General features: G+C 39.1%; 2 protein-coding genes across 14 annotated transcripts; one reads left to right on the forward strand and one right to left on the reverse strand.

The window, feature by feature from the left end:
- Positions 1–29,213: 29,213 nt before the first annotated feature.
- ZNF236 (zinc finger protein 236) lies at positions 29,214–113,045 on the forward strand (the record flags this gene model as incomplete). 9 transcript variants are annotated; one of them, XM_082312308.1, is made up of 33 exons in its annotated part: positions 29,214–29,250; positions 41,821–41,963; positions 43,281–43,445; positions 47,787–47,965; positions 51,136–51,260; positions 54,624–54,796; positions 57,226–57,372; positions 59,332–59,403; positions 64,219–64,422; positions 65,994–66,222; positions 68,188–68,460; positions 70,617–70,820; positions 74,031–74,175; positions 77,106–77,366; positions 77,625–77,875; positions 78,702–78,803; positions 83,784–83,935; positions 85,095–85,201; positions 85,296–85,447; positions 85,561–85,773; positions 86,251–86,530; positions 86,996–87,099; positions 88,679–89,044; positions 91,064–91,209; positions 92,456–92,699; positions 93,151–93,330; positions 94,632–94,784; positions 96,157–96,347; positions 98,080–98,211; positions 100,303–100,500; positions 106,129–106,258; positions 110,734–110,910; positions 111,341–113,045. In XM_082312308.1, the coding sequence occupies 32 exons, from the start codon at positions 41,937–41,939 to the stop codon at positions 111,466–111,468; spliced, it is 5,610 nt and encodes a 1,869-aa protein (XP_082168434.1). In that variant the 3' UTR covers positions 111,469–113,045. The 9 variants fall into 9 exon arrangements, 8 of the variants coding, with proteins under 8 accessions (XP_082168434.1, XP_082168433.1, XP_082168428.1 ...); XM_082312307.1 differs by lacking the exon at positions 29,214–29,250 and adding an exon at positions 29,380–29,470; XR_014228209.1 differs by lacking the exons at positions 29,214–29,250; positions 111,341–113,045 and adding exons at positions 29,532–29,592; positions 109,620–109,936 and having other exon boundaries at positions 110,734–110,813.
- A 2,104-nt stretch (positions 113,046–115,149) lies between these two features.
- On the reverse strand, positions 115,150–238,914 carry MBP (myelin basic protein). Of its 5 annotated transcripts, none has more exons than XM_082313594.1 (9): positions 238,821–238,914; positions 209,629–209,703; positions 177,029–177,140; positions 135,542–135,972; positions 121,701–121,808; positions 121,166–121,201; positions 120,547–120,579; positions 119,433–119,558; positions 115,150–116,833 (listed from the first exon to the last, which is right to left on the reverse strand). In XM_082313594.1, exons 2-9 carry the CDS (start codon positions 209,677–209,679, stop codon positions 116,777–116,779), a joined length of 954 nt encoding a protein of 317 aa, XP_082169720.1. In that variant the 5' UTR covers positions 209,680–209,703; positions 238,821–238,914; the 3' UTR covers positions 115,150–116,776. The 5 variants fall into 5 exon arrangements, with proteins under 5 accessions (XP_082169720.1, XP_082169721.1, XP_082169718.1 ...); XM_082313595.1 differs by having other exon boundaries at positions 238,781–238,839; XM_082313592.1 differs by lacking the exon at positions 238,821–238,914 and adding an exon at positions 238,041–238,255.
- Positions 238,915–288,358: the final 49,444 nt, after the last annotated feature.

Below are 288,358 nucleotides of genomic sequence, written 5' to 3' on the forward strand. Positions count from 1 at the left end.
TTTGTGGATTCCCATCTGTGTGTGTATTTACTACAAGCTTCCTGAACAGGGGAAATAATATTTGTCCATCCCACAAACAATCTACCAAGATGTTTGTCTTCATGCAACCTCAGAGGACTGAATCAGCTCTGATACAATTCCAGTCTTTTCAAAAGAGTTACATCTGTTATATCAGGTCTGAATGTGAGGTATTCTTCTGAACTTCCTTGCATTTTCCTCTTTGCCCTGTATTGCTTCCTTCATTACAGCAATGTGTATGTAGTGTCTAGTTTTATCCTTGATACAGTTTTGCTCATCTGTTTAGGAAAAAAAAAATATTTGAAAAGAGTGGTAACAAAATCAGCAATTATTATTTGTTTTAAACTGTAGCAATGAGACATAATTTAAACAGATGTAAATAAGGCACAGTTTTAGGGTGCCTGGTTGCTTTAACTCTCTTTCTACAGTCTCGTGTAGTGGGACATTCCTAATGCAGATGAAAGAAAGCAGTTTGCCTCAGGCCACGCTTCTGATTTGCCTTTATTTCACTCAGTTTGGCCAGTTTCAGATGTTGTGTATGTATATTTATGGCATACTAGATTGCATACAGCATTTACAGGCATTATTTTAGTCCGTTGCCTATATTCAATCCACATTTACTCACTATCTTCATCATCAAGTCTATGTCACATGCACTTCAGGTTCACAGGTTGCTTGAAGAAGACCCTTATGTGTTTCATTATGCAGCTTAAATATATACTTCATACCCTTTCTCTCCTGAACAATGTAAAGAATTCCCAGAATTTCTGTAAGTAAATGCACCTAATTTGCAAATGATGGAAATCTCATGCTCTCCCTCCACTGGTGTCTAAAGACAGTGGCAGTTTTGACTCCCTAAGCTCCTTTGCATATATGAAAAGAAAATGACAGCTCCATTCCTTAAGATGCAGGGCAGTCTGTAGTACCCCACTCTTCTGGCTCCAGCAAATCAAGGTGTCCCGAAAGTCTGTTGTAGTGGCCAGCTTATGGGTGGCAATATGAGGAACACAGTGTAAAGTCCTGTGAAATTCATCTTGAGGCCATGCTTAATGTCTGGCTCTCAGTTTGCTTGAAATGCTTCTTGTGTGTATGCTAGGATCGTTACTCTTTAAGTCAGTAGTAAAACGAACAGATTTCTATCAGCAATTTGTCCTTTTGTGCGTTCAACAAATGTGCTTTCTCTTTTAAACAAGATTCTCTTTTCCCACAACTTTAGAGGTAATATTTATCCCTCCACAATTAAAAGGAACTATATTTGGGCTCTCCATTGCTACAGATTTTTACTTTCATATGCCTATTTTCATATTAATGCATTTAGCTTCATCTGTGGTCCCTCTCCATGCATTATATTTTATTTTTAATCAAACCATGTATTTCATCCCTATTAATCATGTCTTCCCCTGTAATTGCATCAAACATCTCAATAGCCATTACATTTGATTCATCTCCAGCTTATATTTCTTTTACAAAATAAGAGTCCTCAACTGTTTCTGTTTTAAGAATTGCCTGCTCAACAAGCTGAACATTAACTCAGTGTGAAGATATTATCTCTTGTTTTAACATATTTTGACTTAACATTTACAATTGCATCAAATTTTCAACAAACACTGAATTGAATACTAAAAGCTCACGTTCCCCATTTTGTATGTTTCCCATTTGTGCTTATTGTGGGCTTCACATGTCACAGTTATTTATTTCCCGAGGATTTTTTCTTTAATTTACAGTTATTTATTCTCTACAGTTTCTTCTCTTGCATCGACCTTCTAAACAGGCATACAAAACCAACATACATAAAATGAGTTGCATTTCACAGAACAGGATACATGATGGCCCTTGTAATTAATCAACATGTCAGAATCTTTTAGTAGGAGAATAAAATTAACCCTGTGTTCCTGAAATCTGTCTTTTTAGCAAATTTATGTTCATCAAAACCCTTTTTAAACTCTCTTATTAGGGCTACAAGTTATTTGGTATCTTCAGCGTGGCCTCAGAGTCCTTTTAAAGCTTATATTGTCTTCCACACTATTTCTCTCGAGCACCTTTTATGCCTTCATATATGCTATTACTCATTAGTTCTTTGCTTTAAGTGTTTTGGTTTATTTCTCCAGTTAGGATACCCGTTTTAGTGTTAGAAAAACTGTGCCCATTGCATTCATTCACTGATGGAGATCTTCAGAAACTGCATGATGTTGCTGAGTCACAGAATCTGAGAACAGTTGAGGTGGGAAGGGGCCTCACCTTGTCCAACACCTCTTCCCCCCCCCCCCCCCCCCCCCCAAAGCACAGGCAACTAGAACAGGTTATTCAGGACTGTGTCCAGTTGGCTTTAGAGTATCTTGGAATATGACAACTCCACAACCTCTCTGGAAAACCTCTTTGAGGTTCAACTACCCTCACAGTAAAAAAGATTTTCTTATGTTCAAGTGGAGTTTCCTGTACTTCATCTTGTCCCATTGCCTCTTGTCCTTTCACTAGGCACCACCACTGAGAAGACTCTGGCTCCATATTCTTTAATCCCACTCATTCGGTATTTATACACATTGATATGATCCCCCTGAGCCTTCTCTTCTCCAGGCTAAAAAGAGAGCTTCTCCAGCTCTCTCATCTTCTCCTTCTAGGTTGGACGCTCCAATCCCTTAATCGTCTTTGTAGCTCTCTACTGCACTTACTCCTGTATGTCCATGTCTCTCTGTACTGGGGAGCCTGGGACTGGACACAGCACTCCAGATGTGTTCTCACTGGTCCTCAGTAGAGGGAAATGATCAGCCCTCTTGACCTGCTGACAATGCTCTTCTTAATGCATCCCAGGATGCTGCTGGCCGCCTTTGCTGCAGGAGCACTTTGCTGGCTCATGGTCAATTTTTCCACCAGCATCCCTAGGTCCTTCTCTGAAAAGCTGCTTTCCAGGCAGTTGGCCCCCAGCATGTACTAGTGCGTGAGTTATTCTTCCGCAGGGACAGGACTTTGCATTTGCCTTTGGTGAACTTCATGAGGTTTCTGTTGACCCAGTTCTCTAGCCTGTCAAGGTCCCCCAGTGTTATCAGACACTCCCCTCAGTTTTGTATCATCTTCCAACCTGCTGAACATGCATTCTGTTCACATTGCAGATCATTAATGAAGAACATTAATGAACAGTGCTGGCCCCAGTAATGAACCCTGGGGTACACCACACACTAATGATTGGCCTTGAGATGGACTTTATTCCACAGACCACAACCCCTTTGAGACCAGCAGTTCAGCTAGTTTTCAATCCACCTCACTGTTCCATTTATCTAGCCCATACTTCATCAGCTTGCCTATGAGGAGGTTATGGGAGACAATGTCAAAAGCCTTACTAAAGCCAAGACAAACTACATCCACCGCTCCCCTCATTCAGCAAGCCAGTCATCTCATCATGGAAGGCTCTCAGGTCAGCTAAGCATGATTTCCCCTTCATAAATCCCTGCTGACTACTCCCAATAACCTTCTTGTCCTTCATGTGTCTGAAAATGCTTTCCAGGATTATTTGCTTCATCACCTTCCCAGGGATCGAAGTGAGGCTGACTTACCTGTAGCTCCCTGGATCTCCAACTTGCCCTTCTTGAAGACAAGAGTGACATTTTCTTTCTTCCAGTCCTCAGGAACCTCTCCCAATTGTCATGACCTTTCCAAGATCATTGAGAGTGGCCTTGCAATGACATCAGGTCAACGAGTCCTTGTGTCAAGCCTGTTGGGCAGTCCTTTTTCTGGCCTGCCACTATAAATCAATTTGTGTTTGCTGCATGTTTTCTCCTGCTGAGGTATCTTTTCAGCTTCCAGCTTGGTTTGTAGACTATTTTTTTCTTCTCTCTTCATTCTTTTCTTGATTATTCTGTTAGAAACATGAACCACAGTAAAAGATAAAAGTTTACTATTCAATATCATATACTTCACCGCCAAGTGGTCAGTCATTCCTCCTGACACTGATTAATAAAGGTACCCTTAATTAATTGCCTTCATTCCCGTACTTGATGTAAGCGTAAAGTAATATTAATATGAAATTGTTTGCCAAGAGTGTTATTTATGGTAATACTAACTTGACAATATGGTAGGATATGGGGGGTGAGGGTGTGTCAACTTTCTGTTTAATCAGGAACTTCTTAGATATGAGTGGTACTTTGATCAGCTATAAAGTAATCATTGCTTTGGCATGATAGCGTCACTATGGTATCTTCTGCCTGGAAGCTTTTATTACAAGTATTGATACTCAGCAGCATGAAATTTTATTTCAAAAGGTTTCGAAACCTGGACTTACTGTGACCATGACTGATTTTGTGCATCATATTTGCAGGGTGCTGATAAAAATTTAAAAATGTTTTAGGCAAAGATAAATGCTGGACAGAAATGCAATGCACCTAAATACAGAGCTAAATGCATGCCAGCATTGGTGGGCACAAGCTTTACAGAAATTATGCCCTGTCAGAGTACATGTAAGTCAGTTTTGCTGCAACTTTCATCACAAACTAAATAATTACAAACACTTATAATTCTTCCAGCGGTCAAAACTCAAGAAGTCATCATTTTATGTTTGGCTCTCTCAGTGACTTCAAGAAATGAATCTATGGTCTGTTCAATGCAGAGAATTAATGAGTGAAATGTAACAAAATATCAGTTTGAAGTCATAAGACTTTGACATACCAGGAAGGTACCATGGGGTAATGAATTGCCATGTGTTAGCTCCTGTGAGGTAACCGTCCATATACACATTCTTCCTCTCCTGCAAATGCAATATAATCATAGGTAGTTTTTCTCTCAATTAAAAAATGATGGGCATTTCACTTTTACTCGAGGTAAGAGAATGCACACGGAGAATTCAACATGGCAATTTCCTATCTCCCAATAATTTGTTCATATTTCCTACATATCCGTACGAGTTCAAATGCAAAGGTGCCATTAGGATTACCTAACCTAATATCCTGCAGAGCACTAGCCAGCAGGTTTCACTCAGTAATTTCTAGAGTGATCTCAACAACTTTTTGATCTAGATTACACACCCAGAAAGACATCGAAAGACATCCCACCATAAATCACACCACTTAAAGACAATTAATTTGAAACACCTCCTAACATGTCACTGATTGTCCATTAAACACGTATGTATTCTGCTGAATTGGACCTCAAAACTGCAGGGGATGAAGAATAATAACATTTCCTCATAAGATATTTCAAAGGTTATTTCACTTAATTTCTGCTTTGAGTGCTTCTGGTATTTTCTTTCAGGTGCAATCCATCCTCTTTTCCTGCTCCTTTAGAAGTACTGGAATTGCCATAATCAGGCAGATCAAAAAGCCATCCGGCCCCATGGCAGAAGGTCAAAATGGTTGCTTAGGGAGACAGCATCAGAAACAGATCAAGTGTAGAGCAATCTTTCGCTGGAATATTCTCCATATTTCCAGGTAGATCCTGCATCAGAGTCTTCTTTGGGGCTACTGTATTTAAAATCGCAATGGACCTATCCTTCTTAAGTTTGTCCAGTCCCTTTTATTTAACTCCCTCATCCTTCCTGCCAAATACTCAATTATTGTTACAGCTGCTGAAGAAAGCTCAGCAGCTGTAGAGCTGGCACATTTACCATGCAACCCAGTAAGTTAGCTGGACAGCACTCATATAAATGGAGAACGAATAGGTGCTCTATCCTCATTTTGCTCCAGCATTTAGGACTGAACTAACAGTTACTCCAATGCAAATATGAGAACAAAAACCAATAGGTCACAGATTAGTTTTTAAAAATGCAGAATTTTAGTACTTTGGATGCTGAGAAAAGATGCTTTCTCTAATTTATAGACAAGCAAAATCAAAAGGGCAATAGAAACTAGCTTTTCAACAGACTAACTGGAAGGAGCAAGTAAGGGCCCCTTTGGGGAGTGGTAACTAAGTAACTAACTAAATAGGTTGCGATTCAGGAAGATGAGAGAGATGGAGAAGGTCCCGAGGGTGCTGGGAGACTGATTACCAATGCATACATATGAGAGGAGTAGAAACCCAGAAGAAAGCAAGAGATGTCAAGGGCATACCTATGTAAGCAAGACATGCAAGGTTGTTTGGAGCAAAATTTCTGGAAAGCCAGGCAGATTTTGATTTTTGAACAAAGAAGCTGCCTCACAGTGATTATTTCGACTATTTCCTAGAAAACAGGATGGGGCATACATTCTTGTGAATTACCAGGATTGTCGCTATTGGGCTGTTGTCCAGTTCTCTTCCTAATGCAGAGAGACTCTAAATATTGGCTAACCACTCCTACCACAGGCAATGAATTTCTTCTTTACGTGCAAAACTGAGAAATTTACCTTCCAAGCTTTTCTAGAACTACGATCACAGCAATATTGCATATTTTACAGCACAATAAAACAGACTTTTTGTCATGAGGTTCCAAAGTGTGATGTGACATATGAGATTTACATGGAGCTGTTAAACCCTGAAGGTTCACTGTTTGAGTTTTATTAAAAAATGAACCATGATTCAGTTTTTCCAGGGCACTGTTTAAAAATCAATGACACTACACGTGTAAAGTGAGAAAAGATCATGATAATATCACTATATATTAACAGTTTAAACAGTGATATAATAACTTCCTTTTGTAGTAATTTAATTCTATGCCTTTTAAAAAAGTGTCATACTAAGTACTTTCAGGAAAAGTTTGCCCCAGTCTGGATACCTTTGGGCATTTCATGGTTTACTCTGTCTGAAAAATGATTGATAATCTGATTAGCTTTTCCCCCAAACACAATTTTTTTGGGGAAGTGACAACTATGCTGTGTCTGAGACATACATGGAAAAGTACTCACCCTCTTTCCAGAGAAAACAAGGATGGCTGTAAGCCCACCTTGCCTATGCCCTTTCACGACTAAAACTAAAAAGGAAATCTTGGTTTGCTCTTTTCTTGTTGTTTTAAGATGAAAACCAGACAATTTCAAGGAGGTAGTGTCATTTCTATTTCTATTTCTATTTCTATTTCTATTTCTATTTCTATTTCTATTTCTATTTCTATTTCTTTCTATTATTTATCTTTATATTATCTTTATCTTTATCTTTATCTTTGTCTTTGTCTTTGTCTTTGTCTTTGTCTTTATCTTTATCTTTATCTTTATCTTTATCTTTATATTTATATTTATATTTATATTTATATTTGTATCAATAAAAATGTGGAAATGCCAAAAAGCTTTAGTTTCAAGTGCTTTTTGTGCTACACTAAGTCCAGAGTTCTACTGCCTGAAAAGAACAGTATCATTTGAAAAGAAGTTGTCTTTTTTTCCTCCTCCATTACTTCTTCTGAGATGCAGTTCCAAAATAACACTCCACCAACAGTTGGAATCCTGATTCTAAATTCACTGCTTAAATTTAATTATGGTCACTTCACAGGTATTTGTTATTCTGCCAGCACTGTCCCTTAGCTGAACAGCTCTTTTCTCCCCCTCGTGTTTTTCTCCCCCTCTTATACATGTAGGTGAAGAAGGCTAGTAAGCTAGGTAAAACACCAGTACTAGGGTAGAATCCATCAGTGTCTGCACTTCTGATCAATATCAGTTATTACTTTTCTTTAATGGTCATCATATAAGCAGCATCAAACGTGTGGATGTCACATATTTGGGAAGCATCAACAACGCAAACCAGGACTGGAATACAATACAGGCGTATCATTTTAAGCAGTGGAAAAATACCCATCAAATGAAATGTAACAGCTTAAAATGCAAGATGCTGTGCTTAAAGACTAACAGCAGAAACTTTTGCTCTGAGAAATTTTGCTCTTCCTACTTGTGATTGGAAACAAGTTTTTGCACACATTGATCACACATGAACCAACCGGCAAAGGGAACCCAGAACACATTGGGAAAGGTACAGCAGAGATGCTGAATATCTCTGCCATCCCACAGTGGCACTCGAATGCTTCAAATCTGAAGGGAGTGCAGAGAAGGACTGGGAGATAAGGTACTGAAGAACCCATTTTCTGAGACATTTATTTGTTTAATCTCAGCCTGTGTTTTATTTTGTAATTCCCCACGCAATTACAGTATTGCAGTAAAGTATTAAATACTTTAAATCTACTGAAAATCGAATGGAAGGATATTGGATGAAGATGATGTGATTTAATTTTAGTTCTTCTAACCACTACAGTGCTTTTATTTTACTCATTTTCTTCTTCCTCTGTACTTTTACCAAGTGTGGAAATTAACGTGAATCTCCATGTCAGTCTTCCCCTGCTGTGCAAACAATTTCTAAACATCAGGTTGAACTGCATAAGCAAACCTATTTTGTGTTCCATGCTGCTACAGCCAGGCTGCGTCCAGGAGGTGAAGTAATTTATGTACAGCTACACTATATTTTAATCAGTGCTGTATAATTTGAGAACAGTTTAAAGCTTTTATTTTAAAACTCCTCTTAGTTGGGCAGAAGAACAGCACGCCGACAGTTAAGTGGAGTCCATTTTCAGAGATTCCACTTCTCATAAAAAATTCTCAGTGACTGTGACTGAGCCATCGTAACCAAAACTTTCCTCCAAAACCAGCCTTTAGAATCTGTTTGACTTTTGTTGCTTTCACACACCACCGCCTTTCCTCTCAAAGGATCAGAGAGATTTCCCTCTGTCCTCGTCATGATTAAAGCTAACGACATCTCATGCCGTATTGGGAAAAGTGTAGCCAGCAAGTCAAATGAAGTGGTTTTTCTCCTTTATTTTGTACTCTGTGAGATCACATCTGATGTATTGTGTTCAGCTTAGGGCTTCCCAGTAAAATAAGGACATGGACATACCGGAATGAACCCACTGGAGGGCCACCAAGATGACTAGGAGGCTGGAACACATCACACACGAGAAGGTGGTGGAGCCCTGTTTGTTCAGCCAGTACAAGGGAAGTCTAATGGGGGCTCTTCTGCTATTATGAGATAACAGGGGCAGTTTCTTCTTGGTACACAGTGAAAAACTAAGAGACAATGGTCCTAAGGGGCAACAACAGAAATTTTGATTGAATCTTAGAAAAAATGCTTTCACTGGAAGAGTGGTCAAACACTGAAACAGGCTGCCTATGCAAGTTGTGGAATCTCCATCTCTGAAGCTATTAAAAACTTGACTGGACAAGACCCTGAGAAACCTGATCTAGCTTCCAAGTTAGAGCTAACTTCAAAGTTGGCCCTGCTTTGAGCAGAGTACAGACCAGATGACCTCCAGAGGACATTTCCAATCTAAATTAGTCTGTGGTTCTAACATCAGCTGAGTTTGCAATTTTACCTTGCCTTTGTAATCCTTCGGAAATGTATGAAAGAGTCTACTAGTGTTATTTGTTCTAAAAGATGATGAAGAGATTCTTCCCTCCCAGCATCTTACCTCTTTCCTCTTGGGGAACGGTTGTTTTTTTCCCAGGCCTACTCTTGTGACTCTTGTGTGTTAAAAAGAAAACCTCGCTCATGTCGACCTGCCTCTCCCTGGTGTTAGTATTAATCTTCAGCCCTTTCCTTCCAGATTCTAGGTCACTCTGTAAGATGCCATCTGAGGGTGACAGAGGATGCCAAGTTGCCTCCACAGAAGAGACAAGAGTATGCTCTCATCACAAATAAAACAAACAGCACACTGGGCTGTATCAGCAGGTGAGTGGCTAGAAGATAAAGGCAACCTTTGGTTGGTGCTAGTGAGGCTGTACGTGGAATATAGTGCCCTGCTTCACCCACTCCCTGGCTCAGAAGGGATGTTGAGAAACTTGAGAGTCCAGAAAAGTGGTATGAAGATGGAAAGGAGCCATGGGCATATCTCCTCACATATGTGGGGAGAAATTTGTTTGGGTTGGTGAAGAAGAGAATGTGGTGTGAGCTCATAGTGGCCTGCAACTATTTGAAGGGGAAATACAGAGATGACAGAAACTTTTTGTGGTAGTTGCAGATAGTCTTGCAAGGGGCAATAGCAGCGATGTGCGGTGTGAGAAGTTCCAACTGGACATTATGACAAAAGTCTTCGCTAAGAGCATGTGCAGCACCAGGACAGAGAGACTGACTCCATCCTTGGAGGTTTTCAAGACTCAGCTAGACAAAGCCATTCCTGACCTGATGAGCTGTTGAAAAGTCCTCTTTCAATTAGGCAGGTGGACTGGGTGATTTTCAGAGGGGCCTCCAACCAACATGTTTATATTTCTGTAATTCACGGTCTCCTGTATTACATTGTTATCTCTCCTGCTGTGTTCCCTGGCTATCTTCGTTTCTCCCCTTTTCTAGAGAGGTAACTCCTGTTCTTTCCAGAAAACAAGTCTTCTATTTCTGTTTGTTCTTTGCCCATGCTTTTCAGTGATTTGAACCTGTTTTTCAGCTCTGCTCCTCCTCTACTAGTGATCTCTTCCTCCATTTTGACCTGTTGACATGGTTTTTTGGGTCATCCAACTCATTCAAGCACCTCTTCTCTATGTCATCTCATTTAATAGGTGTCTATAAATTTCAAGTGCCTGCACAGCCTCCTCTCTCCCTTCCTTTGCCCTCTATTTTCATATCGCTCTTTCACCAGTCCTCCAGCTGCAGCGCTAATCCTCAGATCTTTTCTTCTGTCTGGCAACACTTCATCAGTAGGTAATTTCCATCAGGTACCTATTCAAGATTAGAAAATATCCTACAGCTTCTGCAGCAAGTCCTTTTCATGCCTGTTCCATTTTTAGTCAGATTTTATGCATTAAAGAAACTGTATTTCTCTGTCCCTTGCCTGTTTTTAATAGACTGTGGAGGTTTTTTTGGATGTGTCATATTGAGTCAACAACAATCTGTGCAGACATGAAAATATATAGTAACTTATAAAGACTATCAAGTTTGTGAAAGATGATTTTGCCTGACCTTTTAAAGACATGTGGTGTTTAAATTAGTTCTGTGAGTAAGAGATCAATTCAGATCAAATTTCCCTAAATTTAAAGAGAAAATTGTACTTCCTTCATCTCACCCTATAAAAACATTTTTTTTAATGCTCTTTATTTCTTCGCTTTTATAGTCCCTGGACTTTCCTCAACTTTGGCTACTTCCATTGTTAAATCTCAGCAGTTAACTGTCCATCAGCTGTGATTAAAAGCAGAAAGCTTCAGTTGCCTCAGCTGCACGCTGTCTGTGTTACTCAGCTCCCCTGGAGAAGACTGTAAACTATAAACTGCAGCAAACCACAGATCCCACAGACTCTAACCAAGCCAGCTACCACCAACCATTGCAACCATGTCTTTGATTTGAAATTAAGTGGGAAACTGAGAGAACATGCCACAACTTTTGGTATTAGTTGAAGTTCCCTAAACTGAGGAGATTTAATGTGACCAGGTAGCTAGAACTGATAGAGGTGGTCTGAGATGTGCCAACACATGAGTAAGTGACACAAATTTCTAGTGCTGCAAACTCATTGCTATGTCATGATTTTTATGGTATTCGGTGATTTTCTTTAATATACCAGTTCCTAGAGTCATAAGACTACAAGAAAACACCAAACTTCACAGATGTTACACATTGAGGACACTGACTGCAGTCTTCTGCTCGTGGTGTACTTCAAACAAAACTATTTACCTTGAGTCACTCCCAGTTCTAAAGATCTATTTATTGAACTGCTTTGGTCGTGAAAACTGGCAATCATAATATTTGATTTATGCATAATGTGTTTAACACAATAAAATAAAATACAAAAAGTTCATGCATCACATTGTCCCAACCCATATTTATGGACTTTTATTTTTGGAATAGGTGCTTCAATGATAATTCAGATCTAGATAAAACATCTAAAAATGGAATCTTCTAACCATCATTCCTAGTTTTGCTTGCTACATAATTTTACCTCTCTTTTCACTAACTTTATATTAATAGTCTCACAATATTTCAGAATACCACTAGAATATCATGTCACAACATGGAGACTATGTTATTTGTAGAAGCAGGAAGGATTTAAATGAATTAGTGATGCCGAAACAGAGCGGAAGGAAGAGTTTTAAAAACACATTTTTTCAGCTGATGGTAGGATATAGCATAACTGAAGAATAATGTGTTTTTTTATTGCTTGCTTATTTCACTTCGCTTTTCTTTTATAATGAAAATGCTTGTATTAATTCATATTTACTCCATCCTTTTTGTGTATTAGTAGATGCAGCCCTGCACAAGCAATGACACCATCTGATCTAATGCTGCAGATCTGTTCCAACAGCTGGATACCAAAAGGCCTTTTAAGAATATGCTGTAATAAAAGCTGCCATTTTCTTTCTGTTCTGACTTCTTTATGTTGCCTTACCACAGTTTTATGTAACTTTCTGTAAATCTTAGTCTTTGAAATATGCAAACATAATTTCATCACAAAAAAGCAAGACAATATCCTACAATATACCAACCATGGGATCCTCAGAGTGATCCTCGTAGGGCCTTGCTCCTTTATCATCATGATTTGAAAAAACTTCCATAAAAATACAAAGTGACTCAAGAAGGGTGTTAGGGCTGTGACAGAAGCTTTTGTCTGACCTTTTGTGCACTCAGGGGATTTAAATTAGTTCTGTAAGTAAAGAGCAATTCAGATAAAGATACTTGAATGAATAAATAACTTGGAGAAAAAGGGAACCATTTTATTCAGGTTAAAGCTGAATTCTTTATGCTTTCTTTATGCTGAGTTGATTTTCTTTTCCAAGAGAAAAGAATATTTGATGGGGTAAAAACCCCACCTTTTTACTCTCATACAAGATTTGCAATCAAAGGACTGTAAGAATCAGAAACAGCAGTTAAATTCAATGTAAAGGCTAATCAGTTATTTTTCATGTGTTAGGTGCTTATAAGTAGATTTTAAAATTTACGGGGGATTATCTGTTCCTTTTTAGCTAATTTAACATAGGGCACAACAAACAAATTTAGTGAGCAGTAGGAAGTAGGAATTATGAGATTTAAAACTGCGATAATTAACAAATTAAGATGATTCAAATAGGCAATCTCTGGTCACACCTAATCATTGTCTCAGTTTTTCTCTATCTAGTTAATATGGAACATGGTTATAATTTTATTCAATTCCTATATGATAAGCACAGTTAATTGCACAACAAAACTAAGCAATGCTTTGCAAAACCTAAAAGTCTTTCAAAACTATGTTTTCTGGGATTCTCTGCCAGTCTAGTACCATTACATAACCAAATCATGCTTTTTAGCTACAGGTATTAATGACAGCTATAGATAACAGGCTATCCAGTGCCCAAAATTAAGCCCCTCGAATGATAGTTTTAAAGTTATATCATCTTCTAAATAAGTAACTGGTATCAAAGACAATAGGTCTGTGCAGAGAAGACTGCACAGAAGACTGCTTCTGTATATTAAGGATGACACAAAGCACTTCAAATTTAGTTGTCCACTCCTAAATTTGCCCTAAAGGTCACAGAATTAATTCTAAAACCTGTAGACATCCTCAAGATATTTTATGTTACTATGAGTCATTAAAGGGTTGGCTGCATTAACAAGATAAATACTACGAGACCAGAGACCCAGCACCAAACTATAAATTTGTATCTCTCAAGAGTGAAAAGGTTCACAACAAAACAGGTATTTGGGACAGAATTTAATTTTAAATATTTCATCACCAGTAATCACCAGTCTTTATCATCTTTGTGCTGTTGAAAAGAGTTTGTGGAATACACAGGTGAACCTAAGGCTATGTCTACGGTAGTGAATTAAACAGTGCTTGTGAGCATTCCCAGACACTGGAATATGACTGCTCTGAAATTATTAGAGCGGTCCCTGGCATGCTTTTGGCCTGTACCAACTAGCAGTCTCCCAAGCAATTCCCAGGCATGGTCTGGGAGTCAGAACATCCCACAGACCATTACCACCCAAGGATTTGCATCCAGCCACCCTGTTCTGGAGGCTGGCTGTGTTTGTTTACTGGTGTACTTGCGAGTCAGTCCATGCCAGTTGGCTTCCGTGCCTGGGAATATTCTTGGGAACGGTTTTATTTGCTAGTATAGACATACTCCTATCGCTTTCCCACTAGTGCTGAAGACAAGTGGGAGGCTTCAGGAAAGTAAAGACCCAATCAGTAAAGTTTCGTTCAGTTGGAATCACTTTTGATAGCCAAATCCATCAGGATGGTTTGGGTTTTTTTTCATTTTTTAACAAGCCACATTCCCCTGTTATTTTAATCCCACTGTAACAAAGGTGACACACCATTCAGCTAAAGTCAGAAACAGTTTGAGGTGCAGCTTGTTTTTTCTGTATCGTGATTAATCCCATGCAGAATGTCAGGCTGGAGTTACATTTAAAGGCAGAATACGTCAATATTCTATATTCAAAGTAATCAGAAATGAGTGCCCGGCACCTCAAGTACTGTCCTGGAAGCCAATAGACCAGAACATTAATTCTTGCTCCTGCACAGAGTTCCTGTCTTGTTTTGGGCAAATTGTTTACAGCCCAGTCCATAATGTCTAGACTGTTAGGCTGCAGGATTATGCTTCCTCTCTGCCTCCAGTACAATCCATTAAAGCCTGCAATAAGATGATGACACCCCAAAGCAGATCACCAAGTACCCTACTGGTTAAGGCAGCCCTAAAGAGATGCCGATATTAAATTCCTCCAGCTGAAGAGAGACAAAATGGAAGGGCCAGTGTCTCCCATTTGCAGGCAGAACACTCTAGCCATTAGGACAGAAGGCATGGTACAACCAAAGTTTACTTGCTCCCTTCCTACTTGTAAGTACTTACTCTCAGAGGAAATCTAGATTGTTACCTTGCAGTCGTAACAGAGATACGCAAGTCCCAAACAGAATGAGTTTTCAGGCAAAAAAATTACATATTACCAGTACCTTTGGGATAATTTTAAGTGGCTCCTCAGAACACGATGTTTTTGGCTTATCTTAACTTTGTCTAGTCCCCAAATTCTGGGCTTTGGATTCCACTCGAGTCCCAGTCACATAAAATTTAGCTGTGCTGTACTGAAATTATGGACACCTAATTGCTATAATAGCTCCGGCTTTCATATCTCTGCTGTATTTACACTGTCTTGTTACTTGGGGCCAGAGTCGAAGTACCCTGGGGACTGCCTGCATGTTGACAATCACTTTGACTCTCAGCTGGAAAATCAAGGTGCCTCTTCAAAAAAGACATCTGAGGCAGAGAGCAGGACTGGCTCATACCTGAGCTCCTGCTCCTCCAGGCCATACAGACATAGCTCAAGCCATTTGGCTCTTTGAATTCAAACACAGATTTCAAAGTCGGTAGAAACAAAGCACTGCCTTAATTCCCCATGCGTAATACGGGGAGTTGCAGAACTTTTCTACCTTACAGGGATCGGGAAGATAATATATTCCCATTTTGGAGTCACTCAAGCAATACACCACGGGACCCATACAAAACACGCAGCCAAAAAGATGAAACATCTTTGGCGGTGCAGAGAGGGCTGAACGACGGCGGCAGTTATGGATCGCTGATTCTCAGGACAGACTCACACTGTCCTAAACACTGGTGAAAGCTTCTTTATGTACAGCAGCTGAGCATAGCTGAAGGGCGAGGTACTTGCAGCTCTGCAGCACAGGAGCCGAGCGGGACACAAGCCAGCGAAGCAGGCTGGATGCCAGCTGAATCCCTCAGTGCCAGGGGAATTCTCAGCTGGGAGAACCTGGCTGCCTTCCAGCCTTGCTCCTCTGCATACATACATATATATATCTCTCTCTATGTATATATGTATAGCAGAACTTTTAAAGGAATAATTATCTTCCATATGTCTTCTAGTTTGACTAGAAGATTTTTATCTCATACCTAGTCTAGTATAGAATAAACCTGCAGCTGCCTGATCTGTGATTACCCTCAGCTTTCACATAAACCAGATTTTTAAGCAATCATGTTGACAAAAAATTCTATGCCTCTCTTTGCAGAAAAAATGAAGACTAAATATCCCAACAGTGTAAAGGCTGGAATACCTGCACTGGAGAAGAAATATAGGTAGGCACTTCAAAGATCCGCAATAACAGAAAATATCTTTTTGCACCTAGCACAGAAATATGTGTGTGAACATACTGGCTAAAAGCAGAAGGGAAGAGGGAATACCTAAGTGGATTTCAAGATAAAAGAAAGCGTTCATTTCTTCCACCATAAACCCCCTCCCCACTTTACTAGTTACCAGGTGTTTCTAATTTAATTCATTTCATTAACTTCTTACAACTTGTTCAGCCAGCTCTGCAGACAATTGATTTTTATTACTACATGCTTCAGTGACTTTCTACACTAGATTTTTTTCCACTGACTATATAGTTCTTCAAATCTCTTCAAAATTATATTTTATTTTGTTTCTGTCTTTTCAGAGTTTAGTCTGTCTTTTCAATCAACCTTATCACTTATTTAGCACATTCTTCTATACAGCAAATATGATATATATTATATATATTATGTAACATCAAATATTTACATATATGTTTGCTGCTTTCAGAGGTGTGATTTCAAATTTTCATTACGGTGCTGCTGCTAGTGAAAATTGCTGACAAGCCAGAAAAATAGCCTGATTATGATATTGTAACTATTTGATATATATCAGACACATGAAACAACAGTATTTGGAAAGTACTTTTGAATAATAAAGGAGCTTTTAAGATCCACAACTCAGGATATCATGTGATGGCACTGAAACTTCTTAATCAGATTGTTTTCACCCTTAATTATACAAGCAGAGTTCACACTGACACCTGCTGTTAAGATTGTCTAACTTTTCCCATTATAAGACCATTTTCAATTTCATTGCCAAATTAACTGTGTGGGCTGATCTTTTCTGGGATGAGTGTCATCTTCTGATTTAAATCAAAGGAAAAAAGACAGAGTCATTGTTTCAGATGAAATGTTTTTGTGATTTTCAAGAATTATGTGGGCGATAACAGCTCGCTTACTTCATATGGGCTCTCTTCCAGTTACTTCATTTTCAAAAATCAGTTATCTACATCCCTTGAAACAAGAAATTGAAAAACAGCAGAATTTCATTTGCTGAAGTTCCCTAGAAAGGCTCCATACTTGGCCAAGCAACAAGCCCCAGAAAAATCAGACAATATGTACTGACGTAAGTGGAAGGGTATTACAATTTTGTATGCAACATTTTTGAAGATTCAACTTGGTTTTACCTCTGACAAATCACCCAGAGTGAAAAAAGAGAGCTGGGGAAAGCAAACAACGGACAAAGTAGGTAGAATGATACAGACAGAGGTGTAGCAATGGGGTGCATGAACCAGAAGAAGGGTAGACAAGCTCAGTAAGGCATGCAATGCCAGTCAGCACTGAAAAAAGAACAAGTATTAACAAGAAAAAAAGAAGGAAATACTGGGGGGCCAACAGGTGTTTAAATGATGAAGTATTTAAATCACAACTCCCAAGTCTTGACACTTCTCTGCTCTTTAGTAAATAATTTTGAAGCAAACTGCCATAATTTTCCATCTCTTTCTATTCATGTGCCCACAAAAATGATAACTCATTTTTGTTACCTCTCTGGTAATGAAACAATGACAGACTTCTGTGCTGATGACCTAAGGAGCCCAAGCAGATAACTCACATGGTAGATGAGCATGCAGTTGTTCTAATCTCCCCCAAGAAAAGTCAGCATCAGGTTTCTGTGCAGTTCACTGCATACCTGGAAACCGAATCCAGATATATACTATTACAAAATAATTTGTTCTTCTCATAAAAGTGATATTACCTGATTCATGTTACATAGGGATAAATTAAGGCAACAATTCTGAAACACCCTTCATAAAAGAAATGATGTTTTACGTTACTGGCATCCTTAAAATTGTTACTGTTGAGTGCTCATCTGCTAAGACCCACACATGAAATTCTTGATTGTTTTATAATTAGGATGATTTTACACTTTATTCTGTTCCTCATCCCCTCTCAGAGAATTTGGAATCAGGAAGTTTGGGGTTTTAACCTTGAGTTTGCCCCTAGTTTTCTGTATGACTTTTGAAAATTCAGTAAACCCATCTGCCTTTGCTGTCTACAATGTCTATAAAATAGATATGAGTGTATGTGATCTATCAGCAACTTACTTACAGAGCTTTCCACATATACATTGGCAACTACATTTTAGCCCAGGTCAGGAGATGCTCAATGTAGCAAAGACTACAATTAACATCAGTAAAGGGCAATCCTCAATGTCCTTCTTTGATGTAACACAGCACGGAATTTATGCTTTCCTTCTCCTATGCTGATGACTGGACTCACACAACCCCAATGTTTTACGGTCATCTGCCACCTAACTAACACTTTGTTAAGTAGAACACCTGCAATGATTTTAACCACAGCCAACAGTAATTTAGCCACTAATGGTCTACATTACACCAGCAGTCATAAATGGTTGGAAACTATCTGGTTGTCTCAGTCCTATGGCGTTTTAAGGTAGAAAATAGATGAACAATTGGTTTCTTTTTCTTATTTAAATAAGGAAGAATATTAAAATAAAGATTTGTTATGATGCTGATGGATGTATTTTTCGGCTGGTATATTCTTCAAATACTGATATGGAATACGGAAAGCCTCATTTCAGAAAGTGTTTTGCAGGAGAGGTCTTTATACATGGAGGGCAGAATGAAGTCCTGAGCCTGTACTCTTTCTTTCAACATTTGAAACATGCACGTGTCAGAAACAAGTTTACTCTTGCATATACGTGAAATCACAAACTCATTGTAGGCACAAAGATAATGTGCTTAGTAACTGGGCACTCTTTACAACAAAATGGATGTAGGAATGCATTCACAAAGGCATAGCTTGGTCATTACTTGTAAAGACTACTACATATTCCCCCAGCATCTGGCTAGACCAAGAGAAGACCGGGGAAGTTCATGTTTTAGAGGCCTTCTAGGATTTTACATTCTCTCAAGAACTCATGAACCTTTTTTGTTGTTTTTTTTTAAAAAAAAAACCTGTGGTCAAGAATCTGGGGAAGTAACAGACCAGTACATTTCTGAATTATATAAGACAGCTGAATTCTGTAATTGTTGGATTAAAATCCTCATAAATTAGAAATAGGAATGAAGCTCCAGGCGATTAAATGAAAATATGCAAAAGCTCCATGTTAACATTATGAAGACATACAGACAAGTGCAACATTTTATCAAGACATTCAGTAACTCTGTTCCTGCTAGCTAATCTGCATGGTACAGATGTTGTGCTTAAAAGCTTTGTAGTTCCCCAGGTCTCTTCTCAAAACTTTTTGAAAATTTACCTTCAGATTTTCAACTGCCCTTGGGTGCCAAGGCAGCTTTGCGCAAGAAGTCACCCAGCATCATGTTTGAGGAGCCATTCAACTATTTTAGACTTTAATTCCTTTTGAACTCTCTCGTGAACACCACCTTGTCCTGGTGATGTGCTGCTCTTTGTGTGCCCTATTTGCTCCATGTGTTGTCTTCTGTAGCCACTGCCTCTCCACGTAGGTCCTCTGAGGAGCCTCTCACAAAGACGACTTTAGATCAGAACCTGCCCCGTTTCTTGTGCAGCGAGCGCTGATGCAAATAATTAATTTAGCTCCTCTGCAATGGCCTAACCCCCCCCCGAGTGCTCTCTTTATACCATGATTATCATCCTGGCCCTTCAAACTCTGGCTTGCTTCCTGCTTTTGATATATTTGAAGAAAGATTTATTGTTACTTGTGAATCTTTCTGCTAGATGGTCCTCAAAATTCTTCTTGTCTTACTGTGCTTTTACACGTCACTTGCCAGAATTTACAATCCTTTCTATTTTTTTTAATATGGACATAATTTTTCTGAAGAGCGTCTTCTGGTTTTCATGATGCATGTCGCTTGCTTCTTAGCTATGTGGGTTTTCTTTTGCCTTTTCCCACACTTTTCTTCATAAGCAGAGCGTGTTGGCCCCGTGCTTCCAACGTGGTGGTGACCTAAATAAATTCCAGGTGAAGTAAGAGGATTTAATTCTCTTAACTGACCTTTTTTAACAAGGTTCTTCTTTTACACAGTTCCCCTTTCCGAGAGAGCCCAACTGTAGTCGTTCCCAGAAAATTACCGAAGCCGAGCAGGCTACGGCAGCCCCTGCAGAATAAGCCTTCAGCTGTGCGGCTCTGAGGCAGCCCCTGGGTGCTGCTGGGAAGCACCTCATGGGCTGCAGACCCTCCTGGGCTCCCCCGAACCAGCCGCCCCATCACACAGCTGCTGACGGTGACCTCTGTGTTACGGTCTGATGGAGTATTTGCCTGACTGCTGCAGGTAACTGAAGAGGCCCGTGATTATTCTGTTTCCTGCTTTGGCTGCTTCTTTTATGGTCTTAGGATACTGAAACCAGTATTACTGTCTTTGCTGGGCAGTTGTAAAAAGCCAATGATACATTTTTTTTACTTAGGCTTCAAATTTCAGTCCATGTGGATTCATAAGGTTGCTTGATGAAGTGGGGATTTTCTTAGTTAGATTCTAATTTAAAAAAAATATATAGCACTACCTCACCACCACCAAGGCCTACTTCATCTTTCATCTTCATCACCAAATTTTTTGTTTTGGTGTTACAATCTTCCGTGGATTACCTTTCTTCTGTCAAGCTTCTGATACGTGTACTATGCCACTTCTTTCACTTAGGGCTAGACTCGCTTCCCTCACATCCTGGATTTCAAGCACTTGCTTCTGCCATGTTTTCTTCTTTAACTGGCAGCCTGTCTCCACATCCTATTTGATGTTTTTCTCCCCTCTGACCGATGTATCTGAATTACCACAGCATTACCTGTACCACAGGTTCCGTTTCAAACCACTTGTTCTTCTGAACCTACTGGCTTTCTCACCACTTCTTCATTTACAAGCTCACTCATGATATTCCTGTTTTTAAGTGCCAGAGGCCCAGTTCCCTTATGAGCCCTCTTCTACGGCCTCACTGTATCAAGGCAATGATGTTCCCAATTCCCGGTAAATCTGACTCCCTGATTTTTGCAGCTTCGGTATCTGGCTGAGGAGATGGTGTTTGTGTTTGACACCCGTATTACTGTGCTTGCCAAAAGGACAACAATAGATGTGCTTTAAAATGGGGTTCGTTGCATGACCTATTTCAGGTATGGGGGGGGGGGGGGGGGGTGTCCCGACAATCATGCCAGCACAGCCCAGGGTGACAAGCAGTGGGGAGAGGAAAAATCAATGAGAGTGGTAGGGAGGGAATTTCTAAGTGAGAACAGCCACCAAATATTTCACAATGTGCAGCTACATCCCCAGAAGGACTCCGTATACACAGTAATGCTCCTCCACGTGAATTAACACTGTAAAAACACAAAACAATTAATTACATTGTATTGTTTGTTATCACATGAGATTCCAAAATTACTACACCATGAACACGAACATTCAGATAAATATATTGACTTAGAAAATGTCAGGCTTATGTTGAAAACAGAAACATTGTTATCAGATTTTTCTAAGCAATGCAACGTATTTCTGCTGTTCAGGGAAGTATAATTGCTTACTTTCCTATTCTCACCCTGCCTGCAAGCACATACTTCTTTTTGTGCTTTCTCACTGTGGGCTCGTTTATATTAATAAATACCTGTGTGTGTGATACAGCATGAGAGACTCTCATCAACAACTACGAAAAATATATGCTTGTGAAATTATAAAAATCCCTTAGCTACGTATCTAAAGAAAATACGGATGAGCACTACTTGGTTACAGCAGATCTCCTGCCTTGCTGAATAAAGCTGGAAATCCTTATTTTTTCTTCCTCAGGATCAAAGTACTTAGCCTAAATTTCTATTTCAGGGTCACTCCTATGCATAGTCTAGGTCTAAACTCTGTAATTTCGTTTCCTTTGAAATTTTTGGGGAAAAACAATTCCTGTGCACATGAGTTGTCAAGCTGCTACAGTCTATCCAGAATTCAGCTACCAGAGCTCAGTAGTGTGTCCAAATACAAGAAAATACAATATATTTGGACAAATACAAGTAGTGTGTCCGAATACAAGGATGTTGGGGGTTTTTCTATAAAAAAACATCCTTCACATGAAAAGACCAATTTTCCAAACATAGTCTTCATAGTGAAAAAAAATACGTCAAGTGTAATTTCTATGAACGGAAAGCCTCATTTCAGAAACTGTTTTGCAGGAGAGGTCTTTATACATGGAGGGCAGAATGAAGTCCTGAGCCTGTACTCTTTCTTTCAACATTTGAAACATGCACGTGTCAGAAACAAGTTTACTCTTGCATATACGTGAAATCACAAACTCATTGTAGGCACAAAGATAATGTGCTTAGTAACTGGGCACTCTTTACAACAAAATGGATGTAGGAATGCATTCACAAAGGCATAGCTTGGTCATTACTTGTAAAGACTACTACATATTCCCCCAGCATCTGGCTAGACCAAGAGAAGACCGGGGAAGTTCATGTTTTAGAGGCCTTCTAGGATTTTACATTCTCTCAAGAACTCATGAACCTTTTTTGTTTTTTTTTTTTAAAAAAAAACCTGTGGTCAAGAATCTGGGGAAGTAACAGACCAGTACATTTCTGAATTATATAAGACAGCTGAATTCTGTAATTGTTGGATTAAAATCCTCATAAATTAGAAATAGGAATGAAGCTCCAGGCGATTAAATGAAAATATGCAAAAGCTCCATGTTAACATTATGAAGACATACAGACAAGTGCAATATGGACAGCAACTCTCCAACAGAGCAGTCTCAGAGATAATTTGGCATGTAACATAAGAGAAGCATAGAAACACAGCAAAAAGCCTGCCCAAGAACCCACCCCCGACACTAACAAACATCAAAAAGCAATACGGAGCAGAGAAGACAAAGAAATTACAAGATCACATAAAATCGCTCATGGTGTACTCTGAAGAAAAATAAGATGATGGACGGACCTTCTGTCTGGGGTCATACACTTGTAGCAGAAGAAATTATCATGCCAAAGCTTGTAGACAAGGGAAAAGGAAAAGGGAGAGGGAAGAGGAGAGGAAAGAGGAGAGGAGGAAGGAGGAAGGGAAAAAAAGGCAACATACATAAAACAGAAAACATAAACCTCAGCCTATCATAAGACAACAAGACGAGGCAGCATACAAACAGGAAATTAAATGCCAAGTACACAGCGAGGCATCAGTGAACCTAGATTATGAAGACTCCTATATTATTACTTGAGAACAGAGAGCAAAATTGCAACCACAAAAAGACAGATTACAATTACAGAATGCATGATCATAAAACCACAAGGATCATGTAATTACCCAAAAAAAGGATGCACAAAGAAAACATACAGAGAAAGCTTAGAGGCTGCAATTTCAGGTAGCACAGACAACACAGAAACTAATGTCACTAAAAGAAATCACGAAACTTCTTAGAGTACGTTTATGACAAATTATTTAAAACAGATTCAAAAGCAAAGAAAAACCAACACCCCATACCATCTAGAGCAGATAATACGCTATGGCATCCCTGCAGCAAAGCTGCTGGAAGATTAGCAGGTTGTATTTGAAGGACTGGAACGTCTTCCAGGCACGTTACACCCACAAACAGAAAATACAGTTCAGCCAGTGGAGTACCTGCCCCACGGGGTATATATTACATAAATAGAAGAAAAATGGGAGAATCAAATGCAATAGAAAGGACACAGCTCTAGTCATACAGCCTCAGACTGATCAATGTGATAGTAGTAACCGCACATTTAGGAAAGCCGCACGAGAAAATTGTGGTATCTGTGTTCAGTTTTAAACATGGAATGAGCCTTTAAATCCCAGTGGAGGAGCCAACCTCCATAACGCGGTTTTGTAGGAATTCATAGCAATCCAATTATAACTCCAACATCGATAACGAATGTGATTTCTGTCCTTTAGATGATCAGTTTTAGTGCCCAGCTGGCAGCAGGTGAAAGTCACAGACGTGAGATATCTAAGTTCAGCAGCATACGTTAAAAGAAGCTGCTAGACTCAGCGTTGTTCTTATTGGATTAGCGGTCCCGGTCTCAAAATACACTAAGATTTCACCTAAAGGTGAAATACATATTAAAATACAGCTGTACTATCTCAATATACTATAGTACAACAGTATACTACCTCACTATACTGAATTCTCTCTTAAAATAGTGAACTGTGCATGCAGCTATAGCACCTTTATAAGCACCTTTATAAGCAAGCGAGTTGACAGGGCTGGAAACTCAAGTCCTTTAGCCACACAAAAGCAAATCAACAAAGAGTAGGAGGCACCCTTTCTTTGATAAATGAACAAACCAACCCAGCAAAGCAGAAAACATTTATCTTTCCTTGGAAATCAATATGTTAACATTAGAAAACTACTTCTTTAGTGAAATCCTTCATACAAAATGTATACTGCAGTTCTCACAGCGTATAATTTTAACAATTACATAGACGGCAAATATACACCAGGTCTATTCTAGCTTTTGCTATTATAGTAATATGAGAGAAGATTGCTGCTTTTGTTGACATTTCCACATTACTGCAGGTTCTAGTTCAGGTTATGTTCTGTAAGCATAAAGTTGCTCTTCCTGCTACAGCTTATTTCATTTTGGCAACAGGTATAAGTCAGTCCTAAGCGTATTTACTGTTTTGTGCCTACAGCAGGCAAATGTGCTGGTACAGCTATCGAAACACTCTTCTATGGAGGCCTGGCTATACTGTGTACGTAGGATATCGCGATCGCCTTTATTTCTCTCACCTCTGGCTGAACACAGAACTACTTTGGTGTATCGGTATTTCCATCATGCTGGGAAAACTGCGATGTTTTTTCTTAAAATGCCATTGCCTAAAGTCAAACCATGATTCAAAAATACATTAATTAGAAGTACGTTTGTTTCTAGTTCACAAGCATTCAGACATGCAAAAGCTAAACCATGAGAATTCAAAAGGTGTTATACTTATTTAAATGTCATGATTTTAAGCAAATTGTGGAGGGATTTGCCAACCTGGAATACTACACACCTACAGCTTTAACTCAGGGAAAGTACTGTGCTGCCCCAGCTTGGAAAACACGGGCAGAGAGCTGTTATGTGACCCAGTTCCTTAAAATGAAAACAAAAAAAAAAAATTATTGAGCACATTCTAATCAATTTTTTGAAACATATATAAAAAGGATAAATTTGAAGTTTTATTGGGGAGAGTAACAGACTCATCCTGACTTAAAATTCATGCTAGAGTCAAAATTTTCAATCCCTGGTTTCACTGGTGAGTGCAGCAAATAATTTCATGTGCCCTCTTAAAAAAAAAGATTGAAATGCAATCTGACAAATAGAAGCAGTCTGTTCAAATCAATCAAACCCAAACTGAAGTTAGCCAGCTAGCATGGGAATTTTAGTCCAAACAGTTCAAGTGCAGCAAAGCCATAAGCCATTGAAAATAGTATCTTACAACAGTAAGGGTGTGACAACTCTAACAGTAAATAGTACCCTACTTAGTAAGTAGCTTTACTGAGACGGTTCATCGGATTGCATCAGTTTGCCTTAAAATTTAGTAGCACATCTAGTACTACTAGTTGGTTGTAAAACCTAGAATTCAACTTGTTCTGTGGCCTTGTGTTAGCCTTACTCTCTCTGTCGCTATATTCTTCATCTGTAGATAAAAAACAGCGTAACTTTTAATGTTGCATATTTTAAGGGCTGACACTATAGCTGCTTTTCTTCCTAGAAATTAGTGATATCAGATAAAATTAATGCTAGAAAGAGTTAAAGGCCAACCATCTAGCACTCTCTGTATTATGTTACAGATTCCATCTGGGGAACAGACCCATGTTTCCTTTGCACGGACAGCAGAGCATGAGTAATGGTCTGCTAGGCTCTCACCTGAGAAGGCACTGGGTTGCAATGCTAGGGCACACCCCAAAACTGAGCATTTTGCTATGATGTAGCACCTCTAGAGTCATGCCAGAGACTTTAGAAAAAGACTGTAATAGGTTATTTTATTATTTACAAAATACAACAAATTTTAAATATTTTGAAAGATCAGCATCTCTGCAAATGTAGACAATAGATTCACTAACAAGCAGAGCAACGGTTTTAGCTATGCATGCAGTGCCTTTCTTGCAGGAGTTGCAAAGCGCAGGTGAAAAATATTACATCAATCACTTAGACAAAGAAGGGAAATTACACCGAGATTAAACAGCTTCAATAGATTGAAAATGGCTGTAAAGACAGTGTTTTAAGCATATGATTTACCACTGGATTTCCTTATTAATAAAAAGTTATTTTCATACGATCTTCAACACCTATTCCATATACTCCGCGTGAACCGTTATTTGTCTCCCAGTACCACAGGCTCCTTGAGGACGTGAAGTAAAATCTGATGTCTTTTCTACTTTTATGCAGAGACAGGTTTGTACAGAATGAGGGAGTGATGCAGAAGTGTTAGAAGACTGATAGGCAATGACAAACGTACCACATAAATTTGGAACAGGTGATGCACAGACTTTTGCAGTACACAATTAACCATGATTGTATGTACTGCTGCTGAACACTGAAAGACATGCAGGGAACAATGACGCTGAAAAGCTAAAATAGAAATTAAAGTTGGGTTTTGCGTTAGACTTGAAAAATGAGGTGCAATTTCCATTACTATCAGTATAGACAGAAGTTGCCTGCACATACAATCCCCCTTACATTCCTGTAAAGTGTACAGCAGTTCAAAACGGAAACAAAACTCAAGATTCAAAGTTCTTAATCCTAAAGCCGAAGACCTCAAGAAAAAAATACAGATAACCCTCGTAACAAAGTTAGACCAAAATCAGGAGAAGTAGTTAAAATAATGAGCTTGTGCAAAGTTTTTCTAGATACTGATTCAGTTGGGGTTCTTTGTTTTTGAGTCCTGTCCCTAGGGTCTAACTGAAACCAGGTGAACAGCTGTCACCTTGTCTCATATACTTGTAGTTCACTGCTGAAATGACCGGCAAGCTTAACTTTCAGCACAGAACCAGTCTATAACCACCAGAGGCCACTGCTGTTCTTTGCCTTTTCCCTGCCTGTAGCTGAGCTGTAGTGAGCAGTCGGCCCACAGGAGCCCCAGGCAAGGGTCACAGCAGCTTCAGTCCTCCTTTCCATATTTATGCACCAACGCTGCACTTCTGCAGAGAAAATTCAATACAGTACACTTTTTACTGGCAGATAGAATAAGAAATTATCTAAATATTGCTTACCCAACCTTAGCCTTCAGGAAGGAGTGAAACCTTGCATTCCAAAAACCTGATTTCGGTCTTTGATATGATTAGATTTGGCAGCTAAAGGCAAGTTTTTAGATGTAATTTAATTAGGTATCTCAAAGGCATTTAACTTAGAACTGATGAAAAAAATAGCTCCGTACATTTGCAACAGAACAAGATAAATGAATTAACAAAGTGGTAATTAACATTCAACGATGAGAAAACTATTAAGTAATGTTTTGCGACTGTAGTTTACAGGTATCGGTACCCAGCCTGCCCTATTTTTTTGATTAGTGATCTGAAGTACCTGCTTAATACTATTTGCAGAGACTGTATAAAATGACATTAAAGTAATACATGTAATAAATGAGGACAGGGTCATCCAGCTTGCTTAACTAAGCCTACATCATAATAAATGTGCTTTAATGCAGGCTACTGAATCACTGTATGGTCTGAAACAAAGAAACCTGCCAGGTGCTGGCCGTATGGGATGGGGGAAGGAAACAAGGGATATCCTGAAAAGCAGTGAGAAGAACTTGAGCATTTTAACAGTTGAGCAACTAAGCAGCCCTTCGGCTGGGGCTGCACGGCTAGAAGGCGCGTCCCCTGGGTGGTGGATAGGGGATCCCTCTCTGGAGGGTGCACCGGATAAAATTGAAGAAGGTGCCGCGAACCAACGCAGCCTAAGGGAAGGCCACCCTGACAGAAAAACCACTGGCCCTCCAAGTCATGGGGGTTGGGCAGGAGGCCAACTACCTCCTCCCGGAAAAAAAAAAAAAAAGTTGCAGAAACGACGAGCATCAACTTTGAGATGGAGAAAATCAGTAATGAAGTGAGGAGGAGGAGATGGAACTGGATCGGTCATGTCTTGAGGAAAAAACCAACAGAAGACTGCGCTGTGGCCCTTGGGACTCCAGAGCATGCAGCCGCAGACCGATCGAAGTGGAAGAACGATGTTCGCGCCTTGTGTGCCTCCTGGCACTGAGAGAATTCAGATCAGAACTAAGCAGCAGCAACCTGGTTCAGCGGCAAGTGGGTTTTGGATCAATCTTTGGGTGAAAGACTGAGTAGCCAAAAAAAAGGGGGGGGGGGGTGCTTATCACCGTAGGCAGTATTCTCATAGGAGTTCCCTTTGTACAGAAATATACCCTTTTTAGAAGGATATTTAAAAATTAAAAGGTGCAGAAAGAAAATGTAACTCAGAGAAAGCTTTAGAATCTTAAATAGGTCAAACTATTGAGATAATGAAAAAAGATTATTCAAGTCACCCATCAAAAGCAAGTGTTTTGTATTAAAAGTTTTATTCAGCAAGGAAGAGGTGTAATAAAAATCTCACTTTAGAAACTGCAGCTCTATGAATTCAAAGATGACATGTAGCAGTGCCTCTGGAGGCAATGACAGCCATGAAGCACTGGAACAGGCTACCAATAAAAACATCTCCATTTTTACTGATACCTTTCCAGAGGGCACACTTCCAATGCACACAAGTTATAGGTGGCAAAATTAAGTATTATGGCTTATGATACCCAAAAACTGCTATTAAATAATCCAGTGATCTTTTATGACCCCCCCCAAGACCTCCTCACGCAGTACATGACTCAGGCATCAGAGCTCAGAAACGTGACAGGTATTTAAGCAGCAAAGCCCACCAGCCCCGACAGGGATTCGTGGTGGGGGCAAACGCGCCTCGAGAGCCGGGGTGAGCCCCATGCCCGCCGTGCACACGTTGTGCACCTCTCAGGCTAAAACCAGAATTCCCGCAGGGCGCAAGAAGGGAAGGCGGGGAACGATCGCCCCCAGGGAACGGCACCGCGGCTCTGGCCGAAGCCGGCCTAAGCCCGCTCCGCCTGTTTCTGTGCTCTGAATGGGAAACTTCATCCCTGCTGCTGGCGCGACCCGCAGGCAGGCCCGCAGCCCCAGCCCCGCAACCGGTAAGACCGGAGGCCCCGACGGGCTCGGGCTCAGGCCCAGCCCCAGTGGGGCGCGGCCCCCACCGCCGCCCTGCGCATGCGCCGCCGCCCCCGGATATACCACCCCCCCGCACGTAGGCATCCCGCGCGTGCGCACCCGACCCTCCTCGCCACCGCCCCTCCGCGACCTCTTTCACGCCGCCGCATACCCCCCCCCGCCCGGCGTTGGCGAGGCGCTCACTGCGCCTGCGCCGCCCGGCCTTGCCGTGAGTTCGCCTCTTCCCCGCTCGCCCCTCTCCGCTCCCCCTCCCGCCGCCGCCCCGGGCCCGTGTGCGCCTGCGCCAGTCCCCCACCCGCCGCCCCCCGCCGCGGTGCCTCCGTGCTCCCGCCGCGCCGAGCGGCCCGTGTGTAGGGGCCGGGTTCGCTCTCCCGTCCCCGCCCCCTCGTCCCCCCTTCACCAACCGCCGCTTCCTCCGCCGTTGCCAAGTGTGTGTGTGTGCGCGCGCTGGGGGGGGTGGGGGGGGCAGGGGGGAGGGAGGGGGCAGCCATGCCGAGGGGGCGGCCTCCCAAACCCAGCAGGGAGAGTAGCGAGGCCGGCACCGCGTCAGGTAAACAGGGCGGCCGGGCCAGCGCGGTAGGCGCCCGGGGGTTGGAGGCTGGGGAGCCGCCAGAAGGCGAAAAGCCTCCGCGGGCTCCGCATATAGTCCCCGGATATGGGGGAGGAAGGCCGGGTCTATTGTGCGAGTGTATAGGCGAGAGGGCGGAGGGGAGGGAGCCTGGCCCGGCCCTGCGGAATGATACCGGGCGGGCAGCGGCCGCCGCCCCACACGGCGCGGCGGAGGGGAGCCGCCTCGGCCCGCCGAGCCCCGCCGCCTGCCCGCAGCTTCCCGCCTCCCGCTCGGGGCGCGGCAGCGGCGGCTGCAATGGCCCCTCGCCCGCGGAGCGGGTCGCGGCGCGGCCGTTGCCTTCGCTTGCCGCCCCGTGGTGGGGCGGGCGGCGAGGCCGCCGGCGGAGAAGGGTTTCTCGGCCCAGGCCGGCGGCCTTGCCTTCCTCTTCCTCCGGCCGCGGTGCGGGTTCTGCCGGTGCCGGCCTGGCCGGAGGCGGCGAGGGCCGGAGGAAGAGCCCGGGCGGGCTTGCGGCGGGCAGGACAGGAAGGCTGCCGAGTCCTTCCGCCGCTCTCCTCCTTCCCCTCGCACTGCCTCCCCTCCCCCCGGGCCAAATTAACGAGAGCTTCCAATAAAGGATGATAAACGCGTGAAAATACGATTCAACTCTTCCATCTCTCTGATTACAAGAAGGAGAGCTTTCATTTTTTTGAGGCTTTAAAAAACACCTTTGTAGTCGTTTTCTTTGTGAGTATATGTATAAAAAAGAACTGGTTTTCTTTCCCGAACGTGTATTCGTTGTCTCACACTTTAATTTTTAAATCTTTGCTTGCATTTTAGTGTCGTTGATGACTAAAGGATACTAAAGGATAGGATTGGTTTGATGGGCTTGGGTTTTTTTGACAGCGGTATGTAACTAGTGAGTTTTAGGGCTCTTTTGTGTAGTTCATTCCTGCTGATGTTACTAGGGATCTGTGAGTAATATCTGAATAAAGCCCACAAACTGCAAAAACACTGTGTTTCAGGTAGACCTGAAACCCTCATCAGTGACTTCGCTTTCAGCACAAGCATGCAGCAGTAGATATTTTTTTTTTCTTTTACCACATAGAACGGGGAGAGATTTCATAAAACATTTAAATACCATGGTTATTTCAGTCACTAAAAGTCAACTAATTAATATTTCCAGTATATATTTAGAATGTCTGGTTTTCTGAATGCTTGCAGATGAGCTCTGGCTCCTCAAGGGGAATGTGTAGGTGAGCCTTCTGTAGACTACTTTTTGTAGAATTGAAATGTGCTGGCAGGCAAAAAAGAAATAATGCTGTACTGTTACATGGGTGTTGGGAAATTGGATATAATGTTTTTTGCAGTATGGAAAGCCAAATGGTCCACAGGTTCCTAGCAGAAGCTTTTATTGTGTTTTCTTTTTTTGTTGGAGCCGTTGATCTCAGCTTTTGAACACTAAATAATAAGTGTATAAAGGACCCAAAGAGCTTTGGCTGTTACCAGTTTTGGAAGCTGAAGGGTTTTTTTAAAGTTTATTTTAACTAAAATGTCTACTTAATTCTCTAGTAGTTCTTGCAAGGGTACACGTGTATCATATGCATGTAAGCTTCTATAATAGTGGCACGATGTATGAATGAGAAAAAGAGCAAGACTGGGACAAGCTGTCCAGAAAAAGTGCCTAGTAGCTGTATCCCTTTTGCTTGTAGCTGGACCTTGGGTCTTAGACCCTTCCTATGGTAAGAGGTATGGCTGACAGGACTTAGTGAGTTTGATCATACGTTGTATTTTTCATGTATTTAATTTTTTTAAAAAGAAATTTGCTAATTTATTAGTGAAATTGTTCCATAGAGAGAGTTTGATTGCAGACAGCCGTTTAGAATTAAAGGGTCTGGGGCTACCACAGGGATTCAGAGACTTCTGCAGTCTGCAATTGCAAGGACTCTGCCCTGTATAGGCAAATATTGTGGGTTGTGGAGTCTTTGGTCCTTGAGATTTCAGCAGTTTGGGAAAACAGCAAAGTCAGTGTTGGCAAGCGTCACTTTTTTTCTGCACTTACATGTGGCTAAAGGAAGGTCATAAATGAAGAAGCTCTGGCTGAGCAGGACAGCTTGGGAAATTTATGTTCTCAGGACATTGGGCTTTTTGTCCCATTAAGGTACAGGCTGACAGACTTTGAAAACTGGTTGTGAATTCCATAGGCTTCACTTTCGGCAGGAGGAATTTTATTCGGAAAATAGCTGTTTACAAAAATAAAGTACATGTCTTTTGCTTAGGAAATTGTACGTTTTTAGGTTTTGTTCCTTTTCAGTATGGTCACGGCAGAGAAGTGTTACTCTCTGTAGTTGTACAGTCTGTATGTTTGTCGTAATACAGCTTTGTTTGGAAGAAAATAAAGGTGAATCAGTAATGTTTTGTTGTGCAGCTTCCTTAGACTTCTTTAATCGCCACGCATGTCACATACTAGAACATGTTCTTTGTTCTAGGGAAATTAAATATGTTAAATAACAACCTGAACTATAGGCAGCAATAGTCAAAACAATATCTTGACCTCAGTGGCTGCTATTCTAAGAGGACTTTTTTTGCATTGGTAGTTTTTTCCCAAAAATGTCTTGCGATTATCCTTTTTTTTTTTTTTTTTTTTTAAATAAACTTAATTGAACTGTTCAAATTGACCTCTCTGATGGGCACAAACTGAAACACAGGAGGGTCTGGCTGAGCGTAAGGAGACACTTCTTTACTGTGAGGGTGACTGAGCACTGGCATTGGTTACATGTGGATGTTGTGGAGTCTCCTTCCATAGAGATACTCAGAAACCATCTGTACACAGACCTGCGCAACTGGCTCTAGGTGGCCCTGATTGAGGAGAGGGGCTGGACAAGATGACCTCCAGAGGTCCCTTCCAACCTTAACCATTCTGTGATTCTCTTTTGAGGTGGATGAAGTATAGGGTATGATTCTCAAGAAGCTTAAAAGAGCTCATCGTCTGTGATTTGGGATTTTGCTGCTGCTTGATTCTTGCTCTGGCTGCTTAGCAGTGGTTGTAGAGCAAATCCTTTCACAGAGGTGCGGCAGGTCCTTGGCTCTTGCCTGTCTGAAAATTTCAGCATGAGACCTTGAATATATATGCAACAAGAAGACTGCATTAGAGAGAATACAACTCCATGCAGATGTTTTTAAAGAAAGAAAAGGACAAGCAGCTCTTAACACATAATTGGTGTTAAAACACTAATAATACATTTACACAGGTTCTCGTGATCTAGCCTCTAACCTGAGAAGGAAGTTAAAAAAGAATTATTCACGTGTGTGGCCTCAGAGTTTCCAGTGTGGCTGCTGTCGTTCTAAGTAACCCACATTACAGCATTTGAACTATGTCAGAGTTTTAGGCCATGTGAATTTTCTATAGTCTGTTGTGCATCGTTGCCAGCGTTCATTTGAGAACCACCGGCTGAGGGGCAGTTCTGTTTACTCTGTTCCCTTAGGAGTCTCTGTAAGACACTAGAAAGCAATTTCCACTGCTGTTGTGCAGCTAAGGTAGCACAAATAAAACATGCAGGGGAACATTTATTGTCTTCTATTTATGTTGGTATACGTTTTCTCGTGCCCCTTTCTGAATATATTTATTTCTCTGATTTAAGCTTGGATATCTTGGCGATACTTTCTTAGTAATAATCCCTCAAACTGTTGCCTTTACTTTTAGTTTTACTAACTGACTTTGCATAATGTATTCTTCGTATGTTTTCTTTAAGACATTAGTGTAATAGACAATGGTAATTTTAAATATTTTTGGAGCCTGGGAGAAGTGCCTCAAAACTGAAAAGAAAAAGCCTTGAAAAACACAAGTGTTTTGGAAGGTGCAATATGATTTTGCTTTGAGAAAAGTTTTTAAAAATATGGTAGGCTTCATATTGTAGGGATGTTATTTTGAAAAATCTTACTCAACTCTTTCTTTTAATTAGAATTTAGCAATGAAGAGTTGCTATTAAGCTGGAATTGAAATAAATACCAGGCTTGTACTGTTCAGTTAGATAGCTAATGAAAAGACAATGTTGGAAGACATATTTTTTATAGATCCAGAGTAATATTTTGGGTGCTTATGGCTACTTTATTAGCTACTATAGTGGACAAGGGTTTTCTGTAGGTCCAGTGAAAACTTAGGTGAAAACTTGAGACTTTGTCAGTGGTTCTTTCTGCTAATTTCTGTTTGTCCCAATAAATGTGTAGTTGTCACCATGAGTTAGTAGTCACTGCTTTGCTATTTCTGTTGTTATTTCAGGTGTATGAGAAGGATTTTGAAGACTCTATTACTGTTCTTGCACCCTCAGTCTTCTTTTCTTCCTCTATGTTTTCCTTCCCCATAGTGAAGGTCCTTTCTATTTGTACCAGTGCTGCTTGTCACTGAATAGCAGCAACATGAAATGAGCAGTTTTGACTTTCACAACTGTCTGATCATTTTCAAATGGCAGAAGAGGAATTTTTTTAACAGCAAAGTGAAGTATTTGCAGGGTGTACGGAAGCAGTTTTTAAGCCTAGAGTGTATGTTCTATATTTAAACTCAAAGACTACTTCTACACAAGTTTAAACTGAATTCCTTTATGAGTGCAGTTAAAACTGAGTATTTTGTGCCTTCAGAGGGCATGAATTTTAACAGAATTCACATATGAGGAGTGGTAAATATTAAATACATACAGACAAGAAACACAGAGAAGGCAATGTAGCTTTAAGTCTGCCTCTGCAGAACTGGCTCTGTTTTGTTTGCTGCCTGTCAGTCCTCTAGCATCAGTTAGGGTGTGGGTATACTGAATTAGGGGGAAGTCAGTTCTGAGGCTTTACATTCCCATTTTGTATTATTGAAGAAAAATACAACTCGAACTCGCCAGTTAAGTCTTCCCTGAATTTATATGATGTGGATTATTTTAGTAGTTGTGCACTAGGATTTTATCTGGTGACCTCTAACCGACAAGAGAAGAATAGGTGAGTGATGTTATGCAGGCAAGAATGAAGAGGTTGTGGTACTGCTTTTGTGATGTGGGCTAGATCTTTTAAATACGATAGGTACAGGTAATTCCAACATGCAGGAGGGACAACTCCTCAAACTTTTTCCTTAGAAAAGGTAATCTTTAGGCTTTAATAGTGATACTTTTGTTTGGTCATCTCACTGTTCTGCAGTAACAAAATTAAGTTTATGTGTGAGGGGTATGTTGGGTCTCAGCAAGAAGAAGATAGACTTAGATTACACTGATGTACTTTAATTCCACACTAGTTCCTCACCATAGTTGAAATATGTCTGTGCCTTTTCCCCAGTAATCTATGCAGTTAAATAACCTGTATTTAAGTTACGGCTGTGTGATAACTTCAGCCCTTGTTCTGTCCCTTCTCTGTAGCTTTCTGCTGATTGCAGGTCCTCATTATTTTGATCCTTATTGCAGTTGCGCTCATACCTTTATACTTCATTCATTCCTATGCATTAAGTACTTCCGAATATAATTAAATTTCTATTCGAGAACTCTCATGTCTTTGAGTTTTTCTGCTGTAGTTGGATTGTGTTCCCTCTCGGGGAGAGGGAAGATCAGCTAGCAAATCATTTAGTTCATTCTGAAATTTCTGTTAACAGTGTAGTGGCTGGGCACAGGAAAGGGTCAAGGTCTCAAGCGTGAGACATCCAAATCATATGAAAACAAACAGCTGAAAAATGCTACCTTGGTATATTCATATGCAGCTGTCAAAAAAGTGTAACTCCTGTTTTGGAATATTTAGCAATAAATATAGCAATATTTATCTGAATGTCAGATGAAGCTATCAGAGTTGGTTAAGGAAATGCCAATTTTCAGTTATCTGTAGATTAGGATGATGTGGATGGTATATCTATGTGGTGGGTTGACCCTGGCTAGCAATTAAGCACCTTCCAGCCGTTCACTCACTTCCCTCTGCAGTAGGGTGGGAGACAGAATTGGAATAGCAAAAGCAAGAAAAAGCTTGTGGGTTGAGATGAAGACAGTTTAATAAATGAAGGAAAAAAGTAAAAAAAACCCAACCAACCAACACAAAAACCCAGCCAAGTGGTGCCAAGGCAAACGTTCACCACCTCTCACAAGCAGACTGCTGCTCGGTCAGTCTTTGAGCAAAGACTCCCCTGGGAGGACCACCCCCAAGCTTGTATCGCTGAGCATGATGTTGCATGGCACGCAACATCCCTTTGGTTAGTTTGCGTCAGCTGTCCTCTCCAACCTCTCTCCCACCCTCAGCCTACTCATTGTGGGGGCAGAGTGAGAAACAGAGAAGGCCTTCACGCTGTACAAGCACTGCTCAGCAACAGCTAAAACATTGGTGCGTTACCAGCATTGTTTCGATCACAAATTTAAAATACAGCACCATATGGGCTGCTATGAAGAAAGTTAACTCCATCCCAGCCAGACCCAGTGCAATCTATTTAGCATTTAACCAGCTACGCCAGAGCTATTAATTCTGTCAGGCCTCTCTGCTGCCTGCAGCGCATCAGTGTGGCTGCGCAGCTTCTGGAGTCATCTGTGGTCCCGAAAGGAGTGCAGCTGCTTTGTGGTGGCAAATGCTGAGCAACTGGCACCTGGACATCCATCTCAGCAGTGTGCCCCTGGAAGCTAAGCATCTGGACTGGTACTGCTTTAAATTCCAGATTGATTATTGACCAAAACATTATAAAACTACTTTGTCTTATATGAGCAAATCTTAATTTCTGGATTTTGGTCTGATACATGGATTGAGAGTTGTCTTTCCCCTGCTCCTCCCATTGGAGGTTATGAGGAATGACTGTTTATTGTTTTTGTTTGAGTGCTGAGCTAGGTTTAAACTAACCTGATTCTTTTAAGTTTGCAGAACTAAGCAAAATGTTTTATCGTTTGTGTTCTATGACTTCAAGTGTAGTATGAGGAAGCATCAATATTGCCATCACTGTTTTGTTCTCTTGTCCTACCACTTTCTTTCCACTCGTAAATTAGTAAATAGGTTTTGATAGGGTCATACCCTTTTGTCCCTAAACTTGCCAGCTGCCATTTAACTTCAGTGACAAGTTTTCATCCATTAATTCCGCAAGCTTGAGTGTTGTATTCGCAGTGTCCTCTCAGTTGGATGCGAGTAGACTATTAGAGATCTAATAAGGCTGTGCTGCGTTTACAGCTGAATGAGTCCATCTGCGCCTTGCAGAGAGGATTGCAGGCTGCCATGAGGCACAGCGCTGCTTACATAAGGAAGAGTTGGGAGCGCTCTAATTCTGTCTTCCTCCTTCCACACTGAGTTGTCATCAGTGGCTTATAGCAGAGAGCACCTGCTTGCTGACTCAGCTCCCGAGGTCAAGTTTTCATGGAGGCTGTGTCGCAGAAGTAGCTGAGTTGCCCCGAAGCTTGATTGCTGCTGCTCTGTGAGGGACAATTAATGTGAAAAGAACTTAAAGGTTGTAACAGTAAGAGCATTTAAATAAGTCCATCTTTAAACTGCAAGTTTATTATCATTGCTAGGTACTTTGCAAATCTGATTCTGGTGGTTTTGGGCACTTTGGACAAACTGAGAATACAGACAAAATGTATGTTTGACAGTGCCTAATGAGCTAAGTGCTCCCTGTTTAGTTTAATTGTATTGACACTTGACTGTCTCTCTCAAGCTGTGAAGGAATAGGGTTGATTTATCTTGCAACTAGACAAACATGCACATTGCAAAAAAAAAAATGGAAAATGACAGTAGCTTTGGCACTGTTTCCGTGCATTTAATATTAATAAATAGCAGTGGTTTAAACTTTGCGGCTGTTCAGTGAGGTTTATCATTTGTTGTAGTGTGCAGACCTGAAAGAATCACTTACTTTCCAGGGGATTTGTTACTCTGATATTCATTTTGTGTTTTCTCTCTGTGTGTGTTTGTTTATGGATGTCAGTAAGTAGCTCCTGTCTAGTAAGAGCATGCCAGTTTTTCATGTAATTTTGTTGACATTATATGCTTAATCAGTTAACATCTTCCCTAACTGAAAACTCAAACTTTTAATTCTGTGTGGTTGACTTGAATGGCATTCTGTTAGTTCATCAACAGACAGCAGACTTATGTTTTCATCTGGACAGAATATATCTGACAATAAATAGATTGCTTAATCTGTGTACCTAATATTTATATTTTTCTGAGAGCATAGGTACCATAATAGCCATTCATGATAGGGTTGCTAATCTGATGAATGATGAATTGTGACCATCAAATGCTATGTCACATATGTCAGTATTTTTAGTTTGTTTCCCTTTGGTACTCAGGGAAAGTTTAGAGTTTGTTTGGTTGGTTATTTTTTTTTTTTAATTAATAAATTTCACAGTGCATTTAGAAGTATAGGATCCATACCCCACTGCCAGCTTCTCGAATTGACATCATCTGTGTGGTTTTGGGTGTTGAAAAATACTGGCCTTTCAGATAGATTCAGTATTTTGCAGTGTTTGGCTTGTTTCATGATCCAAGCCAATGTGTCTGAAAGCATTTTTTCTCTGATTTAAGGAAAGATGATTGCACAACTGGGTTTTATTGCAGGTTTCCCTGAAACGTGGTAACATAGGCTATTACTTTGGCTTGCTATGATATAGAGGTATCAGTGTAAATAGTGTCTTCATCTGGTTATTAATTCTTGTAACAAAAAACTCTGTCAAGCTTTTATTCCATTTTTATATTGAAATGAAGACAGACCCAAGTCATACTTTGAGTCTGTGACACCTGCCTGAAAAGTCAAAATATAGCTAGCTTGTTACTTTTTTAATTGGCAATGTCTTTCCTGTTTTTCTGTCTTCGCAGTTCTATACAGCATAACAGTTTTGTTGTTGCTGTTATCCAATTGCTTGATTTCAGTAGGGATATTATTCTGAATACTCTTCTTGTTACTGGAAGAATAGAATAAAAAGTCACTTCCTGCATCTTTAATAAAAGGGAGCTGTGCAACTCTCAGAAATACCCAGTATTTGGCTGGTAATAGAGGACCAAACTATTTTAGTGAGAATATGAGTAAAAAAAGATTACTATAGTCTCATCTTTCCCTTAAGCTACTTCAGACATAGTGTTAAGGAATAAATGAATTTGTGTTTTCATTTTAATCTACATTAGATCTTAATCCTGCCCTTTGAGTGGAAGTGAAACAATTGAACTTTCAGAGTTCTTTTAAATCCAAACTGGATTGTTTTTCTATTCATACCGGCTGTAACTACTTAGGGCAGTCTTCAGCCTGACCTTCCAACAGTTGAGCCTTTGAAGATTTCTGTAATCTAACCTAAATTGATTTGCTGTGCCTTATCCTTAGGGATTTCTGCAAAAAGAGTCCTCTACCAAGTCAAGCTGGACCTTACAGTCCAGTTGCTGATTCTAGGGTCCAGTCCTGACTCCCAAACATCTTTCTTTTGCTCTTTAGCAATATGAAAGATAGGATCAAAAAAGCATAAGGTTTGGTTTTGGGAAGAGTTGCAAAGATTTTCTTTGAAAGAGGAATGCTTAAGATGTTACAGACACAGGCGATGAATTTTCTAAATGCGTGCATTCTGTTTCTTCTTCCCTGGAGTCTGAAGGCCTTTAGGAAGGCAGAAAGGCTTGCAGGCAGCTCAGAGTTTATGATCACCCATGAACTAGTCTTGAGAAACTCCTGACGCTTTGACACGGGGTGTGATGTGCTCAACTCCTCATTTCCCAAAGTTTAGGCTGTTTTTCTGTTCTTTCCTATGAAATATTTTAAGATTATGCTTTTGTTACGCCTTTCTGTTCATTTTAGTGGTGATCATTTCCTTCTTTTTAAAGAAAAGCTGAAATATCTTCTTCCTGTGTATTTCTGCATCAGGTGGTATGATTTCATACACTTATAGTTATCAAATTCTGTTGAAACATCACAAGGATATTTAATTTTTCATTAACATATAATTAATTTGAACTTCTTTTTGAATTCCAGAAGAAAATTCATAGCCTGTAGATTAATCAGTATTGCGGTTGATACAGATATGATACACATTGTAATAAAAATGATAGAAATGTTATTGACCTAAAAAGTAAGTAATTTGGTAATATTATTCAGACACTAGTGAGCATGTAGCTTTTTCTGTGTCTGAAATTGTAGAGAAGTTAGCACCTTTGATTATTTCAAATTTACGCTTTCGCTACTTCAATGGCTTAGGCATTGTTTTTGTATGTTGTCCGGTGTCTTTGATCTCGAGAGTGAATGTTTAAAGATGATAATCTCTTTGGTTCATGGAGAAGGTTTAAAGGCCTTTCTAAAGTCATGGATTGGATCATTTTTCAGTTGTCAATTTAAAGTGAGAGGTCAGGCCTTCATGGAGTTGAACAATTACTCCTTTTTCTAGGGGAAAGGAAAGGTTCTTGCATTATGTTTTCATATAGTCCAAGTATTGGGGTAGATTTTTTTCACCTCTCTCTTTCTTGTCATGCCAGTATTTACAGAAACTGATTTTGTGCCCTTTATTCTACTCAGGTATGTTTATCACAAGGATGCCTAAAGGACAGTGTCTTGTAATTAAAGCTGTGCTTTTCAGCTTTTGAAGAATTGTGACCATTTCAGGGATGTTATTGATAGTGTCTGCATATACTATGAATTTACAGTTGAGAGTCCTTTAAAGGATGCAGTAGGCTTAACTTTATATGTGTTAAAGATTTGTGATGGTTAAGCAAAGTATTTCTCTCTAACAGAAAGACATGTAACTAAACTTTGCAAAGCAGAAATCAGTTGGGCAGCTTAGTCCAGAAATGGGAAGTCTGAGTCCTCAGGACATTGTTTTTAGTTGTGATTTTTCGCCCAAAACATCTTGTGCTGAAATGTTTCCTAGAGCTTCCTCAACTACAAGCTGTTTAAGTTTATTTGTGATAATTTTAGCAGGAAAAAAAGGTGTTCAGGATGTGAGGTACTGATTCTTTTTTTTTTTTTTTTCTTCCCTTGTAAATGATGTGTTGAATGAGATGGGACTTTGCGGTAGGTGCAATACTGAGCAGAAATACTATATGAATTGTAATCTTTGGTTTCCTCTGAGGAAATGTAAACAGGATGCTGTAAATTTCTAGTTGTGTTGTTACTTCCTATGCCTAATTCTTTCATACGTGGTGAGGAGTACTGACTTTCTTAAAGGGAAACATCAGGCCTTGCATGTCTAGATAATAAAATCAACATTACCATTTTTTTGCATCCTGTTGCATTCTGTTGTTGATGTGCTTTGTTGAGTTGTGTCAGCGTTTGAAACTGAATTCTATGGGGTTTTTCTCTTCAGTGTCCTTAACCTGCAGCATGAGTCAATTAATTTTTATTTTCATTTTAGTACTACTGCTTTGAATGATCTTACATATTTTAACCCCTGCTGCCAATTGCTTTTCTTAAAGTTTTTCTTAAATAAAGATAACTTCCTTAGTAATACAGTATCTTCTCAAGTGTAAAATGTTCTTGGCTTACTTGGATTAATATTTTCCTGATATCTTAAATATTTATGGGCCTGACTTCAGCCATTTGAGCAAGACGATATAGAAGCTTGCAACTTGTATATCAAAAGTTGTGTGACTGTAGGAGTTCAAAGCAAGAAAACTGCGTGGGCTTAGACTGAGTCTATCAAAAAAAAAAAAATCTTTTTCTTCGTTGAATTCATGTGTACACAGTTTAACTTGCAGTTTATTGCATCTCTTAGCTATTTGAAACATTGGTGTTGGTTTTACAACTGTAAAGGTAACTAATAAAGGTTTTACATTGCGAGAAGTAGAACAAAGAAAAGATGCCTAAGTTTTTCTTAAAGAAAAAAAAAAGAGAGAGAGAGAGGAAGGAGGGGGGGAGGGCAGAAAACCTGTGTAGTCAGAACTCCTGACTAAGTTGTATTAAAAAGTTTTTTTTAAGAAACACGTGATGTCATATTATTAAAAGTAACCCTTGGCAGTATCTTTACTCATATCTAGTGTATTTGGCAGCATTTTATTTTGTTGCAAACTTGATGGGTGTTTATGAAGCACAGAAAGAATTTATTTCAAATTACTAGAAAAAGGTGATTAGTTAGAGGGATGGATATATTCTGTTGATCCTGTGTCAATGGAAGCAGTAATGTTTATGTCTGAGATCTTCAAGATCCCACAAAGTTAGAATCTTGTATAAGTCAAAATCTTACAAGAGTTTGAATATATTCTGCTTCAAAGAATTCTGTTTTTTACAATAAATTATAAGTAAATGAAATGTGACTTCATACAAATGTTTCGATGCTTGTTTTGTAGATGATGTTCTGACACCGAATATAGAGGACAGTAATTTTCCCTACCAAGTACCCAACTTCCATAAGTGTGAGATCTGTTTGCTGTCTTTTCCAAAAGAGACCCAGTTCCAGCGCCATATGAGGGATCATGAGCAAAATGACAAGGTATGAATTTTAGTAGATAAAAACTTAGAAAATATATTGATATTGTACATTGATATTTTCGTATACTGACAAGTAAAGCTAACACAAGACTTCATTTTCAGTTTTTTTTAATCACATCACTAATAATTACTACTTGGGGACCTCAGAGTTTTATGAAGTTTCTCTTTCATGTTTCCTCATGTTTCCTTTTAGACAGGACCTTACTTCCATGCCATTTAGTTAGGTAGTTGTTTCCAGTTCAGTAATTTTTAATTTTAGCCATTTTCTTTGTTTTATAAAATAGATGAAAAAATAGATGGGCTTCTTCTAATTGAATTTGCAAACTGATTCTACACGTTAGCAATAAAAAGAAAATAATGCTTATATTGATTAACTGGACCCCGCTAGTCTCTCATAGCTGTTTTCAATAATGTCAAGCAACCTAATCTAGTATGTATGTATTAGTCAGTAGATTAATGTCATCACTTTAGCTGCTAACAAATCAAATTGGGGAAAGAATGAGAAAAATACAGATATGTGATTAAGACTGGACTGACTTCTTAAATGAAGCTTTTGCTACGGGTTTCATCTGTAAATCTGAAGCATTTCATTTCTGTTCCTTGCTTTCTATTTTACAAAGCTAAAATTACTTTACATGTGATGGAAAAATAATTTTATTACTGATTGAGGTAGCTGTAGATACAGATTAATTTTTACAAAATGTAGAACTTTGAGATGATAATTCATGTGTACAAAGAACTACTTACACAAGTTTCAATGTTGTAAAGTTGATATATAAAAATGGAAGTTGATATTGTTAAAACCATGCTATTGCACACTTGTATAAGAGCCTTTATAGCTAAAAGTGAAGGTGCTCTTAAAGAATGAAAACTGATTGTGCTCATATCAATTGAAGAGCAGTCAATCCTAGCATAAACTAAGCTCTTTGCTCTTTTGATTATTAATTTTGCTTAAGGAGAAGTTCATGACCTTAGTTAAAGTAGGAAAATTTATTTCCATCTCTTGCTCATTCTTCTCTCCTCCTAACTTCACTCTTCTTGGACAGTCTGTTTTGAGTCTCTGCTTTCTTTAGCTCCCCTGCCTTCTTTCCCCATATGCTCTTGGGAGTGCTGTATTTGCATTTTCAGTAGTGAGATGCAAAGAAGAGAAAATAATTAAGACTGGTATTATTAAGGATCGTTATCTTTTGTAGGCACTTGAATTGCTCTTTTTTTATTTTAAACATTTTGATTTGTATGGTTATATGTGTCACCTAGGGTATATGTAACTTATGGGAAGATTGAATTTTGTCTTTATTTTTGTGCTTTTAACAAACAGCCTCACCGATGTGACCAGTGTCCTATGTCATTTAATGTTGAATTCAACTTGACACTTCATAAATGTACTCACAATGGTGAAGATCCTACATGTCCTGTGTGCAACAAGAAATTCTCCAGAGTAGCCAGTCTGAAAGCTCATATAATGCTACATGAGAAAGAAGAGGTAATTCATTAAACCTCATAATTTAAATTTTGAAAAGACATGTCATAATGGTTGTACTTAATCCCTTACCTACATGCTTTAGATTGGAGGATTGAATAAATGGTCTCTTTTCAGAAGAAATATAAAACTTTTAGTGGGGAGTCTGTTTTAATAATAGTAGCAGAAATTAATATACTGGAAATAAGCAATATGATATATGAGCATTGACTGATTAGTTATTTACAAATACTTTTATTTTGAAGCAATTTCTGTGATTTCAAGTACATTGACAAGCCCACAGGTAATAGTCTGGGTGATCATTTTTGATGGCAGATGTCATGGTGAGGCATTCTCACCATCTATATCTTGCATCATGAAGCTGTTTCCTTATCTAGAACTCCCACCCCTTTTTTGAGCGGTTATTTCGCTTGAGAAGACTTCTTGCTCCTTCCCCTCTCACAGTTTCATTTTCCGTTTTCATAAGGCATTGTTTAAATTCTTAGCAAACAGTTAATGCATAGTAGTATTTTGCACACTTTATAGTTGTTACAGCGTTACTGCAGTTGCCAGAGTTGATTGTACTGCCCAGAATACCAAGTTTTCAATCATGTAATTACCTCTTCCTCCTGCGAAGGCTTTTTTGAAACTGCACTCTGCATTGGAGAATTGGAGCTGAGTCAAGGGTGCACTTTTATTGTCAGACTTTTAATCATAAATACAACAACTGTATGTTTCTCCATACCAACTGCAGACAGCTTACAGCAGTTTTTACCACTAGGTTTGGGATGATAGGCCTGTTTGCATTTTTCCCTAAACCAGGCAGGGAATGCCATCTGTAGACAATGTGTTCATTCTTTAATCTTGTTATCAGTTTACATTTTGTCATGTACACAACCAAGTTAAAATGAGAGGGCTTGAATACAATTTTGTTGCATGTTAATGTATCTATAATGATACATAGTTTAATGGGTATTTATTGGGGAAATTTGATTTATGAATTGCTAAAAACATCAGAATAAGGAAACCGAGCATCAAGAAAGATGCCTAAGATTTTTAGTATTCATTTCTATCACTAAGTGATTTTTCATCCACTTCAGCTGCTCTGATTTTGATACTTAGTGCAGATGTCAGAAGAATAGGTTGTGTGATGCCTTTCAATTTAAAATTCAATGTGCAGCTTAAAAATTAAACTTATATTAACACCTTTCAATTGCTAATGAATATATTCTTGTAACACTCCATCGTTCTGTAATAAAACAGATGAACATAACAGTAAATTCACAGAGAATTGCAAGAATGACTTTCCCAATAGTTATGCACTGGGCCTGTAGGAAAGCTGCAATTTGAACCTGAAGCCGAGGGTCTTGATGATGGCACTAGCTGTCATTCAGGAGTTTTTCCTAATGTGCAGGATAAGAAGTTATCAGTGTAGTACATTCTCCCTCCTGTTTGCTATCACTTTCTTACTCTTGCTGTTAGAAAGGCTGAAAATCTGAAAACAGAGCAAAAATACGTGCTCGCTTACTCATACGTAGCAGTTGAGGAGACTACTGCCCAAAGCTGAGGTTTGGGTAACTGTAGTCTTGCTTTGTGCTGCATCAGCCAGCTTTATCTGCAGGTGAGTGCAGAAGGGCAGTAACCAGAAACTAGTGTGATTAGCTTCTTGAGCTCTCCAGCTGGGATTGGGAGAGCATATCTATCTGTGTTGAAATGCAGATTTTTGTGATTGATTGCTCCTGTCAGAGATTCCAGAAGGAATTTTCTGGGCTATTTAAATCTATTTTGCAAGAAACTACCTTTTATCGTCATGTTCTTTAGTGATTTGTGTGTGATAAACTGGTGTAATGGAAAAAAAAACATGTTTGAAATTCCTCAGTTAAAGGTAGCTTTCTTCTAAGAAGTTATAAAGAACATACCTTGTGTAAATATGCCTGACCTTGTAGAGGATTCTTGCTTTTGTCCATTTCCTCAGTGGGAATAGACAGTGGTACGTTTTGGCCTGGTGAGGCAGCAATGCTAAATACAAACTGAAAAATTCTAGTTTATATCATTAAAATGGCTAATATGTCTTTTTTCTTCATGAGCATGAGGTTTTCTTGGGCTTTAGGAAAACCTTAATATGTTGACAAAGTTAAAACTGATATTTGGTGGATATAGAGTAAAAATTCCATTATTAAAAAATCCTGTTCTTTTTGGTTTTTGTTTTTTTTTTTAAGAATGTTCACTGTATTTGATTTATCCTGTCTTATAATTCAGTAGCAATGGTCTTTGAAAAAGTGCAAATTAAAATCTTCTTTTACAGATGGTAGGAGTCATTGGTACTAAACAGGTGAAGATTGTGAGTTCCGAAGTGTTCCTTCAGATATTGCATCTGATAAGATAAAGATAGTTAATACAGGCAGAATTAGATGAATAAAGCTTTCTAAAATTATTTTTGAGTTTGGGAATTTTACGTATTATCTAGCAATGTATGAACAGCCCCTTTTGTGTAATGTTAGAAGGTGGGTTTAACCATAATGAGGTTAAGAATGTGCAGTTACTTGTTCTGTGTGTGGTGGTGGATTTTTTTAGTTTGCTTGAGGAGCAAAAAAATAAATCTGGTACTGCTTATTCCAGAGAGAGGCTATTGGGTTTGATATATTGCTGGTTTTTTGTACAGTTTTTCTATTTTACCATGTCCTTGCTTTCCTACAGCAAATTCTACAGTAATGAGTAAGACTACATAGACTTTCATTGTCTCAAATACTTCTTAGGCTGTTCTTTCGTTTGTGGAAGTTGCTTAATAGAATAATAATAATAATAGCAATGTAATGTCATAGGTAATGTCTGTCTGAAAAATGCTGAGAAGCAATTGACAAACTCGCAATTTTGGGGACCATGAGCTTGATGTAGTATGCATTGTAAGTGTCTCTTCAGGTAATTTTTCCCCACTTGTACAAAAGGATTGTCATAAACCAAATTTTTTGTGTAAGAACAATATTTTTCAATAAGAAGTATTCTTATTCAGATTTGAATGTAGATCGTGGAAAAGAATGTAATATTTATTTATTGTCCCACACTGTGATTTGAGCCTGGTAATAAAGATGTCTAGGTTAGATTAAACAAGTCATTTTTGAGGTAGTATTTAATTTCATTAAAGGACTTCAGATTTTTAAGTTTTTGTGTGGAAACATCTGGCGATATTGCATAATTTTTGTTTTTTTCAGACTTAGGGAACAAATTTATTGTCAAAGCACTTTAAAAATAGCACTGCATATCTTTGTTCCTCTTGATTAAAACATTCTTGTCAATGTTTTTATTTAAATGGACACTTTCCTCCCCCCATGTTGATCATTCAAGGAGGAAAATAAAAAGGGGGGGAGGATAAAAAACCACTTCCATTTGCAGTGGTAATTACAATTATTGAAAAATGAACCGAGATGAAAACTGTCTGAAGTTACTTACGCACACCAGTAAGGAACATGTAACAGATGTATTGCCAAAGAGATGGTGAATATTTTTAGACATTTAATCTTAACTCTCTGCTTAGATTTTATAAAATAAAGATATACTGAGAAATGAAATTAATGGTTTTGAAAAGCAAAAGGAAGTCAGATAAATGCAGAGCTTTTAGTTTTCATGGAAACAATATTTGACTTTGATTCTTCCTCTAAATTTCAGAGAAATGGCAGTGCTTTTGCATTAAACATTACAAGTATGATTTACATTCTAAATGACGTGGAATATTAATGTAACTGGAAAGTGGTATGTTTAACACTGCTGTAAAATTAATGGGTTGAAGTGATACCTGTCAAAACTATTATGTGTCCCTATTTATTTCTATTGTCTTTTCTGTGAAGACAGCTTAAGAAAAGTTGGTAGTAATTGTGGTGTGGGATTAGTGTTTAAAAGTAAGTGGCAATTTGTATCATTTTAACCAGTAAAAGTGTAAAATCCCTGAATCTACAGTTAAGATGTTTCTGCTTAGAAAGTAGTATTTTTTACAAATGTTTATGTAGACCATTGTGTAATGGCACTGAGGTAAGTTTCTGTGTGTACCTTGAAATAGCCTACCAAGGAACTAAGAAGTGGTGGTGAGGATGGTACTGAACTGCTTGTTTCTGCTACCATATAAACTTTTTCAGAATCCAGTTTCAGTGGAGTTTCTTAAAATAAAAATATTATAATAAGGTTGCAGTGATTATTGTTTATGATTTATATTATGGGGCTCAGAAACCTTTTTTGCTTGTATACTTTTATTGCTGCTTGCTTCCAGCTGCCAGTGTCCATAGAAGGATACATTCATCTACTTGAGCAAAGCTTGTGCAAGTGTACTGCTGTTTGGGAATCTTTTGAAAAATCAGTCTCTATTATCTCTTTCAGAATCTTATCTGTTCAGAGTGTGGAGATGAATTTACTTTACAGAGTCAGCTGTCCATACACATGGAAGAACATCGTCAAGAATTGGCAGGCAGTAGGATCCACAGCTGCAAGTCTTGCAAAAAGGAATTTGAAACTTCCTCACAGCTAAAGGAGCATATGAAAACCCACTATAAAATAAGGTGACAATCACGGGATTGTAACAAAATGAGATGTTACTTTTATCGTGATTGCTGGGGGAAGCAGGAGTAGCATTTCCAGTCAGCAAAGTACTGTGATCTATGCAGATCACTTCTTTTCTTTGGTATGCTGTTATGAAATGGCTTTTTTTTTTTTTTTTTTTAAACCTTGCTAAAGTAGGTGGTTATTTTTAGAGGCCTTTTGATTTTTTGCTGTTTTCATATTTAGGCACTGATACTAAGCATAGTTCCATCTCCTAGCTATTTGTAAACACAGGCAAAGTTTTTCTGATACAGAGTGATTTTTGAATTGTGTTTATGTGGGATTTTAAAGGCTAATGGCAGTACATTGAAGAAAATGCATACTAATTTTATGTAGCAGTTATTGTAATTGCAAAAATCCTAATGCTTACCTTCTGCAAAGAAGTAAGTTGTTCCTTGCAGTTTAATAGTCTTTTGCAAGTAGTCCTTGCCACAACCTGCTGTGAGTTTCTTGTAAATCTGAAAAAGCGCAAAATGAAGGGGAAAAACCAGGCCTAATAAATGCTGTTCTTACTTTTGGTGAAAATTTGTTCTGATCTTCCTTTCAGCTCTCTAGTTTAACTTCACTTTTAGGAAGGTGAAAATTACTTTAAGTTAGAAGAAAGAAAAGCTTAAGTCTATTGGTTTAGTTTGTACATTAAGAAAGCCTAAGGCTTTTGACAGGCGCTCTCTCTTAATCTTTACTCTGTTTGTATAAAAACCAGATGGGAAAAATATATATTTAAAAATGAGAAATATTGGGTATTTCCAGTTATTTTTATTAGCAGATGGTGCAGGTTGTGAGTTCTTAATAGTTGTGTTCCAGGAGGTTTAAAAAAGTATTGTTGTAGATTTCCATTTGCAAATTGAAAATTGAGGTGATGTTGTTATGTTTCTATTGAGTTACATATTACTACACACAAAAAAAACCTTCTTCTTATGGACATCTCCTGTGTAAGTTAGGATGACTAAATAATGAATGGATGAATTAATCTAATATGATGGCTGTGATTTTGAAAGAGTATTATGCATGCTACATTCTATATAAATGAGATATAAGCGGTCCACGATAATGTGTTTATTTTCATAAACATGGATTATTTCTGGATTCAGAGCTTCCTTATATGAGATTCGCCTTATTTATCAGTTCAGGTGTAGAAACGTGTTGCACTTGTATTCAAGAAACTACTGTCCATACAGTGCTTAACTGTCCTTTCACCGGCAATACAAATACAACCCATGTGTGTGAGCCAGGTTAATGAATTGCATAAGTGATTGCGCTCCACTTTCTGTGTTTCAGTAGAAATGATTTTGAAAGCAAAAATGTGGACATTCTGAATTTTTTTTTATTATTTGACACAATGCTCTCATATTGTTCAGATGAATTATGAGAAGTTAACATTAGACCTAACCTGTTTTACTGTATATAAAGTTCAAAGACATACATCAGTAGTTAAAAATCTTACTATTTGATTCCTGCTTTTCATTGTTAAATAAGCTTAAAAAAATTTTTAGGCTTTAAAATTATGAAGAACCTTGTTCCCTTAAGTTTTTTTTCATAAAGTGGTTGCACTTTTCGTTCCCAAAAAGGTGTTTGTGTCTGAAACATTTGAATGGAAAACTGTTATGAAGTTATAATTTAAATTTAGTACCTACCTTTTGCTAAGAAGAAAACGGTCATTATAACTCTAAATGAGGCAATATTTTAGAAGGTGATCTGATCTTGAAGGATTGTCCCTGCAGTTGTCTCCAAACTGGATATTATTTCCTTTATTAAAATGCCACAGCTATAGTTGAAACAGATGTTGTTGCTCATCAGAGAGCATATTCTGACCATCAAGCTGGTCTAGATCTGTCCTGAGATGGAAAGAAGAGGAGGTTCTCACATCTGTGCTGTTCTCTCTCCTACTCTTCAATCTTCAGTCGATTTTACTCTGGATACTTCAGTAAATTTTGATAGATATAATTAATATGAAAAAGTAAAATATGTAACCCAAACTCTGTGCTTGCTCTGCAAGAGTATAAAAAGGATTTAAATATAATATTGTAATATGTAATATTTGTTTGAAGTAATTGGAAGGGAAAATGTGCTTTCCTTTAAATAGACACTGTATATCTATGTTCTCATAGAGTAGATAGATGCGTCATTGGAGCAGAAGTTTAATGATTTCCTGTGTTACGCATGGGCTGTTACTCCCCTGCTATTTTTTATATTGTTATACCAGCCTGTGTTTCAAGGTGGTGGTGTATTTTGCACATCTGCTTTGCATTAGCTAATCTTATTTCTCAGTTGTTTAGAAAAACACCAGCTATTTAAATTTGTATAATTTCAGTTAGCTTTAAGCAGTACTGACAAGCTGGATTACTGTATAGGTGTAAATACTCGACACTATGGAAAATGAGGAGTGCTCTAGATACCACACTGCCTTCTGGTTTCACCTTCTTTAGCTGAGTTGTTGTAAAGGTCTTTTAATATCCCCTAGGCATTTGTTTTTTCTTTTTTTCCCCAGCATAAAATCAGTTGTTGTTTTTTTCCACATTGCTGTTTTTCAGCAGTCATTTAAACTAGTTTTGTTTGTAGAGAAATGAATCATGGGAGTTTATATCATCTGTTACCATGTCTCTGTGGAGATAGTGGTTTGTATTTGAGGAGCAGCAGTGAGTATTTGGGTCATTAAATTCTTAACCTGTTTTTGTTAGACGTCAGCAACTGCATTTGTGCTCTAGTTCAGGAGATCTTCCTGTTCTAGTTAAGAACAAAAGTCTTGCTGTGTTCAGGCAAAAGAAACGAAGTTGCACTGAGTTGAAAGTTCCCACCAAAATAGTAGTTGCGAAGTCACTGTATACTTCTAGCAGAATACTGTGAAAATGTCTCTAGAGAACCTCTAAGAAGTATTAATTTTATTACAGAAATAACTGAAATTCTTGGTGTTTGTAGGCACTCAGCAAAGCGCTCCTGTTAAGTTGTTCTTTTAATATCATTAAAGAGTTTGTTTTTTAACTGTTGCAGCTGATGCTATACACTGTCATCAAATTTACACTGTATGTTAAAAAATGATGGGGTAAAATCAGCTTTTTCAAAATAATGTTTAATATTAGGATTAAGAGGATTTTATTTAAATTCCTTTTCTTTTCTTTTTTTTAAATGGCAGGGTATCAAATACCAGATCTTATAACAGAAATATTGACAGAAGTGGGTTTACCTATTCCTGTCCTCACTGTGGAAAGACGTTCCAGAAGCCGAGTCAGTTAACACGACATGTTAGGATACACACAGGTAAGACTGTGGAAGTAATTATTTTAGTTTGCATTTGTTTTATGAAATTCAATTAATCTGTAAAATGCTAAGTGTTTTTCTCCCAGTTGGGACTTGAAGTAGTATTAATACATCTGGCTCATTAGATGCTGTTACCTGTTGCTTTAAAAACCCTTTATGTAATTCCTTTGCTTGGGAAATTTACTTTTAAAAATCTTTTTAACTGTTTATAATTATATACATCTGGAAATTTTAAGTACTTCCCAGGTTTCATTTGTTACAGAATACCAGTTTTGCTACTTAAAGTTTCAGTTGGCTCTAAAATTGGAATACCTAGGTAGGGGCCAGTCAGGTACTCTAAATAAGATCTTACATACTCTAGAGAACAGGTTCTAAAATTTACAATCAGAAAAAGAGTAGAAATACATGAGAATGAAGAATGCTACTAATGTAATAGTCTTGCTTTTGGTTTTAGATTGATTTATTTAAAGTTACTGCCATATATTTTCTGTACTTACTGTAACTGCCATTTTCAGGATGTCCAAAGTGAACTTGCGAGGTGATAAGCCTAGATTTTAATTTTGATACTTGAAGAAGAGCAGGTGACTGTTTAGTTTTGCAGAATGAATAGCAGATAGTTTTTGCAAAATTAATGTAATAAATATGTGCATTTGTTTAACCCCTAAGCAATTGAAATGACGGAAAAATGCTAAATACAAAATAATACAAGTTTTTGAAGTGTACAGAGGACTGTAAGAATAGTTCTCAAACTTAACCAAAATACATAATATAGCATAAGTTTGGCTTTAAACAGAACCTTCATTGAAGGTGCTCAAGTGATGTGCACTATATATGTGCACTATATTTTCCGTCTTGTGAATAAATTGCTGTTTATCTACTTTTTAGCTAGTTAAAGTAGTAAATTATGTAAGTGTGCAATGTCATTTGTATTAGCAGTCTGTTCAGACAGTGAGGTGATGAGTTGACATGTACAAGAATGACTTTGCCAAGGGAGAAATAAAAATTCCATTGCGTGACTCTTTCTTAGGAATCTTTTTAAGCTTTATAATTTAATTGTGTAACAGTAACACAAGAGGTCACCCTTGTACCTGCTTTAAAAGTTACCTCAAAGTAATAGCCAAAAAAAGTCATTGAAAATTAACTTGCTTATTTTAGAGTTTTGTATCTATTTGATACATTATTTTAGCTTATTCTAGTCAGAACTGAAGAAACAAAATTACAGTTGGTTGAGGACACTTTTCTAAAGCTTCAAAAGTTCTAGAGCATTTGTAGTTCTTTTGAAGAGTAAAAAGGCATTTGTCTGTTGGGAAACCAGAGGCAGAAAATAGAGCCCCAATCTGCACGTGATGGTAGGTCATTTTAAGTTCCAAGTAGGTTGTGAATACTCATTTAATATTTGTGAACTATGTTATTACTTCCAATCTGCGGACAATCTGTCTGGCATCCAATTGCTTGAGGTACCGTAAAATATGTAGGAAAGAAGAACTCTGCTTTAAAGAATTTAGAATGCTTAAGTCTTTAATTGTTAAAAGAGCATGTCTATGCTACATGTACAGCATTACATTAGTGTCTTAATTGCAATACTTTTTTTCTTCATAGCTATTAATTTCAAGCACTCACACCCTTTTGGGGAAAAAAAAAAAAATAAGTCTCAGGGATTGCAATTCCCATATTAATAACTAAGTAATGAACCCCCCATTCCCTCTCCCAAATGTGTATTTTATTAAGTTACACTTGAGAAATACAGAAATTCCACATTTCCACACTAGAATTAAGATCTAGTTTTTATAATGAAATTCACTTAAATAGGCGAACTTAATCTGAAGCAATGCTTCTGTGTGTCCACCAGCAGCTATTAGTGGAAGCTAAGCCTTTTACCTATGAAAGCCCAATATTAATTTTGTCACTGTATTTCAAGAACTGAATCAGTGTTCTGTATTTTAATCTATATTAAAAAATACACAGTTAAAACCCGCAGACCTTAAAGCATCTTCAAAAGCCGTAAGTAGCAGAACAGAAAATATACATTCCTTCGGAGTTGATACTATGTGAGTTATATGCTTGTAATCTATTTCAGAAAATAGCTGCTTTTATTTCAAACAATGTGAATTTAATTAGGAATTAATCATTTTAAACTAGATGTAATTACAGCTATATAATTAGAAGTCATATAAAAATATTCATTAAAACTGCTTTAGTGTGCATAATATGCAGCACATTCTAGTACTTACTGGTGTAGCAGACATAATGTACAGCATGCTCATAGTGTTTTTGCTATAGAAATGTGCAAAGAAAAGTGTTAAATGTTCTCAAGGTCCTGGAGTTACCACAGCTAAATTGTTTCTTTAAAAGAAAAAAATGAGTGATACTGAGTTCACAGTGGAGATTTCCAGTAGTCAATTAAGGCACAAGGTAAGTAAGAAACTGAACTCTTTTTTTCTTAGTATCTGTGTGTTTAAAATATGTAGCTTTGTAATATGTTAATGCATTTCTATTATGTTTTGTCACTTACAATTTCTGGGGAGTTTTTCATGGTTAATCTGTTCATGTAGAAATAACTGTAAGTGTGCACAGCACTGAGAACATCAAAATCAGGAAATAGTGACAGAGCATTCCTGTAAGGATATTGCCTAGATGTTCTTTAATGTTCAGTAGTAATATGAACATTCCAGGTTTTAAAATTATTTTTGAGCAGGGCTGTACAATATCTCATTTAATAAAAACATTGTTTTATTGCACATTTCTAATAAGTGGTTATAGAGAATGAATAGCTATTTACTGGTGAGCGGGAACCATAGGACATCTTTTGCAGTGTTGCTGTAAGACTTTTTGATTTTAGACTAAATAAAAGGTTAAATTTTTGACTGTTAGTTATTTACTACTGTCCATTACACCCTCTGCTCCCCTGTTTGTTTCTGTGCAGGTATATGCATTTTATCGGATTTGGTGTAAAAGAATGGCACATGGTTTTTTTCTTTTCCTCTTTTCTTTCCCTCCAGTGGTTTTGCATAGCAACTTCTGAGATACTCCAAACCAGAAGTTGAGCGAAGCTGTTCTAAATAATTGTTTCATACAAGTTTCATTTATTTTATGCATTTTAACTGATCATCGTCAGCTAGGTCATAAAACTTTTTCACAAAGCTACATCTTTATCAGGGTAGATGCTGAGATTAGTAGTTGAGGTAAACAATTTCATTGTCAAAACAACTAATAACATATGTTTTTGTGTTTATGTGTGTGTATGTACAGATATCTATATGCAGTATTTTATTTTAACTGATAACATTTTTCATTTAGATACAGGAAACGACTAATATTTATTTAAAGCCCGTTACCCCACATGCTGCTTTGTTTCCCTTTCAGGTGAAAGACCTTTTAAATGCAGTGAATGTGGAAAAGCCTTTAACCAGAAGGGGGCATTGCAGACCCATATGATCAAGCACACTGGTGAAAAACCCCATGCTTGTGCCTTTTGTCCTGCAGCCTTTTCTCAGAAAGGCAATCTTCAGTCACACATACAGAGAGTTCATTCAGAGGTAAATACAATTATTCATAAAGTGGTTGGTGATAATATACTGCTTATTTCATTTTCAGTATTTAAATTATCCTGTTTGCTATTCCTATGCTCTCTGGCGCTTTCTGCAGCCAATATAGATTTACTGCTGTGGTATAGATTCTAGTTTGTTGGTTTTACCTGCAGGCTTTCCTAAAATAGCTTAATCTGAATAAATGTATACTTAGGATAAGTAGCACAACCTTTGTTTACCATTGTCTTTTGAGTACATTGATAGATTAATAAATTATTAGTGGCTTTTTGTGTATAAAAATGTACCTGTGTCGGTCTTGGGAGAACGAGGGCTAGAATCAGATGAAAGTAAGCCAAAAGCAGCAAAGCAGAAAATGGTGAAAAATTTCAAGGCCAAACAGCAAGCCCTAACTCCATCATAGAGCATACTTGCAATTTGTCTTTGAAGTATATATCTTACAGCCTTTTTCAGAGGTTTTTTCAGTCACAGGTAGAAGAAAATTACAAAATAAGATAAAAAACATTGTCATCTCAGACCTCTTTATGCTGATTTTTTTTCTTCTTCTTTGTGACAGACAATTTTTAAGATTCAAAAGGTACTGCTATGATAATGAAATATAATCTTCCGAGCAACATTGGCTATGCAACTTTGTTCAGTAATTTCCTTGCTGACTTTAGTGATTGGTGGTTGGAAATACCCATAGAAAGAGTTTTGATTTGGAAGGTATAAACGGATAGAGGCAGCTTTTTTCTTTTCTCTTCTTCCCCCCCCCCCCGCATGCAGAATATATTCTCTGCTCTCACTCTGTCCCTTAACTCTGTCTGAGATTTGCTTTCTTGTTTTCCATTTTTGTGTTACAACGATAGATCTTATTTATTGGATTTTTTTTTTTTTTTAGTAAGGATCCTTTTAGCATGTTAGAGTTTCTTACTTTTATGATATGGTCCTTCATTAAATATACCTTACTGTTTTGTACTACGCTTAATTATATTAAATCATGTGTTTACATTTCATATGACTCTGTGTGACTAAGCTTCCTCACTGATCACAGCTCCCTATATGCAATAGTTTTTGCTGCATAAAAAAATGCACCAACATTAATTTTGTAATTTACATTGATTTTTTCAATATTACAAGATTGTTGGAAATCAACAGTCAGACCAAAAATATTTTTCACTTTTTTCTGTTACTCTTGTTTTTCTGTAAGGAAAAAAACCCACAACACCCTAACAAAACTAAGTAGTGGGATAAGGGACTTTATTTAAATGCTGCCTCTTGATCATGTCTTACGCTGTGTTTCGTGATCCTGATCCTGCATTTTAGTTATTGCTTTGGATCATTGGTTGATTTTTTTCTTTCTTGCTGTCTCTGTGTTTCCTTCAAGACTGCGTGCAGAACTCTATTAATTCTTCATTTTATCATGAGACAGTCACAAAATAATGTTACAGGGGGTAATGGAACAGGTTGATTCTCACTTTGTATATCACTGTATAGTCATGCCTGTATTTTATTAGTTGATACCTCTTTCTTAAAGTGTTGTACCAGTTTATGCTAATGTCAGAAAATACAAAATTCTATACTATATTGCAACCAGCGTGTTTTCTTTTGAAGACTTTGTTGTTCCCTACATATTGAAAGTATTGCGCTGGTTCTTACTGCTATGTGATAGACTGAGGAGGAGAGGGAAGTGAGGATGGTTGGAATCTGCAAATTTATCTGCTTTAATTACCTCAACCCCTTGGCCTGAGAGTCCCAAACAAGTTGCTGCTGATCACTTTCTCATCCTGTGCATTCAAATTCAGTTCAAACTATGTATTAAGCTTCTGTCCCCTTCACCGTGTTGTTTTTTTGGTAGTGGTTACCCCCTTCCCATGCAGTCCCTATGGCCTTTGGCCCAATCTGTCGTGCCTTCATTCTACTTTGACCCGAAAAATGGGTTTTATTTTTTTCTTGGAAATTTATAAAAGATACGTTTGCAAAAGTAAACAGAAGAGCCAAAATTTGAAGATAAATGATCTGTATTTTTCTCTTCATCTTTCCAAACATCCACTTGTATTATGTATGATGTTACGTTTTCAGGCACATCTTAATTGGTAAAGTTACATTTCAGTTTTGTTTCTAAGTGTGTAATGGTAGGAAATTGTAAGGAGGGAAAAGTCTGAGGCCTCATTTGCCAGATGACGTTTGTTTTGCTCTCTGGTGCTTTCCAACGTTGAGAAGTGGTAATAGGAGATGACAGTCAGGCACGTAGATTACAGTTGACTTGATATCTGAGAGATACCAGACTGATTCCATAACTGGATATCAGTGCCTTGGAAAAATAAACCATTTTAGCTCTCATAACCCCATATTATATTTGTTATGTGGGTAAATAATGAAAAGTATAAAATTTGGTAGATTTAGGGAAAATTTAAGTAGTTTTTTTTGTTTTATTGAAGGTGAAGAATGGTCCTACATACAATTGTACAGAATGTAGCTGTGTCTTCAAAAGCTTGGGTAGTTTAAATACACATATCAGCAAGATGCACATGGGTGGTCCACAGAATTCTGCAAGCTCTTCAACAGATGTATCTCATGTTACAGCGGTAAGCTTTGCTTGATATATTGTGAAAATGCCTTTAAGAGTTTAGTTAGATCTATATCTTAATTCCAGGAATTCTTCAGATAGGTTAGAACTAAAAGACCTGTAGCTGCTTTTTGTCTTTTTAAAGTCTTGTGTCATTTTTGGAATTGATTTGCATTATTAAATATTGACAGAATGTAAATTGGCCAAGTATATGCAAAAAAGGATTTACAGTTTGAGTGTTAATATGAAAATACAACATCTTATTTTACAGCGAAGTAAAATATAATTCTGGTGCTTACAGATTGTGTGTGGAGGAAAGGTTGCCTCCCCAGATAACATAAAAATAATTATGAAGTTTTGCTGGAACAATGAAATCTGGAACTGTTGAAATTGTATAGTAGTTTTAACTCATTTTCAGAAATTGTTTGTATAATTCTAGTTCATATAAAGACATAGTGGATTCTTCTTCTGAATATTTCTGATAACTTGTTTTAAATGTTAGCTTCTTATTTGACAGATCATAAAGGGAAAATCTTAGCTTTATTGGAAGCACCGAATGTTGGTTTTTTCCTTTACCAAGATACAAGAAGCTGAATTTCAGAAAGTGCTTCTGGTTTCATAAGACTATTTTATTTTTTGAGCCAGTGCATATTTAATGTATCACAGTACATTTTTTTTTTCTTTGAATAGAACTACCTTTTTTACCTTTATTCCACTCTGTTTTGCATCATTTCCAACTTTTGTGCTTTAAAGGTCAATGGATGACAAGTAATACTAGACTTTGAAGAGGAGGGTTAAAATTTACTGTCTCAATTTCATTATGCAGCTGTATCTTGTTGAAAACAAGTGTCTAGTAGTGTTGTTTGGAGAACCATTTTTCTTTTTTAGATTTCATAAAGTTTTTTTGTATGGCAGATGCTATTTGTCTCTTCAGGTTAACTAAAAGAAAAAAACAAAAGACTAATGTGTCCTATTTGCTTGCAAGTACATATAATCTCTACATCTTTTTGTACATCTGTACATTCACAGGCCTAATCTTAAAAGCAGAATGGAAAAGGATTCCTTCATACTACCTCATGTTTGCTTTCCCTGTCCAGCTGTGTGTTTCTTGTTTTAGTTTGCTTGAGTATTTTGCATTTACATTATGTATTGATGTTACAGAAGTGTGTTGTTGTTATCTTTGCTGCATGCATGCTTCTCTGCTTGCATGAAGGAGGGAAAAAATAAAGAATATCTCCATACAATAGTATAAGCAAAATAGGAGAAAAAATTTTCTTTCTAAAAACAGATGCCAAGAAGTTTAACAAGAAGAACAAAGATAATAACTGACATGTCCGTTGCATGTGAAAAGAGTATTACACTTTTTATTTTTAATTTTATAGCTGAAACTGCAGGGATTTAATGATTGATTGATTTTTATTGCTATAGAAAGATGGTACATTCTCAGATCAGCACTAGCATTCTTATGTTAGAACGGACTTCTTCATTCTGCTCAAAACTTGCAGAGCTTCTTTAACAACAAATCTCCAGTATAATAATTCTGTTCTGAAGTTTGCGATCAGTCTCTGATGTCCCTTGTTATATACCTGCGGATGAACAATGATTATGTACTTAATACAACAAAATCCAAAAGTTGAAGTCTCCTGAAGTGCTGTGCTACCGAAGAATGCATTCTTGTGTGATACATGAGTACATCTTGTAAAATATGCTTACTGTAAGGTTATTTGTATTTTGCCGCATCAGTGCTTGTAGCTATAAGGTATTGGTTTCTGTAACTTGTGTTTATTTAATGTATGTAAACTATGAGCAACATTAGTGATTCTAGGTGCTGTTTTATCTCTCCCATAGTCTCATTTTTTCTGTCACTAGTCTCCATACTGTGGGAAAATGAGCTGTGCTACTTTTATGCATAATGTCAGCTATGTTTTTCTTCTTTTTGTACAAAGGCTTAAAATACTTTATTTTTATTTCTTTGTAGGACTCTGTCACCCAGCCTTTAACAACATCCCCTGCTAATCTTTTGCAACCTGTTGATAACAAATGGAAGAATGTAAGTGTACAGTTTTTGCCATATTTTTGTGTCAAGACTAAAAGTGGAAGAAACTTTACTGAATTTTGTAAGCTTTCATTTAACTGGTGGAAAAGGATATGCAATGGTCATCTGTGATAAATTGATCAGCTAATATGCGAAGGCAAACTTCTTGGTGAATGCAGCAGGTTATTTAGGAATGGAACAGGTCTTGAATGGGTTATATTCCCTCATTCATGATATGGTCATGATTTTGCACATAATTCTGTTCATTAGGTCTTCAAAATGGAGGCAAATATTCTCCTGTATAAAAAGACGAGAGGAGAGTAAGGACTTTCATGAATACCGGATTATCTTGCCCCTCTGACTTTACTTCACAGGGATACCATGGTTTGGGTGGAGAGGGAAGAAGCTGTGTTGGTGCTGGTTGAGTTGGTTGGAATTGAGGCAGCAGGGGAACCGTGGGGCTCAGGAGGAGCCCGCGGAGCCGGGGAAGGGCTGGCTTTCTGGAACCCTATAGCAAGCGGTCTTCATGTACAGGCAGGCAGGTCTTGATATGCCAGTCACAGTGAGAGTATTAGCGTGTTTTGTTGCAGCTATGTAGCATGTTGTTTTTCAGTTACACGTTTCAGCATGGTGTCCTAGTGACAGACTAATTTGACCTGCATTCTCCCCTTCCCAACTTCAGCCACTGATTATCTTCTCATGTACTAGAATCCACAAAACCAAGAACTAGGAAATGTGGCTGTATTGCTTTAAAGTCACCGTACCCAGTCTATCCTCTTTCTTTTTATCTTTTACTGTGAATTCAGTGTTTCAGGACCAGTTAACTTCAAGCTGAACAGAACTGATGTGAACTAAATAATTACTAATATTTGCTGTATTAAATAAATAGTTATACTACGTTTCTTATAAGACTTTAAAAAGTATTAAAAATGGCTGTTCTTCAAAAGCAGTTTATTTTAAGTAAATTTTCATTTTTTTAACCAACTGAAATTATTTTCTGTGGTAAGGAGTGGTATCAGAGGTGATGCCTCGTTTTTAGGTGGGGCAGTGTGATGTGAAAGCACAGGTCTGAAAAGATAATCGTCAGTTGTGCCACAGTGTGTGGTTCTCTGTACTTGATGCAGAGTGCCAGGTTTTTCCCCAGTGAGAGGTGCCAGCTGGGAGCAATGGATCCCATTGCCCCCTCCTCCCAGAACTGCCTGGTGCTCTTCGCTACCGAGTGGGAGAACTGGTCCGGTTCCATCCTTAGTCATAGTGTCTTCAAACCTGTTTCATCTCCAGAGGATGACTTATTAACTGCTGAGCCACCAAGCAGTTTAAGTGTGAACCTTTACAGAGTCAACTTCAGCTTATGTGTAGTGGATCTAGGAAACCAAGCAACGAGAAGCCTGACTTTGTAATCTAGCATTTAGAGCAGAAACCTGATTTCTCCCTCCCCTTGCTAAGGTACCTTCTGCTTTTACAGTAGTAACTACATACTGCAACATGTATGGGAATCTTGCAGCAAAGGAATGCATGGTATCTCCTCAAAACTAATGCAGATAGACCTCAATGCTAAGGTGAATCAGCAGCAATTTTGTTACGTGTTTTCAGATATTCCTCCTTTGATGTACTATCTGCTTGTTTCCGTGCCTTCAGATGCACAGCCTGCTTGTTTACGTGCAGTTGCTGTTCATTTGTTGAACTAGGATATAGGCTCAGATTCCTCCATTGGACTGTACCACGTATCACAAACAGTTTTAAGAAAATGTATAGGTACTTTTCTTTTATTTAATGTTAGCTTTTTAGTAAGTAGAGCTAGTTGCATCCTTAATGATTCTTCCTTTTCCTTCTTGTAATGGAGGTTATAAGAAAGCAGGGATACATTTTGTATTTGCAAAGAGAATGACGTACTAAAATTAACGTGAGGCACCATGAGTGATTTTTAAAACTTTCTGAGAGAACTTGTAAAAGAGGTGCGCAGGGAATCACCACCGTTACTGTGTTTCCGATGTAGTCCCTTGGAGATTAATTCTTGACCCTACACTACTTAATATTTTATCAGTGACCTGGAAGAAAATGTAAAATAATCACAGATCAGGATGATACAAAGATTGAGGTAATTTATGAAGAGGACATATCACTGATGAAGAGTGATCTGGAGCTGGATGGACCAAGCAAAATATGTTCTGATATGGCCAAGAATAAAATCCCATATAGAAGAACAGGAAAAGTAGGCCATATTCACAGGATAGGAGTTTTCAAGGATTTTAAATTCCCGTTATAAATAAGGGTGGAAGAGGTAATAATTGATGTATCAGCTAAGAGTTAGGTTTTGCTTGCCTGGAAAGATTAGGTTTTGTCTTTTTATTTAGAGAAGAAACTTTTCATAGAAATGAAAAGCTTGTGTGTCTTCTGTATATCATTCTGGGAATTTTTGCTTTTGTCAGTTGTCTGTTTATAGTGTTCAGTATTCATGAACTGTATTCAGAGATACAGGAGGAAGCAGAGCAATCAGAATACTTAAAGTATGATGTGATGTGTTTTAGTATTGAGGAGATTCAAGATGTATTATCTATTTTGCCCGTCAGATAAAATATTTAAGGATGACTTGCTCTGCTGTTTTGAAGAAAAGGCAAAAAATCTGTAATCTCTTTAATAGAGAAGAGAAAAAAAGTTTTGAGGGTTGAAGCTGGACAAATTCGCACTTTGAAATGAAGGATTGAGTTTTAGTGTGGGTAATTTACTGTTGGAGCAACTTGTTCAAGTTGGATAGCAACAGAAAAAGTTACCACAATAAATTACTTGATTTAAAGAACTGCTATAATTTCTGTACAGTTACTTTACTTGAAGGAGTAATTCACTCGGAGCAGTCACGCAATCTGTGTTACACAGCAGATCAGGCAGACTAAGGGTGATCACAAGGTCCACTATTCTAATTGAACAAATGTGGAATTATGAAGTAGTAATAAAAATCTTCATTCTCTATGCTACTTTTAAAATCGGTTATTGAAGTGAGACCTACAAAGAGACCTCTGAAGCTTTTTACAATGAACAGGGTATCTCAATAGTAATGGTAACAAACTTCATACACGTGCATATGTATGTATTATTTTTTCAAAAAAGATAACCTCCATGAGACTGTGTATAAACTGCTGTATAATACGTGAACACACTGGCTAAATACATGTAATACTGTAATTTTCATGTCAAAGATGATGTTGAGCAGTTCCTTCATTAACAATTTTTTTTTCTCTTGCTAAAGCCAGGGAGAATTTTATAGACTTTTTAGTGTAGGCTTGCCGCTCTACTAAAGAGCTTCCCTGAATTCTGTTTCAAGAAAACTAATGGTCTCTGTAAAGAGCTGTTACACTCTTTAGCAAAACACTTTGCTTCAGTTCCTGTTTATTGCAATGAAAATAGAATATAGTGTGTTTTATTTTGTAAAATACATATTGAAGTGTTTATAGCACTTTTGCTAAATTGGAATCTGAAGAGATGGAGTCGTTCCATCTGTCCCACTGGTGAGGTGAAAAAAGATGAACTAATGGTTAAATCAGCAAAACAGCAAGTGCTATTCTCGCATGCATGCAAGAGAAATGAGATAAGCATTTCTTTTATATTGTCTCATGAGAAGGCATTAAGAATACTTCATGGAATTTGCAGGATATAATTTGAGTCAAGCTAATTTTTCTTAATACATTTCTTTGTAACCATCTCCAAATACAGTGACAGTGTCATTTTAACTGTCCAGTGTAATATGTCAGTATAAAGAAAATCTCAGGGGAGTTTTCAGATTAGAAGAAATATTACACACATGAAGCCGAAGATTATCCTGTGTTAAAAATGATCTGAAAGAAGATAGTGTTTTATATATGTGTGTGTGTGTGTGCGTGCACGCCTGGAAGTGATTATTTTTAGAGAACAGAAGTGAATATTAGAAGCAAATATCCAGTGTGTTCTAAGAAACAGAATTATGGGGCTAGCCATTATATAAATATATATTTCTCTTTTCTGCAGTAAAATAAATGATTGAAAGCAGTTGTTTCAGTAATGGTATGTTTATGGAGTCTATTTGTTGTAAGGAACAGAAGTTTATAAATGAGGAAGAACAGAAGGAGTCTATATTTCTGATTTTAAAAAGAAATATCATGGCTTTTTATCACTTTTTTCCTTCATATTTGTTACTAAGATAGCCTAAGATACAATTATCAAATCAAAGATTAAGAAATTTGATTTTTAGACTTAAAGGGTTTTTTTAGTATTTTGACACAGCTCCATGGATATTTAAATTTTTAGAGTATTAAGAGGGTCTTCTAAAGCTAAGAGTTTTAGAAGATTGAAAGTTGAAGGGAAAAAATTTAGTAGTTTGATTGTTCTGAAAGGTTTTGATGTAACGACACAAATAATTTAATACAAAAAAATCTTGACTAATACAAGGTTATTTTTCCAAAGAACTTGCTTTAGTTAAATGTGGTAAAAAGGCAACCATGTCAGTGCCATTTATTTATTTTGGAATTACTTTTCATGTGGCCTCTACATGTGGAATTCAGTAATTGATCCCTGTATTTTGTAAACTGGTTGAAGGTTCCATACTTACGATAAACTTAATTATAGCTGTAAGCTTACAGTCACGCAGCTTGGGAAGAACTCCAGAAAAGGGATATATAGAAGCAATTCTTTAGTGGAGTGAGCAGACCTTTAGTGACAGCCCTGTATAATCCTTATGTCTTATACAAGTGGACATCCTTGTAGTGGACAGTTAACAGATATTTCAGATAAGGGATCCAAACAGATCCGTTCATATATACTTTTAATCTTCTGTTACAAATGTACTGCTGTCTATTTCAGGCCACGCATTTTCGATCTCCACTTCTTCAACAGACAGACAACCAGGTGTCTTCAGCTACTGCTCATCAGGGTCAGCAGGCTGTAACTGATGTCATCCAGCAGCTCCTTGAGTTATCAGAACCAGGTCCTGTAGAAAATAACCAGCCTCAACAACCTGGTCAACAACTCAACATTGCAGTGGGAATCAATAGAGATATTTTGCAGGTAAAGAGCTGTGTGTGAGAACAGCTTTATGTTCCAGTGGTTTCTTTCTTGTTTTTATTTTAGTGAAATTTATTCTCTGTATTTTCAATCATAGCATTCCTTCTGCATTTCTAAATGATTTATCAGTCAAGAAAGAATTGTAAAGATCTACTGAATGAGTATGGAATGCACCAAGACATCTTTTTGTATAATTTTACAAAAGCAAAGTTTTATAAATATTGATTACATGACCTAGGATAAAGCTTTAAGTGTACAAACCCATACATGGACATATTATTGATCCCTTGGCCTTTTTTTTTTTTCTGTTGCCTAGAAGCAGCTTGTGGCACATCCTTAAGTTATGCCGTGCTTAAAATGTGATGACATTTAAGAGGGAAAAAAATTTTTATCTGGTTAAAAAAATGAGAATGTATATGGGGCCTTTATCCTGTTCTAATTAATAAGGGCTATTTGAATATTTCCTATTGGAGCAAAGAAAATTCCTTCCTGGGTCAGACCAATGTTTTGTCTAACCCATTGTTCTGTCCTTGATACTGGTAGTAGGAGATGCCATGTAACAGAAGAGATGCAGGGCAGTAATTCAACTGTCTATGCTTGTTCTGCAGCCTCCACCACATAATGGAGCAGGGGAGAGAATATTATTTTTCAGTATTAGTGGTAGCTTGCTAACCGTTAAGCTATTTTTTCACCTTTAGTCTTTTAAGTACCATTTAAATTTCTTTTAGGAAGACGCGAATGTTACATGCAGCTATGTGTAGGTTCACCATGTTACCTGTGCTGGGTTCTCTAATGTCGGGAATGTGATGGTTAGTTGCACCAAATTATAACACAAAATATAACTGTTGTTGTGATAGCTATTGAACAAAAATAAAAAATTGGTCTTTGAGGTTGGTTCTTTAAGTTATTGTATGAGCGTCACTAGCCATATTGTTGTACAAAATAAAAATAAAACAGTTTTCTTCCAAGTGATCAAATATCTGCACGCTCCTACTTAAATCTGTGTTTGAGGTCTTTGATCCAGAGCCTTTTCAGACACAATAGTATCTATAAAGATGCCTACACTCCAGTCCCTTCCAGGTGTACGTAAAAATGAGCGCATAGCTCTTGCCTTGGTCTGACGGTTATCAGTGGTCTGTTAAGAGAGGCTTTGGAGCTTTTCCAAGCCTTTCTTTGGTTTAGCATTCGTCCTTATTCTTTATATCATCTATGGCTTCTCCACAAGCTGATGGGCTTCAATCTGACCTTTTACGGGGAACTATTCTCTTGTGTAGTAGGCATAAGAGAGAGCTATATATTCGTGGCGAAAGCTTGATTCTGTAGAAATGATTGGCACTTTTCTGAAAGGCAGTTGTTGAGATGTATTAGTGCAGGAAATCCAACTTAAAATCTCACAGACAATCAGAAGTCAGTGTTGTATAAGAATGCTTTTGCAAATTTGAAATCCAGCTGAAACTCTGGGAGGATGAGACATTTAATTCCTTTAATTATATTTGTATTGTATATTTTAAGAAAAGTTGGGGCAACTGTGGAATGTTTGTTTCTTAATCTACAAGGTTTTTGTTCTCTTTTAGCAAGCTTTAGAGAACAGCGGGTTGTCTTCAATTCCTGTGCCTGCACATTCTACTGACTGCAACCAGGCCAAGACTCCTGGGGCCCAGGATCAGAACCCAGATGTCCAAACTCTCTCAAATCATCAGGCTGACTCTAATAATGCAGAACAAGATAAGGAGCAAGAGAGTACAGACAAACTGGATAAAAAAGAAAAAAAGGTTATTAAGAAAAAATCACCGTTTTTACCTGGTAATGTTGCCACTACTTGCTACTTTTTGTGCTATAAGGACTATAGTATTTGTGGGTGTGTCAATGGCTTTATAAAGGGATTTCCCAAAACATATTGTGGATCAGTTATGAACTTCATGTACTCTTATCTAAAACACAGTATGTGTATAAGTTATGATCAATAGCATTTATAACTTCCATTATACTGATAGAAAAACATGTTGAAATGGCATTAAGTGAAGTTGCACTATTAAATCTTCTGCATTTAGATCAGTAGAGTTTTTGGAAGAGGACAAAAAAGAAAGAATATGGATCTCTTTCCCTCTTTTTCCCATCATCCTTCTCTGAGAAGGGTTGGGTTTTCATGGTGTGTCCCAGAGCAGAGAGTTCTTGCAAGCACTTGAGGAAACGGCCTCAAGCTGCCCCAGGGGAAGTTTAGGTTAGATATTAGGAAAAACTTCTTCACCGAAAGGGTGGTCAGGCACTGGAACAGGCTGCCCAGGGAAGTGGTTGAGTCTCCATCCCTGGAGGTATTTAAAGGACGGATAGATGTGGTGCTCGAGGACATGGTATAGTGATGGACTTGGCAGTGCTAGGTTAACGGTTGGACTTGATGATCTTAAGGGTCATTTCCAACCTTAACGATTCTGTGATTCTGTGATTCTTTGGAAGCAAGGCCTCGCAGAGACAGAAGTGCAGTGCTGCTGCCTCATGCAGATCTTCACTGATCTAGGCCATGTAGGGAAGGACGAAGGTTGACATTGTGGATAATACTTCATGTCACCTGTGTTTGGAATCACAGTACTGATTTGATTTTGTCACCATAAATACATGTTAATATTCCACCTCCATACTGTATTGTGTGTATGGATTTTGTCTCTGTGTGCTTAAATGCAACTTTAGTGTTAAGGTTGCTCAGGCTTTAAGGTTGCTAGAAGTGGTTTGTTTGAAGTATAGCCATCATATTTTTAATGGCTGGCCTGGTGGAGACAGCTTTATAATAAGCAGTCACTGAGTTCTGTCTGTAGTATCTTCATAGATACATTGATGTTGCTTTTTTGTTTGCAAGGGAATGAGAAATTGATCCAAAGTTGAAAACTCATCTTGTCCAGCATAACAGTGCTAAAAATCAACATTAACTTTCCCCTGGTAATAACAACTGTTTTGTTCCTGGTGTGTAACAGTAACAACTCTCTAACTCTAACTGCAAATAAAAATGAAAGGTCACTGCTGTACAGTCCAACACAACTGCCTTTATTTCTTGATAAAATAACATAGCCTCAGTGTATTGACATGGTTTACAGAAAAAAACACTATGTCGACTAATTTAAACCAGTGAATATCTGACATTGAACAACATGTATGAATTAAAAAATCTGATAGGATTTAGAAGCTTCTGTTGTCATTTTCTGTTGAGAAAAGGTATGCTGTTGCTTTAGGACAGAGTTTAGGGTTCTTGGATCATAAAACACCTTTTCTGAAAAAGTAGCCTTAAATTGTGTATCTTTCAGAAGGACTTTTTACAAAATTTTTGCAAGAAGAGCAAGTGACTGTGTGGTGCTTAGTTGCTGTCTGGGGTTAAATCACAACACTGGTATATTGTATTGCATTACACCTACATTCTATATTTCTAAGTGGCATACAAACTGCATTCTTTCTTTCTATTCTGTGAAGTCACACATTTCTTAGATTTTTTTTTTTCTTTTTTTTTAACCTTGTTTCTTTTCAGTAACGTAAAAATGTTTGAGTTTCAACAGGATTCTCTTAGGTTTTGGTTTTGTGACGCCAGCCCATCACTATTTTTGTGAAGTAGAATGTATTTGATAGAGAAGTTAATTGTCTACTAAGTGTATTGTAATGGCATCTATTTGGCAAAATGTTTTTGTGTTTTGACTGCTTTGTGTAATTGTGTCAGTGTAGTAGAATTTGTGAAGAACTGTTAAAGTGTTTCCAACACATTCATTTTGATGTTGTTCCTTATTTCAGGTTCTATACGTGAAGAAAATGGAATAAGGTGGCATGTTTGTCCATATTGCTCTAAAGAATTTAAAAAACCAAGTGATCTAGTGCGCCACATTCGCATTCATACCCATGAGAAGCCGTTCAAGTGTCCCCAGTGTTTCCGCGCCTTTGCTGTTAAGAGCACTCTCACAGCACACATAAAAACACATACTGGCATTAAAGCTTTCAAGTGCCAATTTTGTATGAAATGCTTTTCCACCTCAGGGAGTTTAAAAGTTCACATTCGTCTACATACAGGTAAGGCCTCAAAATTGCTTTTCTGTTTTCTATGATGTGGTTGAGAACTTGAATGAAAAAAGACAATGTAAAGCTCTTAAATCATAGAGATGTCTATCATGTCATTGATACCTATCAGAGAATGAACTGGTTTTAGTGTCTTATATGATGAACTTAAATTTTTGTCATAACTTTCTAGTGTTTCATGGCTTTGAAACTTTGGGCTCTTAGAAAAGCCGTGGACATTTAGTTTTCTGATGATGAGTCAGCTGTTGCTCCCTTTTAATATTGCTATTGTGAGTGTATTTAACTGTGCTTTCTAGAGAGTCATACTCTTAGAATTTGAGTTCTGATTTTACTTATCCCCAGTCATCTTTCATATTTACTGTGCATCTTTTCTTCCCTCCCCTTCCACACACTTTTTGATAATTTCCCTGTATCACTCAAGACTATTCGGTTACTTTCCATTTTATCTTCAACAATAGGTGTTGCTTGGTGTTTTCACCAACTTGTTTTCAGTATCTTACACTGCATACCCTAAAACTCCTCTGTTCATATGGTCCTTGTTTATATCATACATAATGTCTTCAATACCTGTTTTTCTGTGGCTGAACTTCTATCCTCTGCATGGAGAAAAATGAATTTTCCACGCTTGGTGGACTACCTGGTTGTTTTCCACTTTTCTTTCTTTGTTCTTGCAGGTAAAGAAGCTTTCCGCAAGATAAGCTTGTAAATGTGCTGCTCTTTCCTTTCACTCCTGTTTATGTATTTACATTCTGCAAAAGTATCATTCATCGGCTATGTGCATTTGGTGTTCAATATGTTTTATAGTCAGGCGCCTTTAATCCACGTTGGATTCATCTGCAGAAAATTTTTCACTTTGTTTTTTTGTAAATTTGTAAACCAGTATTTTTTCTGTTACTTTAAAGTCAACCTTACCTTATTTAAGAAGTCAAACTCATTCAAAGTGGCAAAACCACTAGTTGGCTTGAAAAATAAGTAGTCCAGTGTTTATGGAACCTCCAGTGTGTAGTTAGCCATCGTTCAGCACACTTGTTTTTCCTGTCAGAGATGTTTGCTTCTTCCTCTGTCTAGCAGGTTAGGCTTTACTGGGTCAGGTTAGAGGTTCATCCAGCCCCGTATGCTGTCTCTAATGGCAATGTGTGGAAAAGGGGAAGCTTACAGTAATGCTTCTTAGCAGTGTACAACTAGCTTCCACTAACCTTGGGGTTGAGGGCTTTATGAAGCAGGCTGTACCCCTGCACTAAGCAGCACTTGGTAGATTTTTTTTTTTTTTTTGTTCCAAAGAACTTAGCTAATCGATTTTGAACCCATGTGAACTTACTAGAACAACCTAACATAATGAATTCAAATGTTGAGCTACATGTTGAATAAAATACTTTCTGTTGCTTTAAATATTCTGCTCAGTATCTTCATATGATGTTTTAGTTACTGTATTGTGAAGAATGGTTCATTCTTATTTCTTGTGCATTTTTTCCACCTGTGATTTTATAGAGCTTTCTTCATAATACCGAGTCATGTTTCCTAGCCTTCTAAGTCCAAGATTGCCCCTTGAACAAAAGCTGAAAGTTTGTCAGCTTTGCCTGTCTCTGTAACTTACGAAGTTCTCCGGTATCCTTCCCAAGGAGATTTCTACCAGATTTTGCTTTGCAAAAGTCTTTCTTTAGTAATTCCTGTTGTCATGCTTTTTTGACTGCTATCAGTGTTGACCTTTTCAGAAGACCGCTCTAGAATTTCTTTAAGCTTTGTCACATCACTGCTCTTCTGTTCCGATTATGTATCATCTGTCTGTGTTTGCTGATTCTTTTTTCTCACAGTTTTTTAACAGTTTCCTTTGGAAGGACATTTGACCTGCTCTCTGCAATTCTTAGGATAGTTTCTGGAACCCTTTGAAAATTGATGTCACTTTTGCATCATCTAGTTTCCTGATAACAAGCTTGCTTGAAGTGATGTGTTACAATCAGTTAGTAGTTCAGCCATTTCATAACTTACTTTTGATCGGATTTTATGGATCTGTTTTGAAAACCTATTTGACAATAAACACCCTGGTAGAAAACAAAAAAGAAAATACAGAAAAGAGAATCTGTATTCCAAAGCTACGTTTCTGGGGCAGTAGAAATAAAATCAGAAACTAATATTTTTCTAATCTTTTGCAGGTGTTAGGCCTTTTGCTTGTCCTCACTGTGACAAAAAGTTTAGAACATCGGGCCACCGGAAAACTCATATTGCTTCACATTTTAAACATACTGAACTAAGAAAGCTGCGACATCAACGTAAACCTGCAAAAGTTCGAGTAGGAAAGACGAGTGTTCCAGTACCAGACATTCCTTTGCAAGAGCCCATACTCATAACTGATTTAGGTAAAGAGCGAGTAAATCCATGCTCTCTTGAAATTTGGATTTCACTGGAAAGTAGAGGTCACAGTTTAATCAAGCAAATGCATTCAGAGCTTACTTAGAAAGATGCACTTTGACATAAGTCATCAGAAATAATCAGGCTTCAGAAAAGTGCCATATTTTATAGTTTGCTTGCCCTAGAAATAATAAGAGTCTTTTTTATTTAAAGAGAAATTGTATAATCCTTACCAGAAAAAAAGCTTGTGTATTTTTACATTACATTAGGAGAGGAGTTTAATTTAACTATTGCTAGACTGTTGGTATAGAAAAGATGACAGACAGTTCATGACCTAGATTCTTCTTGAGATGATCATGTTTATTCAAATTACATATATTAATGAGGTGGTGCGTTACATGATTTTAGTGTATTTAGTATAATTGTGACCTCAACTGAATTAGTGGTAATCATTAGTGGTAATATTTCAAAAAAGGGCAGAATAATTCCGGAATATGCTATAGAGAATTCATACAGTTATTTTAATTCTGTTGTAGAATAATTGTTACAACATTACGTAAAACCACTTTTTGGAAGAAGGTAAGTTGTCGTACAGCTCATTCAAGACAATATTTGTTGTTTTCCAGTAGAGGTCAATGTAGTGGGCAAGGCATTTACTCTTCATTGTTGTTTGACTCACCAGTCTGCTAACCTCTGCCTTGTCTGTTGTGTAGTCATCTTTATATAGTAGAATATTATATTGGTAATATCTTTAGCCTAAAATCTTTATCACTCTTTAAAAATCCTTTTGCTTTCACTGCTTCCAAGAATTACCGTATGCAAGAGTAGTGGTTATTTTGGTATCAGGTATAAGAAATTTAGATTTTCAGAGTAGCAACAAAACTTAGCTGACAGCTTCAGATGTTCAGATCAAACAGTATTTCTTTATTGAGTGAACCCTGGAAACAGATACAGTTCTATTTCTTGATTTTAAAGAAAAAAGCACTTCAATTAAGATCTGTGCAGTGAAATTCTGTTTTTTGGAAAAAAAAATTAACAAAAAAGAAATACTATGAAAGATGTTTCCTATAGGTACTGATAACACCTGAATTCTGCTGATATTGGAGTGTTTAATGTAAAAATAAGAAGTTCCACCATTTGTCTGGAAGGTGTCATGTTTTTATCAACCCCCTAACAATATTTCCACTGTTCTCAGAAAAAAAATCTTATTTCTTGTAGAGGTGTCAAGAAACCAGTATTGTTGCTCTGTACTAGTGTTAATTTTTGAGTGGCACCTTTGATGAAAAAAAATCATGTTGATACATATTTTGCTTTTTAAAAAAGTCTCAATTACTCTAAACATCTATTTAGAAAGTCTTCAGATTGTTCTCTACCTGTTACAACACTTGTTTCATTTTATTCCATTAATTGATTGTACTTATTGACTAGGAATTGTAAAAAATTATTGTAATTTTTCTAGCATGTACTGTGGTTCCAAAGATGGAACTGATGTGAGGAAAAATAACTTTTTATAGAACTCAGAACTATTTTGCTGACTTGCTCTATCCAGTGTAGAGCCACCTTTAACTATTCTAACATTTTGGAGAAATGTTTAATTTATCCAAGTGGAACAGGTTGAGTAAATGGTTTGGAAGTGTTTTATTAGGAATTTCTGTTATTTCTGTTCTGTTATATATGTTGTTAGGAATTTCTGCAGTGCTTCTGCAGAGCAGAACCATTTTAACCTAGGATATGCTCACAAGTTAGTCAGCTATCATTCATTAAGTGAATTATTCTGCTTTTATATGATCAAAAATAACTGAGAGTCAATATTTGTCATATGAAATTCCTTCTCTTCTGATTTGGAAGATTTGTATCATCTTCTGAACACTGCTACTAATTATCATCACAGAAGGATGCCAGAAGAAATTTAGAAAATAGCGTTGTGGTTTTGGTGGGGTTTTGGGTTTGGTTTTTTGGGTTTGGTTTTTGGTTGTGGTTTTTTGTTTTTGTTTTGTTTTGTTTTTAAGAGAAAATATTTTTACTAGACCAACTGAGTTAGTTGGGGAAGGTGAAGGAAGTTTTGTCATATATATATTTGTGTAACATACAGATAAATTTGTTCTTTTTTCATTGTTGCCATCTCTTCTCAAAATTGAGAGAATTCTGTCTCCTTGTCTTCTGCTCTTTTTGATTACATTTGGAAGTCAGCAGAAACCCTTCAGGCTTTCCTTTCTGAACATGAAACATAGCATGCTAGATGAAGCAGTCTGAGGAAAGAAAAGACGGCATAAAAGGCTTTTGTGGTGAATGTTTAGGACCATAAAAGGCGTCTTTTGCATATTTGTTGAAACTTTGCATCACTCCCTCAGCCTTGTATATTAGGATTGTGACGAGTACTTTTGAGTTCACAGATGTGTGAATGATGTCGAGTTTGTTTTTTTTTTTGTTTTTTTTTACTTGAGATGTCTGCTACTGTTCCCATTCTGTCGTGGTGTTGGGGATGATGCCCTTCTGTTGGCTGCTACAAGACAGAATACTCTTGTATTAGCAGTTGGACATTTAGTAGCAGGAACTTTTAACGGATTTTCCAAAATGACAGTTGATTGATTTCAGGGAGCAGTGGATAAAGAGCATTTGTTTAAATAAGTTGGGTTGAGGTTTTGGGTTCTTCTTTTCCAACATGTTTTTGGAGGTACCCAGAGAATTAGCAGGACGGACTGATTAGCCAAAGTAGATGATGTGCAAATACAATAATTTTTAATGGACTTTTTTTATCCTTTAGGTAAAGGCAGATACATATCTGTTTTGTACTTTTCACAGAATGCATATTAAATATTTGTCAAGTTATAATGCATAACTGGGGTATGTAGATTAAATCTCATTTGGTTAAGGTGGAGGTTGGAAGAGCAAAATATTATTTGATTAGCAGTGAATTCATAACTGTCAACTTTTCTAAAGTTAACACTTATTTTGGACATATGTGAGGCTTAATGTAGTGAGCTGGACCTATGGATAAAAGAAGAGCTATCACTAAAATAGATAGCATGTGCAATATAATATGTATAATGCTAAATAGATGCATGCATAATTTTAAGTGCTGAAAACATGCTCATTTTCTTTACATTCTTGCATACTAAAAGTCACATTTTTTTCAAATACTAGCTCTTCAGACTGCTGCAACTTTGGAATAACTTTACCAATTATTTTTTCCTTTTTGTGTGTGTTTATTTGTGCAGGTCTTATCCAACCAATCCCAAGGAATAGCCAGTTCTTCCAAAATTATTTTAACAATAATTTTGTGAATGATGCAGACAGACCATACAAATGTTTTTATTGCCATCGAGCCTATAAAAAATCTTGTCATCTTAAACAACACATCAGGTAAAATAAATACAAAGAAGAAAGGAAATGCATGTAATAACGAATTTATGGAAGAGCATGAATTTATATAGTGTTCGCTGAAAAGACTTCTTTTTTTTACCGTTTCTAAGTAGTGAACCAGTAATAATTGATTTTTCTGGTAAAGCTGGAGGAGACTTTGGACTAATTCATACCTATGTGCAGTCCTAGCAGTAGAAGTGGTTGTGTTTAGTGTGCAGTTTAGCTTGTTAACTCTTGGACTCTTTTTTCCTAAGCTATGTATAGAAAATAGTAAGCATTGCTTGTGAATTCTTGTCATAATTTTGTAATTGCCTACTCCAGATCATCTGCTTTGCATGTAACTGCTGTTTTTTGAGAAGGAAATTTAGCTTTTTGTTCTGTGTGCTGTTTTCTGTGTACTAAACCTAAAAGAATTTAGGCTTACATTGTAATTGAGTAAACGTTCTTGGGGATCATTTTTTTGCTTTACGTTTAGTTGAAGTTCCATGTAGTGGGTGTTTGTTACAACCACAAGGTCATGGAGTCACAGAAGAATTTAGGTTGAAGGGGAACCAGTGGAAATAACTAATCCAACCTTGTTTTCAAAAGAAAGGCTAGCTTCAGAGTTAGATTGGGTTGCAGTTTTACAGGCAGTGAGCTTTGACATTTAGTTGAGTTATCAAACATTGCTCCCATAGTTTATAAAATCTGAATAACTGGAGGAGAAAATATGAAAAAAACCACCAAAAATCATTACTAGGATCTAAGGAAATTTTCCAAACAGGCAGGTGGCAATCTGCTTGTTTCTGCAATGTAAGCTCTGTACAGCTTTCTCACTGTCTCTAATTCAAATCATGGTGAGTTCCTCATGTTCTCCTTACAAATCAAGTTCTGTATTGGTAGGTTCTCAAACTGGCTTGAAACATTCTTGGTTTTCTATATGCTGTCTTAATGGGGGGGGGGGGGGGGGGAAGTCTTGCAATATCACATCTTTTCCTTTTGTAATACCCTACCTAGATTTCTCACTGCCTTTTGTAGACACCATCAAGCTGGACTGATTTAAATCAAAATCATTTTAAATTAGTAAGTGTTGCTGATCTGCATCATTACCACCTTCATTGTCCTTCATTGAAGTGGTTGATTTTAATTGTGTTTCACACTTGTCTCTATTTTCTTCAAGAGAGTGTAACTGTCAATGGTTAGTTACTATTAAAATGTTAGTTGCCAGTATAGAGGGCCTTATCTGCCCAAAGATGGCCTTATTGAGCCTAAATATAAGCTAAATTTATGCATATTTTACTGAAGCATTTATGTAGTTCACAATTTTATTTAGATTCGTATTTTTCATCTTTCATTTGTGTTAGAGAAATGTAATTGACTGATTTACCTAGTTCTTGCCCCCCCCAATTTTGTCAGGATCCTTTGAATGGAAAAGGAAAGTGTTTTAGTTACACAGAACACGAACACCTTATTAGTTAAACAATTGCTTTGCATGCACTAAATACTCACAATTAGGGTTTTTTTTTTCTTCTCAGAACACATTTTGTGTTTGAAAACTGTTCATCAAATGCCTGTGCTTGAATTCATTCTGCTGTTAGGTATACATGTACTCCCTTGTTACTTATTAAGTGCATCTTTGTTTTTCTTCTCTGATACTGAAAATACAAAGATGTGATCAGGGTACCAGTCACTTGCTGCTGTGCTTCTTTCTGATTGATCTTTGGAACAGAGTGCTGAGTGAAGCTTAGCTTAGCTTGGTTTTGTTCGGGGTTTTGTAGAGGAATTAGAAACTTTTCCATGTTTGTTCTTCGTAAGTTGGCATTGCTATACCCAAACTACTAGACTTGACACTTGTGTGGTCAGTCTGTCTTCACGGAATGATGCTGATCATTGCTTAGAAAGCTTGTATCCCTCTCTGAAACAGAGGGAAATTCGCAGTAAGGGTATTTTCAGTAGAGCAGTGACTGAATAGTGTGTCAGGTTCTCCCATTGGCACACCAAGGAAGGGCTGGGGATACCCTACCACTGATTCTGTGGATGCATATTGGTAGCAAAACAGTAATCTTGGTATCTGTCACATTTTATTATGGCATCTGATGTGGTGGTCATAGACTTCTAAGGCTACTGTAGTCATAAGTCATCCTTAGCTTTTCCCAGTTTTATTAAATCCTGCTTCCTTTATCTTCCATTTCCTAGCATTCACATTGCCTTCCTCCTAGCTCTCACTCCAGGGATGCTACAGTCGTAACCCTTAAAATTCTCATTGCACTACGCTCTACTTCCTAACCTGTCCTTCAGTCTGTTTTGTATCTCAATGTAGTCCTAAATGGAAACTCCTCTAGCACCTCTGGAATGAAGGGTAGAGTGAGTGGGACATGTTGATAGTATAGGTGAGAGAGTTTCCCCACTTGAATATTGTTTTCACATAGCAGTCTGAAAGACTAGTGGTACTGTGCCTTGTTCAGGGGATATTTGGGATGGACACAGTTCTTTTCCAAAAAGTTTTGTTATTAAATGTAGTAGTAGTATATAATATGAGGAGAACCGTGTATTTTTCTCCAAACATTTGTGTACATTGTTTTAGCTGAATTGAGGAAAATACATCTGAATGATAATATGCTAGTCTGGAGAAGTAGTATATTATCTGGCATGGAAGAATTCAACGCAAATGCTGTAATTGAGGCCAAGTGTGATCAGAAAAGGAGATGGGACTATAGAACATAATTAAAACTGTCAGACAGTATTGCTTCTAGCCCTGCCGGTGACGACATGCAGGTTGTTTATAATTTATTAAAGCTTTAATTTCTGGATTTTGTTAACTGAGGCCTCTTCCATCCATACAGCAGTTGCCTTAGTTTGGTTTATTTTGCTCATTTTAAAATCTAATCTTTTAATAACTTTGTAAATCAAACTGTTAAATCTACTTTTAACTTCTGCTTTCTCTTAAAAAGGTCACATACTGGTGAAAAGCCATTTAAGTGCTCTCAGTGTGGAAGAGGTTTTGTGTCAGCTGGAGTTCTGAAAGCACATATTAGAACACACACTGGATTGAAAGCTTTTAAGTGTCTTGTATGCAACGGGGCCTTCACTACTGGTGGTAGCCTCAGGCGACATATGGGGATCCATAATGACCTTCGACCGTATATGTGTCCGTATTGTCAAAAAACATTCAAAACATCACTAAACTGCAAAAAACACATGAAGACTCATAGGTATGTTTATAATTTTTATATGAATCCCTCAGTGTATATCAGTAGCCCTTCCTTAAAGATACTTAGAAAGGCAGCTTTGCTCTATAGCAAATGCTAATAATTGAATAAGGATGTTTATTTATGGGTAGCAAACACTTAGGTAGCTCTGAAGGTATAGTAAATTATGGTGTATAATAAAAATAAAAATTTGTTCACATAAATAGTTAGGATAACTGTCTAACTGAAGCCATAAAAAGACCTTCATACCTTTCTTTGCAGATATGAACTTGCACAGCAACTTCAGCAGCATCAGCAGTCTGCTTCAATAGATGATTCTACAGTAGATCAGCAGAGCATTCATGTTTCTACACAGATGCAAGTGGAGATTGAAAGTGATGAGCTACAGCAGTCAGAAGCTGTTGCAACAGATCAGCAGGCTATTTTAGAGTTAGACCAGCAGCCAGTAGTAGGCACAGAAGAAACAGCACTAGAACAACAATTGGCTGATCAACCTTTAGAGCAAGATGAGGGTGAGTATTTGAAATATGATAAGGTTTATAATGAGGTAAGTTTGCAAGTTCTCAAGTAGCTTTTATTCACAAATTTCAATGATTTGGGTTTCAAGACAATGCAAGTAAGCAACTAGAAAAAGACATGGAATAAAAATTAACTACTTAAAGTATATTGTACAATTTCTTTCCTTTGTTGGTGTTTAGGTTTACTGTTAAAAATATAAAAAGAATGATTAAGGTTTCCACCATTTAGTTGTATCAAACTAGACTACTAAACAAATATACAGAAAAATAATACTATGTGCACAAAACTATACCATATCACCTCTGTTATTAATAAAAAGCACTGCTATATAGTCTACTTAGGAAGTAATACCTGTGTTTTGAGGTGGGAGAATACAAAATATTGCATGTACTTGATCTATTAGTAATAATGGAACAAAGTATTTTGGTTTTGCTTATTTGCTCTTTTTCATGGTGTAATGAGCTAGCAAGTACTACAGAGGAACATAAATAAAGCCTACAATAAGAAAAGATTTAAATACCTATTCAGCTAATAATTTTTTATTTATTTTGAATGCAGTAAAAATGCAGGTGACTATAAAATATAGGTTTTTGGGAACAACTGAATTATCCAGTTAATTACATCTTCTTTTCTTGATATTTTTCCCTTTTCTTTTTTCCTTTTTTCCCTTTTTTCTTTTTTCCTTTTTTCTTTTATTTATTCTTTTTTTATGTTTTCTTTTTTCTGTTTTCTTTTTTCTCTTTTTTTTTTCTTTTTTCTTTTTTTCTTTTTTTTTTTTTTCCCCTATTTTTTCCCCTCTTCTTCCTTTCCCCATTTCAGATAGATTTGTGACATCTCAGCATGCTTTACAGGAGAACATCACTCAATTTGAACAGCAAGGTATAACACAGCAGCCATTTGATCAACAGGGCTTATCACAAGGTTAGTAATAAATAAAGGGTTTCTAAGTGATTTTTATAACTATGCTGTAAAGCCAGATTTATCATAAAGCATTTCAAAAGTGGGCATCCACAGTCAAAATAGCTGCAATGCAGAGAAATTGCAAAAACTTTTTCTTAAATTACTGTTTTGAAACTATATGTGGTAGAATATTTTGAATACCTAAATATACTTAGATTTTGCTTTTATGAGCTGATGTTTAGTCATTACAGTATGGCATTTATAGTCAGGCATTTCATATTCTTTCCTTGACTGTGTTTGAAGTTGCTGTGGTAGTAAGCAGTTTATGCAACTTTCCTCCTAAATATACATGCTCATAACCTGAGATGATCAGAAACACTGTCTAAGATTTGACTGAGTAGCTGTTGGGATTCATTATGGAAAAAGACAGTGCAAAATATAATCATGTAAAAATCATACTTTCACCTAACCACAGCAGTTTCCTTTTGTATTTTATAAAGCTACATGGTTAACAAATTAAGAGATTGTAAACATTTGGAAACTTTTTTTTTAATTTTATCTACAAAATACTGAGAAATATGTGCAAGGCTTATGTAGTCTGCAAAGAATGAAGAAATGACTGTGTTCCTTTGCTTTTCACTGCTGGATTTCTTGAGTTGTTGCTTGATATGAAGCTACTAGTTTTGGGTTTGGGGGGTGGGGCAGTGACGGGGCGGGGGGGAGTATGTTCAAGGGGGTTTCATTTGTTTTGGTTGGAAAGCATACCTCACTGACTGACCAGTTGATCTCTTCCTCCTTGTTTCTGACTCCAGCAAATAACTTCATATTTAAATAACTGGTAGCCAGTAATTGGTATTCCATCTGCTTAAACTTCTCTCTTCTTAATTTCATTCCCTGCTTAATTCTATAGTGCCTTTTGTAAAAACATAATTGACTGTGCTAAGTTGCATGACACTGAAGAAATAGTATAATTTGTTGCCGATTTTAATTCTCTAGGTTGTGCTGCTTTGTATATAACTGAGAAAAAAATTAAAGTCCGCCTTTATTAAACAAGACTGAACCAGGTCCTGTTAAAACCCTATGGATTATTTTTATTGGTTACCTTTTACAGTTTTCCAAATGAATGAAAAGAGACTACAGAAAAGAAGTGCAACCTTTCACTCTGTGTTGCTCTCAAGAGTGGTAGTGGTTTTTGTTTGGATCTTTATGGCTCCTTTGAATTTGAAAATCCAATATGTAAACCTTGTTTTGTTATTTTATTTAGACTTCAGTTTCTATGTATATGTATCTTCTCCGTTAAATAAATATTGAATACTGAGTGATTTCTTGGAGAGGGGGGAGACTCTTCTAGATCTCACAAAACAATTCTTTCATCATCAGAAATCTAGGCTGATCACCGGTACATTATAAAATTGGTACAGAGAATCAGAACATTTGTGGTGTGGTTTTTTTAAGTCTCATTTGTATAAGATGTCTCCTATTCTACTTGGAATCTCATCCACAGATTCCCAACTCTTTGAAGTTTCCTTGAAGATCCTGGAGCCCTTCAAAATTTTTGAATTTCAGGTAGGTAAGCATTTGCGCGGATGCATGCGTTAAATTGGTCGACCCTCTCCCTATGTCTGCATCTGTGCTTCATGCTCCTAATTTCTTTTTCCTATCAGCTAGGCAGAACATTCAAGCTTAAAACACTATGTCTTTTTTTATCCTTGATTTTTATAGGCTATATTCTTGTTAAAATATTTTGGCTCAGTGTTTATTAATAACAGAACATAGGAGTTTGAAAAAATCTTCAGTAGGTTTTTTGATTCTTCTCTTTCCTTTTTTTTTAAGAAAAAAAGGAAATCTTTGCATTTCAGACAGATGAGGCTGACCTCTAGGTCTGCACAGACCTGTCAGAACTTTGTTTATTGTTTCAGGTTTGTAATACTTTTATAGAATTTCTGGTTTGTTCAGATAGATTTTCTTCTTGATATGTTCAGACTTGCAGAGAAGGGTGCTTATGAGGGTGCTGCTGTATCATAATCTATTATTCATTTGAGTTACATTTGAAGACTGAGAAAAAGGACTTCAATATTCTTTGTAGTTTACATGTTCGAATAGGCGTCTTCATTTTTGAAGACTTTTTAGTGAGGTCAGAACAGCCAATGAATCTCTTATCAGAAAATGTCTTTGTGTTATTGAGTATCATCTGTCACCAAATGTGTTTTCATATAGGTTATGTCACCTTTTCTTCCTTTGAAGTCTCCCTGTAAGCATGGTTCAATGTTAATAATTCAATTAGTTGTGATAAGAGAGTGATCTTGAAAAACTACAAAAAATCCAAATACTGTTATTCTGTAGCCCATACAAATACACCCTTGCCACCAGACTGCTGTTTTGCTTTCCGAAGAAGTTGATCTGCAATCTCAAGACTTGGAATTCCAATTCTTTCAGTAACTATTCACACACTGATTCCAGTCAATACTGTTCAGCTGGTTCCAAAAGTTGCCTAGGAAGCCAACCTGCAGAACATTGAATTGCTAGTCACTGACCCCCCACAGAGATGCACATGTGCACGTAGATATGTTTGTAATGTTAGAATTCAAATGATCTGTCAGTAAAGACTTCAAGTTTTGTCTGAAGTACTGTATTTGCTATGAACTATCATACTGTTGTTTTCTGATTCTCATGTGCAAGACATATCTTTCCACTAGTAAACTGATTTCCAGTGTATTCTGTTCTGTCAGTATGTTTTGTTAATGTAGAAGAGAATAGGTTGGGTGATGTCCTAAAGCCAAGAAAAAGTAAGCAATGCAAATGATTACTTCTGCTGAAATAACACAAAATCCAATTCCAAGTTTAGAGGACTTTGTAGTAAGAGACTCCCCTTATTATACAGAGCTTAAGATACGCTCTGTCCTTTGCAGATTAAGCAGATGCTTCTGGGAAACAATGTATAATGATGAAAACAAGAGCAGAAAATAAAGATTCTGAAATTTATTTCTGTCTCTCTCTCAGACTGAACGTCTGTCTTTTGGTGTTTGGTTTGGGGGGGGGGTTTATACTGTTCTGTAGAAATAGTATGGTGGTAGCAAATGCCATTAGCATGCTCAAAATTGTCAGATCTTTTGAGTGGACATTGACCTTCATAGTAGGTATTGAGCAAAATGGGGATGCATCGTGTATATTCTTGTTACAGCGTTGGTTTATATTTATTCCAGAACTACGTTCAGAAGTAGTATTTTTTTCTTTAGTTTGTCCCAAAATACCTCTAAATTCAGGAATTTTCTTTGTGAGCGTTTTGTTGCTGATCCTGGGGAATTTTTCAGGATGTCAGTAATTGCTTTTATTAGAACACTGTGAAGTGAAACAGGTCATGGTATAGTAACTTCCTTTTTCCTTCTTAGCTAGTAAAAATCACCGATTAAAAAAAAGTTTCAGGGGTTTTTAAATGGTTGTTTCTTTGTACATTACATCCGTTTTTTTTTTTTTTTTTAATGTAGGGCATGGAAGTGGCATCACTTTTGCTTCAGTTTCTTGAGGCTTGGTTTTATGTGTTCTCATCAAGTGTAGTGGGAATACCATTTTTCCATAAATGTGCTTTTAAAATGTATTTGAAAATAGAAATTAGCAGCCCTCTTATCACCATAAAGTTTTGCATCGCTGTTCTTCAGGCAGCTTTTTTATTTTGTCATTTCACTAGGATTAATTGAGGTGCAAGGTTCAGCTTGTTGAATCTTTTTTCCTTGTAATCTTGGTAGTTCTAGGAGAGAAAATAATATGCAAGTTGCAGCATTAGGTTTGGTGATAAGTTACAGCCTGACTAATAATGCTTTCAAGATTTGTTTACATTTGTTAGTTTTCATTCTATGGTGTAAGCAATAGCATACAAGCAGGGTTTTTTCCTATATTGATAACAGTATTCTTCTGCTGTGAAAAGTGTCTTTTGGGAAAATTTCTGCTTAAACTTAACACATCCCAGTTTTTGATATACTGTTATTCAAAACGTTCTTTTAAGTATTGCTTTTTGGCCTTTGATGCTGTGATCATCTGATGTGGGTTTGTTTCTACCCTGTTTTCATAATCTTCATCCTTTTTGTCCACTAAAGGCAAACTGCACAGAAATAGTAAAATTGCTGCCCTTACCTTAATTACTGATATTTGTGGTTTCATTTTTTTCCACATAACATAGATTTTTTTTTTTTTTTAATATGTTAGAAGTATTAGGGCTTAGAGGGGCTGATAAAAAGGCATCTCTAATAGCATTAAAAACCCCTGCAATCTGAGCTATACTTCCCTGGCTCTGAATCATTGACACTATCATTTCATTCATTCATTTAGAAAAGGAGTTGATTAAGATCTGATATTTCAGAAGAACAAAACCAAATAAAAATTTCAGGTCTTCATACTGGAAATGTGAATAAAAATATGTTTATTTTTTACTTTGCAGTTTGCCTTTGAGAGGCTCTACTTTACTATTATCTAAAGAGTGGGAATATGTGGAGGAGATCCAAAGTAGGAGAAAATGGGGTTACTTTATCAGAAACTGGAGTTCTCCTATTGGGTCATCTCCTCCACTCACCCGCCATCCTCCCCACTGAGCTTTGCATCCTTGTGATCGGCTTCCAGTGTAGTTAAGGGAGCGTGGTACCAACGTGGATAAAGGGAGATGGGTCAACCTGTTTGACACATGCATGCTTACATACAAGAAATTCAAAATTTCAATGGCTCTAAGGGAATTGTGGCACCCCGAAGAAACTTCAAACAGTGTTTTTCTGTGGAGGAGATTTTCCAATAGAATTCCAGCTAATGGTAAGTAACCCTATTATGCATATTACGTAGATGCCAGAAACAATTGTGTATTTTGACACTCAACAGTGAAGAGTATAAAATGAGTGTTACTATATGGTAGGTAATATTACTTAATCTCTTTTGAAGGTAGTCTTCAAAAAAACGTGGCGTTATTCAAAGTCCAATTCAGTGTATTTTCCAGGTCTGTGACTGTTTAATTTTTGGCAGGTTTTACAGTGAATGACACCTACAATCAACAGACTCAATTTCCAGCTGTACAGCAGCTGCAGGATTCAAGCACGCTTGAATCTCAGGCTCTTTCAACGAGTTACCATCCACCAGCCCTTCTTCCAGTTCCAAATACAGACACTATTAACGTAGTAAGTACTGCTAGAAGGCAGAATTCATTGTTCGGTGCTCAGTGATGAGTTTCTTTGAACTATTTCACTGGTGATTAGGTAAACTGAGAATTCAGAAAGATGTCATGATTTCTTTTCTAGATTGCTTACGTTTAACAACTGGAAAATAAAAAGGCGGGAGGAGGATAAGTAACCTGGCTACATCTTTCTGAAAAAAGAGTTGTACGTTTTGATGCTCTAGGCTTAAAAATGAATATAATGCTATAAAGTTGGATTCTAAGTCTAAAACTAAGGAAAGGACCTAATGTTATAAAATAATTTTACATTATTGCACTATATTCTGTCCTAATTCTTTAATTTCTACAGATATAGATACGATCAAGCGATACAAATAACATTACAAATGTGTAGTGATCATTCATGGAGCTTGCATATTGCAGTGTATGATGTTCTTTCATGGTTCTCATCTGGTTAAATTTGTAAAAGAGCTTAATTGCTAAAAATACGGTTTAAATATAACTTTTTATGATGGTAGCAGTACCTAGCATGAAGACTATCTGTAGTAATGTGTTTACCATGATGACCTGCATGAATTATTGTCCCTTCGTGCTTGTTTGCAAAGGGAAATGTCAGTCAGAGATCTGAGGTGGGTTTTAGGATCTGGAAGAGTTTGAGTAATTTCAGCCTACAAGCTTTGGAGTTTTCTTCTCTTCAGATCTTAAAACATGCTGTCGTTCTCAAGGATTATTCTGTGGTGGTTTTTGCTTAGAGAAAAAGACCTGTTCAAAAAGTAGTGAAGTCTGTCAGCACCACTGTGCATTTTGCTACTTCGTGCGGGGCTCATACTGTTTAAAAAGGCTGCTTTAGTGTTAAATTTAACCCCTCAAACACCAGAAAATCTACAAGACTCGTGACACGTTTTTGTCTAGATTCACAGGGAGGTCTAAGTTCACCGCGTTTTCTGTTTATTCTGATTCAGTAGGTGCGTGTTTTGCTGCTTTCCTTCTCTCTATGAAAGAATGAGGTATCAAATTGCAGTCTTAATTTCTTGTCAAAATTTATGAAAGCATAAATTTGATTACTTGTGTTGACTATAAATAGTGTAATTTTTTCTTGCCTATTAGAGTGACTTTATTTCAGTATTGTGTTACTGAAATTTACTTGAGGCTTTGATTTCTAGACTACTCGCTTGATACAAGATCAGCCATCACAAGAAGAACTTGAATTGCATACCCAACGGCCTCATTTTCTTGAGGATAATGAAGATCAAAGTAGGCGTTCGTACAGGTTGGTTATACTTTCAGGTTCTGTCACGGGATTTCCTGAATCTTTTATGGCTAGTAATTACATGCAACTAATGAAAACTATTTTCTTCTAATAGATGTGAATATTGCAACAAGGGTTTTAAGAAATCCAGCCATTTGAAACAACATGTACGATCACATACTGGTGAGAAACCTTATAAATGTCAACTCTGTGGCCGTGGCTTTGTTTCCTCAGGAGTTCTTAAGTCACATGAGAAGACTCATACAGGTAACAGAGTATACCAGCTCTATATTAGCTTAACTCAGTTTGGGTTTTGTAAATGTCCTGTATAAGTAAACTTAAACAAATGGCATGCTACTTCTTTGTTTCTGTTATTTAAGGAGTTAAAGCATTCAGCTGTAGCATTTGCAATACCTCCTTCACAACTAATGGCAGCCTTACCAGGCACATGGCAACTCACATGAGCATGAAGCCTTACAAGTGCCCATTCTGTGATGAAAGCTTTCGAACAACTGTTCACTGCAAAAAACATATGAAAAAACATCAGGCAGTCTCCTCAGCTGTAGCAGCAGCTACAGAAACAGGAGGGGGAGGTAAATTATTTCATTTTTACTCTTACAGTCCTTACTACATAACAACTACAGATGTTTCAGTGGATTACATGAATGCTGTAACAGTAATGTTATAAGTTAGCCTTCCAGCATGGATAGTGTCTAATGTCCAGAGCCACTGAAATTGCCCTCTTACCTAAATTGTTTAAAGAAATCAGTTTTCCAGGAGTCTGTCCAGTGTATTCAAGGTATTGTATGTTATGTAGTTATTTTAGTGTGTCACTACAGTAGAACATTTTTTGTCCTAAATCACTTACACCTGTATTTAATTATTGTAAAAATAAGAATTATATATCCAGCTTTATTTAAAAGAAGTACAGACATGAGTAGTTAGACCTCTGAAAGAGATTTAAGTCCAAGCACATAATGTAGTGGCCATGTGTTTAATAATAAACCCTTCTATTTTTGTAATTTCAGTTGACAGATTAAACTAAACAGACGTATTTTTTTTTTTAATAGTTGCATGTGTTGAAGATGATGATGAAAACTCTGAAAGAACTTCCAGAAAATCTCGTCCTGGTGTCATAACTTTTACAGAAGAAGAAACAGCAGAACTGGCAAAGATTAGGCCCCGAGAAAGTGCCACTGTCTCAGAAAAAGTTCTTGTCCAGTCTGCTGCAGAGAAAGACAGAATTAGCGAGATCAAAGATAAGCAAGCAGAACTGGAAGCAGAGCCCAAATATGCCAACTGTTGTAGTTATTGTCCCAAAAGCTTTAAAAAACCCAGTGATTTAGTCAGGTAAGGAATGGAAAAGTTTTGCATATTTTCAATTTTCTAAATTGTTCACCAGAAACTTAGCAGTAACAGCTTCATATAACTTTTTTATGCCTAAGCTAAAGTTTGACTCATATTTACATACACTTTTCTTTTTAAGAACGGTTTGAAAACGTGTCAAAATGTTATATATTCTGAGTATGACTAAACCAGCCTTTTCATATTTCTTTTCTTGCAGTATTAAAATTATTATTATGAAGTTTTAGAATAAATTCTTTCTTTCTTGCTATAGGACTTGCATATAAAAACATGTAAAAATCAGTTTGAAAAAAGGCAAATGCTTAAATAATTTTCTTTACTAGTTCTGCTTAAAGTAATGTTAATATAAGTATTCAATTAATTCTAAAATTAGTAAGATACAAAATAAATATTTCTACAAACTGACATAAAAGTAGAAATTCACATACACATGTATTCTGGCATTATTAGACATGTTCGTATCCATACTGGAGAGAAGCCATATAAGTGTGAAGAATGTGGAAAGAGTTTCACTGTAAAATCCACTCTGGATTGTCATGTTAAAACGCATACAGGTCAGTAAGATTTTAAATGTCTTTGTTTAGAAACCAGTTACTTTCTTGACAGGCTGTTTTAACTAAAGATTTTGCAAGGAACGGTATGTTTCACTATGATCTGGGGAATGGCAGCACTACGTGAAATTTGGTACTTTTGGCATCATCAAATGAATCATATTATGATTTTTTGACTAAACCATATTATTACAGGCTTCTGTATTAGCAGGCTTATAAAGCAGTCATAGTCTTAGCTCATGGAAAATCTATGTATGTATCTGTAATATTTTAATTCCAAATCTGCTGTAGCATTTCAATGCTAAATGATTTTCCTGAGCAAGAGGGTGGAGTTGGAGGATTTTATAAAATTAAGTTAAAGAAGAAAAATTATAAACGTTCGTGTGTGTGCTGCTAAGTAGATTGAAAACTAAGAGTACAAAAAATTTGAGTGTTCAGCTGTTTGAATCATGCCAGTTGAATATAAACCTAATTTCTGCAATTTTTAGGTTTTTGCAGTAGTTTCTTTGTATTCCTGAGAGAGGTCTGATTTTAATAGTGGTGTATTTCTACACTGATTTTGCGTAAATTTAAAACACAACAAAGCAAACTCGTTAAATATTTTCATGCTTGTTTTCTTCTTACCATTGAACTTCTATAATAAACCCAATCCTCAAGTAATTAATTTCTAAAACTGGTTACAGTTTTGCTAAGGTGCATTATAAGCTTTTTTCAAAAATGAAAAAAAAAAAGATAGAAAGCTTTTAATGCTGTAATATATAAATATTTTGCTCATGGAAGCTCCCTTTCCAATTCAGTGTATTTGTACTTTCTACTGTTGCTTAGTAAGAAATACTACCCTTGTATGTTACACCAGATCTCTGTGTAGATTAGTATCTTGTCTCAGATAGTAGCAGATGCTAAGGATAATGAAAAGAACAAAGCAGAGATTTGGTCATGTTGCTTTAGGTTCAAGCAGTTGGAAGTTGTGGGACTCTGAACTAGAGATTGTATTTTTTTGTTCACTGCCTTTAATGGAATATTTTACATTAGTTTTATCCAATTGTTTTCTGAACCCAGAAAACCTGGGTGAAAATGAATGGCCTCTAGTACATTCAGTAGTAATAAGTTCCTTGATTCAAATTTCGTTTTCAGTGTGCCATCTGGTGATCTTGTTCCTAAGCCCACTCGTTGTTTTGTTTGAGAAATAATGAGAAGTTGCTCCCTGGTTTTCTTTTTTTAAGCTTTTTATGATTTTACAGACCGTGATAATACAAAACAGAGCTTTGTAAATGAGTATTTTAATATCCTTAACAGCTTTTTCCAACCTGTTGTCCACCATCTCTTCCACACTATGTATATTACAGTTTTGACTAGCTTAGGTCCTCACTCAGGTGCTTAAAGAACTCCCTTGCTGACTTCCAGCCGTGTGAAAATTTTCCATATAATCCTAACTTTTGTGTTCAGTCTCATAAATATTTATCTTTAATTCAGGAAAAGATTCTGTCCTTTTGTCCCGTGACAGCAGTTATTATTTTTGGTATAGTGCTGTTGACTTTTAGAGGTTTTATCACTTATCTTTCTATTTTTGAAACTTTTCCAGGCCAGAAGCTCTTCAGTTGTCACGTATGCAGTAATTCTTTTTCTACAAAAGGGAGTCTAAAAGTCCACATGCGTCTGCATACAGGAGCAAAGCCCTTTAAATGTCCACACTGTGATTTACGGTTTCGTACTTCAGGGCGCAGAAAAACCCACATACAGTGTCATTATAAACCTGAGGCAAAGAAAGTTAGGAAGCCTGTCACCCGTACTTCAGCTGAGGGACTACAACCAGTCAGTCTTCTTAATTCATCCTCAACAGACCCTAATGTTTTCATCATGAATAACTCGGTTTTGACGAGTCAGTTTGATCAAAACTTACTTCAGCAAGGACTTGTGGGCCAGGCTATCCTGCCTGCTTCAGTGTCAGGTAAAAATGGATTACTTTGTGGTGGTGGTGTTGAGTTCAAGTACTGAACTTTGCTTTCTATTAGAGTTCAGAAAACTATGCCAAGCGCTACTTCCAAAGAGGTAAGAGTTGTACTGACTTCATGATTCAATGCACGGTGGTGACATAAATAGAAATGTATTTACTTAAGAATGAAGGGGAAAATGTATACAGTTCACCTAAAAAGATCTCTTCAGTTCTGCTGTGGTGTTACACTGCAGAAAGGAAGAAAATACAGCTAAAAAGTAGCTGGACTCGTATGCTTTTTTGTATTAGTCTGTTGCCTTTTCTTAAAAAGGAGAGAAGCAAAACAGTTATTCTGTAAGCTTTCCATTCTGTAAGATTTATTTTGTATTCAGGCATTAGATCATAGAGCAAAGAAAAGTTTGTCTACGCTAGTTATTTACATAAATAATGAAGAATGTGTTTTAAGTGCACATGCTCTGCTGTACGTGTGTAGTTAATGATCCAAAACAAAAAGAAAAAAAGCACACACCCCAAAAAAACCCAACCAAAAAAAAAAAAAAAAAAACCAAACAAAACAAGAAAACACTTTAGCAATACAAAAAACTACTAGTGTAGGCATATATGCTAAATAATTAAATGCCTAGGATACAAAATCTTACCAATTGATAGTGACTACAACTGCGTAAGTACATTAAATGTGCCACAGACCATTCTTTGATTCTGAGGCCAGCTGGCACAACATGCCAACAACATGACCCAACATGCTTCATGTTGCAAGTAAATGACCTTTTGAGAATGATCCTTGCTAACTTTGCTTTCAGGAATTGTTCATGTAAGTGCTAGCTGGCCTCAGACAAAGTTGGGACAGGGACGATTTTAAGAGCAGAATGGCGTTCAGGTGTCTAGAAATGTTCCCTGGTACTGTTAAATTTACTACTTAAATTGTGGGTCTTGGACTGTCTGTCTGTCACTTCTGAAAGTGAGACTTGGATATTTGGTACTTCTTTAGCACTTTTTTCAGTACATATCTATGATTTTGCAGGTATGCCCACAAATTCACAGTAATGTATCAGTCTTACATTTAACTGTAGTCATTCCAGCTTATCTGATTTGACCTGAATTGTTGTCCAGAACCAACAAAGTGTTGGTTGTTCGGAAGATACTGGTAAATGTTATCTGACCGGCACCGTTTGTGATAAATTTGTGATTAAAAACTGCCTGATGTTTGCTTGGATTTTTGAGTGAACACAATAAGGAGGAGTCTGTAGCATGTTAAGATGTCCTAGAAAGAGGCAGGAACCTTCTTAAATCAAGATTAGTGATTTGCATTTTGCCCAGAGCACATATTTCTTGGGTGTGTTGTAAAGCAGATTTATTATACAAAAGGATTTTGGAGAGGGAAAGATAGATATTTTTGAAGCATCAACCAAAGGAGACTGGTTGATCATACTGAAGGTGTTTGGAGAAGGCATGTCAAACAGAAGGTGACTTTTTCCTTATATTCTCTCAAGACCTTTTGTAGAGACAGTCTATTCAACTTCTGAAATTACAAGCTTCCGAAGTTCTAAAGATTTCATATTTCAAATGCTAATTTACCTTTATTTCCATCCACGTGAGTAGATAGGATGAACTTTGATACCTTCTTGAACAATGGTGCAAAAATGTGCAAGTAGCTTTCATGTATATGTTCAGAGCCAGAGTGTACATATCATGTGTGAGTGCTGCTTTTATTTAGGTGTGGCACACACTCCAAGGAAATGTATACCAAATTTCTCTGGGTTTCCAAAGCTACTATGGAGTGGTTCTTGTTTTGTAAGATGCTAGCTAGTGCTTAAATAATAACAATCCTTAAATTGCATAGAATTTATGAAGCTTTGAAACAGGCAATCATCTGTTTCAGATTGTTTTTCTTGGCATAAATAAATATGTGTGTATAGCTTTTGTATTGATTTAATTTATAAAAATAAACAAGCTAAAAGAGGCAGTCGGTAATGATAAAGAAAAACATTATAATATAACTGTTTTCTTTGGTAGCTGGAGGTGACTTAACTGTGTCCTTGACAGATGGTAGCTTGGCCACTCTTGAAGGAATTCAGTTACAACTTGCTGCTAATCTGGTTGGACAAAATGTTCAAATTTCTGGAATAGATGCCACCAGTATTAACAACATAACATTACAGGTAGGTTGCTTACCGTTTCTTGCTTTTAATTTTATAAAGTCACTTTGAGGGCTAAAGGAGGTTTAATGAGCATACGTACTTGTGGAAGAGTTCCCTTGAGTTGAGGGAAGCATGTGGCAATACCATGCTGTATTAGCTGTACCATGTTAGAAGACTTAGACAATAGCTACACAGTGGTGGGTTTTTTCTGGTTTCTTTCAGTTTTTCAGGGTTTTTTTACACCTCTGGGATTTTGGCAGATTGCTTTAAAATCTGTATTTTCTTTTTTAATTGCATTTTGTCTTTTCACTTTAAAAGCATTTTAGGCTAAAGGTCCCCGCCCCTTCCCACAAAAGAAATCCCTCACAAAAACAAACTAACCCAAATTACTCCACAGAATGTTCTTTTCCTTAACATAAGACACTGGTATTATTTGGCAAGTTTTTAATATTTGGATTCACAATTTAAATTCCCATTGAGCTTGTAAAATGAACAACAGAAAAAGGTGAGATGGTTAGATTTAAAAATCTATATTTAAAATTATGTGAAAAAATGGTTTTGATGACGTTGGTTGTGTTTGATCGGTTTCACAGAATCATTGAGGTTGGAGGAGACTTCTGGAGGTCACCAGATCCAACCCCAAGGTCAGGGAAGGGTCCTCTTCAGAGTTGCATTGGGTTGCTCAGAGTCTGTCTACTAAAGTTTCTAGCGTAAAATGAAGAAAACTGTATTTTAGTTTTGTTTCCCGCAGTCCCCAAACACTCATCCCTAAAGAGTAAAATGTGTATTTTTAACTATCGAGAACTGATGTTTCACTGTGAACTGAGACCTTAATGAGCCTTAGGAGCTGAAAAAATAGGTAATTTCTGATATCAGTCTTCTCTCTCCTCCATGCCTTTTCACTTTCAAAGACCTGAAGACAGTCATAAGCGTTAGATGCAACAGTAAGACAGTACAGAATGCCAGCATTGTGGGCACCTGGTGCCCAGCATGCGCATATGTGACTATGATCCTGGTTTCGCAAACGTTTTGCTCAGGGAAGGAAGGGAAGAATCTACAGCTGAAGACTGTTTACATAGTGACTTTGGAGACTGGCTATATACAGACACTTAACAAATAAATTTGAGTTTAAAATGTTTAATTATGAAGTTTGAATTTTATATATACTCTATATGCAACCCTTTGAATCCTAGGTTTATTTTAAGACTCTTCACTTAAGCTGTATTTGTTAACTTCAGATTGATCAGATTGAAAACTTGCTTTTCAGATTGATCCAAGTATTCTACAGCAGACATTACAGCAGAGTAATTTACTTGCTCAGCAGCTAACTGGAGATCCTAGTATGGCTCCACAGAATCCTTCCCTCCAGGCAACAGAAAATGCAGTGCCAGCTAATGTGGTTATTCAGCCTATATCAGGCCTGTCTTTGCAGCCCACAGTAACATCTTCCACTAACATGACAATAGGATCCCTATCGGAGCAAGAGTCTGTGCTGACAACCAGCGCTAGTGGTAAGCAGTGTCAATAGTTTTATTGTGCTTTGAATGTCTTAGTTTTAATTATGGTGTTACCCACAGTGAGAAAATCTGCCCCTCTCCCCCAAATAAACATGCAGTTCTTGTATCAGCATCTTCAGCAAAATTTACAACTTTGTTTTACCGTTTTTGAATGATTTTTTCAGAAGGTGGACTATATAATGAAAATAGTGAAGAACATTTATAGTCTTTAGAAACATAGAAAATCTTTGTTCTGAAGATCTTAACCTGCAGAGGAATAAATTGGATATGAAAACAATTTCTTCTTTAGAGTACAAGCTGTAACATCTTACCTGGGCTACATCTTTAATAGTAGTTTACAAAATAATGTATTAATTGCTTTAAAAATTGTATCTCTTATAAAGAGATCTCTTATAAAGAAAGGATCTTTTTTGTTGTTGTTGTTGTTCTACCCACTTATATATAGGTGCACAGGACATCTCTCAAGTCATGACTTCACAGGGTATGGTATCATCTTCAAATGGACAACATGAGATAACATTGACCATAAATAATTCCAGTTTGAGTCAAGTTTTAGCTCATGCTTCGGGTTCTACTACTACAAGCTCATCAGGAAGTCCTCAAGAAATCACTCTTACAATATCTGGTTGGTATTTTTAATGATCTTTAATGGTACCAGATCTCCATTTTATAAGGTAGCTATACAGTAGCATTTGAGGATATTTTCACTGTCCGCAGCTTTCCCATGGTGTATTTTTTATATTCATCAGCTTTAAAAGATATTCCGCAAATCTGCTCTTGAAAACCAATACATTTGCTTTGAGGACGCGTGTTAGGTTGGTTACTATTTTATTCACAACATTGGTTCAACAGATGTTTTCCTCAGTGGCAAAGCCCATGTAACCAGTTCTTATTTCCTCACAGTGCCTCACTTGACATAGTGCGACTCCTGGGTAATACTGGGATAGGAACAAATATGGCAGGCATTGGGGAGGGGTTTATTTAATGTAGTTTTGTTTAAATGCCTGTAGAACCATGTTCTAATAGATGTTCTGACCATTTTTTGAGGCATATTGTTCAGTCTTTATATTATATAGTCAATACTTCAGGTTTCTTTTGGAAAAATTCAGGCCAGTTTTCTTATTGCCTCTGAGAAGGTGGTCCTTCATACATTATAAATAGCTTCTCGCTTCTGCCAAAGGCAATTTTTATTTTGTATCATTATATTTCTTTTATAAATCCAGTATAATATTCAGTGCTTTTCTCTTTCTTTTCCTTTCTTCTTTTTTCTTTTTCTTTTTTTCTTTTTATCTTTTCGTTTTTTCCATTTTCTGTAACGTTTTTAGTTTTTTTAAGTGTCATGACAATAATGTCCCTGTTAAGATGTCACATTCCCCCACCTATGTTTTTCCTGCTTGTTAATGGACATTCATTCATTAAAGAAACTAGAGTATAGCTGTCCAGCAACTGATAGAATCTGCTTTCAGTTTCTGTATGTTCTATGTTTGTTGACCATTCCACAAAAGTAATACCATGTGAAAGTGATGTTTCTTCCAAAAGAGGGCACGTTCAATGCAATTCATTATCCATATAGTAGATCTAAAAAAAAAATAAAAATCGCATTTTAACCATTACCCTTTAGTTTGCTAAGTTTTATGGTTTCATAGAGTTGGTACCTTGAATCTAACTAAGCAAGATCAGTATTTGTCTAATTATTAATAAGCACAGGCATTTCTCTACATGATAGTATCTAGATATGCATAACCACATCTGTATTAAAAACTTCTTGACCCTCTGCATAAAAATCTGCATGTGTAGAAATGAATTTTTTATTTTGGTTGTATTTTTGACTTTTATTATTTTATGATTACTTGTTTATAGTTCTAAGTACAGTAGCAGAATAATGTTGAGATGTTTCCAGTTATAATAGGACTGTTTTCTATTCAGGCCAAGATCTTATTCAGCATAATTCTGGAAGCAGTGATCTGAATAGTGGCTTAAGGCTGACAGCGCCAACCATCAACAGTCAGACTACAGGTGCTACATTAACTATAAGCAACGACCAGCTTCTTTCTCAGGGCACTTCACTAAATGCTCCAGGTATGCATACAGTGATTTTTCTAGTTAACAATAATAACATTTTGTTAAAAAATAGATGTTAGACCAGGTAACTAAATCTGAAATGGTATAATCTTGCGCGTTGCAACTCAGGAGCTACGTGGCTTTGTGTGTTTTCTCACTAGCCTTAAATTGTTATGACAATTTAAACGAGCTTTACTCCACAGAGTAAGAAGAAAATGAAATCAAGAAGACATATGTAAAATTAGTACTTTGAGACAGTTACAGGAATATTGAAGGACTATTTCTGTAAATTGGAGGATGAAGAAATCTGATAAATTTGCTGCAGACAGATGATAAAATATCCTTTGTATCAAATTTGCTCTAGTATTCAAATTTTGATATTTTAAATATGCATATGAATTTCTGTTTATATATACACACAAACTTGGGTGTCTGTGCATAGTTGTTCATAGTTCCAACCAGTGCAGCAGGTTGCATTGCTTGCATTGATTGGTTGTAGCAGTTTGCACCAATACAGACTTATTATTGATATGTAAATAATTTTCTTCACCCTTATGCATACTTAAATTTTCTCTGTCTTCCTTTTCCTTTAATCTGTCTCCTTTCATAGCTTCCTTTAGTGTTCGTATACATCTATAAAGCAAATTTGCTTTAATGTCATACTGGGGGAGGCCTACCCCAGAGTATCCTGTAAGATTTGAATGTTAAGGCATGCTCTTGTATAGTGAATTAGTAAATGAAATAGTAAACCTAGACAGTTTTGTTGTAACTTCTGTCTCATCTTCTCAGGTTTTTGAGGCTTACCATAAACTGAGACCCGCCAGGCCTCTAGTCACATATCGGAGTATCTGTAATAAACTATTACACAGCTGTGATGTAATCTGTGTCATCTATATAATCTATAAGCTGTTATGAAATACCTATTTAACAATACACTGGCCTTTTTTGCTATTATGGATTATCAACCATGTTGCAAGGATAGGATGGGAGTGTTGGGTTACAGAGTTTTCAAATTTTGGTTTTGCTGCCATGAGTCAGTGTATTTCGTTGAGAATTTTGAAAAGTGGTCAGGCTACAGGAATGTGTAACCTGAAACTTCTTCAGGTGTCTTTTCGGCAGTGAGTCGTCTCCCACATGCCATGTTATGAAGTTACTGCTTTGCAGTATAATGTCCATCAAGCTACATTTAGATGTAATTTTTCTGATTTTATCATCTGTCTGTCTGACACGTTTTGACACATGATTAGCTGTTTAACTGATTTATTTGCTTCCAAAATAGAAAGGCCTAGCAAAAGAGAAATAAAAATTAAGTTCAATTAAAATAAGTTTGCAGCTAAGAGTTTATGTAAAGTAACAGATTATTTTTTTTACTATTTTGCATATATTCCAGAACTTAGTACACCAGGTGGAACAAACCTTCCTTCAACAACACCCATATCTCAGCCTACAGTTTCTGCCCAGAATTTGGTAATGTCTTCATCAGGAGTTGGAGGAGATGGTAGTGTCACCTTGACTCTTGCTGACACTCAGGGAATGTTGTCAGGTGGTCTTGATGCAGTTACACTTAATATCACTTCACAGGTAAGAAATCCTTTTCTGAACTGACAGATAAACTGTTACTGTCTTACAGGGCAGGAATTGGAGATTTTGCTTAGAAAATAATTTGTCCTCTAAAAATGTTGTATTTGAAAGTTCAGTTAACTTTCCTTCTTTTTGCCAACAATGTGTGCACACTGACATCTAAAAGCACAAAATATTTCAACAGAAATATAGATAAATTTTGCAGAGGTTTTTTGGGCTTTGGTTGTTTTTTTGCTCTGGTTTTGTTTTTTTTTTTTTCTTTTTTTGCGACGAACAGGTAAGTTCTACTGTTTCAAACGTTGTTTGAGATCAATTTTTAGTGATAAACTGAACTGTGTACTTCGTCATCGCTATTCAGTAATATATCTTAGTATTCCTAAACTTTTTATTGTTTAATCTGGTAAATTTTGTTTCTTGTGAACATGAGAGTTGAAGAGCAGCTGTGACAGTTGCTTTCACAGCAAATAACAGGACAGAATCTCAATTAAATTGACTGTCTTTAATAACAGGTAGCATTATAAGAAATTTTATAAGAATAGTGCTGTATGGACTATCATCTGTTCAGTAGCTTTAACATCACTTTCATTTTATCATAATTTAAGATTTTTGTGGTGTCATCAAGAGCCAAAGATGTGTTGATAAATAGAATGTATAGAGTGGAGAGGAAAAAAAAATTCAATAAATAATATTAAAAGACTAGAAAGTGAAAAATTAGGGTCATTGTGTGGTTGGCATTTCAGTGTGGATTTGACATCTGAAAACTCAGGCTGTTTCTCCTACTTTCTTGGCTGAACTAAGTTTTTTACTTACTCTTTGACCCAAATTAAAATGTGTAAATGTATATAAATGAAAGACTATTTTTCTAGCATGTGGTGTGATTAAACTGAGTGAAGCAAAGTCTGTGAGGATGATTATATGCTTCCCTCTCTGCAGTTTTGCTCTGGGGAGGGGAAGAAAAGACTTCTTAAATAGTTACTGTGACACATTTGTGATTTCTGACATCACAGAGTAACAAAGCAACATGTGGTTTCATTTCAGACTTCGTAATAATTTAAGCAATTACATTTGGCAGTGTTGTTGTTTATTAGTAAGACACTATGCCTGATGTTAAGGCAGGCATAAATAAAAACGAAACATTATTTTGGATACTATGCAAACACAGTCCATGTTACAGGAATCTTGATAAATAGACAGGTAGTACACAAAGGTACCGCGTTTACTGCGGAAATTGAAAAGTCTTTAACAGTAATGTAGTAGTGTAATATTAGTAATTGTGTATCTTAATTAGTAATTTTGTACCTTGATTTCATGTATTTTGGAAGTAGGTTTAATTAAGAGATTTAAAAAATGGAAAATATTGTGGGAGGACCACGCAGGAAGGCAGAATAGAGGGGTTAAAGAAACTGTCAGCTAAAGAGACAAAGACAGGGAAAAGCTGAGACATTCAGCAATTGATGCAAGGCTGGGAAAAATTAATCAGAACTGAATCTCGGCTCTTACAGACTTCCAGTTGTTGTTACCCTTAAATTGGTAGACTTAAAATGGAAGGAGAAAAAGAGAGAAAACAGTAGTATTTGATCAGATAGGATTCTGGAATGGACTTTTTCCGGGGGGGGGGGGGGGGGGGGGGGGGGGAAGTAGTTCTGAGGTATAAAAATAATTTACATGACTACAGTTAGCTGTTTAAATATAGTTATTGTAGCTTCTTTTTCTTTTCTCCACTCTTTGACAGGGTCAGCAGTTCCCTGCTATACTCACAGACTCCAGTCTTGCTAGCCAAAGTGGGTCAGGCTCACAGCAAGTCATACTGGTGAGCCATACACCCCATTCAGCATCTGCAAACTCTGATGAAATAACGTATCAGGTAGGTACAATATATTTCTGTATCTTTTGTGGGTAAAGGACATTATTTAATCAAAATACTGGAATGATTCCTCTATAGCCTGAAGCAGGAAGGCTGCTGTCATTCCCAAATAAGAGTATTGGGAAGAGGTTCACTGTGACTTCCTAGTCACCCAGATTCCGTTTTAAGTTTTGAGTTAAAAACACTTTTTCATATACAAAAAAGAAATGCAATTAATAATGTGTTTCTTTCTACAAATTACATAACCATGCTCTCGACACAGACTGCTGCAAAAATTTCCAGATAAGTTTGTAGCGGCCAACAGCATCCTGGGATGCATTAAGAAGAGTGTTGCCAGCTGGTCAAGTCCCCTCTTCTCAGTACCAGTGAGAAGACATCATGTAGGGTGCTGTGTCCAGTCCTGGGCCCCCCAATACAAAAGGGACATGGATATACAAGAGTGAGTGCAGTGGAGAGCTACAAAGATGATTAAGGAATTGGAACATGCGACATAGGAGGAGAGGCTGAGAGCTGGGGCTGTTCAGCTTAAAAGAGAGCAGGTTCTAGGTCGGGAGGTTCTTATTCATGTCCATAAATACCTGATGGGATGGAGTAAAGCAGACGGAGCCAAGCTTTTCTCAGTGATACCCAGTGAAAGGACAAGAGGCAATGGGCGCAAATGAAAATAATTCCATCTGAGCACAAAGAAACCCTGTTTCACTGTGAGGGTGGCTGAACCCTGGAAGGGGTTGTCCAGAGAGGTTGTAGAGTCTCCATCCTTGGTGATATTCAAAACATGTCCAGGCATGGCCCTGAGTGTGCTCTAGGGACACTGGGCTAGACGATCTCAAGCCATCCCTTCCAACTTGAACTATTCTATATTTCTAATAACATCTTGTGCATGTGATTTTTACATTTGCATATGCTTATGACTGTGAGTTGTTAACAATGTTAGTGTTCAAATACTCTGTGAAGGTGGATGTTTCAAGATTTAACATGAAAATATTTTCTTGCTCTTCTGAATTTGTAACTAGATTTCGTGTCTTTCAATATATATGCTTTCATAAATCAGGGTGCCACTTCATAGGGCTTATTATAATGTCACTTGTAAAGTGTGACTGTGTCTGAGTAGCACTATTGTGATAACAGTCAAAACGTAACACTAATGAAAACTAGGTTTTTGTCATCCCCTGTGATGTCGTGTGTTTTATTTAATCATGGTGACTGTGTTGATTGACCTTTCAACATTTCGCCCTTTTCCCGACAGGTTCCAACTAGTTGGAAACAAACACATGCACGCAGCAGGCACACAGGATTCTTTTGTCATTTCTTTTGATATGTTTTATATTGCATCTTTATATTGTAATATGGATAATATTCTAACTATGTTCCGTATCTTTTCAAGTTTAGCTCATCCTGAATAATTCAGAGTACTACTTCCTTTATCTTTTCTTCATCTTCATTTGTTTCTTTCTATAAGTTCTTGTATTTAAGATTCTCTTGTGTCTATAAAGTTGAAGGAATTTTGTGCTATTTTATTTGAAGAAAGTGAAATTTTTCAACATCCCTCATTGAAACAAAAACACAGCACAACCCCATCCAAATTCTATTGTGTTTCAGTACTTCTCGAACTTTGTGTTAGTAGCTCAGAGCTTTATTTCCTTATGAAAATAGAGTCCCCAATGGAGAAGTTAAGCAAATAGAAAACATTATTCTCCTCTGTAAAATCAGAGATACTTTCTTTTTCGTCTGAAGTGTTTTTGGCTTTGAATTTTGTTCAGTGAGAAATGTGAGAATCATCTGAGATGCTCAGGAATATAAAACTGCGTATAGGAAAATATTTGTACAAACACATTCTATTTATGATGCATAAATGAATTTGATCATAGTTGGTTTAATCTTTCTGTTTTCTTAAAATTACATATATGTGTCATTCTTAAGAGCAATGAAATACAAGTTCATATTTACATACAACTTATTTGCTTTGTGTTGATAAGTTGCTTGCAAGTACTCTCCAAAAATTGGTCACATTGAGGTAGATTTTGAAAAATAAACCACTGTTGTGGATGTGCCTATGAAATTATTTGACCGTGTTTTTGTAAATTTTTATAGGTGACAGAGGTTTCTCCTAATGTGACTAAAAGCAGTCAAGCAGAAAAAGAAGGTCGCGTGCACCAGTGTTTTGAGTGTAGTCAAACCTTTTCTTCAGCCACGATGTTGATGCACCATAGTAAAGAGGTTCATGGCAAGGAGAGAATACACGTTTGCCATGTCTGCAATAAAGCCTTTAAGCGGGCAACACATCTCAAGGTATTTGGTAATAACAGTTGATTGTTCTGTTAACTCATTCTTTTGTTTTGGGCTTTTTGCGGTATTAATGAAAGGTACCTATTATCCCTTTACCTTTCCTTTCACAGTGTGAGAGGTGTGCATCTGAGAGAGGGAGTCTAAGTGATAATGTATACACAGATAGAGAACTCTTTTCTGGAGCATTGGAGAGGATTTTAATGCATATATTGACTACGGAATGAAAAATGTGAATGCCTGTCACGCGAATAATAGTGCCAGAAAAAGATTTCACTTACTTTTTACTTCAGTATGTCATCACTGCTAATCCTGATTGCCAGATAAGCTTTTGGAGTCATAGGAAGCTATCCGCTTTGCACTTGTATCATTTGATTTTTAGATGCTCTGTCTTGTGAGTACAAGTGACATCTGCAGAGGAAGCATTTGTTTTAAAATATCCTTATATTGTTGCTGTTGTCTAGTGATATTTGCTATGTAGTTTTCTCTAGATTATGAACAACCTGATACTTCCAAATCTTTTAAAAAAAAAAAAAAAGTGTTGTGTTTTTAATTAGATTATAGAATGTTCCTGTTAGAAATATTGGGCTGTACTAGACAAGTGGTATGTCGAGGCCAGTATCCTATCTCTGAGAGATACTAAAAGGCAGTGATTTGAAGTGCTTTATGAGAAGAGCAAACATATACAATAACTTGCCCAGAGTTTTGCCAGCTTCCCACAATTTATAGCAGGAGATTTCTGGAGCCAGAGACGTATTTATATTACGTAGCTCTTAGGAGAGCTTTTCTATAGATTTCCTTTCACTTTAGGATTGTGTGTTAGGGAAATGTATCCTGTTTGTGAAGTTCACCCCCTTGGAGTGATCACGTCTGTCAACCAGACTATTGGTCCTTGGGGAAACTCTCACAAAATGTGGTGTTGTGAAGCTGTTAACCTCTGGAAAGAAATACAGTGTTGATATTTGTTTTCCTTCAGTAATGATTACAAAAACCCAAAGATCAGTCTCTCTTCAATTTGTTTTCTTAGAACTGGCTGGTGTTACATTTTTTTCATAATTAAACCTTGACTTCTATTATATACTGGGCGTGGGTTAAAGATATGATGAGGAAACTTCCTACCCTGGTATGGCCCTCAGATTATTATCCATTATTGCTTTTTCATGTAGGCAGCAATGAAGTTGCAATAAGAAGTCCAAGGGCAATCAAAAGAGACTTCAGGGCCTTGGGACAACTGGGTAAGGGACCAGGAGCACAAGTAGTGTTCTCCTCTATCCCTCTAGTTGGACGGGGAATGATGAGGGAAGGAGCAGGAAGACCCAGCAGATCAATACCTGGCTCCGAGACTGATGTCACCAGGAAAATTTGGGGTTTTTGATCATGGGTGGGTCTACACCACGCCAGGCCTGCTAGCGACAGACGAGGGGGTACACCTGTCTCAAAGGGGAAAAAGGATCTTTGCACAGGAGATAGCAGGGCTCATTGAAAGAGCTTTAAACTAGATTTGAAGGGGGAAAGGGATAAAACCAGGCTCGCCTGAGGGCGGCATGCCAGTGTTTGAGGGATGGTGTGCTAGCAAAGTCCTTTGGTCTGCTCCACCGTGTGCTGAGTACAATGGAGCACATTTGAAATGTCCCTGTACTAATGTGCGCAGCACCCTAGCCATCTCAGTGGAGGTAGGGGATGGAGGTCCACACAGCAGCAAAGTTGCTAAGGTTATTAATGTATTAGAAACCACAGAAGCACTTGAGAACAGTCACATAGGAGTTAGGGCTTCTCCCCCAGATAAGGTGGCAGGATCAATAGCCCAAGTTAAGTGCATCTACACCAACGCACACAGCATGGGCAACAAACAGGTGGAGCTGGAAGCCATTGTGCAGCAGGAAAACTATGACATAGTTGCCATCACGGAAGCATGGTGGGATGACTTGCACAACTGGAGTGCTGCAGTGGACAGCTATATACTCTTCAGAAGGGACAGGCAAAGGTGGAGGGGTGGTGGGATAGCACTGTATGTCAGGGAATTGTTTTGACTGTCTAGAGCTTGATGATGGTGATGAAAGGGTCAAGTGTTTATGGGTAAGAATCGGGGGAAGGCCAACAAGGCAGATACCATGGTGGGGGTCTGTTACAGACCACCCAACCAGGAAGAAGAGGCAGATGAAATATTCTATAAGCAGCTGGGAGGTCTCACAGTTGCTAGCCCTTGTTCTCCTGGGGACTTCAACTTACCAGATGTCTGCTGGAAAGACAATACAGCAGAGAGGAAACAGTCTGGGAGGTTGCTGGAGGGTGTGGAAGAGAACTTCCTGACGCAGCTGGTGAGGGAGCCAACCAGGGGAGGCGCCCGCTGGACCTCTTGGTTGTGAACAGAGAAGGACTGGAGGGTGATGTGACGGTTGGAGGCCATCTTGGGCATAGCGATCATGAAAGGATAGAGTTTTTGATTCTCAGAGAAGTAAGGAGGGGGGTCAGCAGAACGAACTGCTGCCTTGGACTTCCAGAGGGCAGACTTTGGCCCGTTTAGGAGCCTGCTTGACAGAGTCGCTTGGGAGGCAGTCCTGAAGGGCAAAGGAGTCCAGGAAGGCTGGACATTCTTCAAGAAGGAAATCTTATAGGCACAGGAGCAGGCCATCCTCATGTGCCAAAAGACGAGCCAGCGGGGGAGAAGACCAGCCTGGCTGAACAGAGAACTTTGGCTGGAACTCAGGAAAAAAAAGTGTGTTTATGATCTTTGGAAGAAGGGGCAGGAAACTCAGGAGGACTACAAGGATGTCGTGAGGTTATGCAGGGAGAAGATTAGAAGGGCCAAAGCCCAGCTAGAACTTAAATCTGGCTACCGCTGTAAAAGACAACAAAAAATGTTTCTATAAATACATTAGCAACAAAAGGAGGGCTAAGGAGAATCTCCATCCTTTATTGGATGTGGGGGGAAAAATAATGACAAAGGATGAGGAAAAGGCTGAGGTACTTAATGCCTTCTTTGCCTCAGTCTTTAATAGTCAGACCAGTTGTTCTCGGGATAGCCAGCCCCCTGACCTGGAAGGCAGGGACGGGGAGCAGAATGAAGCCCCCACAATCCAAGGGGAAATGGTTAGCGGCCTGCTACACCACTTAGACACACACAAGTCTATGGGGCTGGGTGGGATCCACCCAAGGGTCCTGAGGGAGCTGGCAGAAGTGCTCACCAGGCCACTTTCCATCATTTATCAGAAGTCCTGGCTAACTGGGGAGGTCCTAGTTGACTGGAGATTAGGAAACGTGATGCCCATCTACAAGAAGGGTTGGAGGGAGGATCTGGGAAATACAGGCCTGTCAGCCTGACCTTGGTGCTGGGGAAGGTCATGGAGCAGATCATTCTGAGGGCCATCATGTGGCACGTACAGGACAACTGGGGGATCAGGCCCAGCCAGCATGGGTTTATGAAAGGCAGGTCCTGCTTGACTCACCTGATCTCCTTCTATGACAAGGTGACCTGTTTAGTGGATGAGGGAGAGGCTTTGGACGTTGTCTACCTGGACTTCAGTAAGGCCTTTGACACTGTCTCCCACAGCATTCACCTGGAGAAGCTGACTGCTCATGGCTTAGAGAGGCGTACTCTTCACTGGGTAAAAAACCACCTGGATGGCCGGGCCCAAGGAGTTGTGGTGAATGGAGTTAAATCCAGCTGGTGGCCGGTCACAAGTGGTGTTCCCCAGGGCTCAGTACTGGGGCCAGTTCTGTTTAATGTCTATATCGATCTGGACAAGGGGATCGAGTGTACCCTCACTAAGTTTGCAGATGACACCAAGTTGGGTGGGAGTGTCGATCTGTTGGAGGGCAGGAAGGCCCTACAGAGGGATCTGGACAGGCTGGATCAATGGGCTGAGGCCAACTGGATGAGGTTCAACAAGGCTGAGTGCCGGGTCCTGCACTTGGGTCACAACAACCCCAAGCAATGCTACAGGCTTGGGGAGGAGTGGCTGGAGAGCTGCCTGGTGGAGAAGGACCTGGGGGTGTTGGTCGACAGCCAGCTGAATGTGAGCCAGCAGTGTGCCCAGGTGGCTTTCCAGAAAAACCCAGTAGGAGGTAAGGGTACCAATGTTTAGATGCCAGTACTTAACTGTATTTGGTTTTTCCAAAGGCATCAGTACGGGCAATTTCACAATTATCCACAAGAAAAGCTTCTTTAGAGATTATGTACAAACACCCCCACCACCCTCCCCACCTCCAGTGTCAAAAATTTTTTTTCAAGAGGAAGTTTTATGGAGGCTATCTGGATGCTCTCCTGTTTGCTTTCAAGTAGAAAATGGGGCATGGGGATTGTTGGCATTGGGGTTTTTTTGGTTGTTTTGGGTTGGGGTTTTTTTGTGGTGGACAGAAAGAAGCAGCCAGTTTCAGATAATTTTTCTGGAGTAGGTCATAGTTTGCTTCTACCATTTCAGTGCTTCAGGAGGTAATGAACAAGATAAAAGATTTTCTTCATCTCCAACTAAGCCGTGGTTTATGAATCTCCTGTGATTTTCTGAGAAGACCTTTTATTATTTCTCAATAATACTATATTATTATAATTACTGTGATTATAATATTCTTCCCTGTGAGTGTCTCGCTAATTTTCCAGTGAAAACAAATTCTGCAGACACAATTTGCTGCAGTTCATAGAGTGAGGAATAGGATTTCATAGACATAAAGAAGGCTTATTGTTTAGGTGTAGTAAAGACTAATTAATAGTCTAGTCTGTAATAAATGGTCTAGAAAAGAATATCCACACACATTTTAGAAAGTGGACAAGTACTCACAGTACTGTTTCACATACAGTTCTTGATTAGGTTTTTAAATTAAGTGTGTTTGTATTTGCTTTCTTTTGTAATCTGAATTGTATCTTGGTATTAATAAAGAGATTTTAATGAAAAAGTTAAGAGATAACATAAGATACTCCTTTAAATTTGCAAAACTTCTGGGCCCAGCGTCAGTGAATTTAAAAACAATGAAGTTAGAACTGCTATTAATGCTTCTTCATAAAGATAAAACATGTCATACCTCATTCTGCTTTCTTACCTGTAAGGACCTCAGTGATTTTTTTTTTTTTTTTTTTTTTAAATTAATTTAAGAGTTTATTGTGAAGTGGTTGTATTTGCACGTTAACGTTGTGCGGCTGCATGTGTATATGTTGAGATAGTCCCCTCTTTGAGGCCTGTACAGTTTTACAATGATACTTATTCAGGTGCTGAGTAGCAATACCTATGTGTCAGGCAGGTGGGGGAGATGGATACTGTAGAGGGGAGGGAAAAAATCCAGTATTAACTTACAATGCATAGTTGTCCAAAATCCATGTTTATAAGTTTGGGTTTTTATTTTATTTTGCTTCAGATAATTAGTGAGGGGACTAATGTATGCAAAAAAAGCAATGCATACAGTTATTGACAGAGGTTTTCAGAAATGTAAAGATACTGATGCATCAGCCTTACAAAGTGTTTGATATACAAAAACAATCTCTCATTTAAAAGAAAAAAAAAAAAAGGTTTCCATCTTCTTCCAGCTTGTCTGCTGATGACTAAGATCCTCTGCTTTTGTCTTCAAAGTGTGCCTGTATTTCTATGTTAAATACTGAAGTTTTTTTAAATGGTCTGAAATGTATTGTTTTCTATACTGGCTTAGGAACACATGCAAACCCATCAGGCTGGACCTTCACTGAGTTCCCAGAAGCCTAGAGTGTTTAAGTGTGATACTTGTGAAAAAGCTTTCGCTAAGCCAAGTCAGCTGGAGAGACATAGTCGCATTCACACAGGTAACACCAGAAATCATTTTTATCTCTCAAGATTTTCTCATGAATATCTGGGTGTTAATTTGGAGTCCTTACTCATGGTTTCAGGTAACTGCATTTAGATATCAACTTAAGCTTAAAAAAAAAACAAGGAAATTTCTAACCCAAAGAGATTAGAAATTAAAATGAGGAGCAAGCAGACTTGGAGTCTTAGAAACTGTGATGTTTTGTTTCAAGCCAGAACATCATGCTTAGTGGTGTGACTAAGCTTCTCCATATTTTGGGACTGGCAGTACTGCAACAGTCATGTGAATGCATAAGCTTGTATCTAAAAGTTTGTCAGTCTTTGAAACAGATTAATAAAAGCATATTTTAAAGCACTGTTTAAAGTGGTGTAAAGACACTGGATATGATCTTCTTCAAGCATATAGGAGAATGTGCAAATGAGTGGGTGTGTTCAGTGACGTTAAATAAGGGAGAGTCATGACTGCTGTATGCAATGCTTCATTGTCATTGAACTACTTAGTTTATCTCTTGCTAATGCTAGTGCTTTTAATTTGTTGTGTTCTTTTCTGCTTAACTATTTTCTTCAACTGTTACTCTATAAAAAGACTTCTAGGGAGCACACATTTTCTATGATAAAAGTGCTTTTCAGGTTGCAGCTTCTGCCCTACTACAAGTTGAAAGCTGTACATAGGTTAGCCCAACTGCCTTCCCCTTCACCTTCTGTATCTTAAGACCAGTGTTCTTAAGAACATGAGTTCTAAATATAGGAGTCAGTTCTCCAAAACAACTTCTCTGTTTTCCATACCACTGCTACCAATGAAGAGCTGTCATGGCTGCTAGAGTTAAAAAGGAAAGGGGAAAGTTATCTGTATTGCTACCAAGCTGGAGGGGTCCAAGGAATTTAACTGGATGTGCTGTAGCATAAGACGACTCCCAAAAGCGGGTAACTCTCTCTTTTTCAGTGAGTCAGCCAGAGCTTTCTCTTTCCCCAATATCAACTTCTGTTAGCTTTTGGCTGCTCTTTGTGCATTTAAAGCAAAGTTCCTAATCTCTTCCTTTAAGTTATCTTGTTAACCCTGTCATTTTTCCTTGGTTAGCATCACTTGCCGGTCTTGTGATGTATAATTTGAGTTTCATCTACATCTAAGGCTGTGTACTGTGGTTTTATGAAAAATAAACGATAAAAGGGTTTCCAGGGAAGACAGGCAGAGGAAGAAAAAAGTGGATGAAGTTAAAAACATGTTAAGATTGCCACAGTCTAGGAAACTGCTTTAACTTCTCATATAGCAGTGGCCTTACAGAAAGTCATTGTTAGGTGATGAATGACTCTGTCTTCCATTGGGGTTAAATTAGTTCATGCTTACCATTGCACATAGGCAGTTACTGAGACATAACTAGTCAAGACAAGGTCATGCTTTTTCTGTCTGTGCTTTCTTGCTGGCTTTTGCAGTATGTCATGAGATTTGCAAAGAAATTAATGTAGTCTGATATTTGTTTTACTATGGAAAAAAAGAAGAATTGGAGAATAATTATTCAGTGATTCCAAATGTTTGTGGATGAATTGGATCAGGCCTATACAATGAGCAGCCTACTGTGGCATATTTTGATTTGTTCTGATGAAATGAATTTGGCTCATTTCGGTTGCCTAATTCAGCACACGGTTTGTATGCTGTCAAAGGTAAAGTAGGAGCAGTAATCGCAAGAGCTGTTGCACCTCATTTACACATGAGTGTTTGAGCTTTGGGGTGTTAGGGTTTGCTAGGCAGCTGAGAGCCAGAGACGTCCTAGGTGCTGGACCTGACTTTTGTTTGCATTTCATTCAGTTGCTGAGAACTCTCTAGTAGGAAAGGATTGGAGGTTGGATAGAGAGGATTCATGAACTTGGTGAATTTATGATTTCAGTCATTTTGCTAAGGAAATTCAGAGATTTGAGAATCCTAAGAGCATGTTTAGAGATGTTGCAATGGGAAGGCATGGATAGATAGGAGAGGTACTGGGCATAAAAAGCAGATGAAGAACGTGGGTGATCATTGAACCGGGAAGGGATGAGATCCTTATGAATTAAGTTGTGAAGTACTGCAGTGTGGGTGATACGTATTGGTTATGGCAGCTAGAGAATATTGTAACATAGGGGAGGGGAAGTTTTCAGTGCAGGTGTGATACGATAGACTTTAATATTAGTGGGCTGGGTCATCCACTTTCAGCAAAACTTAACTTCTGGTAGATAAGCAATAACTCTTGATAAGCGTAACGGGTATTTGCAGCCATTTGTCAGCTAGCAGCATTCATCGCCGATCACTTGCTGCTAGTTGCAATTACTGTGCTATGGGTGCGTGTAAGCATGTTTTACAAGGGGTGTTCATACCAACTGATGGAAGGTGGTTTCTCATTTGAGTATGGGAGGAAACTTTGATCTGATCTACTAGAGCTGGTTTTATGTGTTAGGGGTTTCTGCTGACCCTGTGTATTCTCATCTAATGGGTTGACTGCTTATGCTTCTCTTCCCTCCACCCCCCACCCCAAGAGAAATGGTGACTGTTCTTCTGAGAGAAAACTGAAGAAGGGCAGCAGAGCTACCTTGCAGTTACTGTGGTAGAAAGGAACATTCTGGTCATACTCACGGCAGGAAAAGAGAGGCAGGAGTTACAATCCAAGGAGATTAAAAGTCTTAAGAATTCCCCAATAATTTGCTTTCTGCATAGCTGACTTAAATAATACAGACTTTAAAAAAATGTTCCCGTTAAGGATTTCACAAAATAATCTGAAAGCAGGAAAGAAGGTCAGTTTCCCTTTTCCCTGCTTTGATTTATGCTGCCCATTGTAATAGACGCAGAGCACTTCAGGAAGGCTGGGAACAGAGCAGAGTCCCTTTATATATCTGTTTCTCATAAATCTGCACCATCACAGGAAAAATTCTTTCTATTTTGGAATGACTTGTAATGTACTCAGTAAATCCTCAGATATTTTTGGGTTTCTTGTTCTTGGGTGCTCATGTGCTAGGAATGCCCACAAACTGTAACAATCCTTGCTAACTTCATTTTTATATTACTGTTATCTGACGTTGTTGAAGCAGCAAGTCAATCCACATGATAGTCATCCTTTCAGAAGAGAATGTTCTTTTAGAAATCCCTTAAGACCAAAAGAGTGAAAATGGGCTGCACAGAAGTTTTTAGATGGGTGCTCTTACATAAACTGTGATAGGAAAGACTGATGTAAGTCTAAATTGATTTGCTTTCCTAAGGGTTTGATCCTTGTCTGTGAGAAAGTGTGTGTGATTTCTACCTTGGTTAAACATTTTTAATGATTTCTGATGGGCAATACCTACTGAATCGGTGGCCAGAAGGAAAACACATTTTTTCTCTGAATTTTCTCTGAATAGCTGTAAATGTCATGTACATTCAGATTTATCAGTGAAGAGCAGTTTGGAGAAATGTTGCCAAAATTAGAGGGGAGCAGATGCTTCTAGTTCTACCAAGAAGCCATGTGGTAATCCATTACACAACACCAAAAAGGCCGTTCATCTTAACAGAATAGAAAACCTGGAGTCAAAAGTATCTGAGGAAACCTAGATTTCACTTCAAACTAATGAAATCGTTGTTAACAAAAATAGAAAGAACACTTCTGTGCTTCAAAGGACCTTTTATTGATTGGATTTAGCATGGAAGCTACAGTGCATGTGGGGACACTAACATACAGGTAATGAAGAAAGAGCGAAATTGGTTCTTTAAAGAAAATTGTGGGAAAGTATAATCTTGCTTGTGCTTTATTGTGCTAACTAATAACAAAGTGCATTTGTAAGTTCAGAAAGTGCTTTTAGAAGTCCTTAATGACATACAGCAACGTGTCTTGTGTTGATGTCGGAGGTTGTGGTGTTGAGTGTTGAAGCAAAGGTCTAGTTTTGCAAAGTAGGTATTTTAAAATTTTAAAAATATTTTTGTAATGAATATGTTCTTGAGTTTATATTTAGAAATTAGTAGTATTCTGGCAGATTTGGAAGAGTGTGCCTGCTTTGGTAAGATATGGGAATCACTAGTAGCTATTGGCATAGGAGGCCACAGGTCCCATGTAGAACTACCAGAACTTTTTTTTTTAACATATTTGACTTTCTGGTTTCTTACAGACATCAGGTTTGTTAATTCTAGAATATTGCTTTATCTACATTATTCTTAAATGATGTAAAAAGGTGATGGTCCCCTTGAGTACAGAAGAGTCAAAGTGGTAAACTGATTTTTACATCTCTTAAATAATTTACGTAATAAATTCGATAGGAAAGATAATAATATCAGTGGTTTAAGACTTATGTAAATATTCTGATATTTAATTTGGGATCTTTTGCTGATGATATGGAGCCATAGCAGTGTTTTCAGAACATCTCAAGGGAAAAGATCATGTCTACTTAATTTCTAGGTCATCTTGATGATTTGTACTGAATTCTGAACTGTATTTTTATATTGAAATGAGAAATTAATAAATACGTTTTTCTCTTTTATAAGGGGAACGGCCATTTCAGTGTACACTATGTGAAAAGGCTTTTAACCAGAAGAGTGCTCTTCAAGTCCATATGAAAAAGCACACAGGAGAGAGGCCTTACAAATGTGATTACTGTGCAATGGGATTCACACAGAAAAGCAATATGAAACTGCATATGAAACGGGCTCATGGTTACACTGGTAGGTAGCATGGTGATAGTAGCAGTGAGTGCTCTACTAGGAAACTAGTACAAAACACTTCCCTTAAGTTATTGAGGAATTTAGGCACTAATAGCCAAAGACCAGAGTTGATGAGCTAGTAGTTGAACAAGCAACCCAAAAAGAAGGTTGAAACAGAGATTGGTTACTGCTTATGGTTCCTTGTTTTTTATGTGGAGCTCTGTAGTATGGAAATAGAACATTCAAAAACTATTACAGGAAAGCAATCAATTATATTAATTTTTTTTTTTTTTAATTTTTCAAAGAGCATCTAATGAATTTACAGAATCTGAAGGAGTTGTGTAACACCTTTTCCAGCATGATTCCTTTATTCCCAAGTGCTATATTTGCATTTTTCTTACCCTATACATCAAAACATACTCATTTGTCTTTTTCTCTTGTACTTTGATAGGTCCTGTACAGGAGCCTGCTAGTCATCAAGAACAAGAAGGGGAAGATATTAGTCGTACTCTGAATTTAGAAGAAGTGGTACAAGAATCTTCAAATGAATGGCAAAGTATAGGCAATGTTTTTCGATGACACCTTAAAATTTGAAAGCTAAAAATGTTTCTGGGCCTTGAATTTCTCTAAACAAGTTTTCGGAAAAGTTAAAGATGGATTTTTACAGTTAAAGCTTCAAGCATTGGAAATATTAACAATAGAATAATATATTATAGTTTTTTTAATTATTTACAAAAATTACCTGAAAGAATCTTTTTTTTTTAAGCTTGTAGAAGAATATTGGGAAAACATCATTTAATCTGTGCTAAATTGTCTGTGAATCAGTGAACTCAGGTAATACTGTATACAGTTTCATCTTCTAATTCACAGCCAGTATATCTATTTGAAAAATGAACTGGAACTTTATATCAGAATACAATGATTCCCATTTTTAAAGGAAGTGAAGAATAACTTCGTGGGAAAACCATGAAACTGTTGGTCACCTTTCTTTTTTACATGTTTAAAGAAATAATTGAGGTTGGAAACAAAATGTTACAGAGTAGATGCATGCAGTATAAAATAGTTTTGGTTTGGTTTTGGTTTTTTTTTTTTTTTTTTTCTTACAAGGCACAGGAAAATGCTGTATTTCTGTTTTAAGCTTTTTTTAGTACGTTTTGAGAGTTCGTTGAAAAAAATAAAGTGCCATGAACTTACAGCTTTTCTTGAGTTAAACTCTTGAGAGGGAGCATGTTCATATCCATTCCAACCGCAGAGGCAGTCAGTTGTTAGTTTTTACTTTAAGAGACTGAGGTTTTAAACTCAGCAATAATTATTTAAAGAGAATCCAAACTAGAAGAGGTTCCAATGAAAGCCTCTTCTTTTATGTTTGCTGTATTGGATCAGCAGGTACATATCTCAGTATCTGTGGAAAACACAGCCATATACAAAATCTGGGAAGTAAACGTACAATTTTGTGTTAGCAGTGAGAAAGAGGCACACTAGGTCACGTATATTATACAGTATTCCCCAGTGCTGTAAACAGTTATCATTTCAAATCTGTAAGTTCCTCATTATTTTCATTGTGAATTTGGGAAATATGTTACTTTTATTTGTTGTGGTTTAAGGCATTGTTTCAGCAAAACTACCTAGTTGACTCATGCTTTGAAAGGTGCCATTTGTTAAGTATATTCATAACAAAGAAACACTGGAGTAAAAACAGTCATCTTTTAGACATTCCAAAGACAGAAGCGCTCTTCTTATTTTTACCTTGTTCTTTTGAATTTTATTTATATGTTACATATATATAGATATATATATGTGTGCTTGTATGTATATATATATATATTTAAAGTTATATGAGCCTCTGTGTGGCTGATCAGTATATTTTGTAAATACTAATCCCAGTTGCAGGAAGTTAATCTTTTTGGTTTGCCACAAGTACTTCTAGATCAGTGGTGGATTTGTTGTACTATAATACAGAGCTGGATTTTAATTTACCTTCTGAATGATAATTGCTCTCAGATCCAAAAAGCCCTTTTCTGTAAATATTGTCTATACTTTGTCTATGATACAAACTAGTTATTTCAGATTGCTGAAGCAAGAAATCACTGTTGGTTTTGATAGGGCATCTCTTAATTCTTTTGTTAACTCTTTGGCATATGTATATAAGTAATATAGTTGGTGACATGAAAATAACACTTTTGTTATGTGGAATATTTAATTCAAAAACATGTTAAATAATATTACTTTTTTCCAAATTCTGTTTCGTGTATTTTTTAAGCATTTGATTCTGAATCCTAGGAAATTCTAAAAACTCCATTTACCAGAAGTGTGTGTCTCAATATTATATGTAAAGAATGTATGTGAAGTTCTTCCAGCAGCGCCTTTCCTTCCAGACAGCCTATTAGTGTTTCAGCTGTTTAAGAAAAATGTTATATTTCACATTTGTCTGAAGGCATACTGGCCCCATGGCATAGCACCCTGTTTATCTCTAATAATACAGTAGAATGTGCTGTGTTGCCTGTATCGTGTATAAAAACTTATCCCTGTTCTTTCAGAGAAAACTTCGCACAGCAAAGTTTGTTGATTTGCTGCATAGGGGATGACACTTTCCAGAGGCTGCCAAATCCAGTTTGACAAAAGATGGTTTACAGTTGGTCCCATCCAGATGCAAATCCATCCTTCATAATGGGAACGCGATTCCTGAATGCTTGAAAGCATTCAGTCTGCTCTAGCTGTGGTTGCTTTGCCAGCACATAAAAGCTGGTAGTGGTCGATACTTGGTGAGCGTGTGCCTAAAAGCAGATCTTTTTTTAAAGCAGGTCGTTTTTAAATGGTCACTTCTCAAAGTGTTATGTCTTGATTAGAGGCAGTGAGTGTGTGTTGTAAGTCTTGGAAGTGTTAAATAAGCAGCGTGAATTATGGAGTCAGCTGACATTTTTCCTGAATTGAGGAATTGTTTGCTACTCCTCCAGCGCTTGGAGTCCTGTCAGGTACAGTAAATGGACTTTTAAAAAACTTTTTTGTACCATGATATTCGATTTGCTTCCCTGCATCCTCCTCCCTCATGAACTTCAAGAATTCACTTTTGAGTATCCTGACATAGAGGTTTTCATAGCCCAGGTTCCTTGGTAAGATTGAGTTGGAGGTGTTTAAAGCAGTGTATCTGTTGACGTTTACAGACACTGTAACCAATATGTTGATATTTTCAAAAGCAATGTTGAAGTAGATGCATTTTTTTAGGAAACAGTATTCTAAGGCCTGTTTGAAGAGTCACGTTGTATAGTGGGTAAATGAATAGTGCTTTGGAATGCCTCTGTTCTTTCTGGTTTGATGCAGTAGTAGGCTTACACTAGCCTCAGGCTTTTTGGCTTGTGTCTGCTCAAGTATTTCTTTAGTTTCTGTCTATTCCTTCAGTACAAGAAATGACACTCCTAGTACTGGTTGTGCATTCTTGTTTCAGGAAAAAGCCTTTGCTTACAAATCAAATAGCCATTTAAACTGCTGGTTTGCATCAAAACTACTAGTGAGTGAGTAAAAGAATAAATTTCAGTCTAAGTTTTAATCTCTTTAGAGACACTTGCGTTGGTAAAATAATGCTTTAAAGTACCGTACCTTTTCTTCTATAGGAAGTAAATCCAAAAAAGCTACTTCCAGCCTCGGAAAAGATGACTGAGGGGAAAGCAGAGTGATGAAGGCAAGGAGGAAGCTTTGGATAAGTTCTGTAGTTCTACAGTGCAGTATTTTGAAAGATGTATTTCCCAGTTTTTTTTTTTTTTTTACCTTAAATATTCTTTCCCATTTTTGAAGGCTGCTTTAAAAAACAACTTGATTTTCACATACCCTGTTGAAAGATACTTTGTGCTATATTTGTTTATGAAGGGCAGCATTTCATTGCCTGTACATAGGCATTTTATGCCTTGCAATATCCCCCTGGCCTTTAGCTGCCACTCCACAAAGACACTGGCCTCCCATAGATCCTCTGTCTTATTGTCAGCCTTGTGGGTCACGCTAAGTCACCAGCAATGTCACTGGAAGCCTGCGTGCCGGCAGCTGGGTCACGGCTCCCATGGTTTCATTTTCTCGTATCTGAACATTATTCATAAACTGTGAAGAAAACCACAGAACTCTACATATATGATCTTCTCCGTTGTAAAAGAGAAAACTGGTCCAAGTTTCATTTCAAGTTGATTACTTTATTTCAATAATGAATATTTTTAAAAGCTGTGTTCCTATAAGAACAATACGTATTCAAATTAAATCAACTATTACGTTGCAGAGTATACATCTGAATGAAGCTACAATAGAAAAATACACATAGCAACCAGTGTAGGTAATAGAAGATGTAATACGTGTGTGTACGCTTAATAATTTGGTGGTTTTGTATTCTTTAGTCTCTATGTATTTTCTATCCTCTCATCTTTCACTGCTTCTTATTAATGGACACTGATTTAAACCTACAATAGATTCAGATGTGAAATGCAATTAACAAACATATTTATAGGTAACATTTACTGGGCATTTATTAGGAATGCAGTTTCAACCTGGGAAGCATTAATTGTAGTCTACAATGCGTAGGCTAAAACTAAAAAAAATAAAATAATTAATCAGACACTTAGATGACACCTTGAAGAAATGGTAAGTTTAAGTAATAAAACAGTGCAATTCAGAAGAGCCTTTTATTTCCCTAAGTGTGGTTGGAAATACCATTGCCACACATTGGTTTTAGTAATTTGTGAACAGTTAATATCTAAATCTAACTGAGCTATAATTCGTTTCTATAAGGCAACTACAGTACAACAGTTAAATGTTCACAGCAGTTTACTATGAGTTTGCTTTGGTGCGCTGTCTTTAATAGGCATCCAGATGTTACTCAGGCAAAAGATGAGCCGACAAAAGATAACACTGCTGCAATACCAAGAGCAAGATTTGAAATTCTAACGCGAGATGTGCAGGACTAGCTGAGATACCAGTACTGAAGGGCTCTCTTTCAGAAATTAGACTTATTTGTTTATATATTTATTTACTTACTTATTGTACTGCAAAGTTAATGCTGTTGCAGCAGAGTTTGTGTGGAGCACCAGTGACGTCCAGTGGTCACTTGTGCGATCTTAGATGTTTCTTCTCTGGGAATATCCCTTGTTTCTTAACATTAGTCTAACTCAAATTTGAAATCCTCTTTCTCTCCCTCATCTGCTCTTAATTCTAATGGTTTGGATGCGATAAGCAATTCATGGTACGTAAAGAATTTCCTTATTACTGTTGCTCCGCATCATATTGATTCTACAACATCTGCCCCCTCCCACACTTCACATGCCTTGAACTCCCAATGTTTGGTAAACCTTTCCATGACTGCCTAATCCTGTTATGAAAATAAATTATTCTGTGAGTGAGAGAAGGAAGATTAAAACCAAACAAAACCAAATCAAAGAAAGTATTTGGATAAACAGTCCTTACAACTTCTGCACATGGTGGATTTTTTTTTTCTCAGCAGTGTCTCAGAAATTCATTAACAGCAGTGCTCAGTATCCAAGACATTAGCTCTTTATTTGTAATTCTGATGTTCACTAAAACGAAACCAGAAGACTTGAGCTCAGATTAGGTGCTTGGGAGAAATAATGAAGTCCAGCATACAGTTAGGGCATCCTGAAGAAGAATGAGTAAAGTCAGAGATCTTGTTACTTCACATAAAATAAGGAAAACATCTAGTAAAGCTACTTTTTGCGTTCCTTTCATTCAACTGTTGGTCAGGGATTGCCAATAGAAGTTTGTATCATCTACTGCATGCAGAACCTAATTGGCATTAAGTAATGGATTGCATCTATCTAGGTAATTGTTGCAGTTATTAATTTTAAGGCAGTTACATTATGAAGCAGAGTACATGATCCTTGGATGGCATCTCAGAGCTTCAGCGCCTAGCAACTGGTGAACCAGACCGCGATCCAGGTCGGGACCCAGAGCCTCCCTGTGGAGGGAAGAAGAGTGTTAAGTTAATTAAAAGGTACTGTATATTTGGGGCTGTAAATTGAAAAACATCAATCTGTAGTACAATAAAATTTTAAATATTATCTAATGAAAATGGCTTGCAGTGGCCTCTAGTATATTGCTGAATATTATTGGAATTTTCACTTCAAAGAGATGATTGCTTTTCATGTATTTTCACATAGGATTAATTTACTCTCATTAAATCTCTCATACAGGGCTAGACAGTCTCCCATGAATTATTTGTAGGTGCATGTTCTTATTCAGGCCTTCCTTATGAAAGCAATTTATTTACTTGGACATCTCGGAAATTTTCATTTTTATGGCTACCCCTGAACTGTATGTATACTTTAAAACAAAACAAAACAAAACCCGACAAAAACCCCAAGCAACAAAAAATCCAAAACTGCAAGCCTTGCATACAAGCTGTAATAGTCCCACATCTGAAAGAATTGAACTGTAATCATTTTATTCTGTAATATTTATTAGGGTAAATTGTTAATGTGATTGTATCAACATGAGTCTTGTATGGAAGGCTCAGATGCAAATACAGGAAAAAACTAAGAAAAGAGAAAGGGCTAAAACCTGGCCTATTTTTACAAATAATAAGAAAACATCAAACTCGGAAAAAACCACTTGTGGCAATTCATAAATCCGCAATTGAGAAAAGCCTTACAGCAGTTTTATAGCAGAGATGATCCAAGCTGAAATTTCGGCGTTTCATTTTTGGAACTTAAGATTAGGCTAACGGGGTATCTTCTCCCATAGCTTTAGCAACTTTCTAGGCAAATCTTGAACAATAAGCTTATGACCACAAATGTGAGATAGTGTGGTAATTGTTACTGTAATCAATTGATGACTGAACTGTTTACGTCAAAAAAAATTAAGCATATGTGTACTTTGGGATTTTGTTTTCTTTATTTATATCATTCTTCTCATCTTTCAGTGCTCCCTCCTTAGTTTTACTGAACTGTTTCAAGGAAAACTTAGTGTAATCCATTAGGTAATTGGCTTTTTTTCTTTCAAAGGTATCTTAAAGAATGGATAACTTTTTTACTGTAAAAGACTGTAAAACTGTATAAAGAAATAGTTATTAATGCTTCCTGCTGTAAACAATGGGTCTAAATCAAATGGGCCTGAGTAAAACTCTGATAAGAGTTCCAAAAGTTATCATGGCTGGGAAAAGGCTGTGTAAAAAGTAGAACTGGTATATGCATATCATCAGATATATATAAATCAAAGCTAAAATAGTTGTGATGGTTATGTAAAAAAGAGAATGTTAATATTTGGGAGAGATTGTTATCGAAAATTTTCAGATGTTCGAAAGAAATTTTACAAATAATGTCAAGTATATAGCCATGGTATTGTTGCTGTATCTGAACTCCACTAAAAAGCTACAAGCGTGCAACGTGAAAATTAGACTTAAAAGGTAAATGTTTGATTTTTTTTTTTTTACCTGGGCCTCTGAAGAGCTCATTCCTTTTCTTAAATGGCAACATAAGAATTCATACTACCTCCTTGGAGTTTGCAAGCTGTCGCTTGGTGCTGCATATGTTTGAAAAACAGCTCTACAATGAAAAATATGTCCCCTAAACCACGTAAGAGATAAAAATGTGTTTTTGCTATAGGTGATGGTGCTGTTTTGTCTCCTGTTGGAGAGTAAGAGTAGTAAGTCTGAGATGATCGGCTCTGCTAATGGGACCTCGGACCTTCTGTCTTGAAGTTAAAATTACTGCTGATTGTATGCTTCGTGTGAAAATAGTATACTGGACGATTTGTTACTTGTGCATGCTTCACTACATGATAAAAAAAAAATACAGTCTTAGTTAAAGTAGCTGCCAGTGGGTATGATGTGCTTTTCACGTGTCTTTTTCCTGGCATAGAATGGGAAAAATCCTTGCAACTGACTTTTTTTCCTGTTCTGTTTTCATATATTCGCTGTGTTGGTGGGGCTGTGCGGTGACTTGAAATGGTGAACTGAACCAGATTAAAGATAATCTGACCAAACGTTTATTTTTCACATGAGACAAGCTTTCTAGCTTGCCTGACTGCGTGGCGTGGCAGCTGGCTGTACTGACCTACTGTAGGAGGTCTCCCCCCGGGGCGGGGACAAGCAGGGACTGTTCGAGTTGTTACTGCATCTCAACCAAATGCGTGTGCGACGCTGCCCTGCCCTGCCCTGCCCTACCGTTCTGCTGTTTATCAGTTTGCTTTCACTGTCACTATTCTAAAATATTTAGCAGCAGCAGCAGCCAAGCCGTGTCACCTCATTCATCTTCTGTGTTCCAGGTCATTTGTGAGTCCAGTGACAAGACAGATCCTGGTGCGGGTCTTTGTGGGACTTGGTGGACTTACCTTCTTTCCTGATGGTAACTGACTGTGTATTTTTACCTTTGTTTCCTATCATGTAAGTAGTTATTAGGCCATGAGATAACCTTCTGTTTTATCCATGCAAATCTAGTTCCTTCAGAAGCTTTAAGGAAATGTGGTTCTTTCAAACATGGCAGGTTCTGAAGAGGTTTGGCTTCTCTTTTTCCTGGACTCAATTTTTTGTACTTAGAGTAAGTTCAATTGTACTTTACCAGTTTAAAGATTTTGGAAAGAGTGCCCTGGCCCTCATGATAGGATCCCTTATGTCCCTTGTGAGCAGATTTATGCTCATAGAATTTTCCGCTTCCTCCATATCCTGGTTTGTGTCCTTCACCACCCTGCAAAGAAAGATTTTCATGTATATTGCAAATTATCACATTCAAATTATCGTACGCACGTCGTAATCTTTGTTTGTGATCACTGAAATGTAATACTCAAATGAGACGTTTAGAGGTGTTGGAATAAAATAATCTTTTACGTAATAAACAAGGATGAAGGAAAATGTTAGGAAATTATCTGAATGTACTCAAATCTGAGGGAGGCACCAAACTGTAAAAGAGGAATTAATAATCAAAAAATGGATACTCAGAAGGTTAAACTGCATGACAAAACTTAAAATGTTTCGATTCCACGAGTTCTAAGATGTCAAACACGTCAACTAATTTGTGTTCTTGTGATAGTGAAAGAAATGCTTAATGGCTTGAAAGCTTTAATATTTTGCCTTAAAATGCAAGTAATTTACATGTCCATCTCATATAAAATCAAACCTGTGGTGGAGAAGTAGAATTTAATTAGTTGTGAGATAACTGGGGGAAGAACTTAGTCTAATAACTGCTTAGGCAGATCGCTTCTTACTGAAAGGGGTTGCAAGGAAAGGTGGGACAAAATACTTGCATTAGTGACAGTGTTAGTTTTGCAGACTTTACTGTATAAGAGCAATTGGAACTGTGGAATAAGCGCCCATCTCATCCCAGCCCTCCCTCCCATTTTTATCCTTCCCAGGGAAAGAAAAATGCAGCAGATGAGCCTTCCAGGAGTCTTTAAGGGAAGAGAGCTTTGCCATGCAGTGGATTTTGCTCCCTTTGGGCTAAAGCAAAAGAAATTATCGCCGCAAGGCTGTCAAGTTGCTGGATAAGAGCAAGCAACAAAATTACCCTCTTAAAGTGCTGTGGGAGGAGGGAGGAAAGTGGAACAGGAGAAGCAAAACAGCAAAATTGAGACAAATCAAAATTATCACGTTGCTGCAGCAGCTTGAGGCAACGGAGCAAGGTATGCTTTGGCCTGGTAAATAAAATGGCTGTTACTGAAAGCACGTTCATCACCTACCCAGCTAAATCTGGTGAGGGATAATCCTCTTCCCTGTACATGCAAGAAATAGAAACAATGACAGGATGATCACTATGGAACACAGCATCTGGGTGCACCATGCACAGAAGAAGATGAAAATGCAGTAAAAATAATGAAACACTGGCACAATAATGAGGCAGGAGTTGAAAACAATCATCTGTGTACAGTCATTCCATGAAACAAAAAAGACAAAATTCTTTATTATAATTACAAGAACTGACTTCACTAGCCATGGTTTCTCAGTGATACATACTTTAGAAGCCAGCCCAGCCTAGTAAATGTAAGGACAGTTCCAGGTGGGTGAGGCTTGTTTGAAAGCATTGCCTATTATTAGTTTATTACCTAAAGCAATCACAAGATAAATTGAATATAAACCCCCCTGCGAGTGGCTTTAATTTGTCACGCAGCAAGTCAGGAAGTGCATGAGGAAGAGAACCATGGCTTTTCGGTCTTAGGCCCTTGCTTTAAATATTCCCAATGATAACTCCAGATTTTGACTTTGTGCCATTAAAGAAGAGGAATCAGGCTAGCAGCTGAATTGGGATAAAGTAGCCCGCAAAAGATCTCGGACATTGCTTGAGCCCCTGAAAACGCTTACCTTTGCTTGCATGGGGGGAGGCGTACGGGGTGAGACCTGAAAACCAACAGAAAAAAGTTGTAAAACCAAGGCAGAAATAAATGTAGGGAATCATCAAGCCTTTTGCGTGTTATCTATGACAGCAGGATTAAGTGCTATCTAAGTAATTGCACCGAGAAGCTCCTCTGCTGTCTTAGGCTTTGCCTAGAACACACTGGATTTTTGTCTCTTTTTGAACAGAAAACGTTCCTTAATACAGCCAGTGCTGAAGACACAAGGACAAAACCAGTGAATGGTGAAGCTGTGTAATTGTAATGGTGGTTGTTGAAAATTGACTACGCTAATGGAGGGTTCACCCACTTTTTTGTAGCATTTCGGTATCATTTGTGTTTCCAGGTAAAAATTATTTTTGTATCAAATAGCATGATGAGCTCAAAGGCACAGTACAATTCCCGAGGCCCAAAATAATGGCTACTGACTGGGGAGTATTTGGTTACTGATGGGTCCTAAAGAAAATATTTCATTTTAGCGCAGACCAAGAAGAGAGGAGACTTACAATGTTCTTGAAGAAGTGGACTACGGGGTTGTCGTCACCAGGCCGGCCATGCTGAGATCTCTGGGGGATGGACCCTACGTGGTGGCTGGCCCTGGCTGCGTGTATATCCTGAAAAGCAGAAGAGGCACATCGCCAAGTCAGCTAGGAAGGAAAGACAATCGGCGACTGTATGAAGAGAAGAGTCATTTTCACCGGGAATGAAAAGAAGAGAAAAATGCTGTGGAAATCTAGAGAGATTGCAACCTAAAGTCGTCAGCGCTGTGAAGGAACAATTTTTTAATACAATGGCAAATACAGAGTATGTGCATGGACGTATGTTGTGCATATATATATATATATATATATATGGGCGTACATGTTTTTAACGTTACAGCCCAGTGTGGAATTGAACTTGTTATTGGAAAGTTTTGATAACAGAAACCTTGTAATTTTTCTTCTTTCAGAAGTAGGATCGTAGAATGTAATTTTAGAAATGAAACCTGAAATGGAGAAAAAAAACTTAAAACGACGTTGGATCATTCTCCATGCGAGAGCAGGAATGGATGGTGTATCATTTCTCAGTTCCCAAAGACTACATAACACCGATGAACTGCAAGAGCAATCGTTTTGGTTTTTTGGGTTGGTTTTTTTTTTTTTTTTTTTTTTTTTTTTTAGAATGAGGGAATCAAATGGGACTGACAATACTTTCTATTGTCAGTAGGGCTTCCTGAGCAATACAGAAAGAAGTCCAGTAAGCAAAGGTAAAATAAATAACAAAAATAACTCATTGTGAAGAGTGAATACCTTGACTGGCGCTTAGAGCGTGATGCATCTGTTGCAGTGAAAACAGCGTCAAAAATTCGGCATAGTTGCTGCTATCTGGATGCAGTATGACAAAGTTTAAAAAAGAACTGTTGCATATGACTGACCCCGTTACAGACATCTGCCCATCATTGCACGCGTAGAGGCACGAGGCTTCATGTTCAGTGCGGCAGATCTGAAGTACGTTCAGTGGGGAACGGAGAAGGTAGGAGGGAATGAAAAGAACAACAGGGCCGCAATGGTTCTCTTAGTGTAATGAATTCCCTGAAAACACAATGATGTTATAAGCGTCGTGTGGATGCTAACAATTTTCATTGGCTTCTGAAGATGAAATGGAAAGCCATCGTGAGACAGTAGCTCACATAGGCGCTTCCCTGGTAGCACAAACTGAATGCCCATTTGACTGTAGAACAGTACGAATGGTTATTTAAAATATACTTTGCTTTCATCACATAGAAAAACATCGATCAACCTGCCAGGGGAAAAGCTTAGTCTGTTGGAGCAGGACTCCTGACTCGTGAGTGGTTTGGTGATTTTTGACAAATAAGTTAATATCTATAGAACAGATTTTCAAAGGTTTGAAGAGTCTTTCTGCACTTTGAGGGAAATCTCATGACATCGGTAGCTTTCAGAATGACCCCGACTGCCTCAGGCTATTATTGCTGAAAATAAATGGCTGCACAGAGATTTACATGTTCTAAGACTCTTGAATAAAAGGTCCCATGAAACCATCTAGTGTTACTGCTCAAAGCTGCTACAGAGAAGTTTTATTTTTAAGTGAATGGCGTCAGATCTAGTGATCTTATGTGAATGAAATGGATTTATATAATGCTGAATCATGCAAAATGAGATGAAATACCCATCTTCATGAGTGGCCTTTTAAGTTCTGTAATTCTGAGGATGAATGAAATTCAGATATATTGTTTAGAAGATGAGTTTCCTTAGGATTAAAAAAAAGAGCCAATGCAGAGAAGTTCAGCTGGTATTTATCAGTGTCATTTTTTGCATGCCGATGATGTGTAGAGATTTACTGTTTAAAAACCAGGAATTTCTGAATTTTATTGGAGCTGCGAGATTTCTGTAGTGTCCTGCTTATACTTCTGCAGCAGGTTCTACATTGTCACTAGTTCCAGTGTTGCCAAAATATCCTCTGCTGTCGTGATTTGGAAGAGGGAGCTGGTAAGGTATCGACACGTGTTTAGAACAAGCTACTTCAGCCACGTGTTCGTCTTTTTAATCCATGTTCAAATGAAGCATTGCTTTGCCTCTGGAACCAGCTGACTGCCTTGTCTTTGGGATAAATGCCGTGATAAATACCGTGGTGTTGCAGATCTGCACGTCCGTCTTGAGCAGCAGGAACTGGTTGCTGTCTAACGGCAAAACTGTTGCAGTACGTGAAGCAGAGACCTTCAAAATCAGATTTGATTGCACGTACCATGTTCCCTGCAACTCCGCAGTGGGCTATGGCTTGCCACCAGGCAATTCTCCCAGGAAAGGTGGGATGACAGGTTTTTACAGTTTAGATGAGGTTGAGTTTCCTGAATTTAGGGTTCTGATCAATTATTAGGTGCTAATAATTTGGCTTATTGAAAAGGTTATTGTGTAGTACATAAAACTTCCTTCTGCCTGTGGTGCCAAATGTCAACACGGTCTTTGACCGGGTCCCCTTCTAAAGCTTATCAGTCTGAAACCATTTTCAGTGATGGTTCTGTATGAGTGTAACACCGTGGTTTTCCCAGCGTTACAAATAAAGTGCTTCCCTTTCATCTTATCACCAGCAAGCTTCATCTGCGGTCAGAATCTTCCATATTATTCTCAATTTGTGGCAGTTAATTACATGTTTCCCTTTAGTTTCTTGTTAGAATTACTCTTTCATCTGCAGTTTGTTCTTTCAGCTTTTGAACTCTTAGGGGTGGAGGGCAAAATCCAGTGGTTTTTTGTGAGATTTCTCACATTCATGATTTATGAAAACCATTTCCCTCAGCAGAGTAATAACTGATATCGATAGGCATTAAAAGTTATATTTGAATGGATGCAGGCAATGCTTTGCTGATTGAAAGAGAAAACAAATCTGGTTTATCCTGCTAGGATGGGCTACTGAGGTGGTGGTTCATAATGCGACATTTTTTGAACGAGCTCATCTAGGCACTGCGCGTTTCCTTAATACCTTCCGGAGACCGCCATTTATCTTTAAATATGCTTTAAGCGCTTGGGGAAAAAAAAAGCATTAACCTTAAAACCTAACAGGGATACAGCAGAGCAACCGTGTTTTGGGAACGGGTGACATTTACTTGTTTCTTTGCGTTAGGGGTCGGTGTCGCCCAGCAGCGCAGCGAGCTCCCCCCACACCTCCTGCGGCGTTGCCATGAATTTCAGTCTCGGGAGCATTGCCAATAAAAAGCAGGCTCGGCTGCCACATCGAGGTATTATGAAATCTACTCGCAAAGTATAATCTTGAATTCAGAGCCCTTGGGTACTCTTTGAAAAAAGAAGTGCCTCTGTTTGTGCCCTTAAAAAAAAAAAAAAAAAAAAAATTACAACTTCTAGGGTAACGGAATAGTTTGTAGTCATGAGCAGTCTTTCTTTCAAAAAAAAAAAATAGGACAGAGAAGAGCACTCAGGTTTTTACTGTACCCAGTTAATTTTTTGTCTGACCTGAATAAAGGAGCCCTGCTAAGTCAACTCTGCTGTACGTTCAAAAAAGCTAAAAAGGGAAGATCCCTTAATCTGAGTAATCGTAATTATTAGAAAATGTTTGCCAGTACTGGAAGCTTAAGCGGTATCTGGGAGATCTGATGACACAGATGCAGTTTGCAGCTTCACTGTGAAATTAATAGCTTTCAGGAGTAATAACGTAAATAAAAGCACTCTCGAAAACGTACGTAAAGTACCCACAGTTACTCTGCCATGGGGAGGGATGCAATACTGGAATCCTTTGCAGCTCTGTCTGGTGATGCGCAGGAGAGCTGCGCTGTTGCAGTGGGCCACCTACCCTGTGGACGTTGGCCACCAAGACGAAGGAAGAAACGAGTTAAGTTTCAATGTAGTGCAAAGAAAAGATGCAGGTATTTTAAGTCTTAACAGCAGCTACACGTTGGCATTGCGTTCCCTGTGTTAGCAATGTCCTTTCACATCAAACGAATTGAATTTACTGTCTTAATATTTTGAAAGAGCTGTTGGGGGGGAAAAAAATTGCCCTTTCTCTAACACGGTAACAAGAATCCGTACATAATTCAGTACGTGCTCTGTTTTGGGTTTTGTGCAAGATTATTACACTTCCAGGCGAGGTGAAGACCCCCGAGTAGGTGCTGGTCGGTGGTGTGAGCGAGCAGGCCTAACCAGGGCGCTTGGTGTTTTCCGTGGCCCTAAAGGAGGGTGAAGGGGTGCCACCCGCTGTGCTGCCCCTCTACCGGAGACCAGAGGAGAGGGCTCTTGTCGTTCGTGGTGAATGGAGCGGGCACTTCTGGTTTGCACGTTTGGGCGCCATCTTGGATAATCCAGGGTTGTGATCGTACACGCATCCGGCTTGAGACACGGCAGGATTTGGGGGATTAAATTCACTTTCATATAGACAGAATTGCAGTTATGTATCTACGTGTCCTCCTCGCTTTTGTTTTCAGATCTGATGCAGCAACGTAACCAATGTGGTTAAAGTAGTAGCAGATATTTCTTAGCGATGATACTATGAGATCCCATGAAATAAATGCGTATCTGACTTTGCTTGGTATAAACATGGTACGTCGCATCTCGCAACTCGTACTCGTTAAGGGGGACATTTAAATGCACGTTACAAGCTCTCGCCGAGAGCTCGCATCCTCCACAAGAGGATGGCTTCTCACTAAAGATCGCACATACACATAAATATAAACTTAAAGCTCTAATTCCCAATCAAGTAGATAATATGCACTAGTGACAATAATAGTACTAAGATATTTTTGGAGTACTGAATTTGTATTTTTTCCAGTTCCTTTCAGTATCATTATTACATAGGTTTGTTGCCCGCTTTAGGATGTGAAATGAAAATCTAAAGAACGCCACATGCCGTTGCTGTAATGGCAAAATCCAAATGCATATGAAATATGGAAATAGCCGATTTAAAATATAATCAAACCACGTAAGCATTTTTGACATCATTAGTAAGAATGAAAACTATGGACATTTTCATGAATTCAGTGGGTTTCGTGGTTTTCAGTTGGTTGTCTTCACAAAAGATACCTAATGAATTTAAAAGAGATCGTACAAAATCTACAAATTCCAAATTCATATAGATATGAAAAGTACATTTAGATTGCCTTAGAAAACCACACTTGTCCACAACCGATGGGATGTAACGCTGAGCCCCCACCAAGAAACTTGCAGCTGTACGGGTAGATGCAAATTAGGCTTTAAAAGTGTTAAGCGATGAACGCTGTTCGTGCTGGTTTGTGGGAAGGGCGAGGTGAAAGAGCGACGGGCAATTTGTAAGCCACTCGGCTGATTTTGTGTAGCCCTTGAAACGGACTCTGAATCCAAATTCAAAGTAGAAGGAAATTCCTAGCCAGGGCTGAATTTCTGTAGTTATACCCTTTCAAAATAGTCTTCCAAACAGGAATTGAGATGCATCCTTCCAGTGAATATATATGCTATTTTTTTTTAAACAAGAGGGGATTTATTATATACAGGTTGACCAGAGCAATCACGGGGAATCTGACAGGTGCTTGCATACAGAAATTGCTCCATCTCGGGACGGGGAGGTGCTTTGACGGCGGGGGTTGCTGTTCCTGGGGGCGGCTGACGCCCTGCCGGAGGCCGCCAGCGCCGTTACCCCGCGTCTCCCCGGGCAGCCACAGAATGCACCGCGCGCCCCTCCTGCCAGGGCGCCTTTCCCCATGCTTATTCCAGCAGCGATGCCTACTGTAAGCATGCGCTGCTCGGCCAGAGCTACGCTGTCCTGGTGTCGTGGCCTCCGTTTTCGTTCACGTACAACCCGAGTACCGATCTGCTCTTCGTGGCGGTGTTTGTTCCAGGCTGGTCGCAACTGGGAATGCTGACATCTTCCCCACGTGCTGCTCTGATGGTGACATTACAATTAATAAGCTAATTCAGCAGGCTTTTCTAATCACTTCAGAAAGGGTGAACCACACAGCTTTGTAATGGTACTGCTAATTTTTACCGATGAGGAAATTAAGACAGAAATGAAATCACTTGCTCAAAGTGACGGTGGGGAATTGGCGGGAAGAGAGATGTAGAGCCCAGGAGGTTCTGCCTTCCAGTGTTGTGCTGAGATCATTAATATAATCTTTGTCTAGAAATAGGTGATGAACAGAAAGAGGAAGAATTCTTAGCAGAAAGATGGGAATAAAAACCACGGGAGGAAAGGCTAGAGCTGACTGAAAAGTAAGAAGCCCAAGGAAGATGAGACGAAAGATGGCACGAAGCAGGAACCGATGGAGAACGCTGACCATCAAGAGAGGTAAGTGCTGATTGATAATCCAGAACCACGTTTCTCCATAGCCCTCTTACTCCTTAGTGCCTTGATGATTAGGGTTCACAAATTAGAAGGTGAGAGGAAAGAATTACTGGGGAAAAAAGAAGAATCAGGACAGTTGTTCAGGATAGCAGTTCTGTTACACGATGGGTCTCGAGTGAGAGACCGGTGCCATCGTACCTTCTGGGGTTTTCTCCACGTCCAATTTATTCTGTCGTCGTGACACTTCGTAAATGGTTTCGGGGCAAAACCCAATGCTTTAATTTACCTTTGCTTTTCTGAAGCCTTTCTCTACTTGGCATTAATCATTTTATTCAAATATCCTTCATGATAGAGGTTCTTTATCTGCTTGGACACAGCCTCTGGTGCGTGGTCAGTATTGTCCTCTGTGCTGTTTTATCAAGCCGGTATCAATGACATCATAGATTAAACCTTGTTGAAATGATCCACCGCAAAAACCCAGTGCAAAGCTTTGGGCTTTTGGTAGTTTCCAGCGTAGCTTCTGCTAGCAACAAACTTCACAGCCTGAAGGATTTAACTGCACACGGCCAAGATACGGAAGGCATCATAGGTTAGTATTCAGGATGATAAAATTTCTACTGACAGACTATGTTTTTGGTGGAGATGCATCTGTTGGCGCTGCTACAGCGAAAGAAGGTAACATTGTGGGTATGGCTATCAGTAAGAAAGCAGAAATCTGTAAAAATTTTAAAAAGGCCCATTCCCTGGTATGTTCATATAGTCAAGAAGCTCATCCAATAAACAAGATAATTGTTTGGAAAACAAAACTATAAATACCAGGTGGACAGGAACAGCTGCTGACCAGAAATAAAGAGGAGAAAAATGTTCACACACTTCATCTCTCAGGTTGCACACCCTCACCCACCCACCAATAATTACTTTATCAGTTCTCTTTGAAGGGACTGGCGCAATTTTCTTTGTTTTCTGCCTGTAATAGGTAGGAAAATGACAAGCTAAACTCTTGTACAGGTTGGTAAAAGTGCCATTGCCTACATCAGCATAACTTACTGGGGAGAGTATGATAGTAAGGAGAGTTTACTATTGGGAAATAATTAGACTTGGCATGGTTAATTAATAGCTTATTTCTTTGAAACCAATCCTGTCACTCAGAGGTAGGCTTTCCAATAATGCAGTCAGTATGACGGGGGGGGGGGGGGGGGGGGGGGGGGAGAGACCACCCAAAACCTGGGGCTGGTACAGTGTCCAAGCCATGTTCGTTGTATGACGTAGCAGACATGAGAAAGGATTTCAGTATGTTTTGCAAACAGGTTTTAAATTGCTTTGTAAGCAATTCAGTAAAAGCACCTGAAAATGGCAGGGGAGGATTTTTTTGTGTAGCTCAGAAACGAAGCCAAGTAACTTTAGAGTGAAAGGAGTACCTGAACGTGTCTCGCTGGAGACCATTTCAGGAACAAGGTGAGATATTTTGCATCAGTACACAAGATGAAAGCCAGCAATTGTCGCTAATGGCATGGGACGATGGAGGTACAAAACAAGGTCAGGGAAAAAAACCTCTTAGCTTTTGCCTCAAATGTCTGTTGGGCAGCGTTTTCCATTGCGCAAGCTCAAAACAGCTGAAGAACGAGGTCATTAATTTTGGCATTCTAGGATGGAAAGTGCTAAGGCTAATGCCGTTCTTTATTGGCAAGGAATTAATATATGTGATGATAGAAAAAACTCCAATATAACAGATTTTAATATAAAGCAATTTCTTATTAATAAATTTGGTTCATCTGCAGAGAAGTAAACACAAGGAGACAAATTTCATGTTAGGTAGAGAAAATCCTCATGCTAAATTTTGCATATATCCCTTTGACCTTTGGTATGCGAGTTCTGGGGTTCCTGCCTGCCCCCCGCCTTGGTTAAACAAGCACCCTCTGGGTATATTACAGTAAAATTAAATCCAGACCTTACTCCCAAGCGGGCTGTGGGACCACGCAGTTGAAAAACAAGGGACTTGCTGCCGAACAGCCAAGGCCGGTTCCCCCCAAAAGACCCCAAAGGTGCCGTCGCCGCCTCTCCAGCAGCCGTGGCTCTGCGCTGCCCTTAGGCTGAGGCCCTGGCCAAGCCTCGCGGCAAGGCTGGAACTTCACCGAGCGCTCGAGAGAAGCCCTGGAGCTCTTCTTCAGAGCACCCTATGAGCTCCCTCTTAAACAGATCATCGTCATTATATCATACCCGTGGACAGAAGAATCTAGAAATAGTCTAGCAAAGACCGAACTGGAAGGTACTGTTAGAAGTTTAATGAAAGGGGGAAATCTTTTGCTGTAGACTAATGAGAAACAGTGATCTTTGAAATGCTTCAGCTGATTAATTAGTATTTTAACCTCAACGTGTTAATAAATACATTTCTGAATTTAAGAGGCAAAAAAAGACCATATAAACAATAGCAAAAGCAGCAAAGCGCATAGGATTTTCCTGTCTGCCCAGTCATGATTTTCTCTTCAACTTCTAATACAAAGCGGCAAGCCCCAACTACTTTTTATCCCATTTCTGAATGAACCGTGCCGTGCACCCGCAGTTAGTCCGGGCACAGAGCATCGCTAATACTTTACCAAAAGTTCGTGCTTGCTCTTCTAAGCAGCCCTTAGCTGGCATTTCACCTGCTCTGGCTGCCAGATTCCTCTGATCGTTCGTAACAATTGCTTCAAGCAGTCGTTTCCTTGCAGATGCCAGAGATAATCAGTTCCAGTGCATTAAATAACGCGTTAGTTATTAAGCACGTATAACACATACATGGTTATACGTGTGTTAAATGAACATGTCAGAATTAACCCTATGCCATGTTGGCTCCTAAGCCTTTCGCTTATCAGGTGCTGTGCGGTACTCACCTGGTGCTACTTGCTCGTTTTGTACAGGTTACTATTTTTTAAAACAGACAAATCTAAAGCGCGCCGAGGCCTACCGTACGAGCGAAATGAGCTTTAATCAAACTGGCAATTCTGAGACACGAATTCATTTTTAGGCCATTCATCATTCATTACCACCTGCTATGAAAAAGAGAGGCCAGATTCAGTTCCCATGCTCATAAAGGGAAAACACCGGATTTAGCAGCTTCAGTTACGTCAAACCTAGTCATTTCCTTACGGCAGGCAAGCTTTATTCGGTTCTGTCCAATACGCTGTTATAACTGCATTCTGTAGAAGGACATACAGCCTCTTCTAATGAGCTGAAACCCTCTCACGTACTACGAAGTAGTCTGTTGCAACTTCTGTTAATGGATTAAAGTATTTAAAACAAATCAAATCATTAGTACACCGGTTTTGTGATGTAAACAGTTTAATGAATACATAAAGCACATATAAAGCAAAAGATTAAAACAAAATTATTGTTACAACCACCGTAAACGATATAAAATTTTTTTTACAAGCACATCGCTTGCACAGCAGGTTTTACAAAACAGTGTATCAATCACGAGCAATACCACTCCCTGAAAACTAAGACTTGGAAATAAAAATCACAGTAAGTATTTACTTAAATCACATCATATACTAGTCAGACTAGCCTTGATTGAACTACTTTTCAAAGTCTTCATTGTGCTGTAGTATACATTAAAGCTCGCACAAGAAATGTGAATAGAGTTCAAAGTGCAAAAAGAAAAAAGATGCCTGGATATTCTGACAAGGGGATCGGTCATCGTTTAAAACCGCGGTTCCTGAACTTTTTTCCCTGTGCATGTTTACGGCAACCCTTTTTGTGGATCCCCATTACAGCGACTGCCTGACTCTGGGGTGGGTTTGGAGCTGCAGTTTCAGAAATGCTGATCCTAAACCCCGGTTCTGCTCGACTTGAGAGGAGCCGCAGCCCAGTGCTCCTCACACCTGGTATCGGTGGGAAGGCGGGGGAAGCCCCGTCTCCGCCCTCCCTGTTCCTTGCACTCAAACACGTGCACATGGGGAAAGAAATACAGGAGCAAGGCTTCATACAGGCAACGGGAGGATGCTACAAGACTGCGTACAAAACTGAAGCAAAACGTAAGACAAAAACTGATTTACTCTTACCACTAAGCCTGGCCTCAGCCCATTATTTACTGTCATTCACAATATTTTGTTCTGTTGCATGTGTGTCACAAACGCAGTTTAAAGTTTAGTATGTTATATGCATAATGTTAAACCAGGACAGAAAACTTCTAGTTTCACAATCCAAAAACTTTAGTAAGAAAGAAAAAAAAAAAATTACAAAAGCATAAACAACTGCGTAAAAGAAACTAAATAGTACATATTGAAGTTGAATACAGGCTACTATCTCGGAGGCACAAGAAAGATTTGATCATTTTAACAAACTTGCTTATAACCTTTACAAATGTTTAGATAAATATTCTATAAAGATTAGAAATAACTTATAGTTACACTATTGTCTTGCATGCTTTTTAAAATGCACCGCAGTTTCTTTCTGTCACCCTTTGAAAATCTTCCTTAATACAATACAGTTTAGGCTGTGCACAATAGTTTTGTTTGGAATATTCTACCTTGAAAAAAGTCTTAAAAGTACAAAATTCAACCTGGTTTTGATTGAGTTTCAGTCCTCTAACATCTTGATGGGGCAGGGGGAACAACAGCAAATGCATTTGCTGCCCCTTAAAGGGGAAGGAATCTTTCTGTACTTTTCAGTATTTCTATTTTTATTGACTCCCACACACTCTTAATTTAACTTCAGAATGCCAGGGTAAGGGAGAACCTGTTCCACGGAAGAAAAGGAGGCCACAAAACAGTCCCCGCTTTGTTCCTACCCCACCTTTCCATACACAATAGTGAATATTATTCATTAATGTACTTTTCAGCTAGGGCTGCGAGATGAAAATGCCTCCACAAAGAATTTATAATGTCTTTTGCTTGAATGTCAGCCCTAAATCTGTACAAAGAGCAAGTGTTGTCTTTGCATTCCAGTGCTTGCTGGTGTGGGTAGCTGAGATTGGGGCACGGGCTGGCTGAAAAAGGAAGATTGCGAGAATGGCAGCTGCAGAATTGCTTTGAAATGCTTCAAAAATTAATTAGACACAAGTGCAAGCAAAGAAAAAGTGCAGCCCCAGGAACTTCTCAATTCCGAGCCTTTGAAATTCATCCTTTAAGTGCTTTTCATGGTGTCCTATTTGCCAAAGACCTCTTTACTTAGTGGAGTCTGGAAAACTGCCAAGGGACTCGATTCATATTTCAGCTCATCCATGAACACCTTCATCATCTATCAGTACTCTGACACTCTACAAAAATCTGCAAGTGACAACTATTCAGGTTTTAAGCACAAATAAGACTACCAGCTATCTAGATTTCCTCTGTATACACATGTATAAATAAATGACACCACAAGCCTTCCTTGATGCAAGAAACCAAAAGGCATTGATTCAACAGCTAAATAAATAATAGTTGAAACACGTATCTGTGCCACTTGCTCAACATGTTCCGCACTGAAACCCTCCTATGAGAGAGCTTCCTAGGACACGTTTTCATGCGTCAATATTATCATTGTGTGAAATAGTGCTAGAGCTGCTTTGGCACTGCAAGTCCTAATGTGATTGACTTCTGCCAAGATAATAAAACTTCTCTGTGCTTCCAGCTGAGATCTGCAAGTCAGGACTCTTACGTTATATATAGTTGTTCTTAAAAAAAAAAAAAAAAAATTACTTCTGCTAGATATAAAAATGTTAGAATTGTCCATAATTCTGTCCTGTTTTACAGACATTTAAGTGCTCCAGAACAGCAGTTTACTGAACAGAACAGAGGTAAGACAGATGATATCCTGTCCTCTCATATATAATCACGTAGAGATCTGTTGAGAATCATAGCAATTGTGTTCACGTCAAAGGATAAAATACAGAATTCGTACAACTTGCAGCCGGTTTTAAGTCATCACTACTAAAAAGTGAGTTGGCTGGTTGGTTTTATTGCTAAGCAAGAACGTATATACCTCTGTATATTCTGTATGCAGAATCTAAGTTTTTGGTATTGTTTCCTTGGTGTACAAAGAGCATTTCATATACTTGTTCTTATCGAGTAACACAGTATATTAATAAAACAGCAAGAGTTGAGCTAGCCAACCAGGTTCCAGAAAACAGCACTGTTGGCAACAGTCTCTGATATTTACAGTAAGAAAAGTGGGTTCCTTCGTTCTGACAGCAACTGCTTGCACGTATGAACATTACATACCTACAGGAACGACTGTGTAATCGCTAAATCTTTGTCATAAGCATTATAGTCCCCAGTTTGTAAATGTGAGAAACAAAACGACCAAAATACCCAGCTTGCTTAGTACCAGCTACCAAGTGTGAGAAGCTTCTGGTTTTAAGTTTCTAGAGTATTTTTCATCCGGTGGTCTAAACATTACAACAGCTCTTCAGGGAAGGGCTATTATACATTGTGCTTCCAAGTGCGGCGCTGTGAAGTACGCTGACAGCCCGTAGCTGTCCTGATCACAAATCAGTTTTAAACCACAGGGTGGTACGTATCATGCCGCAGCGCAACGCTATGAGATAGCCAGCTTGGGAAAGCTGCACCTGCTAACCGGCAAGCATCACGGGTTGAAACTGTTGAACCGACAGCAAAGGTCGTCAAAGGTTATGGAAAAATTTGGGCCCAGCCAGCAACTATGAGCAATGCTTTTTGCAACACACAACTCGAGCAACGACATCAAGCAACGTATTCAGCTAAACCAAAGGTTTTGCAGTCTTACAGTAGTTCCAGTTAAATGCTTATGTAGTGCGTAAACACACAAACACAAGACTCCGCTTATCATTGACATGGCAAAGGGAACAGTGAAAGTACCTTAAACTTTGCCACTCAAACAAGAGTGAACTAACATGCCACCTGCATAGCCTATCAGAGGAGGTGGGTTAATCCTGGAAAAGGAAAGAATTCAAGCCTTTCATCAATACCTTGTTTTTCAATTCATAATGAAGAAATGGTTTGTTACACATTTCTAATATGAAATGCTTGGAATATAAATCTTCACTTCTTGCCAGAATAAAGCAGCTGGACTATTTTGTACACCTGGGATTCAGGATAAAATCTGTCAAGCCCTCTCCTCAGCAATGCTATCAACTGACCATAGAACATGCTCTTGCGCAAGCAGGCTGAGAACCTGGCCACAGTTCTTTTTCTAACATCTATTTCCAAGCCTGTCCCTCAGTTAGGGCCAAACTATCTAGAGATTGTCTTGCATTTAGTACTCTCATCCAGCTCCATTTTGCAAATATTTGAGAACAAGACACAAAAGCAGACTGAACTTTGTCTAAATGGCACAGCATACAAATGCACACAATGCACCACATTAAATGTTCATAAAAATTCTTCGCAGTAATGTTTCTAGAGCCACCCGGATTTCTAATACTCCTTGTTACTACCCAGAATAGCTCCTCCTTGTTTCCCAGATCTATGCCTTTTTTTTGTTGTTGTTTTCAGTTTAAAGCCAAGCATTAAATTACACATCTGCAAGTACCGTCTTGCTGGCTAAATCAACTCTTGCATTATAGCAGTTACACCTTCCTTTTAGTCCCACCCTTCCTGTTTAATTGTATTTTATTTTGCTGTAGCTGTGCAGTTCGCTATTCCTCAGAGCTCACCTTGCCCGAGCCCCGCCGGGGAACGTGTCTTTCACCTCCAAAGAATCTGCCCAGCGAGTCAAGTAGACCCGAGTCTCTGTGCCTTGGAGATCCATGTCTAGCATGGTCTGTAGTGCTCGCAGATGCCATTTTTGATCCGTGCCGGAACGAGGAGCGCTTTTGTGAAGCCATCAAATCCGAATTCTCTGAAGCTGCTGCACTGTCCTCTTGGATGGTCTGTAGCTCGTCTGACTCTGAGGGCCGATCTTTGAAGGTGTTGTCTTCTCTTCCTGGGGCATCTCGGGAAAAGAGGCGGATCAAGTGGGGGCGACCGGTCGTGTCAGCTGGGTTGGCCTCAGGCCAGGCATTCTTCGGGTCTGCTGTGCCTTTGGAGTCTGTCACCGCTGGGCTCTTCGTGGAGGTCCCATTGTTCTGGTTCACATCTGCCTCTCCTGCAAACAACAAGGATGAGATATGAATACAGGCCTGTGAAAAACAGCCCGGGAACAATGCTGCTTTCTTTCCCTTGCCTTGAGATGCTCATTTCATACAAAACCCGTAATATGTGCAGTTGTAATGAAACTATGTTCTCTACCAGCCTTCAAGAACATTAAGCTATCTTGGAACCGAAACCGGGATGATGTTCTCACAAAAAATTTGCAGTAGTTCTAGGTGGTTTTTTTACATATTTGTAAATAGATCAATAGGTTGTTTGAAGCACAACTGAAACTAACTTTATTTACATGGAAGGCTTACTGATGAGGAGGCTTTCAGTGAACAATCCGAATTCCTGTACTTCCCCTTGAAGACCGCAACTCTAAAATGTGCTGCTTTTCTCCAAAACGGGGGGGGGGGGGAATTAAAGCAACATCACAGGACTGTGCCTTCTCAAGTGCACGTTCCCTCTCCACGATGTCAGAGCTTTTGTATCTGAAGGTTTTGTCTCCATTTGGAATCCCTCACTGCCACTTCAATACCAATCAAACAAGTGTAATGAGGGGAGTTTTTTTCACTATTTAAATTGTCCTCACTTCAAAAAAGCAGAGAACACTAAACCGCAATTTCTGCTTGGCCTCCTTTGACAGTTTTTCTCTGTGTATGATCCTGGCACTCGGCGTACGATGCCCTAGCTCTGACCCTGAAGGCCTAGAGCAAAACTGTCCGATCTGCATTTAGTGCTTGTGAGAAGTGACAAAAACAATGATCAGAAACTGATGAGCTTTTAGCCAAGAAAGGCACCGAGACAGACCTCCGTGGTGTAAGTGAAGTGTCTGCTGCCTTCTCCACAGTTGTGTTCTGATGCACGCAGTAAAATGCCTGAAAAGAATCAATTGCAGCCCACTTAACCATTAACCTGTAGTAGCTCCTTCTATCAGTGACAAAAAGATTTATGGAGGTTTTTTCATAGTCTACACCATGATTCCTACTGTTCTAAAGGGAACTGCATCCACTGAGGAGATGTCTTGCCTCCAAAGAACATGGAAAGAGTACTGGTAGGTCACTGCTTGAGAAGCACCCTTCAGAGCAGACACCTCCCACCCACTCACTCCATGTCAGAAACATTTTTTGGAGTTAACAGGGCTCAAAATGTCAGAAATAAGTTACGGTTAGTCATACATTACCTTTAAAGTCTTCAAATTACCTCATTAAATCCCCATTTGATTTGGTCCTTGTTGCCATGGGAGGGATAGGATCTCGCAAGTACTGTTAGGTTTTCAAAGTACTCTGGGCTCAAGTACGTTGCTGATTCACCAGAGCAATTTTAGACTTGACACAGTCATTTCATAGCATTTCGCCCACCCACAGAGCACTAAAGAAACCTTTTCTTAGGCTGAGAATAATTCTGAAATAATTTTACGGATAACAACACAAGACAGTAATGACGGCTTCTGGATATATATACCGGTACTTAGGCTACAATTTTTTGTAATCAGTCTGCTACAGTTTTTCATATAAAAATAAAAATGTGCAGTTTTGCTGTGCAACTTTTTTTTTTTCTTCTGTGAAAACTACCTAAAAAATGTTGGGAAACTTCAAGAAAATTTTCTTCAGTTAAAACATCTGAAAGTATTTCTCGGGAATACAATTATTTAACCAATGCTGATTGTCACTGAAGACTTCATCAGTGGGGAAAAGGAAGATATTTGCTGGCAACTTTGGGATTTTGGTTTTCCTGAAAAGATACTTCCAAACTCATCAGAAACTATTAAAGCCCCCAAATGATTTTCTTAACCGAACAAAAGAGAAAGTAACTAACACGGATATATGACACATTCTAAAACCGCAAAACATTTTAAATAGCAACTCTAAGCCTAGATTCTATACCATAATACAAATCCATTCAAGGACAGAAAAAGAAAAACAAACAAAAAAGCTATTGTACTTAATTAAATGCATTAACAAAACACCAGAGCATCTGCATACTAATATTTTTTACAACAGTTGTTCTTTGTGCCACTGAATACGGGTATTGGTAAGCAACAAAGAAGGGTATTTGTGCCACAAAAGGAGCTTCTCCCAATGCATACGCAGTGAGCTATAAAGTATAAATCTTTCTGTATGCTTTATTTCAGTAATGAAAGCACACATTTAAGTTTTCCTCTAGAGTTCCTGCATGCTTAAGTCTTAAGTCTAATATTTACAAATATATAGCAAAGAGATATTGTTAATATTTGAGCTAACTAATCAAAGGCTTCAAGTGCATTTGGAGACAGATCACTTTGATAATGTCTTAGTCTTAAGGATATCCAGAATTAATGGAGCATGTAAACATATGCTTATTCATTCATTTAGAAACAAATATTTAGAGTTCGTCTATTAAAATCCATTATAAATGCTGTGCATATGATACTGATAATCTTTTTTTGTTTCTCCCTGCAAGATGAAGCTCTCTTGTTAAAATAGAGTACCCTTCCTATACCATAACACTTGTACAAGAGAGAGCTGCCCAGAGAGGAAGAGCTCTTCAGGCATTATTATTTTTTTTTTCTTCCACAAACCCTTGTAAAATGGGTTAAAGAGCACGTACAGCAGAATGCATTGCCATAGGCATTACCAGAAGGCTATGAAAGTGTCGCCTATTTACTTTTAAGTGAATAAAGTCATTGAAAGCTGTGCAAGTGAGAGCATGAGAAAAGCACGTCCTCGCTCTAGCCGAAAGGCAGCAGGAGGAAGCCGGGCGCCGAGCAGGGATTCGGCGCTCCAGGCGTGGCCGAGGACCGCTCCCGAAGGCAACGCCACCTTTCCACTTCCCCTGGCTCCAGGCAGCTCTCGAGCCTGCCGCTGGCAGAGTTTTCCCTGTGCATGTTGGCCAGAGTGAACAAAGCCATTTGTTCCCTGCGCACACAGTGACTCCCCAAACAAATGAATATAGATGGACCAAAAATCCTGAACAGTCTGTTAATGAAACAAAATAGAAATTCCAAAGGTGCTTTCAATGAAACAATATTAAATCTAAACCCCCATTGCCTTTAACAGGAGTTGGGCCACATATAAGTATTTTCAAAACCACTGTACCTTAATGCTCAATTTGACATTAATAGTTTATCCCATTTCTTGAGAATCAAAATAACACTTACATAAGCCTCTAATTAGCTGGGACCTCTCAAGCCCCGTGGCTCAAACAATAGCTACTGTCAAGACCATGGAAACCTGCTTTTTAGAAAGTACAATCTCTGATGGAGAGCCCTTAGATACCAATATCCTTCTCATGGGTCACTTGGTAGAGCTGCTCTATGATAGTCCCTTCCTCGTATATATAGAAGTCTGTAGTCTTCTTCCATACAGAAGACAACCTAGAAAGAGGTTGTTAAGCTAAGAGTTTTAATGTGTTAATTAAAAAAAAAAAAAAAAAGAAGAAAAAAGAAAAAAATAAGAATTACAAGTTTTTCATCTCCTCCCACCCCTTTCCAGTCTTGCTTTCTTGCAGATACTTGTAATTCCTCTCACATTCTTATTGCTGCTCCCTCTACAAATGCTGTACAATAAATGAGGAAAATGAAGCTGATAAGAGCTGAAGCGTGTTCCCCTACTTTGGCTTCTCAAGAGAGGCTTAGTACAACAGTCACAGCATATTGCAAATATGGATTGTAATAATACATGACAGCAGCTTAAATATTTGTATGAAATCTTAAGAATTAAGCATTATTTACTCGTTACAAACACCAGGAAGTACATTAATCAAATTTATAACACTGAATATTTAATATATTTTATAGTAACTACAGATTTCTGTGACTGATCACTAATTTCCTTTTTCTTGGCCTTCTTTTCTCAGGGGATGAAGATGAAAGTTGTCTCACTTAACTTCAGGGACCTTTTGAACCAATTTTTCACTTTAGCTTAAGTCATGTATATTTATAAAGCAGTGCTCTTCAGTATATGAAATATAATGTGTATTTGCCCTTTTCTACTTTTTTTGATCCTATTTCTTCTGGATCTTCTTTTCAACTGGACAGTTAAATATAACGCAGTAAAGTTCTCTATTTTGAGTCAACTATATGTCAGTACATTTATTGAAATGCTGATACTAAAGTACTAAGTTAAACCTCTGGAATTTTGCACTGACTTACCTGTTTTTAGTCACTTGAACAACAAAAGGTTACACCTAAAAATTACTCAGCTTTGTAACACCTAAGAGTTCAAGATCTTCAGTAAGCTGTAGTAGTAAGACATATGTGCAATGTATTAGTAATAGTTTGCCTTGCGTTATTTAAGAGGCTGAAAGCCACTATTCTGGAACATGTGGCTTTTAGTCACATTCGTGGTAATATCAGGACATTTGAAAGAATGAAAAGGGCAGAAAAAGCACATCCATCATCACTACATATGAGCTGCAGCTGAGGATGTCTGGGTTCCAACTCAGTGTTAAGATAACTGTTTCCCAGCATTTTGCCTTTCCTTTTTATGCAGTTAAGCTCTTTAGAAAAAGGACCTTAAGGAATTGTTTTGCAGGAAGTATGGCATAAGGCACTGCTGGGAGCCCTAATTCAACTCTGGCTTTGGATACGGTCACAAAGTCACACACTTCCAGTTTTCCTGCACTATCACACTCTCGCTTCCAACTCTCACGCTCTTGAGTAGATGGGACAATGGAGCTTTGGGTGTGCGCGTAAATGAGGAGTCTGAACATGCCACAGTAATTACACACTGTGACCTACTACAAAAGCCAGGATCAAATAAAAATCAGGACAATTTAACACGTAATTTCCTTGGAAAAAGGATCCAACTATTTGGTGCTCAAGCTCTATCAAGTATCAAAGGCCAGCATAGCAAGAACTGTTCATCTTGCAGACCCGTGCAGGTCATCTGTCAGGAACGCCAAGGCCAGTCCTGGCTTCCAGCCAGAGCTCTACTGCTGGAGGTGGCATCGAGGAGCGCTGCGCGGCTTAGCGTGCAGCGGGAGCACCTGTTGATCAGACTAAAAGGAGAAAAGGGGATGAGAGAATGGGTGCAAACCACTAAACTGGTGCAGAGAAAGGTTCAGTGAACAAGGCTACGGATTTCCTAGTCATTTGCTGAGTGGCTTCAGAAAATACAGGAGTTATCCGATCAAAATGCTTGAGGCGGTTTCACTCTCTCCCGTGAGCACCAGGGAGAGGTAAAATCCAGATCCTGGTTTGGACTTTTACCGCAGCACCGCTCACAGCAGAACAGAGTGTCTCCAGCCATTAGGCTTCACTACGTAAGTATTTGGGGAGAGGGAGGAAAGAATTATGTCTGCATTGTTAAATCTGAACTGCAAAGCTTGATTTATCCTCATTATGCTAAGACACTGCAGACAAAACATGGCTCTCAGCCTAACTTGTCTAATATGGTTAGAAGGCAATATGCCATCAGACATTTCACTTCACAGATCTAATTACTGGGTTTGTCTGATGCTTGTCAAACTGTTGGAAATCAATTTTGAACAAATATTTCTGTTTGGAATAGATGCCATGCAGCATAATTGTGAAACAAACAGTTGGTCATAGCTCTGAACACAACTAGAACTGATCTGCTGGTGCATTTAGCCTTTACACAAACGTTTTTCCCATTTGCTAGCAGAATAAATGCAGAGAGAAATGCCAGTGTGTCTCATAATACAGATTCACACGAGTTTAACACTCCTACTGCAGTTAGCCAAGAGACCGCTGCCATTACAGCTCACTCTCCTCCCTCCCTCCGCCAAAGCTTATCACTTTTAGCGAAAGAATTCCACCCAAAGGCAAATTTTCTCTATAGCTTCAGAGTAACTGAAGAAAGAATATTTTCTGCACAAGAAACTCAGCTTTTCCTATGGGCTAATCAAGCTGTAAACCAAACCTCCACAAAAATGAGAAGCCATCTGCTAAGCATAGCATGCACTCCTTTGACTGTCCTCCCTCACTGCATACATTAGACACTACAGAGCAGATGAGGCTCTTACCAGACAAGAATGAAAGGTTGCGACAGTGTTTCCATTCCATTGATGAGTCAGGTACGCTTCTACACTGATCTGATGAAGCAGTGAATAAGGGGTCTGTTGTGGCACAATTTTCCTTACAATAAACCTTAGTACTAAAAATATAGTAAAAAGTGGAAAACCCCACCTGGCCCAGTATAGACTCATAAATACTTGTTACTACAGAGTTGTATTTACTTCTATTGAACTAAGTTGAATAAAAGACCAAGTTCAATTCTGTGTTACACCTTGGGTCAATAAAGATCACTGGCTAAGCCTGCTGAAAAGGATTGCACTGCTGTTGGTAAGGGCACAACACATTTTTAGAGCTGACGTTTAGACTGTGTTGCTGTGGCCAGACGAATGGAACCTCCTCTTAAAATTTTACAAGAAGAGCCTGCAAAGGCTGCTTTCCCTGAACCCCTGATGCCTTCTGGAATACCAGTTCTTCGCCGTTCTCTGCAGGCAGCTTTATGCCCCCTGAGAGCTACTGCCGGACTGAAAACCAATAGGTCAAACAGGATCTATTAATTGCTAGACCTTTGCAAATACCTAAGTCTTGGCACGGTTGCTTTCAGACTCATGGAAGATTTCATCTCCCCAAGGCCTCCCTGGCCCGCTCCCGCTGAAGGACGGCTGTCAGGGAAGCAGAGCTTGGCCTTGCAGCCGAGCTCTCCTGAAAACACAGAAAGGTTTTGATGGAGAGAAGGGAAGTGCCAGTTTGCATCCTATTATGGAAATACCTGTCTTTGCAGGTTTAGCAGGAGAAAGGAATGACAGTATGTCTATATTATTTATGCTCACATTTTGAAGGAAATAGATACTACAGTCACTCAGGTAGAATAGGAATATGGACTTTTTAGCATAAAACTATGCTGTAGGAAAAAAATTCAAATTGCATAGGAGAATGACAATTCTTTCAGACACTAATTACTACAGTATGAAAAAATAAATGCAATTCCTCTCACTTCATAGCTGATACTAACCTAAAATGTATTCCAGAGCTGCTGAAAAAAACACCTCAAACATTTGACATACTTTGGCATCAATTCACTAGTACCTGTTTTACTAGGTAAGACACCCAGTAAAATATCTCTTGAAATGACTAGCAACCTTCTTTCCAAGGGGCTAGTCAATGAAAAACTTGCTGGCTGCCAATGGTGTCCATAACACTAGTGCTGTTCTCCTTTCAACACTGAGAAAAATAAACCTTCCAAGCTGACTTGACAGTTTCTTCTCAGTTCCCTCAGCACACAAGAGAGTAGGTCTGGTCGCCATCCTGAGATGCACCATTTTCAGGACTTCCCTCAGCTACATGAAGGATAATTCTCAAAGCTTGGGAAGTAGAGCTGGAAAAATCTACCTGTGAAGTAGCTTATCCTGAAGGTTGCCAATACGAGAGAGGTGACCTGCCAGAAACGCTCTTCCCTACATACAGTCACTGTTGATCTGCATAAGGATAATCAAAATCATCAACCCCTGCTTGGGGGACAAGAAAGGACTTTTAGATTTTAAGTACTGGGCCTAGCGTATGCATTGTTTATACAAGCAGTACCAGTTTGCATGGGTCTCTCAGAATCCGGTTAAAATAAATACACTTCTTTCAATATGGGAGCAACTGTTTCAAAGTCATATTTATACTGAGGCAAGCTATAAAATTATATGCAACATGGCCAGTAATTTGTGTCTTTTAACAGCAAATATCATGAGTTGTATCTGCTTTCCTAAGTTTGCCTCTTCCATTTCAGGGACCCGGTGCTTAAAAGCTAGATGATGAACACAACATAGAAGTCAATACACATTTATTTCATCTATAAAAGTAGTGCTGGATTATGGAGTGATAGAAAATAAGAAGTATTAATTTTGCAAGTTCATTAGGGTGATCAGCAGCTTGATTTTTTTTTTTTCCCTTCCCCTAAATTCTGCTAGACTTCATTGTCCCAGACAAACTGTTTAATATGTAACTGTGAACCATCGCTTGCTACAAGAGAACCGGTTTCATGATAAATGCATCCCTTAAGCATCACTCTGCAGGAAAGCTAACAAAGGTGTACTTCTCACTTAACAGCCTTGGGAAGAGGGGTCCCTGTAACAGGTGGTACTGGCACTGCGGGGAACTGTTGCTGTGGTATCTCCTTTGGTAGAGGAACTATACTGACTTTTTCAACTTAACCTGGTCAAACCATGACACAATCAACCAACGACCAGACGAAAACAGACAGGAATGTGACATCTAGCTGGAGCGGTGACACTCTAATAAACATGCCTAAGTCTTATCTCATGAATTAGCAAACAGCACATAATTTTTAGCTTTGCTGACAATTTCATGATTTGAGAGGGTTGGTTCTATGAAACAAATATAAAATAAAAATTAAAACTAAAAATACGCTGTATATTGATTACAGCTTGTGTTCAGCATTGTTGTTCCAATGAAGGCAACTAAGGTTTACAGTATCACTGTGTAAAGAGTAGTAACACTATCCGAGTCAGAGGTTTTTGATATACCATCACCAGGCGTCCCCTTGCTGGAAAACTCTTCTGTATTGGCAGGCTTTTCACCAAGGCACACACAACTCCTAGCATCTGCACGTCAGAGATGTGAAAACACACGCAGTCTGTGCAGTGATAACCCAATGTTTTAGTCCGTGCCCGAAGTCTGGATATTAACAGGAAGCACGTGTGGTTACTGTGGGCTGAAATGCGTTAACGTCCTGTCACCCACCGTGAGGGGCTGCTTTCAGGGAGCCAGGTTTTAGACTTGATGGAGGAAAAACGTCGTCATACCACCCCCAAACTTGTACACCCTGTATTATTTAAGTACCCTCCTTCCTCTCTTTTCTTACTGAAGAAACTTAGCCCTTCACACAGATGCTTGATTAAAGTAGCAAAATGAGTAGTGGTAGCAGCTGAACTAGCCGTATTCATTCTGGCCATGTCAAAAGAAAGATACCAAAGCAGGTCAGTCAGCAATGTGTTTCAAACCATAGGAACTGTAGCAGTAATTGCACACCAACTCTACGCGTTCTCCTGTTACAGAGGATGCTGAAGCTTAAAACCAGAGGTACAACAGACCTTTTTTTTCTTAAACCTACCCTGAAAGTCACACCACATTTAACATGCAAGAAATTAGATGGGGAACCTAAGTTACACATTGTGTGTCACTGCACTGAGCTTAATTTCCTCCTCTTCCCCTGTTCTAATGAGGTTTTATAGTACAGGCTGTGTATGTATTTCTGCAATTCAGTGATGCATCTTTGTAAGAAATTACCAGTTACGCCTAACTTTTGAGGTCTTGCAGGAAAGTTTTCTGCTGAGCCATCTGCTGCCTTTACCTAACTGCATTGACCAGCTACATGTGTAAAAAGCCACTTATTTGGGAATACATGGCACAAACCATAACAAAAAGAAAACAGCTCTGGACTTTGTTATTTGCCTCACAGGTGCGTGAAGGTGTTGTATGCTTGTGAGCATATTTAAGTAAAGAAATATGCAAGTAAAAAGAGGCATTCAAAAAAGTTAAAAATATCCCCTGTGGGAAAACAATTTTTGATCTCAAGATTGTAATTGAAGCCAAGCCACTTGATTGCACGAACTGCCTTGCACTCTGCATGTTTTCATCCAGCTGGTCGCTTGGTTATCAGTGCCTCTGATTTACAATGAAGAGCCGAAACGAAGCCCACATGGTGGCCTACCATTGCAGAGGAATGCAGCAGTGTAGGCCTGGCTTGCAGCCTCTTTCTCTTGTTTTCCAGAACTTCTGGCATTGCCTCCATTTGCTGAGGGTTACAAGGAGAGTACAGAAAACAAAAAAGCCTGTGGTTGAAACCAGTGGGACTTGCTATGGCAGAAATTTGGAATCTATGAGAAGCATGTGGCAATTCTCCACACAGCCCGCAGAGAGTTTTTAGAAAACTTAACCCAAGAATTTTATCCACCCACCAGTTTCAAAGAAAAATGTTCCTTTGTGTTACTAGAACATATAGGTTTGTTTTAATCTTGAGTATCTCACAAAGGATCCTCCCACAGCAAAGTGAGCTGGGGCATCATTTGTAACGAACAATTTCATGTACTTAAAGAGGAAAATTTAAATCACCTGTTTGATCCATCAGCGTTTGTCTTCTTTAGAAATTGTGCAACTGACTAGTATTAAACAAAGATTGCTTGATTATTCATCTTTTCTGCTGCAGTCACATTGAACCTGAATAATTGTTAGGTTGCAAAACCTGTACATATCCCGCCCCCTCCCAAAGTAATAGCACAACAAAATGACTAGCGCTTACATCAGATTTCACAACAACTTTGACTATCTTTTGTCCACATCAGTTACGTTTTTCTGAAAAATAACCTATTCCTGTCAGTGCAACTGAATACGTAATATTACAGTTAGATTTCTTTCATAACACCACAGAGAAACAGGGCCTTAAAATCAGCAGAAAAAGAAATGTTGGTGAAACGAGTGAGGTGAGGACAGTGACTGAACCAGCTGGTTCAAAGGAAGTTGCTCAGAGCATAAGCAGCACAAAAAAGCAGCTGCAAAAAATTTTCTGTTAAAACCCATCATGTAGCCTCTCCAAAAGAGGGCTTGATAACATTGCTGTTTTTTCTTGACCAGGGGTTAAGCGTCTGAGTGGTAGATTATTATTTAGGAAGTATAAACTGCAGAATAAAATACAGTTGCAGTAAGTTAACCAAATATGCTAGCTTTAAGAAACACACTTTGATTGTGACCACAGGGAAACTACTTACAGCATGAGGCTACAAACCTCTATTTATATGAACAGCGTTTTAAGTCTTACAGAATAATACTGTTCCTGTGTGTTAAATTTTCCTGAGATCAACTACCTAAACCTAACCCCAACAAAACACTTCATAGTAGTGAATATAGCCTAAAGTACTGTATACGAGTTCTTCATGTTAAAAAAAAAAAAAAAAAAAGAGAATATGAATGCTTGTAACTCCCCCAAAAATAATGCACTGATTTGCTGGACGTAACTTCAAAGTTTGATTTCCAAGATAGCTTTGTATAGAGCAGGTGCAGGGAAAAAGCAAATTACAGGAACATGGCAGTCCTAGAGAGAAGAGCGCACAACGCAAGCTGGGTATCTGGTAGCTGTGAATTACCTGCAGGATGCTCTAATCAATACGCTTGAAATTTTCATGCATCCTTCAGGTGTACATTGCTGTATCTCTGGATTTCTCTGTTTTTCCCTGTTAATGTACTCTGAACTGAAGCTTTAAATAGCCCACGTGATCCCAGGGAGTCACCATCGTTACAGAATCCACAGTGAGGGGAGTTACTTCGGTAGTTTTTAGGGGAAATTTTTTTCCAGAAAATTCCAAGATACACTACAGTCCTATAAATGACACATTGGGAGTACAAAGTACGTATTTGCTAACATTTCTAAAAATATCTAAAATACCCAGGCACAAATAAGCCTGTAGACCATTTCCCATTATGTTGCACTCTTGCACATGTAAAAAAAAAAAAATTGAAAATCTGGCTCTATGCAAGTTGAGGAAAAAATACTCAAAAAAAAGCCAAAAAGGGGCTGTAGGGATATTCAAGGCTGCCTAAACTGCAGTTCTCTGCAGTCGGAACAAGTCCACAGCTGTTAGGCACTCCATCGGTCTGACACTATTTTCACTTTGGAATTAATTTTCACCTTACATCTGTGGTGAAAGGTCAGAGGAGCAAAAAGGAGCAGGAGTTTCTTCCAGTTGCACAGTTTGCTCATAGAGCTTGTCGCATCCCAGAAACTGATGGATTACTCTAAAAAGATGGAAGCAGCTCTGTGCCCTGCGGGAGGCGGAAGCCCAGGTGGTGACCCACACCTCCCACCCACTCTGCCCACAACGCCAACAGTGAGAGCCGCTCCCTGCACCGTCAGGATGCAGAGGCCCGTGTTGTGACCCGCCTCTCCAGCTGTCTCCAGGAGGTAGATGTGAGTACCTCCGGGTCCGGAGGCAAGGCAATGACCATGTTGTGACTCACACCTCCAGCTCAACCCAAGACATCAGCAGTGGAAGAAGCTCACACCTCTGTGGGGACAAGAGCCACACCACCAGCTGCATCCATGAGGTGGAAGACATGAGCACCTGTGTGCCCTTTGGGGAAGCAGAGGACCAGGTCATGAGTATCACCTCCAGTTCAAGATGCTGGCAATGAGAGAAGATCCCTGTCTGACACAGTTGCGGTGTGTAGCAGTCATCTGCAGCTCCAGCTCTGCCTTTGGTATGGACAATGAGAAAGTAATTCCGCCTAAAAGATCAGCAGCTAACTGCTAATTTTAAAAACACAGTGAATGCTTTGCAGATGTGTCACTTCAGGGATGTTCAGCATTTCAGATTTCAGTTTTTGTCTGCCTGACAATGCTTACTCTAAACAGATTTTTAAATGTATTCATATAATATGGCATTCTAGAGGGTGACAGTCAAAACGATCACTCTGAATTCTGAAGATAAACCCAAAAGCCAGGTTACTCAGAGGACAAATTCCACACGCCATATCCAAAGCTGTATACAGAACCCCCACACGCACCTGAGCGCATTTATGACAAGGATGCTGCTGGGGCACAGACTCCTGAGGCTGCCTTTGGCCGGTCTCACGGTTTAAAGTCTCTCTGCAGGCCCTGGCACGAGGAGCACAGCACCCAAGGACGATGCATCCTGCTGACTACCGTGAAGGGAGGGAACGGGATTTTTGCCACCACGCTCTGTCTTGCTTGTCAAAACAGCTTTGTCTGGAAGCTGCATAATGGAGTACATCCGCACAGACCTAGGAGCAGAGCCGTGTAATTGCTGTGGCACAATGAGCGGAGGGTAGGAAAATATTGTAATACATGCAATAAACAGTGGGTAGTTTGTTAAACTATTAGCAAAAATTTTTTCAAGGCCTTTGTATTTTTATAATCTATATAATTAAAACCCCAAGAATTTCAGAGGTAGTTTGGATAATACAGCAATGATAGACTATTCAGAGCCTTCTCAGTGAAGCGATTTCCTCAGTGAAGAAATCTGATATCCAAAGAAATATTTTTCAGAAGGAAACTCTAATATATGCCTGAACACTTGATATGAGATTTGATTAAAATGTCTGTCTGCCTGGCAAAAAAAGACACATTAGGAGGAAACCTTATCTCTAGAACTTATCATAGGGTTTACAGGAGGCAATATCTTCTTCATAATAGCCTCAAGTGCAGTCCTAAAACCAGAATAAAGAATACTTGAAACCAAGCAGGAAGTTCCAGCAAATACAACAATGAATACAAAGGACTAAAGCAGTCCACACTGACTCAATAGGCAGAGGGTCTTACAGCAGAGAGATTAGTCCACAGAAAAGAATATAAAATATTGGCAGAGAGCTGAGACTAAGATGTTCAGAAGAAAGATACCAGAGAGATGAATGTTTCTTTTGATGATGGAGAGGTTAACGAGAAACACGAACTCAGACATTTAGAGCCAGATACAAATCACCTTGTCTATCTATCCTGCAAGCAACGGCCAGCATTTAGCAGGGAATAAAGAAACATGTTACAAGAAGTCACATGGAAAGACCATACACTCCACAGTGAACCACAGAATCCACAGCCTTAAATGTCTGGACCTAAGTCTTCCAACCCTGAAGGAAAGCGCAGTATTTGCAATTTGTCACGCCATCCTGCTGCTCTCCCATGTCAAGCACCCTCTCCCTCTCTGCCCTCCCCTCCTCCCCCCAGTTGCCAGTCCTTCTTCCCACCTCCTCTTCACTCGGCTCCTCGACCAAAGCTGCTGTCCACACCACTCTGCCCTGCCGCCTATCCCACTCCCACAAGCTTCACCCCCACGGACATCACGATCCCTCGCCATACTGCTCCAGGCTTTAGCAGGCTTCTTCTGGACAAAATTCCAGATGATCTCTGCACAGCAATTCACCTCTGAAATCTCTCCTGGTCGTAAAGCCTACCTGCCCAATACCAGTCAGAGCTGTCAGAAGCTAGTACAAGCAGACAACATGCACTCACTTCTTAATCAATTAGAAGAGTCACAACATTAAAGCGCTACCTCTCCTAACTTAGGCTGTCAAATGCTTAAAACCCATATACGTTGTACGATGCTGGGAGTTAACACAAAATGTCTAAATTGAAGGGGTTCCCACTTGGAAAATAAATACTGCATGGGCTTTTGTCCTTTCTCTAATCCTTCTGCTGCTCTGGATTACTGACATTTGTCTACATTAACTAAGAGCTTTCAAAGTCATTTCACAATACGTTTCGCAAACGTCTTTCCAGTGGTACCCCATCAACCCTCTACAGCTCTGCTAATGGAGCACTGCTGGATCAGCATCTGCCCACAGTTCTCTTATCCAGCCTTAAGTGTTGCTTGGTTGGTGCCACCAATTGATCCAGTTTTGGAAGTTTGTACTTTCTGCCCGGGAAGAAGAAATACTTAATTTCTCATCCTTCCCAGGGAATTTAAATGGCTGTGCTAACACAGAGATCATACAGTGATGCCTCCTCCACATCCCAATTACCAACAGGTTTATTCCCATTTCATTTTACAAGCTCATCTATATAGGTAGTGCATAAAAGGAAAACAAAACATTTCTACGTTGGCTGAAGGAGGGGGCAAAATTACAAGATTTCTAAAGTAGCCTGGGCCATTGGTATCATCTGTGCAGCATGAAATCTCACGTTTCTAAAAGATGTATTTAAATGGTGTTTGCTAGACTGAGAGCGAATGTGCTCTGCCCACGCATCAATTCAAAGTCATCTTGTTTGCCATGCACTTGAGGCCAACTGAAAGTCGTACAGCTCCTCTAAGGGATGAGGCATAAGCAGTTCAGTTGGAAGAGATCCTGACAACTAGCTGAAGCTTAGCACAGTGCTAACGTGGCTTCCCTTTGGCAGCAAAATACGTAGTCAAGCTCCAAGTCTCACAGCATGCCTAAGCTGGACAAAAGTGTGGTGCATAGACTTATTGCAGGTTCTTCCCATGGATGAATTTCCAGCACACAGCATGGGCAATCACTAACTCCTCAATATTCTTCTGCTAGAAGATGAAAGGAAAAACAGAGGTGGTCATCTTTCACTATTTTTAAATCTTTAAGTGCAGCTCAGCTACTGTTCTTTGCTAGAATTACTTGTAAATCTAGCGCATGACTGAATTTTACACTGTAAAGTCTATCAATAAGGACAGCATACTTTTATAAAATACTATTCATATGCAAATTTTATGTACTTTTTGCATACTAATTGAAAGCAGAAAAATTAAAATTCCCTATCCTTCTCACCTACACATGTTCATTTCTGCTTATTTCAAGGTCTGGATGGTAGATACTTTTTAAAGAAGTCTTCTCAACTCTGCTTGCAGAAATGGTACCCACTTTTCACCTTACTCTAGTACTTTATCCTGATATCGAACTTCTTTCCATACATACAGAGACAAATTTCAATCTCTTCTCCCTCATGCCAATATGCTCCAGACCAACACAGTTGAAGCTGTAAGCCACAGGCTGTCATAGACCAATCTTTCTATTAAGCATTCAGTGGTCTTCAGTATAACAGTTAATTTATCTCACTTATTTTGCCTTATCTGATTATTGTTTTGCCTAAAACATGTAAAATAAAATCTTCAAAATAGCCTGTGTTTCCCTTTGCTGAATTCCCAGGTATAAACACACACACAAGGAAAATTTCCTTTAACAAATTCAATTGAATTGATATGATTTCTTCATGCAAACTGACAATTGCTGTCAATCTGTAAAATTTTTGGAGATAAAAACTCGTTAGAAGACTCACATGAATGCTTTGCTCCCTCTGCAAAATTAAACCTCTCCAACCTCCAACAAGTGCTAAAAGTTTCCAACTGTCAATTTTTCAGGTTGTTTCACCTTTGAAAGAAACATTTCTTAGAGTCTTAGTCCTATCCTTCCCCACCCCAGCATGTACGTTACAGCAATGAATGTACAGAGACTGGTTTACACATACACATTACAACAGATTGAGGCAAGCTTAGCATGGAGAAAAGAATTTATTGTGCTGGCCACCATATTTACTGTGGTAAGTGGCAAAGATGGTAGTGTCAAGCAGCATCCCCATCAATGCAGCCAGAAAAACGTGCCGAATGAAAACAAAATTCCTGGTGGAATCACTAAAGCACATTCATAGGGAAACTTTAAATCAATGCTATATTAGAAGAAAGAAATCAAATCCCGGGAAAAATCTGAATCCTGTAGTAGACTTAGGAGTCGTGGTTGGCAAAAGCACAAGGCCCAAGCAACATATCCAGGGAGCACAACAAACTCTGTGGCACTGTGGGAATACCAGTTTCTATAAAAAACTACCAAACTTTATGCAATTCATCTCTTTAATTAAAGACATAGATATCTAGTATTTCACTTGGATTTTACCTGAGACGAAGTATGCTCTTAGTCAGAAAAAAATCCAGGAAATTATTAGGAAATCCCAAAGCTGTTGAAGTAAATCTAGACATACAATGAAAGTCCATTCCTGCCTCTGAGCTAACCATCTGTCAGAACAGCCTTTTAGATTTCTGCTTTAATATTTTAGTGTCTAACCTCAGCTATTCTAGGTCTTTAGAAACTCCATCATTACAAAACACATTATACACTTCCAAATATATTAATAAACCTGTTCTCATCTAGGCTAGGCCACATTAGACATATTTTCTCTACACTAACAAATCATTGATATTAGATTATAAATAATAAGGGTTTTTTTTAAAGTAAAAAACAACACACTTTTTTTCCCCTGCTGAACACTTGTGAGCTGTACCATAGTTCTAAATGTGACTCAATGCTATACGAAGAACAATGGTGACAAACTGTATAAAACCGCGGCAGTGATCGATGGTACTTTACACAATATCTGCTTTTCAGTAGCAGCATTCTAAGAGTGAAAAACTGCTTGCACAGTACCAAGCCTTGTACCAGTTTGTGGGAGTTACTGCTATTAAAAAAAGAAGAAAGAAAGAAAAAAAAAAAGAATTCACAAACTTTATTTTGCTATTTCAGTATGTATAAAGTCACTTTTTACGTGATGAAGAAAACACACTCAGCAAAAATAACTATTAGTTCTTTAGATTAAAATGGTAGTAGGATTGAGCTACACATGATCTGAAATATTTTAACAGGCAAGAAATGCTATAAACACATTTTTCCAAGTGTAATTTGGGTATGTTCCTCTCCATCCGCCCAGCAACTATGAGAATGAGCAAAACCACCACTTCTAGAATAATTTATGAAGAGCCTAAGAGTGATTCAATAGGTTACACTCGAAGGAGTATCACAGGGCAGCACTTGTATACAAAAGACGCACATGCCACGCATTCCTGGTGACCCTAACTGAAGATGCAACCCCAGGAAGCCAGGCAATACCGTGCCTGCCCTTGGCAGGCAGAGATTGCTCCACTCATCCCCCAGGCCAGCAGAAGTCACGTCACAGCCCTCAGCACCCAGCCAACAAACCTGGTTGATGCCTGGAGTGGGCTTGGTGCTGCACTAACCTGGGATTTGCAGCCTCCAGCTGGCAGTTCCCCAGGTACAACAGATCTGTGCCTGCCTACAAAAGGCTGAAAAATTAGTAGTTCTAATCGATGGTCCGTTTGTGCTCACAAGACGAGAAACATGCCTGTATGCGTGCCCATGTCTGCAGGAGCACTACGCGCAAGCCACCATGCGCTTCTGAAATAAACAAAGACAACAACTCTGCCTTGATTTTTCTCAGCAGGAAGTTTTCGGTTTTCTGCCTCCTAGGAAGGCGTGCAGACAACTCACGAAAGATAAAAAATACTCCATAGACAAAAAATAGCTGTGTTAGTCTTATCTCTGAAAAGGTCACTTATTTCCCAGGTAAATGCTTTAAGAACATTTCTGTAGCCACAAATTGGGACTATTTCGCAAAATAAGAAGTCTTTCCTATTCACAGTCTGTGCTATCTCGGAAAATTATTTAGCATCCTTTGGAAATATGTAAATAATGCAATCTATTTTTAAAGTCCTTGCAATTTGGTTCAGTTCTCAATTGAGGATGTAGTCCATCATAGCAAAACATGGACTTTGATTACCCTGAGAAACCAGGATAACCAGTGCGGCCTGCCAAGGGGGTGCCACAGACCATAGAAGCCCAATGTGCTGGAGGAGGTGGCAGGAAAATTGCCCATGTACCCTCAGATTTGTGTTCACAGCTTAATGAGGGTCGTGTTTTTTTCCCCACTGAAAGCCAGAACTACTGGAATCAAGAGGGAATGACATAATGAGAGGCAACTAAAAAATAAAATAAAATGGAAAAAAAAGTTAACTCCATCTTCAGTAACTGTGAGGAATGGTTTGAAAAACTGCGGCTCAAGGCTACCTGGCCAGAGTCCTGAGTGCACCAGCAGGCTCTGCAGCCTCTCCCCGCCACACGTCTGGGAGTTTACCTGCCTGTGTTCAAGGTCAGCTCTGCTACTGGGCAGCTGTAACCAGGCTCAGGCTGCTGGGAAAGAGCTCAGTTGTGACAAAGAGCTGCAAGAAGCCTCCCAGGTGGCTGGCCTGCACCCGCAGTTCAGCTCCAGCCCTCAGCCACGCCTGGCCTACGCGATGCTGCCTGTGCCGGGCCTCATGTCTTGCCGAGGTGGGACCTGCCCCACCACTGCCTCCTTGCTCGGTGGTCACCAGACGGCACCCCACCCCGATGGCTGTCCCCGGTCCCGCTCGGCTCTGCTTGTCCGGGTACCTGAGGTGCCTGCCCTGCCTGCCTTGCTGTCACCCTGGGTCCCAGCTCGCCTCCGCGTTGGGCCGGCCGCTCCTGCTGCTCCCTGACAGTCTGAAAGCATCAAAAGGCAAAAAGCAAATGCATTATTTTTGAGTCCTCGTTTATTATCTTTGGCCTTCAAAAAATACTGAAAGAAAACTAATCCATGCTCAATCTGATGAGCATAAGAAACACAGAGGGCTCTACCTTGTTTCCATCTGCGATTTCAATTTACAGAATTGCCTCCAGTATACACTGAACTATCCTAACTACCTAAATAAAATGAGACACTTAGAGGATGGGTTGAACCTCAAGGATATCTCTTCCAGCAGCAAAAAAGCCCACTGGGGATAGTATTGTCTGAGAAAAGAGAACAATCACATACCGATTAACAAACCAAGATACATTTTATTAAAAAAAAGAAAATAAGTAGTTCATAATTAGGACAAAAACTTGCACTTGCAAAAGCCTCCAGCTCTGACTGCTTGTCTTTCAGTAAGTGTCATAAAGAGGCATTTACTGAAACAAATCCCCTCCTCCCTACCCACACCTCCTCCTGACAATTCTTTCTGTGTCATTAAATAAGACAGGTCTATCAAGCAACAAAGAAACTAGGAGAGACCTAATATTTGGAATAGAAGAACATCCACCCCATTTCTGAATTCCCAATTTCTATTCTGACAAGGAAAATATTTTCCATATACCTGAAAGGAATAAAATTAAGGCCCATATTCTTTGCAGGTGGCTGACACAACTTGGTTGAAATCAGCAATTGTCAAATTATCCTACACTTCTACTGATGGTACAAGCAGTGTGTTGCACTCCATATAGAAAATGAGAAAAAGATAGAGGATAACTTGATTTGGAGCTGTACCATGCCATTATCTGTGCATTTATTCTTTTTCATACAAATCTAATTTATGATTTGCTACAGTTTGACTAGATGATTGCAAGTTGAAGTCATGCTGGTCTGCCCCATGTAATAAAAGGTTTCAAGCTTCCTGAATACAGTAAAAGTGAACCGAAAGAGTAGTTCACATTTAACTAGTGCACACTTTGTGCTATCCTTGGAAGTTGTGTGGGGCTAGCCAAGTGCTAACTATCATCATCATCACGACCACTAACCAGCAGAAAAACTGCATAATCTCCAGCCACTCTTCTGCTTGCACTGCAGTATAAGTCTGCTTATTTTTTTTACGATTATTTTGACTGGTGTTCAAGGCATTATGAGCCACTTGCGCTCATGCTAGTGGTAGGATCTATGACATCCATCCCAGTTCAGAGGCACTTCAACAGAATCGGATAGATGCACAACCTTGTATATCCAAGATGCATCTTAGAAACGATGACAAATCTCAACTCTGTTGAGCCATGCTGTGAAAAAACATTTGCATCTATACAGCTCTAAGTCAGCACAGCCTCACAGACAACTGAGACTTACTTGAGGTAACAAAACTACTAAGTTTTGAAAGCAGAAGTCTTTTGTCACGACTATCCTGCATATACACATACACAAATTTGATGTAATGAGTAAATGCCAGCCTACCTGCTGCCTGAATAAAGGCAATTCCCTTAATAAATATAAACCCTAAGCAAATGTCAGCAGAAGGCAAGGGTGGATGTACTCCAATGCAGAGGCACCACATCCCTGAGGAGTGCACCAGGTTACCTTCTGCCACTGAAGCTTCTCACGGTGGGCATACACAGCTTCTCTAGCAGCATCTACACGAACATGAGCATTAATAACTCAGGAGTACCAGCAGCACCAAGCCTGCAGAAGGTTTAGCTAACTAGTTCAAATATGCCTTGAATAGTAGCCAGAAAAGGAATCAAAACGAAAAAAAAGAAATACATTTAGAAGGGTCAGTGATTGGAAGAAGCAAATTTATTCAAAGAGACTGTCTTTTCATGTTTTGTAACACCAACTGAAATAGAGCAAGAGGCTCTGCTTCTGAAAAACATAGCACTCAATGAATACCACTGCACTTGAATGCTGACTGGAGAGATGCCAGTGATGCCAATGATACCAGAGAAACAGCTACAGCAATGTCTTTTCCTCCTCTACAGAAAGACTGTTTGTGCTACACGATCTGTAAAAAGTCCTAAAAAATGACCGAGTGAAACTTTTTTACCTCTGACCAAGCATCCATATCAGGGACTACGTGCTTCGTCTCTCTTCCAGGAATTACACAGGATCATGATTCAGAACTAAGCTGATCCATGCTAGGTAAACATCCATAGTATTGTCCAAGCATTCCTTAGTCTCTCCTGCATCTATTTTACACAAATTGAAAACTGATCAAGGCTAGTAATCACTGCAAATCTCTGAAGAATTAGGAGGCAGCCTTACCCCTACTCCCAACAGCCTGAATGCAGAAAAGCAGTCTGTCCGTTTTGTTTGTTCATATCGGATGTGCTCAGGTTATACAGCTGTGCCCAAGCTACGCGGCAGGAAGGGAGCTCCGACGTCCTGTCACCCAGCCTGCATGTTAAGGTTTCTTTGCCATGAGAACATGGACACAGAGGTGTGGAAGGGGGGAGCAAAGGGACCAAGCACACATGAATACAGGGAGAAGCCAGGACCCAGCCCCGAGAGAGAGCTGGAAAATATTCCTGGGGTCCTGCAGTTTAGAGGGATCCTTTGTATCTTGTTATTCCTCAACTTTAAAAGAAGGGAGAAACAGTTCTTTGTTTTTAATGGTGCACATATAAAATAATTCATTCACTGAGAAAGAATTTCAAAGTACAGAAATAAATCTTTAGATTCCAGGATCAGTTATGTGCTTGATCAGCCAACTTTTCTATCCCACTTAGGATGTGAACACTCTGGCATTGTATCTGTCTGAAACAGAGCAACGAGCCAAGTACTCAAAGCTTTCCACCCATGATCATGGCCAGTATGAGACACGTGCCATGAATTTCAGACCAAGATCCAGCTGCAGAAGAAGAAAACATCCTGTTCCCCTACCAGCAGAAATGTACTCTCCATACCTGTACAATTCTTTTGCTTCCCTTCTCTTCACGCCCCATGTGGGCATAACAAATAAAATCAACTGCTACGTCTCTTCTTTCAGTATACAACGGAACAGATTTACACAGAGCAATTTAAAAATGAGTGGTCTCCAAAAGTGAAATTAAGTATTTTTATTCTGTGGTTACTACCTTAAAACGCCTCCCTCTTTGGAGAGGGCTTTTGTATGACACTTTATCAAATTGCTTTTTAAGGCAAACATTGATACTTGTTAGCAAGCCAACTTTCAGCCTTTGTCACTGGTACCGCCAGGTTGTTTTGGCAATAAAGTCTAATGGAAATTAAAAGCAAACAAGCCAAACATGTAACCACTCTACCCTGAAAATAGGCTTTGTTTGAAGTGGGTTGTATGGAGGAGCTGGCAATAAAGCAGCGGCTGTCAAGTTCTGCTTTTGGACTATTATTGCTAACTTAACCAACCATTCCAAACAGATTACAATGTGCTCAGGAAAAAAAAAAAATAGTAGTAGCAAAAGGTCAAATTAGTGCTTAGCCAAGTGAAACTGGATGTTACAGACAGCCGCTGTTTAAGAGTATGCATCCATTTAGCCATCTCGCTTGGCTGTCCCCAGTATCATTCTTGCAGAACACACAGCTAGGGGCACTACTACCAGCAAAAACTGGAAAAGTTTCGTGGTGTCAGTATTTCACCTGTCAGGTTAGAGCTCATATGCAGTCTGGCATCAGTTATTTTGACCTTCAACTCTTCCAAAAAAACCCCTGTACAAACTCCCAAATGTCAACAGTTATTTTACATCTCCGAGTTCCCAGAACATGGTATTGACATAGTGTTCATTACTAACGCTTGCATGGCCCAGATTTTTCTAGTCCTTCCCTTCCATTTACAATTTTCTTCTTTGAGACTGAGCTGTGAATATGAAAATACTTAAGGATATTCTGCAGAGCTCACCTCCGTGTTTAGTGTTCTTTGTTAAACACACACAGGTTATGATCGTTCTGGTAATTTTTCCAGAATATTTAAAAATTCCCTTCGGGTATTTCAGAAAATCCATTAACAATATGGAAGTTGCCTGCTCAACATTTTTACATCTGCTTTTTATTTTGTACCAGTTTCATACTCTAAAAGACAGGGTAACATGCTGTCAACTTACCATGCATTTTCTTCTGTTTTATTTAAATTGTAAATCCGAAGCAAGATATTAACCCGCAGGACTCAAAATACGTCAAGAAAAAGGAAAAAAAGGTCAGCAGTGGATTCAGACATTAAAACTACTTGTCTACGTACTAAAAAAATCTCACAGCAGGACACTAAGAAAGCTGGCTGTGCTAAACACCCTCCGTAAGATAAAACAAAACCAGCACAACTTTCCCGCCTCCCCACTCTTCCTGGGGACCATAGTTACGCAGCATTTTGTTGCTACCTAAATAACCACTTGCTTTTGGACTCATTATCAGATGTGTTCTGCTCCATCAGGAGAAAAGACTGAGAAGGGAGAAACGTGTGCTGCTTTTACTCAGCAGGGATCATAAAAGTACAGCTTGTGGTGGGCTCTTCAGCATGCAATTAGTAAACCCACTAACAGTGGTGCAAAACTTGCTTTACTGTCTCTAAAACTTCTCCAAGGCAAAACCTGAAAATTCAGTGTCCAAGGCACCTATTTATAGGCCTATAAGTTGAATAAATATAAAGTCGATGGAAAGAAAAGAACATATGACAATGTATAAAGAATACCAAATCAAATATCAAATGTATACACCCCCATTTCCAGCCTCTGGCACTCCAACAATGCAAAATCTAACAAACTGTGTGTTTCCTGATTATAAGCAGCTCAAAGCCAACCATCATAGTCTCTTCTACTGGGATGAGCAGCGAGAAGGGGAATGTTAACAGACTGTCCTACAGCATCAACGGTATCGTCTGTGTGAATGGTCCCTGTTAAAGGTGCCTTTGTTAGTGATCTACTTTAAAGTAAAGAAGTTTTACTTCAAAACTTTTAAGCTGGGCAGAGTAATCCAGCCCAAATAGAGCACAGTAAAATCTTGAATTCTGCCAGATGGTGCCTCAACTGAGAACACAGAGCAGAGTGGTGAAGATAATTATTTGCAAGGCAGTGGAAAGGGAAAAACCAAGTGTAAAAATATCTTAATCTCAAAGCCACTTCTACTTACTTGACATCACATGCTTCTAATATAAAAATAGGTTTAGCATTCACCTTTACCCACAAAAAACTACCGAATTTCCACCGCAACACTCTCTGCTTTAATAAAACCTAGACTTCAATTTTAATTTTAAGCAAAATAAAACAACACAGGAAATTCACAGCAATTACTGTTCTATGAAGAAATGTTTAACACTTATGCAGTTGAACAAAGTTCTCGTTAAATCAACTGGCTCATTAGAGCGCAGACTACAAATGTCTCAATCTACACAGAGCTCAGTTTCAGACAAAGGAAGCTGCAAGCACCTGTTAGCCTGACTTGGCTGGATTTAACAGCACTGAGGGATTCTGAAGCAGAGCAGGACATAATACAGATTATATGCTGATAACAGCTGGTATTGCATTTTTCTGAACTAGTAAGAGCAAAAGATCGGTGACAAACTACTATCAGAGCAAAAAAAACCTCTCTCAAAGTAGTAGCATCAGTAGGAAGAGCTAGTGAGGACAGATTCCAGACAAAATAATAGGTCATATCTGAAATCTAGGGCTAAGACTGAAATTCATTCCCTTTCCTAAAATGTACAGACAAACCTAAAGCATAGATAAATAGTGTGAATACAAAAGTAAAAATATGTTTCTTGGTCCAAAGATGGTAAGCTGGCAGCATCAATCTAATTAGCAGGGAGAGAAGAGGGGGGTGAAGCCAGTAAAACTCTTACACAAGGATTATCAATATTAAGTTGAGGCCCATTTCAGTGGCTGGGAACTAGCAAATTTTGCTTAAGATTAGACCCTTTTTTCTGCGATTTTAATGGGGCATGGGCACTGCACCAGCAAAAAATGTAAGCACCTGATCTTAATTTTAAATGAATGTAATTTACAATCTTCTACTTTTATTCTTCTTTATCTAGAATGAAAAGATTAGGTAATATGAACATCCAAAAGAACACAGAATATATATATATATGTATGTTTGCATTTATTCTACTGCTGTCTAACTGTGCAACACTTGTGTGTCATACAAATACATGTTTGTACACACACATACACAACATAAGAAAATCTTGGCATTGTTATTAGTTTTCAGATTCAAAGAAAAAAATTCCAAAACTGAACTGAACCGATTTACTTAACATTTTTAAAAGTTCTCGTGTTAGCTAGTTCCTTTGCCTTTCAAATACATACATTCAACCATTGTACGTTGGTGAAATGGTCTATCACATGCTTAGGAGATTTATGGCAAACCAGTGCTGCTTTCTTAAAGCTTCAGCTTTTCAGGGATGCCACATGTTTGCTAAAATCATTTAATAAAAGTTCTGTTAAGAACCATAAAACCAAAATAACTTAGTTCATTTTATTAGTAGTGACTGCAGTGGCTCAACCATAGTAAGTTAAGATCTATGCATTGCAATGTAAGAGGGATTTGTGGTTTATGAAATGTACATCAGGATGCAAATAATTCAGTGGCCTTTTTATAGAAGTATCTTTTCCCCCACTGGCATAATTTTACTTGAAAATTGCTGCTATCTAAGAAACTATAAATAAACTCCTCCTGTCTAGTAAGCAGATTAGAGACAGTAGGTCAGATTCCAATTTCAACCGAGATTTAGATTTCTATTACTTGTTAAACAAATGAACCATTCAGTGATGACAGTATTTTAAGTTCTGGCAAGTGTGACCAATTTGTAACAAAATTTACCTAGATTCGTATTTATAATTTATTTTGCTATTTGGAAAGAGAGTACACTTCTGTTGATTCTGACTCTGTGTATCTTAGGCCCCAAATCTGGTTAAAGACTCACTGACTACAAGGACTTTTATCAGAAAAGAGTATAATTTGTTAGAAGAAACTTTTCAGAGAAACCTTCTTTTTCAAGTATGTCCTGTTGCAGAAGATGGCTCAAGCCTTGACTAGAATTTGTTATTACAGCAGAATGGCCACAACAGCTCTGAGCAGTGCTATTAACCCAGCTCATCTCACCAGTATTCATCTGTGCAAGCCTGGAGTATTTGCTGGCACATGGCTTGCAGCATCTCACATGCAGTGTATATCCTGTCAGCTTATTACAAATAAGGAAGGGCGTCTGTCTTTTTAAAAATCAAAAAAAGAAAAATCCAAATAACTTTAAAATTGACCCTGAACATATGGACCTTTTTTTTCCCTTTTTCTTTTTCCGATGTTCAGGGATGCAAGAAGAGAGATGGAGTGGCTAATACTGTGTAGTATGGTTGCAGTAACATCCAGGTTAATAATCAAGAAGCTCACCAGGAGAAGAACTTCAGGTGTTTGTGGGCAGAATAGCTGCTAGAAAGCAGCTGAGGTAGATTTGACCCCTGGCAGTAAAGGAAGACCATGAAGAGGGGAAGAGACTAACGAAGAAACAGAAGGAACCAGCCAGATGGAAAGATGCAAACGCAGCTAAAGAAGGTCTGGCAGAAAGAAATGGATCACTAGGTGAGAAGAAAATATGGTGAGAAAAGCACAGGGAAAAGACTGGTGGCAAGAAAAAGTGGAGAACAGCAGTAAAATAGCATAGTCACACACTGGGAATAAGTCACAGTAAATGGGAGGAACCATAGGTTGGAGAAATGACCCAGAGCATAAGAAAAGTACAGTCGGCAGTACAGGTTCTGTTTACACCAGGAGGATTTTTAAACTGATTAATGCAAAGCAGGCAGGACAGAAAAGGGATTGGAAAAAAACGCAAGCACCTGGCAGGTGACATCTTTTCAAAAATCCATGGACTAATAGGCATAAAATCTTGAACACTTATTCATGCAGCAGCCTATTCCACTAATATCAGGGATTTGGCAACAGATTAGGTCCCGTTCCTTGACTGCTGAAGCGGTTTAATTTGAGATCGTAACAAGGTAAGATACAAACTCTGACTTTTCTCCTCCGAAAGAAATCGTGGCAACCAGCGATACTATTGTGCTTTGTTGTTGCATAATTGTTAAAGAAATGCTTTCCGATGCCCTGTGAGAGGGGGTACTATCTCGAAAGCTCAAAGGGATTGTTCATTTGATCACTAAGCACAGTGTTATTCCAACCACTCATGAACGCAGAGAATGCCTCTATTCTTATGTGCCCCTGAGAGTTGAGATCATCTGAGATATGTCGCCTATCACATATAAAGGCCGAGGTAGAACTGCTGGCAGGACATTTTAAGTGAAGGATTTTCACAGACCTGGAATTTTTCTTCTGCACTTTCAGACAACAGTTGAATTTGCTTACCACCAGGCTAATTTAGAAGGCGTAAGTGTACAAGCAAACCTTTACTCAAGGATTTCAAGCTTGAGAGCTTGTGTGTTGAATGATGAAGCAGGTTTAAGGATAACAAAATAGATACAGATGTGTTTCTAATCCCAGATCCATCTGTCTCTCCCCAAAGCCACAGGCAAAAACCTGTAAGTGCATTTGATCCAAAACTCTTAGGGCAAGCAGATACTAACATACGAGACCAAAAAAACCCCAAAAAACCAAAAAACCAAAAAAAACCCCAAACAACCCAAACCACTCCAAAACACAAGGAAAACCCCTACACTCAAAACCCACTCAGTAGACTAAAAAGCTGCACACAAAGATAAAGCAATTAGCAAAGAACAAGGTTACTCCATGCTGTTCTCTCCTACCATCTCCTAAGAATATGTATGATTTTTTATTTCTGACTGCTTAAAATTTGTTTTAGAATATTCCATTCAAGTCACTAAGATAGTCTTGTGATGCACTTTAACGATTCTTGAATTGTTTTGTTGAAAACATTGTTTACCAGTAATCTCAAAAATAAAATGCCCAGCCTCTTACCCATACATGTTAGTAAAAACAAAACAAAACAAACAAACTAAAAAAACCAAAAAAAACCCCAAACCATCTCTGATCCATGCCACTTTAGCACAAGCAGCATATAGGCAAGAACTTGAATCGGTACTATGTGCTAAAAATCTACAGAAGACGGATGTGCTTTCCAACTTACGCTTGAGAGAGTCAACAAAATTGCCTGTGCGTCTCCACTGTGTGCAAGTTACTGTTCTCTGAATTAACACACAAACCAGCCTAGACCCCACTAGGACTTAAACAGATGCATCTACAGCACACGAAAGGATATAAATATGCCTTAGCAAATTCCTCCCCCTAATCTGAGTTGTACTACTTTTTTTTTCCCCCTCCATGGAAAACACAGCTTACTAGCATGATTCCTTATTTTTGTGTATAAGTAATATCCTTAAAAATAAATGCACTATTGTAATCACAGCATTTTAAGGAGGTCTGAGGGATTCTAAAAAACCTACAGTTCATGCAAATAAACTGCAATTTTCAGAAAGATGTGACCTCATTAAAAGTATTTTACAACAAAGAAATGTTAGGATATTTCACTCAGATGAAAATGTCATTATTTTGCAGAGATACTTTTTCTTTTAACACTTCAGGTCAAAAAAAATTACGCCTTTCCAACATTCTGACTGAGAACCTCTAAGTCAAACGTCTTTTTATTATGTAATTAAAAAAAACAAATAAAACACCTAAATAAAACCATCATAAGGATCAAATATTTCTGTACTTCGTCAGTTAAAAGAAATCTCTTAAATTAAAGGGGTTATATTTTTATTTAGATCAGAATATTTGAATTATGAATCTGGCCCTTAAAATATAGGTCTTTATGTTGCAGTGCTGCATCACAACTATGTCAACATAAGCAGACTAATACAGACGGTGGAGAAAATGCTCTCATTTTAAATAGCTCCCTGTGTCCATCTAGCTTATATTCAGCCTTTTCCCACACTTCATTCCTGATAAAGAACATGATTATGATACTCTGAAAAACACAGGGCGCTGACTAGAAAAGTCAGATATTTGTATATGTCAGGAATGATTTATTACAAAGAGGTCGGGAGTCATGGTGACTAGCAGTGTGCGATCTTGAGTAACACGCTGATTTCAAGACATTCACTTCTGTTTTCTTGAGGGGGCAGCCCCGCATGCTTTCTTTTTCTTATTTTCTTTTTATTGGAAGCTTGAAAATAACTTGCAAGAACATTCAGACTCAGAAATTTTGTAATGGGTAACTTAACTTTAGGTAGTGCTAAAATGGTCCTTTTACAAGAGAACTAAGAAAATACATTAAAAAAAGCCTTGTATTTTCACTGCAGGAAACATTTGTAATCAGCACATATGTTAAGAAAAAGTGGGTGGGAGAAATGTAACTCAGAAACTAGAAAAACATTTTTCACCCCTTATAATTATTTAGAACGGGAAGAAAAATTACAAGTCAATATAAAAAGACTGTTGATAGGAAGGGCTGGAGAGAGAAATAACTTCAATGTCTGCTTTCAGGGAGAAGTGAGCAGCAGAACTATATTGGTACAGGTATAATATTGTAGCTGTAACTGTCCAGGGCAGAAATAGCAAGTAGAGAGGAGTAGAGTAATTGTGCTGTTGTGCTGCCGCTACTGAGTTTTCCGAAGCAGAACTGGCTTCACCCTGAAACTGCAGTTCATCTGCAAAAACTAGAGCAATTTGATTTTTGCACTACAGTTAGACAGCAACAAACTCCTTGGTGCATAAGTAGTTTGCCTGGCAGACGAAGTACTTACTCTGCGAAATAGGAATCGGCTCTGATGGGTGCAGAGCAACTTTCTTACAGTCTTCCCGTTACATTTACAGATAAATAGGCCTAGCAAGGTCCTAGTCCTCGACCAGGTGCTTCTCCAGTATGAATAACAACTGAAATAATGCTAGAAATGAGTCTGCACTTGGATTATGGTACTTTAGTAATAGGGGGGGGGGGCGGGGAAGTGAAGTGCACCATGAAAATACTTACAGCAGTTAAAAAGGAAAAAGAAAAATCCCAAGCATGCATGCATTTAAAAGTCTCACCTCCTGGGCTTCTCACTTTCAGAAAATCCTGTTAATTAGGTTCAGTCTCACTGATGGCTCCAATCCATGTCCTGAAAACAGGACACTAAATACAAATTACTACAATCCGGTGAGCATTGATTTTGAAATAGAAGTCAGATTTATTGTTGCTGGCATATGGAAACAGAGGTAACATATCTCTGCTGGAGCCCAGGGGGATTTGTCACAGAGAGAAAAGAGGAAAACAGTTATTTTGCCCCATCTTCTGATTCTCACTTTAAGCCCAAATCCACCAAAATTTCTATGCCAAATTCTGGATAGTATTTCAAAGTGTTAAAGCATATTACTAATTCTGCTGAAGCCTAGGAAAGTTCCTCTGTTTAGTTTCATTTATCATTGTCCCTTTGTAGGCTGTGCAGTTCACGATGATGTTGGCAGCCACTGATCCCTCACAGCAAGGATGGAGTAATGTGGTAGAAAAAGAAGAGGGAAGCTTCATTTTTTCAGGGGTCTTGATAGTTTTTGGTTGAGAGTTTTGTTTCAGCATGGATCTTGAAACAAATTTGCTTTCAGATCTTCATATCAGAATTATATTTTGAAACACAGCAGTAAAATTATTTCAAGAAATTTTGGCAAATAAACTGAAATAAGTAAGCTTTCAGGCAGGTGTCCAGCCATCTCCAGGAAAGCAGGGCTAGGGGTGGAGAATGTGCTGGATTTGACTGGGATCGTGTTAGTTTTCTTCACAGTAGCTAGTATGGGGCTATGTTTTGGATTTGTACTAAAACCAGTGTTGATAACACAGGGATGCTTTCGTTACTGCTGAGCAGTGCTTACACAGAGTCAAGGCCTTTTCTGCGTCTCACCCCACCCCACCAGCGAGCAGGCTGGGGGTGCACAAGAAGCTGGGAGGGGACACGGCTGGGACAGCTGACCCCAGCTGACCAAAGGGACATCCCACACCATATGATGTCATGCTCAGCATAGAAAGCTGGGGGAAGGAGGAGGAAGGGGGAGATGTTTGGAGTGATGGCTTTTGTCTTCCCAAGTAACCATTACACATGATGGAGCCCTGCTTTCCTGGAGATGGCTGAACACCTGCCTGCCTATGGGAAGCAGGGAATTAATTCCTTGTATTCCTTTGCTTGTGTGAGTGGCTTTTGCTTTACCTATGAAACTGTCTTTATCTCAGCCCACGAGTTTTCTCACTTTTACTGTTCCAATTCTCTCCCCCATCCCACCGGGGGGGGGGGGGGAAGTGAGCAAGTGGCTGTGTGGTGCTTAGTTGCTGGATGGAGTTAAACCAGCACAATATCTAATGCTGAGCAGGGGATTCAGACTGAAATTAGGCTTGTTGTATAATTGGTATCCACACACCTTAAGTTTTCCATTTCATCCTATTTTGCAATAGATTTCCTATGATGACAAATGCAAAAGGCATGTGATACCATGGCAATAAAATCTGGAGACCAAACAAAGGTGTCTGGTGGTCATTTTAAGGATGGCCCGTTTATATACGAGATTGAACATGACACACAAAACAAAGGACAGCCTGAAAGAAAGTAAAAGGTGACAGAGTAATGCCGCTAATGTGGCAAAGTCCTGCTCATGCCACAACCTTACCTTACAAAAACTAAATACTGGGACATTTTAGACCTGATGAATAGGTGAAGCAAAAGGAGGCGAAAACGTATCATGTCTAGAACTAATCCCGCCCGGAAAGGCTTTGCAAAAAATTCAGTCCACTCACAACAATAAATATTAGTATTTAAAACTTAGCCTTTCAACAATTCAAGAATAAAATTCTCTACTTGCCCCATTTGACTTTGGGCTGCAAGGCATCTACAGACAAGAAAATGGAAATGTCTTTCTGCCTGAAGCTGCCTCAGCAGCGTGCAGGATGCCTGATGCGAAAGATGGCTTCCCCAAGCCTGCTAGCCGAGCCGAGGACTTCACGTACCACGGACCTAAGATCTGCATCTTCCTTGGTAGCAACTCAGGCCTAACCACTGCGTAGCTCTTCGAAATCAGTAGAGTTACTGCGTGGAAAAAGCAGGAGGTCCCGTGTGGATAAATCAAGGCAAATAGAGTCACCACATCCTGATAAACATTCAGGGAAGCCCACTTATTTCAAGGAAGGAATAGTTTGTCAAATGTTAAGTATCTATTTCAGAAGCATCAATATTTTCTTTTTGTCTCCATTGAGTTCAGTGAAACAAAGTCTATTTACGGTAACATCATGCGGTGGCTTAGTTAGGTGTCCAAAACCCATCGCTTTTGTTTCAAGAGCATATTCAATCACTTTTCCACAAGCAAAAGTTAAAAAGAAAATCCTATTACAGATCTTTCAGAACAGAAATGAGAACTCTTGTGAATTTCTTTTATCTGTAGCCAGTTTCTGTTGAAGTCACTCGAGATAAACAGAGATTTAGAAGTATTTTTTCCATACATGTGTTTGTTTAAACAACCGAGTTTAGTCTTTAAAATACTGATTTCTGCTGCAGTCCTCCTTGTCAGCTCTACCAGGGACATTATTAGTTTTCCATGGTTAATATCACGCAGAGCAGAAATTTTAAGATGCTACAGCAAGAAGGCTCAAAAAGGAAAAAAAAAATTACGATGGGCAACAGCTACTAAAAATCACTCAGACTAATTTAAAGTTCCTGTTTTGATAGAGATACTTTGTATCCAGTAGAAAAATGGTTCCTTCTAATTAAGTGGGAATATTAAAAGACCTAGAGTAAGCCAAGCTTTTCATTGGCAACAGGGAAGGGAAGCATAGGGAAGGCTCTAGAGAGGGAGCCTGCTCTGAACAGCACTGAAAATAAAGAACAGCATTATCATGGCTGTTCTCTGCTCCCCGCAAGGCTTGTAAGCGACTGCAGTCTTGTCGCCACCAGGATGTTTCTGTACAAGTACCAGTGTGTGCACACCAGTAAATACTAGTCCTTTTCACTTCTATTTTCCTCATCAAAAATAGATACCTCAGATGTGCATTTCTGCTCTGTGCCTCCTTGTCAGCACTTAAAGGGACACTGTCACGCCCATAAAACTGAACTATTGCACAAGTGCTGCCAAGCCGAGTATTTTAAGGAGTTAAGCCAAACCACAGTCAGCCTTGTTGAACAAATGCATAACAGAAAGCCATAGCATCCAGTATGGGTTGGATGTGCTGCCTGACACGGTACTGAAGCCCTGTAGTTTCACAGAGCTCCAGGGTACAAAGATGGGAGTGCCAAGGGGAAGACAAGAGATGCCAACTCCTGCAAATTTTCATTCACTCATTCAAAAGCTCTGCGTTCCTTCTTGCTTTCACTCTTCACCATTAGATTCATAATCAGTCTTGTGGACGCAGTTGCAAATGTCATACATTAGGCTGAAGAATAAGTTAGATTAACTCAGCACAGAAATAAAAATATTTTGTCAGGGTCACCGCCAAAACAGCTTGCGTGGGGTGTTTACAATATGCTGTCATTCTCTACTTTCATAATCCTTTCACGGTGGGCTTACTGCTGCTTGGCTCTCCCTTCCAGAGCTACACCCATCGCATACCAAGACCAACACTTTCGCAGAAGAGCTGCTGCTGGAGAAGAGGACGCAGCTACAACGCCTCTCTCACCACCCTTCCACAGCCTTCAGGCAAACAACTTGAGACTTGAACATAAGAAAATCCACAGCTCTCTTCATACTCCAGCCCACCCCTTTAATGCTGGAAGAACAGGTTGATGGATTTTTGATTTTTGGCAAAACTATAGAGAGTTGAGCTTAAAGTCAATAGAGCTAATTACAATATTGCCAATGAATGAGGCTTAAATGGGGGTGTCAGTGGGAAGAACCACTAGGAAATCCAAGCCAGTATTTCTCAGGCCCATCTGATCCTGACAAGGAATTAAAAGGAATTGAAATTTCCCCCAATCGACAGCACACTGGATGGGAAGCACCAACTTAATACTGACCTACTCTGTTTATGAGGGCAAGATGTTTACCTCTGTATCCCCTTTTTGCCCTGGTTTCTGTCTTATGCATTCAGGTAAGAAAAAATCTGGGTTAGGATCTTTCTCTTACGATGTGTGCTATGAGCAGCCTAATGGAGCCTGGTGATGCAATCAGAGGTAATTATGGGGGCTAGACCATCACCAAAGTGCCTCTTTTTAACCAGGATAACTGACCACTGAAAGCCTGAGGAGAATCCTTTGTTTTTATACAGTTCTTGCAATAGGACATTATTCTGGCTTAAATCAAGTACTATGGATTTGATCCAGGAATTACCCAATGAAATTCCATAATTCTGCTATGCAGGAAGCCAAAGTTGGTAGACTTCCTATTTTATTTTTTTTTAAGACACAACAGGATTATCAGTCTCAGCTGGTGTTTCCATATTCTCCTAATAGATTGTACAAAAACTCATTCTGGTTCTCCTCTAGCCATTGCATTAAAAAGTGAGTCACAGCGTAATTAAACTTTAATGACAACATCTGTTTCAGCTAACACGACAGAAGAGCAGTTTGCCCACAGAGGGCTATTCTGCTTCTTATTTCACTCAAACCAGAACTGAGCATTTATTCAGCCTCAACAAAACTGGAAATGGGACAACAGCAACATCCCAGCTACTTTCCCCAAAATAAGGATCCTTCAGCAGCACTTTTAATTCATTTACAGATAAAATCCTGCCTTAACCAAACTAGATGGTACATAAGGATCAGTGAGGGAGAACACTAAGGACTCTGTTTCTTCTGTGCAAACAGAATACTCCCTTGGGCTGCAGCCTGCTAACAGGACAAAGACGACAAAATACACTGGGAAAGGAGTAACTTTTTTTTCACGGCTAGCTAATTAGCCAAAGGCCTCATATCACCCCGCAGCATGTGACATTAGACCACCCTTAGCCATCCTCACTTTTACAATCAGCTGCAATGTGTGCTCTGGATAACAATAGGATGGTAAATTCCTATTGTGCTTCTCCCCATCTCGCATACAGACTCACTCTTACTGAATAAACAAGGAGAAAAAATTCAGCAGATCCTGTACACTGTATAGCATTAAAATAATGAATAAGTCATTTATTATACTGTTATTGTGCTTATTAATTACAGTCAGCACAGCCCACCAGCCCTGCACTGCTAAAAATACAGCAGGCATCACCAGCTCAGGTCCCTGCCTACGCTAGCGAACCTAGAAACAGCTCCAGTCCCTGTGAAAGGAGGAGAAAAACCCCAAATCTCTGTCATGCATGTAGCCTGCATGTGGTACAGATGAGAAAAAAAGTAAAATCATACCAGATCAGACTTGTTAAAAGCACCTTAAGGGCTTGTGCACTAATTTTGTGGCAAACATCAGTGCCACGCTAAAAGTAATCTTAAAGGTTTAGATGCTGCTGTAGAGCAGTACATTAATTATAATGGCATATTAACTAGTTAGATGTCCAAGAGCTACTGTTACTGTTTAAAGCATCAGATGGCTGCCAGAAAAAAACATGTTTGAATGCTACTGTTAAAAAAAGAAAATCCATAAAGATGAGCCATAACCAAACCAACCACAGAATTAACATCAATATGCAAATATTTATACTTTTAGAAAAAGCTTCAAACCCTAAAATAACAAAAAAATCCCACCGGCTGGCCAACTGCTGCCTCTGAAATCCTGTGGGTCTCTTTCCACCACAGCAGTTCTCTAGTCTTCGGCTTCTCTTGTCCATATGTAAACTGGGCAAGGTTCCCTACACATAGCTTGCAAAAAGCGTTTTATGATACATAAGATCTTGCAAGAACAGAGTTTCAGCCCTACTTCTGAGATCCAACAACTGCACAAAAAATGCCAAGCATTTCTTTGGTAAAATGTAAATCTATTCTTTCCATCTCAGAAAGTTAATCCAGTCTTGCTGTTGTAATTTTGATAAACCAGTGGTCTCTGGATAGAAGCAGGCAGGCCAAGTCTTGCAAGAAACTGGGAAAAGGAGGGAGACAGTGAAGGAAAGTGGAAATATGCGGATAGTTGCAACTACACAATCATTACTTAGCTTATAATGAAAAACTACAGGAGACTAAATTCCCCCATATACCTTTCATGCAAGAGGGAATAACTGCACCGTGGTAATAACATCTACTTTAGGACAATTTGCTGTCTCACCAGATTGATTTTTTCGTGTAAGCTTGCCATTATTTTGCATTAAAGTCATAGCTTGTGTCCCACAATTGATTGTGTTTACAAAGACAGAAGCTTCCCAGTAAGAAGGTCACTGAACTACAATAACCCTCAGCTTTTAGCAAGCTCCTGACATGAACAAATCACCTCCTGATAAAGGCATTGTGCAGCCAGGAGCCGCTAAATGCCTTCCAGCTCTTCCTTTTGCTTTCTGCCCCCTCCCTTTTAAAAAAGAGAATCAAAAAGCAAAAATGGATACAAGAAAAAAGTGAAATCCATACAGATATAACACACAATCCTATATAGTCCCGCCTTGTTAAGTATATTCTGTACAACCACTTGGTAACTTGTAAGAGGTCGACGCTGCTTATTATTTCAGGAGAATGGGCTTTATATACCATCATTAAATCACCAACTGGGGAAAAAAAAGCAAACAATAACTGTATCTGATACACAGAATCCAAAAATTCCTACATGTGGATGTGGTGGGACTGCAGCAACTGCCGCTACCCTTGTCCTACCATGTTAAGGGAGGCCAGCGGTGAGCATGACTACATCTGTCAAACCATTACAGATGGAAATCTTGTTGAGACAGAAGTTTTTCAACCTGCGTAGGGTTATACAAATATCCACAGGACATTCTGCGTGGGACACAGCAGCAGGCATCAGCATAAGCAATGAATCGGGGTCCGTCAGGGTTGCCGTGGAATTGTGCTGAATGTAGAGTTTCTAGCTATATCCCTGAGCTCTGCATACAAAAGATACCTCAGGATGTACCCAGCACTGCAAACAGAAACGGCAGAACGACGGATGGTGCTGTGCCCAGTGTCGCCTTGCCACACTCAGAACAGAGCTTACCTCCTGCTTAAGTGAAAGGGGGGGGGGGGCGGGGGGGGGGGAATGTGGGAAAAGCTCTACAATTCTGATCTTTGGCAAGGGGGCGCGGAGTTCATTGTGCCTTTTTTATAAAAACGAAACACACAAAAAAACCCCACCAAACCCCACCAACAACAAAACCCAACAAGTACAACTCCAGCCACACAGCACAGATCACTGGAAAGCACTAAACCATGCAAAAAACATGGCCACTTCCACAGATACAATTTTAGAACTGATCTACTAGATAGAAATGAAACTTTCCTGTTTGAGAAGATCAAGACTTATTGTATCTTGAAAAGTTAATACACTTGGACTTTTCATTGCTATCAGAAAGAGGAATATGCTGTCAACATATCACAGTTCCCCCAGGGAGAATTTTTCCTTACTTGTAATTTTATGCTAGTTCAGCCCTATAGACAGAAAGTATCAAAAATCTGCATTTCTCCTTCTCCCAGTTAATGCAATCAGGGATTGCACCAAAGGAAGGTCCAGCCCTCCCCGTGAGAATGACAGGCAGTTTGGCCCTCTGCTTCTGCCTCACACTTGTAGAGTATCAATGGATCTAATAAACTTCTGAAAATTATCTCTGGAAGTAAGGTCATCAGTCACCTCCTAATTTATTTCTTTAAATGCATAGCACTCTACCCAGCAACTTTTCTTCTCTCGCTTGGACTGAGATGTCATTCACAATCCTTTTCTGACTACATACTGGTTGCAACAGAGACCATGTTGACTACGTGCAAGTTCAACAGAAGTTTGTAGCAAGCAAGACATTCTAGTTCCACATCACAGATGCATATTCAGTATATCTCAGACAACAGAACTCTGTTGGGTGTCACAAGAAAATCCTTTCAAAGGACAAACAAAACTAACTCTTGTTAATTCAGAATTTCATAGTTATAAATACCATCACTGTACAGACTAGATTTCTTCTCTCCCATATCCTTACCCTTCTGCTCCATTTCTCCACTCTATCCTTGTGTATAAAAAGTTCATTGCTTTTGAGAATGGGCTCTCAAACACAGGACATACCTGACTCGTTTGTTTGTTTAGTAAAGCACCTGGTACAACGTGGCTCCATTGCTGATAAGGACATTTCAGCCATACCCCACTATAAAAATTAATATTAAAGAGAAATGCAAAAAAACCCTCCAGAGTAGCAATTCCCAAATTCAACTCACAAGAAGAGGAAGAAGAAAACCAAGACATTCATGTTGAATCACAAGTGGCCGTCCACAGTAATGGATCAATCTTTACTTGTATTTACAAAGAGTGCTTATTGGGTCTAGCAAACGTGAAAGAGATATCCATACTTGGTTCTTTATCACCACAACATTTTCAATCAATATACTGTGCTTGCCTCCAAAACCGTACCCAGCTGATAGGGACTGCAGAAACCACACTTACCCCGGAAACAACTATTTCCAGAAGAAATATTGCTGCATTCAAACAGCACAGCTCCCTCGGATATCTTCTGTATAACAATCTCTAGTGATTGCATCTATTCCATGCTGTCCACAGTACAGAAGGTTCCCTGCTGCTGATAAATCATATTGTCACCTGCTCCAGGACCACGCTAAGAGACAAGAACAAAGCAAGAGATTTCCGTCTCCTTTCCTAAGGAGCCTTTGACCCGGCGGTGGCCGCCAGGGACTGGCAGTTGCTGCCACCGGGCGGCTCAGGGAAGAGGGACAGCCAGCGTCCTCAGGGGGGCCCCGGCTCCTCTGAGCGCCTGCTGCACGCCCTCCCTCCCACCCAGGCAGAAAAGGCAGCAGAAGTCCAGGGGCGCTGCCCCTCTTTCTCCAGGGGGCTCAGCGGCTGCATCAGGCAGGGATGCCTGTGCTGACCTTTCTGTAGGGGGTGGCATTGTCCAGATATAGCTGGGGAAAGTCATCTTTGCGAAAAATAAATAAATAAGGCACGGAAGACGGCGATCTATGTGAAAAGGGAAGGCTGTGCTGCAGCCGCTCAGAGACCGGAGGCTATTTAAAATTCTTCAGAAGAGGGATTCTAGTCAAAGCTGAAGCTATAAATTAAGCAACTCCTGGTGCATACTTGATGCTCATTATAATTAGCATCACTGGGGAGAAAGAAAGAAGAAAGAAATAAGGGATAGCTTGAAATAGATCAAGCCAGAGGGAGAATAACTGAGCAGGGTCTGCAATCCAACCATTTAAGTCACAGGACAACAAATAACTCACCTAGGGAAAACTGTTTCAAGCTTATCATTTATCCCCTATGAGATGGATCTGAACATCTTAAGAAACTGCCCAGAACTGCAGGGAAAGGGAGGTACATATGGTAGCATCATTCTCAGAGACATAAAACTTGTATCTGCCAAAATTTCCTCCCTGACTCTCAGGGCATCTCACACTAAAGCTGTTTCATTTGCACCTTCAGTCCACTTTGGTTTCCTCACTTGACCAGGGTGAAAAACAAGATTACAGACTCCATTTGCACCATATTTCCTCTTCTTTTTTGCCATTTTGATCTAATCTTAAAAAACCCAAACAAACCAGACTTTCATTTGTGAAGTGGTAAACGGGTTGATACACTATAGTCTGATTGCTTTGGGAGTTGGAAAGAAATTTTCCTTGTGGTGCCAAGTTATCAAAGGTTGATCACTGGCTTATCTTAGATAAGCAGTTCAGTTCACAGATTTGGAACATGGAAATATTTAGCAATTTGTTAGTAAATCATTAGCTTTGAAGAACATGTTGTGCACTGCACATCGACCTTCTTAAATTAGTAAAAGAATTTGTAGTGAGGGTATGGATCACTGGATGGTGAGTTTAACCCTACTTCATGGGTTTTAGTTCCCATTTTTTAAGTTCACAGTCCCCATATGGACCAGACACTTACTAACCCCTGGTTTAGTTCACTGGTACCTGGGGCTAGTGATCAGAATAGAGAAAAGGTTTAAAAGCCTGAGATTTTGTTGGTAGAAAGAGGCAGATGGAGATCTCCTTCCTTTGCTGTCTCCATCCTTCTCACAGAAGGAAAACCAGATAGAACCAAACAGACAAAGGACACAGTTTGAGGTGCACATTACACAGTGCTGTGGGGCTCTATAACCAGAAACACCGGATCTACTGCAAATAACTGGCGGAGCATACGTAGAGGAAATGAGGTAGTAGCCTCACCACTGAATTAGTAAAGTTGAAACCTAGTTCGTAAATCCACTTGTGGATTCTTCAGTTGCTGGCACTATATGATCAGTGTTGGAAACATTCATACCAGAAATTCAGCCTCATGCGTCAATCACACTACATTATCTCATAGAGGAAAGCTAATTTTAAACAAAACCAGTTTAAATGGTCACAAGCATTGTTTCCATATATAGTAAGAGAGACTTAATTATTCATGCTGCATTCCTTTTGTATCTTGAGAGAAAAAAATTCCTTACTGTATTCATAAATAGTTGGCTCATCCAGAAGTTTTTAAGCTAGTCAGCCTTAAAATCCACATGACTTCTGCAGATTTTGGGTTTCTACTCCAAAACATAATGGAGCTAAATACCACATCAACTGATAAACTTTCAGCCTTGCCCTCACCTCTCCTGCATTAATGTTAGATTACTGCATTTTTTATTGGAGTTCTACTAGCATAAAATTAACATAAAGTTGGAATAATAAGGTTTCCCTGGCTCTTTTCAGAATCTTAATGCAGAATAAAAGGCCAAATACAGCTTTCCAATCAAATAATAAAACTACCAGCAAAACCTACAGGGAAAGGGGGGAAGGAATTCACAGAAAACTATCAAGAGGAGCTCATCTAAAATCTAGGCTTCCAAGTATCCTCAAAGGTCGTCTAGTCTATCCTTCTGCCACAAGTTGAACTACATTACATCAGTTTAGACAGCTACTTGTCTAACCTGTTTTAATGGCCCTCAATGATAAATCTCCACACTTTCCAGATGATGCATCCCAGTGTTTTAGTATTTGTTTTAGGATTCCCCTTCCCAATATTTAATCAAATCTTTCTTTCTGCAATTTAAAGAACTCACTGCTGTCCTAGCCATCATGGACAGAGAAAAGTTTATTTTCGCTCTTACTGCATACATCTTTAATTCTGTTGAAGACTTGCATTCAGTCTTTCTTCTCTGTGGTAACTGACCGCAAATCTTTCTTCAGAGATGATTTCTTTTAAACCTTTGATCCCTCTTTGTTTTCTTCTTTGTCCTTTCCTCCATCTTTCCAGGTCTCTGTGGAACTGTATGGCCCTCACCCAGATGCCATACACCAACATGAAGTAGATCACAAGGACTTTGTGGGAATTCTTTTCTGAACTAACAGATCAAATAACATTTTCCAGTTGTCTTGAGTAACTCACCAAATACTTCATTATCCTCTGAAGACTGCTGTGTTAGTCTGGCTCCTTTCGGACTCTCTTTAGCTGCTTTCGGACTCTCTTTAGCTGCTTCCTCCACCTTGGTTTCAGCATTCTGTAAAACAAGCATTTCTTCAGATAAGGTTATCAAGCATAAACATTCTTCAAGCTTCTTAATTACGCACACATTACGTTCTTATTGAATATGGAAACATTAACACAGAGGGGTTTGGTATCTTTACTATTTCTCTCATATGTATGTATTTATACACACGTGGTTTTGCAAAATATTGAGGAAAAATACTCTCAGAAAACACCTTTTTTTTTTTTTTTGAGTCTGTTTTAATATGACTAGAGGACATAACATGGAGGACTACAGAAGACATCTAAATAAGAGGGCCATCTTAAAAACTGTGACAGACTTGTAAGTTTCCACCTTTCCTCCTCATATTTCATTTTCTTTCTATTGCCATCTTCCATTGTTGACTTAGGGAACCAAGAGATCAGAAGATAGTGCACAAATATTTCTCCTTACAGAGCAAAGGTAAGTGAGCTAGAGAGAGCTACTATTGCTTAGAAGCAGCCATCTTCAAGCCTTTAACCAATTTATGTACTGTTTAAAGCACAAGTACTTATCTATTTCTCAAACAAATCTGCCAGTTAGCTACCTGGTGTTGGACTGGGCCCAGAGATAAGTCAACAGCTTCTCAGCACTTAAACTGACAGAAGTCAAAGCATTTCATTCCCTAGCTAGAAAACACTGAAGAACACATAACATGTGAAGCACTGAGTTTTAAATATTTATATTGCTACTAAAGAAAAAGTAACTCATGTTTTCAAAGTGTTTTACTTTGGTACTCAAGAGAAATGTATATGCATGCTTGCAGCAATGCAGACAATGAACTTCATATGCAGTCAACTGTTGAACGATGGATATGACATGACTGATGCAATATTAAATATTACTGGAAAAAGCTGACTAAAAGTTGAGGAAGGGAAAAAAAAAGAGAAATGTAGTATGCCTATGCTTTTTAAAGGACAGATATTGCTCTATTCAAGTACATGCTCATTCAGAAGATTTTCTGTGGTTTTGGAGAAGTTACCTTTGTACAATTTCTAAATTCTGACTTATATTTTGAAAATGCTGCTATACAATCTGTCCATGAAAATTACCAGTTCTGCCCTCAGAAATGTACCACACTTCCAAACTCTAAGTGGTCTCTTATTTCCCGTTATTAATAACCACACAGAAGATATAAGGAGACAGGTAAACTAAGTCTGTCAACCTCCATATAGAACACAGGAGTACAAACTTAGGGCACGTAAACTCAAGAGACTTTGAAGTAAGACAGCAAGCTTTGTCAGGAAAAAAAAGACAGACAGACCTAGGAAGCCTACTGGTGTCACACAGCAGCAGGCAAGAATTAGAGAAAGCAGAGAGAACAGGAAAGGGGAAACTATACTTCAGAGGAAGAAACACCTGCAGAAAAGAAAGGATTCTGCACGCCCTCAAGGCACCAACCTGAGCCTCCCACACAGAAACCCCATCCACTATGTATCTCTCAAAGCTGAGGAGACACTCAGTTTTAGCAGATGCTCACCTCAGTCTGGGTTAACTAGCGTCCCTCGGGAAGATGCAGGGACCCAGTCAGAAACTAGCAGTGGCTACACTGGGAGATAACTTGCTTTGGGCAAACAACTTTGTGATCAGCACAAATACATGAGCCCTGTCCCCACAGGTATCATTCATAAGTTGGGGAGCCACCCAGTTTGCAATGCACTAGGTGCTGTCCACACACACAAGGGACACGTGCCAAGGTACGCAGCATCGGCACTGGTTTACAGAACCACTTGCATGTAGAGGCCTCTGATTCAGTAAGCTGCAGATTGAAGGTGGGTTCTCCATCCTATTTTAGCTGCTCGATAGGGAGCAGCAACTCAACTACCTCCTCTTTGCAGAAAGAGATGGAAAACAGCCTTCAACTCTGAAAAAAGTAGAAGACGACATCTGCTACAGCAGAGTGAGCCAATCCCAAAGCAAAAAAACACTAAAAATTGTGCCATCATGGATGAGACAAAATTCATACAATTATATGATCAAACCAAGTTCAGGGCTTTACTAGATGAAGGGGACAGCTGAACTCCTCATCAGACCTATTGCTCTAGGCTTTGTAAAGATAGTGCTTGTTAGCTCCGTTTTCAAATGTATTCCATTGTATTTACTGTATGGTAAAGCTGGTGGTGCAGGAGGAGAGGGATTGCTGTTCCCATGCTCTTGCTTCTCTTGGGAAATGACTGAAAGAGTCTGAAAGCTCTGCAAGGCATCAAGAGCGGCAGCAACAAAACACTACCCAACAGATACTCAGAGGTGTCTACAAAATGAGTTGTCACTCCAAGTTCTTACCAGGGAGATGTTCGCATCCCTTACTTTAAAAACTCGGTTTTGGCAGTCTCAGAGAAATTGGAAAGACTGAGCCCTGAAATATTTTGGTTCGAGTTAAATCACTGGGGAGAACTAAACAGCAGCTGTGCTGTCTGCTCCCTGGATAAGCCGCAATGTTGGTGTTGACAGATGTCAGCTCCAAGATGTCGACAGGAAAGTTGTGTGATATATCAGTCTAAAACATGACAGTGCATGGTTGGATGTAAATGTGCTTGGCATGGCTTCTTACACAAAACATAAACTCTAAAAAGATTTCTTTTGCTTTATTATTTTCAGTAAAAAATTTATATGACACATTATTACTGGCATATCTAATATTCATATTACCAAAAACAATAGGAAAAAAATCACTGCAAAAGAACAATCGATGATCCAGATGCTCTAAAACAAGTTATATTATAAAACAGCATTTTAAAAGACAAGATCTAGTCAGTTGCTTAATTCTTTCTTCCAGTGTCCTAAAAATTCTTAAGTGTCTCTATCAACGAACAGAAAAAGTGCAAACACATTCCCTTACACTGCCTGTGCCAAGAGTGATTCTTTACCTACAGTTACAAAGTGCTTGCGGTTGGTTATAAAATAAAGGCCCTTTGTACATAACACAGTAAATGTAATTCTATCTAGCTCTTACTTTCAGGTTGAGCACTCAATGCAATTTCAGAAGTGATGGGCAAAATAGGTTTATTTTACAGTATCAGTTCCCAAGAACTATAGATTACACCTGATTTTAGCATGAAGTAAATACTATATAAGCCTAAGTTCACAAAAAAAAAAAAAAAAATCACTCACTCTCCCCAAAAGCATCTCTTCAACCACCACAAAAATTAGCATTAAACTGGAATTCAAATCAAGTTTATTGAGATGAGATGGGCATCCTCAGTGTGCTTAGACCCTTCTCTGAACTAAGGCCTCCAACCTGTACTTCAGAAAAAGTGAGGAGGACATGCCCCGTTCTGCAGGTGTTCTGACATCGGGAGAGAAACCACAGAGCACCAAGATGACTACCAAAGCAGACTGGAGTTGCATTTCTTACATGAATCGGACCACTCGTGTTCCAAAATACCATAAAACACCTAAGTAGCTAGCCCAGCATCTACTGCATCATAACAGCTGGTTACAGCCTAGAAATATGTCTATCGTTCTATAAAACAGTTACAAAATAAGATGTGCATATATACTGCAACCGTGTATATGTGAATATGTACATGTACGGCTGCTCTTGACTCAGCCCTGATAAAAATTAGAAATTGCATTATAATCTGCCACAGTTTTACAAGACATTTTTGGCCCAGCTTCCCACTGTAGCTACTCACCAATGCCTTGTCACTCAGTCTGCTTGTTTTCCCATTATCCACCAAGTGAACACCACAGTCTCCATATTATACAACATTTTAAAATTTTGATAAGTAAATATACATACAACAGGTAGCTATCAAAATATTTGCAACAAACAAATAGCAATATCAAAAATCATGTTTTGGCTATATATACACCCGTTTGTGCAAGAAACAAGGTTTTTTTGTATTTTGCTGCTATTAGTGCCCATTTAGATGATCTTAACCTAAATGGGAAATGATAAGAAATGCTGAGTTACAATGACCTGTGTTCTGCAAGCACTACAATAAAAGACCAGGCTAAGAGGTGCAGTGAAGCGTATTACATTTACTGAAGCAGGTATTTTTTCAAGAAAGCACAGGACTCAGAAATGGAAAGTTGTACTCTGGAGTATTCAAGCCAGCTTCTTAACTACCTTGCCAGTTTTCCATACTTGTTAGGAAGGGCTTGTTTCTTCTCCTTTAACCATAAAGCTGTTACTCAATTACTTCATTTTGCAAAGGAAAGACACACAGAAAAGCTAAAACTTCTCATCAGAAACCAAACCATTACTGAAGAAGCATTAGCGTTATATCTAAAAGAGAACTAAAGAAATTCAATTTGAAGCAGAGATTTGTATTGTCTGTGCTCTCATTCCCGCCTTTTACAATCTATTCTGTTTTCTTATTATGTACTTAGCTAGCATATGTTTAGCTCCATCCCAACGGCACAAATAAAAACAGAGTGAAGTTTCCTTTATTTTCAGAAAAGTAGCACACTGACATCAACAGTTCTAAACACAGCGAGACACCACAGACCATGACTACACAAACGGCTGCTTGGGCAGCACGGCCATTTCTCCAGTTCCTTCTCTCATTCATTCCTTCCTGTCCATAGCACGTTACCTTCCCTGCACTTAATCACTTAACTCCACAAGACCTGGCAGAACTGCGGGCATGGTGAAACACTCGATTCCTCCTCTACACTGGATTTACAAAATTAAGATAAACAACAGATGCCACCTCAAAAGACAGACAAGAGTTTCTAGTGGATAAAACCAGATTTGACTGGCAATAAGCCTCCATTCTGGAAGAACAGAAAAAGGGTAAATTGTTGCAGGCAATAACAATCTTAATAATCTAAACTGTATCCATAGCAGTAGATCAGGCAACTCCAGACTTAGCTGAAGAACTCAGCAAATCGTTCCTGATCTTCCACTTTTGCAGTGATATTCACACGAATTCTATCATGCAAAGCTGGTTTTCATTTAACATTCACATAATGTATGTATGATGTCCAGGTTATAGTACACCTTTAGGACATTAAATACGTTGCCTCTTCCCAACACCACTAACTGATATTCCACAGAGTTCCAAGGAAATAAAAAGAAAAATCTTTAAATCATGGATGTAGGCTCCTTCAAAAATGTGACAGTAACATGACTGAGAGAGACGTATCTAAGTCTGTCAAACACACGAACATTCCTCTAAATGCCAAATACTGCTGCAATCAGCAGGACAGGATACAAATCATTCTTAACGGGGATAATTTTCTTTGTCACTTTTGCCTTGTGCTCTGCATCCCCAGGTTAAGGACTAACAACACTGCTACCATGAAAGTTGGAGAAGTTCCTTGTTATTTTCTTCTCCAGTCTCAAAGTTCTTGGCTCCTGTCCATTGTGAGGAATTTTACAGGCACAGCTTAACACAACCGAAGAGATGCTGTGGACAACCTTTAATAGCAGCAAGAATTCGTGGAACGGCAGTTGGCCCCCTGCAGGTGGGCAGAGATCTCCTGGACCTGCATTAACGAGTACGTTCAAACATCTTCCTGAACTCACTCATTAATTCTTCTTAACTGTGGAGACTTTCCAACCCCCTTTCCATTAATATAGAAACTCATACACATACTAGCAAACATCAGGCTTCTTGCACAGAATGTGAATGGTGAATTTTAACGTTGCCATACCGGCTAATTCATACTCCCCCGAGCAAGGCTACTGCCATCATTCAGAACAGGGTTACGCCAGACTGAGGCTGGGCTCATGTTATCTCTACAGCTTCAAGCCCTTGAAAATGTTGCAGGAACTCCTGCATCAGTTCCTTCTTCAGTCCCCACCAGTCATGAAAAGGATTCAAATTTTCCTATTAATTTTGAGATAAATAAAATAACTTTTTTAAACAGCAAGCTAATCACAATCGTTATCTCCAGTTTTCTAGTATACCTTATATTCTCAGTTTAATTTTCACTTCTACAGATTCTTTACATTCAGTTTCTAAAATGCAATACTCAAAATATCCTCTACTCAATAACTTCTATACAAAGTAATTACTCTTATGTTCCTGTGCATGTGTCAAAGTCTTATTTGAGATATAAGGTAAAAGAATGAAAAAATGACAGAATGATGGAAAGAGAGAGAGCTAGAGTTTTCCAGTTTTCTGTTCCTCTCAGCTCCAACAGTACAGTGCTACTGCTGCTAACGCCACCGATGGAGAATTTCAAAAGAAGCTTCAACAAAAGGATCCCATCACTAACCCCCAAGGCAGGCAAAGGCCCTTTGAATTTAAGATGCCTCAAACACATTATCCGGGTCTTTGAAGAAATGCATTCAGTCTATTTTAAAACCTTAAGGTACTGAGGGGTTGCAGTAAAAACCACTGAATTCCAACTCAAAAATTTGCTACATTCTCCATTACCAGTTCCACACTATTTTCCTATGTTCCTCCCTCTATTTATGAAAGGCATTTAAAAACTACTTCTGTTTGTGGAGAAGCCCTTACAAATTGGGTTAATACAGAGGATATCTTGCCTTTACAGCAATTCTATTTCATTTTGAGAAAAGGTTCCTGACCACACTGGAGTTCTCATATTTTATAACTGAGCTAAAAATCTCTTCAGCTCAGAATGTAAGAGAGAAAGAAAACTCATGGATCCACAGTATGCCGTAAGGTATTCTCCCAGTGCTGAGGAGGGAGGTTCAAGAATGCGATAGGGAGAAAACAAGTGATTACGTTACTGTGTCCATACCCCTGACAGAGGCTAATTGCATTTGGGAGCAAGGTGCTAAAATGGCAGCGTTCATTTGGGAAACCAAAACAAAACAAAGACCAGGACAGACAACCTTCTGCAAGAATCAAGGTTTTCCCATGAATACCGTGAACTGAAAAAATACAACAAACCCAAACTCCTGTACCCTATACATAGGGGCAGAGGGAGAGGAAAAGCTATGTGAGTGACCTGTTACTCTGAAGGTACTCTAAGACACTGCCAGAATCGGGAATTCTCATAAAACTGCAAGGAATTTGCAAAACAAGTTAAGACAAGACACAAAAGTACGCTCCGGGTCAGTATTTTCAATTTGAAGCAAGAATCCTGTCACGTGTCTTTCACTCTGTGCACATTAATCCTGAAACCGTACACAGGAAACCTGAATGTGAATCACACAAAATTCAGACGAGTACGGCCAGAGCTATGACTTGCTATTTCCTCTGCCAGTCCCACCCCGGTCCTGCAGAGCGGGGCAACCACCACCACCTCAGCTGTACAAGCAGCGCAGGAGCACACGCAATACAAAACTGTGCAGAGCAATATAAGGATCAAAAGCACACTTGAGAGCACACTGAGTTTTGACAGCCTCCAAAGCACTTGACCCGAAGCTAACGTTATTAAAGCACATGTGCTGCCTGCTTTGAACCCGGGCGGTTTTCTGTAGTGCCACCGCGAACAGCATCTGGCAGGCACACTGATGGATGCAGCTCTTGACCTAATGAGTCAAAGAGGAACTATAACAACACTCTATGAACAAAACCAAAAACAGGCACTTTGGACATCACGTACAATAGCAATCTCTTTTACAAAAGGTGTTGAAGCAGATTTCCAGAACAGTCTGAAGAACGACAGCTATCAATACTGATGCTTTCATAGCCCACTCATTACCTTTATCCTAGCTAGACTGTTTGCTAATTTACTTTCCCTTGAGCACTCATTTTAGCCCCACGCTGAACAAGTACAAGTATTTCACTCTCTGTTTTTTCAAGAAAAGGATGCGGTTTAAGTCGTAAACACAACGTTGATGCTGCAGCCTTGACTCTCAGCCTATCTCCTTAAGGGCTTCATAAATACATTGAACAAGAGCAGTGTCTAACCCCAGCAGATCAGCAATTTTCAAATGGCACCACCTGAGGTTTTCCTGAAGGGTGGTAATAAAAAAGTGTATAAAAGCAATCCTGTTTCCTTCTGCTAACGAAACCACTTCTATATTCTAGAATATCGATAAAATCTGAAAAGAATTCATATAGACATCTGATACACCAGAAAAATATAAAAAAGGTCATCTGAACATCTGAATACTCCATCTATACTAAAAGCACAACAGAGATGCAAAAACTAGCAACTAGTTACAGAATGATGCACAATAGTTAAAAGGAAAAATAAACCAATAAAACTATGACCATTAAAAAAAGAGTGTGAAATAACAATCCACTAGTCGGGGAGAGAGCATTACAAATATTTTTGGCTTTTTTCAAGCAAATATTATCTTTCAACCTTGTACATTGAACTCATATCGCAGGTTTGAGTTTGGCAGCTGTAATGAATAAAAAGCAAAACGCTTGCCACTGAGATCCTCAGCCTTGAATCCTCCGTAGGGGTCTACACAGGACTGTCTGTGGCAGTAAACCTGTCGATTTGCCCCTTTTAACCACAGGAAGAGAGAAGAGAGGTGGCAGGTCTCTGCGGGGATCACAACGCAGTGGTACAGCACAGCACTCCGCGGCACTACAAACTTGCCTCAAAGCAACGCCCCAAGGATTTCTGCAGGGTGCTGGGCTGCACAGCCGCCTGTGTGCGCTTTTACAGAGCGGCACTGAACAGCAAAGGAAGCAAAGGCACTGAGAGGCCTCTTCAAACCCTTCACTGTGGGCAGCCTAGAAATGGCTGGCCACAAAGGAGTATGTTTGGGAGGCTACCATTGTTCCAAACCACAATTCGGGGCAGAAGTTACCTGATGTCATGATACTCAGAGGACAGAGTACAGCCCTTCCCCAGACGTCCACCAACCACTGGCTCTGTGGCACCGCATTTGCCCGGTGGGTGGGGTGGGGGGTGGGGGTGGTAGTGGTGTGGAAATCATGCCTGAAGGGACATCCAAATCTGCTTCATCACACAAAAGGATGCCTGCAGTGCCCCAGGAACAAGAAGATACTCCGAGTGTCTTAAATAAGTAAAAATCAAATGTTCAGTTGAATCAAATATTGTTTTCTTCCTCCCATTACCTAGAAGGTATTTTGAGTGAAATATATTAGAAAATGAAAGATATTTCAGAGCACCTCAGAAATATTCACGGTAAAAGTGTCAAGCCTAAGAACAATACAAAACTACAAAACTCAGACTAGATACAAGGAAGAAATGTTTTACAATGAGGGTGGTGAAACACCGGAACGGGTTACCCAGAGAGGTGGTAGATGCCCCGTCCTTGGAAACATTCAAGGCCAGGCTGGATGGTGCTCTGAGCAACCCGACCTAGTGGAAGATGTCCCTGCCCATTGCAGGGGGGTTGGACTAGATGACCTTTAAAGGTCCCTTCCATCCCAAAGCATTCTATGATTCTATGATGATTCTACTAGAAATAAACCAGTCTGCCACCTTATCAGCAAAAAACCATTTTTTCTGGGCCCCCAGCTGTGAAAACCTTCTGACTTTTGCAGTATTCCAATTGACAGTGGACAGGTATTTTTGACAAAAACCCAACACAGTTGACATCCTGACTCTGCAGCCGGCGTTACCTTTGTTAAGAGAAAACAGATAAGGTTTCACTTGTGGATATAAATGGTTGACTCCACAGGCCTGCAGAAGCGAAGTGGAACACACGTGACCATGTGGGCTCCAAAGAGCTGAAGCATCATCGTGCCAACTAAACATAGAGAGCAGGAACTCAGCACTCGACACAGAAGTTTAGCTCTGCCCAGTTCCCCAGCAGCAAACCAGATTGCAAGGAGGCCAGAATTTCACTTCTGGTGTTTTATTCTTAATTCCATTACATGCAACAACCAGTCCTTCAGTGTGTAAAAAAAAAAAAAAAAAAAAAAAAAAAAAAAATACACCAACATATATGTCTGGGTCATTTCTATATGTAGTTGAAGACTGGCTTTACTGAGCAACAAAAGTATCTTTTAAGTGCTTGCTTTGTGTTAAAAGTGTACCACAAAAAAAAAAAGGCTAAAAAGGGTATACAACTTTAAAGGACTTTCTCACTGTTCTACTCACAGCAATAGATTATACTAATCCAAATCCCCTCTGAGCTTAATGAGTAGGAAACACGCCCTGAAACAACTGCCACTGCGCACCAAAAATGGACTTCCAGCTTCTTGAATTTAATTTTCGTTTCCCAAGTCTTAGCTCATGAGGAAAGAAAGCTCACAAAATAGCACTTTAGATTTAAAATTACATCCCTTCAACTCCCTAAAAACTACCAAGACATTTTCAGCATTTAAAAAGTGGAATTCACACTTATTTGCTAAAACTTAAAAGAAGAACTAAATATAACACTGAGCAGTTAATTTTAGAAGAGAGTTTTTCTAATATACTGACTTGGAAGGAAGATAATTTTCACTGCTTTAGGTCACTTGGCAGTCTCTAGCTTTGCGAAGTGTATATCTAGGCTAAAGCTAAGACAAATTTTACACACAAGTAGCCTGATATCAAAACGTATTTTACCGACCTACAAGACCTCTAGGTTCAAAGGAAATTTTGACCACAGTACTAACCAATTCATTTGTTTCTGCACCATGATAAAATTATCAAATATTTCTTAAATCTTGTACAAAAAGGGTTTGGGGTTTCTTTTGGCGGGGTGGTGGGTTGTTGAGAAAAAGACACCCTTGTCTTTCAAAAGCGGCTAGGTGTTTTAACCCAGAAAACCTGACATTTCAGCTCCTCAGTAGCGTGCACTCCCCCCGTGGCCCCAGCCTTGTCCCATCCCCTCGGCCTGTGTCCTCCCTCTTCACCATGCCCTCAAGCTGGGCTCCTCCGAACGCTTGTTGGGCCCTCAAGGAGCGGAACGAGGGGTGGGAGAGGGGCTAAAAATAATCCTTAGCAACGTGAGGGGAGAGAGAGGGAGAGAACTGAACCAGACCAGCTCTCGGATCCAATCCACCACATAAGCCCCCCCCCAGTTTTAATGGGAGAAACAAGGTTTGCTACGCAATGTTTGGATAAGGGGGAAGCTGCCATGAACTCGCCATCAGTCACGCAGCACGAGGCCTTCATACAAATATTCCCGTCTGTCCACCCAAGAGAGAAAATTATGGACTTTGTAACTGAATGACACAAGCTTTTCCTCTTCCCTGTTTGATTTAAATAGGTCAATATTAAATGCATGATCTTGAAAGAAATTGAGTTTTATTACTCTGTGCTCCCAGAATGAACAAAGGTCCTCTGCACAGTGTAAATAAACTCACAAACACCACTTAAAAGAAAATACTTTCAAACGTCAAGATTTATGGGGCTGATATTTACAAAATAATCAAAACGTGACTGCCCTTTTCAAAGTGTAAATAAAGATTTCTTTTCAGATAACAGTTTTGAAATACAGTTGGCATGGAAGTAAGATTTTTTTAGTTAAAGGAAACTGATAAAGACACAAAATAGATTGTACAACACTGTTATGACACCTTTTAACTCCCACTTAAGTCAATTAAAAAAAAAAAAACAAGCAAACAACCAAAAAAATCTCTGTTCACTTCAGGAGCGTATGGTTTTGCAGAAGACCTCTGCAACTGAAGCTTAAGTCATCGGCACAGAATAGCTATCAGGAAAGGGTAATTATCAAGAGCAGGGACATGATTTCCTGCAGTCAGTCTGGTTTCTCTGTTGTATTTGAAAAATAAGTGCATCTATCAAACCCTACAGGTGTTGAGAAACCTCCATGTGCAACAGTATGAGCACAGAAGTAAGTGTACTTCTTTGTTTCTACCTGTCAAGAGTTCAGCGAGCGCTTGGACGATGATCTTAGACATATGATTTAGTTTGAGGTAGTCCTGCAAGGAGCAGGGAGTTGGATTCGATGATCCTTATGGGTCTCTTCCAACTTGAGATATTCTATGATATGTGAAGATAAGGCAAGACATTGATCACATTATCAAGATCCTAATGTGTCAAAAATAGTTCCTCACTATAAGACTATATAAAAAAAAATATGCTACAAATATTAGATACTAAGTCTTATTAAAACCTTGAGTGTAACGGAGACTCACCAGGAGCATTAGACACTAAGCAAAAACTAGTATTTACTAAAGTATTATTTTCCTCAATCATCTATTGAATAAACTTCTGCCTTCAGCCCTGTCGTGCTGTTTCCAAGGTTCCTCTTCTCCATATCACCCCGCACCCTTTGCTTGCCAACTTGGTCCACCACTTCCTCACTTGTCTGTGAGTCATCATCTCCCTCCCTCATTGTTCCTAGTCTAAAGCTCTCCTCACCAGGCTGGCCAGCCTGTTGGCAAAGATGCTTTTGCCCCGCTTGGTCAGGTAGATTCAGTCTCTTCTGAGCAGTCCTTGATCCTGAAAGAAGGTCCCCATGGTTGTAAAAACCAAATGCCTGTTGTCAGCACCGGCTGTGCAACCAGTTGTTGACCTCCAGGATCTGTGCGGTTCTTCTCAAGCCCTACATCCCCACTGGGAGGATCAAGGAGAAAACCCTTGGCCTCTATGCCCTTGTTCCTCAGCCCCTGAGCCATATAACCATGCTTGATAGGCACATCTCCCCTTCCAGTATCAAGCGTGCCCATGTGGAAGAGCAGCAAGGGGATAATAGTCCAAGGATTTAACAAGCCCCAGCAGCCTCACCACAACGCTATGGATCCAAATCTCTCTCCTAAAAGAGAAAGCCCACGAGAAAGAAAGAGAGCATGCGCAAAAATGTGACTGCACCTTAAGTAATGACATTGGATTTAAAGATACAGGAAGGAGGGACAATTGGGAAGTATATGTTAATTTTTAGAACCATATTAAGGCACCTCAAGGTATTTAATTTTTTTTTCAACATGCTCAAAAACCAGAAGTCACCTCACTTTCTCATACCTGACCAAAAGACACTGCAAGAAGACTTTCTTACAAGAATTAGTCACCTTTGCAAATCTTGACAAAAACAGATTTAAAAAAAATCAAGAAAATTCAAGCTTTCCCACTTTTATATCAACAAAATACAGCGGTTTAAGAACTTGGATTTAAACCCTCTCCTCATTAATTATTTCTTAACAGGAGATATGCAGGCAGATTGTACTCCAAAATAACAGTGGGCGCAAATAGTTTTTTAAAATAACTCAAGTGGCAAGTAGGTGTCTTCCCTGTGTTTTTCTTTGAAAAAGCAGCAATATCAGAGATTTTGAATAGTACTTACATGAACGTAACACTGCAAAAATTGCAAAGGAAAGCCATAACCTAAAGTAGGATCATCTTCCTCTGCCCCAGTAAATCAGAAAGCTGCAACTCAGTAAAAAAACGGTTTCACCAATAATGGTTCTTACAAAACATTTTTACGCTTTTGTAGCATAAAAGGTTTCTCCCTTCTTCAAAGAAGTCCAGTAAATACAAATTCAACAATATTCCTCTGGCATTACCACGAAAATACATTTAAAAATACTTCATTTTAAGAGACAGACTTTGCCCATCAACTCTCAGCAACATCAGTTCTCATGCAAGACAATTATCAGGAAGCAACAGAAAGCTAAATGCTAAATTTTGATATGAAAATCCTAAGTGAGGAACAACTACCTTTTCAGAAAGCCACAGTAGTATCCCGGGGCCTTGTTCACTTAACATCCAACTGTGGGCCCAAATCTGTCACACCCTCCTTTCAGCAGGCCAATGTAAGTCTCTCAAGTTCACCAAATGTGAAGTAGTAGGTAAATGTCAATGATATTTAAGTAAAATTACTTTCTAACATGAAAAAAATCTAGATATTTCTCTATGTTCTAGTAAAAAAAATCATCCTAGAGCCAAAGAACGAACACTGAAATGTATACAATACTTATCTGAATATTTTTAAGAAAGCAATTTCAGAACCTCTAGGATAATCAATTTATGATTTTGCCTGAGGCATTTGAGGAGGAGCAAAACAAGGATCCCTTTCCTACTTTCACTAGTTACCTTACCAACCACAAAATGCAAAATCTAAAGAGAAGATTAACTGATTTCTGAAATATTCTACCTGTCAGTCATTTTTCAAGAAACAGTCTAAACTGAACCCTAAAGACTATCATAAAATACACAATAAATAACACAAAACAATACACCTAACTAACACTAAAGCAATACAACACAAGTCAGGAGAATCTCAAAAAAAGCTAACCAAAACTAATCCACTCCAATAACAAGGAAAAATTACACAATGATGTCTCCAACACAAATAGAAACTGCTCCCATTCACTGCTTGCTTTGACTTCAGCATCTGTTACCAGGAACGGAGGAGCAGACCCTTACTGAGATGATCGTTTCCTTTTCACAGTGTTCATATGCACTAAACAAGATCATGGTGCTTTATTATTTGTCCTGGTTTCGGCTGGGATAGAGTTAATTTTCTTCCTAGTAGCTGGCATAGTGCTGTGTTTTGGATTTAGGATGAGAATAATGTTGGTAACACACTGATGTTTTAGTTGTTGCTAAGCAGTGCTTACACTAGGCAAGGACTTTTCAGGTTCCCAGGCTCTGCCCGGTGCACGAGAAGCTGGGGGAGCACAGCCAGGACAGCCGACCCCGACTGGCCCAAGGGCTGTTCCGTACCGTGTGGTGTCATGCTCAGTATATGAACTGGGGGGAGTTGGCCGGGGGGCAGTGATTGCTGCTCAGGGACGGGCTGGGCATCGGTCAGCGGGTGGTGAGCAGTTGCATCATTTGTTTTTTTCCTGGGTTTTTTGTTCCTCTCTTTTTTTGTTGTTGTTTTCCTTTTCATTACAATTTATCATCATTATTACTATATTTTATTTCAATTATTAAACTGTTCTTCCCTCAACCCATGAGTTTTCTTACTTTTGCCCTTCCAATTCTCTCCCCCATCCCACTGGGGAAGGTGAGTGAGCAGCTGTGTGGTGCTCAGTTGCCAGCTGGGGTTAAACCACGAGATTTTATTTTCAGAGAGAAGGTGATCTGAAAATCATTAGGATGCCAATTCTTCTTCAGACATTGTACGCGCTCTCTCAAAGTCTTCAGCAAGTACCCAGTCGGTACCCACACAGATCACTCTGTGCAAGAACACTGAGCAGACAGGAAGTCTGACGTTACATAAAAATTGGTATTTTCTTCTTTGATGGCTTCTTCAGAAGCAACCAATTTTGTGACACTGATAATGGTGAGAATTGCAACTCCAGCAAGAGGCTCTACTGAACTCATCATTAAAGCCTGCTCAGCTTTTCACAAAGGTGAATGCCTTCAGAGTAAAATTTGTTAGTCAGCTCTGTAAATGGCATTACGTCAATAATTTGTGTAAAAACAGAAACATCTCCCCATGATTTTGCTTCTTATTTGGTTATTTTGTTTTCTAAAAGCAAAACAAGAGAACAATGCTTTCCTCCATGCTTTAAGCCAACACAGAGGCACTCTCATAAAAACTACTGTTCAGAGTTACAATTGCACCAATATGATTAAAAGAAAAATGGAGCATTGTAACACATGTAGAAAGCTAGCAGGCTGAAATACTAACCTGCATGTTCAATAAGTTTCCCATCTCAGAAGGGAATAACAAAGTCTCAGAGGCAAAACATTTGGGAAAAAAAAAATACAAAACCGATTGTTTACAAAGATGCCCAGAAAGATGACATTTTAATTGTTTATTTTCAGGCAACTGTTCAGTCTGTGTTTAAAATGTCTAAATTGACATTCAAACTGCACTATCCACTGTGACGGGAAAAACAACAACAACAACAAAACCCCAAACCCTGAAGAGCTACCAGTGTTAATGAATGGCAGAGGCCAAATTCATTAGTTACCCCCAAGTGGCATATGAAAGTCCGCTAAAGCAAGAAGCAAGCTACAAGGAAAGAGAGGGCGCATTGTTTCATTCAGCAGCAATAATATCAGAATGTTTATGGAGTTGTGAGATAAATGCACTTTAATGAGCACATATTTTAAACCTGATCAGAGCACCTGATCTCACTGGGGCTTCTAGACATGGTAAGGGCTATCACTCGGAGCCTGACCTCAGCGACTTCTGGCTACCAGGCCACTGAGTGGTTTGTTATACCAGTTCCACTGCCACCTTCAGATATTGGTGCCCTCCTCTGGAGCACACTTACATTCTAACGCAGCCCAGACTGTAACATGCAGATCTGAATACTTACATATGTGATCTTATTAGCGTTTATCCAAACTTTGGTAAAGTGATGTGCCTAGTTTCTAACATGTCTTGGTGATTTCATATGTAATGAGTATAGGTAAAATGTTACATTTTTTTTTCCTATATATCAAGAATTTAACACATTCCCAACTTTCAGAAAGTCACCTCGAGTTAACTATTGCTGCTTACCACCATGAGCCAGTAATAAGACAAACCTTGAGAGCCCAAGGAAGTGACTCAGATCTCACACTTAGTGCTTCTTCAGTCCCAGGTGACACCTGATTCATCAGCAAATACACACTATTAGTCACCTGGAAATAGGGGAAGTTTTCCTGTAGACCTAATTGCTTCCATTTATGTACCATAAAAAAAAAAAAGACTGTGATCAGAAAGCATTTATCAAAAGTGTCTTCAGATGTCCAATATGATAAGATACATGCTCCATAATATAAATGTTTCATACTGTTTGAAAAGCATGAGCAGATAACCTAATCACTGAATAAAAAAGACGCCATCTGCACTATACACAATGCTGTTCTTCAGGAGCACTTTTTGTTTTGTTGTTATTTTTTTAAAAAGGAAACAGTTTACAGGGACAGTATTGTTTTAAACAGTTGTAGCTACCATTTTCCAAACATATAAAGTCAAACAAAGAAAACAAACCTGAGAAAGACCAGGCAATAGAAATTTCCAACTGACTGTAAAAATAAATGTCCATCCTCTCTACCACCAAAGTATCAGAAGTGATAACAATGAAAGACTCGTGTGCATGTACCAACAGGAGAAGTAATACCAGAAATACAACCACACCTGTGAGCAGCCACCTTATCACTCAGTGAGCCAAAAAGCAAACAGAAACTGACATTTAAAAAGATGATTCAGTTTACCAGAGTTTGATTCATTAATGTGGTTCTAGTAAAAACCCTTCACACCTTCAGGAGAAAAAAAGTATCATGGTGGGGGAAGGCAGGAATAAACACATATCTGTACCACGTTGAAATTCAAGAGCTATATGTTTAAAAAAAAAGTTATTTAAATAAGTTCTACTTTTGCACCATTTACAGTCACCATCTGTGCAAGCCCCAGGCTTTGTGGGAGAGAATGGAGCACTACCAGTGAGCACTTCTATTCGCTGCCTGGGTCTGCCTCAAACTCCAGGCAGGAACACTTGTTCTTCTCTTCTTCAACTTCCACCTTTTCCTTCAGCGCCTAATTTTCAGATGTTTCCTCTTTTTTAGCTATTTAATTTAAAAAAAAAAAACCCTTACCTTAGCCAGCCAGCATTGCTTTTTTTCTATGACCACTCAACACTAATTCTGTACTATATACAGGCTGGTATCAATTTGTCAAGTCTTTGTGAAGCTGTGACCAGTGTCCATCTTTCTAGCAAGGTTTCAAGCAAGCAAGGATCATCATCCAACTGGAAAGTGCACTTCATGCCTCTACTCTCTTTTATGTGGATTTGTCTTGAAAGAAAAAGGCCTCACCTCCAGTATTTTTTGGTCAATTATCCCAAAGTGCAGTACTTTATTGAAGTACAAAAGACTGTCAAAGGTAGGGTACATTCTGTGCTCAGAAACCTCTGGGTCTACAGCGAAGGGGTGATAATGCATTAGTGAAGTGAGAGCCATACTTAATACATAGCATTTCAAATGCTCAGCTGTTTTATCTTTTTATTAAAGGCAGATAACAGAACAGTTTTAACGGTAATTGTTCTCCATGGATAGAAGGTGAACGGGAACAGCCTGCTTGTATTTACCAAGGGCAGCAGATGGTATCTGGCCAACCTGATAGCTTCCTGTGATGAAATGACTGGTTCTGTGGAGGAGGGGAAAGCATGACATCATACACCCTGACTTTAGCATGGCCTGTGATGCAGCCTCCCACAGTCTGCCACTCTACCCTTATAGTCAAACTACGAAGATGAGATTTGGGTAGGAGGAATACAAGGGGTGGATAATTGGTTGGACCACCAGGCTTCAAAGGATTGTGATCAATGGCACAAAGTCCAACTGGCAGTCAGTCAGCAGCTGCATCCCTCAGGGATCAACACTAATGCCAGTATCATTTAATGTCTTTATTAAAGACCTAGATAACAACAAACTGGGGGACTGGTCAGAGCTGCTATTCAGAGGGACCTTGACAGGCTACAGAAATAGACCAACGAGAATCTCATGAAGTTCAATAAAGGCAAATGCAATGCCCTGCATCTGAAATGAGAAAACCCCATTCACTAGGATTGGCTGGGGGCCAACTGGCCAGAAAGCAGCTTTGCAAAAAAAAAAGGTTTTGTTTATTTTTTTGCATCCATTTAAGTTAAGTGACTATAAATGATTGTATTACGCATGTTCAGAACTGATGAGCAGCTCCTGAAGTACACGGCAAAGAAAGGTACTATTAGCAAAAAAAGCTTAACTCCAGTTCCCCTAAACTTGGGCATTTGAGAGAAAAGATGTGCATGAGTCCCTATATAGCAACAAGAAAGGGGTCTGGAAGAACAGATATGTACTTAGAGTGCTGCTGACAAATTTTCTCCCCTTGTTCTGCTTTGCTGCTTCTACAGACGTTAAAGATACTTTGCTTGGAGTTAATAGTGTCACCAGAGATGACAGCGTCCCAGGGGAAAAGCTGTGGCTAATACATCAGTTTAAAACCACTTGAACAGTCACAGCTGGTCACAGAGAGTTACAGAAAAAGAGTAACCTGACAGCAATGAAGAACTCTGGACTGATTTCTCCCCAGAGGGAAAGGTTTCTGGCCTCAAAACCAAAATGGGTGGACTGTATGAGAGACTACAAAAAAAGCTCAGATACTATGGTGTCTCAAACACAGGCAAAAAAATGCAGCCAGACAGTACTTTAGAATTATACCCCATCAAAAATGTCAAGAGACTTTACAATGCCAGGAACAAAAATCAATGTACACAGCTTTTACACTGATGATTTCAGCAGGTTTGGGTTTGGTTTGTTTTTTTGTTTGTTTGTTTTGTAAATCATCCATAGCAAGAAAAAAAAATAAAAACCAATTGCCATGAGTGAATAGATGAAGTGAATTTTGCAAGGTTGACAAGTTATCATACTATCCACGTGACAGTAGCAATGTTGGCTACTGAAGAGCGCAGGTAAATAACATGATATCAAGTCCTGGCTACAATGCATTTCTCAGTGATCAACAAATACCATCCTTGGATTCAGCTAACACAACATTACGAAAATCCAAGAAACTAACAACTAAATAAGCCTGATGGATATTTATGCCACTTTTTATAAAAGGACTGTGGTAGTAGTTACTTACCAAAATTTATTTTTGTATATCTTTTATGTACGCTGACATAATGATGTAATTAATACAAGAACCTCACTGAAATGAAGTTCTATGTAGTCCACAATGAGCAAATCATACAGCCCAATAAGCTCATGTTACCTTCCCACTTATTCAGACACACCCACCCCATCTTCCAAGTTATCTACAGACACAAAGTAGCTTTGTAACAGAGAAATGAGTTAAAAGCTCTAAGACTTCATAACAGTTCCAACAACTCATTTTCATCAGCATATAAAGGTCTCCAGCTCAAAGCCCTAGCGTAAACTATACTAGGTTTGATTTAAAGGAAAGGTTGCTCACTTAAGTAGAACCTTCTTCAATACATAAGCTCCATCTCAAGGCTAGACACATGACCTTTCCAAAGTAACATTCCTTGAAAACAAATCCTTGGAAAAAACAAATCCTCTGCTAACCTCTGTGCAAAATTAGAGGTAAACACAGTTAGTAGAGGAGACACAGCTCAAGGCAAACTTCTCCTTGTATTATCAACACCCAATCTATCCCTGAGTCACAACAGGCTGTTTGTTTGTTTGCCACACAACCTTCCTCCCCCTGAAGGAAGATACACATGCAAAACATACTGTTTACATGTGGGAACCTTTATATTTATAGGTAGATACAGATATCAATACACACAAATATATCAGGGTCCATAATTATGGTGTGGTATGGAGATGATGCGGGAGAAGGGGAAAACTGGGTTTCATCTCCTGTCTGCAAGATCAGGCTGCAGAGAGGCTCCAACTCTTCAAACTACACTGCTGTTGTTTTTTCCCAAGGTTTTGCTCACACATAGCCCACAGCAAATCCCATTACATTAACATGCAAAATCTATGTTAATGCACTACTTGACTGGCGATTTTAAGTGCACAGACGTCAGGCAGTTAAAGACTGCATTTCCCTCAGCAACTGTTACTTAGTAACCCTCTGCACATAAATAGAATTTTACATTATTGCATATGTGTTGTGAACGCTAAAATCCATGCCTCAATTCTATACGTAAGCAGGAACCGAAGGAGTTGTGGGGAACTGTAAATCAAACTTGCACCAGCTATGTTCAACTGTTTCTCTAGGCAGAGAGTTTAACTGGAGAGAGAAAACCTGTGCATGAACAATGAGGTATTTCCACTGCCATTCTCTTGCTGGTATTTCATCATAAAAAAGGAGCAGGTACAACTTCAAACAAGTTAGACCTTGGCCAGACTTTCTGTTATTCATATACTGTGAAGGGCAGACTTCAGACAAAAGCACAACAGACTACGCAAAGCTCTTCACCTTCTCCCCTAGAGGTAGTATAATCCATTAGCAATATAACTTCTAGGTAGAATTGGTACCACCAGATCCATAGTCAAAACACCATTAAAAAAGGCTGTGCAAAACAGATCCAGGGATGAAGAAAACAGGCAGAGCATGATGGATGGGAAAGAAAAAAAAAAAAATCAGATTAGAATTTATCAACTCTAAATACAAAAACTTAAATAGCTGTATTGTATTAACTTACAGATTTGATCCTCCCCATATACAGGCTACCTGTGAACTGACTGACCGCCTATTCAAGCCGCTTGAATAACTATCAACATGGGACTTCAGAACCACTTTAGACCAGGAGAATGTCTTTTCAGCATTGAATAAAATAGGAGGCCGACTGGAAATACCTAGGCATCTTTTTAATTCAATTCCCTACCATTGCAAAGGACATATTAACATTACTCTGCTTTGTCCCATCCTTTGCCTCTAGCACCCCCATAGTTTTATCTCATAAAATGATTTATTGTAACAGAAGTGGATTGTCTTGACATAAAAGCAACCGAATGAGTTGCATATATTGCATTTCACAAGCGAATATATTCCTATGAAGAGGTTACACATAAACTAGAGTTGCAGTTATTACACTGAGTGACTAAGTATAAGCATACAGATAAGCAAACACATTTAATTTGCAATTCTATTAGCAAGTTTACGATCCCTTAGAAAAACAGTCTAGCACATCTTCTTAAGCGCAACATTCAAATAATCATTTCCCATTTCTTCCTAAGAATTAAAAATAATTATCCTAAAAAAGGATTCTGGAAACTCTAGTGAACGAAAATACTCTCCCCTCAAAATCCGCCCTGCAGAACTCTTCTCCTGTAATAGGTAACTGAACAGATACAAGTTCTCTTTGCAAAATCCCAGAGAATCAATCCTTCAAAATATGGGTTCCTGCTTGAAGTTTTTCCCTCCATTGCAGCCATACCTGAATACTGACAATGTCATAACTCAGACCAACAAGTCTTTACTCCTGTTAAGCATCAGGCAATTTTTTCTTATAAGAAAACAAAAACCAGCCTGGAATCATTTCAAGGTTTGAAACTAACCACGCTGAATTGTGACTAAGAGAAGTCCAGATGCTCAGAGATGTCCCTGAAGCTCTCATTTTCTTAAAGCCACAAGACTCAACTTGGCAGCACAGCAGCAGAATTGAGAACTGAGCAGGAGACTTGGCCAAGTCTTACTCAGTGATTGGGACAATTAACTGGCCATCTGGCTCCCTGCACGGAAGAAAGCAGCTCTGCACCTGCTCCGCCAGCCCACGGTTCGTAGCCTAATTGGTTAAAGCAAGCTGCTCAGGGCAAAAAACAGAAGAACTTGTCAGCTGCTGAGACCAGTGCTCAGAAGCTGGTATCGAAGCCAAGCCCTCCCTGCTCCTGCTGGAGCCCCCTCCCTTGGGGGCTCCACATACGACATGTTCAGAGGGTCTCCTGCCCCTTACGTACAGCAGCAGCAGGCCAAATTAGAAGTGATCAAGGACACACAATTTAGTTGATACAAAGTCTATGTGTCAAGCCTCGTAACCTTCCAAAATATCACACATCTTTTATTCGCCCATGATCACGTGACTCAACAGCTGCAATACAGTGTTATTACAGTATTAACTGAATTATGCTATTGCATTAGAAACTCTCTCTGCAAAATTCCAGAGTAGAATCTGATGCCTGAAAGATCTTGGCATCCACTGATACGGATGAATGCATCCACTGACAGGGACCTTTTGGCCTCCTTTCCCCCCAAGCTCCATAGAACTTTCATTTTTAGATGTTTTTATCGATCCTTATAGGGCCTATATAAGACAAGACACCAGAGGAAAGGAACAGGGTGCAAGAGACAGAAGAGGTACATCAAAGAAATTCCAGAATGGAGTTGTGTTCCCTCTCCTCCCAAGAGGACTGCAGGAAAGGAAAACACAAAGCACTGAAGTCAAAACAAGAGGAAAAAGTGTTAAAGCTTAATTCTAAATAGGTATGTCACCTATTTTTTCTACTTACCAATACTCTTACTTAGCAAGAGATTAGCTGAAGGAAAGATACAGAAAAACCTTCTCTCAAGAATCCTATTTTCTTGAAATATTGAATTGTAGGGGGGAAAGAAAAAAATCAACATTAAAAGTAATTCGTCAGGTAAATGAATCTGCAAGTATCCTAAGGTTAAATGCTGCAGATCCACATTTTCAGCACCTACAAATCAACATGCTTCATTTAAGCCGATCTGAATGTAATGGACTACAGTGGTTCAGATCCATATCAAATGAAATATATTACGTAAGTTTTCTCTGAACACAGATTTGATTCTGAAAGAAACTGAAGATTAGCACCATATCAAAGGAGAGGACCTCTTTCTATCAGCAAGTATCCTGCAGCGTAAGGCAAGTTAGTTCTTAGTTAGTTTTAGTCTTCATTAAGTACAGCTTTTGACCTAGAATCTCATATCATGTGGCCAAGCTCCAGAAGTAACAGCAATTGTCCCAAACATATGGAGTTTTCTGTGTAGCAGTGTACCAAAGACAAAATAGTTGTTACTTTATGCAGTGGGTCTCACCTACTGTGAGCTCTGAATCCTTTCCTAGAACACTAAGATATATTTATCTATACTAATACTTTATATTTGTTAAATATATTAAAGATATATTTTTTTTAATCAATACATAGTAGTAGTAAGTACTGAAATACCTTTAATATATTTTCTGAGATATAAACATTCCTGAAATTTTACAGGCACTGACTTGAGATTCTCAGTCTCACATTCACCACCTTTCATCTGCTAAGTCTCAAAAAAACCCTGGATTGTCTGGAATTTCAGACATTGGGTTTAAAAGAAAAAAAAAAAAGAAAAAAAAGACAGTGATTATTCAGACTTTATCACTGTGCACCATACGGCAAGTCTCATCTGCAGTAGAAAGCTCTGGCTCAATGTTAAGAAAACATTTAGCCTGTAGTTCACAGGGAAGATGAGAAAGGATAGCCAGACTCCCCACGGTGAAAGGCTACTGGTCATGCCTTTTGATAGCGAGCACATTTGCAGCCTTACAGGGATATAAGCAGAGTATCTATACTTGAATATACACTTGCATTTATATATATTTTTTTTAAATATACACTTGTACTTTTTTATATATGGATGTGTGCATACAGAGAGATAGATATATATATGTATGCACTCAAGTAATTAAAGTGGAATTTAAAGGTTTTGCACACAGTTCCACTTCACTTTGGCAAATTTTAGCCACGTTTCCCCAAAAGAATTCAACAGCAACTCTTCTGTTTTCTGCATAAAACAAATTCTTTAACAGGTACAAAGTACAGATGCAAAAAAGCAGCACAACTTTATGACCAAACAGTATATAAATGATGATGATAGCTGGTCATAAAAATAAAAGGAGACATTTTCAGCTTTCAAATATTGGCAACGGCACTGCTGGATTGCTTTGTAAAGCAACGTACTGTAGCAGGCTGGGATAGTTGCTGAAAGTCATATGTCAACATAAAGAGAGAGAGCTGGCTGGAAGAGAAAACCATTTTTCAAGTGGATATGCATTGTCAGAAAAGTGAGAATTTTCTCTCTTTTCTACGGTGTTCCCACCTTCCTGATCAGACTGCCTGTTAGCTGGTGCTCTCTTCACTGCTTCTGAGCATGCACCTGCACTGTTAGCAATTAAGTATTATATCTAATGCCTCAGAAAAATCAAAACACAGCACTGAATTTAGACTGCATCAGAGATGGAGATGCTGGCAGAAAGTAGCGTGCAGAAAGAAACTGGGTGTAAGAAGGAGTAGAAGGAAGATAAAGGGAGGAAGGAAGAGGTGTGTGTGAAGAGCTGGGAAAATGTGCTAGACATATAAGTCAGTTATGACCACAAAACCAAAAAAGAAAAAAAAAAAAAAAATCACTCAGATTTCAATGTAACAGTCTTTGATAGTAGCTTTTAACTGAGATGTTTCCAGTATATTGGGATTTCCATAACTCATCTGAAAATCTCAGCACTACCACACAGTGAATCCAATCCTGAAGCTCTTACACAGAATGGGAATAACTGAAGACCCAAAAATGGTGACTGTTGTTTTGATAATAAGTGACTTGCTTAAGGGTAGATCTCATCAGTGATAGACTTGCTAAGATTTCTGACTCTTAGGTCTTCTCTGGGGCTTTGGAGCTGCAGAGTTCAGGAGCAAGCCAAGTGCCCTCATGCCTCCCTAAATTCATCTTTCAGTTCTAGCTAAGTCCGGCTACACCAATCTGACTGTCACTCTGTGGCACTGTGACAAAAATGCAAGATTTCCATTATTGCCTCTTCTTGATCATAACTGATGCTCAGAAGTTCCCCTAATTATCCAGGGTAAGTGGTATGTATCTTGCGGCTTTCAGCTCTATGCAAATTTTGATATTTTTATGGCCACATCCATGGGATGCTACACTGAAAGATCAGATTGTTTTTGACAGTGAACCTTATCTCAGCAACCAAGAATAAAGTCATATTACTCTGCTTAAAAGTTTTTCAATTTCCTTTTGCAAAAACCTTTTTTTTTTCTCCAGCAAATGCTACATTTATTTCCATCAGCTTAAAGCAGAGGGCACGAGAAAGTTACATAAAAAGGAAAAACATTCCGTGACATTTTAGCTCAAAGTAGAACAATCAGTTTTTGAACTGTAGCCACAGACAGGTTAAATTTACTCAGCATACAAATAACTGCAATTACATAAGAAATTCTTCTTCAGCTTCTGAAGGGCAAAAAGAAGCTACTGTTAAAGTGACAGTTTGTATGGGAAAGCGCTGTATCTTTTTCCTTCTTATGTCTGCTTCATAGTTGCTGAATTTACAAACGAGAGCAAGATTCAACTCGCCTTAGCAATGTGGAACTTCTCTTTTCTCATAGCAGAGCATTTAGCATAAGACCTGAGCAGAGCTGGAGTTTTGGCTTTGTACCGATGCATAGTGTAAAACCATGTCTCATAACTAGCTACGCTGACCTAGCTGTACAGTCAGTTACACTATCAGAAATATAAGCGTAGGAAACTGAGAACTGAAATAAAACACGGCTCCAGCACTCTTCTTCCCAGGTACTGCCCAGGAGCATCAAAGACAACAGAACTAGCATTAGGGGAGAACGATGAGGACAAACTTCAAAATGCATTTTTACTGGGGTTTAATACTTTAATAAGTGCTACAGGACAGACTTACCAGTTGATATCTTAGATACTGGTGATTCTGCTGTGGTTTGGCCCTGGGTACCCATAGGTTGAGCTTGGCAGTCTCTCTAATAGGGAGAATGCACTTCACCGTAACTGATTTTACAGATATAACTGCATTCTAAGGTAATACATTACTCCAAAAGTTTTTTTAGGCTCTTCTCAAATAGAACTAATGAAAATTCTAGTTTGTTACTTTAACCTATCCCATCCACTTTCAGAGCAGGTGATACAACATATCGCATGCTGATCTATGACCACCACAACAGTAAAAGCATACAAATGCTATGTGAGGAAGGAAGAAGATATTGCTCCCTTTCAGGATCTCCATGTCACTTACTGCTTCCTCAAAATTAAAGATATAAACAGATTCGCCTTCATCTTTCTGGCATGAAGATGCTAAAGCAGTGAACAACGTTCTCAGGCTGAAGTATGGGCTGACTCTTACTAGAAAAGCCATCTCAGCAACTAGGACAGTTCACAGAGAGCTCACAAAGAATGGGCAGCGCATTACACTCCCGTTCTTCCAACTCCTTGCTAATTTAAGTGGTACTGTCATTAAACTCATTTGACGGGACATTTATCTAGTTCTATATCAAAGCTAACATGAAGGGAACTATAGGAAACTATACCACAACAGCATGGCTTCTGAAGCAGAAGACCTTAAAAAGTACAGAGTGTACTTCCCTCTTCTTCTAGTCAGTTCTGCAGGCTGAGGGGGGGAGAACGGAGCCCAAGACCCTACCTCCTCCCCAGCCAAAACCACAGCGACTGCACCTCTTCCTTTTACACCCATGCAAGCTCAACCAGCTCAAGACCTAAATCAAGAAACACTAGTACTGAGCAGTTGTGCGCACAACAGAAAAACATGCTGTCATCTTATTTCATGTGACCTTTACCTACATATTTACTCACGTTTTCACTGAAACGCAGGTCTAGTGACATTCTGCCAAGATTATACAATTCAGGCAACTCCTTAAACGCCAGCAGCAGGTGCTGTGGCACTGACCAGAATTTGCTCCTCACTCGCGTCGGCCTTGCTTCCCACTTTAACTCTTCCACCAGTTGCTCTGCACGGAAGCCTTGCTACACCTTCAGTGGCCTTCACATACACACAACACAGGGCAACGGGCAAGCGTAAAAGCACCAGCTCTGATCCAGGAACAGTTTATCTTCCACACATACTTACGATGAGCTTAGCATATTTTAGACGCTAGAAAGATTAAATATTATAACTACAATTGAGCCTATTAAATTCAGCACCTGATGAGCTTACTGAACAGTCAACTATTCAAACACATTACTTGGATTTAGACACATAAATTGTTCCCTTTAACTTCATAGCAGAGCTACTCACCTACTTAAACATTAGACATAGACTTCCAATACATTACTGAGTGATGGTCTTAAGGTGAATTTTTGAGGACAGATGTCATAGCTACCGCATACTTGGCATTCTCAGAGGCTGCAAACAGTACCATCATTTCTGTATCGCTATGATATCGTCTCACTAGCCAAAGCACATTAGTGCCTGAACACTCCACTCAAGGACTCCAAGCACTACTACTAATACAGAATGACACTGCGTCTGTCCCAACAAACAATCCAGTGAGGCAGTACGAAGGTTAAGAAATGAAATAGGAGGATTGAGCGAGCACAAAACAATTCGCTCAAGGCCAAATCTTGGTTGATGGCAGAATTTGAAGAAAACAGACGTCTGTCAAATGGAACGGGTCTTGCTTAACCTGACTGCCCGGAACTTCCCTTCACACCCCTTTTTGCCTCTTCCAAAAGCAGCACTTCCTTGTACCAGGCACCGGCTTAACCAGACACTGGCTGGTCAAGAGGATTTCTACAGAGTGTAACCTGTAACACTGGCTGGTGACAATGCTCATCAAATCTCTCGCAGAAAACGTTGGTGCTCTCAACATTTTAAAGCTTTTCTCTATTTTTCCTTTGCCTTCAGAAAGATATTGGCTTGAGAGGGAGTGTTTTAATCAATATATCAAATTACACAGAATACACCACTATAGCCCCTGTGCTCTTCATCGCTTTACAGCAAAAGGTAAACTCTGAAAAAACACACAATTGTACTAGAAAATAAAAATAGTGCTATACAACAGTGCTAGAGGAAAAAAGTGAAAAGGCTGCACTCTGATTAATTTATGTATGGTAATAACACTATTTATTTAAATGTAAAAAAATAAAATGCCAATTTTGTTTGTTTGTTTGAGGGTTTTTGTTTCGGTGGGTTTTTTGGGGTTTTGTTTTGGTTTTTGTTTTGGTTTGTTTGGGTTTTTTTGGTTGGTTTTTTTGTTGTTTTTTTGGGTTTTGTTTTGTTTTTTTTTTTAAACAGAAAAGCGTATCCCAGACTTCAAAATCCATACAACCTGTATGTCAAGTCTCTCTCAAACTGCAAATATTAAAAAATAAACCTCTATCTTACAAAAATAACACTTCAGAGCAATTAATAAAGCAAATAAAATTACTTCATCTGTTGTTTTTTTTTCCTTTTCTTGATAGTTTGTGATGCATACCAAGAGGAAGCACCTGGTAAAAACCATGCATATGGCTCAGGTCTGTAAGTGGTCTCAACCATGAGAGGTAGGGCATCAGATGAGATCAGTGTGGAAACCCTTTTGCTTGCAGATCATTGAGCATCTATGAGGTGAACAATACAACTACCGTACTGAGCAGCCATCTTCAGAATTTCACCTCCCTCTCATCAGGGAGAGCCAGAAAACTTTCTGCCAATGTTATCAGGAGTAAGGCTGCACAGGGTGCAAATTTCTGAACATTGGCAAGACAATTGGGGAAAAAAGAGGAGAGAAAACAGAATCCCCTCAGAAGCAGCATAGAAACGATCCGATTTATTGATACATGCTCACCATAGCAATTTACCTTGAACTAACGATGCTGAGTTCTCCTTAAACACTGAGAACTACTTAGTTTATTAAAATTATCAAATCAACCACTGCAAAATACATTATAGAATCTAGGTACATACACAGGGCAATTAAAGGCAAGATTTTTCATAAGTTTACTATGCAGCAAGACTTGGTCATTGTTAACAGACACCTTTTAGTTCAAACAAAACATTAAATTGCAGACTGAGTGCCTTATCATCACTACACCTGTTTTCAATTCTGGCCTGTGAGAAAGCAATATACTGTGGCAATTTACATTTCCTAAAGCTTTTCAGAGTCAGATATCAGAGGTAGCAATTGGTTTTGGTTCATTAGTGTTTATTTACAGCACACCCCAAGTACATCAAGGACATGAAATAGGTAGATGATCCAGTATTTCCAATAATCTAACATGTTCCATGCCTGTCTAAGTTTCTTAAGTGATCCCTTGACATGGCAGGGCAGTGGGTTTTGATCTTTTATTATAGGTCACAAGCTTGGTTTCCAGCTCCCCACGGTACTATGTGATCTGAGACACATGGAAACCAGGCTCCATCAACTTGGTGCGTTTGGTGGCTGCTGTGGAATAGATGGGACAATGACAGAAACCTTCCTTCCAACCCCATCTTCCCAAACAATCAATGAAGTTAAGGGACAGTTTTGACAGGTATCAAGAAGGTTCAGTGATTTTGGGATGGCAATATACATGCTGTGCAGAACTCTCTGAGGGAGACAAGACGGAGAGTAGCAGAGAACTGCGCTGTTATAATTCTTACAGGCAGCTTTAGTCATTGCAAAAGAGCACGTGGCACTTCACAGCTTAAGGGTGACAAATCAACGCAGATCAACTACAGCTTTGAACAAGGACTAATAAAACTTCAGTTATCTACTCTTTCTGCTCTTCTACATTTAGCTCTCCGAGAACCTAAAGAAACTCAGGGCATGAAGGATAGCCCATTCATTTGTTATTGTTGTTCTTAGATATATTTATGTAAGCTTAAACCCAAGTATTAACACTAAGAACAAAGTAAATACTTACACATTTACTAATGCATTAAGCAGACTGCAAAGTCTAGTATCATCCAAAGTAAAAAGAACGAAGATAAATTGCTGGGTTCATTGAATAGTTCTTACGTACCTCACAAAACTATAAAAAAAAAAAATGCAGATCCATTAAATACAAGAGAAAGACATCTGACAAATGAGATGGAGCATGTTATTGCTTTGAGTAAAACGTGAGGGTTTTGTAAATATTTTCAGCATTATTTAGGTCAAACAGACCAACTATTTTTCAAAGCATCCAATTCATTTCACAGTATCTCATTATTTATTAAATAATCACTGTAGCTTGGCATACTTAGAAATCAAGAGAAGAACAATATTTTGAAAGAAGTATCACAGCATAGGAAGCCATCTTGTTGTCTTTTGCATATTTCCCCATTTCAAAGCATCTTGGTGTCATGGTAGACATTTGATGAAATAATTGCTTTCCAGATCTCTGTTTCTAATTTTGTAATTCAAATACCCAAATTTACTGAAAGTAAGGCAAAGTTAGATGCCAACTCAAAAAAAACCCATAGTAATTGCTGTATTACAGGACATGTATTGGACAACCAAGAGTCACGATTGCTACAGTTTTCCAACAGTCTCTCTAACACCACTATACATAAAATAGCCGTCTGGAGAACTGGTCTGTCAGTTCAGGAGCAAGTACAGTGTTTGTGCAGCAAATTTGACATCACAGGTTCAAAGCAGCTGCCTAAAATGATGTTGTTCTTTGGTACTGTATTTTTGGCAAAAGAAATACAGCAAACAGCCTGAAGTTACAAGTAATGAATTTTAGAAAGACCTTTAATGAGACGTTAGCCTCTTTCATTGCAGTTCTATTGCTAGGAGCAAGTAGAGGCAGTTCAGCATTTCCACTGTAGTCTCTGCAAGCCTTCAGCAATTGTCTCCCATACCACACTAGAAGACTGGTGGGAAAACAGTTCTAATTTACAGCTATATTGAACAACAACAACAAAAAAAAAGCTACTTCAGCTTAAAAAAAAAAAAAAAGGTATGACATATGGTTACTGCTGCCTTTAAGAACTGAATCAAGATTGACTAGTTATGTGGAATACATAGTAGCACCCTAACCATACATTTCCCGATTTTAAATCTGTAGCCTTAACATTTCTTGTGACATGATGACTGTCTTACATGCACAAAGGGAAATTTTGATCAAGTATTGCCTATTATAAAGTTTAGGGGTTTGATGTTTTGGGTGTTTGTCAGTCTAGAAGGATGAGTGATGGACAGAAGATATTACTACAGAAATAAGTTCCCCCTTCAAAAATATTTTAGATAAATGAGTATGTTTTTGATTGCAGAATCAAGTATTCTCCATGAACTAATTAGGAAAAAGAAGGAATTAAAAAAAAAGTTGCAGCAATCCATTTCCTTGTAGACCTGTCTTTTACACACTAACTGCAAGACTCACAGCTACCTGACTTGCTCACCACTGCAAACTTGCACCTATTGCATTGGCTGCTACGGTTTGCAGAAATTTTTTCCTCAAAGACCAAAACAGGGGATACGTGGTGCACAGCAGCCCATCGAGCTCTGCATACCTGCTGTATCACACCTGCAGGATTTCACAGTCTTGATCAGAAAGGATCAAAACATTCGGCTAAATACATCTGTTTCGTGCATTTGACTTTGCTGGATCTGCACAATGGAGTTTTCTAGAAGGGAATCCTACAAGACCGGTCACTACAAGACCGCAACTCGGGACTCACACTATTGTTTGTACTGAAACTTTGGGCCACAAAACCATTTTGCAAAATACTGCACAAACACAAAACAAAAACATACGTAGCCAGTTGTCCTCTCTTCCTGCTGTTTTCTCCTTATTCTTTCCAGTATGCTTATGTATTTTCCTAAAGGAGATGGCAAAGAACTAGTAACTGTATGAATTCTAGTTTGTACACCTTTTAGGGATAGCTGCTTATCTGCCACAGCAATGCAAAATACCCACATTCCTCCAGATAAATCACAGAACTATCTGTTTACATCATCTGTCCAATGCAAAGGGCAATAGCTTCATACAGTGTGGGCTCAGGCTGTGAACTGTTATTTTTGGGTGGGGATGGCTAGAGGGAAGTTAGCATTAGCTAGCAACAAGAAGCATCTTTTTTATATATATATAAAAAAAGATGTCTTCTTTTAAGATATGTGTGAATTCTCTTCCGGTACAATGTAGAAAAACAAATAAACAAGATACTATCACAAGGCAAACAGAATACCACATTACGTGCAAAACACACAACAGTGTCAGCAGAGGCTTAGAAAGCAAATACCAACTTTTAATGAACATTTTGATAGTTCTAGTTCTCATCTTTTTTTTCCTGGAAAGGAGATTTTTAAAGCTGTATCTCTACAGACTGACAATCTTTTCCTTTAGAATTCACTTATTTTATGTGTTTCTGTATAGTTTTTTTCTTATGGGTAAAGCCAATGACAGGCTCATTTCGTTCATTTCCACTATGACTGAGAAGCTTTTTATCAGCTATGGATCTGGTGCAAGAAAACATCACACATCTCATTAAATCCAGCGCAGCAAAACCCTGGTTTGGCCACATCTCATAGGACGCTCTTTAAAAGAAGTCAGTAGAAAATGACTACCAACTACAGAACAGTAACGGTGAAAGTGATCTGGTAAACACACTAATGCACTAAAACCCCATGTATTTCATAACATACATATTTCTGAATTGGTCTTGCCACTTCAATTTTCTGCACTTACCTTGGTTGACTTGTCAGCGCTATGTTCTCGTTTTCCTACATGGTTCCCCATGATGGATCACCAGAACTTCAAATTCTGAAAAGATAAAACCAAAACAGCATTTTTCAAACCAATACTTTTGTACTGAAATACAAGTTATATTTTTTTATCTGACACAGAACAAAGAGATACTTCTCATACAATAAGCATTTTTACAGTCCAAGGTAAGACCTGTGAGAGATCCTAAGGAAAAAAAAAAAAAAAAAAAGTGCTTATCTGGTCTATTTTGTAAATCTAAGCAATACCAGAAAGCTTTCCTTCTTCTTAAAAAAAAAGACAAACAGAAGAGGAAAAATAAAGTGTTTATTGTTAAATTTGCACATAAAACAAGACTAAATTAGAAATTAGATAGAGGCCCTGTCTTTCAATATTACATTTATAACACCAAAACAGTGTAATATGTATCAAATGATCTGTAACTACAAAATTCCTTAAAAGATCAATTAAGTTCTTTCAAATTCACATTTGCCATTACATAAACAGCAATTACTGAAAAAAAAGCACCACACTGAACTGCTAAGAATTTGCTGTGGAGGTGAGAATGGATAAGTTCTTTACAGCCCACACTTTCATGACAAGCACATAAGAAAGGAATGCCAACTCCTTCTTTGTTTTTTCTGGCTCATCCTGTCGTATCTCAGCTTTAACAGAGCTTATGTAGGTTAAACCACAACACTCAAATTTCAGCTTTTAGAGTACACTTGCGGTTATACTACATATTTCTTCTCATAGAAGCATGTATTTGTACAGGATCTTACCCACAGCTGCTGCCTTCAGCCAATTTAAATGCATTGCAAGGTAGCATTTAAAGTCCTGAAACTTAAAACTACATGCAAAAGAAGTTTCAAGTGGACTTTTTCCTCTCAGAATTATGAGCTGAACTTTCAGTAATAAGGTTAAATTTCTGGTGCTAACAGCAACACTTCATTACTCTGCAATAAACAGAGGTATATACACCATAAAACCTTAGCATCAGAAATCCTGGCGCAACGCTCTTGCTATCAGAGGGCTAAGTTATTTCATTAAGCATAATCTTATGAAAAGGCTTGGGAGAAAAGACAACTAGACCTTTTCTGTGATAGAAAATGCATGAAGTAAAACAACAGGCTATTAACCAGTTACACTCGGTAGAACATAAAAATATAGTTAAAACCCCAGATACATGCACTGATTTGTGTACCACAAGACTCTAAAGATGACGACTTTGATTACTTCTGACTTTCCATCACAGAAATGTGTACTTTATCAAAAGCAATCTTGTCCTGTATCTCTACTGCAACTTTTGGAGAGACCGATAGATTTATTCCCCCCTCAATGAAAAGTTTTCAAATTAGTGAGGGTCTGCAGTGCTCATTTGACTATCCACTGAATTCCATTCACTCGAAAATCAAAGTCCCACACATTGCTGTATCCGATTAAATAATTCCTCACAAATATCCACTTCTAAGGTCTCACAAAGGAAAAATTAAAAACCATCCAAACTCAGTAAGTGTACTCAAGGTAGAGTTTACTGGCAAATTGGACACCGATTTTTTTTTAAACACCACTATCTATTGCATAAAAGCTTAAAAGAAAAAAACATATCCTTTTAAATTGCGAAATCAGCAAAACCAATTCACATTTTTGTGAGATTATGAAAATTTTCAAGGAAAAATACAAATAAATCCATATGCACCGCGTTTCAGAGCAGAACTACCTCAAACTGGCCTTTCCTCTACAAATTATGAGCAGCAGCTCACCTGTCACATCACCCACTTTGCAAAATAAGGAAACCAGAATGAAATACAAAACTATAGGAAATGTCTACAACAGAATATAAAGACATAGTGTTTGAGTGTTACTCGTCCAGCCGTTTATCGAAAGATTAACTATCAAACTTGATCTGCAACACATATATGTTTAAGTAAACAGATTATGGAGGCAAAGTGACACTTGCAAACCAGAACTCTGATCAGTGTCCCCCTGCCTCCCCTTTGTCTCCCTGGTGTCTTGGGAGTAACGCTCCAGGACAACCACCCTGCACCCATGAAACACTGACCATCGCAGAGTCCCAGTCCTGCAATGCCAAGGTAGAAAAAGATACCAGATACAGACGAGCTGCGCTGTGAAACTAAGACAGATAAATGTTTAAAAGTCATTTGCTGGCCAGTGAAAAGAAAAGCAATAAAAACTTCCACGCTGCCACACCACAGATAACTGAAAACGATAAGGCCAGTTTTCTGCTCAAATGTCTGCACAAAGCAAGCAAACAAAAGGAAAACCAAGCAAACGGAGAAGTGTATGAAATGGCTGATCAATGCACTCCTGGTTCCCGCATGCATAATTCCTTCAGCAAGATGCTAAAAATCACACATGGAAGGGAATAAAAAAAGAAAAAAAGGCTTGGAGAAATGGAAATGCACAACTCTATCCAAAGTTAGGAGTGTGGTCTGAGCGTACACCTACATCTGGGCCAAGCGTTACATTTCTCTACAGAAACAGACTTAAAAGCTGAAAACTAATGTCACTGATTAAGCCTGTAAATCTGCACTTCTCTTTCCTTTATTGTTTTGAATGTGTCAGAGGGACAGCTTGTGGACAGAATTCACATGATCGACCCCTTCTTATTCTCAACTCATATCCAGAAACTAACACTAATACGACTACGTTTTACTTCATCTTTTTCATGCATAAATGAACGCAGATGTTTAAACTCAAGAGAAGTTAGCTATAGGTACCTACTACAAATTCCTTACATAGAGATAAAGCTACGTTTTAGCCAAAGGGACAAAAACAACCAGCTGGATAGCAAGAATATCCTGAAAGTTACAGAATTCTTCATGCTACCTATTAAGTGGTGAAACCTGTAAGTAATCCTTTGGGAAAAAAAGGCTTCCAAAAAATCTGACATGAATTAGGAAAGGAAACATAGTGTCAACTGTTCCGCGAATATCTGATTAGGAAGTGAAAACATACATACACACAAGCTTGTAAACATTAAAATCACTTACAGCAACAAAAAGACCTAGTTTTTCACTTTAGCCTCAAGCCCAAGTCTGTCTCACTTGATTGAAAACTGAGCACATGGGTCATTTTCACTTCAAGGTGCAAGTACATCATGAAGCGTTAAGACTTAAACAGTGACTTTGGTTCTTACTGTCACGAGGAGACCACACTGCAGAGGTTCCTACCTGCGCCAATCTTTATGCAATGAGTTGAGTCACTGACTTCAATGGGATTACTCATTGTACGATCTTTGCAGGAACTTGCAGACAACTATTCAAAAAATCTGAGCTGGAAAAAGATTTGTATTTTCTTTTTAGTCACCTTCATAACATACAGGTTGCCAGACTAGGCAGCCCTGTATATACGAAAGAAGCAGTTTCTTTGACTTATTAACAAATGTCAGTCCACTGATCAACATTCTTGTTTGCAGAGGAATCCATATGTGCTTTAGCACTGATAAAGAGCCACAAGAACAGTCATGAAGCTCCAAAACAATGCAAAACCAGAAATACTGTAGAAATGCCGTAACTTTGAATCCAACGTGAATCACATGTAACAATAAGCTGCAAAAATAGGCCTGTGCATGAGATCGAGCTTACAATTGCAACAGCATCTGCCCGAAACCTTCCAGGTAAAACCCTGCAAGTCTCGTAAATCCTGTGAGACAAAAGATTTTGCACATGAGCTTGAGTCACAAAATGAGAGGGGACACTATGCAGGTCTGCAGCGATCAGAGTACAGCACCAGCTCCTCTATAAAACTCCCCACCAAGACTGTTTCAGTATATTAAAACTGTCCAAGAGGCTCAGGAAATAACAGGCCATGCGAGCAAACTGATTTAATAGGACTCAAAGTTGAAAACATTTCAGCTACCTAACAACTTCTCTCGAGTGAAGTGAGCGAATTACGGCAGTAAGCTGTGAACTGCCGCTGCAGAGTCACCCAGCTGCCTCAGCACCACGCCACCACCACCCACCCAGCTCAGTCAGCTCTGCTGCCGAGACCTGGGCACTTCCCCATCAATGACTGATACAGAAATAACTCCAGCTATCCCAGGCTGCTTCAGGTAATTCCAAAAACAGCCCAGGGATTTCGCCTGGGGAAATAAAATAAAATAAATTTTCTCCTCCCATCAATTTACCTTCTTTCAGAGTCAGTCTAACAGGTAACCCGAGGGAAGCCTAGACCAGGCTGCTTTCCCGCTTTCTTCAGAATAGGAAGCCATATGCCAACTAGCAACAACTACAGAAACACCACTGCCTCACCCCAGGAGAGAAACTTCTCCTTGCTGTCTGCCAAACACAAAATAAAAATAAAAACCAAACAAATACAAAAAGGGATGGAAAAAGTCAGTTCTACACATCACATTCATAAACAATACCTATAAGAACACACGTATGTTGGGATCGTGTAACTTATTTCTCTCCATCTGAACAAAAAATTGATTAAAAATAGGGTTTTAGAAGCATGCATCATATTTTTTTTAGCCCATTCTAGTCTGCCCGTTGAAATTAAATGGATATTTAATTTAGTTAAAAAAGAGGTTAGAGGTTCAGTTAATTTAGTTAAAAAAAAAGAGGTTCTAATCATCTTCCCATACACACACACACTGTCCTATAAAGAGGTTTACATTATGATTTAGAATTTTCCCTGAAAGGCAGAAAGATGCTTCTCTAAACTTTTTGAATATACCAAGAAATGCAATGGTATCACTTTCTGCAGGTTACATTGTTTTAACTGCAAATAGCATTTTCTTACTCACTCATGGGAGCCTGAGAAAAGTTCACCCCTTGTAATCGTAAGACTCTAAAGGGTGTCCTTCCCCTCTAATATCTCACAGAACGTTATAATTTTTGTATAGTCTAAATACAAACAACAACCTTCAGCCCAGGAGCTGGTTTACAGTGACAGGTCACCAACTGTAATTCAGGAGTTACAAGAGGCTATAAGCCAATACACCTGGAGCACCTTTATTGAACATTAATGGTTACTTCGTATTAAAATACATGAACTACCAAATGTAAATCACAGGATCCTTGAAGAGTAATTTAGTTATGTAAAATAAGGGTTCAACCTTACCTCTTCCCACACACTTAATTATGACTCAACAGAACTACACATAATAATAAAGGTATGCAAGTACTTACATATTTACAAGTACCAGAACATAATTATTACCTTGTCTAGGAATAGGTATTCACCACAGACTGATGTTCTTGGATAATTGTGCGGAGCTACAATGCTAGATACGTTTACCAAGTGCTCCTGGCCTTACTCACACATGGGAAGGGTAACCATAGAATACAAAAATATTTGAGGAATTTACTTAAAACTTCCTGCTAAATTAATGATTATTCTTATCCAAGTAAATATTTCATTTTACGACTATATCCAGATCTTAAAATAAAAAGTGTAATTACTTTTAGGAAACGTGCAAGTTCTCTCTAATTTTGGTAGCCCTCTAATGTAGACTCTTAATTACAAACTTACCCAGCAAAATGACATGCAAAAGATTTTTTTTTTTTTCCCTAGTGTCAGGTCCAGGTTACGTAGCTTCCTGGGAAGCAAGCTGACACATTGCCCAGCACTGGCTGCCAGCTAGATGAAATCTTTGAGTGGGTTTTTTTTAGGCTCTCGGTGTGATATACATCTTTGGAAGGAAGCGCTTCACTTTAGCCTTCTCTGAAAACAGACCAAGACACTGGGTACACCTCATCTGTTTCTTCAGAATTCCCTCATTGTGGTAACCTGCTACTCCAATGCACCAAGAAAGAAAACCTCCGGCGGGCACGGGTAAGTGACCTGCAGCTAATTCCATCAGCAGCCACAGTCAGGTGCTTCGGAGACAGATGTGAGCAATCACGTAACAAAAGTAACCTGCCTCACGGGCAAACTCCTTCCTAGGAATCCTGCCCTCTTAATTCAAGTGTTAAATTATTTCATAAAATATAGTGCCTTATATCCCTTACAAGTTTCGTTATTGAGTGCAGATTTAATTTTTCATTACCTGTGAAAGTGTGAAATCCTTACTAGACCAAACCTTATTTCACTTTTGACTTCCGCAATGATATTTCTCTGAAGAACCCTTCGTGAAAGAAAAATACATTATTCCAGACACATTTCCATTGTGAATGATCAAAACCAAGATTTCAGTGGTGACCGTAACATTTAAATCAGAGAAGTCACCACGAGTTTAGTACCAACAGGTGTATTTAATCATGCTTGTACAGTGCCTTGCGTATCGGAGTCCTGCCCTTCCTGGCCTATCTAGACATTACGACAATCTCCATGTTTACAGGCAACTGTACATGCCTTAGCAAGGATCCTAGACCTAGAAAACCACTCCTCTGAGAGATGGGCCAAGTTCCGAAACACTATTTATCTGAGAAAGTACTCCCCAGTGCTAACACAGTTGCTCAATAATTTACATACACCTCATATATCACTGCAAAGGACAACAAAATTATTTAATTTTCACTACAATTTTATGCAAACAGTATGACACAGGAGAAAGGCTACAACACTGAGATAGGATATATCCTGCGAAAGAATGCTGTTGCAAGCTATTTCCTAAAATTGCCATGGGGTAAGCACAGCAGACAGGACCCAAGGTTTTTTTAAGATCTTTTCTGACTGCTTTGTTTACAATTTTCCTCTTTCTATGGCCAACAAGAAGAATATTGCATATTATTTTTTGTAAAAGCATGTGATTTTCAGGAATCTCACCTCAGCACAGCTAAGGATAGTCCAAACTTGATTACACACAACAGTCTGTAAAAACAATTATAATGAAATTGCTAAACCACAAACATTTATTTTAGGTAGCTTAGGTTTCTCTCGCTTTTCTCTTCTTTCTTTCTTCAACCCACTCCACTCTCCTTTCTGGAACACCATCAGCCTCATCCCCCCCATTAAGAAAAAGAAAAGATACAATTTTAAAACAAATTTCTCAACAGGGCTTTTCTGCTTCTCTTCATGAACAGAAAAATGCTAACCCAACATCACTTAGCACGCACTGGTATCTATACTCCCTTATACAAACACAAATAGTCAACGATTATAATCAAATGGCATTAGCCACATGCTTATTGTTTGTCTTCAAAACACTAAGACTAGTGGAGCACTGTGACCCCTATGTCAATCCACCTGCAGGGTCATAAGTTTCCTTAATCACCTCCACTTTAAAAGAGAGGCCAGTGCATTTGATGGGGGAGCGAGGTACCACACCAAAGACCTGGGGCAAGGTACAGCACGTCCAAGCACCCAACCACGCCATTTCTTCTGCCTGCTGCACTTCTACCACAGCACCTACACCTCAGGGGCTCAACAAAACGTAGATTTCCTTCTGTGTCCTCCATGCCTTTGCCGAGATACTTGTGCCTTACAGCTATTCCCAGTCTAGGGAACAGAGAGGACCACACATATGTCTGACATACAGATCCCTTGACCCTATATAAAAAAGGAAATGTTGCCCTCCTATGAAATGAAGACTGATTTGTCTATTTTTATTTCAGTCATTAATATCAACAGGTTCACTTAATTTGCTACATACTGTCTTTTACACACAACACCGCAGCAAAACAGGCTGGTTTTTTTTTCCCCCCCCATACAGGAGGATCATTTAGATCTGCATGGCATACAAACCTAGGAGCAAAGACCAATTTTTCCCAACCCTCTGAAAAGAATCAGACATGTAATCATTGGTGATTTTTTCCAGCACCTGTGTGCTCCAGAGACAAAACAATTTGACATTGCAGTAAAATAAAATCTCTGATTAAAAAACAAACAAACAAAAAACCAAAAACCAGGACAGAGAAAAATATAGAGAGGATGGCTAAGAACAGAGACATGTCACAACCTCATTCCATATATTGTAAAGAAATACAGTAGGCTCCCAAGACCACCTACTTTCCACTATCATTGATTCTGAAGTACTGTATTTCCTTTAGGAGCAGACCTCCACAGCTGTAGACTTCACCTCTTGGCCTCAATGAGACAACAACTGAAAGGTACACACTTGTCCTAAATGCTGAAACATTTTTTAAAAAGATAAACCAGTACACAAGAATATATAAGTGCAGTATTAACCAGGAAAAAGAAAAAAAAATGAAATTAAAATACAAATCATAGAGAATTTCAGACCAAAGTAATAATCTTACCAGGACCAGAGGGGAAAAAGCACAGAGCAGACAAGTATCATTATTTGTTACTTGGAGACTTCAGGTTTCGAGTTTAAGGTACACTGAAATCAGACAACACCTACATCTGTTTTCACATAAAAATGAAAAGATACCGTGAGAATACAAACAAGATATATTTGAAGACTTACATTTTTTCCCCCCGTTCTCTGCTTAGAAAAACAAGTCCTCCCAAATGGTGAACAGTATATTCTCCCTTTTAAAGTGAGGTAGGTCACCTAAGCTTCCCAGTCAACACAGCCACTTTGATGATTAGCGTTTCATTAACACACTGTAGAGACTGATGACAAAATGCACACCTGCAATTCTAAACGCACAGGAACCAAAGGCACTGTCTGCTGGCTCTTATCTTCTCGTATTCAACAGACTGACAGATGGGACAAGAAGATGATTCACCCTCTCCAGACACCGTTAACTTTGCTGTGAGAAAACACTGAACCACTATATCATTCTCAATTAAATAACTGAAAAAAAAGAGGAAAAAGCCTCTCTCTCTCTGCCCGACCTTTCTCTCCCTCTGTTCTGACTTCATATACAATCTATCTATACTGTAAACATATCAACCAAGAGATGGGTTTCCTGTAAATGCTCCTCTGTTACATTTGGCATAAATATTGGTATTACAAAAGGGTCTGACTTTCACCATACTCCAAGTTGACTCCCTCTTGTCAACTGCTTGATCTACTGCTGTAAAGTCATGTCCCTCCCCTCCCATAAACATGCTGCCAAAGAGGCACAAAACCCAGTCTTTCTTTTCTGACATGAAAAAAATGCATCCTTAACTACATGCGATTTCTCACTTTTTGTGCATTATGTTTCTCACTTCTTTTTGCCTTCTCTTTTACCAGCTTGATTTCCTGAGGGTTCATGCATGAGACTGTGCTCTGAAAGTAAATTTTTAAGCAGTTTGATGGAGACTTAGTCCTCAATATTTTCATTTGTGAGTGTTCTTAAGACACGTAACAAGGTTCACGTGACAGCCTCTGAACAGGTTACAAATATCCGCAGTCCACTAGCGCAAACTCAAACAACACTGTTCTCCAGCTTGAAACGGTTTGCTATGCAAGCTGCAAGTGACACCTCATGATGCTTAAGTAAGGATTTGTAAATTCCTCTGCTTGTAAATCAATAAATAAATTTAATAACAAAGTGACTTGCAAAGCTGTAGAGAAACAATTTTTCTGTGCTCATGAATGCCCATCTGGAAACACAGATACTATGACACCAGTTTTGGATTTTCTCTGGCAATGATACAATGGTTTTCTTTCCCTTCTGAAGAGAGAAAGCAAAATTACTTTTTTGCGAAGGACAATTAAATTTATTTATTCATCAGATATACATCTCCTTTTCAAACGGAATTTTAGTCCAGGTATTTTGGGCTTTAGTTGTTTAGGTCAGGGGTTCAGCAGGTTACAGTCACTAAGCTGTGAGTTGTTGAACTTGGAATTTTAAATAAGTAACAGCAGCAACCCTGGCACTGAAATCTGCACAAGAAACCACTTAAGTCTTTACGTCACCCTGGTACAATTATTGTGTGCTTCTTCAAACATGCTTTCAAGTACTCGTGCCTTGTACTTGAACATTGCCTCATTGTATCTAAATCTTAAATTTCATGTACTAATGTTGCTTTCCCAATGTTTATCCAGGCTATGTACAAGGACAGTACAGAAATAGTCATTACTGAATTACTACTGAAGGGAACAATGACAGACCCAGGGAAAAACTTCTATTTAAACATGAGAATGTACGAAATGCACACAAGACAGTTATTTCCCCTTCTTTCATTAAAAAGAAAATCAGATTGCCTATTTCACGTTAAAAGGAAGACAAAAGAACGCGACAGGCCACACACTAGTTTCTTCAGCACAGTTTTCTAATGCAGTTTATTTACATCAAATTCAGCATACAAAAAAATAACAAAATCTTGCAACATGTCAAAATAATGGAATAAGAAAACATATGTTTCAATAAGGAGATAAGCAGTGTATTCACTTTCAAAGGCGATTACCAAAATATACCTCAAATCCACTATGTGATTAAAAGTTAAGTAAGCTTATATATAGTATTCACAGCACCCATCACAAGAATATCTTGTTCTTGAACAAGTTGCACTTGCAAAGTACGGTAACAAACTATTTTAGTTTTATTGTTAACCAGATGTTTTTAAAATAAGAAGAAAATGTTTCAAATATCATCATTAAAATCATGACAGGGTCCACAGCCTTCAACCAAGAGAAGGTCTCATTCCAGACAGTCTGCAAAGACAGCGAGGAAGTTCTTTCCCTAAAGGTCTTGCAATGTAAGTATACAAAACGCATGAGTAGGAGGTAAACCTTTCTCCCATGTTACAGACATAGAACAAAGGTGGAGATGAGATAAGGGCAATACGTGAAAAATTACTTACGGCCCACTTGAGAAGCTTAGGCAGACATTATAAACTTAAATCCAGAGTTGTAATTCTGAAAACCCGTTCTCAGCTACCACATAACGCTAGGGTTTGTAATTGCAACAGACATGTCCTTTCTTATTTTACAAGTGCTTCATAGATGTCAAGTTCTGCCATCAGTCATACAAAATAACACTCCAGCCGTGATGACATGGTCAAACAGCTTCACTTGATTTTACGCCAGAACCCCATCAATATACAATGAGGTATCTCTCTGCCATCCTAGGTCTTAATTCAGCAGACATTCTCAGACACAGAAAATGCTAACCATCAGGCTCAGGCTTATCACAAGACAGAGTGGAAACCACAGTAATATCCCCCTCCCTGACTTTTTTTAAACAGCTATACCAGGAGGTCACCCATACCATTAGATAATAAGCTTGTGATTAGCATACTCACACAGGATGTGGGAAACCAGGGATCGTTTTAGAAGATACTGAGGGGAAAGATCAGTCTGACTTGATCACAGGATAACTGAGTCACCAATGTGATCTGGCAGGGGAAAATTAAAAAAAAAAAGACAGACAAACAGACCTACATTGTGTCATGAGGGGACATTTCCAGACAAGATAGGGAAGAATTAATGTCATCACACAAACCACTAGCATAACCTCAGCTGAATATAAGGTACAATTCTGGTCAGCCATATTTAACAACATGAATTTTTTACTAGAACAGATGCAAGGATGATCAGAGCAATAGGAGCCTATTATACAAGGGAAAGGCTAAAATCCCATGACATGTAAGCCTAAGTAAACCAAAGCTGAATGACAGTGTTAGGAGAAAATACATGCTGCCCATGTTTAAATCTAAGCTGAAAGTCAGAGTGTTTATAAACATCAGAAGAGCAGGGCTCTGGAAGAACCAGAGGAGAGTAGAAAACCTAGCTATGTTCAAGACAGAAAGCAAGAGTATATCAGACTGCGTGAATGGTGGTGTTCTTACTACAGCAGAACAGCAGCCTCAAATGACACAGGTGACTCCTTTTGCCTGAGGATATTCCAATCCACATTTCCAGACAGTATACCAGGAGCATTGCGGGGCAGGGGGGAAGGGAAGAGGGACTACCTTTTGCTGAACCTGTTCATATACTGACAACTGACTTTAAAAAAAAAAAAAAAAGATAAAATAATGAAATCCCCAAACAAAATAAAATCGTAAAACTAGTGATTCCCTGGAAAGGGAGAGCAAAAATGAAACGTGCTAGCTTTTAGCCAGCTGAGTTTCACTGGAGTGTAGGATACTGGACAAATAGACTTTATTCGCCACTCTGAGTTCATTGATGAATTCCTGCTTGCCCATTTTATCCTGTAAGTGATCAGCATAAAGTACAGGAAAACTGTAATTCTGTGTGTACAAAGACACATGTCTACTGAAGAAAGGGACCAGCACTCCTGCCCAACAGCCTCTACTTTTGAAGCCTACTCCTTGGAGTGGGAAATGCAGGTCTGAGCCCTTTGGGGAAGAGACGGAGCTGATCTCCGTTCCAAACACAGCACGGTAGGGTCTACGTGAGTCAGCCCTTCTGTAAGTTTGTCAGCGCCTGCCCTCAAGGAGAGGGTTGTGAGACACACACAAAGCCCAGCCCCTGCCCGCCCCAGCTCTGGCAACAGGAACAGCAACACAACACACTGTGTTTGGACGGATACTGATTTTAAGGGGCCTTCTGCTCGGCTTGCTGGCTACGTCAGATGATAATTTGAGGCATCTAATTCTCAGCATGAGATAGACTAGGTGCTTTATACAAGGCTCTTGAAGTCACTTTAACTCCTATTTCCCATTTGGGAAATTTTTACAAACTTTTCAACTTTCAATGAAACATTTACAAACTGACTGCCCTTTTCATAATATTCCTCCAAAACTATATTCCAAAAGTCCTTAAAATCCCCTCTCCTCCTCGAGTACTCTGCAGTAAACAATTCACCGTGGGAGAGCAATAATAAATAATATTTCTATAGTCTTTGACACTTTATGATCACACACGCACACACATATATATTGCAGAGTTAAAACCTTTCAGAAAATAGATACTGTGCTGCTGGTTTGGCTGAATTCCTTACTTTCCCACCTCAAATAATACCTCTACCTAACCTGTTACTATCAACTCCTAATTCACCTATAGTACTCTCAAGCGCCAACAGCTCACAGCACTAAAAGTGCAGTCAATACCACGAGTTACTTTCTGAAGTACAAACTACATGATGCCCGAATCAAAAGCTGTCATTTAATACTTAAGAGTTATCTATGAGTGAAAACAACAGGTCTTTTATTTAATGTGGCATCTTGCTTAAACCAGCTTTTATTGAGACTACAAGGGATCAATCAGTTTGCAAGCAATGAAATTATAAAACAGTTAAGCTGTCAGTATAACTTTTTTTTACTGGAAATCCAGCTATTCTAAATTAGTAGTTATATTTAGTTTGAAGAGATGTTGCAGCTGGAGCCTTTCACTCCCAAATACATTGCTGATGACCCATGTGCAGCACCAGTCCCTTCTTTATGCCAACACTGCCCAGCTGTGGTCCCTAACATTTAGTCTGTGGTATTTTAAAACCTTACAATAATTCTGGATGACCAAACTTGCCCTTATTAAGCTAATGCTACCGTTTTAATCACTATCTTCTTTTCGTACATCCAGTAAGTCTAATGCATTACCATTTATAAGTATGTATCTATGAATAAATCCATTCTCGGTTTCGTATTTGAGCATCTGCCAAAATTAATGCCAATGTCCAAAACAAAAATACAGTGATGCTAGGAAAAAAAAATATGTTTTGCCCATTTATTATCTTGAAGCACACAATATTCACCCAGAAAAAACCACCCTGATCAAAAACACAGCTCCACCCCCAAACCACAGGCTTCATAGTATCTGGCAAGGATGTTCAAAAACAAAAGCTAAAAGCACTGCAGACTTTGTATGTTTAAAGTTAAGCAAAGTGGAAAGCAATTACCACCACAACTGGTTTTTTGTTTGTTTGTTTAACGTAGCTGCATGTAAACTTTTCATCAGTTTGGATACATCAGAGTTCACTTATAGTCTTAAATTCAATTAGTAATGCACATAAATTTCCCTTATTTTACCAACTATATCACATAAATAGCCAGTCCTAAAGTACTTAAAATTACACTATACATTGGTTGTCTGCTAGAATGGAGAACGTTTGCAGATCATATCACGCATACTCTCTCAAATGCCACATGGGGAAAAGGTATAAGCAGATAATAATGGAATCAGACACACAGCAATGCCAGGCCCAGTGGGACAGGTTGATAAAAGATTGGTATCACAACACAGCAGAAACAAGGGCGCCTAATAATTTTGATACCGATTACCATTTTGCTCATTTGAAGTCATAACGCTCCTGGCAATACCAGTATCATGCTCATCACTTGCTTACCCTTTGCACACTGCAGCCTGCCCCTACCCAAACACAATCCAGAATATATAATTTTTCACAAAGGAGATGGGAGCATAAAAAAACCCCTCTTCCCCCTACCTGCCTGACCTTGTATTATAAACACAGTATTGCAAGCAGTAGGAAATCTTTTCTCTTGGCCAGAAACATGCTATGTATGTCTCATAGCAATGCCACTCAGCATTCTGTTCAGTTTGAACTCTGATTTCTTGCCTCAGTTTCCCCTGAACATCATGTTTATTTTCTCTGTTACATGTGAACAGGTACCACTTTTGTGAGGCTGAAAAGTCACTTGCTTACTTCAGGCTCTTTGTTACAAATTTCTGTTGGGACAGCGATCACGAGGATCTCTCTGAAGAGAAGCTATCTTGTTCTTTACGACAGAGGTTGAAGTGAAATAATTTAAGTGTATCTTTTAGATTCATCTAATGACAGTTTAATTTTCAGGAACTTGAGTGATATCAGACCTCATAAAAATCGGTATTCTGTTTAAAGTCAGACCATTAGATCATAAACCGTTATTGTAAAAATACAGTAAGTCTCTTAAGAGTGGCAATTTTAGTTACAACAAAGATTAAAAATCTGTTCAATAACTTCAAAGCACAGGGTTCCCAACCAAATACAAATAAGAATAAATTTCAAACATTTCTGAATTGCAGCAACCTTTAAATAGAGAATACTTAAAATGCTTAAAACAGTAAATGACAGGCAACTTATTCAACTGACACTACAGGAGGAATTTTTATACAAACAGAATGTAATTATAAGCTGGAACTGAGTCAACATACTCTAAGTCAATGCCTCTCTCAATCAATAAAAAAAAAAATCATCACAAGACGATTCAATACCACAAAAAGACATATGCAGAATAACCTTGTTTAATCTATTTATTATCTATTTAAAATTAGTGCGACAACAAACATTAACATCTTAAAATCTCGCATTCATTTGATCTTACTTACTTGGGTGGTCTTTTCTTATACAAGCAAGCCCGCTGAAGACAATCATATTGTTTTGCATCAGGAACACACTGCAAAACCAGCTTTCATGCTTGTGTGTGCCAGTATTATTACTGTAATGCATGAGTGATTATGAAATGATTTAATTGCTCTCTTTCCAAAGCCCTGATTCTTTCTCTCAGGTTAAAGTACAGAGCTGGCTGATTGTGAAATACCTTTAATCATTTGGCCATCTTCAAATGTAATATTCTACCAGTGTCATATTTGCATGTTAATCTTTTATTTGCAGTGATTAATTTACTAAACTGGACAGAAGGAAAATGTGATTTTACACTTCACAAATAATTAAAGCATAAAAATAGATTCCTAAAATATAAGAGACATAGACATTAGAGATAAAAGTAAGAACTTATGTACGTAAAACGTACTATGGAGGTACTATTTACCTTTCAGCATCTGACTCCTTCCCCTATATGCATTTTTCAGTGTCAGTTCCGAAATCGTCAATATGATTTTGGGGTACATGTAAGATTGAGTTAAAATACTGACAATGATTTGCAATCTATTATAATTTTTTCCTAAAGCATTAAACTCTTACTGCAGTTAAACACTACTGGAAGCATTACAATCATGAGTTAACTACACATGCCATTTCAAACATACTATGAAAGCTGTATTTCTGATTAATTCACTGCTGACAGGATTGTTACTAGAACATTTCTAAACTGTGAAATGTAACTCTTGCATTCAGTTCAGCTACTGGTCCTGGAGAAATATTTCATTAAATATATTTATAGCCTTGCTCCCAAGAGGTTTTTCAGATCCCAAAAAATAACGCAATGAATAAAAATGAATACCTAAACCATAATGTATAGCACTGTACAGGGACAAGTATCATCACATGACAAAATTATTTTGATACATGATGAACTACACAGAGTAATCATTGTTCATCAATAACAGAAAAAGTTGGAAAATTAAACGTCTGAACCAGTAAGGCATGTGGTGCCAATGATAAGATCTGAGAAATACTAAATTCCCCAATAAGTCATTGTGAACTTAGCGCTCAGCACCATACAATCAGGTTAAATTGGTCTGCTTCTTACCACGTGCAAATCAAGCAAGTCTCACTTTTACTGTGGGTCTTACTGCATTTGAGGGTTGCTGGTGTTTTTCAAAGACCACCTAAAAATTATGAGTAATAAGGGAATATCAAAATGGTGATTAGAAGGAAAAAAGCCATCACATGACTGGAAAAGTTTTAAATGCATATTAGCAGCAACAACAACAACAAGAACCACCAAAAAGAAGCCTTAAATGTATATTAGAATGCAAATAAAGATTTTTCACATGCCCCCTCACTGACACCTGCATGTGCATTTCTTGTTATTATCAAGCTAATGTCAAGATTTTGGACCTAAATCAATACAAAAGAGAATCCAAGACAAAGCCCACTAGCTATAAGCAGATCACCAATACAATAATCAAACCAATAGAATTATTAAACTTACTGTCACTTTTGCTGCCACCTTCCTTTCTTGCAAATTCCTCAAACACACACAGGGTGCAAGAATCCCTCTAGCAGCGACATCCTGTTCCTAACAAGCTTGTTCCCCCAGGTCACATGAAGTCCCAACTCATTCATCACCACATTCCCAAGATGCAGGTGCTCCATCCTGTGACAAGCATGCACTCAATCACCTACAGATGGACAACGGGGCATCCAGAAAAGAAGAGCAGGAAAGGGATTAGGCACAGGTTACCAAGTCTGAAGGATCCCTGAGAAAGAAAGCATCACAGTCCAGCCTACTTTCATTGTTTGTTAGTCTACTCCCACAGTATGTTCATACATATGCCCACCTGGGTGTCATTTCTGGGCATATGAAGGAGAAGGTGGTGACTGGGAATCACCAGCATGAATTTACCACGGTTGAATCATGCCTGACCAATATGATTGCCCTCTGTCATAAAATGACGGGACTTGTAGATGAGATCAGTGGTATCATCTACCTTGATTTTGGCAAGACTCAACAATGTTTCTCACAGCATCTTTGCACCTAACCTGACCTAAGTTACAATCTAGATGGCCAGACTACTGGATGATGAAAAACCCTCTCTCTATCATTAGGCTCGAACAGTAGCTGTTAATGGTTCACAATCTGCCCAAAACCTGGTTACATGTGGATAGGTTAGAGGCCCTGTGCTGTTTAATATCTTTAACAGCAACCTGGCAGAGTGTACAGAACATTCAATAAGTCTGCAAAGAATACCAGACTCGGGGCTGCAGCTGATACGCTGGAGGGTAGAGCTGCCATTCAGAATGACTTAGACGGGGCTGACAGAAATGTCATGAGAGCACAGCCTGAAGACTAACTTACTGGTGAGCAGCTCGGCTGAAAACAACCTGGGGGACCTTGAATGACAGTAGGTGAGACATGAATCAGCAGCCCACCTGGCAGCAACGAGAGCTAACAGCATCCTGGGCTTTGGCACAGAAACACAGCCAGTGGATGGAGGGAAGCAATTGTTCTGCTTCACGCACTATCCATTCCTCTGGTATCTGGACTACTGGGTCTACTTTTGGATCCCCACTATGAAGCATCAGTCAACTGGAGCCAGTTGTGTGAAAGGCCACAAAGACATTTGGCGGCTGGAGCACATGCCCTGCAAGGAGAGGCTGAAGACACTGGGATTGTTCAAGCTGGAAAAAGCTTTGGAGCACCTAACAGTGAATTTCCAATATCTAAAAGTAAATTACTAAAAAAGTGGAGCCAGGCTTTTTACCAAGGTGCATGGTGGGAGAGCAATGTCAACTGAAACCAGGGAAGCTATAAATATTTATTAGAGAAGGGGAAAAATACACTACGAGGATAATCAAGGATTGGAACAGGTGCCTGGAAACATAGCAGAATCTCTGTCCTTGCAGCTTTTCAAGACGCAACTAAACAAAGCCCTGCTTTGCTTGGTCTGAGCTCATGAGTGACCCCTCTTTGGGCAGAAGGATGGACTGGAGACCTCTCCAAGTCTCTTCTAACCTGAATGAGTCTACAAATCTATGTTGGCATTGTGCACATATGTTATGCAGAGCATGCACACTTAGGCACAATGCATCCTGGAAGACAAGAGAAACTTCAGACATACTCGAAACACACTGTACAAATGATCTACGTACATGCAGTAAATTGAATGTCTTCACTATTCTTCGAATTGTAGGCACTTACGCAGATAAAAAAAATGCGTATGCATGTATTTATTTAGTCATGTGACTGACAAGGGCCCCACAGAACATGTCCTTCAACAGCCTCTACAAAGCTACTTGACTCACTGAGCCAGGAAGACTGAACAACCTTAGCCACAATTAACCATCATTCACTTAGTAGCACTGCAGCTATGGGGGGAGGAAGCCCCAAAAACCAAAAGCTAATTACAAGTAAGAAGAGACTATGGGTACAGCACACACTTCGTGGCTGATACAACAGTCCCTAATGGCAGAATAAAAACTGCAGTTAAGAATTCTGGTAAAAGGGGGGTATATATATGGGAGGCTAGATATGGGGGGTTAGATATCCACAATGAGGTGTTCCCAAGCTGTCAAGGGGTAACTGATTATGCCAGGTGGGATCAAGGCATTCTTGTTCCCCAGCTCAACCATGCAAGAGTGCTTGGTACGACCAAGGGGCGCCTGATCACCAGACTCATTGCTCAGAGGCCAAGCCCTGCAGGGGTCCCCGTGGTGGTAAGGTGGTCCAGAGGAAAGGGGGAGGGGGAATGCACCACCACAATAAGATGCTACTCAGCATTGTACCAGATAACTCCATTAAATCAAGGAGCATACTTTTGTTTTTGCTACATGCAGTTTTTGGCCTCACTAAGGCCTAATATTTGGACAAAATATTATTCACAGAGATGAAATGTACAAACCACTTACAATAAAAGGCCAACTAGAAGTAACGAAAGCTATTTTGCAACCTTTCTCATGCTTTCCAGGGGCACAAAGAATTATTACTTGTGGCTACAATTCCAGCCTTTAGTTGGAACCAAATTTCTTCCTATAGTGCTTTCATTAATAAAGAAGGTTGCGGCATTCAGGAGTTAGAATTAAGGAGAAAACAAAACAAAACAACAAAAAAAAACCAAACCCAATAACCACAGCACATACAAAGCTTTTTACCACAGGAGGAGAAGAACAGAATATTTCGCAACCCAACTCTACAAGTCAGCCAAAATTTGAGATGAACTTTTCAACATCAACAGTCCTGAATTCAGTTGAAAAGCACCCACTAAAATTTCCATTAAAACAACAACTTTTCCCTGTGAACCTACCATGGGTTCTTTCCCATTTCACAAGAACATCTTTCTGAAAAATAAAAACAAAGCCAGATTATTGCCTACCCTCCAGGTGAACAGTGCTGAGTCAGACTATGCTGATGAAAGCTATGCAGAATTTATACTTATCTCTTTTCCACAAACAAGTCAGGGCAAAGTAATAGTACAGATAAAAGATTACGAAAAACCAAGCCAGGGAGTTTCTATTTGTAGAAGCTATGCACTTCGTTTAGTAAGAAGTCTAAGAAGTCCCTCAACACAGTAACTTCCACTATTTGGGGAAAGAGTCTAAGAGTAAAAGGCCCAATAAGAGCCAAAGTAAAAGATAATTGCAATTGCTTTCCTTTAAGTCAGTCCCAATTATTTGAGCACGTATATTAAGCTAAAAACCAACTATGAACAAAACAAATTTTGTTTTCTTTCTACTTTCACAAAAATAAGAGGAAAGTTAACACTAAGGCTGACTAAAGAAATGTGAAAAGGTTCCATGCATCTTTTCTATCACTGATTTTGCTACCTTATGAAGCACGCCAGGCAACCATTTCCACAACAGTGCACCACTGTCTTCTGGTCAGCCTTTCAGGCATTGTGGTTTTTTCCTTTGAACTAAGCAATGTAGACATGAAAATGCCTGGAATCAAATTGCTGACTAGTTTTCAGTGACCACTTCCCTAAAGCGCCAAACTAAAATGGGATCACTGTGTAAGCTGACAGTGGATCTCAGTATTTTCGGGGATTATGGGGTTTGCTCCTACGTTAGCTCTCTAGAATGGTGTGAGCTGTCAAAGCACCACGAATGCAACACAACAAAGGTCAGAAAGTTTCCCATTATAATGATTATATCATTCTTTACAGATAAAGCTTCAAGGGACGTATCGATCTCCAAAGTTACTGCTTTGTATTGTTTCATCAGTATTTTATCCCATACCACAGATCTACTGAAAACATCGGCCAGTTATTTTCCTTGTTTTGGCTTCAGCCTTTGCTACCATAGTTTTCACTGTATCGGGTCTTTTCTGGACACAAAGTTGTACAGCTGTCCTTCACACACACAAAAAAAAAAAAAAAAAGGTGGATGTGCCAATCCATCATAATTCCTTCTGTACCTTCTGAACACTCAAAGGGACAAGTATATGATTTTATTTTAATCACTGCAAGCTCTGCCTATGCTAGCTTTTCAAATGATATTCCAACACTACTTTTCATCCAGACAATTAACAAGATTTGACAAGACAGTTTAACTAAGGACTGATTTTTTTTAGAATTGGAAGAGAAGAGGGATGCTGGCATCTGGGAAACAGCAACGATGGAGAAAGAGAAGTGAAAAGCATTACAATACATTACACAACATCATAAAGCAATGTTTTGCTATTAACCCTGAGATGTTGTGGACTTAACTGCGATCCCAGAAGCTGATGAGTCTCTTCTGAGATGAGCTGAGAGTCTAGGTTACTCAAGGAATTTGTCACGAACTCCAGGAACACTTCCTGGGAGTGGATACTATGGGAAGCCACAAGAAGTTCTAAATATATATATTATAAAAATATTAGTCAGAGGAAAATGGCCGTGAGCTAGGGATATGTTGATGACACTCACATTTATGCACAGATTTTAAGGCCAGAGGACAATAACAGCTGTCACTGGGATCTGCAGAATTGCTGCATTAAAAAAAAAAAAGTCTAGGCTGTATCTTCATCAAGACACTAACCCAGACTATACAAAACCTGAGGAATGAGTGAGATTTGGTCAGTTGTAGTGGACAAGGTGAAAGCGATACTATTAAGTTGGTGAGGAAGAAGATTTGAGGAGACAGCAAAGACAATCTCTACCATTTAATGCACCAATGCATTACCAACCTGAAGTCACTCTACCTTACTTCAGTGCATCTAGCTGAAGTCTATCAAGTAAAACTAGGAATATGAATACCGAGTAGAAGGTACAGGACAACTGTCCTTAGGGCTCTGAGGCTATTGCTGCCTTGGAAACTATGATTTCACTGTGACAGTTTTACCAGTGAAAGACCTTATGTCCAAAGATGAACCTACCTCATGGTTGGCTTCTTACCACCATAGCAGACTTTGGCAATACCATGCCCAGAAAGGGCTGACAGTAGATCCTTAGACACAACAGAAGCAGCAGCTATACACTGTCCTCTGAAAGATCCTTGGATACCCAGAATATGCAATTGCCTTCTAATCTGGAAACTATCATGGCCCGATTTATAACCGAAAAAAAAACCTGGCAACTGACAACTACAGAACAGCTGTATTTCAGGGCTTTTTGAATCTTTGGAGGACAAACATATTCCCATTGAGATGACAGGCTGCTGTTGCACTATACAAGTCCTCAATCAAACATAATCCATTGCATATAACCATTATTTTTCATGGTCTTGCACGTATTCACAAGATCACAATCAAGAGAACTGACTCTAAAATGCAGCCATGTGCGATGAACATATCAGTATCTTCGATAACAATGTTCCCTCTCCTGTATTCTTGAAAAATCTCTTTCAGAAAGTCAAAGATTAAAAGCAAACATTAAGACCAGATACAAGGGTTGTAAACAATACATAAACTTTCTCCAGAACAGCTTTATGTGTGCCTGTTAGTACTGATCTCTCACGCTGCCAAGCCTCTTTTTTCAAGTGTCTGAATTCCAAAGACAGCTATAACTTGTCCAACTGCATTGTTTTACCGGAAATTTGTGACTTCTAAATAAGCAGTAGGCTAAAAACAAACATATTTTTGCTTGTCATTCAGAGATTTCAACTCTTTAGCAGAAGCCAAAGAAGATGCACCAGGTGAACATATAAAAATACACTACATATCTGAATTAGTTTTAGGAATATGCATTGGTGTATATTTGCTTTGATTTTCCTTTCCCACTCACTTTCAAATTGTAATAGTTAGACGCTAGGTTCCCTCAGTTCTTAATTTCACCAATCTGGAAAGGCTTGAATTGAAACATTCCCAAATGTTTAAGCTTTCCCAAAAGTTTAAGACACTAAATATTAAGAATTGCAATTATACACTAAGAAATTTTGCAAGTGTTGGAACAAAATACAAAAGAGTATGATTTAAAAACCACATTTCCTTCCAATGTGCAAAACAAACCTAGTACAGCTGGTACATTGATCAAAAACTGCTGAAATTTTAAAAAATATTAATATAAAAGTCATTATTGTACCTTCAATGTGTATTTAAAAAAAAAATAAACTCTGATTTGATCAATCTTTTCAGATTTATTACTTTGCTTGTTTCTCCCCTTTGAAAAGCCTTACAAAAGCTTCAGGACAAAAAAATAAAAATCAATAGTGAAGTAAAGATTTAGAAAACTAACTTCCCTACTGAGTTATTTCAAAATCACTTCAGGACAAAATAAAAAATACTGGCTGGAAATTTCCATGTTATTTCTTGTTTTTCTCTCACTTGCCCTTTGCGTGGGCTTTTCTGGGGTATGTCCAAGATTTACAGCTATTCCAAGCAACAGAGCTGGGATTTCACAGTTACTGCAAGTGATGCAAGAAGCCTTATAGGAACGATCTCACTTCATATTAACCAAAGAGTTCTCCAATTATTTTTAACTGAGCATTTTAAGAAGCATAAAGCTTTTTTCCAAATATGAGAAACCCAGAACGTTAAAATCTGAACACTGTTGTCAGGAACTGTTTAAGTATCTGCTATTTAGAAATTCCTTAGCCACGAAAAATTATCAATAATAGACTCCGAATCCTTTAAAGAAAGTAATAGGAAGTTTTATGTCAATCTCTACAGCAAAGTTAAACCCAGGATGATTGACCTTTTACAGAAGGGTCGGTCTCTGCAAGCCTCTCAACTAAGAAGATGAGGTGTAGAAAATTGAGATGAGAGTGACTGATATCTCCTGGATATCAAGAAGATTTCTTTTAAGAAAAAACAGTAGCCAAACTCTGAAAACAGCTGGCAAAGCAAGAAAACACGAGTACAATTTCTTCTTTAGAAAAGTTAATGAAATTGCTAATCATCTACATAACGAACATCAAAATTATTTACTACTATATCCAAAAGCCCATGTGACACACGGATTCAACCAGGATTACGTTTGATATTTGTATGATGATTAGATGGTAGGAGAGAAATTTCTTCATGTGCTACTAATACATGAAAATAACCAGAGAAACAAATACAGAAAATCCACAGTGATTTGAATGAGATGATTAAGTAAAGAAAAATCTAAAACTGAGTGTGACATAGTCTTTATTTAATATCACTAAATATGTAAAATTAGACACTATCATTGTCTTGATGGGGGAGAGACGCCAATGAAGTTTCACGCAACTCCTTCCAACCACAACTAATTCTACACTGCTTAGCTTAACTAAGAACATTTTGACTAAATTCTCAGGTGGGCGAAACCCCTAGAGAACTAGACTTCAATTGTGTCATTTTAATTTATGACCTAGTCAGTATCACCATATTGTGCTCCTTTAGCTCGAACACTGCATTCACATATTGTCTCATCGGGGTGAGAACAATCTGCCTGCAGAATGATTAGTACAGCGAGACCCAGCACTACGACCGAAGGCTACAGCAATATAGCTCTAATGTAATCTCCACTGAAGTCAGCACTGCCTTTGGCAACTGGATAGGTCTCTCAGGGACCAACTTGTTCATTTTATACCAATTATCTAATTAGGTCCAAATTAAGGAGTTTGTGCAGAAGGCTGGGTGCCCCAGAAAATGGATATTAACACAAGCAATATGCAAATAAAGTACTGGAGCCTAGTGTTATCTGTCTGAAACTCCAGTTGTGCAAGTTATTTGAGCACCCGAGCTCTAAACCATATAACCTTTTTCTGATTCTTCTTCCACTGGTTGCTAACTTTTTTTTTTTTTTTTAATACATATAAACTCAGGCTTCTTCAGAAATGACAGTGTCCTGCTGATTTTTTCTTGGAAGCACCTAACAATTCTGGACAACTGTACTGGCTTTTTCCCTTTCCATCTTCAACAGAGCATTTTAAATAAACTAGACGAACACCTGTTTTACAAAAGACTATCAGCTGGCTGTATTCAAAACTACATCTAAAAGTTCCTGACCTATTGCTGTTCATCACTGGTGTCCTTTATTTAAGTAAGAGCCTCACCACAGAAAACATGGATCACAGCTTCAACATGATATCTTGCCTGAGAGAAAAATTATTCAGGCAATTAACCACCACAGGACTGTGCACCTCACCGATGATCCAGAAGATTGTGCTATCCTTTAATCCATGACAGAGTTTACACTTTAAACCTGTATGCAAGACCAGAGTCTTAGACTGCAAACTTTCCAGCCTTCTCCCCCATAAAACACTGGTTATGCTTTCAGTGCTTTAGCCAAAGAATACCAGATTTCATCCACATTAGTCCATATATTGTGTTGACTGTGAAAAAACATTATGTTCTCATGTAAATTAAATCAATTAAGTTCTGGTGAACCAAACTGCCCAGGTTCTAATATATGGGCACTCATCTATTTTCACAGCACTTCCTTTTGGCAGGTAACTTAACAGAAAATGGGTAGCGTATCATTTGAACACTTAACAACTTTTGCTATTTATGCTGCAAGTAAGTGTGAGATGTGGATTTCAGTTTAATCTGCCTTCTCACAGCAGTTTACAATGAAAGTGTTTCTTTAGTCATCACAATCATGTAGCAGAGTAATTAGACCCTAAACTATAATCATATGTTCTATTTGATGGGATAAATAACAGAAGTGGCTATTTCAACCATATGGGTAATTTATATCAAGAACTGAATAAAAACATCACAAAAAGAATAAACAGGAAATTTATGCATATGCAGTGGTACTGAGACTCAAGCATCTATTTTCCAAATTCTGCGTTTCTCCAGGCAACAAGAAAAGAGAACACTGGCATTCCCCTAGGACGGGTTGCTCTCTTGCCTGATCCTACCATGACCATTCCATGTACCTTCATCTGTAATCCAACACACCGCTCACAGTCACCTTCTCAAACTCTCAGAACTGGAAAGAACTGGAAGCATGTCCCAATTATGCTATCGATTCATGGGTGACCAATATCAAGTCTTGGTTGTTGCCATACCTTGAAAACAGATATAATCCTTCTCTGCATGTGCAGGATATTTTGAGTCCATGATTTTTATAATTCTGGCAAGCTTGTCTTTAAAAAGGATGTCAGGCCTTAGCTGACTAGAAATCTAAGTATCATATGGGAGCTGACTTTATGAGGAATAAAGCCCAATGCAAGAACAATTTAGTCACGAAAATTTTCATGAACGCACAAAATTAAGCAACTAAAAATATGAAACTATTTTTAAGTTACATGCTGCAATTTCTATCATAAAGTAAAGGGTCTGTGGTGGGCTAAAAATTATCACTACAATAACGACTGTAACATTCACTACCTTATTCATAGTAATTATCATTATAGAACAGGGGCTTTGAAAGTTTGTGTACATTCTTTAGTTGTACAGCATGGCATAAACTTTCAATTTCTGTTCTTAATTCTCTACTATTATAAAGCCAGTGAAGCTGACAAAATATTACGTTTTATTCATGGCTTCCTCCCAACTCAGTGAAAATGAATTTGAATCCATTTAGAAGAGCATAACACTCTGCCTTTTCTTTTTTCATTAGAAATATCAAGCTTTATTTTAGATGGATTATCTCAGAGCCTAATGCATGAACATTGCTTGGAAAATTAATATCCATTAAAGAACTTCTATGCACAGGCCTCTGCAAACTAGAAACTGCCCTTTTAGAAACCATCTTATTAGTGATCCGTAACGTCTGTAAAGCACTCCATCTGCTTACCTATCCTTTCTATTATCTTACTAAAAGTCTACATGGCTTCAAAAACTACTGTATAAAATTAAAAAAACAAAACCAAACAAAAAACACCAACAAACTCTGTGTCTGTCAAGCACAAAGGCAATACTGCAACACCCAAGGGAATCCTTGAGCCACAGCTGCCTGGAGAGCGTATGCTGGGGAAGCCCCGCTGCACGCTGTCCCTCTCACGGTCCTCTCTAGGCACCTACGCTTGGCCGCTGCCAGTAGAAACTTTGGCATATCCCACTATAGCACTTTTAATGTTCTCACAGGTGCTCATCAGAATAATTCAGAATGCATACAGGCAGAGCTGACGTAAAACACGGAAAGCATATAATCCCTGGTGCTTGAGAGCTTTGGCAGACTCATAGCAGTTATCGCTAACTGCTCTAAGACCATTTAAAGACTTACTTACTGCCAACAGTAATAAAATCATTAACATAAAACAAGACTGTTCTCTTACTCTGTTATTATTTACCTTGACTGACAGGGAGCACTTCGTCCTCCCTCCAGCCAGGTCTTTCAAGCCTTTCTACACAATCACCGCACAATCTACAGGTCAACTTGTTTGTACCTGCGAACTAGCAGTACTCTATAGACACAAAGTTACACTTATTAATCTCAGCATTTTGAAAATCATTAGTGGCTGTAACAGAAATAAAACAGTGCAATATACATGCTGCCAGTCCTGATCACCTGAGACTCAATTCCGGTCCCACTGAAAAGGGGGAAAACTTCAGTTTCTCCAGAAGAAAGCCTGTATTTTCACAGTTCCTTCATGTTTTTGTTTTCAAATCAACATTACTCCAAACGTAGCATCTGATATATTGAAGAACAAATGTGACAGTAAATACTATTGTGACTGACCTACTTAAAATTACAAAAATACGTGTTTACATTCTTCCCAAGACAAATTGCGCAGCGATTTTCAGAAAGTCCCCACAAGCACGGGAAGAAACGAAAACTGCAGCCTGCCCTATCTCCCCAGCCCACCACACACACACACACACACTCACTCACTTATTTTATACGCTGCCAAGCCCTCCACAGAAACCGCACAGCCCGAGCACAGCCGGGGACACGCACCAAAGGCAGGGCAGCTTCAAACCGAGCCAAGCCGGTGTGAGAGGAGGAGGAGGCGGCGGGGACTCCGGCGGCGGGGACGCTGACAGGAGCCGGGGCGGGAAGCGGCACCTCGCCCGCCACAGCCCGCTGCCCGCCACAGCCCGCTGCCCGCCACAGCCCGCTGCCCGCCACAGCCCGCTGCCCGCCACCCGCTCTCCTCACAGAAACTTCAAGGGAATCCCCGGCAAGAGCCGGCGAGTGCCCGGGCAGGGGGCGGGCAGGCGGTGGGACGGCGGCGGGGGCAGCACCTGCCCCGCTCCTCAGCTCCCCGCCAGCGCCTGTCGCGCGGCTTTGCCCCGTGAGGGAAAAAAAAAAAAAAAGAAGAAGAAAAAAGAAATTAAAAAAGGAGAAGTTGGCCGTTTCTGTTTCAAACTCCGGGTACGGCCACGGTGTGAAACCGGAAGCCCACGGCACGGACTTCGGGCCTCCCGCTGCCGGCCGGGACGCCACCGGCTGCGCCGCCCCCCCCCCCCCCCGCGTTATGTAAGGCACCGGCACAGCCTCCGCCGCCTCCCCGCGCCCCTCGCCCGCTGGCGGCGGCGAGGAGACGCCTCCGCCGGGCAGGGCCGGGCCGGGCCGGGCGGCTGCCCCCGCGGGGGACGGGCGCTCCCCTCCCTTCCCCTCCCCGGCCGGTTGTGGCTCGGGCCGCCCCGAGCGCTGCTCGCCCGGTCCGCAAGTACCTGTCCCGGAGGCGGAATCAAGGGGAGGAGGGAGCCCAGGAGGCACCTACCGCGGCCCCTCCGCGCCGCCGCCACCTGCTCCAGGTGTCCCGCCGCGCCGCCCGCCCGCCCGCCGCCGAGGAGGAGGAGGAGGAGGAGGAGGAGGGACGCGGGGCGCACGGGGCGAAGAGGAAGAGAAGCAAGGCGAACGGCTGCCCCCCCGCCCCGGCCGCACCGCTCGCTCTACCGCCTCCTTCCCCGGCGCACAACAACAACAAACACGGCGGAGCCCGGCGTGCGGGGCGGGCACGGCCCCGGGGCTGGCGGGGGGGAGCCTCTCCCCTCCGCGAAGCCGCCCGGAGAGAAGGAAATAAAAACACCCCACAAAATAAAAAAGAAAGGAGCAAATCACAACGCACCCGGTGTGTCCTCCTGGGCTGCGGCGCTCCGGGGGCTGCATGCGGCGGGGGCAGCCGAGGTGCGAGAGGGCAGCGGCACCCCCCCGGCCCCCTCGCCGCCACCCACCGGGAGAGGCAGGGATGGAGCCGGGAGCGGGGGGGGGAGAAACGCCGTGGGTCCCTCCTTCCCCCCGCCGCACGACCGCGCTTCCTCCGCCCGCCGGCGAGCGAGGAGCTTCCCCCCGCCCGGTGTCGGCGCTTTGCCGTTTGGTCCCTTGCTCTTTCCTGCTCCCGACCCTCCCCCCGACAGCGCGGCGGCCACCGGCGCGGCGGCGGCCCCCGGTACCTGGGCGGGAGGTGCGCCCCGCCGGCTGCAGCGCCAGCCGCTCCCCGCCGCCCGCCCCTCGGCGGCTCCGCCGCCGCCCGCCACCAGGAAGAAGCAGGCGGCGAGGGCAGGCGCCGTGCCCCGCAGCCCGCCGGCGGCGGCGGGCGGGACCGGGACCCCCGGGGGCGCAGGAGGAAGGGGAGCCCGTTACCCTGCGCGGGGCGGGCACCGCTCTCCCGGCGGGGGAGGGAGGCGAGCGGGCTCGGCCCACTGGGAGCCGGATTTGGCCACGGCTCCGGTGGTGACAACCGGCTTGCCCGGTCCGGCCGCTCGCTGCCCTCTCGGGCCCGACAGGCTGGTAACTCCTCCCCATAACTTGCCCGAAGAGGATTTTCATAAACCTGACTCCTGGGGGGGGGGGGGAATAAAAAGCTACCTGCAATTTTCGACTCAAAGTCACGCCCCGCAACAGGTACCTGGGTAGCGCCGTGCCCTGCCGGGCCTGAGCCCGGGTCCCCGGGCCTGGCTCAACGGGAACCCCGCGCCGCCGCGGCGGCTCCCTGCGGCCCCTCTGTGCCGGGCGCCCGCAAACCCGGGCCGCCTTCGTGGGAAGAAGTTTCACAGCGTGAACCCCGAGGGTGGGGCCGCTCGGGGCTCAGAGGGAAGAGAAACTGCCTCTCGAGTTTCATCTGGCTTTTGCGGGGGCAGTACCTTGCACAAATAATATTTGTTTCCATCCTGTGCAAAAATAGGAAGTAAATTTATAGATAATCGCTTTTTTTTTGAGAAGTCGCTTAATTTGGAAGGTTCACTGGTGATTACTGTATTTATCTGTTGCACCTGTCAAGTGCATCGTGTTTAAACCTCAACAGATGGAGAGTTATTAAGTCAGCTACCCACCAATTCCTCAATACGTGAATCCTTTATGGCCTGCTATTCCTCTTTGAAAATGGAGGAGGTTTTAGAAAAATATTATGGGCCGGATTATAAACTCTATGTTCTTATGGATAAACAGTTATTTAGATAAATATTCCCATTGTATGAAAGGAACCTCCTACCAGTAATTCCTTACAGTGCGAAGTGAGAAGTTTGCTATGTGAGTCTTCATTGTAAGTATGAAGACTACCATACAGCATGCTAAAACCTGAAGATAAAATGCTGGAGTGTGAGTTAAAAAAGATCACGGAAGGAAGGAAGGATTGCAGAGGAAAAGAATAGAAAGAGTATCACCAGTATGAGCAATTTCAAGTCTGGGAATTTTATATTCAGAATACAGACAACACTTGTTTTGAATCACTCTTTTCCCTCACACTCCTTCACTCGCAAAAAAAAAAAAAAATTCTTGGAAATTTGAGGAGCACAATAAATGAGTTTGATAGTTAAGCTTTATGTATATTTTTACTTTTAACTGGTAATTTTGTTTAAAAGCATGACAAAACCAAACCAATATTTATCAACTTCAAAAGATAACCCTCAATTTCAGTCTTCAGGTGGTCATCTCTGCCTTTTTTGCATAAAATCTCAGGCTAAAATTAGATACAAAATCTTACCTGAACACACACTCAGAAGGCAGATGAATAAATCATGGCAAAGAGCCTAGAACCCCAGTCTTGCATACTTTCATATTACATGTAGCTTTGAGCAATAATAATTATCCTGCAGGCAGTGGGTCATGTATTTACACATGTGAACATATCTTTGCATACAGATGTGCGTATACAAATTACACATTTTAATATATATGTAAATACCTCTGTGTGTGTGTCTACATGTAGTTATGCATGGTTACTCTGTCGAGGCCTAAAGGTGCATAAAGGTGTGAGGAGAGTCACAATTGCAGAATGTGGATTGTCATACAGTATGTGGAAAAAAAAATCTGGAAAAATTATCACCCTTATACGGCTGTGTTACGTAGCACAGCTGCGTCACCTCTCTCTTAATGTGTTGAGCATCTCCCTACTTTTCAGTTTGTAGCTTCCCTTATTGTTGCAGGATTTTTGTATGTAGGCAGATGTCAGTACGCTCATTTACATACAGTCATAAAAATTAAACTTCTATAAGAACACTAGAATCACTGGACAGCATTGGTAGCTAGAAATGTAGTCATTCTGATTTGTCCCTTATAATTCTGGTACTAATGAATGCCAGCTCCTGGAAACTCTTCACGCAGAAAGCAAGCATGTATGTCCAGCAGCAATGCTTATGTGTCCCGGTCTACAAAGCCAGTATCGTTTCTTCTGTTTGCTTCCTGTTCCATGGAGAAAAGAAAAATGTCGTCGTCTTTCGTAAATATTCCCTACACACTATTTCACCCCTGCTCTTTGGGCCACTGTAAAGACCTTGTCCTGGTTTCAGCTGGGATAGAGTTAATTTTCTTCCTAGTAGCTGGTATAGTGCTGTGTTTGGGATTTCGGATGAGAATAATGTTGATGATAACACACCAATGCTTTAGTTGTTGCTGAGTAGTGCTTACACTAGTCAAGGACCTTTCAGGTGCTTAGTTGCTGGCTGAGGTTAAACCACGGCAGAGGTCTACCTGAATAAATGACAGTATGAAAACAAGTGACACAGGGAAATTAATCTTGATTTTTTTTTAATTAGCTGTCCAGTAAAAATTGCCTGAGTCAAGTATAAAGTCTTCCTTTATGCAAATCAGAGAAAGGGAACGGAAGGAAAGCAGAATTTGCACAATATTTTATATGTACTTTTGTAGTAGAGTTGGCCATTTATTATTCCTAATGAGAAACAATTGACCTGGTTGGCCAATAGGTTAGACTCATTAGGGAAACTATAGTTTGAGTGTGAAAGCCTCATAATGGGTAACCAGACCAATGTCATATAAACTCAAAAAATGATTTCATTAAAATTCACAGGATGCTGTTGAATTAAGATGAAAGAACAGCTGTACACTTTCAAGAACTGAAAATGGCAAATGGCAAAATGCCGTAATGAGGAACCATCATCGAGACAACCACTGTCACCACGATTCCCAATGCAAGATTAACGATATCAAGCCCTACATGCAGAGGAAACATAATCTAGACCTAATTATGAACTCATTTGAAATTTTTCATGAATGGACCTTCAGTGAACTCCAGATGATAACACTTTCATTTAAGTCTTAAAATCAAGTCTTAATTATAAAGACTTATGAGGTTGCTGTATTTCATAAAACCTTTCATGATGTGTATTTCATAAAACCTTTATTAGGTATGAGTCCTTCAAAATAACAACACAATACTTACAGTACTTTTATAAGCAGAATCAGAACAAGTTCTTGATACTTTTTTTTTTTCCAAGACGACTCCGATACAGGAGCATCATCTCAGCAAGTGCTTGTTTGAGTAATCTCAGACTGTGTACACAGACAAACGGAACACCATTATCTGCAGATGCTGAGATCTATCACAGACTGGGAGCTATGTGTTAGTAATTGATGAATCCCAAAGTTAGACTTGGTTGCTGAGAATTTTCTATACAGTCGTGGTGGCTAAACTTTAGAAGATCTCTGCCAAATATTTAGAAAAATGATTCAAAATATGTCCTTCTTCAGCAAATACCTGTGAAAGAGGCAGTGAAAAAGCCACTGTTTCTGAAGCCTTTGAATCTTAAAAAAATTGCATTTTTGTTTTTTTAAATGAACCTTCAGAATCGAGGAGGTGTTCTGCAGCCACAAGGGGACAGACCCTCTTCAGAAATCTTGTCAGGACTCATAGTTTCTTACTACCCCTGAGTATTAAGGCATATGACCTTATTGTAAATATGCATTGGAAAAAAAATCTTTCTCCTCATAAATTATGATTCCTTACTGGATGAAGACAGCAGTGGATGGATGACAATGTAATAGATACTGACAGTCCTTGCAAATAATACGGTATAGCCTTGCTTGAATGAGAAAGAAAAATAATAATTTACAGAAATACTGGCATTTAAGGATCTGAGTGATATTACATTTTAGAGTAGAAATAACTTAATAATGATCAAACAAGAATTTTTGTTCAGAATTGTTTACCTAAATATTTTCTCTTCAAATTTTAAAGCATTTTTCAAGAGATGAGCATTATTTTTATGACACCACCAATATCCTGTTTGCCGAAAAAGATCAAAAAGCTCGGTAACAGGTGCTTGGAGTAGCACAGGACTGTGAAGATGAACACAGCAGACTTTCGAACTCGTTCTCTCCATTTTGTAGTTTTTTGTCTCTGTCTAATCGTTGCCTCTGACGATGCAGTTTGCTGTAAAACTGATCATCTCACAGGATATTTCAAACAGATCTCATGTACTGCTGCAATATTAGTCAAAAAAGTCCTATGATAAAAGGAGCTTTTACTCTTCTGTTTCTTCTAACATGAACATTCCAGCTAATGGAAAAGTTAGCTGAAAATATTTGATGTGTTTAAGTGCTATTAAGCACATTACCATGTTTCTGTTTTTCACTAGCACTTAATCAGTAGAGAAAACATGACTGATGTGTGTGGTTAATTTAGAAATGAATGAATGGAAAACAAGCCTGTGTATAAATTCCTCTTTGCTTACACAAATTAAAATGCCTGTATTCTCACTAATTACTTAGAGATGCGTGCACACACATATGCATCCATATGATACATGTATACCTCTTTTTTTCTTAAGCCACAATAGAGTGTGGTAAAGGCTGTTGCAGGCAGACAGAAGGCTAACTTGAAGAGGGACAGAAATGGATATATCCAGGGCTCTACCTACTTCGAACCTCTGTTCTTCTCATTTCCCTCTTTCCACTTACTACACCTTGGCTCTTACATTGCATGTTCTTCAGCACTGGGACTTCTCTTTGGGATGACCAGCACAACACTTCCTCTATTTCAGTATAAATGTTTTAAAACATGGCAGTCCTCGCTCAGCTCAGCGTCGGGGGAAGTTCTGCCTGTCTGTGTCTCCATTTGCAATATCCATTTGCTCAATCCAACCCCTGCAGTCCATGGAAGTGCTGGTTTGTTTCTAATGCCAGTTTATGGGAGCCATTTGGAGAAATCAGCTTTATTCCAGACGTGTGAAAGCTCTAACTGCCTATCACACTGAACTTGGAAACAGATGTTAAATGCGGGGCTGTCCAGTTGGAAGCCCTTTTACTTTTCCTCATGAAAAAAGAGGAAGAATGCTTTTGCTCAGTTTTAAAAAAGACGATTTATAACTCCCCAAGTGAAAGTTTCCAAAAAGAGTAATTGGAAAAAAGCAGGTTTAGAACATAAAATGGATTTAGTGTATTTACCAATAAGAATGATTGCCTGGCACCCACAATGAAATAACTTATTTATTATTCTTTACATAATCATAAGATTCCAACATTTGAAATTACAAGTTCATTTTTATAAGTGAAATAAAAGATGCATTAAAATATGTAATATAAGATAATGACAATATGATTTTTTTTGTTACTGTGTAATCCTTGAAATTAAAATCTGCAAAGGCTCAGATGCAATTTGTGATCACCTAGCTCTTGAATTCACTACATTTTGAAACTAAATCACAGCATGCAGATGAAATATGGTATGTCTTTACAGGAGAACCTAAGGTGTGCTCAGATCGCTTTTACGCTAAGTAAAACATTCTTTAAATCTGAAACATGATAGCCATTATTACATTTTCTGCTGTTGGTAAAGAGAGAAGAAGCGGTAGTCACTGTGTGGGCAGACATCTACAAAACTCTGCTTTATTGCTATTCAACACATCTCTAACGAAAGGAAGTCAACCAGTCTCACATACAAAACATACTCCAGAATGCCTGAATACAGCTGCGGCAGTCTCGGCATAGAAAAACCAGCAAACGTTTCTAATAACTGAACTGGGGCCTTCCCCTTCTCACTGTTTCCTACTACAAAAACAATCACATTTTGCAGCTGGGCTTCAGCTTCGTAGGATAGGAAATCATGCCATTTTTTCCGGTTTGCTATTGCATAGTCTACGGGGATTTGGAAACAACAAGCAGTTTTCAGTATAAATCTATGCAAAGTGCACAATTATCGGGCATGTACTTGCTTGCACTGCCTTCTCTTTTTCCCCACTGGGAAGTACTTTTCTCTTTCATACATGGCAGTGCGTTAACCGCTCTCTTATCTTTTCTTTCAGTCAGAGCAGATTAAATAGCTAGTGCAATGTAAATAAGAAAGAATTCTATCAACTATGCTTGCAATGTTTGTTAATAAAGTGCACATAACTTTGTTCTGCTACTGCCTTTAGCTAGAGTTCTCATTGTGTAACATTCCCTCCCCCAAAGTCTACATTTGCAAAGTGTTTTAAGTTAGAAAATTGAAGGTGAACAACAAAAGGAAATTATTTGCACCTGTAAAGTTTGTTTTTAAAAAGGAGGATGCAATACCCTTGCAGGGTCTTGTATCACTACAATGAAACAGGTCCAGAAAGTGTGGGTGTCAGTAGCCTTTTTAAAGGTAAGCATGATTGTATCCCAATTTCTGCTGGAAAATGTCTGTTACTGGTGATCACATCTGACTGACAGGTATGTATTGACTTATGCTCTGGGGTAAGCAAATAGTCCAGTAGAAGGAGAGAGGCTTTCAGTAGCAAGTTTGTTTACAGCATGTGCTGTACTGCATTGCTTAATACTAGAGTTTCCCCCAAATTCGGAGAGGGTGGATAGAAGGATGATTCAAACCTCAATCAGAAAGCACTTCAGGTTTATACACCTAATAAATTTAACCATAATAAAAGACTGCTATTTGGAGTGACTATGAAAAAGACTGTGAAAATAAGAACAATGGAGAAGTCTGAATTATTGAGATACAATATTCAATAATCACTGTAAATACAGTTCTGACCTTGTCTTCATGAACAATGATGGATTGAATAGCATTGTCTGCAGCTCCCTTCTTATTATTTCTATGATTTTTTTTTCACACATCAGTCTTCAGGAGACCTTCTTTATGGTCACAATGCAACAAAACTCAACTTTAAAAAGTCACAGTCTCCAAACATTCACGTGACACAGGACTATCCTAGAAATTTCAATGGGGCTTGGGTAGGTTAATTGCTCTCTTGTCTCCACAGCCAGTACTGTAAAATTCACCTCAGATCAGCTCTGGATTTGACTATGCCAAGCTTACCATTTCTTGGCCAAAACAAATATAAGGTATGATAGGACAATGCTACTGGATATTCATTTCAGCCTGGATGGTAAATCTAAATTCTAAATACTAACAACCCATGTGGATTTTTAGATGGACATTGCAAACCTAAGTTTGCTTGTTTGTTTTTACATGGAGAAAGCAACTTTCTGCACAATCCTAGTATAAGAAATAGCTCAAACAATGTTCTGGACGTAGTAGGGAACAGCATAGTCCAAATAAATTGCTTTCCCAAGTAGCTGAAATTTGGTAAAATTTTAAGTGGCCAAAGCTGAGTCTTCCAATGGGTGTTGACCACCTAGCAATACTTCCAGGTGTCTCTATGATCTTTTCTGTTGTTAATTATTAAGTATTTCACAACGAATTTGATACAAATGTCTTGTAAAAAATTATATGCAGATATATCTAGAAACAGGAGTAAATTAATCCAGCTGTTTCCCAAAATATTCTACTGTATAGATTTTTAGAGACTCTCTGATCTCTGTCCTAGAGCAAACCATACAGCTTCTTTGTATTTAGTTGTTTTAAATATTAAAGCTGCCTCTTGAAGGAAAAAGAATAGGCAGCTCAGATATAGCAATAGTCTACCACATTTCTGGTAAGTTTTTCCATTCCTGATAAGCTCAAGTTACTAGTATGAAACTTCATTAACAGAGTTACACTGAAAAAAAAAATTAACAATCAGGAAATTAAAAAAAAAATTAACTAGGTAGTAGGTAGGAAGGTGGCAGTAAGAGGAGGTACACTTAAAAAAGCAAAGATATATAGCACACAAAAAAAAGGAAAATATAACAGATTTTTTTAAAAAACATAATTCAAAGAGTACTCAGGCTTGAGTAGGTAACAAAGGATGGAGGACTTAGCGTCTATTCCATGGAATGAAGATTTGCTTGAACATAATTTCAAATGAAATTAATTCATAGCTCAGACTTTGCTGATTCTGTGAGAGAAATAATTAATTGCCAATGATTAATTGGATTTATCTGTCAGATGAGATGTATCTGATTTTTAGCTACTGTTACTGATCATTGACAAATAGACAAAATAGTTAAAAAATTAACTTGTTACTAGCTAGTTTTACTACGTATGTAAAGAATACTTTAATATTATGAGACTAACATTATGAGAACAGTTATGACTTGGTCAAGCAAAGTGGTTATATTTATTGGCACAAGTTTGTTTCAAGGAAGAAACCCTGAACTTTTCTATGTTGGAAATTGAGCAAGAGGAAGAGCTATGCTTGTGAAGGTTCACTTTTTTCATAATTCAGTTATATGAGGTGTTTTGCTTCCACATACAAGCTACTACCATTTGTATATAGGTCCACTACTTCATGTAGTGGTCATTGGCACAAGTATATAAACAAGGATTTTTGAGAGTAGGAACCTAAAATGAGCTCTTTAGTCCATATTAAGACACCTGAATAAATGACCTGATTTGCAGTAGCAGTGTACTTGAGCAACAGCCAGTGTGATATCGGTGGGGATTATTGAATGCTTAGAGGTGAAAGGAAGATTTGGGACTCGGATACATTTCAACAAGGACATACCCTGCAGTTATCTGTTTGGATTCCTTCCTGTTTAATATGAGCTCGATAAAAAGGATGCCCATAAAATGGGTGGAAGATGCCATCTGAGAAAGGATGCAAGTAATCTGATAGGACAAGATGAAAATTAAAATCTTGAAGAAATTAAACTCTAAACCTTTCCTAGGCAGTGCCTTTAGGAAAGCGAAAACAAAGATATTAATACAAATGGCGAATAGGCAGCAATAGTGTAGGAAATGGCTGGGGTTTACGAGTGTACCATTAACTTTATTAGACCGAGCTTGGGGGAGCAAACCTGTAAATCTTCCAGCGTATAGAAAATTGTTATAAGCAGGACAAATCAGGGCAGAAGGAAGGTAGCTTCATTTGTAGCAAAGGAGTTTAGAGATGGGGAACGCTAACTAAAAGCATGGGGTGAAGTAGCAGAATGAGCTCCTACGGCCTCGGACGTGTTCTGTCTGCAGCAGGGGATGGGTACAATTGATGGTCTCTCTTGGGGTTGCTTCTTCATGCCCCTGTAGTTCTCAGACTCCGACATCTGCACTGCTGATGGCATGCATACCATAGAAGTCACACATGTGTGATCTTTTTGGTAGTCCAAAATATCCTGATGAGGACTAATCAAGAGGTGCGATGATGCTCGCTGAGTTAAGGAATGCAACTGTGGTGCCAGACTGCAACTGATGTGACTTACAGCTGTGGCAGTTTTATGGAGGCAACATCAAGTGGCCCAAATAGCTAGCAAAGTTTTTCATAAGGTCAAATATTGGGAAGAAGTCTTTTTGTTAAATTTCTTATGCAAGTCCAGGGTAGGGGTTTAGTGATCCTAGGTGAGAGAGCTATTTGTCAGACTAAGCATTTTGTTTCTACCATTTTTTCCTGACTAGAAGTGATTTTTGATGGAGATTTGTTTTCTAAAAACTGGTGACCAAAATTACTTGAAAACTAAATATTGGAAGAAAAATATTGTATACAGTTATGCTACTCTGCTTCAGTACTACTTGTAGCTAAAAGAAGGTTGGTTGGTTGTGCATATAAATGATTGCCACTAAGCAGAGGGGTGTCAACAATGTTGAAGAGGCAAAACTAGCTACTTAAACATTGCATAAATGACTGACTGTCTTTGGTTAGTGGGATGAAACATACAGTGTTCAATGTTTTAGAAGAATGCCCTTTTTCTAAAATGAAGAAAATGCAAAGTATACTCCATTGTTGTACAGCTCACACAGCTGTGGAAAGACTGAAATCTGATGCATCACCAAGAGAGATGATGTAAACTGGAAACTTGACATTTCAAGGGGAAAAAAAAAGTACTTAAAATGAAAAACAGAAAAAAATGCTAGTTATTTATGTCTGCATAAAGCTGAATTTCCAAGAAGAAACAAAACAAAGCAAAGGCAAACCAAACAGATCAAGCTGGGTTTGTGAACACTTCTTAAACTTACTATCAGCACCTCCATTGGGGAACAGCCAAAGTCAATGAGTTTAGAATTAAAGTGAATATATGCAAAAAAGGCGGCATATTTTAATAATATCATAGAACCAGCCAAGTCTTAAAGTTTCAGCCCAGAGCATTCAGTTCTGTGTACATGTTCAGAAAAGTCTTTATGAATTAATAAAACTTGTGAAGGCCAACATTTATAGTTATAGGTTGTAATTATATAGTGATAAATGTAAATTATTGGAAAAATGAACTGCAGCTGAACAGCTGCCAGTGGCTGAAACCATCCCAACAAAAATGCCAGTGTGAGAAGTCTTTTGTAGACCAGGTTTATCTATGGTTCAGCCTTAGCCCAAGGAAGTCTTTGTCTGAAAATACCTGTTTCGGTCATCCCTATTATGCTAACACTACATATATTGTCTTCAGATTACCTTGTCTAACGTTTCCTTCACATGTCATAAACCATTGCATATCTCTCATTAAATTTTAGGTTTGGTACAATAGTGATTGTAGGCCATGGCTAGGCTTCTCTTCCGCAATTTTCCATCGAGCTCATTGAAAACCTGAAAAAATTCAAAAAGTCCTTAGAAGTTAACAAAATAAAAAGCGTTTTTCTGGATACATTTTAAACAATATTCAAATTAACAAATGCAATAACAAAATGGCTATTTTAAAATTATTTTAGCAGTTTAAAATGATAAGCAAAAAAAAATATTTTATTCACTACACTTGGAAATCAACATGGTCCGCTATTCTATTTTGAACGTTGTTCAGAGATAAATTTTGTGAAAGTACTACTGTAAATAAGCATGTACTGGAGCCACCAGCCTGTCCAGAATAGCAGAAGATAGTTGTATTTTTTTAATTAGTAATATAGCTGGTGCATAATTTTTACATTGTGTCAGCATCTCACAGCATGAGAAAATGATGAATTCAGAAAGGACACATTGCAGAGTGAAGAATATTAAAGTGTTCTACTGTAGAAAGACTATTAAGGCAAAATGTGATTTTGATGACAGTAATGACCCATCAATCCAAGTTAAATCAGGTACGTATTTAATACCACAAGACCCTTAGACCGAACACCTCTATACATTACAAGGTTTAGTTTTAGAGGTAACATACACCTCACCCCCATTACCAAAATCTCTTGCAATTAAAATTCCCCGAGTTGAACTTCACCAAAATGAAGGTAGGTGTATAGTATGAAGTGGGAAGGTCTGAAGCCAGTTATTGGCTTATAGAGTATATAACCCACAAAAACTGACACAAATCCTTAGAGTGGAAGGTAGAGATGACATTCCGAGATCATCTGCACCTTCAAGTTTCCTTGTAAGCATTTGCAGAGCTGTCTCATTATCCTCCTTCCAGTTGCTTTAATACCTTCAATTGCAATAATGCCTATGTTAAAAACAAACAAACAAAACAAGCAAACATGCAAAACCCACTCACCCCTGCCCCAAATAAAAACACCCACCTGCAGCATGACTGTGGTTAAGCTCTTGGTGTACTGAGATAACTGCCAGGCAAGCTGACCATTTGTGACTGAGAGTATTTGCCTCTTTATATTCCTTCCCATCTGCCTGTGTCCATCTGCTGTCTTGTCTATTATTTAAAGTCTTTGTAGTAGTCACCATCTCTTACTTTCATGTTGGAAACAGCATTCAGCACAAAAAGGCCTTGGGTTCACTGTGACATTAATGAACATTATTACAGCTAGTACACTTTTATTATAGTGGTGGGTTTTTTTTTTTTCTTTTTGACTACATCAGTTTCTCATGCTGTGGGATTGTAGTTCATGGAGATCTTTAAAGAATTCTGTACTACCTACATTTTTAATGAAAATGCCTCTCTCCTGCTGGTTTGACACAAACTAAGGGCTCCACTATAATCTAATTTGCAGCCAGATGGGGAAAAAAAATACCTGTTTTAACACTGAGCAAACATATTTAGTTCATGGCTATTAGTTAACTCCTGGTTTTTCCATCAAATGGGATAGAAATTACTCAAATTGCTGTTTGCAAACCTTATGCATGTCTTTAAAAACTGTCAATAAATGTAAGAAGTAATATGTTTCTAGAATAAGTTTCCACACTTGCTTTGTTGAAACTAAACTGCGAAAATTAAAGGATCCCTTTCAGGATCAGGCTAAACAAGCCAAGCAGAATGTCTCCCGCCTCACTGGAAATCTTCTGTATTGCTCTGCTTGTGCTGTGAGCGGCACCGCAAAGCATCCCACTTCTTCAGCGGAAAGCATCTCTGAGTAGGGGGAAGAAAAGTGCTTTCGATGGGTGTTCCACTTGCAAAGAACAGCTTGCTGAATGTCATCTTGCACTTAGATTCACTGAAGCTGCCTATTCAAAGCAGTATGCGACTGTGATCCTTAACTCTAAATCTGGACCAATGTAATCAGTCTCTTTCTCTTAAGTTAATGAGCAGATCTACATTGATTTTAATGTCAGCTTAATCAGACCGTAAGCTCTTCAGGAAAAGGAACTGAATCTTCTGTGATGTGTGGCATCCAGCCTGCTGTCAGAGATTTAGTTCAGGATGATAACAGTAGTTACAAAAAAAGCTGGAAACCATTTTATTAAGTAGAGAAAAGAGTATTTTAATGATAAATTCTGTCATAAGGCTGCTGTACAAGTGAAAATTAGGTTAAAATAATACATATCAAGCATCAAACAATATTTATGGATACTTTACATGTCTCTCACTCAGCACTGTCTATTAATGGAAGTCTTCTGTTTCTTCAATAATAGAATAATATTACCAATTTCACATTCTCTGTTATTTCCCTTGCAAAGTACTAAATTTGGAACATTATTTTTGTATTGTCAATTTCTCTCTCTCTGTATCCAAGTCTTAAATATTAGACCACAAAGTAAATAAATAATTCTGCTTTATCCAGTAATACTGAGAATTAGTGACAGAGTGCATCATTACTACATGCCTGTACCTGGAAAAAAACTCACTTTAGGATTAGATCCTGTAACTTCTTAATGTGGTATGGAGGACTTTTTTTACAAACCCACCTGTTAAAAAACAATTACATTAGTTGCAAAATTATTTTCTATATGAGGTGTCAGGATAGGTGAATTTGCCTTTTGTACAATGATCTCTTTTATCAAGAGCCTTTCACACATGTGGACGTACTGCTCAAGGGAGGTGCTGAGCTAATAGGTCTATAAAAGTGACGTTGTCTGTCGGTGTGATTAGAAAACTATCTAATATAGATGCACTGCCACCTGCCTTTTTCCATAGAAACTGCCATAGTCATTCCATTTCAAGGCTATCTGTGAGTTAAGTTGTCAGCTTGCATGGCCCAATTCAATGTCTAGCTTCTGCTGAGACTGATAATTAACTTTTTAGTTATCGTAACAGGCTTCAGATTGAATTACTCTGAAAAGAGATAAAAATAGTGGATGTTACACTTTCCTGGGGCAAGAGAGAAAAGATTTTCTTTTCATTTGATATATTCTGAGATTTTTTTTGACAAAAAATGTAATTTACCTTTTGCTCTTGAAAAATTAGTCTAATTGAGGAAAAACTCCAGCTATTTTCCTTCATTTTTCCTACCATTAAATGAAGAGAAAAAGACTGTCATTGGGAAATAAATGCAGATGATTTGGGAAAGGATACTGTGATAATCATGACACCCCACACAAAGTTCATGCACAGTTACTAGCATCTGATGTGCCCGTTAGCTATTTTGATGCAGATCAGTTTTATCTATTATGAAACGGTTTTCCCTCCTCCAGATCCGTGAAATTGTTAAATTTGATCTCTGTACAGAATAAGATGAAAAATTAGCAGCAGAATTGTATAAATATTGCCAGTGCTTTCTGAGTGAATTCAATAAAGTTACAAAACCCCCCCCCCAACACATTAATTTTTCCATAGTTATATTGCGTTCCCATAAAGAAAAAGATGTCATTGGTTGAGGTTTCCTGTCATAAGTGTTTGAGATAAGTATCTCAAGCAGTCAAAAAGTCTAAGTGGAATGCTTATACAGTTGCTCACTTTTGAGGTAGCATATGTATCGGATGAGAGACCTTTCAGGGTCGTGAAATAGTGAAGAGGGCTCTTTAAGCCTTGTCAGAGCCCTGGCACAGAGACAATAAACAAACCTAGCCATTGATCAAACTTCTCTCTCTTCGTTACTGGGGAGGCTCATGCATATACAGTGGATTGCCCAGCAGTGTCAAGAGAAAATTAAAATTTGCATTCAGCCACTTAACACTGTCAAGAGCTTAATTCTTCTAGGAATTATGCTTCAGGTACAGGACTTAGGTTCCCAAAATAGCAAAGATTGTCTAGAAGACAGCATCTTCTGGAACTCCCCAACCCTTTCAGGGCCGAAAGAGCCATAGGAATTTTAACTTTTGGAGGACGGAAAGAAGGCGCAAGACCTGAAAAGCAGATCTGCAATATTTCTGTCTATCTTCACTCACAAAAGACATTTAAACACATGCTTACGGCAGCTCCAGTGGGATTCCGTCATGTGTTCTAAGCTGGGTATCAATGGTGTTTCAAAGAATCAAGGTCAAGAAGCATATATACTCAATTAGTGATGGCACAGTGACTAGTTGTTCTGGCTCGTTGAAAAGCTTGAATTTTGAGGTGCTACTGATTCGGTAGAAGAGTCCCATGATATTATGTGAATAGGGGAGAAAGACTTTTCTTACACAACCTTGCTTTAAGCAAGACAAGACTTTCTTTCCCTTCTGCATGTGTATCTTTTTTTGTAATGATTTGTAACTGTGCTGGTTTGGGATGTTGTGAATAAATTCTACCATAACTGAGCTTGAGTGGGATTTAATGTAACTGGAAGAGCACGACATTGTTCACCTAAAAAAATCTATACACTGGGTTACCTCAATAAACCCCTGCCTCCATAGTACATGTTCCTATACTCAGAGAGTAACAGAACAGGCTACATTTCAGTCACACCAGTCGGAGGGTTCACACCACAGACACCAGGAGAGAGTCATGGTTAAATGTGAGGCTTGCAGGGAAAATGTCACAGTATCATTATTGGTTTCCACTGCATTAAAGGCGGAAAGAATCTTTTAAAAAATAGAACAAAGCCACATGCTCCACAAGCTGCTCAGTAACTTTGGAGTGAAAGCTATATAGGAGAGAGAGCATAAACGTTTTATGAACCAGTAAGCCTACAATACCATCTTGCAATGCAGGAGGCTCTTTCCAAAAGCTTTACAATGCATTGCTCTTGCTTCCCCCAGGGTTTTTCTCCTTTTTGAACAGTGGAATGATATGAATTCCAAAGGCAGGAGGTTTTGTAAAGGGAGAAGAGAAGAAAATGTTTCATTCAAAACCAAAATGGAAAAATCGCTGTATTTAGCTGACAATTAGACTTCATCTTTATCTGTGTTATGAGAGTCCATAATCTGGAATTGCTCTTCCATCCTCTTACTCTGCCTTTACCTGTGTACCTCTCTGAAAGTGTAGGCTTTAGTGTAGGTCTCTGATACTCAGAAACAAAAAGAAACAGCTTTTTCTTTAACACTTCTATGTTCCACAATCATTTATAAAAAACGTTGTTTAAGTTAATGTTTTGTCTCCAGGTATATATTGGTTATTATATTTTTAATTATTGTTATTAGAACATTGCTGGCAAGATCCTGCTGAGATTATATTTGCCTGCCATAACAGCAGAATCAAAAAACACAGTAATGGTCATTGTGCTGAAGAAAAACTAACCTAGGTGGACAAGCCAAATTAAGAGACAAATGGATGCAAACACAGATGAAATTGCTTGCTTCTCTGTGATTGCAAAGCTTATCTGTGACAGTGGCTGCAGAAAACCTGGATCTTACTGAAACAAAACTGTCAGATCTAACAGTCTATCAAGCTTTAAAAAAGTTTGGTCATACATCTGAAATCCACAGTTAATCTCACCCAAATTTCACAAATCAAAGTCCTATACAAAAGCTATCTGGGGAAAAATTAAAACCATGAAACAACCCATGTTCATCTGTTCTATTTATTTGTTTTATTAAACTGCTTCTCCATTCCTCGCTAGTTCGGCCTAGTCATATCTGTCCCCGGATCTTGAAAAATTGTAATATTCTGTACAGAAATGAGCTTACAGATAGAATCATCTGTGAATCAATCAGATGACTCTCTATAAGAAAATTGTCCCTGAGGGACATAGCGGTGAAGAGAAAGCCTCACGCGTTACATAATCCCTAAGTGTTGGCTGATGCCTCAAATCAGGAGGATGGCACCGTGGCACACTCCGGCTAAAGGCTAACAAGAAACTTGAGCAGATCTGTGTGGGTAGGGAACATGAGTCACTCTTCACAAATACGGAGAAATTAACTGAGACAATTGCTAGATTTCCCATATATCATCTGAAGCGACGTCGTTTAAAACGTTCAATTCTGAGGTAGAAATTCCTACACGGTGTTTAGCATACGGCACATATGGCTGAGTACTTTTTTGTGTGGACAAAGCAGATTATGAAATCAAATGACGTTTCAAAAAATCACTTACTTTTCAATACTGTGCAGCGGGGATAGAGAAAAGATGCATTTCACCAAAAAGCAGTCAAAACCTAGCATCTTTGTCTTACTATGCGGCTTGTACATCTATAAAGATGGAGGAGTACAAGGCATGGAGCTGCCATCAATAATAGAATAGCTCGCTCCATTCTTTATGCTTTATGAACCGGAAAATACAATATACTGCATTCCTGCATACTTATTATGTGAAGAACTCCAGTCTCCTAGTGGAGAGCAGTTATTGAGAAATGTGATGGAATTTCTTTCTTAAACTTCCAATACTGCTGTTAGAAGAGTGGGGGAAAGGTAAAGAAATAAATGACAGACAAGATCCATTACAGGTTTTGTTTTTTAAAAAGAAATTTACCCCACATAAATTGTATACTCTCTATTGTCTGGCACACAACACCTGCTTTTAGTCTTCGAAGCAGATGAACAGGAAAAAACATACTTTAGGCAAATAATAATTAGGTGACTATACATAATCCTAATTTTTTTTAATTATTATTTCTATAGTCAAAATACTAGTATTATTGCATCTGGTGGCATCCAACTGTGGCAGGTTACCAAAGCTCTAGCCAAACCTTCTGGACAAGATTTGGGAACAAATCATCACTCTGACACTTTCACTTTAGGAAGCTTTTCCAACATGTTGTTTTGAAGCATGTGATGACTATGCTGAGAGTCACGATCTGCTCTGGTAACTTAAGAATTCCTCTTAGATGTGTGATAACAAGTTCAGTCTTCTCCACTCTCAGGAGACTAGCTAACAGTGAAATACTGGAAATCCAAAAATTCACCTCATTAATCAAACTAAAATCAATATATCATATGCATGTAATGGAGCATGGAAGAGGCAGTGATGAAGAACGCTCACCCTGTCTCAATCATTTACACTTCTGTGCTGTTGCCTGTAGCATAGGGTGACTGGTACACAAGCAAGCACAGACAACCTTAAAGAAGACTACTTGTGCCAACAGAAATGTCACATACTGGCCAAATCTCTTCTTCCTGTGGAAACCCGCCCATGATTTAACATATCTCTTTCACCGCAATATAGGGTTCTTTTAGAAAGAGCTTCTTCTGCAACATTAAAAGAGATAATATTATTCCACCACAAGCCACAGGTCTCACCTTCCTGTCAGTGCTCTGCAACTGTTGCTTGGCAGCGTGTGTGTCCATCTCTTCACCGCAGTTATCTGTAGTTGAACATCTCCAGCAATGCAAATAGTTTCTTGGTCTTGTTTACACCCATAGTGTTTTCCTCTTGGTGGGGAAGAAGCTGAAACAATACATTTGTTTCTAATAGCAACGTCATGGCCCAATGCCATGAGGCACCATTAACCTGCCTGTCCCTGCCTGGCCTCCTGGGCTTCCCCCCACCTGCCCAGGGCCCAGGACCCCATCTCAGCCCCCCGGGGCCGTCAGCCCCTGCCTCAGCGATGCCGCAGCAGGGCCCGTCTCCAGCTCCCCACAGCCCTGCTCTGCCTGGTCATGGGACCCGGGAGCCGGGGCCACCCACAGGCCCATATCCCATCCCAGCATCATCCCATCCCCAGGGAGGTGCCCGATGCCCGGGGCTGGGGCTGCCCAGTGCCCCTTGGCTGCCCTGCTCCTGGCTGGGGGGTGGGATGGGCTCTGGCTGCCAGGCCCTGCTCTGACGGACCCCCGCAGCGAGCCCCCGCCACTGCTGGCCCCCAGGGAGCTCCAGGCCACCGCAGCACCCCGAAAACCAGTAGGGAGGAAATAAATAGGCTATTGAGGAAAAATGGCATGAGAACTCGAGCTTTATGTGTTTTCTGAGGCTCTTGGTCCAACTCAGACACAGAAAATGGGTCAGTACAAAACTCAGTTATTCCCATCTGAAATGTATCCACAACAATTTAGACTTCTAGTTTATTCCTGTCTGTTTTCTACACCAAGGACCTTGCTTGTTTGTGATATTCTGAAATGATAAAGGGAAAGGATGGAGAGAAAACACTGACTGTAATGGATAGCAGGTAAAGAAAGGACCCTGAGTGATACACCACAGCAGAAAATGTTCTGCCCCTCCTGCCTCAAAAAAGAAAAGCAAAATCCCTTCCAAATGCGAGGAATTAAATGATGGTAAGGTGAACACCATCCAGGCCCATCAGCTGTCCTTTCCTTGGATAAAAGGAAAGCAGAGGACATTTAATTCTTCCTCTAATGTTTTTTCATTAACCAAGCACACTCCTGGTTCTCATTAATTATATACATCCCAAAATACTTGCTGGTAGTCACAGTCACTCAGAGATGAGCAATATGAGAACAGAATATTAACAACCGTGTCATAAGCAGCTCTTGCCAAAGTACATTTAAATTAATGGATCTAAGAAATGATTTCTTTTCTAATGAGAAACATTAAACATGAGACTGAATTTTAGCAACATCTGAAAAGGCACAACAGTCTGTCAGTGGTTTCAAAGCCTAAGCAGCAGTTTGAGCAGTTACTCTTTAAGGTGAAGAAAAAATGTGTGGGGAAAAAGTCTTAAAAACAGTTGAACTAAGTACTTTACAAGCAAATTAATACTACAGGTAAAACTGATGATAAAAAAATTCTTGTCTTGGGATTAAAACACACTTAAAGTGAACCTAGAGAAAATGAACCAACTGAATATATGGAAAAATATAATCCCTTTGCCTGAAAGAATTTATGGTCTAAATAGATAATAGAAAGACAAGAAATGTGTGATACAAGCAAGCAAACAAAAACAAGTGGACGACAACTGTATCTGCCATATTCTGTGGACTCCAATCATTCATTATCCAGCTGAAAAGTTAAACCCTGTGCATTAAAATAGTATTTAACAACAGTGGAAACATGGAAATAGAAAGCTTGGGGAAGAGGGAGAAAAGCCAGTGGCACTCAACAGAAGTTGAATGAAAAAATGGCTGAATGCAGTGAAGTCTCTAGCTAGCTTCTCATACCCTTTCTTGTTCCTTTAGCTCGCACCTGTAATTTGACCCCCCAAAAATGGCAGAATGTACAATAAATACCAGAAAATAAACTTAGCACTTAGGAATAAGCTGGATCAGCTACCATTGTCTCCATTTTACTGTATTTTCTGTTACCCACCTCCAAATATTTCAGTGGAGGATGCAAACATTTTTACAATACAATGCAAATCTTTACAAATAGGTGGGATAGCCCATCTTGATGAAGGTCTTGTTGCAACCCTGATAATTACCTGACATAGTAGTTTAGGTGCACCAGGCTCTAAATATGGTAGTTTTTAACAGCCACGTAACTCTTCCTGTCCTTGCTGCCTGTATAAACAATCCTTTTCTGAATCCAAAATTCAAACCCATGTTCAATTCACACAAGATTTATCATCTGTGAGAAAGTCTCACAGTTAGAAAAATGGCATCTTTGTGCATGTAGGTTTTCAAGGTTTTGAAAATTAGTAATAAAAAAACGAATGTTTTTGTCCGGCTACAGAGCCGAGAGCTACAAAATTTTCTATCCTGTTTACTTATCAAGATTTAGAGGGCCACAGAAAATGGTAATGAGCCTTTCCTGAACAAAGACAGTCAATATAAATTTAATACTTCCATTGTTCAGTATTTTGGCTACACTACTACAAGAATATGGGGCATAATTCTGTCTGAGTTTCACCTTCAATTTTGCACTGAGGTAACTAGAGCCATGTCAATGATATACAGTGATGAACAGATACGAGTTATTTTTCTCAGAACTATAAGCTATTAATGTTGATATTAACAATGGAAAATCCTGTTCAGATTTGTGAGTATGAACAGTCTTCTAATGGAACAAATTCTGACTAAATCTAGAAGAACTGACATATGAGATAGTGCAGTTAGAACACAGCCAGAGATCCTGGCTGTCATTTTCTAGTACATTAATTAATACATTGATCTTTCCTTCTGAACCCCTAATGAGGCCCAGCTTCCTCTGCCCACACAGAGGGAGAATCTTTAATACGACTTAATCGCTAACAGAAATATGAGTCAGTACGTTCATTGTTCTTGATGTCAGTCATTTCCCCAGAGCAGGAAACTCAGAGAACCATGGCCAAAAGGAGGACCCTCTGGACAGAAGAGCCCGGAGAAATATAGGTCTTTTCCCCAACAGCTGATTTAGACATGAATTATGAAGACAATACCATTTTGCTACAATAATCTTTAGCAATTGTTTTGTGTCAGAGTTACATCTTAGGGAGATTGTAGGTTTTCTCCTAGGCATCTGCATTCCATTAGCAGATGTAACTCCAAAGGGCACGAGTAGTTCCTATGAAAGGTTGAGAAAGCCCGGTTTGAGCAGAAAGGAAGAGAAACACAAGTGGAAACCTCACAAGTCCCTGTGGTCTGTCAAGGAAGTACATTTGTTCCATGAATCTTCTGTTTCAAGATTAAAAGTGATGGGCAATATTCTTCTACTACATCAGTACTGCAATTTTAAATGTCTGCAATGCCAGATGATATAAAAAGGATGAGTTTGCAATGCTGTTAAGCACTGCTGTTGTACCAGATCTCTGAGCTCTTCTACCACTCTCTGCACTGCCCTAAATAACCATCTCTGTGCCAGCACACCTTTCCTGGACCTGGTCTTCCATCCAACACCCACTGAACCCTTTCTGCAAAGGTTTAAACAGTTTTATGATACTTGGTGGTATACAATGACAAGTGAAACATCAGTTCTGTGAAACATTAAAATGGTATTATGCACTTACTATCCTGAAAGGTGCCCCTGAAGTTAACGCTGCTGATGGTACTGTTCTTCCCGAGTAAAAGAAAGAAAACCAGCAGCCTATACAGATATTACTAAACTCTCTTCCTCCTAAATTTTCCATCTTGCACTGATGCTCATGCACTATCCTTGGCATGCCATTGCAGGGTCAGGAAACCTGACATCGCTGTGGCAACTTGTCAGTGTCATGCAGATGGCATGGGTTCAAATATAAAACATGGAAACCTACTGTGCATTGCTAATACATTAGGCTTACAGGACAGTTTAATTACATGTTAGATGATGATCTTTAGCAGATATGGCATACATTTGTCCAAAGCTAGGTAATTATTTATCAGCTTTAAACTATTTCAAGTCATTGAATATTTATGCAACTCTACACCTTTTTCCTTTGTCTTTGCACTGAATGAGTCTGCTTAATTTATAGCAACTATGACAATATAGAAATAAGAGGAACTTTTCCTACAAACTGACAACAAACCTTCATGATGTTATCAGGCTGTCTATCACAAGCTTTTTAGTTTTGATCTATGTGAAGCTTACAACAGTTACTGCTGAACGATAAAGTATAGTATTAAAATTTACGATGGGAAATGGCTTGAAAACTTAACAAGCATGAATAAAAGGGACATTACTGAATTTTTAGGATCTGAGCACTTTTACAAAAATTATCTTACATAGGTTTGTTTCAGAATCCAGCTAACAATTCAATCCTCAGAGCAATACTTGCAGTTGTTTCTGAATTTGAACAGAAAAAAATCAGGTTCTAGTTATTACAGATAGCAGTTTATTTTATATACATTTTTGCATGTCTGTTACTAACTTTATCTTAGCAATTCATACTGCATTTGATTTACAGTTTCTTCCATTTTATTGCAGATATGCAATTGATGGCCAGAAATTAATGCAATGTTTTAGTACAGAATTTGACAAAAAAATGAGTGATTTAAGAATGAAAAACGTCCCTCTAAATGTTAGTACAGTATAATTTTTTTCCACTTTTTTTTTTTCATTATTTTCTTTTTGATCTTATTTGTGAAGTTCTGGCACTTTTGAGTACATTTTATATAGTAAAACCCAGAGTTCTGATCTCACTGCAGGTTCATTATATTTTTATTATAGCATCTAATTATAACAGATTTGGAAATAGTTATTCTCATCCATATTTTCAGCAGTAACAGTTCTGAAATGCAGGTGACAGCACAGGATGGAGAAGCAGAAAAGACCAAGTCTGAAGAAATGTTAGCAGGAAGAAGGAAAAGAGAAAAAAAGTGGAAAAATTATATAACACTGCAATGTTATTAACCTTTCCTGTAACATTTATGAACCTTCCCTACCTTTTATGTCTTCTTGTAGGAGCATTATTAGGTGACATGAAAGAAGTCATTATTTTATTACTGCTGAGTAAGGAACTGTGAACTCTATCTATCTTGATTGTTGTTTACCACATTACAAGAACTTCAGTAATCCTTGAATACATAATACCTACAAAACCAACTAATCAAAGACAGGAAGAGTATTAAGTCAAGGTTTCTAAAGTTAAGAAATGCAAGGATAAGGGCCACCACTGTCTAACTGCATAACCGAATGACGTTTTCCAGTGGGACCCCTGCCTCATTCAGCACACAGCTGGGTAGCGTTCTGTAGATAGACAGCTATTCACTGTTTTGGCTATTTTTTTCCCACAATGCACAGGTGATGCATTATTATGCCTTATTTATCATATTTGCCCTAAATTGCGGGAATGCTGTTCTAAAGATAGAATTATTTATCTTCTTACAATTTTTTATGCCGCTTGTAAACATAGCACTAGGGTGTTTCACAGCTCTCACTTGATACATAAAGAGAAGCATACAGCCAGAAATTAAAGACAGAAGTTTCCGTTCATTTAGATACCCAATCTGAAATGTCTACAACTTGGTTTCAAAGTACCTAATAAATACTGGAGTGTCGCATTTTGAATGTGGAAAGTACAGGCCTCCTTGGTGTAGCTTGTAGTTGTACAGCAGAGGCATAAGAGAATTCAATTTAGCCCATAGCACTTAATGGTCTCACTTAGTGAAACTACACTTCAATGAACAAATATAGTGTGATTATATAAACTATCATGCTATGTAACTAGCACACTGTGTGCCTGCAAGAAAAGCAGTCAAGATTGGTACGACCTTCCGCCAAAATTGCAAAAATGACAGTGACAGCTACAAGAGCCTCTCATGGCCACAGGTACCAGCTTCCTGCAAAAGCTCCGAGGTCGCTACTGCTTCTTCTGTCACCCCACACCACGCCAAAGTATGATTCTGCCTGCAGTATGTTATACTTCAGGGTAGATATGATTGGAAATTACCCTCCTAGAGTTTTTCTCAGCTTTTCTGTTAATATTAGTAAGAAAGCTCCACGCTTTCCTTATTTCAGTCTCAGATGGCACAACTGGTCTAGCTCAAGCCCTCTGAAGAAAGTATCTGAATCTGAATTCTCTCAGTGCCAGGAGGCACGCAAGGCGCGAACATCGTTCTTCCACTTCGATCGGTCTGCGGCTGCGTGCTCTGGAGTCCCAAGGGCCGCAGCGCAGTCTTCTGTTGGTTTTTTCCTCAAGACATGACCGATCCAGTTCCATCTCCTCCTCCTCACTTCATTACTGATTTTCTCCATCTCAAAGTTGATGCTCGTCGTTTCTGCAACTTTTTATTTTTTTTCCGGGAGGAGGTAGTTGGCCTCCTGCCCACCCCCATGACTTGGAGGGCCAGTGGTTTTTCTGTCAGGGTGGCCTTCCCTTAGGCTGCATTGGTTCGCGGCACCTTCTTCAATTTTATCCGGTGCACCCTCCAGAGAGGGATCCCCTATCCACCACCCAGGGGACGCGCCTTCTAGCCGTGCAGCCCCAGCCGAAGGCTGAAGAAAGTATAACCTGTTATAAAAACAAGGAATGGAAAGTCGTAGCCTGAATGTCTTGCATTTCTAAAAGTGAGAAAGAACTATAACAAAGCTTGTAGATAGATCTAAAAGGACAAGTTGCAGGCCTTTCCCATTTGCATTTTCGTATTGCAATGATGTTATCAGTTTGCGCGCGTGCCACCACAGCGCAGGAGAGGACGGACTTAGAATTGTCCTTCTCATTCTTCTAATGGAGACTTTCTAAGTTTGAGGATATGAACATATGACTTGTTTTCACACTTGGTTTTACTGCATTAAGATTTAAGCAGCTCTGTTGTACAGTGTTTACATTCAAGCAAAAAGTTCTTCTGCAGGACAGTCCCTTAAAAGTTTGATTCTGCCCTCATAGCAATTTATTCTTGGGATTTGGCATTTACATAGATCTGAGATTGTGTCAGAAGGAGCTGTCAACAAGATGAGGAGTAAGGTAACCAGAGAGTTTCCAACATCAGCTGCATGAATGCCATCCACCCAGGGGTTTTGATAGTGAAGATGCAAAAATTTAGGTTGGCCGTTAGTATGCATGGTGTGGCCATTCCTGTGCAGGCCCATGGGCTGGGCCAGGCCTACCTCTTACCCTGTAAATTGTGTTAAATTTAGATTAAAACTTTTAGTCCCAATGCAGAACAAAACTGTAAGTACATAGCCTGTATGTTGGTAGGCTCTCAGATTTTCTAAAGCTGAAGTACAGTTTGCCTTAACGTTTGATTACAAAAGAAAAACATCTTCTTATTCCACAAGACTGTTCATACTGCTGAAATAGGAGACTAGATTGCTGCAACTGCAGTCATGCACATCAGGGATAGTGGCTACAAATTGGCTTTATGATAGTTACAGTTTGAACTGTATTAATGGTGCAGTCAGTCTATGGCACAAAATTTGCAACAGTTTTGGGACCTTAAATATAACACAATAGAAAACCAGACAAATACAATTCTCTTGATCAGACACGTGAAGTAGCAGAGGCCTTTTCACTCCCAGGATGAATTTTTACTTGTGTCAAAAATCAAGGAACAGCTATCTTAACACATGCAGGTCAAATGATGTTACCTCAGAGTAGTATATTCACGTTTTGTACCAAGTACTGTACTATTTCACAGTTATCACCTGCACCTGGCAGCCTCTGAATTTAGAAGAAAGACCTGTCTACACTTGAATTATGAGTGTGAATATACCAAATAGGATTTGTAGACTGAATTTAATCAAACATCCAGGCCTGGTATATTCTATAATTGTGTCTCAAATAAACCAACATTTTTTTCCACCAATCTTTTTATGCTACTAGCTTAGAAGATAAATTTCATTTAAATAGCAGAACTGAAACATGTCTAGACTTCTTCTTCACTGTTGTATTGTGTCTGCTTCTCCTGTTTTCAAGTTTTAGCCCTTACATCTGATTAGAAAAGCATATCCTCACCGATAAATAGGTTTAAAAAGCTAATCAAAGAAATGAAGAAAATAGCTTGGCTTCCCGTATTTATTACTCATCTTCTCATTGAGTGCAGAAAGAGTTTTTTCACTTCTAAAATGTAAGACACAAACCTCTGAAATTCTCTTTGCTTTTAGCTAAGGAAAATGCTCCTTTCCCTAGAACTTTGCAAATCAGTGGCCTGGTCAGCATCCATTTTGCTCATAAAGGAATGTTTATAGAATTTAATTATGACCCTTTTAGGGGACTGAAAGTATCAGAAAGTTCATTTCTTTATACTACAGAGGATGGTTCCAGCTGTGCTACCAAACTTCAGAGTATTTGAACTGCTTACAGAGAACTTGAACTCCTTACTGTGAAACTGGCTTTTAGTATGCATCTTTACTCAGCATTTTTTTTATCTTCAGTTTTCCTTTGATTTGCAAAATTAGTTCAACCTGCATTATTTTTAAAGGTTTATTGGTGATTTTTCAAATTCCAGTCCAATTCATTTCTTGCCGTGCCTTGACAGAGTTTCACATCTAACTGTACATCTGGCTCACTATGCATTGACTTAAAGACTAATTTTCAAGACTAAGACTGAAAAGCACTGTTATAATAATCTATTTTTACCTCCTGCATAAGATTCAGCCCATAGCTTTAGTTCCACTACTTAACCCACTTAAAACCCCTCTATACATGTTTCTGGAAGCGTGACTTCAATGGATAAAGATTTAATATAATGACAAAGTTTCTTCTTAATTTCAGTTAAACCAACCTTTAATTAACAAATATCAAAATGGTTAACCCAACTGAATTAATCAAGCTAAAAATAAAACCTATTCTAATTTAAGTTTCTGAAAGTAATGTAAGTTGCAAAAAGTGACACTTAACAGCTATTATTGCAAGGAATGGTCTTAAGCTTTGTGCTTTTCTTCACTGTTTTTGAGTCTTTGGATGTCTTTAGATCAGGTCATCAAGGTATGTTTTTAGAGTGCTAGATCAGTTCAGTCCAAATTGCAGAGAGTTTCCTTCTCTACAGGTTTTCCTGGTACCTTCATTGCCTGGTAGTCACACAATATTTTTTATGGCTTTGTCAAATAATCCTTCTGAGAGTACTAATGGCTGTTTCGCAACCTGTAATAGTATCAGAAATAAACCTGTGACAACAAATCCACAATCTTTTATGTTTCCAAAATAACTGTCACATATGGTGCATCAAAGAAAAGTCAGTTTTACTATTTTGCCTTATTGGTCAGAAGGCACAGAGTGATTTGGTTCAAGTAGAAAGGGTGAAGGTAAGGACAAAGACAAGACCCAGCTGACTCTATGCCACTGAGCTCAAGCCATGTGAACGTTCCTGGGGCAAAGTTAAAAACCTGACTGATAGGGTTGCATACACTTCTGCTGCACTCAGAAGAAGATGCCTGTGTACTGAGAGATGGGACTCTGAACTAGCACTGTAAGACTGAAACAGTAACTGGAGATGTTGGCAAAAGAGGAAACTTGGTTTTCTACATGTAATACCTTTTATTTAAAACTGGTGAGTTAGCATATTCTGGAAAGTAACAGACCCATGTACAAATTTCTGTTAATTCTTTCACCTGTATCACAAACCTGATGTATGTAGTTTCACCAGACTGAAACAGCCTGGTGATTCAGCAGTCTTGAGCATGTCATGCAATGCTTTAAAGCTTCTTGTTCTGGGACTAGATAGGAACCTGTCAAATTTTGGACTAACTGTGAAGCAGCGCAATCTCCTTCAACCTTTCTGTTTGCCAACTGACACAACAGCTTTATGAGGCAGGAACTGTTCATCTCACTGCATCACTTCTGAAATTACAGGTCATTTCTAATTAAAGCAGGCAAGAAAGAGGGACTGTCAGAAAACACAAACATAACCCAAGTCATGTTAGGTAACATTAGATAATAGAAAGGATGAGAACTTTAAATTATCTATTGTGAATATCTATGCAAACTTTATCTCACTAGTGGGTAGTACTTATCCAAGTTGTTCTTCCTCATTACAGAATTACCAATTCTCGCAACCAGCTGAAGTCACTGGTGGCCATTCCAAACCATGTGTGAAAATACAAGCCTACACTGATAAAAAGCTAGCAGGCTATCCCAATGCATCTGCAGTTGCTTTCTAATTATTAAACTATTGCAAGCCCAAATTCTCCAAAAAGGACAAGGTCTTGCTGGTCTGGCACCTAAAACCATGAAACTGATTTAAAAACTGTTAAAACATTGGAAGTGTGGATACCTTTTCATTCCATTCTGGCTTTTGAGTCAGCTGCAGAGGGAACAATAACTCTGTGGAAGCTGCAGTCGAGTGACGTGAACAGCTGATAATTTAACGAAAAAAACCCCACTAGTATCTGAAGGGTCACAGCAGAGGATTGAGACTTTGAAACTTCAACAAGAATTGTGAATGACTTCTATTCCCTCTTCAGCAGAAGAACGCCACAAACCCTAGCTTACTGCTACTCTTGTCACTGGACTATTTCTCCAGCAGAGGAATTCTGTTTGGTGAGAAGAAACCTTTTGGCCCATAGTGTTGCATTTTGAGGCATCAGTTTATAGCTGTCAGGAAAGTAATAAGATTAGAGGGAATTGAAGATCTGCAGAGATTTCTGGTGACATTATGCAGATCCAAAGACTGTACTGTGTAATATTTACTTTTTAAAAAACATACCACAGACCCCAAGATATGCTTGTCCTCTGTATACAGCGCATCACTCAAAAGGCACGTGGTACAATAATTAAGTTCCAGAAACGAATGTGAGACTAACCAGTACCTCTACTTGCTAAAGAAAAGTTTAAATCTGAACGCCTTGCCAACCTAGATTTCATCTTCTCCAGTAGCAGTGCTGGTGCTTTTTACCTGATCTCATAAAAGTTTGCAGTAGACTCATGCATACATGTCCAAGTAAAGGAGGTTTGAGAGAACAACATTGTGGAGAATAAGAGCAGTATGGGTCACTCATTACCAAGATAATACTAATAAGATTAAAATATTTAGTTGTTATGCTTTGGAGTACAGGAAAAAAAATGCTGTTTCCTTGTAAAAGACCGCTTGTGAATTTCTCCCGTGTCCATTTTCCTCATCAGTCCTAGTTGCCACGTGCCTCCCTTCTGCAAGCTTGGTATTCATTAATACCAAAATGTTGGTATTAGTGAAAAAATCAGGCTGAAGGAGTTCAGAGCTGGAGTTGGAGTGCTGTTCACTGTGCTGGGTGTTTCGGCCTGCAAAAAACAGTTGCTCCATTGGACCCTAGATTTGGAACCTGGTGCAATATTGTAAGGGCATGAAGTTGCATTGCGAGTCAGGGATTTTCCATTGGTTTGGCTTTCTGCAGGATGTTTTGGTTTTCATTGTGCACCTGGAATATTCAGCCAGTGCTGGGGCAAGCGAGAGTCAGAAGCAAGTTAGATTAGGCAAAGGAACAACCGTTGTGTGAGCAGAAGGTTTCTGTCCTCTGAGCAGTTGATCCTGCGGGAAACATTGTCCTACCAGCCAAATCAAATTGCATTTGGCTTTTGGGTGAGATGTAGAAGCATGGCCCTACCCACCTATCCCCAGTAAAGATCTCAGTTCTTTATCTAGCTTGGTTAACGAAGGAGCTGAAGCAAGCACAACATGACTTTACACAGAACATGAGTGAAGGACTTGACTTGTCCAGAAACTGCTGTATGCAGCTGGCACAGAGTGGATGATTCCTGTCCCCTGGCCTGCTGCGGTGGGAAAGTAGAGAGGGATCTGCTGAGACGTACATGGCCATGAGTACCTGCTCTCTGGGAGAGCTCTCTCACTGCGTGGATGTAGATGTTTGGAAAAGGCACAGCTCTACAGCATTTACTTCTGATGTTTCTGCAAAACTGAACCACGTACACCAAACATATCTGGTGCTTCAGGATATTTACCATGTGAGCCTGCTTGCTTAGGCTACTGTGAGCTTCTCATTCAAGAGTCTAGCACCAGGTTTCCAGGGGTACCCAAAAGATGGATTTCAGATTCTAAAAAGAAGAACATACTTTGGATTGACAGTAGTCATACCTCGTTTTAAAAAACATGCTGTCTGCTCCAAGGACTGTATATGTATAGTGTACAAACTGTAATCTCTCAGTTTTCCCAGAGAAATCACCCCCCTGACTAGTTAAGCCAGTATTTCTGCACCATTATTTTAGCTGTGACACAGATCTTGGCCCAAGGATCTGGGCTGTCTCCTGATGGGTATTCTGTCATTGCAAGCACCTCTTCCTCCTCAGTTTAAGAGGCTGAGGTGAGTCAGGTAACAGAATACCATCTGAAGGCTGTGACTTTATTGTGGTTTTGTCTCTGTTATTGAATCAAGAAAAAACGTTCCTTCTATTTCCCAACCTTACCAATGCAGGTAAGCGTCCACTTGCATCTCTAACAGCTCAGGTGACTTATAAAATAATACATGCAGCGAGGGTGTAAGAGCAATCGCTCATAATGTACAGCCACTCTGCCAAGACAGAATTTTCCAAAGCTTTTTTATTATTACCCTCTGGATACTCAGACCTAGCAGGATGTAGCAAGAAAATTAAACTGAACAGACTGCCAAAATACCTGCTAATTAACTTTGCTTAACTTCCTCCAGTATCAGCCTATGAGCAGTATACATTTTTAAATAATTAGGCATATAAGACCTTTAAAACTTCATTAAGTTTTCATTTTCTAACTGCTCTGTGTTAGCTGAATGCTTTTTGAACCCCTTGGATTCATTTGTACTTTTTTAGGGCTGATGCTAGTGAAGAGGTGCTCTGCAGCTTCCTTTCTGTAGGCAGGAGAAATCTCATATTAATGTCACATTCCTAGCTCAGTTTAAAAGGAGGGACGCTGAGATTTACAGAGCAACAGCACAAAATAATTCTGCGTAGTACTAATGTAAACCAAGAGACTGAACAGGTTTCCTTCAACTCAGGGAAAGCAGGCTGATCGACATACAAGCAGAGACCAAAAAAACTCCTTTTCATACAAAATTAGGAAAGGAGAAGGGCCAGCAATACTCCCTCTCTGCTACTCATTGAATAATTTGCCTATTTATGATACTACTGATTCTGCCAAGAGCTGTCCTCTAATTCCACAGAAATCAAGGACAATTTTAATGGCTTTTATAGATCATTACACAGGTTGGACTTTTATCTTTGCTGGGGGAATTTTGTGATTCAAGACAGCTGTACTATGGCTATACAGTGGCAGTCATTTCCCTTCCCAGAGAGAGAAACTTTCTCTAGCTGCAAGAGAAATTATTTCCCTTCAAGATAATTTTTGATAGTATTAAGAAACACCCACTGAACAAAGTAGGGGGGATCCACAACAAAAAAGGTGCAGGCAGGTAATACAAGAATACCAGCGATGCCTTCGCCAAGTAGGGAGAGAAGCAAACTAGTGTTAGTAGGTCTGTGCCAACACTCAGACCTGATTCAGTATTCTCACTTTGGGTCCCAGTGGATCTGTTCTTTTAAACTGATTGCAAAATGCTTATAATGTCTGTGCATCGCCTTAAATAGCATAGCAATACCCTGCATGTTCCAGGCACAGTATGATTTTCTTCCTTAGGCAAACCACCGATTCCTTGCAACAGACTGTGGTATTGTCAGCTTTCTTATGCCCCACGTACCTTGTATTTCTTTTAGCATTTATACTACCATGCTACTTCAAGTTGGCATTCAAAATTCAGATAAACCTGCAATACTACTCAGCTTTAAAAATCTAGAAATAGCATATTATTTCACTATTTACTTATCTGCTTTTATCTTTTATTTCTATCTATCTCCTTTTATTTTAGCTTTTACAGTAATAGGTTTGTGGATCTATTAATAAGCACAGAAGACCTCCCTCACTGAAAGAAATGCTAAGTTCAGCAATGCATCAGTGTGATTTCTTTACTTAAACTGATTCATGGGTACATTTTCCATCTTGAAGTAAATACTCCAGTTTAGTTGCTACACTAACAGTAGCTTCAGATCATGAAACTGCATAAAGGGAGCCTGAAGAATGAATCCAGGCTAACTCTGAACTTGAAAATGCAACTCTAATTTATAGTAAAATCAAATTTACACTCTTCCCACCTTTATTCTAATTCATAGCTCACCTTGCCCAAACAGATCACAACCATACTGGTAGCAATGCTTTACCCAGTCCTCTCTTACCAGCTATCCAGCTCTGGTGTGACTGCTCCCAGTTTCAAGACCCCACCCTTCTCCCAGGTGAATATAATTTAGGTTTACTACTACTCCCCTACAACCTCCACACCCCTTTATTAAATTTCTTCTTGTTTAGGTAAAGACAGCAAGAGATTTTGTGCATTTTAATGGTTTATTATATAAAGCACACTAATAGATCAGGTATTATAATAATCATAGAATAAAATCATAGAATCGTAGAATCGTTTAGGCTGGAAAAGACCTTTAAGATCATCCAGTCCAACCACTAACCTAGCACTGCCAAGTCCTCCACTAAACCACATCCCTAAGTGCCACATCTACCTGTCTTTAAAATACCTCCAGGGATGGGGACTCAACCACTTTCCTGGGCAGCCTGTTCCAGTGCCTGACTACCCTTTTGGTGAAGAAATTTTTCCTAATATCCAATCTAAACCTCCCCTGGTGCAACTTGAGGCTGTTTCCTCTTGTCCTATTGCTTGTTACTTGGGAGAAGAGATCAACCCCCACCTGGCTACAGCCTCCAAGGTCATGGAGTTTCGATCTCTGGGTTGAGCGCTGTTCCTCTCTTTAATCAGGATGAGCCCAAGATTCTTTCTGAACTTTATTTAATTATAATAGATCGATATGGAAAGAAGTAAATTAATACTTTCTATGGAATTTTTGGAGGTTCAGGCTTGCAGGCATTCACTGTCGTGCTGCGGAACGCTCCAGCACTGATGTCCTCAGGCTGATTAGGGAGAAGAAAAGAGGCAGAGGTAGCCAGGAAGGTCTGGAGGCTCCCCGCTTTCTGAAGACCACCCCTGCATTAGCTTCCCACAGCAATCCCATTGCACTGCTCAGGCATCCTCAGCTTTGCTCTTTATGCTGCGCTGAACTGTCCCTTACAAAAATACCGACTTGTCACTAAACTACTGTCCTTCTTTCCTTCCATACTGCATCTCGAAGATAAGCCATAACAAAATAAATCACTGCGACAATAACACTCCATATCAACAAATTCCTACAGGAAAACGTCCACATTTCCCCTGACAGTCCAATAAACACCACAGGGAAACAAAAACATGCTAGGTCTACAACAGCCAAAATACTCCATGATTGGTGCAAAGTTAACATGAATGTGTGGTGCAATTTTGTTGGTGTGAATTAAAGCAGAATTGGGTCTCAAAGTATCTAAGTGCATACCTTGCAGATTGACATGGTATTTTACTGAGTAATCAGTGTTTTTTCCCTGATAACATAACTGTACAACAAATACTTTGTGATGGGGAAACTTAGAATTGTTGTCTTCCAACTATTGTGCAGTAAAAATGAGAATGTAAACAAATTATTTGATATGTAGAAGCAGGGTAAAACCTAACATCTTGCCAAGGACACGAACAGGGTAATTTTATGCTCATTGATCCCTACTTTTCTTTCATAACAAAAATCTCATCTCTTCTACAACAGGAGGAGGAAACTCAAGTCCTGGCTGCAAAGCTCCACCAGATGCGAGACCGGGGAAGAAAGGGTGAGACTGAGCATTGACTAGGACAGTGGTGACACCTAAACTAATGAAACACGGGTGGGAGTGAAAAAAAGCAACGGAGTCTGTCTACTTACAACGTTCCCAATTTGGAAGAGCTGTATTAAGAAGCATAAAAGAAGAGATGTGGATACTAGATAGGAGAGGAAATGAGGGGCTGGCTGTCCCTGCTGAGGCACCGTGGTGTGTCCTCCTGAGGGGCCACCATGTTTCCCACCCAAATCTCATGGCAGTCCTTGCCGACACCTTGCTGATATACCCGCTCTACCTCAGTGTTTCTCACTTAAACCCAGGGCTGCCCCCTCAGAGGCACCTTGGTGCTCCCCACCCAAACCCTGGTGCTGCGGTGCCCCAGTGTTTCCCACCCTAACCCCAGGCCCTGCCCCAGCATCACCTCAGGGCTGGCCTTCAGCCCCTGTGGGGGTTCCTCACCTCCTCCCTACAAGCCAGCCCTGGTGGGGATCCCTACAGCCTGTGCCCCCGCTGGCGGAGCTGCAGTCTCTCCATCCCCATGGAGGCAGGGACCGTGCCTCCTCGCTGCCCCCAGCAGCCTGTCCGTGACCCACAGCAGGGCTCAGTGCCCAGGCAGTGCCCTCTCAGTGACACCCCCGGGCGCCTGTCGGTGCCACCACCATGTTGCTACTTCCCCGTAGGTAAGGTGATTTTATGTTGGTGTCATGTTACATAATTGTAAATGCAAAGGACAGAACATTTATTTATTCTTGTTTTATTCTTATTTCTTACTTTATTTTGCACAGGAGCTGAAATAAGTGAATTTGACATGCCAGAAAAGGCCTTCATGCCAGGTACCAAATCTACTAGCAGAACGGGCCAGGATCAGCTCTTGTGCATAAGAAAATGTCTCTCCTATTCTGTGCCGGTACCTGTTCCAAGAATGAGTCACGAGGGTTCAGAGAGCTTTGTAGTGGCCAAAGATCTTCCTCTCTGAATAGCTATAAAAATGGCATCCTTCTGAGAGGGTGATCAGATTCATTTTTACCGTGGATGAGCAGCATGCATTTCCTTCTTCTCAGAAGCAGCTGAACCATCTGGGCTGAGATTTCCCTCCCCCAAACCTCTATGCTTGAGACAGATGCTTGAGTGGAGTTTAGCTTAAATAATTGCTGTTTAGCAAAAGCACACACTATTGGGGAAAAAAAAAAACGAACCAAGGCTCTTATAATGTCTGGTAATTTTGGTAAAGGGTGCTAACACTAGGCCAGCACATAAGCACATTATGAATAGATTACTTTGTCTCTCTTTGTATGCCCTAATGGCTAAGAGGCAGACAGATGAGGGAGAGGATAGGACAAGAAGTAATAAATGTCCTTGTGTAGAAAATCAGCTGGAGATCAGACAAGTCCTTGTCTCTGGGTACATATTTTTACCATCTTCAGGAGACATAATGGTAGGCAACACTTCACTGTATATTGAAGTGTGTTTGTTCTCTCCTCCTCAAGGTTAGTTACACTTTTTCCTTCATTCTGCAGTCTGCTACAAAGGCTATTTGCTGAATTGCAGTCTGGCATTGACAAAAGGACACCATACAAGCTAGTCTAAATCACCCATTAATGCCTCTAAGGGTAATGACCACAGCCCACTAAAAACATACATGTAGTAACACTAGCCATGTGAAATACCACTGGCTCTATCACCTTTCCTGAGTTTCTGCCATTTCCATTGTTCCTTGTAGTTGCATTGTAGGTGCACAGGCTGATCTGCACCACTGTAGTGTTGAAACTGGACTGTTACCCTGATATTTGGCTTGATTTTTTCATTATATCATTGCCAACAGAATGCTTCCTGCTCTTGCTCTTAGGTACTACGAATGGTGGCGATGAAAGGATGTGTGCAATTACTAAGCACACTACAGGAGGGAACTGGATGTAGGCACCAGCCCTTAGCTTTCTTGTTTTGCTACCTTCTTAGGTGTAACTAGTATACACAGAAAATTAAAACAGTTTTTCAGTAAGACTATGAAAAATATTCCTATTAACCACTCTAACAGAAGAAAAGAGTGATGTTTCACTAGAGGCTAGTTAGCACGAAGCATCATCAGTGGCAACTCTAACACATTTTGACTGGTGAAGGTCTCAGCAGAAAACTTAATAGTAGATTTGTGCACAAGCGCAAATCTGTGCGTGTGTAACACAATTGATATTTCAGTGAGCCGCACAGCACAAAACAAGGACAGTGTATGTTATTCCTAACAGTAACGTGGTAATACTAAGAAGACAAGACAGCTTGGATGTGACACTTTGGAAAACAGAGAAAATAGCCATTAGCTTGTAAAAGGCCTTGTAATTTTCTGCTACGTGCCCCTTTTTGCACTGCGTGAATTGCCATATGCTCATCTTTGAAAGCTTGAGGATAGCCAGAAAATTCCTGACTGAGGGGTACTGTGCAGGTCGACAAACGTGTGAAAATTCTATGATGTGTTTAAGCACTAGTTAAAAAAAAATATATATGGAAACTACCTGTTGGTGTACGGTGTAGCTTTTGACATCTTGCATTTGGCATGTTTCCTCCTTGTTACACCTTGTGTTGTGCTGCATGAATGTTACTATTAGGACAGAACTACAAAGAAATGTTTTAGTGAGGTTTATGAAGTTCTGCTGGATTGGACCCCGCTATTCCCAAGGCAAGAGCTATCCCTGTTCTCTTTGTCTGGCTGAGCATCGTTTTCCTTCTCTACATGAGTTCTCTATAGCAATAATAACCCATTTGGACACACTAACAAAAAAATTTTGGGGCTGCACTGAGACCCATGATGGATGAACATGCTATAGCTCCTCCCTGGCCTGAGCATGCTGTTATTATTGCCGTAAAGAAAAACTCACCAAAACATGGGGCTAGTATATGTTTGTGCATATCAACATGTAAACACTCATGCTGACATGGCACAGGGTTAGCATATGACTCAAAAATAATTGTGGGTCCACCACTTTAGATATAAACTTCACACTTTGATGCATGTTCTTCTTGACTGTATAACAGTCCTATGTCCTCTTTAAGTAATAAAGGAACCCGGAGACTTTTGCAGGTTAGAAAACACTGGAATACCAGAAACTTTTCTACCGACTGATACTAATACCATCCTTCCCATATTCATGGGCTGTCAGATTTCTCAGGCAGAAGACATAGTGCAGTTGTGCTGCACATGGGATTTATTAGAGAAACTGTGCAGGGACTGTGGCAGCAGTACGACCAATAATGGGAAGTTCATATTATACCAATTCTTTTATTTTCTATTATTGGAGGAGACATACTAAGAGACACTCTGCTCATATCACTCTGTGAATGAGGATAATTTTGTAGCTGGCAGGAAGAATTTGCCCTTTCATTAGGAGCAGGCCAAAAGTTCTCAGATAAAAGAGTTCTGCGTAAGAAAATACTGTTCTACTGTGTGGGCCATATCGGGCTTGTTAGCTATGGCTGCAGATTACTGTGGATTATTCAGTGCACGAGCCTTCAACACAGCCAGGGGAGATTTGCTTTCATTAGATAAAATTCTGTCTTTCCTGGCGGTAAAATATATGTACGAAGCAGGTGCTGCAAATAAACTGTCTTGCAAACATTCTAGGAAAATCACTGGAAAATGATTTTTTGTTGGAAAAGAAATTAATCGTCACCATTTGTCCTCATCTCTGGTAAATGCATGTGACTATTCTGCAGAATAAACCCGCATGCCTAAGTCATGTCTTAGATGCTGAATATTTCCCCCCCCCCTTCATGTGATACAGACTTGGGTCTTGATCCACCTTCTGTGACATCTATGGAGCTAGATAAGAGACTTACAAGCCTCACTCACAACTGATATAGGTTATTTTAAACAATGTAAGAATACTCTTCATCATAGCTTAAATGATTTTTGTAAGGCATCAAATACTTGATAACTTGAATACAATTATGTGGGCTATCTTCACGATACTTTTAATAGAGCTTCCCCTCCAAAGAAATACTTAGTGTTTTATCTTCTAGTACAAGCGGTAGAGTCACATTAAACAGAGAACATTTTGTTCTTCTCTGTGATGATATACTCTGAAAATAGATGTTAGCCTTTGTGCTTGGAGAACGTGTGAATTCACTTGATTTTTTTCAAACAAAGCTCAGTATGCTGTGGGAAAAGCTTGGCGTCTTTGCTTGGAAACGGGTAAATTGCAATAGCTTTACTTGGCCTTGCACCATGGTTCCAACATGCTAAACAAATAGAAGTACTGCATAGCAAAAGATGCAGAAGAATAAAATAAATAAATAAAATAAATAAATAAAATAAAATAAAATAAAGAAGAATAAAATAAACAGTTTGGCATTATAAATGATAGCATTTACTGTGCACTTGACAAATGAGAGAATCATAGAATCATAGAACACCAGGTTGGAAGGGACCTCAAGGATCATCTGGTCCAACCTTTCTTTGCAAAAGCACAGACTAGACAAGATGGCCCAGCACCCTGTCCAGCCAAATCTTAAAAGTGTCCAATGTTGGGGAATGCACCACTTCCCTGGGGAGATTATTCCAACGGCTGATTGTTCGCATTGTGAAAAATTTTCCTCTTGTGTCCAATTGGAATCTCCCCAGGAGTAACTTGTACCCATTACCCCTCATCTTTTCCATGTGACTCCTTGTAAAAAGGGCATCTCCATCTTCTTTGTAGCCACACTTTATATACTGGAACACGGTGATAAGGTCTCCCCTAAGCCTTCTTTTCTCAAGGCTGAACAAACCCAGCTCTCTCAGCCTTTCCTCATATGGCAGGCTTCCCAGTCCTTTGATCATCTTTCTTTGTGGCCCTTCTCTGGACCTTCTCCAGCCTGTCCACTTCTTTTTTGTGTAGCAGGGACCAAAACTGAACACAGTATTCCAGGTGTGGCCTGACAGGCACTGAGTAGACTGGGACAATGACTTCTTTATCTCTGCTGGTGATGCCCTTTTTGATGCAACCCCGCATCCTGTTGGCTTTCTTTGCCACAGCAGCACGCTGTTCACTCATAGTGATCTTGTCGTCCACCAGGACCCCCAGGTCCCTTTCCACAGAGCTGTTCCCCAGCCGGGTAGATCCCAGTCTGAGCTGCACTCCTGGATTATGTTTTCCCAGGTCCAAGACCCTACATTTGTCTTTGTTGAACTTCATGAGGTTCTTGTTAGCCCACTCTTCCAGCCTATCCAGGTCTTCCTGCAGGGTGGCTCTCCCTTCTGAAGTGTCCACTTCCCCACTCAGTTTGGTGTCATTGGCAAACTTCATCAGGGTACACTTGATCCCGTCATCCACATCACTTATGAAGATATTAAACAGCATTGGGCCCAATATTGATCCCTGGGGGACCCCAGTTGCGATGGGTTGCCAGTGTGAAAAGGAGCTATTTACCACCACCCTCTGGGTGCGGCCTGCCAGCCAGTTCCCCACCCACCACCCAGACCACTTGTCTAGACTGTAATGCATCAGTTTCTCTAGGAGGAGGCTGTGGGAAACCGTATCAACAGCCTTGGAGAAATCCAGGTAGACAATGTCTACCACTCGCCCCACATCAACCGAGCAGGTTACTTTGTTATAGAAGGTGATCAGGTTTGTCAAGCACGATTTGCCCTTGGTGAATCCATGCTGGCTTTTCCCAATCATGTGCTTGATGATTGAGCATGTAAGGGGTAACAGCCTTGCCGTCAGCAGACTCGCAGGGCCCTGCCATGCTCCATATCTGCTGTGCTACACCGTGTACTTACCCTGGCAGCTGAGGGGAAAGCATCAAGCAGTCCTCTGTTGTAGATCACGCAGAGCAATCGAAGCTGGTCAGCAAGGCATCTCCAAGCAGTTTTCGGCTGAACCTGCCATTTTGATTCTTTCTTTTTCTGGAAAAAGTGACACCAGTTTGGGCAAAATTTCCCACCAATAACAGCAAAGAAATTAGAAAAGGAGCTTCATTGAATGAAAGTGTATTTGTCTTAGAAAACTTGAGAAATTATATCAAACCAAGTTTCATTACATTATTACATTATTTCATGACATCGTAGAATTGCATGATGTGGTATAATTTTTATGAAGATGTTTGGAACAGTAGTAAGTAATATGTTATGGTATGAAACATTATTATAATGAAGCAGTGCATCAAAAGTGCAATGCTTATTTTTAATTTTTTTTTTTGTTAGTTAACTATCTAGGTGAAAGTATGTTGCACTTTTTGTAAGAAAGAAAGGTATTTTTAAAATTGTTTTTTCTTCCTTTTCCAAAGAAATTGAGAATATGAAAAATGTTCATGAACTAAAAATTCTGTGTTTTAACCAGTTCTAATACCAATAATCCTGAAAAAAAGAGCATTCATGAATAACTATATAGAAAGGACAAATTAAGCCCCACAATATTCTGTTAAAATATTATCCTTATTTGAAAGCAAAGGAAGGTAAGGCAAGTAAAAACTTATTTTATCCAACAAACATGAACATTCCCTGTGATTTCACCTGAAAAGCTAGAAGAAATTTGGTGCAAATAGCTCAGGAAACATGAAGTTCCCAGATAATGTGATATGACATGTTACTGGCTCATGATTTTATAGTAATTGCACTAATTGATGCTTGCTTTAACTGTAAGAGTTTATTTCTAGCATTAAGTATTATTCTTAAAGAAAAAATACTCTTCCTAAAGAAAAGACAGTCTACATTTGTATATGAACACAAAAGACATTAATGGGCTGCTAGTTTGTGAGAAAATGATTATTTCTGCTAGAACATTTTTTAAAAATATCATGTCAGTGGGAAGAATGGTTTCCATTTTACTATCCTAGCTTTTGTAACATTTCTTTTAAATGTCCCATGTCATATATTAATAGATTTCTTTATAACATCTCTGAAGCTAAGGACAGAATATTTCTTTTACTGTAATTCCCATCAGGACTTCAGAAGAAATGTTTTTGTTATAGGCACTTTGAATGAGTGTATAGTCTTCTAATGCACTTGAGAATCTGAACAAACCCTCTGTTTCCAAAATGTTACCTTCAATGAACAAAGGAAAAAAAAAAGATAAAGATTTAAAACTTTGTGGGGACAATGCAAGCTGTTGCAGGTATTTCAAATTATAAACAAGATTAAATTAAAAGCGGTGAACCATATGAGATTACTCCAATTTTGAATGAGAACTGTGCTCTTCCTTATAAAACCGGTTCCTCTACAAAAGGTAATTTATTTCCTTGAACATCTGTAGAAGACAGTGTCATCCCTGCATGCTTTATTTCTCAAACACTTTTCAACTCATATAGTGCTGCAATTAATCTAGAATGTTAATTGCATATTGTAAAGTTTTTTCAAACTATTTTTTTTTTATTCAGAAATCGCAACTGTCGAAGACAAAGCAGCCAATGCTATCAGAGAAACAGCTGCTATGTGCACTCTGTAAAACAGTACATGGTAGGACTCTTTTTTCCTGGTGATTTGATCTGTAGTAGGTGGAACATACCAACAGAAATAATGAAAAATGTGTCAGGGATATGATTTGGGGATTACTTTGCAGCCTTGGTATAGAGAAGGGAAAAAAGGATTCAGTATCAGGTAAATTTGCACTAAGCAGCAACAAGGGCAAAATTCTGTCTTGGTGCCCATGGATAAGTTTTGGTGCAAAAGTGAATGGCTTTCAGCAAAGCTTCCAGTGTTCTTTGTACCACTGAAAATGCTAAAAAGGTTGCCCTAGCTTCAGTGCATTAAGGACTGAAGACAGAGTGCTGGTCTTGACACTGATGCTTCCCCACAGGCAGCCATCAGCAAACCATGAAAATATGGACCATATCAAAGGTCCTGTCATCGTCATTATAAAGAAGAGTCCTAGTGTAGGAGGTTGCACAAGATGTTTTTTCCATGAACACTTCTAAGAAGCACTGTACAGCACAACCCACCCAGCACACTCTCACTGGGAAATCAGATGCTCTCAAAGTAGAGAATGGCATTGCCCTTATACATTTTCCATTCCTTTTATAGACATATAAAGAAAGCTTTTGTCCAGAAACTGCGTTATTCTCCATTAAATTATATGAGTCATAGAATAAATTTGTACAGTTTCTACTTCAAATCTTCAAAGGTTTTGTTCCAAGCATTTTTTTTATAGGACCTTTATACAATATCTTGCTAAGATGCACTACCTGTGCTTTCCTGCAACATAATTCCTCCATAAACTTGCCATGCTTCTGTATCATTCCCTTCTAGTCTTCATTTGTATTTGCTTTTTGGTAGAAAGCAAGTAGTGAAGATCCCATCTGTCTTTGAAGGTGATAGAGCAAAATGTTCACAGCTAAAATACAACAGGAATACTTTTCCAGAAAGAAATGTTGTTTTGTCTGTGAGCATTGACAATAGCTGTCTTGACTCATATAATACATACATGTACTTAAAGAAAGTGTGAAGAATCTCACATAGATAAAAAATGAGTCAGGTTTCAAAGTGACAGAAAAATCAGCAAGAGGAAGTACAGCCTGACAGTTGCATTTCTACGTCTGTTGAAGACACAGGCTACCTTACCCAATACCTTTAGATATACGAATCACCTACCTATCAGTCAGACCTGTAACTGTTCATGTAGCTTATTGATCTGTAGTTAGGCACTTGAGCCAGTTCTGATTTCAAGTGAAATTAAAGCAGGCATAGAACCATAGAATCACAGAATCATTTAGGTTGGAAAAGACCTTTAGGATCATCAAGTCCAACCGTTAACGTAGCACTGCCAAGTCCACCACTAAACCATGTCCCTAAGCACCACATCTACACATCTTTTAAACACCTCCAGGGATGGGGACTCAAGCACTTCCCTTGGCAGCCTGTTCCAGTGCCTGACTACCCTTTTGGTGAAGAAATTTTTCCTAATATCCAATCTAAACCTCTCCTGGCACAACATGTGGCCATGGACATTTTAGGATGAAACCCAGAGTTGACTCAAAAGTGATCAAGCTGCAGAAAAATACATCTATAACAGTGTTCCTTTGGCACATCATAAAAACAAGATACATCCGAAACAAACAGCTGAAGAATACACTGATGTCAAATTGGTTTGGGGACCTTTTCTGACCTGCTGAATGTTCAGATTGTTTGATGCTCCTGTCAGTAAATAAGGATAAAAAAAACCCCATGACATATATAATTGCATGCTTCGCCTTTTGTTTCAAAGGCTTGGAGAATGGTTTTGTATAGACAAAAGCACATCTTTCATATGAACATCTAAACAAGGAAACTGCAGTTTGTTGATACTAAGCTCCTTTGGAGTAGTTCTGTCAATTAAACAGTACTGATGATGGATTATTTTCCTGAATTTCTAGAAAGCAAGCTGGCTAAAAGTCCTCAAAGTCACTGTCTCTTCCATTTAGGCCATTTCACTCTCATGCTTTAAAAGAGAACATCACTACAGTTCCTGCTAGGATTTTCCCCTCCCTCTCCTACTCACTAGAAATGCCTCCGCCAGTCCTGAAGTAAGAAAGACTCACAAGGAAAACCAATAGTAGCTGCTCCTCTGTCTGTAGAAGCTAGGCTACTTCTACCTATGAAGAGACATCATTTTTCTTCTCTTTCTACATACCCCTCTTTTGCATTTCTAGCCAAGGATGACAAACATTTCCATTGTCAGTCAGACTAGAGGATGAGATTTGCTCAAGAGGCCTTTCTAAACTAAATAATACAAAAACCTTTTCTAGCACTATGGAGATTTAAAAGAAATGGATAAATAATAAAGAAGAAATTCGCTTGCACTTTTTTTGTTCAGGTGGCTATAAAGATAATAATCTTATCTCCTATGAATAATTTGTACAGAACTCCTCCCAAAGTGCTGCAGAATTTGTTAATGTGTTCAAGGACGTTCAACTAAGTAAAATAACTAAAAACTTTTATCATGCCTTTTTCGTGTCCCTTTAGCAGCTAAAATGTGCAGAACAACTCTAAAAAGTGTGGTAACAAGATATATGAGCTATTTTTTGGAACTCTCTTCCTCCTTTAGATACACAAAGAAATTTAATAAAATGAATCACTGTATACAGTGTCACACTTTGAAAAGCATAGGCAGAAAGGGCCATTTCTGGTATCTTATCTAACCCAGAGCAGAAATCAACTAATGTAATGAGCATTTCTTAAATAGCATTAGCTTAACAGGTGGTTACAGAATCGGTCCTTCTGCAGAGTAGTCACATCATGTCCTCTCCATAGGCAGCGGAGATTAAAGAGAGGACTTACAGTGACCAACTTTAAATGCAGCAGACTGATCCCTATAAGCTCTCTCTTCACCCTTCCTTTCCTTTGCTATTACCCTTGCTCTTACCCTTACCCTTACCCTTAACCCTGCTCCATAATGAACCTTTTTCATAACAGGCCCAATAAAACTGTTTAAACTATACCTCCCCAGCTCCCCCCTGCAGTTCACCAGGGAAGTCAAATTAAAAGATCAAGAATAATCAAATATAATCAAATGTAATCAAAGAATAATCAAAATAATTCCAGCAAATTGAAGTACTCCTAGTTGGAATGTATTGCCAATAGCTCCCTGCTTGATAAAATAAGTGGCTCTGTGTGAGCAGCTGTGACAATTTCCGTAGTACAACACAGAGAGGGGAAGATGCTTACTTAGACAACTCTGACCCAAGGGCCAAGTATACTCAGTGGGACGACTTACTTCTAGGTCAGCAGAATTTAAAAGAAACCAAGATTCTAAACTACACAGACATTTATAGGTGTAATTAATATTTTCTCAATGGTTATGTCTTTTTCTTAAGTGCCCACTTCAAAGATTATAAAAGGAAGTCAAATGCTTCTTCAGAAAGTATGCTTTCCAATTGCCTGGTCTTCAGATCACTCACTACCACACAAGCGTGTGAGGAGCTGTCACACAGACCAGGTATAGCAGGAAGACAGCCACAAGTGTTTCGGTTACAACAGATTCATAAAAATTCAGGCATCATAGATCTGTTGTGTTTTCAACTCCCTTTGGATTTACCATTGGAATAAACAGGGATTGTTAGGCTTAGTTGCCAGACCTGAAAATCCTATGCTGGACTGCTGGGTTTTTTTGTGCTGAGCAACCTGTGCATGCAAACCCCATGAGCCCACTTATGCAAGGAGAAGCAGCTTGCTCAAAAAAGAAAAATCAACCTTTGTCTCAGTGAAGTTATTACTTATGTTTAAAAAATAAAGACAAAACTTTCAGCAGAACAAGTAAGTTTCCTTGCACACATGCTGTTTTAGGAGAAGGCTGAGAACAGCTCCTGCTTATGCAGCTTCTCTGAGGAATTAACTTCCTGGTACCACAGTTTTTGGAAGTGGACCTAAAACAGTAGGTGCATTAGCATGAACATTATATTTGAATTTCAAATAAGAAATTATTCTTTTTCAGTCTGAGGGCAATGTATTGATTTTAAGATAAATCCTGTCTGAGGAGAGAAGGCAGCCCATTAAGCAGCACAAGGAATCTGCATAAGCATATTAACAATGCAATTATTATAACCCAAAAAACAAGACAGAGTGAGCAAAATAATTATCAAGATGAGAACAAGCTGAAATTTGTATTTTGCAGCCATAACAGCTGATGATATAATTCATGTTCATGAAAAATACTTCAAACTGGAAACTGCAGAGGCAATTTAGGTGTCAGTCCTAAAAAAACTTAACTCTTTACAACCCCAAAAAACGATGTAGTGAGGAAGAATATCATCAAAATCTTACCTTTGGTCCAATTTTGCTCTCAGCTGGGTAGGTGAAAGACAACTGGACTGGTGGTGCCAGAAGGCAGCACCATTATGAAAAAGAAATAAGGCCAGTGACTTCTGCAAATTGCTATGGAAGCCTCTGAACTCTTGAGTAGTAATCACACATCTGCCCACAGGGCCTCAGTTAGTGAATTGTGACCACAGCAAACACCGGTATTAGACATGCACATAGCAAATGTGATGCCCCTCTAAAAGAAGGGTCGGAAGGAGGATCTGAGAAACTACAGGCCTGTCAGCCTGACCTCGGTGCTGGGGAAGGTCATGGAGCAGATCATCCTGAGTGCCATCATGTGGCACGTACAGGACAACTGGGGGATCGGGCCCAGCCAGCATGGGTTTATGAAAGGCAGGTCCTGCTTGACTCACCTGATCTCCTTCTATGACAAGGGGACCTGTTTAGTGGATGAGGGAAAAGCTATGGATGTTGTCTACCTGGACTTTAGTAAAGCCTTTGACACCGTTTCCCACAGCATTTTCCTGGAGAAACTGGCTGCTCATGGCTTGGACAGGCATACTCTTCACTGGATAAAAAACTGGCTGGATGGCCGAGCCCAAAGAGTTGTGGTGGTGAATGGAGTTAAATCCAGCTGGCGGCCGGTCACAAGTGGTGTTCCCCAGGGCTCAGTGTTGGGGCCAGTTCTGTTTAATATCTTTATCAATGATCTGGACGAGGGGGTCGAGTGCGCCCTCAGTAAGTTTGCAGATGACACCAAGTTGGGCAGGAGTGTTGATCTGCTGGAGGGCAGGAAGGCCCTACAGAGGGACCTGGACAGGCTGGATCGATGGGCCGAGGGAAACTGGATGAGGTTCAACAAGGCTGAGTGCCGGGTCCTGCACTTGGGTCACAACAACCCCATGCAACGCTACAGGCTTGGGGAGGAGTGGCTGGAGAGCTGCCTGGCAGAAAAGGACCTGGGGATGTTGGTCGACAGCCGCCTGAACATGAGCCAGCAGAGTGCTCAGGTGGCCAAGAAGGCCAACAGCATCCTGGCTTGTATCAGGAATAGTGTGGCCAGCAGGACCAGGGAGGTGATAGTGCCCCTGTACTTGGTACTGGTGAGGCCGCACCTCGAGTACTGTGTTCAGTTTTGGGCCCCTCACTACAAGAAGGACATCGAGGTGCTGCAGCGTGTCCAGAGAAGGGCAACGAAGCTGGTGAAGGGTCTGGAGCACAAGTCTTATGAGGAGCGGCTGAGGGAGCTGGGCTTGTTTAGTCTGGAGAAAAGGAGGCTGAGGGGAGACCTTATTGCTCTCTACAGCTACCTGAAAGGAGGTTGTAGCGAGGTGGGGGTCGGTCTCTTCTGCCAAGTAACAAGGGATAGGAAAGGAGGAAGTGGCCTCAAGCTGTACCAGGGGAGGTTTAGGTTGGATATTAGAAAATGCATAATACTATTTTGTGAATGATTTTCATATTACTGACAACAGTTGTAAAGCAAGACACAAGGGAGATGTAAACACTTTTTCAACAGCTTTCTGCTCTCTGCAAGGTGAAGACTGGGACAAATTGAGGCAGTCTTCCAATATTACTTCCTGCCTGAGGAAATCTCACAACTTCTGCTCTTTAAAGCATGAGTAGTTATAACCAAATGTACGTCTTGGCTTCCAGTTATTTTTTTTTCTTCAGCATTGCTCTTACCTGAAAAAATATGATTATGCATTATACACAAGAGATACACATTGCATAGCTAGGCAAAAAAAGCTAGGTTAAAAATAGCACTTGAAGTTACGAAGTTATGCTTGCATTACAAATAGAAGTTTGTACTTCTGACAATAAACAGAAGACTATCCATAGTTTCTCTTGCCAAGAAAATACCACTGAGTTATATTGACCTTGATTTCTCTTGTCATGTTTTTATGCTATTACAGATTTAGTGGGTATAACTGATGAAATAATATCCTCCCTGATAAAGAAATTTTTAGAGGTTTTAATCCACAAAACTCTCACAGTTTAAGGCAGTAGGATTACAGAATTCTCAGGTCATTTTTTGATATTTAAGAAAGTTCCAAGAAACCTCCAGGAACTCCACAGAGCTCTCTACTGTATTTCAGCTAGTCCCGGTGAGAAAAAAACAGAAGAGTAAGAATTCAGACATAGAGGATTCTACTGTAAATTTCAATATGATTCTAATTGGCTTTGGGTGGCTGGCCTGCGCAGTTAGATGCATGTCTGAAGGAAAAGATGTAAACAGTGAAGACCATTTATGCAAAGTAGTATAGGATACATAGGAAAATTAATTTCATGAATGGCAATTGATGGCAACCTGGCCTTCAAATGCAAGAAGCCTCTTAAATTACATCTGGTATCATTAAAAAATAGCCCTCTCTCTATATATATACACACAAATATAAAGATTACATATATATATTCAAAAAATCTTGCAAAATACCTCATAAAATTGGATAAAGTACACAGGCAGTCTACTGGTTTAGCACAGACAAGTGATTCTATTAGCCAAGTAAAAGAGGTTCATGTGCTGAGGTCTTTTGAGTAGTGCTCTTCATAGTTTCCAAGGAAAAAACATTTATCAGGTTTATCAGAACAGCTCAGAGTTAAAAACAAAATTGAGAATATAAAGCATCAAATTTTCAACATCTCTCAAATATAACATTTTCAAAACTTTGGAACAAGATTCGCTGTCAGTTTTGTGAGTAGTAGGATAATTACTGGCAATACAGTCTCTCCTGAGTTTGAATGCATAGAAAGTAGAAAAAGGCATTGCAGCGAAGGAAGTCTCCCTTGTCACATCCACCTCTTCTTTAATTTAAAGGACCTTCTCCCAGATACTTTTTCAGAAACAAATGATTTTATTTGCTTATTTCTGACAAGAATCCAGCTGCAAGCACAGAAGGGTCCAGCAGTTTTTCAATGCTGGGAATAAGGATAATTTCTTGTGCACTTCAACACCAGTAGCATAGAGACATTTTTACCATTTCAGCTCTGCCATATAATCCAGTGACCTTACTGAGTATTTATGAAGACCATTGCTACTATGTTGATATCTACAAAAAAATCAGTTAATGTGGAATTCAAGAAGCCTTTTTTGTCTGTTTAAACCAAAAATAATTGACTAGCCATTTTTTAAACACGTTTTGGAACAAAACCCATGTAATGTATCACAGAAGTGTAAAGTAAAATTACACTACTGCTGATTTTCAGATGGATTTGATTAAATCCTAATTCCTTGGCTTTAAACAGTGAAGTGTTGACTTCAGTGGGCTCTTTCCTCTTCTCTCAAAGAATTGAACAAGTATAGCCTGGAAGTAAGTCGGTAAATTTTACTTTGCAGCCAAGGGAGTCAGTAGTTTTTAGATGTTTAAGAAATGGTTTAAAACCTTGGTGGTAGAGGTGCAGCGTCACTCAGTTTGTATGAAAACATTTTGTTGATCAAAAGATTACCGGCATACTTCAGCATTGCTAACTGAACCGTGCCGGTGTTAAACACAGGGCTGCGTCTTCCTACCAGAAAGATTCCCAAGTCCTGCACAGTTCTGCATCCTCCAGAGCGAGCTTTCCCCCAGTCAATCCTGAGCTGTCTTTGCAAAGAGATGCGCTTGCTGAGAAGGGCAACCCAGGTCACCCGTTGCTCTTTCATAGGATATGGGCCAATGTAGCCAAACCGGATAAAGAGAGCAGGAGTACATGTATTCGAAACTTAGGACGCTGTAGCTGAATTTAATCTGATATCTATTAGGATGTATACAATTATGTGAACACTATTTTTTGGACAATGTGAAAATGAAAACGTTTTGTATAAAACAGAAGTCATTTATTAGCAAAAATATCAGGTTCCTTGGGATAGCATAGAAATAAAAGGGTATGTCAAAAAAAAGAAAAGAAAAAGTAAAGAAGAGCTAAACATGAATTTTCTTGGAGGAAGTTCTACCTGGATTTTTAGTGCTCCAACCACTTTACTGGAGGGCTTGTAAAATAGCTTCTACATATGTCAGTATAGCTCTGCTGGGGCTGATTGAAAAGACGGTTATTTTAATATATACATTGACAGTACATAACTGAGTTCTCACAGTTATAAAAATGAATCATTATTTGGTTTTGATATTTTGTAGTTACCCTCCAGAAATAAATTTTGCTGGTAAATCAAGCAAAAAGACTCATCTCAAAGATGGCTCTGTTAATTTTCAGACATCACATTACAGGAGGCAAGCACACAGAGTAGGAAAGCAGTCTGGAAACTATCCATGTAATACACTCTAATTATAACTCGTGTGTCATCTTTCTAATAGACCATGTGTTTACAAGAAGCTGTCACTGACTTTTGACATATGTGAGAGCAATTGGGTTGAACAGTGTTTTTAACCTATGGGAACTTGAGAGTGTCTTTTTCTATTTATGTTTTTGCTTCTCAGTACGGTGCATACCATCATTTGCTGTAGAGCTCTAACACGGGTGAGTAGTCTAGTTTTCCTTGGTAGTCAGCAGAGAGAGTTGACCTCTGGAGGCCATTTTAGAGTGCTTAAATTCATCTTTGTCTGTTGTTTACGTATGGAGCTTAGATTCTCTAGTGAAGGCACATAAATTAGCTCATTTCTGAGCATTAAAAAAATGCTGCATCATTAAAATTTCAATAGTGTATATAAGTACGTGCAGATCTTGGTCAGAATTTGCTTTCAATCTTTTTCTGTCAAAGTGAGCAAGTCAGCAAGAGCTTTTAAGTGGCTTTACCTGGTCACCGTATTTTTAGTGACTGATTCACATAAAATGAATAGAATGGGTGAGAGAACATAGCCTTGTACACGTGAATGTACTTTATCAGAATACCCCCATTCATATAAATTACTGGGAAGCTCTTTTACACATGTGTCTTGAAAATGTTTGCTTTTCTAACTCATTTTACCTGCTAGATTGACTCATATGAGT

This window comes from Platalea leucorodia, assembly GCF_965183815.1.
Source record: "Platalea leucorodia genome assembly, chromosome: 1".
In the NCBI taxonomy this organism is placed as follows: Eukaryota; Metazoa; Chordata; class Aves; order Pelecaniformes; family Threskiornithidae; genus Platalea; species Platalea leucorodia.

What these genes read in the sequence shown, in the direction of transcription:
- MBP (XM_082313594.1), bottom strand. Translation starts at nt 209,679, where the DNA reads ATGGGGAACCATGTAGGAAAACGAGAACATAGCGCTGACAAGTCAACC. An exon ending in TCCACTTCTTCAAGAACATT is followed by an intron (nt 121,202 to 121,700) that starts GTAAGTCTCCTC and finishes GTTGGTTTTCAG; the next exon opens with GTCTCACCCCGTACGCCTCC. An exon ending in TTTCCAAAATCTTTAAACTG is followed by an intron (nt 116,834 to 119,432) that starts GTAAAGTACAAT and finishes TTCCCTCCACAG; the next exon opens with GGAGGCTCTGGGTCCCGACC.